This window comes from Aquarana catesbeiana, linkage group LG04 (assembly GCF_042186555.1).
Source record: "Aquarana catesbeiana isolate 2022-GZ linkage group LG04, ASM4218655v1, whole genome shotgun sequence".
Taxonomy (NCBI): domain Eukaryota; kingdom Metazoa; phylum Chordata; class Amphibia; order Anura; family Ranidae; genus Aquarana; species Aquarana catesbeiana.
In genome coordinates, this window is record NC_133327.1 from 639431754 (window position 1) to 639686786 (window position 255033).

The window sequence follows — 255033 nt, forward strand, 5'->3', positions numbered from 1 at the left end:
GGAACTGAAAGAACCTAAACTGTAGAAGCTGTGTCCAAAGCAAATGATTGATCACCAGAGTTGCCAGATGTTTACCCCATTACTAACTTGCCATGCTATTTTTTGCAGCGAGTTTCTGCGTGGAGGAGGCTATCTTGGTAGAGAAGCATGACTTTGTTTCTGCATGTCAGACCTGCTCCTCTGATGACCAGCGGTCTGATGGCTGATGAAGGAATAATCAAGCACCAGGAGAGGTTCTAAAAGCACAGATTTACAGAATGAGTGAAGCAGAAGCAGGGAGATTTCTTGCATTGCAGGTACAGCTTTCTCTCCAGCGGGAGAAAAGTGAGCAGCACAGTAGTGACATCACCAAGTCACTCCAAATCTGGTGAGCCCAGCAGTCAGAGGCAGCAGTGGCTTAGGTGATCTCACACATATATACAACTATGAGGCTTAAGGCATTGCCTTGGAACAAGAAGTGCACTGGTGGTTTTTAGGAAGAATTCCAGACAAAGGGTAGATTTTTTTTTAGGGTATTTCTAACGAACAATTAACATTCAACCTCCGCAACATCTCTAAACTATGTCCCTTTCTAACCAATGAAACCACAAAGCTCCTGATTCACTCCCTGGTTATCTCTCGACTCGACTACTGCAACTCTCTCCTCATTGGCTTACCTTTAAATAGACTATTCCCCCTTCAGTCCATCATGAATGCTGCTGCCAGACTCATCCACCTTACAAACTGCTCAGTGTCTGCTACCCCTCTCTGACAATCCCTGCATTGGCTGCCACTCGTCCAACGAATTAAATTCAAAATACTAACAATAAGTTACAAAGCCATCCACAACTCTGCCCCCAGCTACATCACTAACCTAGTCTCAAAATACCAACCTAATCGCCATCTCTGTTCCTCCCAAGAACTCCTGCTCTCTAGCTCCCTCATCACCTCCTCCCATATCCACCTCCAGGACTTCTCCCGAGCCTTGCCCATCCTCTGGAATTCCCTACCCCAATTTGTCAGACTGTCTCCAAATTTATCCACTTTTAGGCGATCCCTGAAAACTTTCCTCTTCAGAGAAGCCTATCCTGCCTCCATCTAACAACTGCACTATTTTCTCCATTAGCTCATCCCCCACAGCTATTACCCTTTTGTATAACATGACCCTCCCTCCTAGATTGTAAGCTCTAACGAGCAGGGCCCTCTGATTCCTCCTGTATTGAATTGTATTGTACTGTCCTCCCTAATGTTGTAAAGCGCTGCGTAAACTGTTGGTGCTATATAAATCCTGTATAATTATTTCTAGATGTTCCCTGTGCAAGGCAGCAAATCTGCAATCTCTGAGTTCAGGTTCATTTTAATGGACATTAAATATTTTTGCAACATTACTTTCTATAGTAAAAGAAACAGAAAAGTAAAAGCAGTGTAAGGTACATTTTTTTCCCAGAATAAAAAAAAAAAGGTAATCTAATAAGGCTTGTGTAACTTTAGAGCCGCAGGCAAAGTCATTTCCTTTAGCAACACACTGTACTCTTGGACATACTGAACCTGTAAATGTATTGTAATGCACTTTATAATGAGGGCAGAATATGTTCTTGTACCATCATCCAGTATGAAGTAGCTGCACAAAAGGAGCAAGCCGGTTAAGTATACACAAAGAGAGAATTAAAACCTGCCGCTCCGGTGTGCAATCTGTCGCACACATAGGGGTGAACAAGCGGTTCATCCAAAGGTTTCCTGTAAATTGTTTAAAGGGTTTGAGAAAATCAACATAACGTGGAGACCAGAAGCTGATCAGGCATTATTCCTAGTAGAGACCTTTATTATTGTGCAATCATTTTAACATACTTTGGATCCCTTTGCTTTTCACTTAAAATCCTTCAATGCATACATATAATTTATCATTAAAGTTGAACTCCAGGCAAACAGCTAAATAGTTGATATACATTTATAATAACGGTTTCATCTTCTAAAAGACTGGTAGTTCTGTTCAACCAGTATTGTGTTCCAGGCATGCTTGACAAAACATTGCCAGCTTAGTGACCTCACTTTTCTCCAATACAGTTAAAGTGTTACTAAACCCACAACAGTAAAATCAGTCTGTATATGCAGTAAAGCATGCTTGTTATACTCACTGTGGGAAATAAGGGGTTAATCCTTGGCATTGTGTAAAAAGGCTGTTTGATCCTATATTCTCTGATCCTCCCCTTCTTTTACAGTCCCCAATCCATCTGGTAGTACAGACCCTTGGGGCACTCTACACATGCTCAGTTTTGTGTGTTTTTCTAGAGATTTTTTTTTTTGGAAGGGTGCATGTGATCAGCACAGGGCCAATCAGCACTGTCCAGACAGAGGGTAAGGGGGCCTGGATCCTGAAAGGACAGCTCAGTGCAGTATGACAGTATGAAAACTCCTCCTACAAGCTTCATTAGGAACTAGAAGTCACAAGACTGCTATATACTTCTGATGAGAAAAGCTATTTAGCTGTTTATATTTACCAAAATGATTGCATTTCCATGTTGTGTGTACTGTGGGAGACCAGATATAGTGAATGCAGGCTCCTGGCTTTAGTAACACTTTAAGCAATACAGCTTACCCTGGCTGGTAGTTTGAAAACAAAGGAACATCAACACATTCATGGAGTCATCACTCTGTTCTCTACCCCTGTCATATGTTATCCCGACAACAATGTTTTAGAAAATATTTGGTCTTCCCTCTCCCAATCCTTTTGTGAAGGGGATTACAGGAAGCTATTAGATAATATGCAGGTACTTTTATGAGCTGTAGTTCAACACAAAATTATTTTTAAAGAATACATACATTTATTTTTGTAGTTATTTATTTCTGGTATTTATATAGCACCAACAATTTAAGCAGTGCCTTGCATATTGTACATTCACATCAGTCCCTGCCCTCAAGGAGCTTACAATCTAAGGTCCCTATTTCACATTCATACATACACATACTAGGGCCAATTTTAGACAGGAGTCAATTAATCTACCAGCATTACTTTGGAGTATGGGAGGAAACCCACACAAGCGCAGGGAGAACATGCAAGCCTTATGCAGCTAGTATCCAGGTTGGGGGCACGAACAAAAGGACCTTAGTGCTAAAAGACAGGAGTGCTTACCACTAAGACACTACACTGCATTAGGTATGGCCTTTTTTATCTGCCTTGCTACAGCTTTAAAAGAGATGTATAAGAATTTTTTTTTTGTTAAAACATACAGTACTTACCTAGGCGGATGCAGGATTTGTCCAATGCTGCCCCCCGACTGACAAACGAGTGATCAAACACCGCGGATCGCTCAGTTCTCACCGCTCTCTGTTCTCCCCCTCGCTCACTGGAGCACTGGGCTGTGGAGAGGGCAGCTCAGGCTCTCAACAGCTCGCAGAGAGGCTGAGCCGAGTGCCGGTCCAGGCATGTGGGCGGATCCTGACCATATGGTGGCAATCCTTTTCGAGCCTGGCCTGGCTCTGTGACTTCAGCCGACAGCGGGCTTCAGCCTGTTGTCTGCTGATAACGGGTGACAGGAGTGCAGAACGATCTGCACTCCTGTGATCCACAGGGGAAGTACAGCCAGGGGATCTTTGGTTGAACTTTTCCTTTAAAAAGACTTTGTTGTGCTGCCCATTCAAGGCACAATGACAGAGTTTCTTTAAAGCCCACCTTCTGATACACTTATATATCATGGGTGCTCAACCTGTGACCGTCCAGCTGTTGCGGAACTACAAGTTCCATTATGCCCCTGCCTTTGGGAGCCATGCTTGTAACGGTCAGCCTCGCAATGCCTTGTGGGGCTTGTAGTTCCGCAACAGCTGGAGGGCCAAAGGTTGAGCACCCATGACTTATACTCACTTTCAAATAAAACAAAATTACCGCGCTTCACTAATCAAAAAATCAAAAGCTGCAGTCCCAATTTGTGAGGCATACACAAGAGCTTACACATCGTGTGACAGTGTTCAAGCCTAATGCCTGGCTGTTATTCCTGAGCACTGCATCATGGGAAGAAGTCACAAACTTCCCCCATACCTGAAAGCACCAGGTATCTTGTAGCAGCTGCATCTGAGAGAGGAACAGCAAGTATAGGAGAGGGGGCTCTGAAGAGACTCTGTCACTTTGCCTTGATAAGCAAACTGTCAAAATGTCTTATAAGCCTAAAGATCGCTGTGATATTGGGTAGGGCAAGAGAATACCAAGATTATAAAGAATATTTAGTATTATTAACTTGGTCAGCGAATTAACTAAAATCAAAGGATAAATCCAATATAAGTGCAAGCGTCCTTTTCTGTCCCTTCTCATTCCAGCAGACCATAGTCCCGCTCCTTTGACATCCTCACTGTACAGGCTTCCATGTTGAACAGGTAGTCAAAAATCATTAGAGGTCTATCCGGACACCTATACCACTTCCTCTAATAATTTCAATGGAAGTGTCTGCCAACCTGTCAGGCTTGGTCACCAACTTCCCCTTATCCTGCTCACAAGAAAATGAAGGAAGATCCCACACTGATGAATTCATCACTCTGTTCAGTTATCTCTCAATGTTAGAAAGATAACACTGTTCAATGTAGTAGTGAATGACTGGTTAACTGTACTCCTCATTCTGTGCAAACGATTTCAGGAAGTAAATATAAAGACAAATTTGGGTTTAATGGTCGTTGTATTTTATATACACTTTTTCTAAGCGAATGTCAAGTTCGTCAAATGCTAACCTTTCGTGTCTGCTTGGAGTTCAGCTTTAAGACTGTACATTTATACTTCTACAGACATTCAAACCTCACCCACGACATGCAAATCAAAATATCATTCCCATATTCTCCTTTTTGTCTCGGATATCTGGGTGAGAGTTTATTTGGATGCAATATGTTCCATAAGGAAAAGAGACGTGGTTCCGGTTTTCTAGACAAAGTAAATAAACTGGAGGGGGGGGAGTGGACCTGGGCCCCCACTACTGCCCAATAACTGCAGGGCAATCAGTAACAGGCTATTGATAACATTGTATCTTACTACCTTCTTCCCATCAAATGATGTCAGTTCTGTCTGTGCAATATGTAAAATATAAGTAGGCAGTGTTTCAAAGTTTTTATTGGACGTCAGATCATCTTGTAAACTCCTCCCAGTCCACTCCAGTAAAGAAAGGATGGGATTTGATCTCTTCAACACCTGCAACTCCAGCTCCAAGGCGCTCCAATGGATTAAACTGCAAAAGCTAAAAAAATAAATAAAAAAATAAATAAAATTGACAATTTTAATATAACGTATCAAAGATAAAATGTATCATTTTAAAATAGAGATGCTAAACATATCTGTCCCGCGCATATGATCTTTGTTCCCTTTAAGAGGTAAAGTGCCCAGAGAATTCTCAGCATTCAACTTACTTCCGGAAGTGTCGTATGCCTGGTGCAGCATCGAGCATTGTGGTTTTTTGCGTTGGCCACTAAATCAGTGCAGGACACATTACTGACATAGAGGCCAGTGGGAGGATTCTCCGGGTACTGTAACTCCTAAGGAGACTGAAGGTAAGTGATATAAAGCCAGGTTATTGTAACATCTCTTCTTTACAGGGGATCCTTTTTGTCTCATTTTAATTTTGCCATAAGTTCACTTAGACCCCTTTCACACTGGGGCTCTTTTCAGGCGTTTTAGCACTAAAAATACCTGAAAAGCGCCTCTCAAGCCACCCCAGTGTGAAAGCCCCAGTGCTTTCACACTGGAGCGGTGCACTTGCAGGATGTGAAAAAAAGTTCTGCAAGCAGAATCTTTGGGGCGGTGCGAGAGCAGTGTATACACCGCCCACTGAAATGAATGGGCAGCGCTGCCGAAGTACCTGCAAAGCGCTTCGGCAGCGCTGCAACACGGGCGCTCTTAATCCTTTCTTCAGCTGAAGAATGGGTTAAAAGCGCCCGTGCTGGGGCTCCGCTATAACAGCGGTAAAGTGCCGCTAAAACTAGCGGTGCATTACCTCTAACGACTGCACCGCCCTAGTGTGAAAGGGCTCTTGGAGAAGTACAGGCTTTCAAAAACAAACCTTCATACTCACCTAGGTGGATGCAGCATCGACCCGATGCTGCATATGTCTCTCAATGCCTATAAGACGGAGAACTGAGCAATCAAAGATGGCTGACTGTTCAGTTCTTGGTCTTCAGTGACCAGTCACCGGCTCTCTCCTCTGCCCCTCCAGTGCTCTCCGGAGCACTGGGCTGTGCAGGGGGTGAGCATCTGGCTCAGGCATGCTGAACGTCTGAGCCAGCTGCCGATCAGGCATTTGGGGTGATCCCAGAATTTTTGTCGGGATCCCTGCAGAGCCTGGACCGGCCCTGTAATGTCAGTCAACAGCGGACTTTAGCCTACTGTCTGTTGAATCTGGGTGACAGGAGGCACTGCTGTGACTCATAGGAGAAGTACAGCCAAAAAGGCTTTGGACATACTTCTCTTTTAAAACTCTTATTTTCAACAAAACAGAATATATCAGCATTTAATTATCAGTTTCCAAGACATGCTAAAAACTAGAGAGTGTCCTATACTACTATAAATATGATGTTTATTGAAAGGCACCTGTGCCCTCCTAAAACATAGTAAACTGTCAGCAAAACTGCAAACCAGATACCTAAGTGGCCTGTTGAGTTCATGATTCTGCTCTCCCCCCATATCTGCAAAGTCCCAAAACCCAGGGTGCTCCCATATGCAAATATAAGAGAATCCTGGATTTTGGGACTCCGCAGACAAAGCCAAGTTTTAGCCCGTTTCCTCCTCCACTTCAACACTGACCAGTAAAACAGAGTAGGAGAGCAATAACTGACTCCGTAAGGAGTGAACCTCCTGTATTTTATTTATTTAAGATACTTATATAGCGCAGTCAATTTACACAGTGCTTTACATATACATTGTGCATTCACATCAGTCCCTGCCCTCAAGGAGCTTACAATCTAAGGTCCCTAACTCACATACATACATACATACATACATACATACATACATATATTAGGGCCAATTTAGACAGAAGCCAATTAACCTACCAGCATGGCTTTGGAGTTTGGAAGGAACCCAGAGTACCCGGAGGAAACCGACCCAGGCCCAGGGAGAACATGCAAACTCCAGGCAGGTATTGTCATGGCTGGGATTCTAACCGACCCTAGTGCTGCTAGGCAAAAGTGCTAACCACTTAGCCACTTGCATTTTTAAAGTACCCGATAACTACAGTGTCAAAAGAAGACATAGTTCATAAAGAAGCAGCAATATACCTTAGCGATAGCTTGTGTGTTTATACGGAGCTGTGATGCTCCTCCCCATCCACTGCAAGTATCTGACCCTTTGGATGAGTCAAATACCTGAACCTCCCACCTGCTTGTACATTCTGTAGTGACATACAAGTTGGTTGGAAGAACCACAGTGTATATTGGTGGAGCAGGTATTCTACACACCCCAAAAAAAAGGCCCCTGTCCCTTTAAGGCATGTGATATAGCACAGTGTTTTTGCCAGATGTCCCTTTCTATGTTGTACAATAGCTGGTTGATCCTGCCTGTTCCTCTGTTCGCATGTGTACTGACCACGCGCACCATGGCTGCTGATCCCTAATGTGTGTGGTCAGATGACGTTTCTCCATTATCCTGCTTTGTATTCAGTGTCTCTGCATCTCCCCCTCAACCTGCCATTTCTGGAGTCTGTATGTGAACTATGAAGCCGATCTCCTCCCCGCCTTTCCCCTCTCCTCTCCTCCTGCTATGATTGAGTATTCTGCTGCAGCTGCTCCTCCCCTTTGGTAAAGTAACATCTATCATATACAGTGAAACCCCGGATTGCGATTGACACGATTTACAAACGTTTTGTAATACGAGCTAGTTTTTATTTTTAAATGCTGACTCGCTTTGCAGCTGGGGGGGTGCAGCACTGCATTTAGCCAGAGGTGCGGGGGGCGCCAGTGATGCTTGGAGACACTGAGAAACACTTGGAGACACTCCATTCCCGAGTGTCTACGAGCATCTCTGGCGCCCCCCGCACTTCTGGCCACATGCAGTACTGCATAGACCAGCAGTGGCTGTGAAACGGATTATCTGAGTTTCCATTATTTCCTATGGGCAAACTCGCTTTGATATACGAGTGCTTTGGATTCAATGCATGTTTCTGGAACAAATTATGCCCGTAATCCAAAGTACCGTATTTATCGGCGTATAACACGTACTTTTTTCCCCTTAAAATCAGGGGAAAATCGCGGGTGCGTGTTATACGCCGATCCCCCCTGCTGTTTGTGAGCGGAGCGAGCCTGCCGCCGATATACATACATAACCGAGTGTACTCGGCTAGCTCCGCTCACAGTCACGCCCAGTCCCGCCCTATGATGGACATAACACAGGGACTGGGTGTGACTGTGAGCGGAGCTAGCCAAGCCTAGCCGAGGACACTCGGCTATGTATGTCAGCTCTTCTTGGCTCCGCTCACAGTCACGCCCAGTCGCGCCATTGGACCTGTGTTATGTCCATCACAGGGCGGGACTGGGTGGGACTACGAGCGGAGCCGAGACCGGCTCTGTGTATCTCGGCAGCGACGCCATATTTAAACCGCAAATGATCTGCCAAGGTTGCAAATGATCTGCCAAGGCTGCAAATGACACTGACAAGGATGAAAAATGACACTGACAAGGATGCAAATGACAATGACAAGGATGCAAATGACACTAACAAGGATGCAAATGACACTGACAAGGATGCAAATGACACTGACAAGGATGCAAATGACACTGACAAGGATGCAAATGACACTGATAAAACTGCAAAGGATCTGACAAGGCTGCAGATGGACACTGATAAGGCTGCATTGATGGGCATTTAAATGTAAGTTTTTTCCTTAAAATTCCCTCCTAAACTTGGGGTGCGTGTTATACACCGATAAATACGGTATTACTGTACTTTTATCCTCTCTGTTTCAGTGCCGACCTTACGCACATATGCGGCTTCGGCTTAAAGGGGTTATGCCTGCAACCCAGGTGTCAGGGCTGGGCTCAGCCCTTCCTTCTCTGAGCTGGTCGCTCAGCTGTCGGCTAATTGTCAGCTCCTATCTCTCCACAGTGAATCACCTGTTGATGATATCCTGCTCGTCAGTCCTGCCTACTTAAGCCATCCAGCCCAGATGATCTCTGCCTTCGCCTTGGTCACAACTCTAGAGGCGCTCTCCTGTGTTCCTGTTAAAGACTTGCTTGGCTGACATTGCTTCTGGCTCCAGATCCTGCTTGCTGTTCTACTACGCTCATCTCTGGCTCCCTGATGTTTTGGCTTGTCTAACTATTTGTTCCGGTTCCTGAACTCTGGCTATGTTTTGACTACATTTACTCTGTTTACCTTTTTTTTATTATTATTAAACAAGTGAGATTTAACTGTACTTCTGTCTCAGTCTGATTCATGGTTTCTGACACCAGGACCGTTTTTTAGAGCTGCTGTTCAGCTGTTCATCCTCCCCTCCAGCCGCTTTCTGCTACTCTTTCTGGGCCTCCCGTCCCGCTGGGAGACCTGATCCACGATCCACCACTTCCGCCGGCTTTGCTGAGACTGGAACGAACCCAAAAACAGCTTCGATCTAGTTCCCTATGTAAAAACACTGAAGCGACATCACTTCCGGTTTTCTCGGCTGCCAATGGTGTACTAAAAAAATTACAGTATTCAGAATCACCATTTTTGGCGATCTGAATACTTTTAAGTGTAAAGAATTGATTTGGGGTCTTTTAGACCCCTGATCCCTCAATAAAGAGTACCTGTCACCACCTATTACTGTCACAAAGGATGTTTACAATCCTTGTGACAGCAATAAAAGAGATCAGAATTTTTATTTTTTGAAAGGGACAATGTAAAAAAATAAATAAGAAAAAAAATGTACATAATGTTTGGGTGTTCCAAGTAATTTTCTAGCAACAAAAAAAAAGGATTTTATTTGTCAGAAATAGGCTTAGGCATGAAAGGGTTAAATACAGTATTTTTTTTTTATTATAAAGCTAAATATCTTCTTTGCCCAGGGCTGCTGTGTGGTCAAATCTCCTCTCTCTGCTACCTTGCATACGTCAGAGGGGAATCTCAGCCCCTCCCACTGCACTCCTTAGATTGAGAGGGAGAGAAGAGAGAGGACATGTGACCACACAGCAGAGCTGGGCAAAGAAGGTATTTAGCTTTATAATTTAAATAAAAACACACACACACTGTATTTAACATGTTCCTAAAACAGAGAGTTTTCTTAATCTCATTCTTTCAAAGAAGAAATACCTAGTGATCCTGCCAATCCACAAGTCTTTTTTTGCCAGGGTATGGCAACACTATTTTGCCTGCAATGATATTAATTCAGCGTTGTCACCCTGAGCAGCTGCCGTAGACACTTTGAGCTGCATTGCTATGTATGCCAAGGGGGAGGGTTATCTTTTTCACAAAAACCGTAAGAGCAACTGCAAAAAAAAAAAACATTCCTCTCTGGGTGATCTATGTACATTGCAGGGATTTTAACATACTTAGCTGCAGATTCCTATGTTTTGTTATTCTGAAGAAATAACTGTTTTTCTGTGTCCGAAACCCAGAACCCAGTCCCAGGACACCTCCCTACCCAGACAGATTGGCATTGATGGTGACCACTGTCCAATACAAGGTCAGAAAGGCTGTGCCCTGCCGAAATCCCAGAGAGCAAAGCCACCACACCAGGGACCCCTGATTTCTGGCTCAGCCGAATTTGATAGTCCAGAGACCTCGGGCACTTTATGTCAGGATCTCACTTGAAAGAAGCTTGTATGGAACTGCACTAATGGAACCGCCTCAAAGGTAGATACCATCAGGCCCAACACCCACCTGCAGGACCACAGGGAGGACCACCTGCGAGACAACAGTAGCTGAAACGCAGCATGCAACTTCTGGAGTTTGTCTAGAGGAAGAAACTCTCTGGCCAGAGATGAAACCAGAGTCAGGGCCAGATAATCAAATTTTCTGGAAGGACCCGGAGCAGACTTCAGGTAGTATAGAAGCCAACTGAAAACTGAGGTCTGTATAGCAAGCTACGTCGCCCCTCAGGGTAGCCGAGGACTCTGCTCGCAGAAGAAGATCGTCCAAGCAGCCCAGGACTACAATCCCCCACTTACGTAACCACGCCAGAACTGGGGCCAACACCTTTGTGAGTACGCGAGGGGTGGAGGCGAGACCAAAAGTCAACAACGCGAGCTGAAAATGCTCTTTTCCCACAGTAAAATGGAGGAAGTGTTGGTGTTGGGCACATATTGGAGTGCATAAATAAGCATCCATGATGTCGACAGAAGCCCGACAGTCCCCATGATGAAGGGGCGCCACCACCGTGTGGATGGACTCCATTCTGTACCCACTGGAACCGGGACAAGCACACCCTGAAGCAACAGGGCTTGCATAGCCCCAAGGAGAACTGCCAACAGTCGGGTGACAGACACCAATTGTAAGAAAAAAACCCTTTTCCGGGTTCAAGGCCGGAACACTAGGACATAGGTGAGGGCGCGCCTTCATGCTGATGGGGCCTTGTCCATGGGTCTAGGGAGCCTCGCTCTCGGCTCACCAGACCAGGTCCATTGTGTGCCGAGAAGAAGGACCGCATCCGCTACAAGGCCCTTTTCCCCATTTCAGACTGTGGAAGACATTTACACTTCCCTCCTGTGAGACTCGTAACGATGTCATCCAAACAGATAATTGCCTTGAAATGGTAAAACAGAAAAAAAGGTAGTACTAAGTATTACCAAGAGGGCGGACTTTATAGGCTAAGAAACAATGGAGAGAAAGAATAATATAAACAATCGAATTTATTGAGATTTACATTTACGCAAAATAATCAAAAGGGTAAAAAAACGTAGCATTATCATATATACCCACGATAAGATGAACGGCGAGTTTAGAAAATTTGAATAAATCACAGTTTGTTAGCGGAGTCTGTGAGCAGGGGCAGAAGAGAACTTGTATTCCTGGTCTGAAAGAGGCTAAAAAGCCAAAGAACGTCCACCATATATATGGGACACATGTCCTTGATTAGGATTCAGCAGTGCTGTTCGCTATATATAAAGCCAAATAGCATACTGCTGTGTATCCAGGATTTGTGTAATAGAGTGCCCCTGGGAGATAGCGACCTACTGTGCAGTATTTTCTAAACTCACCATCATCTTCATCTTATCGTGGGTATATATGATAATGTATCCCAAACTAAGATAGAGAAACATATTCTCTTATCTGTTTTGTCTCTGAACCTTGGCAGTGTCCTGAAGAAGCCTAACAGCGAAACGCGTAGATGCACAAGGGCTCACTGCACAAAAACACAGATGCATATATGCTACGTTTTTTACCCTTTTGATTATTTTGTGTAAATGTAAATCTCAATAAATTCGATGGTTTATATTATTCTTTCTCTCCATTGTTTCTTAGCCTATAAAGTCCGCCCTCTTGGTAATACTTAGTACTACCTTTTTTCTGTTTCCTCAATACCTATGGACGTGGTTATTTCAGTGCACTTTTCTTCCTTATCTGCCTTGAAATGGTAACCCAGTCAGAGCTTTTTTTAGAAGCGCAGTCCGCAGTCCAACACTTAAGCCCCAATACTTGTTTAAGCACCACTGCAGAAACAGAGAGCTTAGCAACCAAGCGAACTGCGTCCAAGAGGCTTCGTATACAAACTGCAGCCCCCAGACCAACTGGTCCGCCAACTCAGCGAAAGCAGAGGGAATCTGCTCCCCCTCCAGGTATGTCAGCCAGATCCTTAAAGCTGGAGACTCCTCCCAGAACCATGGTCGCCTTGCGCACCCTAGAGACAGGGGGATCCACTACTGGTGGAACAGTCCACTCCTTAAGGAAGGACCCCACAAAGGGGTACCTCACAGCGAAGTGTCTTTGGAACGGCAAAGGGACGCTTTGGACACTCCCAGTCTTTACGAACAAATATCCCAAAATAGGAGGGAGAAGGGAACGCTTTTGCCATGTGAGACAGTTTATGGGTGCCAAGGGGACTGGTGTCTCTGCCGCAGCCACAGCTGCATCCTCCATCTTTAAAATTTCCAGCACAGATGTAAAAAGGGAGACAACCAGCACCTTCTGGTGCTCCACTGCAGTTGTGGAGGAACAACATTACTGACAGGACAGGGGGTGTGGCCACCAACCCCCCAAGGTAGGCCACATCCACGACAGCAGAGCTAGACATAGGATCAGTCAAGACCGATGAGACAGGGGAAGGCGGGGAGGGTGCCATTTACTAGCCTACATGCCCAAACGGCACCTGTGAAAACGCAAAGAACACAGGGGGCCGACTTACGACTTAGGCCCCATAGGGGCGTCACCGAGGTCTCACATGGGGGATGTTAACCGAGGTCCTGCACAGGGGGTGCTGACCCAGGATCCTCACAAGGAGTACTGGCCAAGACCCCGCACTGGGGCGCCTACTGATACCCCACACAGGGGGCACCATTGGACTCCTAACAGGGGCACTGGCTGAGACCCTGCACAGGGGGCACCTACGGATACCCCCGCAAAGGGGGCACCGGCTGAGACCCCGCACAAGGGGCGCCTATGGAAACCCCGCACAGGGGGCACCACTGAAACTCTCACAGGGGGCACTGGCTGAGACCCCGCACAAGGGGCACTGGCTGAGACCCCACACAGGGGGCGCCTACGGATGCCCCGCAAAGGGGGAACTGGCTGAGGCCCCTCACGGGGGGGCATCTACTAAGGCCCCTTACAGGGGGCGCCTACGGAGGGCCCACTTAAACAACCCCCCCAAAAGGGGGTCACCCTCAGAGCCCCTACAGCACCGTTTCCTCTGGAAGAAGGTGGACTTGGAAGGGCGTGGCCGTGTGGACTTGTAGGCTGCAAAAGCCGTGGCCTAAATTTTTGGCCTCCCGCCGCGAGTGCACAGGTCCGCGGGGGGGACCAGACCAGGTGGGAGCCGAGGAAGGAGGGCAGAAGCCCGCAATGGAAAGCGGCGCCCCGCACGTCGCCCGCAAAAGCCGCAACCTAAATTTTCGTCCGCCCGCCGTGAGTGCTCGGTGGGCCGCAAAGCCACACAGGGGGCACCAATCTGCAAATGCCTGGTCACCCACCCAACCATCAGGTGCCAAGGTGTCCCCATAGTGACAACCCTGGAGGGGAGGGTGGTGGACAGAGTGTCCGAAGCGCCTAAACCAGAGGCCTGGGCCTCACCCGGGGAAGGGGGGTGTGGAGGAGAACCCCAGAGGGACCGACCACCCCAGGGAGTACCCGCACCCCACACCACTCCAGGGAAGGAGAGGAGGAGGCCCCTTACTTAATGCTCCAGCGAGTGCGCGGGTAACGCTCCCAGACAGATCCTCCTCGCCACCGAAGTGGGGGGGCTGTCGGCCATGAGGAACACTGCGACACAGGCTGAGACCCGGTTGCATGCGACCTCTTGAGGCGTTTAACTCGCAGGGCCAGCTCCCATCCAGTGGGGCTATGTCGCGGCCAACCTAGCTCAGAGCTGCGGTCTGCACATGCTCGCTGGCCAGACTGGGGAGACCACTGGATCTTAGTGTCCAGCCCGTCGTCCAGTCCAGCAGTTGATTGTAGATCTTACAGGAAAAAAATCCAAGAGAAAAAAAGTAGCTCAAAAAGCAAAAACAAAAAATTGTCAGAACCAGATATCCCAGCAGGGAACTGGGTCCTTACTCCTGACTAGGCAGAAAAAAACTGAAGGCCTATACCAGAGAGGGGGGTGTATATCACTTAGGACTGCCCATAGGCGTATCAAAGTATTTTTTCTGCCTAGTGTCCTACTCCTGTAAGGGGCGATATAACCCTATGGTTCTGAACAAGGAAGCGCTGTGTCTGTCAATGAACGAATGAGAAAAAATCACTTATCCGATTAACCTGAACATTCCGTGCACAATAAATCAAACTAGTGACAAACATATAAATCACCAAATGCTGATGAACTAGTTAAAACCAAAAGAAATAAGGAAGCTTTTTTCCAATCGTGAAAAATGCTCCAACTTGTCAGTTGCATGTGAAAAGCTAAATAAAGACAGTTCTCCAAGTCAACTGCAGTTTTAAACTTCCTTTAAGTCAGTGGTTCTCAACCCCTGTCCTCGTGACCCACTAACAGGCCAGGTTTGCAAGATAACTGAAATACATCACAGGTGATATCATTTGCTGCTCAGTGATTGCAGTATTCTAGTCTGCATCTCCCCAAGGTAATACTTAAATTCTGGCTTGTTAGTGGGTCCTGAGGACCGGAGTTGAGAACCACTGCTTTAAGTGCTCTTCATATACTGTGAAAAACCTACCATCACTGATCCCGCCCCCCCACCCCCATGGACACATACTCACATACTCAAGTTTACAATGAGAAGGGTTACCCTACCCCTCAATGGCAATCAGCACAGGACATGTAGTCCAACTATTAAAAGTTATTTGGGTTTGGGCTTGATACGGTTGACAACTAACACTAACTGCCCTACATTTGATGCATGATGTACTTTCCTGGGCCCCTGTTTAGTCTTTATTTTATTTTTAATTTAGTTTCTGTCTCTCATTCTGCATATGGTTGTGGCCTCTTACACCCCTTGGGGGTTTTGACACCACAGACATTCTTGTGATCCTTGAGACTAAATCGTGTACGATTCTTCATGGCATTGTATTGATTTGAATGTTGACATGTATTTTATGTGTATGTGGACAAATGTCTATCTTCCTTAATTTTTTTTTTAATATAAACCTATGTGGAAAAAATAAAATAAGTGTGACCAAAATAGAACCTAAAAACATGTCTGGGGACAAGGTAAGGACCAGGCTGGGAGATGAGCTCACACTTCGTGGTAAAGCAGCTGCTCATCAATGAAGATGCCAACTAGCTGAAGAACTAGCTGAACATTAGATATCTAGGTGGCATCGGTTACAACTACTTGAACAGTTGTTTCTTTTTTTATCACTGAACACCTCTCTAAAATCAGTAATGGTATTGCAAGCTAGATAACATAGAACTAATACAATGTAGTATGTATATTCTAGGTATCTGTGTATCTAATTCCTGTACTGAAAGGGTCTTTGCATCAAGTACAGTACAGACGCTGGGATTTTCCCCAGTTAAACATTTGTCTTCATCTGCCACTACAAAGCAGAGGAAACTTTGAAGAGTATGAAAGTGAAGTCAAAGGCCCTGTATGTAGGGTGAGGAGTGGCATAAATTTCCCCAAATGCTCCCCATGGATATGTTTGTGACATTTGTAAGTAGAAAAGGAAAGGAAAAACAGACGAGCCTGCTCCATACTACTATAGGCTTTCCTTTTTCCTGCTAAAGACTTCCTGACAACATGGACTGCTGGTTTCCTCCTACAAACAACAGGCTACATTAGAATCTCCCCAGCGGCCACTTGCAGGGGTGTTATGAGCCATGATGAAGATGCTGGGTCATCAGAGGGTGCAGGGGTTAATTCCAGAGAACGCTTTCCCCTTTCTTATTACTTCTGGTTCTGCAGTGCAGGTGGCCCGTGAGGATCCTTAGCAGACATGATGGACCAGGGATGACCTCATAGGCCTCCAGTCTACAAGGATGCCGGGTCAAAGCTCAGGGACCCAGACAAAAGGCTGACAGCATGCAGCTTAGACTAAAGGTTTGACCTTTGTGTCTTTTGCAAATTACTCTATGACTTATATAGTATTTATGATATAAGGATGTAGTCTAGTCAGACCATAGACCAAAACAACTATACAGTTTTTACCAGAGAGTTGCACAATTTTACATACAATGATAGTAGGAAAAAAGAACAAAACAAAATGGGATTTTGTTTTTACAGATGCCTGTTTGTAAAATGAATCTTGACTGTTGTAGACTCAAGATTTGGAGAGTCATTTTACAAATGGGTGCCTCTACTATTAAAATCTTATTTTTTTCACACTACAGCTAATAACTTGCCATCTATCAAGAGGGACTAACACTTGGATTCTCCAGCATCCAGAGCCGTGTGCTCAATCTGTGGCTTTTGGTACATGATGTCCAGCCCTTGGACCATCATTGGGAGTGAAAGCAATGATTTGTAAAGAAGTAATAACAGTGATTTCTACTGATCTCCTAAAACATGTCCCCAGTCTCTCTCTATATTCTGCAGAAGGTTTCCAGTCTCCAACCAAACCTATAACATGTCTATAGTCTCTGTCCATTATTTTATATCTGCAGTATCTGGCAGTCCTCTCTACTTAACATTACGTATGTACCTTGGGTGATGTCAGGATGCCACAGTTTAAACACCCTATACCACGTAAGTTGGCTATCTTTTGTCCCAAGCAACCTACTTGGACCAAGATTTGCATGGAGACCTCCCTCTCAATACAAATCTCTGGTACAGTGGCTAAGAAGCTAACACTTCTGCCAAGCAGCACTAGGGTTGTTGGTTCAAATCCCAACCATGGCACTACCTGCCTGGAGTTTGCATGTTCCTCCTGTGCATTGGTTTCCTCCGCTTACTCCGGTTTCCTCCCACACTCCAAAAACATGCTGGTAGGTTAATTGGCTCTTGTTTAAATTGACTCTAATATGTATGAATACATGTGAAATCCCTGGTGATCCTGCTAGTCTCCTTGCTTTCCTGTTAAAAACTGACCACACTATGCAAGAGAGCACAGCGTGGTCAGTTCTCTGGCTATGCTGGGAACTCAGTGTACTCTCCTCTATTGATCAGACTTGTCCTGACACGCCCCCCACTGCACAGCCATTCACTAGGAAGCTCAGCTGCTTCTCCTCCCCCAGCTCTTATGCAGCTGAGGACAGAAGGAATGTGATCACTTATTAAAAAAAAAAAAAGGAAATTTTTAAAATTTTTTTTTACATCTATACAAAAATGTTTTGCATTTTATTTCTATCTTAAACTGAATGGATTGTTTTTCATGGTGATCGTTTACAATCACTTTAGGGGAAACAAACCATTTTTTTACTTCCCTTCTAGGTCGTAGGCGTGCACTTAATTTTGCACTCCTGTGACCCAGAATTAGCTGACAGTGGGCTAAAGTCAGCTGATGGCTGATGTCACAGAGCTGCTCTGGAAGGATCCCAACAATAAAGTCAGAATCCACCCGGATGCCTGACCGGCAGTTGACTCAGCCTCTCAGTGCACTGCTGAGAACCTGAGCCAGCCGCTCTCATCCCTTCCCCAGCCCAGCACTCCAGTGAGCACTGAAGGGGCAGAGCAGAGAGCAGTGACTGACAATCACCGCTCTCCGCTCAGAGTGGACTGAGAACTGAGTGAACAGCTATTGCTCAGTTCTCGGGCTTAGAACCGGCGCTGTGATGTTGCAGCCATTGAAGGGAGTAGGTATGTTTTCTTTTTTCTTCTTTTCTCCTTTAATATTTACTGTAAAACAGATGGAAATTGTAAACACAGATACAGATTTAATATAGTTTTAACTGTATCTGTAATAAATAGGATTAAAAAAAAGGCTCAAAACAATATAACTTCTCAAATAAAAAGTCTAAAAAAACATTTAAAAACCAGGACTCTGTATTGGCTTAATAAAAACACAACGCTCATTGCTTCTGAAGTTTCGTTTCTGTAAAAGTCAAAAAAGCACCTTACATAATTGCCCTTCTAGTAGAGACTGCTGTGCCACCTCCTGCACAGAAATCTCGAGGGAGCCGATGTCCTTGGATCTCCCTTAGAACAGATCGCTTGGGTCTCAGATGTGATGTGGAAAGAGTAGGATGTATTTTGACAAGTGCAAGGCAGACAAAATGAGACAAGTCTGCCATCAGAGAGAATTTGTAAAACACAGATGTCTGAAATGATCCTATTTCTAATAGGGGAACGAACACAGATCATCAGAAACCTTCCACCACTTCCCCCTCCTTGCACTTCTACGGAGCCAAAAATCTGCTCCAGGCACGGCAGAAGAGAAAAGGCAAAGGGAATTCTTTGCGCTTAATTCCTCTCTTCCCATTGCCAGCCTTGTCAAGATCTTGGAACGGATGAGCCAAGATGAGGAGCGAAGCGCTGACTCCGGTAAAGGCACCTGAAACAGAGGCCGCGTCTTCAGAAGTTCAGTGTCAGGCGAACGCTTGACAACATTTGCCGTTTTAATATTTCATCTGTGAGCTGCGGCGTTCACTGGGGGCGGGAAGAATCTCCAAACCAGCTGTTCATAAAATAAGCAAAGCTGGGGAAAAAAAAAACACAACAAAAACCATCAAATCCATTTGTTTTATTCACCGGCGTGGATGCTTCTCGGCAATTGAATACAAATAGTGGCCTGTATGAAATAATGATCGACTGAATGGGGACCTGTATTTAGAGGAGGACTTGTCTTAGTGTGACAGCTTTGGAAGAGTTCTAAGATTGGTGTCAAAAGTCTATGTTTTATGTTCTAACATTCAAAAACTAAAATATGCAGCAATTGTATTAGCCGACTTAAACATTTACTATCAAAAAAGGGAAAAATTGAATGAGGAGAAAAACAAGTATCTGACTTATAATTTTTTTCAGGCGCCCTATAAAGAAAAATACTTTGCAATTGCTGAGCTTCTTATGCCTGGCTGTCATGTTGATTTTTTAGCTTCAAGTGGAACTTCACTCTCGCAATCAACATGCTGCTAGTATTAGTAAATAGATAGGAAAGTATATCATATTTACTTGTTTACAACTTTTTTTTTTTTACATCTCTTCAGTTACTTCCCGGTTTCTTGCCTTGGCAAATGATGTCATTCATCCAGGAGACTTCAGGAGGTAAGGAGAGGAGGAATGTTTTTTTTCAGCTAAGCACGCTCTCCTGTATACATGCTTGAGCTAAGGGCATATGGATTCCAGGAAGTAAATGCTACATGAATCACCTGCCCTTACACAAGATGGCCACAGCCAGAAATGCCAGGGGGTTGTTTTTTAAAGTGATTTCTCAAGAAAATAAAGCACAGAGACATAGATGGATGGGCGAGTATGCTTTGAATATTAAAAATGAATTAAATTGTGTTTTTGGTTTGTGGGGCTCAGACAGTGGCGACCCGTATTGCAGGGCGCAGGGGCACAGAGCATGGATTCCAATGGGGTTTTTTTTTTTTTTTTTAGACGCAAGTGATTAGAGCCAGAGGCTCTAATAGGCTTCAAAAAAAGGTAGGCTCGGGGCACAGAGCACTGCGTCCTGAGCACACCCACTTGTGTGACAATAGCGAATGAATATTCGCTATCGTCTTCCTGATTCTCCTCCTGGCCAATCAGGAAGCAGGTCCTGAGACCCGTCACCTGATGGGCAAAAGGAGAGGCGATCCTATTGGCTGTCTAGGAGGAGGAGGAGGGAGGAGACGCAGGGGAGGCCGCACCACTGTGAAACTGAGGAAGGAAGGGACGCCGCCCGGAGGAACCCTGCGACCTAGATGGGGTAAGTGCAGGGGCCGATCGACCGACCAGAGGGGGGGTATACCACCAGCCGCCACTGGGCTCAGATGCAGCGAAGATCCGCTTTAAGTATTTATGGACCTGAAACAAGTATGAAGAGCAGGAGTTCCATCATCACTGGCTGCATGCTTGTTCCAGATTGGTGACTCAAAAATGACTGAAATCAGATGGTAAGCATGAAGCAGAAAACATTTTCATACAGAGGTCCGCAAGCATTGGACTATTACTTTACTTTAAAGAGTACCTGCATTTTTTTAACATGTTATGAACTATGTTCCATTTGTCTTTAAATATTCTCACTCTGCAGCCATTTTATTTTTTTAGCTATAAGGCCCCTTTCACACGGGCACCATCAGTTTAGCCACGTTAAAAACGTATCAGTTCTTATCCGTTGCTTCATCCATCTTCATCCGTCATCCGTTCCGTTAATCTCCGTTTTCATCCGTCTTCCGTTCCGTTAATATCCGTTTTCATCCGTTAATGTACACGTTTACATCCGTGTTTTCATCCGTTTTTGTATCCGTTTTCATCCATTTACAGCAGTTTCTTTGCATTTAAGGAAATTACCTAGAAAGCCTTGCTCCACCCATCCTACACTGCCATGCGTGAACAATTTGCCGACTACTTTCTATCTCCATCAGGAGAAGTTTCATGGCAGTACATATATATATATATATATATATATATATATATATATATATATATATAATGCAGTGCAAATTTTAATTAATTCATTAATTTGGGTATTTCATTGTGTTTTGATAGCATAAAAAGACACAAAAGCACATGATATGTTCAAAACAGTTTTAGTTTTATTATTCTGCATAACCCTTTTAAAATAAAGATTTTTTCACTTTGTTTTTTTATTTGTCAAAGTATGAACTTTGAATTATTTCTTCAAAACGGATCTTAACTGATCGGACGTTGACGGACATTGTCAGTTAATGTCAGTTAATATCCGTTTTGACGGATCTGGACGTAGCTTTGTACGTTAAAAAAAACGGATAAAAACGGAAGCGGAGGTTAACTGATGGTAACGGATGGTCATCCGTTTGCCCATAGAAATGCATTGTCGTCCGTCGACGGATGGAAGAAAAACGGATAGACGGTCCGTCCGTGTGAAAGGGGCCTTAGTCTATAAATTCAGCAATAACGTTTTTTTTTTTCTAAATAAAATTATTTACAATAAATATCATGGGGGGGGGGGGGGGGGCATTGTCTTCAGAGATCTATTTCATTTTTATAGTTATTTTTACGGAAAAAAAAAAAAAACCTTTTATTACTAATAATTTGAAAATAGCAATTGTTACTACAGTTTTAGGCCTTGTTCACACCATGTAGACGTACATCTTTCTGCAAGGGTACATAGAAAATAACTGTTTTCTTTGTGTCCTTGCATAGACATTTATGTTGCATATTTCTGCACAGAAGGAGACAAAAAGCACGACACCCGCTTTGTGGTATAAGCAAAGCTCATAGAAAACAAATAATTTCTTTGTGTCCTCAAAGAGACCTGCATTAGTAAAATGGTGTGAACAAGCTCAAAAATATTCCAAGTCAAATCTGCACTTTTTTCCATCAGTTGTTATGCATATATAGTGTGAAAATCTTTTTTATTGTAATTGATCCCATTTATTTTGACACCAAAATAATGCTTGCAGTACAAAAGCATGGAAAATTTATTGGCAAATGAAATGATTTGCCTTTTTTCTTTTTACCGTTTACACTTCAAAAAACTAGATGGGGAGCAAAAAATTGTATGAAAAGGTAAAGAAAAATGGCGCCCCGATGACTGGTAATCGGATGGCTGGTGGGGAAATTATCAAGAAGCAGGAGAGATCCTAAAGCACAAAAAACATTCTAGATGTTCCCTATAACATAGCAAATCTTCTTTTTTTAAGTTTGGATCTACTTTAACCGCTTCAGCCCCGGAAGATTTAACCCCCTTCCTGACCAGAGCTCTTTTTGCGATTCGACACTGCGTCGCTTTAACTGACAATTGCGCGCTCGTGCGACGTTGCAACCAAACAAAAGTCCTTTTTTTCCCCACAAATAGAGCTTTCTTTTGGTGGTATTTGATCACCTCTGCGGTTTTTATTTTTTGCGCTATAAACAGTTTAGCTCCACTTTCAAATTTATATCTTATTAATTTGATCATAGCAGCACCATTCTTTGCATCACTGCGAGTAGAGGGTGCCATAGTGATGCCTCCTCAGGGGTTGGGTCCATGATGGTCTGCACCTCAGGGGTTGGGTCCATGATGGTCTGCACCTCAGGGGGTGGGTCCATGATGGTCTGCACCTCAGGGGGTGGGTCCATGATGGTCTGCACCTCAGGGGGTGGGTCCATGAAGGCCTGCACCTCAGGGGATGGGTCCATGAAGGCCTGCACCTCAGGGGGTGGGTCTATGATGGCCTGCACATCAGGGGGTGGGTCCATGATGGCCTGCACCTCAGGGGGTGGACCTCATTCAAGCTGGAAGACTGAGAATATCTAGTGGCGGAAAGCAATTACTGCAGGGGATAGAGAAGAGGTGAGTGCTGTAGCCCAAGTTGCTTTCTTTTGTTATAAAGGCCTCTTTCACATGGACGATCCGTATGTCCGTTTTTCATCCTTCCGTTTTCGGATGAAAAACGGACATACATTCATCACTATGGAGCGTCGGATGTCAGCGGTGACATGTCCGCTGACATCCGACCCCGCTCCGATCCGAAAAGTGTAACGGAGGAAAAACCTACTTTTCCATCCGTTTTCGGATCGGATCGGGTGACGACGGACACTACGGTCCGTCGTCATCCGATCCCCCCATAGGGGAGAGCGGCGCTCTGACAGGTCCGTTGCTGCACAGTGTGCAGCGATGCACCTGTCATCTTCCTGCTCAGCGGGGATCGGCGGAGCGATCCCCGCTGAGCCAGCGGATGTTCACGGGGCGGATCATCACTGATCCGCCCCGTGAGAAAGAGGCCAAACACCTCCTGGGGCTCCAGTTTAATGTTTATATTTTGCCCAGAGCTGAGCTTTACTACAACAAAAATATACAGAAAAACAAACTTGTATAATGTTAAACGTTACTTTAAGATAAACCATGCAATAATCATTTAAAATATGTGCTTAATAAAAACACAATATACATTCTCTTTAAAGGAGGGTGTTCAGCAGGTTATTACCGCATTACCTGCTGAATGAGGGACCTTGCTTCTTTAGACACACATTCCGGCACATTGAGGGAAGTATGAGTGCTGATTCCCGCTGGGTGACAATCAACCAGTGCCTGAAAAAGCAAGTTAAAACTGTATTCAATATATTGGATGTTACAGACCAGCACACACATTTCTGATATATTCTGTACATGGCTTTCTTATATCTTTCTTATGTGCTCTCTGAATCTGAGTTCCCAGCTCCACCCACCAGGAACAACCACAATATAAGAGGCACAAGAATTAATTATCTGGTGATTCAGTCAACCCTGGTCACCACATCAGTCATGAAAAGCTTCAAGTAATTTTTTAAGTAAATACTATTTAAATTAATGGAAAAGCAAAACTTTTATTTAGTTTTGTCTAGAGTGGTAAGGAGGTTAGATCCTCTGTCAATTGCTTGTATAGCTGTCTTTGCCTCTATTGGGGAGATCCACCTATCTGTCCTTTTGAGCATTTTCAGGTGAAATTTGCTATTTCAGAGTTGTCACTAGAACAACAGATGAGGGTGCATTTTTCAATGGGGACACCTACTTTCTGACATCTAAGAGGGGAATACCCCTCTGCCTTTCACTACCTGTTGCACCACTGGGATAGGAGTGAAGGAAGATCGCCCTAATGGGACACAGCAAAGAATAAAGCGAGGGGTTTTAGCCCTTCTCAACTCTATCCAAAACTAAAAGGTTTGATTTTACTTATGCTTTAAACCAGAACCCCGATGCGGGGTGGGGGGCGGGGTTTAATGCTGGGTTTGTTTTTGTTAACACTATTTTGTTGTTTCAGGTGCTTTAGATATGACACATGTTTGAACAGAACCATTTACACAATGCTATGTAGAGTAATATATGTGTGGCTGGGCTGGGCTGCTGCCTGTCTGGTATGTTACATAACTGCATATCCATTATACCCCATACTCCATGGCTGAGTTAAAGGTAATTTCATGGAACGTTCGGGGGCTTAATACTGCTGTTAAGCGTTCCCTGGTGTTTCCTTCGCTCCCACAATCCGCAGATCTGTATTCTCCAGGAGACACATCTGCCGCAAAACAAAAGGGTATGCCTTAGGAAAGCCTGGGTGGGCCTCAATTATCATTCCACCTTTTCCACCTATGCCCGGGGGGTTAGCATCCTGGTCCACAAGACATTACCGTTTAGGCTAATTGAGGTTAAAACCGATAAAGAAGGGAGATTTGTTGTTATACATGCTAATATATTTGATAAGAATGTGGTACTAGTTGGGCTTTATGTTCCTCCGCCAGCATCTGGCAGGGTCCTTCACGAGATCATGCAAATAGCGGTGCAATTTGATACCGCATTGGTATACCTTATGGGGGACTTTAACATGGTTCCACTTCTGGAACTGGATCGGCTGCAATCCTCGGCTCGGGACACTCCGGACCTCAGGCAGTGGGCAGAAACCTTTGCCCTCACTGACGTCTGGAGGCACTTGTACCCGACATTGAAAGTTTTCACTTGCCATTCAGCCACACACAAAACGCTATCTAGAATTGATCTTGTCTATGCTTCAGGCCCTGCATTACAATATGTACAGGACCTATCTGTGCTTCCCAGGGGAATTTCAGATCACGCACCATTGTGCTTGACACTGACGCTGTCTGTCCCACCAGGGACTCGCCTGTGGCGTTTATCCAGGTTTTGGGCTAATGACGAGAGACTGTTGGAACCCCTAACGGCCTCTATCTGCAATTTCTGGACAGATAATGCTGAATCAGCTGCCCCTTCTGTTGTATGGGACTCATTTAAAGCTTGGATACGTGGGGAGTATGGGCATAGTATCACTCGGCTCGAGCGTGACTCTACTCGCTCCATGGATGAGCTGGAGGCACTGGCGGGCAGGTTGGAGGCTGAATACGTTTCTGCTCCTGGGGAGGACCGGTATAGGGCATGGAAAAAGGCTCTGCGTGACCTATCCACTACTAGGATGGCCCAGACAGACAAAGCCTTGTTATACTCCGCTCAACATGTGTTTGAGCATGGTGGTAAAAATGGGAAGCTTCTTGCGTGGTTGGCTAAGGGAAATATTCCTTCAACCCCCATAGGCTCCATTAGAGATAATACTGACCAGATCCTTACTGCCCCTGCTAATATTAATGACCGTTTTCGAGAATACTTTCAGGAGGTTTACTCCTCTAGAGATGTTGCATCGGATTCATCCATGTCCTCTTTTTTTGACTCCCTGTCTATCCCTGTTTTGTCTGAGGAAGCAAGGGAGGGGCTGGAGGCTGACATCACACTTGAGGAGATACAGGTTGCCATGGGACATCTCAAGGGAGGGAAGGCCCCGGGTGCAGATGGGCTACCATCTGAATTTTATTCCAATTTTCTGAACTACTGGCCCCTAAGTTGACTTCACTGCTTTCTAAATTTGCAAATCTGCCAGCCCTACCTGACTCAATGAATGAGGCGGTTATTGTACTGGTTCCTAAACCAGGAAAAGACCCTCTTGATTGCGCATCGTACAGGCCCATCTCGTTGCTAAATGTTGATGCCAAGATCTTTGCTAAGGTCTTGGCCACCCGACTATCCCATGTAATAGAAGACCTAGTGGGTATAGACCAGACGGGATTTATGCCAGGCAAGGGCACAGATATTAATATTAGGCGCCTATTCCTTAACTTAGCAACATCGCATGACAACACGGGGTCCAGGGTTATTGCCAGTTTAGATGCCGAGAAGGCTTTCGACTCTGTTGAATGGAAATTTTTATGGGAAACTTTGCGTAGATTTGGATTCGGTCCCAACTTTATTCACGGAGTACGATTGCTGTACCGATCCCCCCCGGGCACGGGTTCGCACCAACAATTGGGTCTCAGACTCCTTTGCTCTGTTTCGTGGTACGAGGCAGGGATGCCCGCTCTCCCCCAGCCTGTTCGCCCTGGCGCTGGAGCCTCTGGCAATTGCCATAAGGAGTGCACCGGACGTTCTGGGCCTACGGGTGGGTATGATGGAAGAGCGCCTCTCCCTCTATGCCGACGACGCATTATTGTACCTTAATGATGCTGGGCCCTCTCTTCAGGCTGCCTTGCATATTTTTGACAGTTTTGGTGGACTCTCGGGAGTTAAGATAAACTGGACCAAATCAGTCCTATTTTTTATAGATGATGGAGTTAACCCTGGACCCCTCTCCTCCCCACTACAAAGGGTTAGGGAATTTAAGTATCTTGGAGTTGTGATCACTAGGAATCTCTCTGATTTTATTGTAAGAAACCTGGCCCCTGTTCTGAACACCCTAAGTTTGAAATGTGCTGCCTGGGAGAATCTTCCTCTGAATCTACTGGGTCGCATTAGTCTCCTTAAAATGATGATACTACCCAAATTTAACTAACTGTTTAGGAATTGCCCAGTCTGGGTCCCCGCCTCGTTTTTTAGAGAGATTGACCGTATAGTGGGTTCCTTTATTTGGTCGGGGAGAAACCCTAGGTTGGCACGTACTACATTATGTTTACCTGCAGATTTGGGCGGACTTGCCCTCCCAAATTTTCAGTTATATTTTTGGGCAGCCATGTTGGTGACGGTACACTGGTGGTTCCAGGGTTCTAGATCTAATGTGGCGACCTGTCTCGAGGCAAATATTCTAGGTTCCCTGACGGACCTTCGGAATTTTCCCTATAGAGGACCCAAGGCATATTGTGAGGTCCCTGGGCCTACTAGAGCAACTTGGAGGGTGTGGGAAGCGGCTAGGCGCAGATACTTGAGACCTGGCCAGTTGTCTCCAGCTCATCCCCTATGGGGGAACCCACGACTTAAACACTTCCGTATGTTACCGGACCCACAGGTGTGGGCCAGATATGGTGTAACCTTGTTGGAACACGTAATGCCTGGGGGTCAACTGCTCTCCTTGCATGAGCTTACGGCTAAATTTGGACTGCCCCGTTGGATGGGGTTCCGGTACCTACAGCTGAGGCATGCGGCCAGGGCTCAGTTCCCGCAAACTCCCCTCTTACAGACGGACCCCATCGAAGATCTCCTAGCTCCTGGTGACTTGTCTAAACCCCTATCTTCTCTATATAGTGCGTTGTTGGGAAGAGATTCCCCTAAGATTAATGAATTATGGGAAAGATGGCGGGCTGATATCCCGTTGCTGGATAGGGAGGGATGGGAGGACTGTCTAGAGTATGGCCCGAAATTAGTGATAGCATCCAAGGACAAACTGATTCAAGTTAAATTTATACATAGAGTCTACTATACCCCGCAGAGGCTCCATCGCATATTTCCTGAGAGAGACCCCATGTGTCCTAAATGTAAAGTCCATATAGGCACATATATACATATGTTCTGGGAGTGCCCAGTTGTTGCACTATTTTGGACTAAAATCGTAGGTGAAATCAACTCCAGATTGCAGACCTCTATCCCGCTCTTGCTGGCCATGGCGTTGCTAGGGATACATGATGATGAGCAGAGGCCATATCATCTTAAATTACTGATTTCCTTCCTTCTTTTCTATGCCAAAAAAGAAATACTCATGAAATGTATAGATTCTTCCCCTCCATCCTTCTCAGCCTGGGAGGCACAGATCGAAGCAGTAATCCCCATGTATAAAATGACATATATAAACCGTGGCTGTCCGTGGAAATTTGAAAAAGTTTGGACTCCGTGGATGGCCTCGTAGAGACACATCCAGTTCACTACGTTCATTGCCCCAATAGGGAAGGGTTTTGGAGGGTGGACGGTACTTGTAGAGAATGGTACTATTAACCCTACGTATTGCTTGTGGGTTTTGCATATTATTTTCCATATCCTCACATAGGTACTCTACGTATGTAATGTATTGTACTCTGTTGAATGGTATTCTGTAACTCTGATTGTCTATTACAATAATAAAGCACCACTGTTTTTGTTAAAAAAAAAAAAAAAAAAACAGAACCCCTGGATTTTTACTTGCACAACTAAGGACTCCTGTAGGACAGTCTAAATAAGTACCTAATCCAGTTACCATATCATGCACTAGTCTCCAGAAAAAAAAGGAGCCTTTGACGGAATCTGGTCACGTCCATATATGGTCAGTGACAACATCTGGGAGACCCCACCCCTTGGGGTGGGAACTGAAAGGTGTCCTTTGTGAACGTTGGTTCAGACGTGTCTGCGTTTTTTTTTTGCAGACGTCGTTCATAGTGATTGGTGTGAATCTGCATAGCTGGACGACAGGAACAACGGTGGATTTACCCAAGGTTAGTGGTGTCACAGAGTGGGAATGATTACCCAATAATCCCCTGCAATGGTAAAAAAGGAACTTGCATTGTATCTACCCAGGGAAAGGAAACCCATATTCTCCTGTCCTCCATGGAGTGAACCCCACTGCACACTCTGCTCTTAGGGAACTGGTTAGTGGACCATTGAATCCCTTATCTTCACTATATTCACTGATATATCAGGAAAGTAAAATACTATGGGTTCTTGGTAGAGTGGGTTTATCATTATTCGCTAATTTTCACTCTACAACACTTATATTCAATAGCAGCAGATTTGTTTAAAGGCTTTATAATGCCACCACACATACAGTGGGGACGGAAAGTATTCAGACCCCCTTAAATTTTTCACTCTATGTTACATTGCAGCCATTTGCTACAATCATTTAAGTTCATTTTTTTCCCTCATTAATGTACACACAGCACCCTATATTGACAGAAAAACACAGAATTGATGACATTTTTATAGATTTATTAAAAAAGAAAAACTGAAATATCACATGGTCCTAAGTATTCAGACCCTTTGCTCAGTATTTAGTAGAAGCACCCTTTTGATCTAATGCAGCCATGAGTCTTGTTGGGAAAGATGCAATAAGTTTTTCACACCTGGATTTGGGGATCCTCTGCTATTCCTCCTTGCAGATCCTCTCCAGTTCTGTTAGGGTGGATGGTAAACTTTGGTGGACAGCCATTTTTAGGTCTCTCCAGAGATGCTCAGTTGGGTTTAAGTCAGGGCTCTGGCTGGGCCATTCAAGAACAGTCACAGAGTTGTTGTGAAGCCACTCCTTTGTTATTTTAGCTGTGTGCTTAGGGTCATTGTCTTGTTGGAAGGTAAACCTTTGGCCCAGTCTGAGTCCTGAGCACTCTGGAGAAGGTTTTCGTCCAGGATATCCCTGTAGTTGGCCGCATTCATCTTTCCCTCAATTGCAACCAGTCGTCCTGTCCCTGCAGCTGAAAAACACCCCCACAGCATGATGCTGCCACCACCATGCTTCACTGTTGGGACTGTATTGGACAGGTGATGAGCAGGGCCTGGTTTTCTCCACACATACCGCTTAGAATTAAGGCCAAAAAGTTCTATCTTGGTCTCATTAGACCAGAGAATCTTATTTCTCACCATCTTGGAGTCCTTCAGGTGTTTTTTTAGCAAACTCCATGCGGGCTTTCATGTGTCTAGCAAAGAGGAGAGGATTCCGTCGGGCCACTCTGCCATAAAACCCTGACTGGTGGAGGGCTGCTGTGATGGTTGACTTTGTACAACTTTCTTCCATCTCCCGAATGCATTTTTGAAGCTCAGCCACAGTGATCTTTTGGTTCTTAACCTCTCTCACCAAGGCTCATCTCCCCCAATAGCTCAGTTTGGCCGGACGGCCAGCTCTGGGAAGGGTACTGGTCTTCCCAAACGTCTTCCATTTAAGGATTATTGAGGCCACTGTGCTCTTAGGAACCTTAAGTGCAGCAGAATTTTTTTGTAACCTTGGCCAGATGTGTGCCTTGCCACAATTCTGTCTCTGAGCTCTTCAGGCAGTTCCTTTTGACCTCATGATTCTCATTTGCTCTGACATGCACTGTGAGCTGTAAGGTCTTATATAGACAGGTGTGTGGCTTTCCTAATCAAGTCCAATCAGTATAATCAAACACAGCTGGACTCAAATGAAGGTTTAGAACCTTCTCAAGGATGATCAGAAGAAATGGACAGCACCTGAGTTAAATATATGAGTGTCACAGCAAAGGGTCTGAATACTTAGGACCATGTGATATTTCAGTTTTTCTTTTTTAATAAATCTGCAAAAATGTCAACAATTCTGTGTTTTTCTGTCAATATGGGATGCTGTGTGTACATTAATGAGGAAAAAAAAAAAGAACTTAAATGATTTTAGCTGCAATATAACAAAGAGTGAAAAATGTAAGGGGGTCTGAATACTTTCCGTCTCCACTGTAAATACAGATGCACTTCAGTGAGGATATTTTCCTATATATTGTCCTATATATATGTAGACATTTCAATTCCATTAAAGAAAAGGACAAAAATTCCTACAAAAATAGAAATATGAAGCTGTAAGCATCATAAATCTGATAACCTTAACTTTCAACTTCCGTCCCTATATGTTAGAGGTAACCCAGGAATAGCAAGGAACCTGCTTGTACAGCTGAAATCTGAAAAGTCTAACGTAAGACACTTCCTATGCATTATCCTAACTGCTTTCCAAGCACTATTATTTAACCGTGTGTTGTTGGGCTACTGTCATAATCAGCTGCCATTATACTGAAGATCGGATAAAGGTGACCTAACTTTAAAGAAAGGTCGAATTTCCTTGAGTAGGCAGGAGTTACAGTAGGACTACAAAAGCATCCATAAACATGCTAGAGGTAAATGTAGGTGCCATGGCACTCCAGTTCCAGGTCTTGTGGCACAGCTCTGATGTCAAAGGAGTCTTCAGTTACAGAGTGGAGACTTCAGCCAGTCATAGACGGTTCGAATCTTGGTCGGTTCGGCAGGAGGAATCTGTCAAGATTCAAACCATGTATGGGCAGGCTGAATGTTCCCAAGTTGATCGATTAATCAACTTGGGTCCAACCAGCCTGACGGATTTTGCATGCAATTATTGCTAGCCGCTAGCAATAATGACTCTGCTGGGAAAACTGTCTCTGGAATCAAGCAATATTCTTTCCTGCAAACCGTGGTTACAGGAAAGAAAATCGCTCCGTCTATGGCCAGCCTTAGCTGACCTCAAAGCCAACAATGTAGAGCTAAAAGAAGCAGGGCATCACAGGATGTGCTTGGTACTGGTGATAGCAGTGCAGGGTCTAGGTCTTTTAGCACCCTTGCTAATAAGGGCTAATGCTAGGTACACATGGGCCAAAAATGTCCCAGTTCCTGCTGAATCAGCCGACAATCGGTCAATGTGTACAGCTGTCTCACAGGTCTTGGTCAAAGGGACATATGCTGGAAAACCAGCATCCATCCAGCACTTGCCCCGGCGCTTGAATGAAAAAAAAAAGCAGTGTGTGCCAGGCTTAAGTGTGCCTCCCCCCCCTCCATCGAGCTATGAACATAGGTTGCAGGTCCTAATCTTATTGCGCCCCCTGCGGCTGAAGCACCCAAGACAGCCAACTCTTCTACCTACTACCAGGGTGATGGGTAAGGAACGTTTTAGGGATCTTCATACCCTTACCTGCTTCCCTATTTCCTGCCTTAATCAATTAAACCTTGCTTTGGGGTCCCTTCATTCTTCTACGAGCATTAGCAAAAACATATTAAAATGATCTAAAACTGACCTTTTTTTCCTATTAGAATTTTGGTGAGGGGTTAGCACCTCTGCCAGATTTTTATTGCTATAGTGCATTTTCAATGGGCTGTTAAAGCACCTCAATGGCAGAAAAACCACAACTGCAGCATTTTCAGCAATGAAGCCCACCACAATGATTGGAATAAAGGCTCATGCACAATGGACATTCTGCAAACTCTCCTGGAAGCCTTACCTCCTGGCAGCAGTATTTTTGCAGTAAAAAAACCCGATGCTTGTAAAAGTGTGTAATGCGTTTAGGCGGATTTAAACGTGTCAAACACCTGGCTATGGAAAAGAATGAACACTCTTGCGTTAACGCACGTTTACAAGTGTGAAGTGTTTTTTCTGCCTCTAAACACCTCTAAAAATCTATGTGTGCATGGACACATAGGCCAACATGCAGGGGTGTTTAGAGGCAGGAAAATAAATGCCTGACACTCCTAGGAGCAGCTTACAAAATGTCCTGTGTGCATGAGGCCTAACAGTGAAGGAGTAGGGGATCGGTCCCTCCAGGAGAGGGATCAGTTATGGGTAGGGGGTGAGTTACCTGAAGAGAGGGACCAGCTTTAACTAAATTACAGATTTTAAGAAACATACCTTCCTTGTGAGCAGTTCAAAGAGAAGGGCACCTAGGCTCCACCAGTCACATGCTTCAGTCTCCTCAACTATGCTTCCAACCTCTGGGGACAAAAACAGCATCATTAGTATCAGAAACAAACTTGAGTCACTAGGAGTTCACCTTGCATTAGTTTAGAATATTCAGCTTATACTGTAGTAATCAGACGGCTGCTGTTTGCTGTGGGTTACTGCTCATTGGTTCCTGCCTTATTAATATAGAGGACAACTCCAGACAAACAGCTTGAAACACAGAGGAAACAGTTTGAAAATGTTTTGCCATCACCTACCCCTGTGATTTATCCATCCTTGCTGTGCTATACAGTGTCACACCATAACAAGGGTGACAACATCATTCAGAGCCTGAGAATCTGCCACTGCACTGTGTCCTGTGTATTCTTTTAACTAGTAATAAACTTCATCACAATAGTCACTCCCGCCCTGAAAATTTATATAAGTATTGTCTCTAAGTTGACCAATCTACCTTCCTTTCCTGCTCATTAACTTACTAAAAGTACAGGGGCTGCCATTATTGCATACTTCTGAAATTGCTTAGTGTCCGGCTGTGTCAATATTTTTCGAGTTACACACCAGGAACCAGCACACTGTATATTAGTGTCAGAATTCTTTATACTTGTTCTAGATCAGTGACTCAGGAAGCATTGAAGTTAATACATTATGGTTAGGGTAACATCAACTTACGGTTTAAACCAGCTGAATAGATTTTAGATGATTCAAAACAAAAAAGGTATGCAAAGTCGTACCATTTACTTATTTTATTCTTTATGTCCCCATGAGGATGTCCCTCACATAGACGAAACGCGAGGGTGGGGCTAGTGGCCTATGATGTCATCACACCTGCTGGTGTACCTCAGCGTGGTGTTTTTGAGCTTTTATTACCATGAGATGCTTGTGAGTATATTTGCATGTAAATAAATTGATGTTTTAGCAATATTACCCTATGGCCCTTTGTATTTTCTCCTGAATCTTTTGTGTGGAAAACTTTCCGGACAGCCAACGGAGGACGTGGAGGTTGTTAACATACCCTGGAGTTATTCACATTTGGTGTATCCTGAGAGATTGATCTCTTTTAATCTGGAGATCATGGTCATCCGTTAAGGGAATTCACGTATCTATCTTCAAGGTGGTTTGGGACTTAAACATGTAGAACTTTGGTGTTTTATTTTTACAGGCTCCTACACTGACCCCATAGTTGAGCCCTAAATATTCCTTTGGGAGTGGACTTTTATTTTTGCACATGATTGTTTATACTGGCCCCCCAGTGGATCCCTGAACATTCCTTAGGAATGGACTTTCATTTCTTTTTTTTGTCTCAATCATTTTTATTTCACATATGCCAGTAAATTTATAGTAGTATAAAGCAGTCACCAGATCGTCCCACGCAGGGGCTATGTCTGGCAATATAAAAAAAAAGAAAGAAAGACATAAAATCAATCATTCATATTATATAGTAGTGCAAAAACATAGTATAAAGTATATGGTTTATGCAAACCTATTCTTGTGTTCCTACCCTTCTTCCATACAAAATCATATCTCTATTACTAAATCATTACTCCTTTTCCTTTCGCTTTATTCCAACCCTCCCCTCCTCCCCTCCCTACACCACCCCCCCTCCGTCACAACAAACCATTGGTATTACCTTTGATGTTCCTTACACCACCTATACAGTTACCGCTAACTTCCCTCCTATCCAATGTTCTTAATTATTTAATTATATTGTCGTTGATTTTGGGGACCAACTTCCTGTCCCTCTCTCTTCTCCCCCCCCTGCATACTTACTCTCGCTTTCCTTCCCCTCGGATGTCTCAATCTCCTTCTTCCTCTCTACATCACCCCCTCCCAGTCTCTACATCTGGAGCCTCTCTACTATCAATTGATGTGGGGCCAGATCCACATCCCCCAACCATGAATGCCATATCTTATTGAATTTACTCCGATCACTTCTGCGGCCGTAGGCCAATCGTTCTCTGGGGAGAAACGAATTGACATAGGCAATCCATTGCTTCACTGTAGGTACCGTTGGGGCCATCCAGTACTTTGCAATAAGTTTCCTGGCGAGGTACAACAGTCTAGATAACATGATGTACTTTCCTCCTGGGTACATCTTTACATTTATAGCTCCAAGCAAGTATACAGTCGGGTTTAGGGGGATGGGGACCCGCGCCAACCTTGAAATATGCTGGGAGACCTCGTCCCAGTATCTATGCAGCTTTGGGCACCTCCAGATTAGATGAATAAAGTCTCCTCTATGTACCTTGCACTTGGGGCAAAGTGGGGAATCTCCTCGTCCCCACTTATAGAGCTGTACTGATGTCCTATAGGCCCTATGAAGGATAAATAATTGTGACAGTCTTTGGGTTGCGGAGAGTGACACCACCGGAATAGCTTCAAGCACCATTTCCCATTGTTTTTCATCTATCTCTCCTATATCCTCTACCCATTTGTTTCGACTCTTTAACAGTGTATGATCCTTAACTGACCTCAGCAACTCCTTGTATATTTTTGATATTAACCCTTTCCTTGTGTCTGCCAAAAAGATCTCATTCAAAAGTGAAACTGCTGGTACTGTCTGAGAATGTGTTATTTGTTGTGCCTGTAGCGCGTGGCGCAGTTGGAGGTACTGATAAAAGCCCCTCGAGTTCAAATGAAATTCCCTACATAATTGTTCATATGTCTTCAACACCTCTCCCTCGTATAATTGTGAGAAAAACTGAATCCCCTTTTCTTTCCAGTGTATGAACCCCTGTAGTCCCTGGATCTCGGAGTATCTTCTGTTGTGCCAGATCGGCGTGAATGGGAGCACGCCTGTTATTTTTAGCGTTTTCCGAACCTCACCCCATACCTTTTTAAAGAGCGTATTTATTGGTTCTACCCCCTTCATACCTGGCAAGTCCATTTCCAGATGAGAGGCCGCTTCTAGCGTGGGTTCCGTCATAATCACCAGTTGGTATGTGGGGTCCTCATTTCCCTTTCGGCCCCATCCTGCCATTTGTTGTAACTGTGATGCCAGGAAATATAGCTTAGAGTTGGGTATTGCGAGCCCTCCTCTATCCTTTTCGTATTGCAGTGTTTCCAAACTAATTCTGGGTGCCTTTTTTTTCCATATCAATTCCCTCATTAGTGTATCAATTTGCTTAAACCATTTTTTTGGTATCCATATCGGTGAATTGTGGAAGACATAAAGTTGCTGTGGTGCCCACACCATTTTTATTAGGTTTGCTCGTCCTATAACTGATAGGGGGAGCCTGCACCAGCTGTTACTTTTTTGTTTCTGTCTAGAGAGCAGTGGTTCCAGGTTCAACCGAAGATACTCGGCCGGGTTCGGAGACACCATCACTCCCAGATACTTAAAGCTATCAACTATTGTTATTTGTTCCGCTCCCACAGGGAGTCGGTCCCTCTGCTGGTCTATAGGCATTAGCGTTGATTTTGACCAGTTAATGTCAAAGCCTGAGAAACTGCCGTATTCTCTCACTATCTCCATCACTGCCCGCAGAGATGAAGTCATATCGCCCAAATATATAAGTGCGTCATCTGCGTATAAAGATATTTTTTCTTCTCTCTTATGTCTACGGAACCCCACCACCTCCGTGGAATTCCGGATCTTTATAGCTAAAGGTTCTATCGCCAGAGCGAACAGTAGTGGAGACAGTGGGCAACCCTGTCTCGTCCCCCTATGCAGTTCAAATGGAGGCGAAAGTTCACTATTGATGCGTATTCTGGCTCTGGGTTTAAAGTAAAGAGTCTCTACCCAAGCTACAAACCTACTTCCCAACCCGAATCTTTTCAGTGTTTCCATGAGGTAGGGCCACTCCACACTATCAAACGCTTTTGAGGCGTCCAGCGACAGAATGGCTCTACTCCCCGGGTTGTCCACTGGCATCTGAAGATTCATGTAGAGTCTCCTTATATTATCCGATGTAGAGCGGGTAGGTATAAAACCAGACTGATCACGATGGACCAGTTTACCAATCACTCGAGATAACCTTTTGGCCAGAACACATGCGAACAATTTAACATCCGCATTTAGTAGCGAGATTGGACGATATGAATCCAATAGAAGTTTATCTTTCCCCGGCTTTAAAATTACTGTTATTATTGCCTCACGCATGCTATCCGGAAGATAACCCGTTTCCTCAGCCTCCCTTATGGCCTGCAGTAATGATGGTAAGAGGTCCTCTCTATAATGGGAGTATACCTCTGCAGGAATCCCATCTGGGCCTGGTGATTTATGGTGACCTGTCCCCTCCAGTGCTTCTCTTAATTCCGCTGATGTGATTGGGCAGTTCAACAGTTCCCTGTCCGCCTCCGATAATTGCGGGAGCGGACAGGTCTGCAAAAACTGCGTCAACTTAGACGGATCATATCTTGTTTTGCTGGAGTACAAGTCCCCGTAAAACTGCTGAAAGCTGCTTAAGATGTCTGAGCTAAGGGTCTGCCTCTCCCCGGATTTAGCCCTCACAGCCAGGATAGTACTAGGATCTCTTTGCTCTCTGGCTATAAGGGCTAGAAGGCGGCCAGTGTTTTCCCCCTCTTCAAAGTAACTTTGTTGCTGAAAGTATCTACTCTTCTCTGCTGCTGATAACCAAGCCGAGTTATATATTGCTTGTACCTCCCTCCAGGATTCTTGATTAGATTTTGATGGGTCTCTTATTAAAACCCGTTCCCTTTCTTTCAGTTCTTCCTGTACCTTGTTCTCCCATTCCCTGGAACGTGTTTTAATACCCGCAATTTCTTTAATAAGACATCCCCTCAAGAATGCCTTAAGTGTATCCCATACTACCATAGCGCTTGCGGACCCCCTATTGAATTGCAGGAACTCCCGGAGCGCCTCTCTTGTATTATCTACTTGCGAAAACAAAGATAACCAGTAGGGGTTCACCTTCCATAATGGTCGCCCCAGCTTTCCAGTGGTGCCCAACCGTACTCAGAATGGGGAATGGTCGGATAATAAGCGTGGCTCATACGCTGAATCCTCTACTAGCTGCAGGAGTGCCTCATTCCCTAAGCCCAGGTCAATACGGGAGAGGCTATCATGTGTTGCAGAGTAACATGAATAGCATCTATCCTCTTCGTGCCTCTCTCTCCATACATCCCGGAGTCCTATTTCCGTAAGTAGGGCTGCAAAAGCAGTCCTGCCAGTTGTCTGTCTCGTAATTCTAGGTGTCAGAGACATTCTATCCTGGGAATTATCTAAAATGTTATTGTAGTCACCTAGTGCTAGCACCGGGACATCCGGGTGTGAGGCTATAAATTGTGATAGACATCCAAGAGGAACTGATGAGAATGGTGGGGGTATGTATATTGATGCGATAATACACATTAGTCCGTTAATTTTACATAGCAAAAAAACAAATTTTCCTTCCTTGTCCACCCTCTGTTCTATGCATTCAAAGGAGACATCCGAGGAGACCCCTATACTAACTCCTCTTGAGTGAGAAGTGTACATGGAGTGGAACAGAGTCGGGTATCTCCTTGAGCGCAATAGGTGGACAGAGTCGGGACACAAATGTGTTTCTTGTAGACAGATTATCTGAGGTTTCATTTTATCAAAATATCTAAACATTGCCCTTCTCTTGTCTCTATCCCTCAACCCTCTCACATTCCATGACATTAAGAGTAAACCCTTTCTTTTCCCTTTTTCCTTACCCGTATAGGAGATCATACCATTTCAAATAATTATAAAGCAAAAGACAAGAACATGAGCAAGGAATGAAAGTGCAGTTGTCCCTCAGAGTTTTACCTACCCCTTGGGTCCCCTCAGTGAGTGGTGCATAACCGTCAACCTTCCTCCTAATCCCATTACCATCCGTGATATAACGTGAGAGGTATTTGTGTATGAGTTTATATTTGTGATGTTTTTCATTGTTTAATTGAGTTGTGCCTTTCCCATCCGCCCCTCCCCAACCTCCCCCACCCCCCTCCCCACTCCGCCCCCCCTCCCATCCCCTACCCTCCTGTCTCCCCCACCCCCTCTCCCACCCGCCACCCACCTTCCCTCCCTGCCCAACTGGGCCTACCCTAGGGGCTATGTTCCTGACCTCCCACTTACTCTCATTCCCCAAACTGCACTGGCATACCTTGCCGGTGCCATACATTACAATACCCCCTTACCCCAGGGGTCCCTATCCCACCCCCTCCCCCCCTCCCTGACCAAATTGGTGCTATTCATGTGTTCTAATTTTTTATACTTATAAATAAAACAGTTTATCGTGGCAGCTCAGTGTATTCTAAAAAGTGAATATCCAACTTTTACTAATTTATAGTCCTATTCCTTCAACCTTATTGGTGCTGTTCATGTGTTTTAATTTTTTGTGTTTGTATGAGAAATAATCTGTCGTGTCAACTCAGTGAATTTAGTAAGTGTATTCTAACGTTTACTACTTTATATTCTGTCCCTATATCACTTTCTCATTTCTACTTATTATTTATTATTTACTTATTTCTTTAATGTGTTACTTGTTGTTTCACCCTCCCCTCTTCTCTCCCCCCTCCCTAGTACCTCAAAGGGACAACGTAAAAAAAAAAAAACAAAAAAAACCGGGAGACCCAAGAGAGCAAACAACCCCTATCTATTTAGTCTCTAGTCTCTCTTCTCCTTCATTCCGTGTTGTACTCTCTGTATTCTCCAGCCATTCTTCCACGTTTCGAGGAGAATCAAAGAGAAATGTCCCATTCCTTGTGGTTATTCTCATACGGGCAGGGTACAGTAATGCATAGTCCATCTTTTTTTGCTGTAGAACACGTTTAATCGGCATGTATGCCGCCCTAAGCTTTTGCAGGTCCGGGGAGAAGTCTTGATATAGTGAAATTCGCACCCCCCTGTAAAAGATTTCTCTCATTTCTCTCGCTTTCCGCAGCAAAGATACTTTGTCTCTAAAATTAAACATTTTCATAATTATAGGTCTTGGGTACTCCTTGCCCTGTCGAGGTTTGAAAGGGATTCGATGTGCGCGTTCAATGCCAAAGAAAAGAGAAAAAGATGAAGCCCCGAATGTCTCCTTGATCCATCCCTCCAGAAATTCAATAGGGTCAGGGCCCTCGCTCCGTTCAGGCATGCCTATTACTCTTATGTTGTTTCTTGGGTTTCTGTTTTCTAGTTCGTCTATTTTAGCGGATTGATTTTCTATGCGTTTCTTCATGTCAGTCATATCTTGTTTAAGCGGAGATAGTATGTCTTCCACGGTACTTAATCTCTCCTCTAGGGCTGTTGTTCTTCCCTCCGTTTCTTTCAGTCTACCACCCATCGCTATCAGTTCTTCTCTTATGCTTTTTAACTGAACATCCAGACCAGAAATTGATTCCTTACATGCAGTAATCGCATACAGGAGATCCCTCATTGATGGCTCTTCCGCTCCTCCACCATGGCCTCTCTCCATACCGGCCTCAGTTGTATTTGAAAGCCTTTTAAGTTCTGTGTCATCGCTTGAAGAGTCAAGTTCTCCCGCCCCGTGGCCTTTTGTGGGTGGTACTGCGAGTGGACTTGTTGCGGCCGATATTGGCCCGCTACTTTGGCTTTGACTTTTCCTCCTCGCCAGGGAACTCGTTAGAGTTAATTGTTGGGATTTTACTGGTGATAGGGATGTCCTAGTAAAACGCTCTAACTTTGTTGCAGCCGCTGCTGCAGCTACTGCTGCGACTTTCGCTTGGTTTATCTGATTTCTTGCGGAGCGTGTAACCTGGCCCCCTGCTTGGTGCGGCTGATTTTGTAACTGATGCTGGTTTAACTTCTCCTCTGTTGCACGCTTCCCAGCCATACTATTATGCCATGGGGGAGGGGGAAAAAAAAAAAAAAAAAAAAGGGGGGTGGGAGGAGGAGGGGAAAAAAAAAAGGAGAAAAAAACGCTTTTCCTTTAGCAGTTTTGAGATATGAAGTTGTTACAGTCCCAGACTACTGGTTTTGCAAAAAAAAAAAAAAAAAAAAAAAAAAAAAAAGAGCGGTATCACAAAAAATAGCACTCTGTACACCTCTGCCAGCGCAGCGTCGGCTCAATAACTCTTGGGGCAGTGAACAGATACTTGAGCAACACCGTTGAGCAACGCCGTTTCAACAGCAAATGTTATAGTAAGCAGCTTACATCCGCAGTTCCACTGGCTCTATTAATATTATAATAAAGAAAGGAACCTCATACACTAGCTCATATACCAGCTCCCCGTCCGTCTCCCACTCTGGATTGGGGTTGCTATTTTCCTCTGTTTCAGGTGCTGCTTCAATCGAATAAATAGAATCAATAAATAATAAGGCAACAAAGTTCTATTTCACCTTGCAAACTCAATTAGGTTTCTTCAAGAGCCAGTCAATCAATCAAGGGCCAACTCAAAAGCCAACTCTTTAACCAGGAACCAGGGATAAAAGTCATCAGCCACAAACATAGTGTATGAAAAAAAAATAGGAAAGTTTTCACCTATGTCTGGGATCTGAGGTCTTCAGGGCAAATCTCCAGTTTCACGGCGTTGCGTTGTTAATTCTCTTGGCTTACTTTGCACACTGCCCTGCTGCTGTTGCTGTATTCAGCCAGATTTGATTGCTACTGGCAACTCGGGGGGGACCTCTCATGCCGCCCCTATGGCTCCGTCTTCCTGGCTCTCCACCGCCACACTCACTAACACCGCCGCTGCTGGAGCTGCTGTGGCCGCTACCGAAGCGTCTCCTCATTTGGCCGCTGTCACGCTGGAGGGGTCTCTCACACCCCGCCTCAGCTCCATCCACCACGTCTGCGTCGGCAGCGCGCTATAGTTTAGCCGGAATCCGCTGCTTACACTGCCGCTTACACTGCTGCATACACCGGCAGTCTCCTCAGCCCGTAGCTTAGCTGGTCAGATCGGAGGGAGAGGAGATCTCACACTCCCTCTCACTCCCACATCCGGTCACGCCCCTCCTTCACTTTAATTTGAGGGACTTTCATTTCTATTACAGTATTATTTGATTTATATTGTATATGGTTTAATCTTTTCACTTTATTGGTGATTTTATTCATTGATGTTGATATTGTTTATATCATTTGATTTCATTGTAGTATTATGGTTAGAGGTTTTGATCACTCTTTTTATCACTTTTTTTCTAAAGCAGCCACAGCCTGAATAGAAAAGTCTGCCACCTGTCAATATGCTTCAGAGAAGGATGCCTGTTTTGAAGTAGTGATCTCTCTGCAGAGGTCCACATGCCCTCTACTGAGTCAGGGCCAGATATCTGAAATCGTCAGAAAGTATGAGCTTTGCGGATTGTAGAGCTATAAGTATGAGTACGGATGTGCAGAGAGACTGCTGCTTCTACACAGATAGCAAGGGTCATTCTCTGCAGCTGCTGGTAGGGGACAGGCTTTTCTACACAGGCTGTAGTTGCTTTAGAAAGATATCAAACTAAGTCATTGAACACCTTATTTCTGATACCTAGAATGTATTTAGCTTGTTTAAACAAACTTTGGTTGGCTTAAATTATCCCCTTACCTGAGTGCTTGTGTGTTTTACCTTGTTCAACATGGAAGAGTTGTCAAAGTTGCATGTGAGGTACCATATTTTTTTTTAGGAAGAGGAGACATGAGAGGAGCAGACTTAAAGCCCCAGCCCATCTCAAGAGCAGCATAGCATTTAGACAAGGATTTAAAGCCTGTGCAATCCATCTTACCCCCTTGGGATAGGTCAGTGGGAATGTCCGATACAGACTTATTCTCTTCTTCGCCATTTTAATGTGCTCTGCTTACAAATCTATGGGTATTCCTCATAAAACAGTTAACAGCCTTTAGTGTTTAAGAATTCTTAGTAGCTGGTAGGAATGTCTCTTGCCATTAACTAATGTGTCATTTAGACCAGTGCTTAGGCAGATCGTGTCACTTGTGGGTCACCTTAGCACAGAACAACATGACATTTGTACTGACAGTAAGAGACACATTCTCCTGGTAGGAATTGCCCCTCGCACACACTGCCTCCTATACACCAGATGTCTCTGTAATGATAATGTAACATCTTCCTTTTCTTTAGATTTCAGATGCTCTTTTGACATGGCTTTCATTTTTTAAAGTCACTTTTCATCATGGTCTTAAGCTAGCAAAGGGATGTCATATAAAGAATTATTAGTTGAAAAGCCATCCTGTTCTGCTTGCTGTGTTGTTGCTCTAAGTCAGGGATCTCCAAACTACGGCCCTCCAGCTGTTGCGGAACTACACGTCCCATGAGGCATTGTAAAACTCTGACATTCACAGACATGACTAGGCATGATGGGAATTGTAGTTCCTGAACAACTGGAGGGTCATAGTTTGGAGACCCCTGCTCTAAGTAATCTGAACAATGCAGGTAGTAATACGCATTGTCATATACCACTGTGCAAGTGGCATTACGGAGAAACCACTGGGTAACTTTGGTGGGAAAATACAAACACATCTAGGTAAAAACAACTTGTCAAAAGCCTGATGAATATCTAGGGGACTAATAGACATTAGGAGTATTGATCGTAGAGCCCGACTGGCAAAATTCTACCGGCAGCTGAGGAAATCACATTGGATTGTTGAAAGGTGGCAGACACACTGGTATTCCTAGGTGGAGCAGAAGCGGAAGCTTTTGGGTAGTGTGTGCCTAGGATCCATCCAGTATATGTTTGTGGAATAGTAAAGATACTAGCAAGCAAAAGGGGTACCTACAGTTAAAGGGTAGTAGTTTATTTTTTTTAACCTGATAGATACCCTTTAACACCCAATGATAGATTATTATTATTCCTTATTTGGACAATTTTCTTAAAGCCAATCACTAGGCAAAGTTCCCCTTGTCCAGTGATGTGTACTAGAATGCACCCCTCTCATACTAGAGAACTGCTGAACCCTTCATTAGTACCGTGCTCTGCTGATTTGGAAAGCCCACCCTTACGCCCTCTGTTCAGGACGCCATGTCAAACTTGATCTTAATGAAAGCACCCCCTCATACTCCAATGGTTCTGATACCACCTCACATGCCACACAGTGATTATCATGTGGTGGATTGTTCAAGAATGGAGTACAATAAGCTTGGATAGTTCAAACCCCAATGTATTGTTTTTTTGCCATTTTGTTTTTCTCTTCTTTGTAATATGCATTGTGCAGTATGGAGTCATTAACAATCAATCCTGTGCTGCAGCAGGCCTCTGCGTTCTTCAAAGGACCCCACATCTAGAGAACTAGAAATGTCTCCATCACTCAGTGAGTGATATGGACACCCAAAAAGGGACCCTCCTTCATGGCAGGAAATCATAGAAAAGACTCTGGACCCAAAGTGTCAGGTGACCCTGTATTTGAGTTTTTAACTTACCAATTAGTTAAAGCGGAACTAAACCCCTCAAATCTTTTGTTTTAGCCAAGGAAGCTGCCATCTTGTCCTCCGTTTGATCTTCAACTGCCATGATGTGGCATATGTGATCAGCTATGACATCAGCCAGTTACATTCCTGGCACATGCAGGGAATGTAACTTTTTTGAAACTGTTAAATCGATGGATTTAGTTCCACTTTAAGAGAGGTGGGGGTGAAAATGAGTGCCCAGGATTCAGCTTTAAAGAAAACACATAGAAAGAAATGTACAAAAACTGGAGCAGAAAGAATCTGGTGCATGGTAACCAATCAGCTGCTAGTTTCAGCTTGTTCAGCTAGGCTTTAAATATGAAAGCTAGTAACTGACTGGTTGCCATGAACAGCTGCTTCAGATTCTGTCTGATCCAGTCTTCGTAAATTCCCCTCATAGTCTTTTTAATTATATTATATAATTATAAATTATATAATTATATAAAATTCAGCCTGAAATCGGACCTGAAACGTTGAACAGGGACGCACCAGACCCCTGCTGTGAGCTGCTCTGTGCTGCGTTGTGAACCCAGTCTTGGTCAGCAAATCAACCCTGCCACTTGTGGCTAATCTACAGAACACAAAGGCACAGAGGGAGAGATTGCTGAACTAATATCGCTTGTTTAGTACAGCAATCTCTGGGGTTGAAAAAAAATATTGTGTGTACCAGGCTTAAAGCAGCCCATAGAGGAAACAGCCACAGACACAATGTGGATGGGGGAATCCTCCCCACTGAGCTATTGTATTCCGACTGCTGGGAGACTTCCCCACCGTCAGCCTCTGATCAGTGTTGCAGGCTATGGCACATTTAACACAAGGTGAACCCCATTAAGATCAGCAGGGGATCTGTTTGCTGAGCCCCTGCTGATCGGAGCAAAGCAGGCGGGTGACAAGTTCATGTCTACTTAGTTTATATGGAGTGGACACGCACAGAGCCAGCTCTGCTCTATGGGCGGCCAGGTGTAAATGGACTCCGCTTTCCATCTACACCCAACTACCTCTGATCGTAACCCCTTCAGTTTGTTTTTAGCGAACCGAATCGGGAGTAGGCATGTGTACACAGACACAAGTCCGTTTACACCCACCGATCCACAGGGGTGAATAGACCGTCCAATCAGGTCCTCCTAAAAAACTGGCAGGCGGACCTGATTGGAATGGTCGTGTGAAAGAAGCCTTAAAAGAGAAGTTCACTTTTTCATAAAAAATAATAAATGCACTTTTTTTTCAGGTTTAAAAAAAAAAATTGCATTTATTATTTTTTTGACACCTGGAAAGCATTGCACCAGCAGATAATTCTGTGTTGCCATACAGGGAAACAGATACACTGACAGGAAGTATCAATGAACTACCGCAGCGCCATGGTAGTTCATTGAGAACTACAAGCCGACAGCCGCAAAGGTCATTGGTACTTGTAGTTCATTCACACACAGCTGTGTGAGTGAATGATGCGGCTGTGTGGGCGGAGCCATGGACGGCCACGCTGACTTCAAACAATGACGGCTAGTATGGGGAACTTCTCCCCGTTCTGCTGTCACGGGGAGGGGGGGGGGATTAGGCAGCGGCTGTAGTATTGGGAACATGTTACATGCTTCATCTAAAAAACAAGTGGAACATGTAACATGTTCCCAAAGGTGACCTTATCCTTTAGGCTGGGTTCACACATATGTGAATTGGATGTGGGTTTCCCCACATTGTTCCCCAGATTGTGACTGGCTCTCAATGGAACCGGTTCACACAACCTCAGTGCCCATACAGGGATTGAAATTCTTCTAGTCCTTACTGAACCAGCCTATTTTCAATCCATGTATGCCAGGCTTTAGGAGGTGACTTTAGGCAAGACCTGGACATGCAGACTATAATATATATATATATACATACACACACACACACATATACATATATATATATATATATATATATATATATATATCCGTATTTATCGGCGTATAACACGCACATTCATTTTAAGAGGGAAGTTTCAGGAAAAAAACTTAAATTTTAAATAAGGAATGCCCATCTGCAGCCTCACAAGTGCCATCAATGCAGCCTCATCAGTCCACATCAATGCAGCCTCACCATTGCCATCAATGCAGCAGCCTCACCATTGCCATCAATGCAGCCTGATCGATGCCCATCTGCAGCCTAGATGGGACAGGGAGGGGGGCGGGATGAGCACCGACAGATTACATACAGTGAGAACCTCCTATGATAGACAGAACAGTGGTCCAATGTTGTCCCAGGAGACGGGACTTCCTATTACAGAGGCTGCCAAGTAAACAGGAGATTCTCACTGTATTTAATCTGACGGCGCTCGTCCCGCCCCCCTCCCTGTCCCCTCCGAGGCAGCTAAAATGTAAGTATTGGCGTATAACACGCACACGCTATTTGCACCCAATTTTCATGGTGAAAAAGTGAGTGTTATACGCCAATAAATACAGTGTATATATATATATATATATATATAGATATATACTGTCAAAAGTATCGTGACACCTGCCTTTACACGCACATGAACTTTAATGGCATCCCAGTCTTAGTCCGTAGGGTTCAATATTGAGTTGGCCCACACTTTGCAGCTATAACAGCTTCAACTCTTCTGGGAAGGCTGTCCACAAGGTTTAGGAGTGTGTCTATGGGAATGTTTGACCATTCTTCCAGATGTGCATTTGTGAGGTCAGGCACTGATATTGGATGAGAAGGCCTGGCTCGCAGTCTCCACTCTAATTCATCCCAAAGTTGTTCTATCGGGTTGAGGTCAGGACTTTGTGCAGGCCAGTCAAGTTTCTCCACCCCAAACTCACTCATCCGTGTCTTTATGGACCTTGCTTTGTGCACTGGTCCAAATCATTTGGTGGAGGGGGGATTATGGTGTGGGGTTGTTTTTCCGGGGTTTGGTCTTGGCCCCTTAGTACCAGTGAAGGGAACTCTTAAGGCGTCAGCATAACAAGACATTTTGGATAATTTCATGCTCCCAACTTTGTGGGAACAGTTTTTGGTATGGCCCTTCCTGTTCCAACATGACTGCGCACCAGTGCACAAACAAGGTCTATAAAAACATGGATGAGCCAGTTTGGGGTGGAGGAACTTGACTGGCCTGCACAGAGTTCTAACCTCAACCCAATAGAACACCTTTGGAATGAATTAGAGCAGAGACTGCAAGACAGACCTTCTTGTCCAACATCAGTGCCTGACCTCACAAATGCACTTCTGGAAGAATGGTCAAACATTCCCATAGACACACTCCTAAACCTTGTGGACAGCCTTCCCAGAAGAGTTGAAGCAGTTATAGTTGCAAAGGGTGGGCCAACTCAATACTGAACCCTACGAACTAAGACTGGGATGCCATTAAAGTTCATGTGCATGTAAAGGTAGGCATCACAATACTTTTAGTAATATAGTACATTTTAAATATACATACATACATATACACATACACACACAGTGAATGATATATAATAATACAACAGACACAGAATAACAAAAATATAGGAGATAAACTGTAAAGTTATATAATACATTTCTGTTAATACACTATGCTTGCCTTTCAAGCGATAATGTGGTTGCCAGTGTAATTCCCCTTTACAAGACGTCATGTTTTGTACTTATGGAAAATGTTCACTTATTAATAGAGAGGGGTCAGATCCTGGCCCTCCCCGCTGCCCTGGAACACACATAACTTTCTGAGCACTGCGGGAATTTTTACTTTGCACACTGCAAATACCAAGGCATGGGACCAGCAGATAAAAGATATATTGCAATAATTAGTCAGGAGGAGGGCAGGTGGATGGTGTTTTGGAGCCGAATGAGAGATAAAAGGTCCCAGGGGGTAGACGGGAGCAAAGGACTGTTTGAACAGAAGTGAATCATTTTCATCCTAACCAACTGATAAACTTAACTGCTCAGACCCCCTAAATACATCAAACCCAAACCCTTCATTTATTTACAAAACACTTCGCCTGTCAAGCGGTTTGACTATAACAAAAGCCATGTCACATTACCATGCCACTGTTTGTGCCCCTTTTTTTTTTTTTTGGGTTGTATTTAAACAGTAAAGCAATATTGCTGGCAAAAATACAAAGCTATCCTTTCAAGCGGTGTCACCGATTTTGTGGACAGTGAATGATTCATAAGTGCACCTTTCCCTTAGGAAAAAAAAAACCAAAACTGCAAGTTATCCGAGGCTGGGCAGAGCGATCTCGGTTTGGATATTCATCAAAGTGACTATGAGGCAGGGCTTTAAAGTGTTGGGAAAAAGTGTTCGGTCAAACGAGCGACTTTAGAAATTCAGGTGTAATGCACCAGAGAAAAGCCCAGGGCTTCAAGCCCTTTGTATAGGAAGGGATGGAAAGGATAAACGTCTAGTGATAGCTGCGATGTCTGTAGCTCTTATTAGAAAGTTAAACTTCGTTTATTGACGAGGAATGACAAGAGGGAGAAAAGTTAGGAGCAGAGTGCCACCTGCTGGGCTTCTCTGGGAGACGCCTGGCAGCATTCATGATGGCTTCTTAAAGGGGACTTGTCAAGAGAGCTCTTATTTGTGACAGCCAGTGTCAGACTCCTAGATGGAGCTATGGTAATAAAGAAAATAAAAAAAAAAAGTTACACTTATTGAAAAAAAAAAAAAAACATGATAAAACAAAATAAATACCTTTAAGGCTAGGTTCACACTGCTGCGAATTCTATTGCGAATTTTGGCTGTTGCGATCGCTCAAATTCGCAAGTCATTTAAATTACATAGATTAACATTAGTGCCGTTCACATCAATACGTTGCGAATATAACCTGCGGGAAAAAAAGGTCCTGTGCGAGTTTGATCCATGAACAATGCGAATTCAGCTCCATAGACTGAAAAATTTGCAGTAGAATCGCAAGAACACATATGGAATTCGCAATGCAAATTCGGAACGCAATCGGAACAAAATTGCTAAATTCGCACTGCAGCAGTGTGAACCTAGCCTTAAAGCTCAACAAAAACTAACATACAAGCAGTTACAATGTATGTACGTTTGTAAGGGCCTATTACAGAATACATATTGGACACACACACACACGGTACAACATTTTTTTGCTCAACATTTAGGGCTCATGCACACAGGACGTTTTAAAAATGGCGTTACAGCAGCACTAAAAACACAGGCTTTTAGCTGCGTTTTTATATTAGCGTTATTGCGCATTTTCCCACTTTTTTTTTGGCCTTAGCGTTTTTTCATTAAAAACACTCTTTAAAATTTAAAAATGACTGAAAACTTCACAACGTTGCTAAACGCGGCTTGGCGTTTTTACAGCTAATTTTTACTGGTCCTGGAAGCAAAGGCTGTCATTTTTTTCTACTGCCCCTAAACGCTTATGCCTCCAAACGCCTCTGATAGTTTATGTGTGCATGGACACATAGGCTAACATGGAAGGGCTTTTAGAGGCAGTTATAAAAAAAATATCAAACGCCCCTAACAGTAGCTGTAAAAATGTCCTGTGTGCATGAGCCCTGAGAATCAAAGTGAAGAGCTACAAAGATTTTACAAAAATAAAATTGTCCCCTCTTTACAATTTCAGGGTATATTAGTTTAGCAAATGCTTGTAGTTTTGAATCTTGATGCATCTGATAATTAATAAGCTTGGCAACCTTTATATTTAAAAAAATAATGAGATTATAGTTTGTATGTTTGCATTAAAAAAATAGCTTTTTTTAAAAACTATAAATATATATTTCAAAATTATAATTTTTAATAATTATTTTCGCACCGTGCAACATACAAAACGGGGACTACCATCATTTTTTCTATAGGTCCTCTGCTTTCAGAAAATACATTGTTGTATTGTATCGTATTGTGGTACATTTTCAGGTCTCTGATGTGCAAAATATTGTAATGTGAATAACTGAAAAATTAATCAGGCAGCAAAAATTGGTTAGGCAACTAAAGCAAAAAAAAAAGGTCAGGCAGCATGTTTGACGGTTTTCTTCAAAAGGAATATTGGCTGGCACGCCCCTTTCTCCGTTCACGCATTGTTAAATATGTTTCAGCTGTATTAGTTGTATATTACTGGAGTACACCACATTTATAAAGAGATGTACACAGACTCGGAGCACAAAAACTGGGCATCACTATGACAGATGCAAATGTCCTCCTTTTGGTAGGCCTGTTCACCTTTGTCTACCAAAAATATGGCACTTTTGTTTAAAATTGTATTAAATATCTCATTTGCTGATGTTCAGATTAGCTTTTAAGTTCTTTATAGTGTGGGAAAGGATGCCTGGCATATAGGTTCCTAAATCTGGCAAACAAGGAAATGGTGTTTAAATGTCAGTATGCCAGTTCCTTATACATATGGCCCAGATCCTGACACATTATCTGTAAAACATCCCAGCCACTCAAAGAGGATTTCCAGGAATGCAAAACTTTCTCTGATTGGACAAGGTGGAGAGCGAGGCGTCACCGCTCCAACTCTCCACCCTATTCAGTCACAAAACACTTTGCATTCATAAAAAAAAAAAAAAAAAGGTAAAGCCGCCTCTGAATGGCGCCCATGTCGAGCAACCAACCTTCTGTGTTCAAAATGCAGCATGGCAACCACTCACCACAGGACCCAAAAGTAAGTGGAGATCACTGGAGTAGAAGGATTTATTTCAATAATTTCCAGCTTCCAGGGGCATTGGTCAGGTATGGTATTATATATATATATATATATATATATATATATATATATATATATATACACACATACATACATTGATCCAAGCAGGCCCATTGTAACCATGCATAAAATGTCTATACCTGGAACTCTTCTTTAACCCCCTCCGGCCTGTCGTATAGACAAATGGGGGCACACAGCACAGCGATGGCAGGCGCGCTATGTCCCTGGGACACGGCGCGACCCTGAACTTGGTAAAGAGCCCCAGCTTTTTACCCATGTGATCAGCTGTGTCCAATCAGAGCTGATCACATGTAAACAAGGAGATGCCGTTTATCATCTCTTCTCGTCTCACACTGACAAAATGAGAGGAGAGCTGATCAGCAGCATCTCCTCCCAAGGGAGACCTGTACAGGTAATCAATGTCCTGATTACAGTGCAGCCCCAAGAGTGCCCAGTAGTGATGCCACTCTGTGCCCATCTGTAATACCAACCAGTACCCATCAGTGATGTCAGTCTGTGCCCATTAGTGATGCCAATTTGTGCCCATCAGTGAGACCAATCTGTGCCCATCATTGATGCCAATCAGTGCTGCCTTTCAGTGTCCATCGGGGCCCCCTATCATTGTCCATCAATGCCGCCTATCCATGCCACCTATCATTGCCCATCAGTGCCGCCTACCAAGTGCCCATCAGTGTCACTTATCAGTACTCATCAGTGCTGCATATCAGTGCCGCCTATCAGTGCTGCACATTAGTGCCTCCTCATCAGTACCCTGAATCGCTTATGGGTGTATGTACCTTTTTTTGGGAAGGAGGAAAAGCAGTGGTTCTATGAGTGTGTATGTCTATATTATGGTAATCCTGTACATTACCCTGTAAATGCTGGTTACGAGATGTTGGGCTCTGCGTAGCCTTTTTGCCATTGGTCATGATGTAATGTCAATGGCTGTTTTTCTTTTTTTTATATGACCAAAAAAACTCTTAAACGCCTATTAAAAAAATAAATTACATTCTGTGTGGTCCAGATATTGAACCTGGCTATAGACAGAACTTCTGAAGTGCGAAGAGGCAAACATAGTATAGGATTGGATGGTTAGCCCTGCGACTTATTGTGTCCCAGTGACAAAAAAACTGATAAACTGGTGGTGCCTCATATCAGCTTTAATGCATAAGGTAGTGGTAAGTAACAGTTTAACACTGCTAAAATGGCAGTTTTTTTGTTTTGTTTTTTTTTTGTTTTTTTAGATATTTTTTTAGATAGAAACACTTTTCGTTAGATAGTAAAAACCAATGGCTTGGTTCATATCTGACAGGTCTAAAATTTGAGCATATCCAGTTGGGTAGAAAGGATATTTCCAACTTCCTACAAGCATAAGATTGACATGGATAAACAAGTAATTACCATGGTTTACTTCTAGCAGATCGCTGCTTTGGTTAGAAGAGTTTTTTCCACCTCTCAAAGCAATACATTTGACCAGAGGTAGAGTATTTGGCACCCTGATCACAATAAGATTCCTTGTTACAGTAATCTGGTGCTCTGGGAACACAATTGTACCTCCTATTGGAATAAGAGGACCAGGCATTTCTATCCCACCCAATGTAATTCTCTGTTACTAGAAGTAATGTCCTGGCATTAATAATGTTCTCTTCTCCACTCACTCTACTGTCCTTCAGTTTACTGATCACTACTGTAGCTCAATGAACTCGCAGAACTGGATTTATAGCCAGTTAAACTTTGAACTAACAACCTCCATTTTCATTGTCTGACCTCCACTTTCCTCTTACAGCAGGTGTGGGACGTGTCTAAATATGATTTAGAAACATTGCTCTTTTTAATCAGTATTTGGTAACGGACCCAGTCTGACACCCTCCCTATAATACAATATAATACAAGTCTGTATGAGGACACTTGTGATAAGGGGTGTGGCTGTTACTCAGCTCTGCCAGCAGAGAGCACTGGACTATGAGAGCAGGAGTCAACATTTTTCACTTAGAGAAAAGGGAATTTCAAGGCATTTCCAAGAAAAAAAAAATACAGTAAAACCTCGGATTGCGAGGTTTACGTGGTAACATGGTTTACAAGTGTTTTGCAATACGAGCTGTTTTTTTTTTTTTCTTAAATCATGACTCGGTTTGCGAGCATTGTCTTGCAAGACGAGCGGGATTCAAGCCTTTGGGGGTGTGCAGTACCGCATATGGCCAGAGGTGGGGGGGCGCCGGTGACACTCAGATGCTCGGAAAGTGTCTCCGAGCTTCTCTGAGTGTTTCTGAGTGTCTGCGGCGCCCCCCACCTCTGGCCACATGCGGTACTGCATACACTAGCAGTGACACTGTTACAAATTATGAGTTTCCACTGATTCCTATGGGGAAACTCACTTTGATATACAAGTGCTTTGGATTACAAGCATTCTTCTGGAACGGATTGTGCTTGTAATCCAAGGTACTACTGTAGTTACAAATCACAACATGTGGTGCTATAGAACTATAAAGAGATTACAAGGCATGAGCCTTTCCTGACTTTAAAGGTCAGTTATAATTTTTTTTGACAGTTTTATTTTTGTTTTTTTAATTTTCAATTTTTAATTGTTGGCAACTAGCAGAGTAATCTGTTCTTACAAGTGTCAAAGGGTACTAAGAAAGTGTGTGTACAACCAACCAGCCTACTCTAAATTTACTAAATGTCTTTACAACATATGAGGTTATGTTCAACTGATTTTACTTTGCTTTAAACCTGTGTTCACCTTAAAGGGGAGCTCCACTCAAAAGGGGTTTTGACAGGTACCCGCTCCCACTTCTGGCTAAGTTTGGCTGAGTTCACATGCGCGGTAGGGAATCAGCTGTGAAGCCACAAGGCTTCACTGCCGCTTTCCCTTAGCGGAGCTGGCAGCAGCGGCAGCACCCGATAAAGCGATTGAAAAAACATTTGTAGCTGCTGACTTTTCATTTTTTTCTGAAGGAGGCTGGAGCTCCTTTTTAAGCAACTACATGCATATTGACATCTTTTAGAGATTCCTGCCAAAACCAACACCTAAGCTCTACAATGCCATTATAGGCTTATGTCCCTGAAGTCACTTTTATTAGATTATATTGTTTTATTAGAAGATTAAGCTTTAGGGGTGTCAGAATGATCTACAAAGTATGTGAACAAATGAGCATGTGCCTTAAAAAAGTGGAATTTCACTCTCCTTATCAACACTGACTATTTTTAATAATTATGTTGCTAACATTAGTAAATAGATAGGAAAGGATATCATAGTTTACTTTTTTTTTTTTTTTACACATTTCTTTAGTTACTTCCTGGTGTCTTGCCTAGGCAAATTATATCACACATCCCAGGAGTCTTCAGAAGGAGAGGAGGGGTTTTCTCAACTAAGCACACTCTCCTGCATTCATGCATGAACTAAGGGCAGATGAATTCCAAGAAGTAAATGCTATGAATCATTTGCCCTTACTCCAGGTAGCGACAGCCAGAAATGCTGGAGGGAGTTTCAATGTAATTTCTCAACAAAATAAAGCATGGAGCCTTGGGTGGATGGGGGACTTTGCTTTGAATATCAAAAATGAATTCAATAGTGTTTTTGGCTCTCAGATGCAGTGAAGATCCACTTTAAGTTCTTGCTTTTTGTTTGTACTTAAAGAGGAAGTAAACCCTGGTGGGTTTTACTTCCTCTTTATTTCCCTGCAATGGTAAAGCATATAGGGCTACTATGCATCGCATAATAGCCCATTATGTGTCACTTACCTGAAACCGAAGCCTGTGATGTCTCCGTTGTCCCCACTAGCAGGAAGCGCCCATCTTCGCCCCTCTTCCTTCCAGGGTCGCGAACTCCGGCTCTGTGATTGGCTGGAGTCACGTGACGTCACTCCCGCGCATGTGCGCGGGAGCCGCCAGTCACGGCATGATCCCTATTAGAAACGGCACCATGTGCTCTTTCTAAAGGGTGCATGCGCCATAGTCATCAGCGCTCGGCTTTATAGTAAATATCTCCTAAACCGTGGAGGTTTAGAAGATATTTCAAGCACCTACAGGTAAGCCTTAATATAGGCTTATCTGTAGGTAAAAGTGGTTGTACAGGGTGTACAACCACTTTAAGGTTTAGATACTATGAACCGACACAGAGATAACACTATGGGGGATTTTTATACATGCTATGTGCTTTCCATTGGACAAAGCAATGTTACTCCACACCATGGCCTGAATTTTTACACTGCATTAAAAAAAAAATGTGCCTGCAGTGTTTACATGGAGCCGTCTCTGCATAATGCTCCAGGGATTGATTCTCTGTGATTGGAGGAGAGTCCCAAAGCAAGAAGAGCACAATGCGCATTTTTTCTGTTTGTTTTCTGGAGCAGCAGTATGACCCTTTGATATTGAAATAACCTACTAACCTAATTTCACAAACTGCTGCAAAGACATCCAGAGTTTTTGTTTCAAGGTCTTTGTTGAAGGGAAGGAAGAGCATTAGGTAGAGCTGTTGATTTGCTGACTCCCAAATGTTCGTTCCCCAAACACCTCAAGCAGAGACCACAAGACCAGTATGTAAGCCAAGGAAATATTTCTGATGTCTCAACAATGCTCTGTGCAATTATAACCTATGGGGTCAGTCCAACTAAAATGTGAACTCCAAAAGTGACTTTACTGAAGTACAAGTTGCAATGCCTCTAGTAGCAAGCTGCTTTACAGATTACCATTATTAAAAGTGGGTTAGTGTGCACAGCCTGTGCAAGTCCAAGACCACAGCAATAAGACACTGAGAACATACATTGGAATCTCTCTGCTGCAAACAGACTTTGGAGTATTATATCAAATGCCTAACAGTGTATCCAAAATCTAAAAGAAGTCAGAAATAATCAGCAATTGTTATTTATTTTTGTGTTCTCTTGACGTTCTCGCTAATCAGTGATACCAAGTAAAAGCATTCTATGAATTCTGCATACCAAATTTAGGCACTCATTTTATCCTAAGCTGATTTCTATGTAGTCACCTGTAGAATAAGCACACACAGATACATTGAAGGTGAAATGGGGGGGAAGTGGCATTGGACTTTCTAAGCTTGTGCTGGGTACCTTCACCTCTCTTACAAAGGTAGAAGGCAGTAAGGTGGATGTTCCAGTATCACCAGTAGATACATTCCTGAATCATCAGATTACAAAAAAGAAGGTGGGGTGGACTGGAGCAATTCAGAGATGCCGGGAAGCTATGCTACCTGTATGTACCTCAAGGTATGTACCCAGTGGTATACCAGTGAGTTGCTTACAAGTTGAATATTAAACATTTGGCAGTGGTTATGTGAACATTTGGAAAAAAAAAAACAACCTTTTTTTCAATGTTTATTGGTGTGGTCACTTATCATGGGCTCTTCCTTCTCCAGCAGTGGGCGAGTCCTGAATGCTGCACAGTAGGAATGAGCTCGGACGTGTTCGGGATCCTAGTCCCAACCCATCTGCCCGATCCCGCCAGGAAGCCGACACTGCACACCGCTAATCACAGGCAGTGAGACATTTTCCGGTCCACGGCTGCACAAATTGTAAACTGCCTGTGATTAGCGGTGTGCAGTGTCGGCTTCCTGGCGGGATCGGGCAGGTGGGATCCTGAACACACCCGAGCCCATCTCTACTGCACAGGACAGTGCTACATAGTGAAATAGATTTCATTCTTTGCAGAATTCTTCTGTGAGCCCTGGTTAGACTGATGATGCACTCCCAGTGTGCATGTGCTTTACACCATTGGTTTCAAAGCAAACGGGTTGAATTACACTGGGCATCAACCCACGAGAGGGCTAATGTTGGCCGATGGAGTACTGAGTCTAAGAGTATTGCAGTGAATGCTACAGTTTATTTAAAAATTAAAAAAGCCCGGACTACTTATTTTTTATATTTCGCGTAAAAGTTCAAATAGGCTTCCTTACAACATGATACACACAAGCATTTTACTTTCCTTTTCTCTTTTGTAACAGACCCTTAAAAAGGTAAATCATGTGGTATAAGGAGGGGCCAAAACAGACTAAAGACAATGCAAATGCACCTAATTCATATATTCACCTTTTTGAATTAATCATTTTAACCATATAGCTAATAAAAAAAAAAAATTAACTCATGGACGCAAGAATATGTATCTGGAAAACTTCTACCCATCCTAATAACAGAATGACATGAAGAGATGCACAAAGAACTATTTACGAGTCGAGAAGGCTTCAATTATTAGCCATATCTGCAATGTGACATGACAGGACAGGAATTAGTGTGAATATCAGGCCATGCATTAACTTGCACGTCCAATAAAAAGTATGTTACACGAGCTGCGGGAGGAAATGAAAGCTGCTAATCTACTTTTCAAGTGAAAGGCATGAGGTGATTGAGCTAACCTGGGGCACAGTACATCCTTTCCATCGCTTCGCTGTCACACGAATCTTCAACCTCCATCCACCTGCTAAAATACGTTAGCTGAATGTGTCCTAAAAACAAAATGACGGGAGAAATCAAAACATGTTTCCCTTCCATTTTCCCTACAAGTGAACTGTAATTACGTTCCTTTCTAGCTAAAAACAGTATCATTAAGAATAATGGCATCATTAAGTAGTAGAAGCTATTACAGTGGGTGAATTTGCAGCACTGATAATGAAGCTGCAGACAGGAAATGAAGATACTAATTACAAGATAAAACGCCTACCCAGTTAATTGGAACCAACATTGGAATAAAAAAGAAATGCATTTGCAAAAGTTCCTGACCTCTATCATTCAATAAGATGTTGTTTGGGTTCAAATCGCAACACACAATTCCTTCTCGGTGGAGAGCGTCGAGGGCTATGACTATCTCTGCGGCCCATCTCCGGATGCAAGACTCGGGAATAATAAAATGAGCTGCCTCCGACAGTTTGGCATCGAGCGCCTGAAAAATTTTGTGTATCTCCTGATCTTCCCTTGACTCCCTCCTCCTGTCGGAAATCTTGTCCATGTCCTCAATTTTAATTTGCAGTTGTAAAAGGTTTTCAGTTAACTTGTTAGAAATCCCAGAAGTAGATGAATGAAGATTAGGAGCGCTGGCCTCTAAAAATTGTTCGTTGGGCAAGTCTAAAAGGGACGAAGAAGTGGCAGAAGAGGATGGTTTAACTGATACATGTTCAAACGGATATAGGCTAAGCGGTAATTCAGAACCTCCTGGATCTGTTGCCAACGCAGATCCTGTACTATTGTCAACACTAACTGGGCATAAAGTTATGTCTTGGGACGGTTCTTTAGAAGAAAGTTCCTTTGCAGACAAATTTTCTTGAGGTTTAATAATTTGATCTAGGCTGTTCTTTATCTGCAATACATCGGGAGTTTCTAGTAGCTTGGAGTCCATGACATCTTTCTCTGAACACAACTTGTTGAAACTTTCCTCTGCGTCTACCACTTGCGTCCCTGGAAGGTTGACAAGAAGATCGGGTCTACCTTCATCAATGCTACTAACATCATCTAGCGCAGCATCTTTAAATGATATAACTGGCACCGAGTCATTAGAGCTCCTACTTATAGTGTCATGAGGTCCTGCACTTGGTTTATCAACATCTACACTTTGAATGTCAGAATCCACATCATCATCTTGGAATGGAGAAAGTGGGTTGAATATTTCAGACTTCAGGCTATAACCTTTATCGACAAAATCTCCCCCAAGCATGTCGCTGGTGCTCTCCTTACTATCTATCCTGAAAAATTCCATTGGACTGTTCCTGGATTTGCTCAGTGCATCGGACAACGAGGTCTGCCCAGCAGTCTCCTGCTCAACATCTTGTAATAATTTAAGCTCATCAAAGGTGAGCTGAGAATCAAACTTGTTTAAAAGTGGCTTTTGTAGTATGTCTAAATCTTTGGCACTGTCCCCATCTCCCAGTTTAATTAACGGATCATCACTCAAGGTTTCAGGTTCCATTTTTTCCTGACCGTATTCTTTGCACAAAGTTAAATAGCTCGTTGTACATTCCTCTTCAGAGCTGGAGGCAGAATCGACCCATTTTAGAGGGCTCTCTCTTCCTTCGTCATCTTGAGTACTGCTGTCATCCTGAGAGCTAAGTGTGAGACTGCTGTGCAGCGGCTGTACCGAAAGTCTGTTCCCACTACCACTTTCCCTCGACTCAATGCTATTGCGTGGACACGGAGCAAGATTTTTCATAAGATCTTCGTTGGAATGGGAACTTTTAGCCAGAGGGACATCAAAGCTTCCTTCTGTGCTCCTGCTTAAAAACTTACTTAGGTAGGACCATAATTTGCCACCTGCAATCAAGAACAAAACACAGAAATTAAACATGATTACTCATATGGAAATAGCTGAGTTTCCACATATGCCTTATTGCTTGCACCGTAATGAAAATGATCATTGCACACATCCACTTAGTACCTCATTTACCACCATGGTTGCTTAATTTTCAAAACATGTTAACCTGAGATTACATTTTTACATTTGAGTGGATATGATCGCCAGACGAAAAAACACAAGGGGTCGAAATGTAATAGAATGCATAACATGAGACAAAAAAGGAAACTACATGAAACATTGTGATGCTGCCTGTAGTAAGAAAGCAAAGGTTAGATTTCAGCATTAAGAACCAATGATAAGCATAGCACTAGGCGTGAATAGGGAATTTATAGGAGCTCTAAAAAAATCATAATACATTTTGCTGAAGAGCTGTAAGTCTAGGTTCACACCTATGCGGCTGCACTTGATGTGTTTTTTAGGCACGTTTTTAAACCCACTTTTTTATGCATTTTTGCATGCAGTTTTAATGCATTTTAAGTTTTTATTTTCCCCTTTAAAGCGCACTGTAAACACTGTATATAGTTGGTTTCTAAGGAGGGGGTGGGGGGAGCAGGCTGCCGCATCCTTAACAAACGATGAGTCATCAGCTGTCAGTGGGCTTCCCCGCTAAAAGCTGAATGTGAAAAAAATTAATAAATTGGCGGCAAAAAAAAAAAGAAATTGCAAAAAAAAAAAAACAGCAAGGGATCCCCCCCCCCCCCCCCCAGGTCCATACCAGGCTCTTCAGGGGTCAAGTATGGATTCGGAGGGTACCCCCCACACCAAAATGTGTAAAAAAAAAAAAAAAAAAAATGGTGTCCCCTCAAAATCCATACCAGACCCTTATCCGAGCATGCCGCCCAGTAGGTCAGGAAAGGGAGGGGACGACCATACCAGGTCGCATGCCCTCATTATGTTGATAAGGAAAAGGGCCTCTTCACGACAACGTCGGGGTCTGTGGGTTGGGGGCTTATCGGAATCTGGAAGACCCCATTAACAAGGGGGCCCCCAGATCCCCCCATGTGAATGGGTATTGGCGAGGAAGAAGAAGACGGCGGCGGCGAGGAAGAAGAAACAGGAGAAGACAACACAAGAAGAAGAAGACGCCACCGGGAGATGACGGCACTGGGAGACGATGGCTCCGGGCTTCTTATTCAATAGAGGACTTGTCAAAAACCGGCTCTTGTAGCTTGTTAACATTTCAGTTTTTTTGGTGGTTGGGTATGGGTACGATGATGACTCCTGGTTGTTAAGGATGCGGCCGGCTTCCCGCCCCACTGCTTAGCAACCAGCTATATACAGTGTTAAAATAAAAGATGCAAAATGCAAAACACATAAAAAAAAAAAATCGCATCACAAACACAATACTTGCCTTTTCTGGTGCAGTTCCATTGAAGTCTATTACCCGTAAATTGCGCAAAAAAAAAACGCATAGCTGTGAACATGTACCACAGGGAACCATGTTAAATGGACTTTAGTGCATTTCTGCAAACTGCAAAACGCACTAAAAAACACATAGGTGTGGACCTAGGGTAAAAGGGAGACAAACTCGTAATGAACATACTGCATGATGCAGATGCCACTCTATTTGTTGCATTCTGAGTTACTAACATCTCTTGACAAAAGGTAGCAGTATGCATGCCATGATTGACAGGTGTGGAGAATTGTGCAGTTATTAAAAAAAAGGAATGCATGTATCTAATAATGTTAACCTTTGGGAATCTCCCTAGCATGTCAAAGGCAAAGTACACCTAAAAGTGGTTTCAGTTCAGAGAAGAAGTCCCCATGTGTGTAAACTTGGCTGATCTTTTTGTGTTACCCCACACAACACTTATGGAACTCCAGCTAAATGCATAGCTGATATACATAAATGTGAACTGTTTTATCTGCTAAGGGACTTGACACTCTTTTGCTCTGCATACACTTATGATGCACAGCCAGCCAAGTGACACCAGTGTTTCCCATTTCAGCAGTAATGCTGTATGGGTCAATTGCATGCCACTTGGAAAATGAGTCCTCATCATTATACAACTGGTTCACTGCACAGTTTGCGGGCGGGTGACACAAGAAGCTGCAAGGCTAAAACAGGAAACAGAAGCATCAACTGCTTAGCTACACATTGTGGCAAATCTGTGAGGCGTTTTGAAAATGCCGGCAGAATTGTGCGTTTCTGCCTGCGTTTTCAGAAACATGCTTAAAACGTGGCAAAATGTGCAATGCACTTGCAGTGCCATTATTTCTTAATGGCTCCCCAAATTCGGATAGCAGTCCCATGTTTTGTGGCACATTTTCCACATGAACAATGCAGCAAAACGTGAAACGCAAAACACGCTTGGCCCAGTGCCAAGAAAGGTAATTGAGCTTCACGTGAACGGGCTTCCCTATGCTGTTGGGTGTCAGTCGCATCGCTTAAGTGTGAATGGTGCCGAATAATCACAAATAGGCTGAACAGCATTAAAAAATAATGACAGGTAAAACAGTATGTTATGTACCCATTTGCTTGCATTTCAGCTATAATGTTATTGGCTCTGCAAATAGTAGACCCTCCAGGTACTGTATTATTGGTGTCTTTCCCAACTAATTGCAATTTACTGAAAAAAGCTTATTTCAGCTTATTTTTAGAATATACAATTGTAAAGTGTTACTAAACCCAGGACCCTGCATTCACTATATCTGGTCTCCCTCTCTCTTTAGTAAATATAAACTGTTAAATACCTTTTCTCATCAGCAGCTAGAGCAGTCTTGTGACTTCTATCAGTGTCCTGGTTAAAACCTGTAGGAGGAGTTTTCATTCTACTATGGCTGTCCTTTGAGACTGCAGGACCCCTGACCCTCTATCTAGACAAGACGGTTGCGCCCTCCTGTGTGTTTTTTGCTGTGTGGTCAGAGGACTTCCCGGTCTGAGAAAGGCAGCACCCTTGAATGGCATTTTAGAAAGAAGTTTGGTAGAAGATTTCCCCTAAGTTTAGCGCTTAAAGTGTTTTTGGACTTGTGTTGTTTACTGAACACCTCCTCCCCTCCTTGTCACCATAACATAGACAAGGATGTGTTCTGTAGTCCACAAAAGTGTACTGCTTAAAGCCTAAGTGCAGTGAAAATTAAAAAAAAACAAACTCTACAAAAATCAGCACAAGAGACATAACCTACAGTAAATAGGACGGATCCCTTGTGCTGATGCCTCTTTTTTAGCTTTCCTTTTTCAGGCTTTTTTCCCATTTTGATGACCCTACCAGCAATACAGTTACAGTCCTAGGGTGACCACAATCACTTAATGTACTGTAACTATGCAGTAACAGCATTGTCAATCCAAAGCGAGAAGTAGGTTAGGAAGACAGAACACGTTCCACTCTCCTCGTCACCATAACATAGGCGAGGATGTGTTCTGTAGTTCACAAAAGTGTACAGTTTAAAGCCAACATGCTGAGTTCTGTAAAGAAAAAAAACCCCCCAAAATCAGCACAAGGGACATAACTTACAGTACGTAGGACATGTCCCTTGTGTTGATACCTCTTTAGTTAGGGGAAATCCTTCATCTCTAATCTCAATCATCTTCCCATAACCTACTCGTAGACTCTTTTTAATTCGTAGAAACTGTAGTCCCGGAGCTCTTGATGAGCGCCTGGGACAACTCCCACAGTTCTGTTGACCTTTATTGTAATTCTTTTGGCACAGCAGGGTCAATAGAACTGTGGGGGCACTGACAGAGGAGGATTTCATATAACAGAACAGGTATTAGCACAAAGAACATATCTACTGACTGTAATTTACATCCCCTGTGATGAGTTTTGTGTTTTTCATTTTGACTGCACTTAGGCTTTAAGACAACATTATACAGGGTCTTGTGAGTTCCCTGGGTTTCTAGCAAGATCAACAGGCATGTTATTTAATTTTACCTAGTGAACAGATGTAACAAAATGCTTTCAATGGTATTTTTAACAGACTAAAAGGGAGCAAAGAGAGGTTCATTGTTTGGGTTTTCATACATACTAATCACATTCCCTGCTATTCAGTTGACCACAAGAGGGAGCATTTACAAATCTATATATAACGCAACCGACAAAACATAGAACAAGCAGCAAAACTATGTCAAAAATTCATTTTCGGCTGCATTCTATAAAAATGATCCAAATGGGCACTTCCTGAAAAGACATTACAGTTTTACCTCTAAACAAGCACAGACATATCATGATTAGCAATTCATTAACAAATTTAGTGTGCAAATCCTATGCTCCACTTAGAATACTACAACAAAGTTGTCACTGCCTTGCTAAACTGATTTCTGCACCCATCACCAAATAAACTTTCATTACATTTACAGAGAGCTTTCTTTTTCTCCACGTGTGATAAACATTCTTGAACTGGCTATAATGCTTAAAAGAAAAAAAAAAAAAAAACATAGATTGCAAAAACACATGCCTCCTTTTTACTCATCAATTAATGTTAAAAGTGCGCACTGTCACTGGATAAGATAACGGGGGGAAAAAATCATCAATGAACTGGAACATCTAACAGTATCTTTAAACTGGCGTTATTTGCATGTGGCCATAATCACAGTTTGGCATTAATTACGCACAAAGCAGGGCTACTTCTGCCAAGCTGCAATCAATTCCAAATACAACACCGGCCAATGCCAGGAATCTTATTGGTGCTATATTTGAATAGATGGATTTTGTAATAGATACAGGACAGAAGAAAAAAAAAAAAAAAAAGCTTTAGCATGACATTTTTTTTTTTGTTTTGTTTGGATCGTCATTATAACATGGAAAACTTTTTTATTTTACTGTAATCTTGTTAACAATGGCACTACATCATTGGCACAGGTAAATGATCATTCCTATTTATGGATCCCTAGGAACCCCAATTATAAATATAGATTTAATCAATGCTGTAAGACTATGGTGAGTTTAATTGGGATTTTTGAAACAGTGTCACTGTGTAACAAACAGCAGTAGTCATTTACAAAGTTTAATTCCTATATAAAGCATCTCACAAAAGTGAGTACACCTCTCACATTTTTGTAAATATTTTATTATATCTTTTCATGTGACAACACCGAAGAAATGACACTTTGCTACAATGTAAAGTAGTGAGTGTACAGCTTGCATAACAGTGTAAATTTGCTATCCTCTCAAAATAACTCAACACACAGCCATTAATGTCTAAACCACTGGCAACAAAAGTGAGTACACCCCTAAATGAAAATGTCCAAAGTGGGCCCAATTAGCCATCTTCCGTCCCCGGTGTCATGTGACTCGTTAGTGTTACAAGGTCTCAGGTGTGAAAGGGAAGCAGGTGTGTTAAATTCGGTGTTATCGCTCTCACTCTTTCATACTGGTCACTGGAAGGTCAACATGGCACCTCATGGCAAATAACTCTCTGAGGATCTGAAAAAAAAGAATTGTTGTTCTACATAAAGATGCCCTAGGCTATAAAAAGATTGCCAAGACCCTGAAACTAAGCTGCAGAACGGTGGCCAAGACCACACAGCGGTTTAAGAAAGGTTCCACTCAGAACAGGCCTCGCCACCCTCGACCAAAGAAGTTGAGTGCACGTGCTCAGCGTCATATCCAGAAGTTGCCTTTGGAAAATAGACGTATGAGTGCTGCCAGCATTGTTGCAGAAGTTTAAGGGGTGGGGGGTCAACATGTCAGTGCTCAGACCATACGCCGCACACTGCATCAGATTGGTTTGCATGGCTGTCGTCTCAGAAGGAAGTCTCTTCTACAGATGATGCACAAGAAAGCCCGCAAACAGTTTGCTAAAGACAAGCAGACAAAGGACATGGATTACTGGAACCATGTCCTGTGGTCTGATGAGACCAAGATAAACTTATTCGGTTCAGATGGTGTCAAGCGTGTGAGGCAGCAACCAGGTGAGGAGTACAAAGTGTGTCTTGCCTTCAGTCAAGCATATTGGTGGGAGTGTCATGGTCTGGGGCTGCATGAGTGCTGCCGGCACTGGGGAGCTACAGTTCATTGAGGGAACCATGAATGGCAACATGTACTGTGACATATTGAAGCAGAGCATGATCCCCTCCCTTCGGAGACTGGGCCGCAGGGCAGTATTCCAACATGATAATGACCCCAAACACACCTCTCAGACGACCACTGCCTTGCTAAAGAAGCTGAGGGTAAAGGTGATGGACTGGCCAAGCATGCCTCCAGACCTAAACCCTATTGAACATCTGTGGGGCATCCTCCCTGCATGACCATTGGTCCCATCGAAGCCTATGTCCAATTAGTCGTTCTGCTTCATTGACAGCAAACCTTGTTTTATATGTATTGATTTAGCTCCAAAAATTAGCGCATAATTAAGTGTAAAACTAGTCGAGCACGTCTTTGTACCTTGAAAACCAGAACTGATACTTCCTGAGCTGGCTGCTGCTACCCATTATCAACTACCATAGGATTGTACCTATTCAGGTTATCTTGTATGTTACTGTATTGGGGCAATCGCCATACTCAGGACTTCTCAGGCCGACCAGTTGTATCCATTGAGCCTGCAAGGACTATGGATAGATGACGGACCACTGAGAATTTTTTAGCCACATTCACCAATGTATATGTTTTTTACAATTGTCTGTCCGTAAACTTGTTATAAATAAAACATTTTGTGATATTGCTTTCAAACATGCCTATAAAATCCATTCTTTCCAAACCTCAAACTGTTTGAACAATTTACAGGACGTGTCATATTATATTTTGCTGTGCTCTCCACAGTGCCACTCTGTGGTGACAACACCAATGACTATTGTCTATGTGGAGATATATAAGAGTGCTGGATAAGTCGAAGCATAATTTCCTGTACATCATGGCTTTGATCATGCCCCAAGACAAAAGCAGTCATTTTAGAGTAGCCGTTGCTACTTCTCTTATTCAATGTGTTCTGTTGCAAGGTATTAGAATGCTCCAAAGTGCTGTAATCCTATCTATGACTTTATATCTGCTGTGTGGTGGTTTACTACTCTCCTCGATTCTTGCTGCATGGTATGTTTTTGTCTATGTTCCTTGAAACCTATAAAACTAATAAAATTAGATTGAACTAAAAGTAGTCAGCATTTTTAGTTCAGTCTGTATTGCTGTTAGAGAGATTTCCGTTCACTTCCTGTCCTGGGGAACTGAAGAGAAGGAATCTTTCCAACAAAGCCTCCCACGATAGTAAAACCTGACAGCAGTTCTAAATTTCCACTCTATCCAACACAAAAAGAAAACGTTTTGAATCTATAAAATCCATCAAAGCTGGAATATACTTATTATTAGATATAAGAAAATGTCAAAACTGGCCATATAGTCTCACTGTACAATCACTTTTAGATAAACACACTCTCGCACATTAATATTTATTATCCAATTGTATCTTCAAAAATAAACTGAATCCTTCTTGACCTTCAGTTGTGACCTAATTGCTTAGTGATTCTTGCTTCTAGTAATGAAGCCAACCCAAAGTCTGACCAACCTCTGCTTCTTCCTGCCTGTTAGTTCAGCACCCAGTGTGCCTTGTCAGTGAACATCTGGAGCTTCATACGGAAGACCTGGGGGCAGCCAAGTACCAGAAAATCTGGCTGCCTTATGGAAACATGGCTGCTATAGATAAGGACCAGTAGAGGCACCAGTCGTTCATAAAGAGGCTTGTTAAGACAGATGTTAAAGCTTTAATGTGGACAATCTGCAATATCATATAGAGAAAGCTAGTTATAAGGCGTCAAAAGAAGTGGCAATATGGCTTTCAGAATTTCAGAGATACTAAAGCATACAGTATCTACAATTTTGTTAAAGCTTTTTCTTTTTCGTCAAGGATATAAGGGTGATATTATTCAGGAGATATTGCCCTCATTATAACGTCAGAAGGTGCACGGCAGTGTCCCGCTCTTAATATTTTTGCCAAAAATGTATAAGGTACTGGAAAAAGACTGAGAGCAGGCTACTGTACTGAGACAGACTCATAAAGCACAAAAGTTGAGATGAATAAAGTGATTAGTTTTGCCACAAAATTACTGCTGTTGAAATTTGCTAAGCAGAAACTCTGAAGTTCTCTCATTGAGCTGCTTAGGCTAAATTTGCTTGGAAAAAATATTTTCTATGTATTTAATTTATGTAGCGCTTGTGGGGTTTTTTTCGTGTTTTTGATCTTTTTTTTAGTGTTCTATTGTGTTACTTTTTTATTTGAATTTCTGTTTCTCTCTGTGAAAAATAATGAAGCTAACGAGAGGCCATTTTCTGGCACAAGAACAGGTCCAGTGTCAACAGTAATTCGAAGCAGCTTCTGTAACCCTTAGGAGCCATTTAAAAACCTTTGTACGCTAATGCCCCGTACACAGGATCGGACTTTCCACCAACAAAACTGTGGATTTTTGTTCGAAGGATGTTGGCTCAAACTTGTCTTGCATACACACGGTCACACAAATGTTGGCCAAAAATTACAAACGTGGGAACGTGGTGACGTACAAGACGTACGACGAGCCCAGAAAAAGGTAGTTCAATAGCCAGTACGGCTCCTCCTGCTTGATTCCGAGCATGCGTGAACTTTTGTGCGTCGGACTTGTGTACACACGATCGGAAATTCCGGCAACAAAGTTTTGTTGGCGGAAAATTTGAGAACCTGCTAGCCAACATTTGTTGGCGGAAAGTCCCATAACAAATGTTCGATGGAGCATACACACGGTCGGACTTTCAGCCAACAAGCTCACATCCAACATTTGTTGTCGGAAAATCCGATCGTGTGTACGGGGCATTAGAATTACCTTCATTTTGACTTTAATACTGACTGAATCTCATATTTTGCCAAAAGGGTGACACTTCAGGGAAATCAACCTATTTTCCCTGAAATTTCTGGGAAAAAAATGTATTTTCAACACTGTACCTGTTGTGCAGGACCTTGCTAAAGTAAAACAGTCCATCCTAGTGAAAACCTAATAAGGAGAAAGTATGAAATATGTAGGGGGTAGTACTTATTCCTTCAGCACTGGGGTCCTTGGTTCAAATCTCAGCCAAGACACTGGAGTTTGCATGTTCTCCCTGTGTGTGTGGGGGTTTTCTCTAGGTACTCCGGTTTCCTGCCATTTTTAAAAGTTGTACTGGCAGGTGAACTGTCTGATGACTAAACACTAATACTTAGTATGTGTGCATGCTGATTCCAAGCCTGTGCAACTGGGAAGGGTTGAGGAAAGACCTGTCGATTGTAGAAGAATTTGTCAGGAAATATTTATGGAAGAGCCTCTTGAATGATTCAAACAATGTGCCCAGAGAGCTGTCTCATAGAATCGTCAGATACAACTGAACGGATATATACAGATACTATACAAACAATGTGTACTGTGTCATTTAAACAGTGCAATCATTTCAGATTTACATGCAAAAATATTCATCATTGCTTTGTAAATTAAAGGGACACATTAAAAGGCAAACCTGAATGCACTGAATTTAAACAGATGTGAAGGAATGAATGAAGGGGGGGGTTAAGGACCTACTTGCTTTTTGCTCTAATTTGCAGCTTGCCACTCATCTTGTGAACCTCGGTGGCCTACTACCCTAATCCCTATGGTTTCCATAATTATTATTTTTTAATGGCTCGGAATGTGAGCAGCCTGTGAAAATACAAGGTACTATGTTCCATGGTTTAAACACTGCCCTCCTCCCCAAGCATACTGTAATTTCCACAATCATATGTCAGGAATCTTTCAAACGTTTGATGTTGCATAGGGCTAAAGGCACATAATTCCAGTGCCAATAAGGTAAGTATTCCTTTTTTACGGCTAAATTAATTTTTTTTTTAGTTAAGAGTCAGGAAAACCTAGAAACCCTGCCTGTTTTTTTTTTTTTTCTCTCTAAGGCCTCACCGTGAAGTCTTCCCTTTACATCCTGCATTGGCAACCAGGAAAAGACTGCAACCACCATCAACTTTATATTGCTGGATTCAGTTTCCACTACAGACAAAATCTGCATGGAGTTTGTACGTATTTTTTTTTCTGTTCTGATGGGGTTTTCTTTTCACGATCCAAAAATATACAGATTTTTCTGCTGTCACTCTTGTATGTTTCTTCTCATTGTAAATCAGCTCCAGTAAACTTCAGGCTATAGGTCTAACGTGTTCTTGTGTCATTACTGCTGCTCCAATTCTACCAAGCAGAGTAGTAGAAGTCTAACAGGGGCTGGCTGACTTTTCACCTTGAGAGTTAGTAACCCCCCTGATCACTGGAGGCACCATGTTTTCTGTAGAGTTTGCTCTGCCTAAAGCTGTGATATAAGTGCCATTCAGCTACTGTATATCCTCCTTCCTTCTGTTTTTATCAATCTTGTGCCAAGCCAGCCCGTTCTCACTAATAGTTTCATGAGAAGAATGAAGGAAATTCCCGCTAGACTTCATTAGAATGCCTTCTATTTAACAAGAGGAGTTTGTGCCTAACATTTTAACACTACACATTAATCCAGCAACATTACAGCTAACAATACAGCCACCGGCGACACATATGGACACAAAGCACAAATAGAGTGCTACATACAGTAAAACGGCTTGTGATGTCCCTTTCTTGTGCTGCGATTCCTCCCCACGTGTGCAGAGCAGGTGGCGAATGAAATGTAATTGTCACACCTGGAATACAATGACTCCGTAAGCATGGCTGCTTATGGGTTAACCCTTTCGGTACTGGGCTGCCATAGTTTTGTAGGAATTGGTTGGTGTATTCGGTATGTGGTATCTTTGTATATACTGTACACAAAGTTTATTCGGGGATTTGGTGCTGGATATATTTGCATTTAAATGTAGCCTTCTCAATTTACATTCAATAATAGGATTTGTGGACTATAAAATACTTTTCCTGTAGTCCATAGAAGGACACAGGAAGTTTTTCACCTTCTAGTTATATTGTATACTGCAGGAGGATTGGGCATTAGCATAAAAAAAAATGTAAAAGGGCAGCCCAGGATAACCCCTTCTATAACCAGAATGCCTCAAAGCAGTACCAAGAGCATAATCATAAACAGGGTGAAACCTTCAATGGACTGTAAGAAAGGGATTTTACAGGGAATACAAAACATCCTATTTTCTCTTTCTCCACCGTTGAGACACACAAATTCAATCACCTTTGGGAGGTCCACTAGCATTCCAACTGATGGGTGGACAACACAGCAAACAAACACTAAACAGACCCAAGAAAAAATAAGAGAACTAAGGATTGCCTTCAGCAGACACCAAATGAGGCTGCAACATCCACCTGGTGGAATTTAGAGAACTCTTGAACAGAAGACCAGTTAGCAGCCTTGCAAATTTGTAAAACAGTTGCTTGATGCTGAAAAGACCAAGAAATACTTATAAATCCAGTACAGTGTGCCCTAACAGGAAAGGGAGGAACACAATTCATAACACTATAAGGCTGGACGGGCCACCTGCTGATTGTGGAACAAGAAGCCACATCACCCTTACGGGGTCCATCTTGGATTACAAAAAAGGAATGAGCAATTCTAAAGGAAGCATACAGCCTTTCACAGCTTGAAATAGATCCAGACAGTGGAAGTAAATTTCCTTCTAGTCAACTGGAGTTGGACAGAGGGATGGGACAACGATGACCATGTTGATGTGAAGGGCAGAAACTACCGAAGGCAAAAAGGAAGTCCCGGGCTCCAAAACCACCTTATCCATATGTGAAATAAAAAAACACTATTGATTGCTTTCAAATGGCATTGGAAAGGATTGGTGGAGACCCTTTGGGACATAAATGGGAGGGACAGAAAGGAGTGCTAGCTTTCCCCTCTTTCTACCACCAGACTAGGGAGCAACACTTTGGCTGATGGTGGGTTTTTGATGCCCTTCGTGTATTTTGGTTATTTGGGTGGTTTTATTTTCTTTCCTTTTTCTCCCTTTTTCTCTCGTCTTCTTTTGGTTTTGTGTTTTTTTTTCTTTCTCTTGCAATTGATTCTTTGGAGATAGGTCTCCTTCATTTCAGTTTACCTATCCAGGCACATCTGTTAGCAGCAGAGTTTACAATTTAACTGTTTTTTTCTGTCCATCAATATACTGTTGCTTTTGTTCTACTTTATTTTTGGTTGACACCACACTTTTGGATCCAGATACATAATCTAATTAATTAGGCACATTTTTTTTTTACAGCTATCATTTTGTGTGACTTTATAGATCAGATGTATCTTTACTATAACTACCTTTTGTCTGTCCCCTCCGGGTCTCCGCGGTCCCATTCCTACAGCTCCCGGGTCAGATGTCCTTGGTGGTTGCCTTTTGGAGATAGTGCCAATTGTACTGAATTTTAGCTGATCTGCAAGTATTGGGTCCCTGTGGTGGCCCTTCAGGTTTGAACAATACCGCATATTACTTATTGTGTTACTTTAAACTGATGTTCTACTTTACAGATATTCAAATATACGCTTCTACTCCTGAGGAAGCGGACTGAGATTTGCGAAATGCATCAAGTTTTTAGGATGCATATTTCAACTTTATCATGTATTGACATTAGGAACAATTTTATTTTGTATGAAATGTAAAATTGGGATTATTATGAATCATCTTGACAATATTTTATTGATTTTTCATGTAATGTAATGAGAACTGTATTTATCAATAAATTTGTACACCATGTATTTAGTGGCTGCATGTGTTGCACATCATTCAAAGTCCCAGGACACACTTATGCTTTTTTACTTTTGTAGGATAAGGCCGCCAGTTCAAAAACTCATTTCACATAGGTGCTGTCTACAAGGAATACCACATTGTGGGTGAAAGCAGAGGAAGGAATGTCTCTAATGGATTTAAATGGCAGTTTCTGAAGCGAGGAACCAGGATTCAGATCACAGAGCTACAAACAGGTGAAGCTACATAGGAAATTCCCTGTACAAAAGTCTTAATCAAGGAGAAATCTTGCTCTTGATACTGCTAAGAGCCAAACACTGGTCTAGACCAGGCTGCTGGAAGAAAAGGATTCATCCCACCAAGAAAATCCTAGTGTGCAAAGACTCATGCCAAATGCCCTCCACATCTTTATAGTGTTTAGCATTGTAGGAATCAAAAATTCCCAAGATGCTCCATCTCTGAAATCCTGGGCTTCTACAGCCATGTCGTTAAAGCTATCAACTGTGAAGCAGGATGATAAATTGGTCCTTGAGACAAATGATCTTGACAATCTGGTAAAGCCCGCCAGATCAGCATTCCATATCCTGTTGATCCAGTCTGGAACAATTAGGGTCACTGGAATGCCCTCCACCTAAATAGGAAGCAAAGAAGTAGTTTCAGGGGAGGAAAGGGCATAGATCAGGGTGTGCTGATCCCATTGTGCCACCACAGTGCATCCACTACTTCCACCAGGAGATTCCTGTACCTGGAGACAAACCTTTACAATTTGTTGCTGAAGCCGTAGGTCAGAAAGTCCACATCTGGTGCCCCCTAAATGCAACATAGGTCCTGGAAAACTTACAGCTGTAGGTGATGTTGCATTTGTAGAGGTCTGAACTGAAACCCGGGCAAATAGCACTTTCTCTAAGGAGGCTATCATCGGGTTTCAGGATCCTATAGTAAACCAGAGAGTTGAACGATTCCTCTACTGTAGAATTTTAATATCACATTGGCGAGTCTTAAAATTACCCTTCTGAATGTGAAAGACACACTCTGGCCTGTGTGCAGAAATAGACCCTGATACTCCAAACAATGAGTGGCTTCCAGTACCAAATTCTAAAGGTTCAAGACCCATCTGAATAGCTATACTGTCTGAACACTTAAAACCACTTTGTCTGACAAGGCCTATTCCAACAATTCTCTTAACAGGAGGTTGTTTAGAAATGGGAATGCCACAACAGTGCAGTAGAACTAATACTGTAGCAAGCACCTCGGTGAAGACTTAAGGTGCAGGCGAGAACTGACGGCAGGGCAATGAACCGGTAATGTTGGGGTCCCACAAGGCAGAGCAAATGCTAATGCCCTGAAAACTCAGGGATATGTGGGTACAAGACTTTGATGTTCACAGATGCCAAAAAAGCCTCCCTGGTGAAGGGAGGCAATGACATACCTAGTAGATTCCAGCTGGAATTTCTGAGCTTGAATGAAGGCATTCTGAGCTTTGAAATCCAAGATGAGGCAGATGTCCCTTTTGGTTTGGGAACAGTGAATAAGTTGGAGTAAAATCCTTTGAAACATTCCTGCCACAGGAACTAGCGAAATGACAGCTTGGTCTAAAAGACCTGAGAGGACATGATGGAGATTTTCAGATCTGTGCAATGACACAGGAAGGTTGCAGGTGAGAAGCTGAGGAGGGGGGCATGGAATGACACTCCAATTTGTAGACCTGGGATACCACCCCCTGCACCCAAGCATCTGAGATGCAAGCTGTCGAAGTACCTGCAAAAAATAACAAACATCCATGCACTCTGGAAAGTGGGGGCATACCTTCATGTCGAGGAAGGCTGGTATGAGGATTTGGCAGACTTTGAGGCCCAACCTCTGTGAGTGGATGGGGAATCAAGCTTCACAGGTTCCGATGTGGTGGGAAGATTGGTGCTATTGCTATCAGTAGCATTCTTGATAATGGTATCAATACTATATCCAAAGAGACATCACTCGAAGGCTATGCAGATTAGACACTTCTTGAACAAGGTCCAACACTTCAATCAAAGTGTCCTAAGCATGTGTATTGACAGGAGACCTATGCGAGAGCCGGGAAGCCTCCAGCAGATTGTCACAGCTGAGAGTGAAAGCTATAGCCATTTGTGCCACATGTTCTATAATCAGTGGATCAACCGCAGCAGTGTTAAAATCTCTTAAGGAATTTGACCAGCCACCCATAGTTTGGCACAGTAAAGTAACAGCCAAGATGAGGTGAAAAGCAGGGCCTGTCACAGAGTACAGCATTTTAAAGAGGGCTTCCAACTGCTTTGGTTGGGTCTTTAAAGAGTGCATCCTCCACTGATATAGTAGTCGCTTTTTTAAGACGGGACACCGCTGGATCTACAGAAGAGGTGAACCACTTTTTCCCCAAATAGGTACAAGGCTAAAAAAGACTCAAGACTGAAAAAGAACTAGACACAACAGGTTTCAGAGTGGTGTGCATGGCACTGATAATAAATAGTCTCTTAATTTGGATGTAATGGCAGTGGACTGTAATAGTGGTACCACATGGGCAATCTTATCAGTCAAAGATTGGAGTGACTCAGAATCAGAGTCTCAGTGGCTAACGGCTCAGAAGCTGGCAAGGCAGTGGGTAAATAAGATACATACCTGTGGGAGAAAATGTGGGAGTGTACTTGTAGCCTTTGTGGTCAGAGACAGCAAATAACAGGGGATTTGGCCATAAAATCTTGCATGACTGTATAAAAATCTTAGCCTAAAGAGCAGAGGAACCAGCCACACCTGACAAAGTTAAAGAGGATTTTGATGATGGAATAGGCTCTAAGAGCAGTAGAATTCCAGACTACTGACATCAGGACCAACAGTTGACACACTGTAACCAGCCCCAAAGGCTTTGGGGCTGCTTGGGTTGACTTGGGTACTATCAGTCTGCCCATAGAAGGATCGAACCTCGGCCAGTCCCTGTTGAACCGGTTGGGATTCAAATGATCTATGGCCGGCTTAGGAGGCAAAGCTTTAGGTACACAAGAACCCCAGACAGCTGGTAGCTAGTAGGGGTTGGTCTGCCTGCATTTATCAAAGTCAGGAATTAACTGCAGATTGAAGTTCAATGTGGCTCTCCCTAAGCAGGGGCAAAAGAAGGGAATCGCACGTCAGGAAAGAGAGTGAAGAACAGATTACATCAGTGCTAACCCCTTCTGCAGCAACAACGGTGAGGAAAAAAATTTTTTTAGGTGCCCTGTGATGTAATTGAGGTAGCTCTCTGTAGTTGGCCGATCTGGCTTATGCACAAAGTGAGTCTTCAAAGACAGGGAAAACACTGGCAAAGCCAGCAGGTCTGGACCTGGAAATCACTCTGCAGCTAACTCTTATAGGAAAGGAGTCTGAAAATTGCCCTACGTGAAACCCAGTGTCTGAAGTTCACTTCCAGCCTATCCTAGCAGGGTCCAGACAGGACACTCCAAAGGCCAGGTGAGGACAACCACACCAGACAGCTGGAAGAAAACCTGTAAAAAAGTAAGAAAAAAAGGTGCTAGCAACACAGGACAGCTGAAGAGAAGACATCCATTCTCCTAATAAAAAACTGAGGCATGCTGGTAAAATGAAGGGGGTTATCTTCCTGTGTCGCTCAATGGAGAAGAAAGAAATATGTTTATTAATATTCAATGCAGCCAACTGGCAAGAACAGGGCTAAAAGAAAAAAAAACAAAAACGAAGTTTGGTGTGGTAGTTTCACGGCCAAAAAAATAATAAAATTGTCCCACATATGCCCTGCCCCGAACCGTAAATGACTCGGCTAACCCAAGCACTTGTTCCTCCTCTCACTTGAGTAATTAAAAGTAACCTAAACATTTTTTTTTAATTGTGTTAAAGTCTAAATTTACCTTTCGTAACATGTTACATCATATTTAGGGTGTAACATGTTACTATGCAGTACCCACCTTTGCCCCCCTTACCCCACCCATGACAGGTGGGTAATCTTCTCCCCTGCAGCCACTGTCACATTTGACACTGCAAGTTCTCTCTGCCATTGCGGCAGATGGATAAGAGCAGAGGATCCCAGGACCTGCACATCAGAACGAGACCTGCTATGTGTAGACAAGTGGCAGTCTCAGCCTGAACCCTCACTGGGCCATGCCAACGTGTTTCACTTCGCCCACTGGAACTTACTCATGGGGATGGGCCCATCCCCATGAGTAAGCTCCAGTAGGTGGAGTGAAATGCACATTTTTTTATCTCCAAAAACATGTGCATGTATTTTGCTTTAAAAGGTGAACTTAGTCTTTAATTATTTCTAACATCTCACTAATGCAGATACTTAATTCTTTGGCTAAGCAAAATGTAAAGATTTAAAGTGAAAGTCCACCCCAACACTAAAATCTCTAAATCTACAGGCATCCACGATCTAAGACTGTCTAGCCCTGTAAAGAATAAATTGCTATACATACCTTTTCTGAAGCTGCTCAGGTCCTGTCTCCAATGGCGGAAGCTTTGCAGAGGAGACAGCCGACAACAGATAGGAAGTGACGTCATCCAGAGTTACTATGGAGCTTCCATTGCTGGCTGCCTCTTCTTCACCCGCCTCCACAGCACCACCGCCACTGACAGCTCAGCGTGGGATCGGAGTGGCTTCAAAAAAGGTATGTATAGCGATTTCTTCTTTACAGGGCTGGATAGGTTAGTCTTAGATTGTGGATGCAAGTAGATTTAGAGATTTTATTGTTAGGGTGGACTTCTACTTTTTTTTTTGTTGTTGAAAAGTTTTGTTTATTGCTTTTTAACATAACAAGTAAACAAAAGACCCAATGGGCCACACATGCAAAGAACTATTTACATTTCTTCAGCATTGACTCTCTCCTCCTCCTTCCAGACCCTCACTCAGTGACAGGATCAGAATAATGATAATAAGGCCACCTTTCCCTAATGACAATCAATAATACATTTCAATATGTCAAGTAAGTACATACATGTTGAATCCCACAGCAGGTGCATTCCATTATGTGCCACTCAATCCGCCACCGTAGTTTCACTATTCATCCAACTGCCCCACACTTTATCAAATTTCTGTGGTATGCCCCTACTAATGTAGCCTTGTAGAAAGGTGCAGCTCTATTTACTACCCCCTTCCATGCTGATACAGATAGAGGATTAGGCTTTCTCCATGATAACACTATCGTTTTCCTAGCGTAATAGATTAGGATCGTCAGGTGGACTTCTACTTTAACCTCCCTGGCGGTATGATTATTTCGGATTTTAGGTGCTGAAAGCGGTACAATTATTTTGCATGGAAATTTGGCGTTTTATATTGTAGGTCTGTAATTCTTAACAATAACACACTTAAATCTGTCCAAACAAGAGTCTAGTAGATATCCCGGGTATGATAAAGTTTGAAACACAAAAACATAAATTATAATATAATAAAAATAAATAAATAAATAAAAAAATAAAAATAAATAGTAATAAAATTAATTTCCTCACGATTCACTATCGCTCAATTCTGCAAGTGTTCTAATTTACTATCGGTGTTTTCTAGCTGGTCTAAAGCAACTTTTGACGTAAAGGGACACTTTTTGGTTGCTATGGACAATCTCCAGTTTCCAGGCAGAAAGAACAGTATATGCAATATAAAACTGCATGCAGGGCATGGGCCAAAGCACTGGGGACAAAGGGGATGTGAAATCATTTCATACAGTACTGTAATCTGTAAGATTACAGTACTGTATGTGTTATGATTTTACATTTTTTTTTAATTTGCCGCCAGGCTCCGCCCCCCGTGCGTCGCACCGCTCGCAGGGAACGGAGCCTGGCAAGAAGAGGCTTCGGAGGAGGACAGAGCCCGCAGACACTGCGGGGGACATCGCAGGATCCCGGGGACAAGGTAAGTAAGGAGGCACCAGGATCCTGCGATGTAATCCCGAGTGTGGCTCGGGGTTACCACTAATGATTCTGAATTTTAACCCCGAGCCACACTCGGGAAAACCGCCAGGGAGGCTACACCCAATCACTACAATAGTAAATTCTCACGAAATTTTTTATCATGTTAATGTAACTTCAAAATTTGTTTTCAGGGCACTTTCCTTCAATTAAAACCTGGGGAATATGCCATGAAGGTCTTTGATTAGGCACGTCCTGGTATTGCATGACAGCTGTCTTCCAACTGAGTTCTTGCAATGTCACCCAGTCACATGCCCCCAATAGACACTTTAAATGGCCATGCCAACACAAAATACAAGTGTGAAAAAACTGTGAAAATAGTATACCATGTGGTTGATTTACTAAAACTGGAGAGTGCAAAATCTAGTGCAGCTGTGCATGATAGCCAATCAGCTTCTAACTTCAGCTTGTTCAATTAAGCTTTGACAAAAAAAAAAAAAAAAAACTTGAAGCTGATTGGTTTCTATATAGAGCTGCACTAGATTTTGCACGCTCCAGTTTTAGCAAATCAAACCCATTGCCCTTTAAAGATTACATGGAGTGTACTAATTAAATGGCTAAAGTGGAAAACCAGAGCTTATTAAAATCTGGGAGTCATTCAGGTATACCATGCTTGAAAAAAAAATGGAGATGAGATTTTATTTAAAAGAAAGGTTCACCTTAGAATGAAAACTCCTTGGCCTGCCCTCCCCAGCCTGTAACCTATTCTAAGCGAATCCCTTGTTCAATACTGCCCACCCCTGCACAGTAACTTTGTAGACTTCAATGGGCCAGTATCATTGAAGTAAGGGCCCATTCAAGTCTATGGGAAGTCATTACATGAGCAGCATCAACACGATTACTGCATTGTGGCTGCAAGAAACCCAGGAGGCCTTTGAATAGCAGTAAGTAGGCATCTAGGTGGTGTTTTTTTATTTTTTATTTTTTTATAGCTAATAGGTAAAGGGAAGGGGGTTTGAGGAGTGAGGGCAAAGTGGAAATTAAAGTGTCTTGCAGTACATAGAAAGTGTAATCATTTATGACATGTGTTTAATTTTTTACATGCTTGCTGTTCCATGTTTTTATTGTTTACCCAGCATTCAGTTAGAAAACCCCAAACAACTGCGGCTGTGATAAAGAATAGGCCACTGACTGTAGTGTTCCCAATCTCTTTGAGTTCTGTAAGTTGTGCTCTGCTCCAGGCTTCCTCCACACTAAAACCAGATGCAGACAAAACTCCTCAAACCATCTCTGTCCATTACACCTCCTAAATCAAAAGAAAAGGGAAGCCGCACATCGACCACATGAGTTTGAGGGAGGGACCCAGACGCATGGTGAGGACACTGGAATAGTAACATGTGTATGCAGAGGGAGAGGGAGAGGGAGAGAGAGAGAGAGGGAGAGGGAGAGGGAGAGGGAGAGAGAGAGAGAGATTGAAGAACAGTAAAGAACAGCCACTGCACTTAGCAGGAAGTACAACCTATACATGTGATCATAAATATATTCCCTTTCATCACCTCAGTGATCTTATTATGAATCCTATTATGTCAGTTATTATATTTATTATGCTGGAACACACATTATAATAAGCAAGAAGAGGAGAGCTTGAGAAGACCCCGGATTACTTGGTCAATAGATGTACAGTATTTCCAGGAGTCTTTGATACAGCCACTGACCTTCGGCATGCTGCAGCACTAGATACACAGATTCCTCGGAGATGATGTACTTGCGCAGGCAGACCATGTTGGGCACGCAGCGGGGAATAATGGTCTTTCTGCTCCCAGACTCCTCGCTGCTTTTCCTCAGACCCTGACAGAGAACAGAAAGGTCAGTTGTACCCTGAGCTTCCTTTGGATCCTGCTGTGCTTTCTGTTTATCAACCAAAATAAACTATCTGAGCTACTGTGGGCATTAGAAAAACCGCTCATCTGCTCCTCCATGTCCTTCAATCCCCAGAGGCTCGGCTGATGGCATCTGGCAGGTATCCAGAGAACAGAAGATGGCACAAAGCTACCATTAAAATCAATTACACGGGTCAACGTTTCTATTAGAATCTCACTCTCAAACTAAGTTATCAGAGTGACACTTTGTGTACTCTGCTGGTGACCTCTCTCTGTGTGTTTTTATTTTCTGTGCACACACTGGAAGACAGATCCTAGCTTTAAAAGGCTTGACGAACCAATGATCTGATTCTTTCGTTTAGACATACCAACCTTGCTGTGCTTTGTAACACAAACGTTCAATGGACCTGATAGGAAAGGAAAACCTTATTCATAAACTACAGCAACCAATCAGATGTCAGCTGTCATTTTGTCTGGTGGAGGTTAGGAAATATACAACCTCTACAAAATTTATTTAAAGCAAACCTGTCACCACAGCTGAGATGTTGAAATAGACTCATATCTGATTATTAGTCATTGTTAAGCCGATCATAGATGGTACGGATCTCGGCTGGTTCAGCAGTGATTTGAACCATGTATGGGAAGGCTAGTTGTACCCAAGTTGATCGATCAACTTGAATACAACCAGCCTATTGGATCTTAGATGCGATTATCGCTAGTGGCTGTTACAGACGCTAGCAATAATCACTGTGTTCTCCTGGCAAGAATGGCTTCCCTGCCAGGAGAACACAATGGCTCCGGGGCAGGGATCCCCCCCTCGTTAACACAGTCAGTGTTAATGGGGGGGGGGGGGGGCGATCCCTGCCACGGGCCTGTGGTTGCAGGAAAGAAAATTGGCTGGCTTTACAAGGACAATCACTGCAGGGTGCATCAGGAGCCCCTAAAACCGAGGCAGCCTGTATTGTGCCAATTTTGACACCCTCAATGTATTCCATTACGCATTTTAGGTCCTCAATTACCTACTGAGACCTCAAACTAACTGGAGGAAAGTTCAAAACTAATCTTAGAAAGTAATACTTTACTGAAAGGGTAGTTGATGCTTGGAATAAACTTCCAGCAGAGGTAGTGAGTCAGACAACAGTAAGTGGTTTCAAACATACTTGGGGCAATCATAGATCTATACTTAGATAAAAAAGTTAACAGGCAGATTTAATAGACCACTCAGTCTTTTTTCTGCTGTCACTTTTCTGTTTCTATGTTTTCATTGCATTATCAGAGGAGTGTTTCTCAATATTAATTTTAATGGGGCCTAAGTAGAAACCAGAAGGTGGTCCTCAGCTTTAGGAACACTCTGCAGCAAAAGATTTTCTAGCTACCAAAGCTGACCATACACTATCCGAATATCAGACAGTTTATCCACTGTTTGAGTATTCAGACATCCGCCGTCTGCAGCTGTCAGAATACAATAGCCCAGTAGGGGGTTTCTCCCATGCGCACTGGATGGTGGAATATGTTGCAAGTTCAATTAAAAAAAAAAAAAAAAAAAAAAAAAAAAGCAGTAGTTTATGGCCAACTTTATACTGGTTTGGCAGTGCACAAACTTTAACTTGTCACTTAGGGCCTGTGTGAATGTGCTTTGATATACGCTGACAAATACAGCATGCTTTTAACATTAGCTGGAGACTCTAAGGTTGTTCAGAATTCATCAACAGAAAGAGGAGACAAGGGAGTCCCCAGAAAGCAAAAAAGGGGAATGGTCAACTACGGCTTATGGTACAAAAATGCAAAAAGGCTTTATTAAGGGTAGGGGGGGCACATACTGTTGCGGGCTGTTGGGTCGAGGCAAATTATCGGTGAGAGACCTTCAATGGTTGCTAAACGAGCCCAAAACCTCAATGACATGCTGGTGCAATCTGAGTTTGTACGGCCCTCAAATAGAAGTTGGCTCACTGATATGCCTCGGGTCAACGGCATGTTTCCGTGTGGCCACTGTGGCACATGTAAGTATGTGGACCGCTCAAAAACCTTTAGAAATTCGGATGGTAGTCAACAATTTGAGATTCGGTCTTTCATTAACTGTGCCACAACTAGAATACTCTATGTTCTCGAATGCCCATGTCATAAATTGTATGTAGGCAAAACTAAGAGACAGCTGCGTGTTAGATTCGGGGAACACCTGAAGAGTATCAGGCTAAAGGAAGAAACTTCAGTGGCTCAACACTTTTTGGATTTTCATCAGGGCAAAACCACAGGTCTGAGGGTAAAGGGCTTTTATGCCCTTTCTCTGACAGACCGTAGGGGTGACTTTGACAGGGTACTCCTACGCAAAGAGAAAAAATGGATATTCAGGCTTGGTACTCTTCAACCTAATGGCTTGAACCACGAACTAAGCCTGAGTGTCTTTCTTGAACCATAAACATTAGGTTTGAAGTGTTTTATAAAGGCTCCCCGGCTGATCTCTTGTTTTGGTTGTTTTTGATAGAATTTATTTCTGACCATGAGGGCCATTCCACCTTATGAGGAAATTTATTACAATGTCTATTGCGCTCTTTACTTGATGCCTGGTGATATGTGAGATTGTATTTCTTTCTCCCCCCTTGCAAATAAGTACTTTTTTGTTTGAGCAACTGATTGGCACCTTTTTTCCACTGCATTACCTGATGTGACCACAAGATGGCAGAAAATAGCTATTTGGCATGGTTTGATCTGATTGGACAGTGTTCCCTATTTAAATCAACCCTAATTCAATGCCAAATTGTTCTGAAGAAGTACGCGGAGGCGTACGAAACGTCAACGCAGCCCCTGCAGGGCTTGTCAGCAGGCCTTCAACATGCTTCCTTTTCCAGCAATGTAAAAGGGTTTCCCTGTGATTTGCATACAGCACCATACTTCACAAGCTAATTCCGCATCAGCAATTGAATGCAAAGTTCCTGGTTCCTGGTCTCTTCCTAACCATGTGACCGGTCATGTGATTACACAGTCTGCAGTGTCTACTATTGAGGAGAATGGTGTGCTGTGACTACACACTGAATGTTGCTCTGAACTGACTGTGAGCCGCTCCATGCCAAACAGCAAGACAGCAGAGTCTGAGGACATCCCCAGTACTTGAAAGAGGTGAGAGCCCAATGGGCAGTTTCTCTTTCCCTCCTTACCTGCTTATCAATAGTCTTTGCATCTGTTTGCCATTCACCCTCCTGCATGGATTGACACACTTGAAACTGATGAACTGTGAAAATATCATCCTGGTCTAGATTGGAAAAGAGACTAAGCCCTTTCTTTGGAGTGGTTTGTCCTTTGCTCCTTTTATGCTACATTGAGGAAATAGTGTTTGTGCACTGGACATACCTAGTAACAGGAACGCTGGTCTTTCCATTTCTAAAACAACTGGTGTAAACACACATTTAGTGCACTGAGGCTGGAAGCTGCTTGTGGAGGATTTCCTTCTAACAGAGGTTTTTTTAAAAAACCCCACCTAATTCAGCTATGTAAGGTCCTGTCTATGTGGATATATGTGGGTTTTTTTTTTTTTCTCAGTACTGCTCAATCTGATGCACAGTTAATACTAGACCACATAAGACTTGATATCCCATCAGTAGCTTATTCCATGTAATGTTTGGTGCAATACTTTTTTCTTTGGATTCAAATGGACACTGCATGCGTTTTTGGCCTGCAGGCACGCTCTGCAGTTTTATTCATCAATGTTGCAGCATGGTTTTTAATTTTGGTTTAGTGTAGTGAGACGGACTGTGTTATTTAGATACATTGTTTATCTTACATATATTTGGAATTTTTTGTATATGTAAATACCCCCACCCCCCCCCTACCCTTAATAAAGCCTTTTTGCATTTTTGTACCATAAGCCGTAGTTGACCATTCCCCTTTTTTGCTTTCTGGGGACTCCCTTGTCTCCTCTTTCTGTTGTTGATATAGTGCCATTGCTTTTAGGGCAGGTATCCCGTCACATATTGACGAATCGGCTGGTACTCTATTTGCTGTTTGCTACTTTGGTGAGTGTGGATTCAAGGACCTTTTACCCCCCATTTTTTGTTCAGAATTCATTACCGGTGAATTTGAGCTGCTTTTGACCTCCTTTAAGCTTCTTTTGCATTCCCATAAACTTGTATGGGGGGATGAACTGTTCTGAAGAGAACAGCAGCTTGTCAACACAAGCCCTTATAGTAAAAGGTCTGCTTTAAGAAGTTTATTCTGACAAAATCTTTACATAAATAGAAGCCAGCACCTCCCAATTGAGAATCTCTTACCATCATTCATGGGGCTGCTCCAACTGCAATGTAACGTTGAGCTGGTCATCAAGGTCCTTACAGCACAATGAATGGTTAAAGTGGGCTATGCCTTTACGTTTCCTTTACAGAACACAGAACCTTTGACTTCTTGAAATTAGCTAGCAGGTTGTAGGATAATAAGGCAGGAAGGTAAACAAAAATTTGCAATGATATTCCAGATATATTTGTACTTACTTTTAAAATAAAGGTCTCTTGAGTCCTTGTATCCAAAACTAGCAGGACCTAGACAGAAGAGAAGAGTACATTTATTGCAAGAAAGACTTTGCAAATGACAAAGCTTGCATGTATAATTAAACGTCAATGTCTTCCCCATATCGGTTGTATGAAAAGGTATTTGCCCCCTTCCTGATTTTTTTTTTTTTTTTGCATATTTCTCACACTTAAATGATTCAGGTCATCAAACAAATTTTATTATCATACAAAGATAACCCGAGTAAATCCTAGATGCAGTTTTTAAATTATTATTTAATTTATTAAGGGAAAAAAGCTGTTCAAACCTGCCTGGCCCTATGTGAAAACGTAATTGTCCCCCTCCCATGCTGAATCATGAATGAACTGTGATTGACCACAATTTTTTGGAAAGTTGAGTTAAATTTCACTTGCCACATCCAGGCCTAATTACTGCCAGACCTGTTGAATCAATAAATCACATGAGTAGGAGCTGTCTGACAAAGTGAAGCACGCTAACAGATCACAAAAAGCCACACATCATGCCACAATCTAAAAAAAAAAAATCAAGAACAGGTTAGAAACAAAGTAATGTACATGTATCGGTCTAGGAATGGTTTCAAAGCCATTTCTAAGGCTTTGGAACTCTAGTGATCCATGGGGAGAGTCATTATCCACAAATGGAGATAAATTGGAACAGTGGTAAACCTTCCCAGGAGTGGCCGGCTTACAAAAATTACTTCCAGAGCATGACGACGACTCATCCAGGAGGTCATAAAAGAACCCAAAACAACATATACAAAACTGCAGGCCTCACTTGCCTCAAGCAAGATCAGTGTTCATGATTCAACAATAAGAAAGAGACTGGGCAAAAATGTCATCCATAGGAGAGCTCCAAGGCCAAAGCCATGCTGACCAAAAAGAACACAAAGGTTCATCTCACATTTACCAAAAAACATCTCGATTATCCCCAAGACTTTTGGGCAAATAATCTGTGGACTGATGAGACAAAAATTTTACTGATTGGAAGGTGTGCATCCCGGTACATCTGGCATAAAATGAATACAGCATTTCAAACCAGGAACATCATACCAACAGTCAGACATGGTGGTGGTAGCGTGATGGTCTGGGGCTGCTTTGCAGCTTCAGGACCTGGACTACTTCCCATAATTGATGGAACCATAAATTCTGAGCTCTACCATAAAATCCTAAAGGAGAATGTCCGACCATTAGTTCGTGACCTCAAGCTCAAGTGCACTTGGGTTAGGCAGGAGGACAATGATGCGAAACACATGCAAGTCCACCGCCAAATGGTTCAAACAAAGCAAAATTTAGGTTTTGGAGTGGCCTAGTCAAAGCCCGGACTTAAATCCAATTCAGATGCTGTATCATGACCTTACACGGGCCGTTCATGCTGGAAAACCCTCCAATGTGGCTGAATTAAAATAATTCTGCAAAGAAGAGTGGGCCAAAATTGCTCCACAGCAATGTGAAAGGCTCATTACCAGTTATCGCAAACGCTTGATTGCAGTTGTTGCCACCAAGTGTGGCACAACCAGTTATTAGGTTTAGGGAGCAATTACTTTTTCACATAAAGCCAGGCAGCTTTGGACAGCTTTTTTTGCCTTAATAAATGAAACCATCATTTAAAAACTGAATTTTGTATTTACTCGGGTTATCTCTGTGTAATAATACAATTTTTTGATGATCTGAGTGATTGTCACTGTCCTGCTCGGCGGCGGTGGTCACAGATCTGACGAACGGAGCTCCCCAGCACACTACAGTACAGCCCTATCACCAACACGATCCTGCCTAAGTAGGAAATTGCCATCTTTTGCAACCTTCTGAGCTGCGTATGCCTTTAAGGGACCCTCGCTCTTTTGCTGACATCCAGGGGGCATTTGCTTATATCTACTAATGAAATTCTTTACGAATTAGCATTAGGACAATCCCCCATTGATTCTCTGTTTTTTGGATCCTTCCAGGATAAGTGCTACCCCTCCAGCTCCCCCGGGGTCGCACGTTGGGACCAGTGTGGATAAGGCGGGGCCAGACACACGCCCACTTCCTTTCTGGATTCCTGTGGCATCTTTGCGTATCTACCTCCGAGACCTTGACAGTGAGCCTCCTTTTCTGAATATACTTGGTGTAATTCCTCCCACAAGTTGCCCTTGATGAAGGGACTCTATGGGCAGTCCGGAAACGCGTAGGCCTAGGTGGAAGACTACACGAATATACATTCGATCTCTACATCAGTATATTCCTCATTTTACCACTTTTTTGTATATTCAATGTTATTGCTTTTGCCTTATTCTTATGTGTATTGTATATTTGTACCAATAAAATTGTTTTTATTACTTTGTTGCCTTCAAAGTCCCATCTATTTTTGAGGGGTTATTTCTTTTTCTCCGTTATAAGGGATGGTGGCAACCTATATGACCTAATTGGATGGTACTCCCTTTTCTTTATATCTGAGTGATTTAAGTGTGACATATATGCAAAAAAATAAAACAATCAGAAAGGGGGCAAATACTTTTTCACACAACTGTATGTCCATTAAAGTATGCCATAAGCATTTTGCACTGTAGAGCAAGGACTGGCCAGGGACCACTCTGACACAGTTGGCCAGCTAAAACATGCAATGCAATATATGCAGGGCTAATGCTAGTCTATTTTGTGCCCTAGGCAAGGCCAGCTACTTGCAACCCCCCCACAAAAAATAAAACTTCAACATTTTTGATAAATGGGAGGAGTCCAAGTCTATGATTGGACAGACAGTTCTCCGCCCCTTTTCCTACTATCACACAATCCTAATTATACTACAATGGAGAGCCACTTCCTCCCCTTGATCCTTCACTCATCCCATCGGTCGTGGGATTTCGTGTCCAGTCCTCTCAACTCCTCCCACATCTTCCATTTATTATTATTATACACGATTTATATAGCGCCAACAGTTTGCGCAGCGCTTAACAAAATGAAGGCAGACAGTACAATTTGGTACAAGAGGAATCAGAGGGCCCTGCTCACTAGAGCTTACAATCTAGGATTCAGACATCAAGCATATTAGTCTGGCCTTGCCTATGCCTGGTATGAATCTGCCCAACCAAGTCCAATTTACAAATGGGATCTCTAAAAAAGGGGAAGGGGGAGGCCAATACTGCCTGTTTATTAAAGCAGACCTTGCAGTACAATGCAGGGTATGCTTAAATTACCTGTATCCCCTCCCTATTTACAAATCACCTCTTGTTAGTGGGTGTATCTGTAAAAAAAAGTCAAGAAATAATCCAAACGCTGCACACCAGAACAGGCCAGGTGTAAGATAAATAAAAGCGGCTTCAGCATGTCTCCAACCAGGCCAGAGCCCCCCCGATGCATTTCACCATATCCACAGGGCTTAGTCATGTCTATTTCAAGACTAAGCCCTGTGGGCAGGCTGAAACCTGTCTGGAAGGTGTGGCCTGGTCAGAGCCAGGCTAAGGCCGCTTTTATTTGTCTTACACATGGGCTGTTCTGATGTGCGGCATTTGAATTATTTCTTGTCTATGAGTGCATACTAGGTTGCACCGATACTACTTTTTTAAGACTGAGTACCGATACTTTTTTTCAAGTACTCGACGATGCCGATTACAGATACTTTTTTTATTGTCATGTGACAGTTTTCAAAGCACAATTTTGTAAATAAGTAATTTTTCTCCTTCACTGATGTGCGCTGATAGGCTGCACTGAGGGCCCTGATGAGGCAGCACTGAGGAGAACTGATGGGGTGGCACTGATGAGGAGAAACTAATATGCAGCAGTGATGGGCACTGATATGCAGCACAGATAGGTGGCACAAATGGGCACTGATGAGGCAGCACTAATATGCAGCACTGATGGGCACTGATAGGTGGCACTGATGGGCACTAAAAGTCAGCACTGATTTGGCTGTGCAAACATAACTTGGCTGTGTGTAACAACTAACAAGCCTTACTGTGGATGAGGTGTACTGGGGTGCTGGGTGTACGGGGTGTATCAATATGGCCATCGCGCTGTTCTGACACCTCCATCATGCCCCTGACTCCCTCTGTCTCTTCTCCGCCCACTGACTCCAGGGAGTCAGCGCGTAATAAAAAATTTTTATTTGAAGACATTCCAGTCCATTGCAAAGGAGTCGTCTTGCAAGATTTTGGCTGCTCTGTATTCCCTGGGAATTGCGGAAGGAGTGTGAGGTCATCCTTGCCTAGGCCCCACAGTGGGGGCAATTATATAGCCAAACTTTTTTGTTTACAGGTATGATTTACACCTTATAACAGCAGGTGAATTGTTAAGGTGACAGTGCAAGTATATCTAAAGCCAATACTTTTTTGTTTTTTACAGTTTGGAGAGAGCAAGGAAAGGATTAGAACCTCTGTCAAATTTTTTATTGCTGTGTGTCCCTGCTGGGTAAATTCACATTCGCGGTTTCACCTACTGACCACTGTAACTGAAACAAAGTAATGGAAAATTTAACTTTACAGTTGTCACTAGAACAAAAGGAACTCTATCGTTTTCAAGGAGGTCATTTGTACCAGTGACAACTGTCTATGAGGGAAATTCCCATCACTTTCCTCTCACTTCCTGTTGTCATTAAGACAGGAAGTGAAGGGAAATCACCCTGGTGAGGCAAAGAAAGGGGGGGAAAAAATTAAGGGGTTTTAACCCTTTTCAAATCTATCCAAAGCAAAAAAAAAAAAAAAAAAAAATAGAAAGAATAGAAAGGTTTGGAATATACAAGTATACTAACAGTAAGGTTAACTTTAAAGAACAAGCTTTTGTTGGTGTCTTTACGTATATATTTTTCACTTTTTCTCAAAGCATATCACAGCTTGCATACGGCTACCATTTGGCACGCTTTTACGGTGTCTGGCTACTTTATGGAATTTTCTGGTGTTTACACAGCCCTATTCTATGTAAGAACAGATGATTCAAGCCACAGCTAAGCATTCTAGCAGCAGAAGTGGCTATGTATCTTTAAATCTTGACATTGCGGAGGATGTAATTTGCTGGATTAGCACAGAGGATTTCTTGATACTGATCCCACATTTTGTAATCACATTTATTAGTGTCTCGTCTGCTGTCCAGCGTTGGAGGCCACGGCTGTCCTGCTGTGGATCTTGGGATGGAGCTCCGACTCTGCTGGTTACAAACCAAAGGACAAACGGGCCACTGGGGAATATGCCAGCTGTTATCTTGTGCGGGTATCCAGAAGGGTCATCTTCAGTCTGAAGGAGCATGCAATCTGCAGACTAATTACAAGCGCTCCAACCACGCTGCCCAGTAAGACTGGTGACTTTCACAGACAACAAAATCCTGCTAGGGATGCAAATGCTTCGCGCTGGGAAAACGCTGGGCTGAGCCGCTGAATACTCATTTGTTAACAAAACAGAAGGGCGAGATTTTATTATAAGGGAACAGACGCAAGGCAAAAACTCCACAATGCATAACTTTGCCATATAACCTTCTGCACAGTCTGTTTGAACGATATAGATCGGGAACGGTCAGGATTCTAAAATCAGCCAGGAAGAGCCTGATCAAAACGCAGCCAACATATTAAATGGGAAAAAGGGGCATATGCCCAGGGCCGGCTATGGCAAGAAGGATGATTTCATTAGACTGTCTGAAGCCTGAAGAGTCGGGTCTCCAAATTATCCACTCCAATCTATCACTGTCCTGTTTCCAAAGAGTAGTCATGTGACCAAACTTCTGCAAGCTTGAGACTTATTGTAAATAAATGTTTAAAAAAAGTACAATATTTAAGGCCAAAAAACACGGTTTATAATACCATCACTGTTTATAGATCTAGACAAAAGTTTAGGAAGCCTATCACAAATACAGCATTCTACTTTTCTCTTTTGTAAAAAGGTGGAACGATATACAAAAGGAAGGTTTTCTGATTACGTGGGACTATCCTTGGTATACCAATAGATGTTTATGCATTCTACAGATTCCTGACAGCCATTTATGAGCTAGCCTGGGGAGATTGTACAATGGGTGCCAATGGCACCTACCTCACTATAAACCTGTGTGAAGATATCCTTATGAATTATTTGGAACGTTTAACTTGGTGGGATCCATCATGATTCCAGTACTAAGACCGGGTGGAGTGGCGTGGCAATGACATCAACATCTCCACTACATCCAATCAGAGAATGCTTTGCACTCATTAATAAAATGAAAACTGTTGTCTGAAGAGTGTCCTGGCATGTAAATGACCTTGTATGTTCAATAAGCAGCAGGGCAGCTGCTAGGCATGGTACCCAAAAGCTAAAGGAGATCACTGTAGTAGTGTTGCCTACTACAAGGACTTGCGGCTTCCAGGGGGATTAACAATGGTACATGCATAGTTACACTGCTCCAAGCTGGACCAATGTAACTAAAAATTTCCATACCTAAAAATCACCTTTAAGTTGGAATTTTCTACCATGCTGGAAAAACTTTAAAATTTCTAAGTGCCCATTTGCACCATGGTGCACCACATGTGCTTTAGACATGTGCATTCGTTTTCGTCCGAATGCATTTTCGTTGTCGTTTTAACAAACGATAACGAACGTGCAGAATCCGAAAACCGAAAGATCCGACATAAACAAATGCTTTATTTTCCTTTTCGTTGTGACAACAGTTCGATATAGATAGGTGATTTGACATGGCGCTGACAATAGCGATCTGTGTCCATCGAACCTGTGGTCGAATGTGCCTAACCTTAGCTCTATTAGTCCAAGATTATTCGACATAGAGAGAAAAGATTCGAGATAGAGAGAAAAGATTTGACACTATAGAGAATATAGCAAAAAGGTAGAATGTGCCTAACCTAACTTGTAATGTCCACGATTATTCGACATAGAGAGAAAAGATTCGACATAAAGATTCGACGAAGCAGTCGCCACGAGCGGACATTTATGGTCAAATGCTCCGCCCATAGGCTATAGAAGAATTCTAATGTTGGTTGACTAGTAATATTAATTAATATAATTATTACTAGTGTCATACAACATTAGAATTCTACTATAGCTTGTAGACGGAACATTCGACCGGAAATGTACGATTGCGGCGTCGTACAGTTTAGCTGCTCTGTCAAATCTTCTTAGAACATTCGACAGACACCATAAGCCTTCAATAACAGATTCGACCTTAATTATATCGGATTTTCGGACGAATGCATTTTTTTTAATGAAACAAAATTAATAAAAACGAATTTCGGGACTAACTAAATAAATTTATTTTTCGGACGCAAACAAAATTCTGAAACGAAATATTTCAGTGTGCACATGTCTAATGTGCTTTATGGAACATTGCTTTACGGCATCAAATTCATATTGAATGGGTCTCACTGCAGGAAAAATCAATCCTCTATTTTTTTTCAACAAATATTTATGTTGTAGGGTAACAACAAGTGGTCTTTGTAGTCCACTGATGATCGACTGACTTCTTGTCAGCAGATTTCCATTCCATAAATCTGACTACCATAGTTATAATGGGAATGTGGGAGAATGTAACCACACTGGTTTTTCTATATTGGTTATGTAAATCTTTCTTGGAAAACTCAAAAATCATTGGAAAGAATAAATCATTATGTTATGTGCACTTGAGCATGCTGTAGCAAAGGTGCATTCTGTACATTTATTTTTTTTAAAGTGAATGGCACCACAATGTGCATGGTTTACCAAGACAATGGTGTAAACAGCCTCTACAAGGGAAATCATAGTGCATCTTCACTTTCACATATTTTGAGTTATTATTGCAGTGCTTGTTATCGAAGTGTATTTTTTCACATGTTCACATTGTTCTTTTTTTTTTGTTCTGATTACATTAAAAGGGAGATCAGTTGATCCCCTGGCTTGGATTATTCCCATTAATAATTAACTGCCTAACCCCCTGCCCCCCTTCCAGTGACAGGGGCATCAGGGATGTCTATAGGGTGCCTCACCCTGCTTGCTATAGGCACAAGCACACCAGTTCCTTAGATTCAGTGGGTGACCTGCTAGCTTGTGAAAGTCTGTAGGCAGCTTGAGCCTTGCCAATATGGCTAATAAAAAAAATGGCACCAGAAGTTTATATGAACCAGTCTAAACTGATGTTAAAAAAGGCTGATAAAACAGTATAGCAAGTTGTACTTGTCCTTTTTAGTAAATACAAATAAAAATAAAGCCCATCTCTGAATGACTACGTGACATTTTACCCTGCCATTAACAAAATGTATTCAAAACATCTAAGTGCAAAAAATATTCACTTTACAGTAGCGCTGGGATCAAAAAAATAATCTTTTTACTTAAAAAGCAAAAAAACAAGACAGATAGTCTTATATTACAAATAAAGTCTACCATAAAAGTGTCAAAATATAGTGCTCCAAGTTCTTCCCTTAAAGAAAGTCACTCACCAGAGCGCCATGCCTTCCACTCTCATGGATGGCATAGATGGCTTTTGTAGTTAAATATCCGCTATCAAATCCTTACTCTTCACCAAATTAATCCAATAAACATTTCATTCAAATATGAAAAGAGAAAGAAAAGATGCCTCCAAGGGTATAATAACCAATAAAATTTCCCTATATTTAAAACTAGTGGAAAACCACTCACAAGATAAGATCACAAAAAACGCTTTTCATTTCAATAGCAGGAAATGGCGCCAGGTAAAACTCAGCAATGGTAGTTCTCACCACCTCCAGACAACTCAGACCACGTTCCCACGTCACTTCCGGCTTGGGTCCTGATGTCATTTCAGGTCGCCATGTAGCCACGTAGATGATTTGATTTGATCATTTAATAAGGTGTGGCAGCAGTGATAGGTGATTAATTTTAATCAAACATACACAATATTATCAAAATTATTGGGACACTTGTCTTTACATGATCTTTAATGGCATCCCAGTCTTAGTCCGTAGGGTTTAATATTGAGTTGGCCCACCCTTTGCAGCTATAACAGCTTCAACATTTCTGGGAAGGCTTTCCACAAGGGTTAGGAGTGTGTCTATGGGAATGTTTGACCACTCTTCCAAAAGCGCATTTGTGAGGTCAGGTAATGATGTTGGATGAAAATGCCTGGCTAGCAGTCTCTGCTCTAATTCATACCAAAGGTGTTCTATCGGGTTGATGTCAGGACTCTGTGCAGGCCAGTCAAGCTCCTCCACCCCAAACTCGCTCATCCATGTCTTTATGGACCTTGCTTTGTGCACTGGTCCAAATCATTTGGTGAGGGGGGGATTATGGTGTGGGGTTGTTTTTCAGGGGTTGAGCTTGGCCCCTTAGTTCTAGTGAAAGAAACTCTTAAGGCATCATCATACAAAGACATTTTGGACAATTTCATGCTCCCAACTTTGTGGGAAGAGTTTGGGAATGGCCCCTTCTTGTTCCAACATGACTGCACACCAGTGCACAAAGCAAGGTCCATAAAGACATGGATGAGCGAGTTTTGGGTGGAAGAACTTGACTGGCCTGCACAGAGTCCTGATCTCAACCTGATAAAACACCTTTGGGATAAATTGGCGTGGAGACTGCCAGGCCTTCTCATCCACATCAGTGCCTGACCTTACAGATGTGCTTTTGGAAGAATGGTCAAACATTCACATAGACACACTCCTAAACCCTGTGGACAGCCTTCCCAGAAGAGTTGAAGCTGTTATACCTGTAAAGGGTGGGCCAACTCAATACTGAACCCTACGGACTAAGACTGGGATGCTAATAAAGTTAATGTGCATGTAAGGACAGGCTTCCTAATACTGTTGACAATAAAGTGTATATAGATATATTCTTTATCAACATAGTTATTTTTATCCACATATGTACAAAGATAGACATTTTAAAACCTCACAGCACTGGGAATTTTGTTGTGTTGCAAAAAAGAATTGCCTGTTATATGTTAAAAGGGGTTGTAACGTCAAAAGGTTTTTTATCCTAATGCATTCTTTGCATTAAGATAAAAAGCCTCTCGTGTGCAGCAGCCCCCCTCGGCCCCCCTAATACTTACCTGGGCCCCCCTCTCTGTCCAGCGATGTCCACAAAGGTCTCGGCCATCCGAGACTCTCCCTCCTGATTGGCTGAAACACAGCAGCAGCGCCATTGGCTACTGCTGCTGTCAAAGTCGGCAATCCAATCAGAAGAGAGAGGAGGCGGGCCAGGCCGGGCTCCATGTCTGAATGGGCACAGGGAGCTGTGACTCGGCTTGGGTGCCCCCATAGCAAGCTGCTTGCTGTGGGGGCACTGAACAGGAGGGAGGGACCAGGAGCACTGAAGAGGGACCCAAGAAGAGGAGGATCTGGGCTGCTCTGTGCAAATCCACTGCAACAGAGCAGGTAAGTATGTTTGTTATTTTTATAGAAAAAAAAAACAAGACTTTACAATCACTTTAATTACAGAGCATTCCTAAGCCCCAGAGGGCTATTCTATACCTGTAGGTGGTTGATCCCTGAATTAAAGTAGATCACTAGCCAAAACATTATTCTTGTTTTGGACAAGGGTACAGTAAGAGTAAAGCTGGTCATACTCTAGTAGTTTTCGGAACAAACATTCACAGAAAAAGTTTCATCAGTTAGTATTTTAAAAACGTTTGCTTTTAACATTCGATTTTGGATTGAATGGACTTTCCCTAATGAAAACCGGATTCACAGTTAGAAATTCACATATTTGAGAAATAATTTTCATCCTGTTCCTTCAAATTTTCTTATCACTGCGGTCCAAAAATAAATGTCGTTTTGACTCCACTAATAATCGCAAAATTGAAAATATGTTTTTAAAAACAAAAACTATCAAACAAAATTCAACTAATTTATAAAACAAGGTGTGGGCAGCTGGCACTCAAGGTGACAATAAAAACCTTGTGAAATAAACAGTATATAAACAAATGAAAGTGCAGAGCTCAAAGAATCAAACCTATATAGTGCAAAACAATATAACAAAAAGTCCATAAACAAAGTCCAATAAGTATTGCAGGTTAAAAATTGATAGAATAGATCATGAATGGTTTGGAACAACACTTGACATTTTGAAATAAAAATTTGCACTCAGCTTCGTTAATCACCGGTTGTTAAATTTCACATTTTAGCGTGGTTTCAAAGGTATTTTTAAATATCGCTTTGAGATTAGGACAGTGATTGATTTTTGTACAGGTATATTGTTGATTTTTATTTATTTATTTATTTTTTATTCACAATCATTATATTGCAATATTTTATGTTGATTTGACATCTATGTGAAAGCTATTAGCAGCACTTTCATGCCGAGAGCACCTTGCATTTGATGTTTACTGGTCCAGTAATTGAAACCTGTCTTTTGCTTATTCTTCACCATCGGCTCCTGAGACAATAAGCTTCTTAGTTGCGTCTCTGCTGGCGTACATACTAAACCAATGAAGATGCATCTGACATTTCCACCTTAATCAGGCCCTTCCCCGGGCACAACAATCTCACAGGCACATTTCACACTCCCTGGTTTCCCTGCAGCTGGATAACATCCACATTCAAGTAATAAATACAAGAACATATGTGATTTTTTTTAAATGTGCCCTTTGACTGTCAGTTTTTCCCAAACAGGTGTTGCCTAAATGATTATAAATTGGCCCCTGGATACACCTATTCAACTGAGCCGTACAGGACCGGTGATAATATAATTAGGCCTGAAAACATCAGGCTAGTGAGCGCTTCCCATCTGTTTGGCAATAATGTTTAGTTAACAATAGTCTTTAAGAGAAGCACCTTCAACTTGCAGCACTCCGATACATACAAAACACGAGGAGAGCTGTTAACCTCGTCTCTCCTGGTGAAAATAAACTGTAGAACGGGCCTTTCTGCAGAGAAGCGGTAAGGAATAGGCACTTATAAAAATCGAAACCTCCAATCTTAATTTTTTATTTTAGTGCAGCACCATATCTCAAGGAGAAGTGTGTGAGCTGTTATTCAGGTGTACAGTGGAACCTTGGTTTAAGAGTAACACGGTTAACAAGCGTTTTGAAAGACAAGCAACTTTTTTTTTTTTTTTCAATTCTGACTCTGTTTGCGAGTGTTGTCTCGCAAAAGAAGCAGAATTCAAGCTAATGGGCGGTGCAGTACCGCATTTGGCCAGAGGTGTGGGGGTGCCGGGGACACTCAGAACGGTTCGGAGCCGTTCGGAAATACTCAAAATGACTCAGAAATACTCAGTTCCCGAGCCTTTCTGAGTTCAGCCGAGCTGTCTCCGAGTATTTCCGAGGCTCTCCCCCCCTCCCCCCACCTCTGGCCACATGCGGTATTGCATGTAATAGAAGTCAATGCGGAACTAATTATCTTTGTTTCCACTGACTTCTATGGGGAAACTCGCTTTGTTATGCAAGTGCTTTGGATTACAAGCATAGGTGTGCGCAGCCTATTGCATTAGGGTGTGCACACTTAAGCTCAACCACACATGCACGTGTATGTGTCTACATATATATGAACCCAGCACATTGATCTCCCTGCTGGCAAAGTGAAAGAGAAGAGCATAAACACTTTTCTTATGGCAGAGCCGGTAAGAGGGAGATCTTTACCATGTTCCTGCTGCTACACAGAGCGATAACACTACTGCGCATGGGGTGATTATTGTGTGCCTGGGCACACCCGACACACCCTGTGCGCATGCCTATGATTACAAGCATTCTCCTAGAACGGATTATGCTCGGAATCCAAGGTTCCACTGTATTTGCTTTTCTTTCTCACTGCACACCACTATGAAGCATCTCCTGTGATAGAAGGAGATGGAACCAGTCTCACAAGGGATAGGAGCTGACAATCAGGCAGGGTCGCAGTGGTAGGAGTATTCTTCAGGCTTGTTGGTGTAACTGGGCAGCTTTGTAGCCACCTTAATCACTCCCACATGCGCCAGACTAGCTACAAATGAAAATATCAAACAAGTTCATCACAGTAGCGAGCTTGTTTTAACCCCTTTGATTATCAGGATCTCTTCTGTATTTCACTGGCTTGCTTAAAGGAGAAGTGGGGCCAAAGCTATTTTGGCCCTATTTCTCCTGAGGGTCACAAGAGTGCACTTAGTCCTGAACTCCTGCAACCCGTTTTCAGTCGACAGCAGGCATATATACGGTATCTCACAAAAGTGAGTACACCCCTCACATTTTTGTAAATATTATATCTTTTCATGTGACAACACTGCAGAAATGACACTTTGCTACAATGTAAAGTAGTGAGTGTACAGCTTGTATAACAGTGTAAATTTGCTGTCCCCTCAAAATAACTCAACACACAGCCATTCATTTCTAAACCACTGGCAACAAAAGTGAGTACACCCCTAAGTGAAAATGTCCAAATTGGGCCCAATTAGCCATTTTCCCTCCCCGGTGTCATGTGACTCGTTAGTGTTACAAGGTCTCAGGTGTGAATGGGGAGTAGGTGTGTGAAATTTGGTGTTATCGCTCTCACTCTCTCATACTGGTCACTGGAAGTTCAACATGGCACCTCATGGCAAAGAACTCTCTGAGGATCTGAAAAAAAGAATTGTTGCTTTACATAAAGATGGCCTAGGCTATAAGAAGATTCCCAAGACCCTGAAACTGAGCTGCAGCACGGTGGCCAAGACCATACAGTGGTTTAAACAGGACAGGTTCCACTCAGAACAGCCCTCGCCAAGGTTGACTAAAGAATGTGAGTACATGTCCTCAGCATCATATCCAGAGGTTGTCTTTGGGAAATAGACGTATGAATGCTGCCAGCATTGCTGCAGATGTTGAAGGGGTGGGGGGTCAGCCTTTCAGTGCTTAGACCATACGCGGCACACTGCAGCAAACTGGTCTGCATGGCTGTCATCCCAGAAGGAAGCCTCTTCTAAAGATGATGCACAAGAAAGCCCGCAAACAGTTTGCTGAAGACAAGCAGACTAAGGACATGGACTACTGGAACCATGTCCTGTGGTCTGATGAGACCAAGATAAACTTACTTGGTTCAGATGGTGTGAAGTGTGTGTGGCGGCAACCAGGTGAGGAGTACAAAGACAAGTGTGTCTTGCCTACAGTCAAGCACGGTGATGGGAGTGTCATGGTCTGGGGCTGCATGAGTGCTGCCGGCACTGGGGAGCTACAGTTCATTGAGGGAACCATGAATGCCAACATGTACTGTGACATACTGAAGCAAAGCATGATCCCCTTCCTTTGGAGACTGGGCCGCAGGGCAGTCTTCCAACATGATAACGACCCCAAACACACCTCCAAGACGACCACTGCCTTGCTAAAGAAGCTGAGGGTAAAGGTGATGGACTGGCCAATCATGTATCCAGACCCTATTAAGCATCTGTGGGGCTCCTGTGGAGGAGCGCAAGGTCTCTAACATCCACCAGCTCTGTGATGTCATCATGAAGGATTGGAAGAAGACTCCAATGGCAACCTGTGAAGCTCTGGTGAACTCCATGCCCAAGAGGGTTAAGGCAGTGCTGGAAAATAATGGTGGCCACACAAAATATTGACACTTTGGGCCCAATTTGGACATTTTCACTTAGGGGTGTACTCACTTTTGTTGCCAGCGGTTTAGACATTAATGGCTATGTGTTGAGTTATTTTGAGGGGGCAGCAAATGTACACTGTTATACAAGCTGTACACTCACTACTTTACATTGTAGCAAAGTGTCATTTCTTCAGTGTTGTCACATGAAAAGATATAATAAAATATTTAGAAAAATGTGAGGGGTGTACTCACTTTGTAGCACACAATATTCTTTTATACACCTTCAAGTGATTTTCCCTTCATTCCTGCAGCTTTTTTTCAGATAATCACATACACAATTGTTTTTAGGTTAAAGAGAAGTATAGCCAAAGCTATTTTGGCCCTACTTCTAAGGATCACAGGAGTGCAGTTTGTTCTGCACTCCTGTGATGTGTTTTCAGTGGACAGCGGGCTAAAGCCCACTTTTGGCTGATGTCACAGAGCCAGTCCAGGCTCTGAAAAGATCCCAACCATATAGTCAGGATCTACCCAGAACCCTGGATCGGCACCTGACTCAGTCTCTCACCAATCCGCTGAGATCCTGAGCCAGCCCCTTCACAGCCCAGCGTTCCAGTTGCGCTTCTTGTCATGGTTGTTACAAAAGTCTTATTTTCCCTGTTGGAATCTCATTTTTCTGACATTAAATCGGATCTTAACCTATACCAACCCTCAACTATGTTATGTACAAGGAGGCAGCCATAAATGCTCATTACATACACAGGTTTTGCTGTCAATCAGCTGGAGATCCCTCTCCTGTAACCTTTTTTCTTTTGGTGTCAGGAAAGCTTGTCAGAAGTGATTCATGCTAAAGGCAGAGGAACAAAGCATCAGACAAATGACACTTAGTGCTCTGGATTGAGACAAGTTCACACTACAGAGGGATATGCTTTGTTCAGATGTCGGAGATTTAGAACCACTTTTTAAGTTCTTGTAAACCTTTACCTATGTACTGTATACTAAATGAAGTGACTAACTTCAGGCGATACACAGAGATAAAAAAAAAAATTCTCCTACATAAGTTTTACATGTTTATCTGCAGCCCTCTCTCTTTTACAGCCTTGTAAAGCACACATATCAAAGGCTATTTCTGAGCTCCATAAGACAGGGAACAGGGATCTGATGTCACACACTGCACAGCATAAAGCAGGGAGCGGATTGTAATCTGAGACCTGAGTGGAGGGAAAGGACCACCCCCCCCCACACACACACCCCCACACAGTCTGTCAATCATCTTCTGTATGCTGCTGGGGGTGGGGGGTTTTTTTCTCTGGACTCCGTAGTGTCAGGATGACCTGTCAGAATTGTCCAGGCAGACAACAGAGGGAAAAGAGAGGAAACAGAAATCACACTTGAGCGCTTTCAATAGCGGCAAGTACAATATAGGGGGATATGTTCTGTTCATTTTTCATTTCAGAGGTTAACAACCACATTAGATCGCCTGCATTAAAATATGCATTTAAGAATGTATTGATTACAGGGTTGCATTATTTTTGTATCTTTTATATCTGCCTGGAGTTCAGTTTTAAGTTAGTATTACAGGAAACAGAATCTGCAGAGGTGCTCAGCAATAAGGCCTTGTAAAAAGGAAACTCTCGGCTCGGACCATCTGGAGAAGTTCACATTTAGCATGCATCACTCTTAGCACAAGTCGCTTCTTAATGAACAATTCTGCGGCTGTGTATTAATATGATGATGGCTCCATCCACTACAGATCACTTGGAGCCAAGTGTTCCTCTCCCTTTTTTATGCCGTCCTGACACAAGTCCAATTCCTAATGAAGCTGTCGACATAAAGGACAGAGAGCGCCGATAACCCCTCGGATAGGAACCGTTGCCTGCCAGAAAAAGAGCGCAGCAATATTGCGAGAGAAAGGAAGGGAAAAAAAATTAAATATATAACAGCAGAACGCCGCTTTATTCTGCAATCTAAAAAAGACAAAAATCTCATTTGTTCTCATTTAGCCTCATTGTCCTTTCGGAGAAAGGCTTTTAATAATGCACCTTGTGTTTTCTGATAGAACATACTACGGAAGGACAATTAACCATTAGGGAAATAATTACTTTTGCTACAACACCTAGTGAAAACAATTAATATATTCCTCCTACTCGATGAGGATTTTTTTTCTCCCTCTTCTCTAGCAGTTTAGGCACATACATTTGCATACTGTACAATAAGGGACGTAGCTGCTTGCAGGGAGCTATAGCGCAAGACAAAATGACTGCTTGTTATGAGAGAGTCTCATCTGCTCTGTAGCACCAAGCACACAATGCACTGAATAGTGGCACTCCCGCTACAATGATACCGCAACACAGTACAAGTGCTACCTTTGAGAGCCTTTTCAGACGCTCAATTAGGTGTTATTAAAGGCAGGGCTATTTTATTTATTTATTTATTTTTTCTTTTTTTTTTTCCTTGTCTGTTGGGACTAAAGACATGTCCGATATTAGCATGCAAGATCTGAGATTTGTTTGGTAACTTTTTAACCTTTTTTAAGAGTTTTTCCACAATTTTTCACTCTCTATTTAACTACTTCAATACAGGGCACTTACACACCTTCCTGCCCAGACCAATTTTCAGCTTTCAGCACTGTCGCACTTTGAATGACAATTGCGCGGTCATTCTACACTGTACCCAAGCTAAATTTTTATCATTTTGTTCCCACAAATAGAGCTTTCTTTTGGTGGTATTTGATCACCACTGGGATTTTTATTTTCTGCTAAACAAATTAAAAAAAGGCTGAAAATTTTGAGAAAAAATGTTTTTTTTTGTTTGTTACAAAACTTTGTAAATAAGTTTTCTCCTTCACTGATGGGGCTGCACAGACGGGCAATGATAAGACGGCACTGATGGACACCGATGAGGTGGCACTGATGATGGGCACTAATATGCGGCACTGATGGGGCACTGATAGGCGGTACTGATATGCAGCACTGATGGGTACACATAGGCGGCACTGAAAGGCAGCACGGATAGGCACTGATAGGTGGCATAGATGGCACTAATGTACACTAATGGATGGTACTGATGGGCATCACTGATTGGCAGGCATCCATTGTGGGCACTGATTGGCATCCATTGTAGGCACTGTTATAATTAATCAGCACAGACCCCCCCTGTCAGAGGAGCAGCCGATTGGCTCTTCTCTACTCGCGCCTGACAGACGCGAGTGAGGAAAAGACGATCAACGGCTCTTCCCGTTTACACTGTGATCAGCCGTGATTGGACACGGCTGATCACGTGGTAAAGAGTCAGGCTGACACACCGCAACAACGATCGCCGTGATGCGCTCTCCCAGGGCATGCAGCGGCTTGATATCCTGGCAACGTCATATGACGTCTAGTCAGGATATCACAACCACTTTGCCAATGTCATATTGCTATATGGCAGGCGGCAAGTGGTTAAAGATGACATTCTATATCATACCATGTTTTGTTCTATCCACTTGCCGACCAGTGACGTACCGTTGGTAGACTTAAAGTGGTTATACCACAAACATACCTGCATCTGTAGGCATGATCCTGGTACTTGCAGGTCGGCTCTCTTGTAAGAGTAATCCTAGCGGCTAACTAGCCCCTGAATTGGTGTTACAAGAAGTGGGAGGTGACGTCCTTCATCACACCATCTTCCATCCCCCCGGGAGTCCCCATCGACCAGCCGGCGCTTCCGCCGGTTTATCACAGAGCTGAACAAAGACCAGATTGGCTTTGTTCGGCTCTATGGTATAGTAACCTGGAAGTGACTATAAAAACGAAAGCAAACAGTCATAAATATTGCAAGTATTCACCTTACCCCAGTGCTCATGTATTTAAAGCAATATTACACTAAAAATTATTCTAATAAACAAAAAGCTGCTGCTATAAAGGTTAAAAATAAAATGATATGCTTAAACTTCAAAGGAAATACAAGCATTAGCAGTGCTGCGCACACCATATAAAATGTCTTTTAAAAGTCTCAAACATATGCACCCTGTGAGTCATAAATTAATCACATCAGGACAGATTAAATAAAGTTGCTGATGATCCAGATCTATTCCTTGAGTCCCATCACCACACCTCGCGGAATACAGCTCCCTGTGGATATAAAACCCCCTTCTCCTCCAGTCTCAATGCGTTGCCCTTTATTCTCATACACTCCCTGGGACTGAATAGTTTTTTCCTATGCTGGGATCCCCACTGACGTATTTGTAGATCGCTATCATGTCCTCCTTCAAGCATTGCATCTCCAGCGAGAATAAATTTAATGTTTGCAGCCATTACTCGAAATTGAGGTCCTCCAGTCTTCTTTTAATTTCGTTGCCCTTCTTTGGACTCTCTCCAGCACATCCCCTTTGAGAACTGGTGACCAGAACTGGACAGAATACTCCAGATGTGGCCTAACCAGGGTTTTATAAAATGGCAGAATTATACTTTTATCCCTGGAGTATATCCCTTTTTTTATGCATGCTAATATTCTGCCTGCTTTGATAGCTGCAGATTGACATTGCTTGCTATTACTCAATCTGTCATCTATTAGCACCCATAGATCCTTCTCCATCCTTGATTCTCCCAGAGGTTTTCCACCTAGTGAATAATTAGCATTTGTTTTTTGCCCCCAAGTGCATTACTTTACATTTCTCCACATTAAACCTCATTTGTTATTTGTCTGCCTACCCCTTTATTTTATTCAGGTCATTCTACAAAATTTCTATGTCCTGATGTGAGATTATTGCTCTACTTATTTTTGTGTCATCAGCATCTGCTATTATTAGCACTAATCACTATATTAGTGTCACTGGAGATATTAGTGGCAATTAGTCAGTTCCCATAAAGTGTCAGTTACTGTCAGATTGCCCACCATACTATCACAGTCCCAGTCTGACTTACTAGTATAAAAAAAAAAAAATTCCAGTATAAATCTTAGTTTGTAGACGTTATAACTTTCACGCAAACCAATCAATATACACTTATTGGGATTTTTTTTACCAAAGACATGTAGCAGAATACATTTTATTTTATTTATAACAAAGTAAAAAATATTGGGGTTTTTTTTCCCAAAATGTATGCTCTGTTTTCACTTATAGCGCAAAAAATAAAAAAACCCAGTGGTGATCAAATACCACCAAAAGAAAGCTCTAATTGTGTGAAAAAATGCTAGAAATTTTGTTTACATACAGCGCTGCATGACCATGCAATTACCAGTTAAAGTAGCGCAGTGCCGAATGGCAAAAAATTGCCTGGTCATGAAGGGAGTAAAATCTTTCGGAGCTGAAGTGGATAACTTTACACGGACACCCGTTGCAAGTCGCAGATACAGCACATTTTAAACGTGATGAGAGAAACGTGCACAGAATGCGGGTTTCCGGCACTGCATCCACTGCAGTACGAACCAACACTTAAAGTGCAGTGCCGGACTGGCCTACCGGGATACCGGGAAAATTCCCGGTAGGCTGTCTGCACTTAGTGCCGTGGGGCCGCTTTTGGCTCAGAGCTTGGCTGGCTGTGTCAGTGCGGTGGCCGCTGCACTATGCAATGTGTGTGTGTGCCTCCTCCTCCGATCCGGCACTGCCCACTGAACTGCAGCGTGATATGCCTGTGTGCCTGAGGGGAGGAGCAGGAGAACGCCGTGCTGGTTGATCTCCCCTTCCATTCGTGACTCGTCCCGTGCGGCGCCAGCACCGCCCACTAATCTGCACGGAGAATTCAACGGCCGCCCAGGCAGCAGAAGAATTAAGGTACTTAAAATCAATCTCTCTCTCTCTCTCTCTCTCTCTCTCTCTCTCTCTCTCTCAAAAGCTGTATACAGAAACTATATATTAGTCTTATGAGTGCTGCTTGCTAATTATATATTGTATAAGCACAAAACTTTACTTTTATTTCCCCACCACTGTGCCCATCAAATGCAGCCACTGCCATCAAGTGCAGCTACTGTGCCCATCAAACGCAGCAACTGTACCCATCAATTGCCACCTCTGCGCCCATTAAACGCAGCCACTGTGCCATCAAGCGCAGCCACTGTACCCATAAATTGCCACCACTGTGCCCATCAAACGCAGCCACTGTACCATCAAACGCAGCCACTGTACCCATCAGTTGCCACCTCTGCGCCCATTAAACGCAGCCACTGTGCCATCAAGCGCAGCCACTGTACCCATAAATTGCCGCCACTGTGCCATCAAATGCTGCCACTGTACCCATAAATTGCCACCACTGTGACCATCAAACGCAGCCACTGTACCATCAAACGCAGCCACTGTACCCATCAATTGCCACCTCTGTGCCAATTAAACGCAGCCACTGTACTATCAAATGCAGCCACTGTACCCAAAAATTGCCACCACTGTGCCCACTAAACGCAGCCACTGTGCCATTAAGCACAGCCAATGTGCCACTACCATCAAACGCAGCCACTGTAACCATCAATTTTTGTGGCAGTCACATTTGTCTGCAGTTTGTACCCATAAATTGCCACCACTGTGCCCATTAAACGCTGTCACTGTGCCCATCAAACGCAGCCACTATGCCATCAAACACAGCCACTGTACCCATAAATTGCCGCCACTGTGCCATCAAACACAGCCACTGTACCCATAAATTGCCACCACTGTGCCCATCAAATGCAGCCACTGTGCCATCAAACGCAGCCACTGCCATCAAGCGCAGCCACTGTACTCATAAATTGCCACCACTGTGCCCATTAAACGCTGTCACTGTGCCCATCAAACACAGCCACTGTACCATCAAACGCAGCCACTGTACTCATAAATTGCTGCCACTGTGCCCATCAAACACAGCCACTGTGCCATCAAATGCAGCCACTGCCATCAAGTGCAGCCACTGTACCCATAAATTGCCACCACTGTGCCCATTAAACGCTGCCACTGTGCCCATCAAACGCAGCCACTATGCCATCAAACGCAACCACTGTACCATCAAACGCAGCCACTGTACCCATAAATTGCCACCACTGTGCCCATTAAACGCTGTCACTGTGCCCATCAAACGCAGCCACTATGCCATCAAACGCAGCCACTGTACCATCAAACACAGCCACTGTACCCATCAATTGCCACCTGTGCCCATCAAGCGCAGCCATTGTACCCATCAAACGCAGCCACTATGCCATCAAACGCAGCCACTGTGCCATCAAACGCAGCCACTGTGCCCACCAATTGCCACCTCTGTGCCCATTAAACGCAGCCACTGTATTATCAAACGCAGCCACTGTACCATCAAACACAGCCACTGTACCCATCAATTGCCACCTGTGCCCATCAAGCGCAGCCATTGTACCCATCAAACGCAGCCACTATGCCATCAAACGCAGCCACTGTGCCATCAAACGCAGCCACTGTGCCCACCAATTGCCACCACTGTGCCCACTAAACGCAGCCACTGTGCCATTAAGCACAGCCAGTGTGCCACTACCATCAAGCGCAGCCACTGTAACCATCAATTGCCGCCAGTTTGCCCCATCAATTGCCACTAGTTTGCCCATCAAATGCTGCCAGTGTCCCCCCTCCCCCCACCCGGCACTTACCTGTCTCAGGTCAGCGCGTTCCTCCACGCTCCCTCCGCTAGGCATCCAATCACAGCGCCTGTCGCTTCAGCCAATCGGGTGACAGGTAACCAGACCCAGTGCACCTGATTGGCTGAGAGGCGGTTCAGTGTTAGGGAAGCGATTTCTTTGATTTCCTAACACAGCACTGTGTAAGCAGCGAACGTACAGCAGTGTGCCCGTGTTTACCAATTTGGAAGCCTATTAGAGCCGACGGCTCTAATCAGGCACTTCTAAAAACACCCCGCCGCTGTAATTCAGATGCCGATGCCCAACAAGGGGCTGGACACCTGAATAGGGGGCAGCAGCAGCGACAATAGATAGATTCACGCGTTGCATGAATCTATCTATTGAAGATTGACGGTTGCAATGGACGCACCGCCACTGCCCAGTTGTATTTCCCCTGGGTGGGGAAATCCACCATGTTTTACATTATACGTCCCTATACACTGTGTGCCCTATAAAAAGGAGGTGAGCTTTTATATGTGTCTTATCTATATATAATGCACTCTTCAAATGTGCTTTAAAATGCATGGTTTTCCATTTTATGAACAAGAAAATAATAACGTTATGCTGTTGGGTGGGTATATTAATGCTATGGGGCTGGTATGACATTTTTTCCAGGGCTGGTTTTCATTCCCAGTCCGGCCCTGTTAAAGTGACCCTGTCTCTACTGGGCCAAAAGTAAACTAAAGGCAGCTCTGTGTTAAAGTGACACTAAACTCCGATTTAAAAAAAAATAAATTCTATTCCTGTATGTATCTTTAACCCAAAAAAGTCCCTTCTATTGCTCTTAGCCTCCTCCAAATCTCCAAATTCCTTTACGACTTCCTGTAATGCCACGTACACACGATCAGATATTTGGCCAGCAAAAGACAGATGAGAGCTTTTGGTCGGAAAATGCGACCGTGTGTATGCTCCATCGGACTTTTGCTGGCGGAATTCCCGCCAGCAAAAGATTGAGAGCAGGTTCTCAATTTTTTGGGCGGAAAAAGTTCCTATCCGAAAATGTGATCGTCTGTACAAATTCCGACGCGCAAAATTCCTACGCATGCTCGAAAACAATTCGACGCATGCTCGGAAGCATTGAACTTTATTTTCTCGGCTTGTCGTAGTGTTGTACGTCACCGCGTTCTTGCCGGTCGAAAGTTCAGAGAACTTTTGTGTGACCGTGTGTATGCAAGGCAAGCTTGAGCGGAATTTTGTTGGAAAAACCATCCAAGTTTTTTCAGACGGAAAATCCGCTCGTGTGTACGCGGAATTAGAAGGTGACTACATTAATTTTCCATGGTCCCACTGTATTAAGGAATGTAGCCACATTCTTTTGTTTGCTCCCAAGATAAATTAAGGACTATGAACAATTTACTATGGGACGTATAGTGTGCATTAACCAGTGAGAAGTAAGAATTGATGTAATGAAAAATAAAGTGGTAGTAGATATGTATGGATTATTGGTGGAGAATAAGGATATTGTTTCGTGTCACTTTAAAACTTCGCTGTCCTGCTGATCCATGTCCGCCGCACACATCAGCTGCATTGGTGGGGGGAGAACGTATCCAACTCATCACACAGTTGAATACTTGCTGCAGCTGGGGAGCGTAGATGCAGAGACTATTTAATACATGGGCCACCAAACAGCTACGTATATACAAGCTTCTTTTACAGGTTACCCATTTTATAAACATGACCCTGTTGTGACAGAGCCACTTTAAGAACACACAGAATAATGCATGCGCTTTTATTGTGCAGCAATGTGAATATGGATCCTACGGCAGTATTGCAGCTACATAGATGGGGAGAACATTGTTTTTGTGAAGGTGCTACTGGCCAGAAGCTGATAATCACCAAGTTAGGAGACATTTTCTATGGTCTACACCCAAGGCCCTTCCTTAGAAGTCCCTTTGCATGCCCTAGAGGCGCCAGTAACAGATACTGTACTTTTCTATAAACAATCAACTTTAACTGCCCTCCTGTACTGAAATAGCTTACTCTGATTTTACTGCACACTGTGAGCTTCCATAGTATGCATTAAAACACATATGTCAAAAACAAGGGCCGCAGGCTGAATCCGGCCCACCAGGCCTTGTCATGTGGCCCTCGCACACCGTTTTGCACCCGGAATGTGGAACTCCATTCCACCACCTCTGGCTCTCATCCTCTGTTCGAAACTGTCACTTGTAAACACAGTTCTGTGTTTAAAAGGAACAGCTTTGCTCTCAGTGGCTTCCGAACCTAACAGATCCCTGCATGCGCTCTGGATGGGCACAGTTTTCCAGAATCTGAGAGAGAGAAAGGTCTCCCTGCAAGGCGAGGCAGAGCCTCCTAACACAGGGAGCTACTACAGCTGGCAGTGGCGGAACTATCAGGGTCGCAGCAGTCACACTTGTGACGAAGCCCTGGCATTCCGCCACTGTTGGGGGTCCAGCGGGGTTGCTAGTCCCACGGCTCTGAGCGTATCTCTCATACAGCTCAGAGCCGACAGTTCTCCCTGCTCCCACCCTCACATGGGATGACACAGCCGATCTGCTCCTTCTCCCCCCCTCCCCTCTCCCATGTGTGCTTTGCGGGAAGACAAGTGTGATGCTAACGAGCTCACACCTCCCAGGGTACACATTTGGGAGAGCAGTGGGGAGAGAAGGAGCAAATCGGCTGTGTCTTCCTGTGCGAGAGAGGAGGGAGGGAGGGGGGAGCAGGGAGAACTTGCCGGTTGTGTGCTGTATAAGAGATATGCTTTCTGCTCAGAGCCATGCTGAGGAGGCGGGCAGCATTGATGACTACTGATCAGCTGCACTGATAAGCAGTGTTAAAAGGAGGCATTGATGGGAACTAATAGGCTGCTCTGATACTCAGCACTGATAGGTGGCATTGATCAGCAGTGATCTGTGGCACGGATAGGCGGTGTGGCACTGATGGGCATTGATGAGCACTGATAGGTGGTACTGATGGGCACTGATAGGCAGCACTGATAAGCAGAAATGATAGGTGGTATTGATGAGCAATGGTCTGTGGCACGGATAGGCGGCACGGCACTGATTAGCATTGATGAGCACTGATAGGCAGCTTTAATGAGCACTGATGCGTGGCACTGATGGGAACTTATAGGTGGCATTGATGAGCAATGATAGGTGTCACTGATAGGCGGCACTGATGGGCATTAATGAGCACTGATAGGCAGCACTCATAGGCTGCACTGATAGGTAGCATTGATGGGCACCGATAGGTGGCACTGAGCACTAATATGTGGCACCAATAGGCAGCATTGATCAGCACTGATAGGTGGCACTGATGGGCACCTGATAGGCGGCATTGATAAGCTCGGATAGGTGGCACTGGTGGACACGGATAGGCAGCATTGATAGGCACTGATAAGCGGCACTGGTAGGCAGCATTGATGGCACATTCCAGGGGGCACACGGGAGGCAGAGTTCTGGGAGGATATCCATGGACACTCTCCCAAAAGCCCGGGGGTCGGATGGAAGGGGTGAGGGGACGGGGGGGGGGGATCATGGTTTCTTGCACCGGGGCCCTGAAGGTTCAAGTTACGCCTCTGAGAGCTGGGCCAGGTAGGAGAGAGAAATGCAAGGAAGCTTTGAGGGGGTGGGGTGTACCTCTAAACCCTGCCCTCTGTACATAGGGCTCCCTTAGAACTGCACTCCGCACTCCTGAACTTTGCACTCTGCACATAACACACTCCTGAACTCTGCACTCTATGCATAGGGAATCCCTGGAAGTGCACTCTGTACATAATACACTCCTGAATTCTGTATGTAGCGCAGTCCTGAACTATGTACTCTGTACGTAGCATAAGCCTAAACTCTGCACTTTGAATCCTGCACTCTATACGTAGCGCACCCCAGATACAAACGGCCCTTGGAGGGCAACCATACTCCTCATGTGGCCTGCAAATTAATTGAGTTTGACACCCCTGCATTAGAAGGTGCAACAAGTCAGATAAAACCCACCTCATTTCCTGGCTGGAGGACATCCAACAACATCTAGCCTTTTCTCCCCAGCCTGAATGTCCCTGACCGATCCCTTTCATTCAGAGTATTTTAGTTCTTTCAGGGAAGGCACAATATAAAGGTGAAGAAGGGTTAGGCCATGCAATAGTTTTTTGTTGTTGTCTGCGTCCCTAATAGACATATCCATTCACTTCCTGGCAGACATTGCTGTCACCAGGAAAAGAAATGGATAGAAATCCACCCAACACAAGCAGTAACTGTTCTAACAGTTATCTACCACATACAAATAAAAAGTTTGGGATAGAGGTACACTTTTTATTTAATTTTTTTATTCTGAGGACAAGCACTTCAATGTGTGATATCACCTGTGTCCCATCCCCTCTACAGGCAAGAGGGCAAAAGAAAAGGACATTCCACAATTGCTTTGTAGCATTTACCAATGGGGATCTTTATTATATGCCGAGTATCGCTATACCTGTTAGGACATTGGCTGTGAAAGCAGCATAGATCTGACATCAGAGGTTAATGCAGGTGCATATCTAAACCCAAGAACAAGACTTTAATATACTGCAGATTACCAGTCCTTAGATTAGGCAGCTGTATTACGCTACAGTCACACTGGCGAATAGTAGCCGCAGTTCCTACTGTGGCTGTCAGCAGCTCTTAGTGGGTAGACCTGGCCGCTGGCCCCGTTCACCATAATGATATATTGTCAGTGGCCACAGCTATCTGCCACTCTTTGCACAGCCAGGGATTACCTGGACGCACACAACGTCCATCCAGCAGTGATTAATGCAGGTAATTGCTGGCTGTGCAGAGAGTGGAGAATAGCTGCAGCCACCAGGGACCTGTCATTATAATGAACAGGGACAGACGCCACACCTACCTGTTGAGAGCCGCAGTAGGAACTGCCGCTACAATTCACACCGCCCTTAATCACCGGTGTGAATGAAGCCTACAGTTCTTTGAAAAAGTATTCATACCCCCTGACATTTTCCACATTTTGACATGTTACAACCAAAAACGTAAATGTATTTTATTGGGATTTTATGTAATAGACCAACACAAAGTGGCACACAATTGTGAAGTGGAAGGAAAATGATAAATGGTATTCAAAATTTTTTACAAATAAATATGTGAAAAGTGTGGCATGCATTTGTATTCAGCCCCCCTGAGTCAATACTTTGTAGAACCGCCTTTCGCTGCAATTACAGCTGAAAGTCTTTTTGGGGATGTCTCTACCAGCTTTGCACATCTAGAGAGTGACATTTTTGCCCATTCTTCTTTGCAAAATAGCTCAAGCTCTGTCAGATTGGATGGAGAGCGTCTGGCCACAGATTCTCAACTGTATTTAGGTCTGGACTGGGCCATTCTAACACATGGATATGCTTTGTTCTAAACCATTCTGTTGTAGCTCCAGCTGTAAGTTTAGGGTTGTTGTCCTGCTAGAAGGTGAACCTCCGCCCCGGTCTCAAGTCTTTTGCAGACTTGAACAGGTTTTCTTCCTAAGATTGCCCTGTATTTGGCTGCATCCATCTTCCCATCTGACTAGCTTCCCTGTCCCTGCTGAAGAAAAGCATCCCCACAATATGATGCTGCCACCACCATGTTTCATGGTGGGGATGGTGTGTTCAGGGTGATGTGCAGTGTTAGTTTTCCGCCATACACAGCGTTTTGCTTTTAGGCCAAACGGTTCAATTTTGGTCTCATCTGACCAGAACACCTTCTTCCACGTTTGCTGTGTCCCCCACATGGCTTCTCGCGAACTGCAAACGGGACTTCTTATGGCTTTCTTTCAACAATGGCTTTCTTCTTGCCACTCTTCCATAAAGGCCAGATTTGTGGAGTGCACAACTAATAGTTGTCCTGTGGACAGAATCTCCCACCTGAGCTGTGGATCTCTGCAGCTCCTCCAGAAATACCATGGGCCTCTTGGCTGCTTCTCTGATTAATGCTCTCCTTGCCCGGCCTGTCAGTTTAGGTGGACGGCCATGTCTTGGTAGGTTTGCTGAGATTAAATTACACACAGGTGGACTCTATTTACTAATTAGGTGACGTCTGAAGGCAATTAGTTTTGCTAGATTTTAGTTAGGGGTATCAGATTAAAGGGGGCTGAATACAAATGCACACCACACTTTCCAGATAGTTATTTGTAAAAAAATGTTGAAAACCATTTATCAATTTCCTTCCACTTCACAATTATGTGCCACTTTGTGTTGGTCTATCACATAAAATCCCAATAAAATACATTTATGTTTTTGGTTGTAACATGACAAAATGTGGAAAATTTCAAGGGGTATAAATACTTTTTCAAGGCACTGTAAGTTGTCATTTCTCAGGCTTTTTTTCTTATCCTCACCTGATGATCTTGCGAATAATTCTCGGTGGCTATGCTCACTCACTCCATTGTATCTATAGATGAAATCATGGTTGTCATTTACTGTCTGAACTACAAACCCTTCTCTTCCTCTTTTCATCTTCATGACACAGAGAGGAATGGGGGAATTTGTAGTTTACAGATGACAAACACTGTAATTTAAAGTCTGGCAAGACCAGTAAGTATTTTCTGTACTGGTTCTTGGTCTGAAAATTGAAAACGAATGCAGCCACCACATCTGAGAACTGGTAAGCCTCAATGTATTATTTTTTACTTATTTCTTTTAGATAGCCTGTACTCAATACCAGCAAAACAAGAACGAACACCGGTATGTGTGCCACATTTGTAGCATCCAATGGCGCCTACAAAATCACCAATTGCCAGTCTACGAGGTCTACGCACTTCTGTATTGCAAAACAACCTAGTCTCTTCAGGCAATCTGGTCACAGATCACAATATTCAATTTCAAGAATTTGTAATACAGTGCAACCTGACGAGCCTGCTGGCATGAAAAAAAAAAATTATAATACATTTCTGGATATTTTCATTGCATACAAATGGCAAAATACGTTTGCTATGCTAATTTTTTAATTAAAGATATTTCTTTTGTCAAATCCTTTCATATGCACTGCTGATCTATCATCAAACGTTAACTTTCCAACTTAACACCAGTGTAGCCGGTGGCAGCCTGAAGGTTTACCATCTGTTACCGACCAAAGTCACTGTGGCCACCTTCAGAACATATGCATCAAAGCCCTGAGACATGAGATGGAAGGAATTCTGCGAAAGTCAGCAGAAGGGAAGGCGCGGACCCGGAGGCAGGCAACAGGCGAGCCCACAGAAAAAGGAGACATGGCGAGCCATTTGTCACCTTAGTGAACAACCAACCAAGGTCATCAGGGACATGACTGGTGGCAGTACAGATGACAAAGTCAGGCTAGTACCACTACCTTAAGGTGGTTTTGATAATGTTTCGCTAGAAAAAAATTGCATTAGGGATTAATAGTTATGTAAATGGTCAACTAATAATAATAATAATTAAATATATCCAATCTAACACATACACGAGACAAGGGTTTCTTTCCCAAATCTGAAAACTTGTTTTAGCAAAAAAACTTACCCATATATGTATTTGGATCTAAACATCTTAACAACATACATTTAGGTCCATCTACACCCTGTTCCAAATTATTATGCAAATTCTATTTCAGCATCACAAAGATTAAATATTTTGTATTTCAGTTTAACTCATGGAGGGCATTGTGTCTCAGGGCTCTTTTGATCAATGAAAACAATCTCGGACACCTGTGATAATTAGATTGCCAGGTGAGCCCAATTAAAGGAAAAACTACTAAAGGAGGGTGTTCCACATTAGTAAGCAGAGCACCATTTTCAACCAATATGGGGAAGAAAAAGGATCTATCTGCTGCCGAAAAGAGTGAAATAGCTCAATGCCTTGGACGAGGTATGATAACATTAGATATTTCACGAAAACTTAAGCGTGATCATCGCACTATTAAGTGATTTGTAGAATTCCTATTGTAGAAATTCACTCTGCTGAGCTCCCAGTCTTTCACTAGACTAACAGATCCACTCGCCACTGGATCTCCTGAAATCTTCTTACTATCTTCCTCAAGCGTCACCCCCGTGTCCTTGCTGGGTCCCTAGCTTGGCACTCACAGATACTCCTCAAGCATCACCCTGCTGGCCTGCTTGGTCCCTGGCTTGGCACACAATAATGCTCTGCAAGCGTCACCTCCACTGGCTAGGTCCCTGGCTTGGGAAGAATTTTTCCCAATTCTTCATCGTCCCCGCTTGGTGATAATACTGCTCCGGTACTTGCTTCAGCTACTCACAATGGTCTCCGGTAGTAATGTGGATGGTCCCTTAGTGGCGACAGCTTCCCCTCTACCTCCGACCACAGCTGGTTCTCCGGCCAGCATAACTGTTGCTTTTGGCTGGACTGCAACCCTATGCTGCTCTCTTGCTTCTGGATAGGCCTATAGACAGCCTAGCAGCCAGATGTCCCTGGGATAGGCCCAAGGCTTATGGCCTAGCAACTCTGGGCATTACAACACACATCCACCCAGATAGCCGTCCAGGTGGCACAGAACCCTGATAACCTGACTCCACCCAAATAAATAGGCTCTCTCAGCAGGCCAAGGGACTCAATAAAATCCCTGCCCATTGGCTTAGACACCCCATTCATTCCTAATCTGTCCTTGCAATGCCTTTGTCTTATCTAATGTCACCAGATACCCGGCCATCTAGTGACGGAAGAGAGAAGCACAGCAAATCCAGAATTAAGGTGAAATCAATTGACCTCCTATCAATTGGCCAAGGCAACTATCACTGGGCAGATAAATTTGATAGCAACCCTGCCTAAACATCAAGGTGCTACAGGTGTAATAAAGGAGGTGTGTTACTGGCAAAATCACCAGGAGAAAACATGGGAGAAAAAAATAAAAAAATAAACCTTTAGTTTAGGGTTTAATAATGCTTAAAAAAAAAAAAAAAAATTGGGAGTAGTTTCTGACAATTACCTTGCTGTTTCCAATATGGCGCTTTGCTTTCTTCAAGCCTACTGATGAACTTCTATAAAGTCAAATTAATACGTTTCCCTGTTAATTACATTTTTAAGGGATTAATTTCACTCATATGTCATTTTTCATGGTGACTATACCGTGCCATTCGTCCAAAAGGTCTCCATTTATTTTTTTTCGCCTATATGTATATTATGTTTTTTGACATTGGATATTTACTTTTTATCATCTGGTGGGATATCAAGATATGTCAGATCCGGGGTGACTGTGTTGGATCTGTATGTAAATGAGGCTTGGTTACTTCCTGCCTCCCAAATCGAGGTCTTACCTTCACCTAATTCTGCAGTTATGTTGGATTGGGAATGAGACTTGTCTCTCTTTTTCTTTGGTTCCAACAGAGGCTTGGTTTATATCCACCACTGCGGCTATGTCATTTTACAAAGTAGGTTTGGCCATCTTATTGCCAATACGAGTGGTCGTTTCTTAAGACCAACCCATTTTATTACAAACAGGGTTGAGTCACTCATTTTAACCAATAGCGGCTATAATGGGGCAATTAGTGCACTTGATCACCTGTGCTCTTTCCGCTATAGACCTGTTAAATAGCGTGTGTCTTGACATGAACTCCACACCCCCGATGACGTCAGTTATGACGAAACTAGTAGGGTGGAGTTTATGCTCAGTTACACTACATTTGAATGTGATCCGCAGATTGTTTTAGCCAGGAATATTTTATTCATGGTTTTGCTGGACTTTCAATAAACCATCATGGTTTTATACTATGTGGCGATCTTTTCCTCTTTTTTGCACCTTATCTGTGAGCGAGAGAGAAATGGAGTAACCAGTGGAGCCGATATCAACATCATCCTGTCTACATCCAGGGAACGGATCTTTCGTGTTGTACGAACCCATGCTATACTAGGCTCCTATAATGTGGAGTCTAGCTATCCGGTAAGGGCACAGCCTTTATCTTATCACGAGGGAAGGTGCACTTTGGCGTCTAGTCGTTTAGCATCCTTGAGATACGACTGCTAAGAATATTTTACACATCACTTGTTTTGGACTTTTTATGGACTGATCACTGATATTTATTCATGTATATTTGGTTATCACATTATTATTAGCGCGGCAATCTTTATTATTATTTTTTACTGGAGAATTGAAGCATTTAGACTGCTATTTTAAGGTTGAAATCTAAGCAGTATAAAATGCAGCAATGTTGTCCTTTGGTGGAAAAACCATGCTCCTAATACCCTGGCTGGATAAGAGTCCATAAATAATTCTGTACTACTATTTTATAAAGCTGCTTATAGCAGTAGGGGATTTCCCGCCAAATTCAATAAAATCTGGTCCTTGTGGTTCGAATCCTCTGACTCTTGCCCTAACTGCTCTCCTGTAGATGGCCATGCAGTTCCACTAGACTTATACGAACCCTTAAAGTGAATGTAAACCCTCACATATATCCAGTGAAGTGAACAGCCTCAAATGATACACAGAGATGAAACAAATCTCCCTACATAAGTTTTACATGTATATCTGCTGTCTTCAGCTTGCTATATTCTTTAGAAAGTTCACACCTTTTTGGGTTTTTTTTTTCCTGTTCAGCACTAGGAGTGTACTCTTGGCATACACTGTGTGACAGCTGATTGGAGGAAAGGCACCCCCCCCCCCACTCCACATAGGCAGAGGAAGAAATGAATGTGCAGAGCTGTACTCTGACACAAGTTTCAGGCTGGTTTTAACTCCCTTGGAGAACTTGTCTGAAGTTATCATGCTGATAACAGAAGAACGGAGCAGCAGAAAGACACGGGACTTAGTGCTTTTAAGAGAGATAAGAAAATACTACAGATATATGTGCTTAGGTCACATTTTATGAATCAGGTTTACATCCACTTTAAGGTGGTCATTCCATATAACTCTCACATTTCCTCTTTACTCCTCTTTTGTTACATCCGCCTATGCTATTAAGCAAGATAATTAATTTCATGGTTTTCTTTATATTGAAGGTGTGTATAGCTTAGAAATGTGGAGTGGAGCACTTACTTTGTTTTTCTGTTAGGCACACTTATGCTGATATTTTATTAGCTTTTTGTTTTGTTTTTTTAATTCAATTTTGTATTGCTTATATAAAACTTTGTCTAAAATCAATAAAATGAACTTATAAAAAAATTAAAAATACAGTAATCTGCTTAAAGTGGTTGTAAACTCTTACATATACCCAGTAAAGGGACCAGTTTCAGGCAAAAAAAAAAAAAAATTAAACAAATCCTCCTACATAGGTTGTACCTTTTTATCTGCAGCTCTCTATTCGCTACAGCCTTCCAAAACATACTTTTTTTTCCAATAGATTTTTATTAAAAAGTTTACAGTTTTACAAAACAGAGCAAAGATATAGTGCCTTGAAAAAATATTTCATACCCCTTGAAATGTTCCACATTTTGTCATGTTACAACCAAAAACGTAAATGTATTTTATTGGGATTTTATGTGATAGACCAGTGATGGCGACCCTTGGCACCCCAGATGTTTTGGAACTACATTTCCCATGATGCTCAACTACACTGCAGAGTGCATAAGCATCATAGGAAATGTGGTTCCAAAACATCTGGGGTGCCAAGATTCGCCATCACTGTGATAGATCAACACAAAGTGGCACATATTTGTCAAGTGGACGGAAAATGATTAATGGTTTTCAACATTTTTTACATATAAATATGTGAAAAGTGTGGTGTGCATTTGTATTGTATTTGTATTGCAATTACAGCTGCAAGTCTTTTTGGGGATGTCTCTACCAGCTACCATCTAGAGAGTGACATTTTTGCCAATTCTTCTTTGCAAAATAGCTCAAGCTCTGTCAGATTGTCTGGAGAGCGTCTGTGAACAGCAATTTCCAAGTCTTGCCACATATTCTCAATTGAATTTAGGTCTGGATGATGACTGGGCCGTTCTAACACATGAACATGCTTTGAATATGCTTAAACCATTCCATTGTAGCTCTGGCTCTATGTTTACAGTCGTTGTCCCGCTGGAAAGTGAACCTCTGCCCCAGTTTCAAGTGTTCTGCAGACTCTCAACTGTGTTCTTCTAAGATTGCCCTGTATTTGGCTCCATTCATCTTTCCATCAACTCTGACCAGCCTCCCTGTCCCTGCTGAAGAAAAGCATCTCCACAACATGATGCTGCTACAACCATGTTTCACGTTGGGGATGCAGTGTTCAGAATAGCTAACGCGTTTCACTCCCTATTGTGGCGCTTATTCATAGCTCTGAATAAGCGCCACAATAGGGCGTGAAACGCAATAGCTATTTTTCCTGTTTTTCCCTGTACATGAAGTGACTGCATTTGGATTTTACTTTTTCATATCAATAAAGATGCCTTCTATGGTGTGCGGCTGTCCAGGATCCTCTTTTTTCCTCAAGCTTGTGCAGAGCAGCATCTGTTCTATTAGGGTGGGTGTTTTGTTACAGATTTGGGGCGATTGGAGCGGCAATCTTTTGCTTTATCTTTGGCAATAGGGGGAGGAATAGTGCACCATCGTTGGTGTCAGTGGGAGAAAAAGTGGTCCATTGTTGGTGTCAGTGGGAGGAATTGTGCACCATGGCTGGTGTCAATGGGAGAAATAGTGTCCGTTTGTTGATGTTAGTAACAGGAATTATGCCACATTGTTGGTTTCAGTGGGAGGGAAAGTGCCCCAAGGGCCAGATAAAGGCAAGCAAAGGGCCACATCCAGCCCCCGGGCCGCAGTTTGGAGATCGCTAGTCTATCACATAAAATCCCAATAAAATACATTTACTTTTCTGGTTGTAACATGACCAAATGTGGAAAATTTCAAGGGGTATGAATACTTTTTCAAGGCACTGTATTTATATGTGTATCTCATATATACCTTTGCACTTCCAGAGATGTAGCGAAAGAAGAAAACAGCAAGAAAAAAATGTGTACATATTACACATAAAATGTCATATAAATGTGACAGTAGCCCAATTACTATAAACATTCAGCTTGCAGGTGTACCAGATAAGCTATTGAGACCACTTTGCTTGGGTTGTTTGGAGTAGTCCCTTGTTTGGAGTAGTCCCTTGTTTGTTCAAATATACGTTCATATATACCATGAGAGTGGTTTAGGACAATCCCCTCAGATCTTGTGGGGGAGGCAGTGGCCCACCAGCTGCGAGTAATGGCCAGTCTCACAGCTAACAGGATAAGTATAATGATGCACTTAAGAGCAGGGGGACCAATCTCTATACCTATGTTTAATAGGGCAAGTTCTGGTGAAGGATCAATTCAGATATTTGTGATTTCATGAATCATTTGAAAAATGTCTGTTCAGGAAGTAAACAATTTGCTACAGGACCAAAGGATGTGGAATAGATTGCCAGTGGACACACACCCTCTCCAACATAGGGGGGAAATGGAGGAGATCATTTTGTGCAGAAGCTGTGGGGTCCTGTACCAGTGGAGGGTGATTTTGTAGGAGAGTTTCTAGAGATCAGGGGACTTGGTGACAGGGACACTAACCATTGTGAATCTGTAAAAGAGGCACCTATGTCACCTTCCCATCGTAAGTGAGAATTTAGCTTAAAGCTGTTGTAAAGCCTTAAGGCTTTTCACCTTAATGCATTCTATGCCATTGGCTCCCGCTGCTGTCAATCAAAAGCTGTAACACTTTAATAAAAGTTTATCTTGTAGTAATGTGTAAAAAAGGATATTAAAACATACATTTTACACAGCATCTCTCAGCTCTGAAAATCAGGGGGGTGGGGATCAGTGAAGAGAGCTCTGAGCCCTGATTGGAGGGAGGGGACATAACCCCCTCCTCACAGTACACTGAGAAGATGCACAGCTGTAGCCGTCAATCACAGGCTGTTTGCTGGAGCTCTCCTCCCCATCACCAAATAGGTCTTGGAGTTGGGAAAAACTGAAAATAATGTAATTATTTAAACAAAATTATTATTAAAGGCCTGTGTTGGCAGGTTTTGGGCTTGTCGATAACATCAGTTTGACATGTTTCTGAGATCATTCAGAATGCATTGACAAGTGTATTTGACCTGCAATACTAAGGCCACTTTCACACTGAGGCGCTTTACAGGCTTTTTAGTGCCTGCAAAGTGCCTGTAAAGTGCCTCTCCTGTCACTCCAGTGTGAACCCTTGAGTGCTTTCACACTGGAGCTGTGCGCTTGCAGGACGTTAGAAAAAGTCCCTGCAAGCAGCATCTTTAAGGCGGTTTAGGAGCGGTGTATACACTGCTCCTAAAACGCCCTGCCCATTGAAATGAATGGGCAGAGCTGCCGAAGCGACTGCAAAGCGCTTTGGCAGCAGCGCTATTAACCCCTTCTTTGGCCGCTAGTGGGGGTTAAAAGCGCAGTTTTACCACCAACGCCCTCACCGCCCCAGTGCGAAAGTGGCCTAAATCAAACAAGTTCACATTCCCAAAGACTTGTATATGTATGCATAGCTCCCATCTGTCCCTGATTTTGAGGGACTGTCCCTGATTTGGAACAAACTCCCTCTGTCCTCCTCACTTGTCCCTCATTTTGGTCTGATCCATATAGTTGTATATAAAATGCACTTTTTATCTTTCAAAAAGTGTTTCACAGTGCTAAACCTTTCATCCAATTTCTAAATTGCTGCATTTGTACATTTCAAAAGGCAGTATAAAGAAATAGCAGTGGTAAAATAGAAGCACTCGGGTGGGTTTGACTAATCTTTTTTGTTCTAGAATTCTTCTTTAAGGGGGCGTGGCAGGGGGTGTGTCCTAAGCCTACAAACTTTTGCTAATAGGTGCACCTTGTTTCAGTCTCAAAAAAATGGGAGGTGTGATGTATGCAACACCTGTCTGAAGTGAACAAAAGCCCATGGGCATGGGCCCTAAATGCGAATTTACATAGAACTAGATTTTGTGGTTAATCAACAGCTTGAACATGTTGACAGGAGGAGAAAACAGAGTGGTTAACACATTACCTGCTGCCCCGTAATTGTCCAATCACAGGCTGGGGCAGGGAGGCGACAAAGCTATATTGCTTAATTGCAGTGTAGTTAAGTAACGTAACAGACTGTCTGGACGTCATTATAAATCAAATATGTATGTTAAATATGTATTTAATGGTTTGCCTGGAGTCCAGCTTTTATCGTCTATTACATGCAATCATTTTGTTTACCAGCATGTAAACATTACCAGTTCCTTTCAACCCATCGCTGACCTCCAATTAGCGAAAAATCAAACCTTTCACTGCATAAGAGGACTTTCTTTGTAACCGACACCACATTGTAGAACAAGAGAAACATACTCTGCCCCCTATCTCAGATAGGTTTTTTGCACAAGCTTACATGAATTACTTACATAAAGCCTGCCTTTTTTTCCCCTTCCGTTGCTTTTGTTATTTTAAAAGTGCAGATGCATTTGAGTCATTTTCCCCTTTTGTTTCATATCCTTAAGATCCCGGGCTTCAAAGACACTATGTCAGCATGCGGTCGATTTATGACTGAACTCTCCAAGAGATGTTGAAGAATTACCTTGTCAATCACCCCAAGGACTCTGAAGGCCTTCAGTTCCTCGGCAGGGCTCCTCAGGTTCCAAGAGGGCCTTGAACTCTCAGCTCCTGGAGGCTAATGGAACATATCAAAGATAAGACATCAATCAGTGTGGTACTTGAAGGAAGGCCGCCTGCTGAAGCAAATGCCAGGCCGAAGGAAACTAAATTTATCATAAATCACAGAGCAGAGATGAAAGATGACGTTTTATGTGGCTCTCTCTAATTATGAAGTTGCGAGTAAATAAATTAAGAGAATGGAGGGTGGAATAGAGAAAAACAATATCATAAAGAAAGTTGCATCTGAAATAATGCGAAAAAAAAAAAATCAAAAAGGCTGATGTTAGTTAAAGTGGCTCTCTGTGAAAATGTATGGTGGGATAAAGCGGGAAGGAAGAGCCAGGGAGATTCAAGTGTAAGCTCCTACGAGTCATTTGTGCTTGCACACTTATTTAGGGCTGAACTGCAGCCAAATAAAAAATTGAGAAAAAAATGATATAAATACTGTATATAGAACACATAATATAATAATATAAACATTGAAACACAAAACTCTGCCTCCCTGCACAGCCAGGAGGGTGATAACTTTCTTCCATCTCATAGTGATGTCATTCTGCTGTTCGCAATAGGACAATACAGCAGGGGCAGCACAATGAGGTCACCTCTGGAATTAATCTAATGCCATATCATTAAAGTGGGGCCAAAAACTTGATTGCTGCATTAGCTGGGTATCAATAAAGTGATGTGTGTACCATGGGAGGCTGCTGCTGCTGCTTTTTTAAAAAATATTTCAACCCCAATTCCAAAAAAAGTTGGGACACTATACAAAATCTACATAAAAACAGAATGCAATGATTTGCAAATTTCATAAACCCATATTTTAGTTACAGTAGAGAATCAAAAACATAAAATGTTTAACACCTTCCATTTTGCTAAACGCCGGGCAGGGGATTTCCCGTTCTGAGTGAACATCATATGACATTCTTCAGAACGGGGAGGGCAGGGTGGCGATCCGTGGTGAGGTGTGTCCCTAAGACACACCACAGCACCAATCCTGATAAACAGCCTACTTAAATGTTTTTTACCATGTGATCAGCTGTGCCAATTACAGCTGATCACAGTGTGAATAGGAAATCCTGGATATCAGCATTCCTCTCCTTACCCTGACAGCACGTGAGGAAAGGAGAGCCGATAAGTGACTTTCCCCACTGGGGAGATCTGCCCCATCACTAATGCCTGTCAGAGCCCATCAGTGTTACCAATCAATGCCCATCAGAGGTGCCTTTCAGTGCCCATCAGTGCCCGTTAGTGCCTCCTCATCAGTGCTGCCTATCAGTGCCCATCAATGCTGCATATTAGTGAAGCCTCATCAGTGCAGCCTATCAGTACTCATCAGTGCAGCCTCAACAGCGCACATCAGTGAAGCAGAAAAGTTATTTATTTACAAAATTTTATAACAGAAACTAAGAAAATTTTTTGTTTTTGTTCGCTTGTTTAGCAAAAAAATGAAAAACCCAGTGGTGACTAATACCACCAAAAGAAAGCTCTATCTGTTTAAAAAAAAAAAAAAAATAAGGCTTCATGTACACTGCTGCTGGTAAACGGACGTTTAGGAGCAGGTGGGCAGTTTGTTCAGCTGCCCCTGAACTCTTCTCTTGTTATCTTATCAGTACATGTACACAAGGTCCTTTATAGTCGTTTCTAGGCAGTTGAGTTTACAAGCATTTTTTGTAAAGCAAAAAAAAATGTATTCAGGATGCTTCTAAACGCAAACGCAGTATGTAAACGCTGCAAAACTGATGCTTTTAAACATCGGTTACTATCTGTCAAGTTGACTCGTTCAGGAGAGGTTTTAAAATGTCCCATGTACATTAAGCCTTACTCTCTAAGATGCTCTTTTTATATCCAATCATGTTACTCAACTGATGCCAATTAACCCAATTAGTTTCAAAATGTTCCAGCTCTTCCTTGTTAGTGCCACTTTTTTTACCAGCTTTTTATTGCCTTGTCCCAACTTTTCTGACATATATTGCCATCAATTTCAAAATGACCTTATTTTTTTCTTAAAATGGTTCATTTTCTTGGTTTAAACATTTGATATGTTTTCTATTGTGAATAAAGTATGGGTTTATGAGATTTGCAAATCATTGCTGTTTTTATGAAGATTTTGCATCCCAACTTTTTTGGAATTGGGGTTGTACTTACATGTAGCCTCTGAAGGTAATGTTAAGTTTTGGAGGTGGAACAAACGGTCAGGGCTGGAGCACAGTGATCATAGGGGGTCACTTGCTGTGCAGTTCCTCCCCTCAGAAAACCTCTGGTATTCTTTTCAAAGAATACAAGGTATTCTGTGATTGAACAAGAGAGATATACAAGATGTTTTCAGAATGGAGGAGCTGCATAGTTCAGCAACCTGCTGAGATCACTGTGTTTCAGCCCTGACTGTCAGATTCAAGGCAGGAACTTCACCATCAGAAGCTGCCTGTAAGTAACATGTCAGGACCTGGAACTGAATATGCAACCTCTGCTGTGTCTAGTGATGTCTCTTCTTGCTAAGCCACCTGGAATGCTGGACAGCTCCCAGGACAATTCCTTGAATGATCCTGCCTTTCTTGTTTCTCTTGAACTTTGAACCCTTTGTTCCTCCCACAAACTTCTTATTTTAGCAATGGCTTTGCACTTCCTGTTGCCAGAGTGGTATATTTTTTCAGCCAATATTTCACTCCTGTTTCTCCTTCTGCAGTCTGTATCTCTGCTACCTCTTGTTACTGACCTTTGGCTTGCTCCTTCACAATGCTTCTGCTTGATCCCAACCTGCGACCACTTGTTAGCAACCTTTGGCTTGTTTACTGACTAGGCTTCTGCTTGATCCATACCTGCTGTATCTGCTACTGGACCCTGGCTTACTCACCTCCTGGTGGGATGATCTTGAGGACCACGACCTGGTACTAGCATGCAGCAAGACCCATCTCCACCATCAGGAATTCCAGTGAACACCAGTTAGTGCTTAGACTCTGCACCTTGGGTGAGCCTGTGTCATTGCGAGGGTGATCTGCTTGTATATTGATCCTGCTGGTTAGTGGAAGCCTCTCAACTGCTATAGCTACTGGTCTCCGAGTCTGACTCCAGACAGTGACATAAAATTTTCAAAGAAGAAGCAGCAGCCACCAGTTGGGTACACATAATTAGATGTACGTTACTGGTTCCTAGTCAATGCCTCCAAATATATTAACCACACTTTAGCTTTAAATGACCACTATAGTGAAAAATACTGTATTTTGGTAAATACAGTAAACAGGGGTTAATACATACAATTTTAGCATTCCATACCTGAATTCTTTTTTTTTTTTTTTTTAGTTCACATGACTTTATCCAAATTTTTCTCCAAAATTACATGCAGACCAACAGGGGCTGGGTCCAACCATACAATGCCTGGGAGCTTACAATGGTCAGCTTTTAAATATATCATCATTTAAACTTCTTTTCCCCAAATTTTTTTTTGCCAAAACTGCTTTAACGTTAATTTTTATAACTTTTTGGTCACCAAGTTCCACTTTAACAAACCCAGGGGGCATGTACTTGCAGGCCTACTACTGAAAATGGCTCATACCCAGAAGACCTTTCTCCTTTGGAGAAGGTATATTGACACAATTTCTGGTAGGCCTTTCTTCAAGCCTTCCTAGTTGTGCCTTGCTCTGCAGTGATGAGAGAACTGTTAACAGTTTTCAACTCCTGTCTGTGCCGACTTTGATTAGGGCATATTTCATATATAAGTGAGAAAATGCACAGGTGCAGCAGTAAAGAAAAATAAAACCAGAAAAAAAAAAATGAATTCACAACCGTGCCTAAGAGAAGATGTAAAATCAAACCCCACAAAAGCAGAGCACAATGTTAAAAACACCCAACAGGTTTAGAAGTCAAACATAAAATTAAAGCTCTCAGCGCATGTAATGACTGACTAAACCGCATAATGTACATGATCAGAGCTGTAGTTTATGGTGTCACAACTGGGTCAACAATCATTCTCCATTAACAGAGAACTTCAGCCGACACAAACACATCAGCTCTGGGGAAAATACATAAAACAGGAGCACAGTCCAACAGGTGAGTTACCTGAGGATAAGCACTTCGGAGACCAGCGAAGGTCATATTTGCACCTGCAGTCTGGGACTGAACTCCCTTCTCTATGGGTGCTGGCAGATTATAATGCACCCGCCATCAGGCAGAAAGGGAAGAGAGACAAATGTGAAATGTTTTCCTCTATTAGAAAGAAGGCATCCTCAGCATCCACATAGATGTGTGTGCATCCTGTTCCTACCTGCTGACCATTCGCTATGCTAAGATGGATTTATGTCTAAAGGAGACTCCCTTTAATAAAATTCCATATGCATGTACTCTGCAAGATTCCACAGAATTCAAAGATTTAAAGGGTATGCTGGGCATAGACTTCAAAGTGTGCTGAACTGTGCAGGCAAATGTGGACCGCACTCTAGGCGAGCTTTAGTCAGAATACTGCAGCACTCACTACTAAACTTTCCATGCCTTGGCAAGTCCACTTTAAAGAGACCTTATCACGGAACTAACAGGTAAACAAATAGCATTATAGAAGAAATGTATAACACCTGCCATTACTAACTCAGCTGATTCCAATCTTCAATCTCTTGCAGAGCTACAGCTGCCTCTAATTGCCCATACACACGATCCGAATATCGGACGACAGATCGTACGACCGTTTTCGCTTAATAGTCGCAAGCAGAAATTGAATAGATAAATAAAATCACGAAAATTCTCGTACGACAGAAAAAAAAAAAAATCGGAAGTGAGGTCATGTGTTGTAATGTATTTGTATTGTATTTTCGGACGACAACTATACTGACTAAACGAAAGTCGTACGATCTGGAATCGTACCGAGGAAAATTTTCGTGCATGTGCGATCAAATAATGTCATGTGAACTGTCGTGATCGGATGTCGAAAGTAGTGTACACACGATCCGAAAATCGTACGATTCTTCCTCGGACGACCGTTTTCGTCCGATATTCGGATGGTGTGTACGGGCCATAAGTCTAGGTTCACATTTTTTGCAGCTACGCTTTTTCAGACACGTTTTGCGTTTTAAAACCCTCGTTTTTAATGCGTTTTTATATGCAGTTTTCATGCATTTTGCTTTTTACAAGTTTTTTTCTTCTTTAAAGACACACTGTAAATTACTGGTTGCTAAGGAGTGGGCCAGGAAGCCAACCGCCGTGTCCTTAACAACCGATGAGTCATCAGCTGTCAGGGGGGTTCCCCCCTGACAGCTGAATGTAAAAAAAAAAATTTCCGGCAAAAAAACACGGAAAAAAACAGCGTGGGGTTCCCCCTCACATATCGTCACAAAGGGGGGGGGTGGGTCTCCGGGTGACATCATCAGATGGCCACAACCCATGGCTATATAGGAAATAGCAGACAGCGGGAGACAACACAACGGAGGTTGACAGCGTTCGAAGAAGAAGGCTTTTTTTCGTTTTTAGCGCGTAAGCGGCGGTGAGGAAGAAGACAGCGCCAGGGGAAGAGCTAGCGGAGAAAGAAGACACGTTTGAGCTACGACAGGGGACATTTTAATAAAGGTCAAAAACCATCTCTTGTTGTTTTTAACACTTCACTGCTTTTTTGGGGTGGATGGGTAGCGGTACATACTTATGCACATGAGGGGGGGGGGATGATCCAGGGTCCCCTTTTCTTAAAGGGGACTTCCAGATTTCGATAAGCTCCCTGCCCGCAGACCCCCACAACCACCGGTTAGGGTTGTGGGGAAGAGGCCTGAGTCCCCATCAACATGGGTGCTTTGCCAAAGCACTCACATCCCCATGCTGAGGGCATGCGGAATGATATGGTTCAAGAGAGGGTGGGCGCTCACACATCCCCTCAATTCCTGACCTGCCTGGCTGCATGCTCGGATAAGGGTCTGGTATGGATTTTGGGGGGGGGAAACCCTACGCAGTTTTTTTTTTTACTGGTAATTTTTTTTTACTTTTTACATTCAGCTGTCAGTGGGGAATCCCGCTGACAGCTGATGACTCATCGGTTGTTAAGGATGCGGCGGCCGGCTTCCCGTCCTTAGCAAGTAGCTATATACAGTGTTTAAACGGGAAAAAAAAAAAACGCAAAACACATCAATCGCATCACAAACACAACACTTGCGTTTCTGGTGCCATTCCATTCAAGTCTATTACATGCAAAACGCAGGAAAAAAGGAAAAATGGTCCCCGACCCTTTCCAAAAACGCACCGGCTGCAAAACGAATAGATGTGAACGTGTACCATAGTAAACCATGTTAAATGGACTGTAGTGCATTTCTGGAAACTGCAAAACGCACTAAAAAATGCATAGGTGTGAACCTAGGGTAAATCCGAATATCAGATACCTGTGATGTCTTGCTGCCTACTGTGGCCCACTATCCAACCTGTTACACCACTGGCAGTATCAGGAGAACCACAGCACTGATACTGAAGATTCTAGCTGTGGCTCTACCTCTGCAAGACAGCAAAGATTAGGATCAATGGTGCCTACAATGATAAGTATTATATATTTGTTTTAAAATTCTGTACTTGCTTACTTTTTTTTTCTATTTTTAAATAATGATCTTGCCTCTAAGACTCTTGCAAGAACTATACGCTGCTCATCGCACTCCTCCAAACATTTCTCTTCATTTGGAGATTTTGGGAAAACGGCTTCCTCAAAAGCAGAATCCTAAAATGTCTCTATATCACCCAAACCGTCCTCTCTGCTCCTCCCAAGACCTCCTGCTCTCTGGCTCCCTCCATCCCCTCCTCCCTCCATCCCCTCCTCCCATGGTTCTGTCCAGAGCATCTTCAGTTCTCTAAAATTCCCTACCCCAATCTTTCCAGATATACCCAACTCTGTCCACTCTGATCCCTGAACACGTATATCTTCATGAAATCCTACCCCACCATTACAAATTAGCTTTTATTTTTCTTTCTTTCTTTCTTTTCATCAAATCACCCCTTCTTATACCCTCCTAACCCCCTTGTATCGAATTGTATTGTAACTGTACTGTCTCCCTTCATGTTGTAAAGGGCTGTAAATACTGTCAGCACTATAAAAATCCAGTATAATAATTATAAACCGCAAAACAAGATTAATTTACGAATGAATTTATATTTCTATAGTGCTTTTCTCTCTGGGGACGCAAAGCACTTTTTCTGCTTGCTGGGGCAAATGGTGAGGCAGCCATCTTGGAAACACTTAATAGAATAGTATACTAGGGCCAAATTTTGGACAGCAGCCAATGAACCTACCAGCATGTCTTTGTGGGAATAAACCTGAGTCCCCAGAGGAAACCCACACGAGCACAGGGAGGAATCGTAAACTCCATGCAGATAATGGCCTGAGCAGGACTCAAGCCAAGGACTTCAGTGCCACAAGGCAGACGTGCTAACCACTAGGTCACAGTATTGCCCCCTGTACGTTACCCACCCTCTGCTGTATCATGGGAGTTGATGGCTCTAAATAAATCAATGCGTGTAATCATAAAAATGAAGGGAAGCATTTCCAGTATCCCCTTAGATGAGAGTTTTCCCTTGGTTATCCTATAGGTGTCTGGCAGACATAAGCAGATGCAAAATGCACACATGCAAAATGGCTGGCAAGGATGCCTATGTCAGAATAAATTGGAAAACATTTCTTGAGTGTCTCTGGTACAAGAAGCAATGTAATGATTCATTTTTATCACAAAAAAAGTGCACTTTTTATTTGACGTAAACCTCTAACTAACCTGAGCAACTCAAACTGAGCATATGATGAAAAATGTATGAGCAGAGGAAACCTGCAGTGAAAACAGCATGTCGAGATGATCAGTAGATCTAAGGATACAGGCAGCTGAAATTATAATAAAAATATGTCTTTGCCACCACCTGGCAACCAAGTCTCTCTTTTAGACCTATAAAGTATACGTAAAGCCATATCTTTTTTTTTTTTTTTTTAGTTATGGATAGAATGTAAATGGGTTAGAATCCTTGTCAGGTTTTTATTGTTGTGTATTACTTGGGTGATTCACCCTATTTGTCTCCAGTACAGAAAGTGATGGGAAATCCAAAATGTTTGCATTATCACAGCACAGGAGATCGGAGAAGATTCTCCAATGGGGAAACTTGCTCTACTGACAACTGCTTTTCAGAATGCTACTAAGTGGCTGCTGTCAGGTGTTCAGGAAGTGATCCTGCCCCATCCTAAATGTCTGCTTTTTTTTTTTTTGCGGGACGACAATTTCTATTGGTGCTAGTGCGCCACAACCACGAGCCAAGTGTCCAAATTGAGCGAGTTTGGAAGGCGGTGCTGTCAACGTAACATGCCACATTAAAAATGCCACAATGCAAAGCATCTCAGCATGTGAACAGCCCCCTTTAGCTGTAGGATTTAGGTGGGTGGTCAGGGATAGGTAAAACCACAGCTCAACTGCCTGTTTTTGATGCTGCCCCTGTGCTTCCCTCCTCCCTTCTTCTTTTTTTTTAAGAAATACCCTCAAATGCTTTTATTTTACTTTAAAAATAGTCTACAAGTGCAACTTCTGGAAGTCACAACCAGTTGATCCAGTGATGCAGGAGACTGGTCACCTTTTAATGTAATAACCACTCCGCTGCAGCCTTCTGAGGACCCTGTCACCCTACAACCAATAGAAAGAGAAATTCAAAGAAGGGCCTTTGTGCAAGAAAGAAGGGGAGAGGAGAGTCTAATTGAAAGAGGCGTGCCCAGAGTTTAGCTTATAAAAAAAAAAAAAAATATTTTGGCTTTAAAAACATGCTAATGTGGGCAGCTTTATTGACCAATAGGGAAACTCAAGGTATGCCTATATCTCTGGATCTACTGATCATTTTGAAATGGGTTTTCACTATAGGCCAGGGATCTCCAAACTACAGCCCCCCAGCTGTTGTGGAACTACACATCCCATGAGGCATTGTAAAACTGATATTCACAGACATGACTAAGCATGATGGGAATTGTAGTTCCTTAACAACTGGAGGGCCATAGTTTGGAGACCCCTGCTATAGGCGACCCTCTGCTTATACATTTATTTATCACATGCTCAGTTTCAGCAGACAGGGCTTCTTCAAATGGAATGCCTTCTCATTCAGAAATTTGATTAAGTAAGGGGACTTTAACTCACTGCGCTTAGTTTTTCTTCAACAGTGGGTTTAAGACACAAGCTGGAAATAGTTTCAGCACGCATCAGATATTCTGCGGTCTTCTTCTTTACTGCCTCCCGTCGCGTGGGGCTGGCCTCGCCTGAAGAGAGAAGACATATTATGGCTTACAGTCCAAATAGCACACCAAAGTTTTATACTGGCATTGAACATTACCTTTTATCTAAATATGTAAATTGAATCGGTTAGGCAAACTATAATGGTTTTAGACCAACTTTTTTTTTTTTTTTTTAAAGCTTATAAAGTTTGTAAATTTTTAAAATAAAGAAACATACAATGCGGGGAGCGTCTGTAAGGCCAGGTTTCATAGAGAAAGGAGAGCACAGAAAACACTAATTGCCTTCAGACTTTCTCTCCGATGTAAATTTTAAAGTGATTGTAAAGTTTTGTTTAAAAAAAATTTAAATAAATAACAAACATGTTATACTTACCTGCTCTATGCAGTGGTTTTGCACAGAGCAGGCCCGATCCTCCTTGTCTCGTGTCCCTCTTCGCTGCTCCTGGCCCCTCCCTCCTTTTGAGTGCCCCCACAGCAAGCAGCTTGCTAAGAGGGCACCCGAGCCGAGCTGCAGGTCTGTGTGTCCATTCAGGCACGGAGCTTCCGTTCGGCCCCCGCCCCCTCTCTACCCTGATTGGCTAACTGACTTTGCTTGACAACCACGGGAGGCAATGGCGCTGCTGTGTCTCAGCCAATCAGGGGGGAGAGTCCTGGATGGCCGAGGGACTTGTGGACGGCATGGGATAGGGAGGGAGCGCAGGTAAGTATTAGGGAGTGCTGGGGGGGGGGGGGGGGGCTGCTACACACAGAAGGCTTTTTATTTTAATGCATAGAATGCATCAAGATAAAAAAAACCTTCTGCCTTTACAACTCCTTTAAGCAGAGCTGTCTTAACAACTTGAGCTCCAGAAGGTTTTACCCCCTTTGTGACCAGGGCATTTTTTGCGATTTAGCACTGCGCAAATGTAAGTCCGGGTTCACACATGTGCGGTATGAATTGAAGCTCAGGTTTCACTGCGAAGATAAAAATCAGTTGTTCAGAGGTTCCTCTGCAGTTTAGCTGCGGATCAGTGAGCAGGGAGAGGGGGGGAAAGGGGGAAGGTGTAGTGAGGAGAAGGAGAGAATTCATGTTTAGAACGGAATGCATCTGCGAATCAGATGCGTTCCCATAGAAGATAATGGGCTTGTTATTCGCACCGCAATGCCCAAAAAACGCACACTTTTTTGTGCAATGCGCAGTGCGAATGCAACAATGCATTCAAATGAATGTATTTTAAAATGTCCTGTGAATTGGATGCGGTGTAAGCCACATCTAATTCGGATAGGTGTGAACGGGGGCTAAAGGATAAGTTCACTTTTACAAAAAAAATAATAAATGCACATTTTTTTTGCAGGTAAAAAAAAATATGCATTTATTTATTTTTTTTTGTTAGGGACCTGTAAAGCACTGTACTTACAATCAGCAAGTTGTGGGTGTAAAGCCACGGTCCAGCAAACCGTCTGTGTATCTGTCTGCCCATACTTCCAATGCAGGCAGTTACACTCTTACAGGAAGCTCAGTAAACTAGCAAGAGCGATCAACATCGCTCTGGTAGTTCATGGAGGACTACAAGCCAACTTGTAGTTTTCCCATTCACAGAGCACTGTGAATGAATGACACAGGGGGACACAGGGGCTCAAGGGGGACAGGGTACAGGGGCCAATGCATTTGTAACAAGTTACATGTTACACTGAATATGGGTGTAACATGTTACAAAAGGTGAACTTTAACTGGTAATTGCACGGTCATGCAACGCTGTACCCGAACAAAATGTGTGTCCTTTTTTTCACACAAATAGAGCTTTCTTTAGGTGGTATTTGATCATCACTGGGCTTTATATTTTTTCGATATAAACAAAAAAAGACCTATCTTTTTTTTAAAAAACACACTATTTTTTACTTTCTGCTACAAAACATATCCAATAAAAAAAAAAAATTATAATTTTATGCTACATGTCTTTGATAAAAGAAAAAATCCCAATAAGTGTATATAGTGCAAAAGTTATATAGCTATGGTATATATACACTGGACTTTTTGTTTATTTTTTTAATATTACTAATGGTGGTGATCAGCGACTTAAAATAGGACTGCAATTGTGCGGCAGGCAATCTGACACTAAAGCTTCATACACACAATGAGTTTATCAGACGAATGATCGTTCGTTTATTTTTGCTAGTCTCCATATCAAAAAAGAAGAGGTTACTAATGTATGAAAATTCTCATACGACAGAATAAAAATTCAGAAGTGATGTCATGTACTGTACTGAAAACTGTACTGATTAAAAACAAAAATCGTACGATCTGGTATCATACGAGAAAAATTTTCGTGTTTGTCCCTTGAGATCATTTAAGACGAAGGGTTAGGAAGCGATATTTTCCATCTGATTTTCTGATCGTGTGTATGGGCCTAAAAGGGTTGTAAACCTTCATGGGGAAGTTGTAACTACAGGTAAGTGTAGAATAAGGCTTACTTATAGGTAGTGTAAATATCTTCTAAACCTGCGCCGTTCAGGAGATATTTACTGTTTACTGTGTTGATGATGTCATCAGCGCACGCGCGCTCAAGGAACGGGCATCTGTGCCGTTTAAGGCGAATGTGCCGTGACCGGTGGCTCCCACATGCATGCGCAGGAGTGATGTCACGCGACTCTGGCCAGTCACAGACCTGGAGTCCGTGACCCCGGAAGGATGACGGGCGAAAATGGATACGGCCTTCAGTGGGGACGATGCGGGCTTCATTTGCCGGTAAGTGTCACATAATGTGCTAGTATGAGATGCATACTAGCACATTATGCCTTTACTTCGCAGGGAAGAAGAAAGGAAGAAAAACAAGAGTTTACTTCCTCTTTAACTGATGCTGGGCGGGAACTGACTGACTGCCACTGACCTTAATACAGGGATCAGTGATAATACTATACACTGTCACTGTACTAATGACACTGGCTGGGAAGGGGTTACCATCTAGGGCGATCAAGGGGTTAAATGTGTGCTTTGCAGGGATGAGAAACAGAGAGATTTTTCTCTTTCTACACAGAGATCTGTGATTGTACACAGCAGATCCCGGCCATGAATCATTGGCTGGGACTTGCTGACATGCTCCTGCTGTGTACAATTCACAGCCGGTGCCGGCGTGGGGGGGGGGACATTACATTGCAAGCGGGCGTTCTGCAAGCGGTAATAGGAGGCAGGGAGGTGTCACTGTTCTGACTTATTCACACTGCAGCTTGGGGTACTGAGTTCTTTAAATCAGAATTTCACTCTATCGCCATTGGCTAATTGTAATCCTTTTGGTGCTAGAATTTGTAAATAGATAGGAATATACATCATATTTACTTGTTTTAAACTTTTTTTGCATTTCTTTATTTACTTTTAGGTTTCCAGGCCTAGGCAAATGATGTCATACATCCCAGGAGTCTTCAGGAAGGGAGGAGGGGTTTTCTTAGCCAAGCACACCCTCCTAATTGCAGGCCTAAAATGGAATGAAATAGTGTTTTAGGTTTATGGTGCTCGGATGTAGAGAAGTTCTGCAGGCTTTTTTTTTTTTTTTTTTTTTTTTTTTTTACAGAGTAGCTAAGGGAAGCCCGGAAAACGTGTGAAATTGAGCAGAGATCTCCATCTGCTGGCTGGATATGAAAATATATGAGGGGCTTTTAAGCCAAACTTTTGATTTTACAGGTATAAAAAGGGATGCTAGCGTGGTGGTACTACAAGCAGTAGTAAGTGGCAAGTGTGTCCTATTACTGATAGGCGGCGCACATGTCGCGGGCTAGTCCAGAGACAGTTAATCGAGATGGCAGACAGCATTGTTTAGTGCGTGCATGGAACAATGTGTGGTGATGAAGTTTCTTGTGAACGAAGGCGTAAAATGCGTGGATATCTACAGAAGACTTCAGCACAGTGCGGTGATGAGATGCTCAGCCGCATTAAGACATTTGAATGATGTAAACTTTTCAACGATAGCCGAACATCTGTCAGTGATGATCCCGGCCGTGCTGGTTCCCAGTCCACAGCAGTGTTTCATCCTTGATAATCAACGCAAAACCTGTTGTGAAATTGCACAAGAGACGAATCTTTCCGTGGGAATGGTGAACACAATCATTTGCATTCTTTACCCACTTCCCGTCCGCCATATAGCAATATGACGTCGGCAAAGTGGTTCTGTTATCCTGACCGGACATCATATGACATGATCAAGCCGCCGGGGGGCATGCAGCGAGGCGATCGGTGGTGTCTGGCGTGTCAGCCTGACACGCCGCATCTCTGATCTGGGTAAAAAGCCTCTGACGGAGGCTCTTTACCACGTGATCAGCTGTGTCCAATCACAGCTGATCATGGTGTAAACAGGAAAAGCAGGAAAAAAGGGGATCCCCTATATGGTGGACTTTTAAGGCACGCCAATTTTACAAAAGATTTTTAGTTGAGTATTGTGATGGTTTCATAAAATATTATTTAGAAAATATATAGGAAAGTATGTGTACAAGAATAAAAACATGGAATGTTTTAACACGTCTGCAATTTTACACCGTCAATACAGAAGTATACAATACAGTTTATGATTTCTTGCACCCGACGCATTTCAGAGCACTAAGCGGTCTCGCCCCGACATCCGGCCATTCACTGGAGGGGATGCTAGTGGATGGCCGGATGTCGGGGCGAGCGGTCGCAACGAACTCCTACCTAAGAGCCGTGACTACACATTTTTTCATCTGCTCTATGTAGAAACCACTCTACCATCAACAGGGTTTCCCACTTTTCCCGACCCCAGTGTGTCTCCGGGCCTCCCCTGCCCCCTCTGTTTGGGTATCCCTCCCTTCACGGAGGAGGGGGCATTTGGGTCAGCGGCGGGCCTTTCCCAGGTCTGCACACAGTTACACCTTTGGGGGTCTCTTGAACGGAAAATTGAGAGGCATATATACTCTCACATGCTTTTAAAGATGCAATTTTTAGAATGCTAACCACGTTGTTATAACACCTAAATATGGTTTCTGAGGAAGGAGACCACTTAGTGCTCTGAAACGCATCGGGTGCAAGAAATCATAAACTGTATTGTATACTTCTGTTTTGTCGGTGTAAAATTGCAGACATGTTTAAACATTCCATGTTTTTATTCCTATACACATACTTTTCTATATATTTTCTAAATACATTTTTTTATAACTATAATCCTTTGTAAAATGGGCGTGCCTTAAAAGTCCACCATATAGGGGATCCCTTTTTTCCTTCTTCTTAAAATACTGGATGTGGCACCACTCACTGCTCAACATCACTGGCCTAACAAAAATTCTCTTTAAACAGGAAAAGCCGTGTATCGACTTTTCCTCACTCGTGTCTGACAGATGCAAGTAGAGGAGAGCTGATCGGCTGCTCTCCTGACAGGGGGGGTCTGCACTGACTGATTATCAGAGCACCCCCCCCCCCAGGATGCCCACCCAGGACCACCAGGAATGGCCACAACTGATGACCACCAAGTATGCCACCCGTGGCCACCAGGGAGGCAAATGTGTGCCCACATATGATGCCAATCAAGGCCCATCAGAAATGCCTGTCAGTGCCTCCATAACAGTGATGCCCATCAATGCCATCTACCAGTGTCCAGTGCCACCCATCAGTGTCCATGCGTGCCACCTATCGGTGCCCATCCGTGCCACCTATGAGTGCCCATCCGTGCCGCCTATGAGTGCCCATCTGTGCCACCTAATCAGTGCCACCTCATCAGTGTCCATCAGTGCCCATCAGTGAAGGAGAAAACGGACTTATTTACAAAATTTTATAACAAAAACGATGAAAAACTTTTTTTTTTTCAAAATTTTTGGTATTTTTTTATTTAAGCAAAAAATAAAAACCCCAGAGGTGATCAGATACCACCAAAAGAAAGCTCTATTTGTGGGAACAAAATTATAAAAATGTTGTTTGGGTACATTGTAGCATGACCGCGCAATTGTCATTTAAACAGCGACAGCACTGAAAGCTGAAAATTGGCTTGGGCAGGAAGGGGGGAAAGTGCCTGGTATTGAAGTGGTTAAAAAAGTTAGTGCATGCTGGGTACCAAGACTGGACTCCTAAAAAAGTTCTTCGAAGGTCAGAATTTCAGCACTGATGACGAAGTGAAGCTGGCTGTCCTAGGATGGTTCAGGCATACGGACTAATCTTTTTAGCCCCAAGCTTTTCAGGCATTAAACGCTAGGATACGTGTATTAACGTAGCAGGAGAGTATATTAAAAAATAAATGCAGTTTCCACTCCTTGAAATTTGTTCTTTTATTATATAAACTCAAAAGTCCCGGTTTGACCTGAACGTCCCTCGTTGACATGGAATATTTCAAATCTAGCCAAATTTACCGCTTATCTTTTGAAATACTTGACTCCATAAACAAGAAGTGTTTATTTTTTTTTCACATAAATGGCTAAAACTATACTGGATTTATGTTGTTTGTTCATTATATGCACAGAGCATAAGTGTTGTTCTTTTTTTAACTTGTCATTTACAGAACTTTTGTCTGCCCATCATAATCCTACTTGATTTGATTGTAGCCGTATTAGTGCAATTGTGACAGAGAAAATTGAGTACTGTATCGGGAAAGCTTGTCCTGAAAAATTGTATGTTAGTGCAAATAAAAAAGTATCACGGACAGTACTCAATTTTCTCCATCTTAATCCTAAAAGACAAAGGGGGTTATTTACGAAAGGCATATCAACTTTGTATTACAAATGCAAACTACAAGTGCAAACTACAAGTGCAAAGTGCACTTGAAATTGCACTGAAAGTGCACTTGGAAAAGCAGTCACTGTAAATCTGAGGGGAAGATCTGAAATGAGGGGAAGCTCTGCTGATTTTATCATCCAATCAAGTGCAAGCTAAAATGCTGTTTTTTTATTTTCCTTGCATGTCCCCCTCGGATCTACAGCGACTGCACTTCCAAGTGCACTTTCAGTGCAATTTCAAGTGCACTTTTAGTGCAAAGTGGATTTTCCTTTCGTAAATAACCCCCAAAATGTTATCAGAAAAAAAGAAGAAACAGAGTGCAACAACAACCAATGACAGATATAAGTTACTGCTTAAAGTATTCATCAAAAGGCCAACATATTGTGGGGGATCTGCATTCTTAAGGTACCCTGTTTCCCCGAAAATAAGACCTAGCGTGATTGTCGTTGATGGCTGCAATATAAGCCCTACCCCCCAAATAAGCCCTACCCTGTTTCCCCGAAAATAAGCCCTACCCTGAAAATAAGACCTACAAGGAATTTAACTAGGGCTTATTTGGGGGGTAGGGCTTATATTGCAGCCATCACCGACCATCACGCTAGGTCTTATTTTCGGGGAAACAGGGTATCTACCTTCCCACATTTAGATATATTTTGTCTATAATTTTTATCTCTGATGAAGGCAGTCTCCGTAGATCCCAAAACACAGTGGCCTGGGATACTTTAAACTTCTATCTAGACTTTATTAGACATATTGGTGTTCTCTTTCTGATACAGGGATCAGAGAGCTTAACATTGATGGGACTGCACTAATAATCCATGCACCGATTATCAGCGCAGACTCCCCCTGTCAGGAGAGCCGCATATCATCTCTACTCACCCGTTGTCAGCATGAATAAAGGAAGGCCGATAACCGGCACTTCCTATTTGCACTGTGATTGGAAACAGCTGATCACATAGTAAAGAGCCTACATCTTAGGCTCTTTACCGTGATCAGAGATCCGAGTAACACAACACACTACCGTTCGCCACGATGGGCCCCCGGAGGCACACATGAGCGGCATGTTGTGAAAAACGTCATATGGTGGCCATTCACAACAATGAATACCCCGCCCACCCAGGGGATCCAGAACTCTGAAACCTCCATTCCTCATACATCTTAGGCAGGCAGAGGGCAAAGGACACTTCATTAGTATTGTCCAAGGTCTCCCAGCAGCTGATTTTTTTCCCCCCATTACTAAATTACAAGGCCTTGTTCTGCACTGTCTGTAGGCAGCCACTATGGCAGAGGCAGGGCTTTGCCTCCTCATGTCAGTGAGGAAAACAGTAGTAACATCACCAAACCTCACTCAATCTCCTGAGACTAGCTGTCAGAGGCAGCAGTGCCCTAAATGTCACAGTGCAGATATCGGCTATGAGGCTGTACCGGCATGTAGGAGTGTGTAGGCACCCTTGCATACTAGGAAGTACACTGCTATTTTTCAGGTGAAATTCAAGACAAAAAGGTACAAATTCAGGGTACGGATTGGACACAATAAAAGGATAAGTCCACCCTAACACTAAAATCCTTACATCTACAGACTTCCAATGATCCAACACCAACCTATCTAGCCTTGTAAAGAAGAAATCAGCATACATAACTTTTTTTGAAGCCGATACGGTCTGGTCTTCAGCAGCAAATGCTCTGCAGAGGGCACAGCCAACAACGGCTGTGAAATGAATGGGAAGTGACATCACCTATAGAGTTGCGGTGCTATGGGGATTCCGTTGTCGGACGTGTCCTCTGCAACCGCCTCCACAGCAAAGCCGCAACTGATAACTCAGCGTGGGATCAGGTCGGATAGGCTTCAAAAAAGGTATGTATACTGATTTCTTGTTTACAAGGCTAGATAGGTTAGTGTTAGATTGCGGATGTCTGTAGAGCAGGAGTCTCAAACTGGTGGCCCTCCAGCTGTTGCAAAACTACAAGTCCCATCATACCTCTGCCTGTGGGAGTCATGCTTGTAACTCTCAGCCTTGCAATGCTTCATGGGACTTGTAGTTTTGTAATAACTGGAGGGCCGCCAGTTTGAGACCTGTGCTGTAGATATAGGGATTTTAGTGTTACGGTGGACTTCTACTTGAACACTTCTAGGTGTTCCCTATAACATAATAAATCTTCACTTGTTGAGTTCAGGTTCACTTTAATTTGCTTATGACCAAAGTAACGCTAGTGTGCGTTTCTATGCTTGGTAAGGACACTGGAATGTAAAGCTGGCTACAGATGTATAGAATTTCATACAAAAATTCTCAGAACATTCGAATGTTGTTAGAAAGGTTTTGTTTGCTTTTAACCTTTGATTTTGGATTCGTTAGAGAAAAAATTTCCATCCTGCTCCTTTGAATTTTTTTATCATTGTGGTCGAAAACAAACATCAAAATTGACCCAGTAAACAAACTTTCTTAGAACATTCTTTTCCTAAAGCCTTGACCTTATTCTTTTGTTTCCGAGCACGCGTAGTCTTGCTCTTTCAATTTTTTGGGGACAAATACTGTACTGATTAAACAAAAATTGTACGATCTGGTGTCGCATGAGAAATTTCCGTGCTTGTGCCTTTGGATTTTTTTGGATGAGCGGTTGTGATCGATTCTAGAAAGCGGTATTTTTCGTCCGATTTTCTGATCGTGTGTACTAGGAATTTTTGTTCGAAATTTTACACATCTACTAGCCAAAAAAATGTTTGAACGCATTTTCAAATACCGAGCAAACGGTTGTAAGAGCAAACAATACCACCATCATGCAGTGATCAATGTTCGAACAAGGAATCCTTCAATGGACACAAATGAATCGATTTCTCGTTAAAGTCTCGTTAACGATTTGTCCCGTATGCGCAGTACAAACAGTTTCATTTTTAACAAATAGGAAACACATTAACCTTTCAATTTATCATTCCTTCAGCACATATTTTCCAACTTGATACTTCAATTTTTTTTTGGCTCTCAAAAATCAAAAACGATTTTCAACTGGACAAGAAAACAAACGAACGGTCCAAATTACATATTTTTACTGGTATATACAGATGTAAAAATGTCCATTATTCTGTGAAGTGCTGTATCAGATGGATACAGTTGTGCTCATAAGTTTACATACCCTGGCAGAATTTATGATTTCTTGGCCATTTTTCAGAGAATATGAATGATAACACAACAAACATTTCTTTCCCTCATGGTTAGTGTTTGGCTGAAGCCATTTATTATCAATCAACTGTGTTTACTCTTTTTAAATCATAACCACAGCATAAACTACCCAAATGACCCTGATCAAAAGTTTACATACCCTGGTGATTTTGGCCTGATAACATGGACACAAGTTGACACAAAGGGGTTTGAATGGCTATTAAATGTAACCATCCTCACCTGTGATCTGTTTGCTTGTAATTAGTGTGTGTGTATAAAAGGTCAATGAGTTTCTGGACTCCTGACAAACCCTTGCATCTTCCATCCAGTGCTGCACTAACGTTTCTGGATTCTGACTCATGGGGAAAGCAAAAGAATTGTCAAAGGATCTGCAGGAAAAGGTAGTTGGACTGTATAAAACAGGAAAGTAATATAAAAATATATCCAAGGAAATGAGAATGCCAATCAGCAGTGTTCAAACTCTAATCAAGAAGTAAAAATGAGGGGTTCTTTTAAAACCAAACCACAGTCAGGTAGACCAACTAAAATTTCAGCCACAACTGCCAGGAAAATTGTTCGGGATGCCAATAAAAACCCACAAATAACTTCAGGTGAAATACAGGACTCTCAGAAAACACGTGGTGTGGCTGTTTCAAGATGCACAATAAGGAGGCACTTGAAGAAAGATGGGCTGCATGGTTGAGTCCCCAGAAGAAAGCCATTACTACGCAAATGCCACAAAGTATCTTGCTTACAATATGCCAAACAGCACAGAGACAAGCCTCAAACCTTTTGGCACAAAGTCATTTGGAGTGATGAGGCCAAAATTGAGCTTTTGGCCAAAACCATAAACGCTTCATTTGGAAAGGAGTCAACAAGGGCATTGCCATCAATTTGGTTAAAATTGATGGCAATGATGCATTCATTAGCCAGCAAGCTGCGCATGCGACGTACTTGGACATTACAACATGACAATGATCCAAAACACAAGGCCAACTCGACCTGTTATTGGCTACAGCAGAATAAAGTGAAGGTTCTGGAGTGGCCATCTCAGTCTCCTGACCTCAATATCATTGAGCCACTCTGGGGAGATTTCAAACGTGCAGTTCAGACAGCCCAAGAATTTACAGGAACTGGAGGCTTTTTGCCAAGAGGAATGGGCAGCTTTACCACCTGAGAAGATAAAGAGCCTCATCCACAAATACCACAAAAGACTTCAAGCTTTAATTGATGTTAAAGGGGGCAATACACGGTATTAAGAACTGGGGTATGTAAACATTTTATCAGGGTCATTTGAGTAGTTTCTGTTGTGATTATGATTTAAAAAAAGTAAACACAGTTGATTGATAATAAATGGCTTCAGCCAAACACTAACCATGAGTTAAAGAAAAGTTTTTGTTTTATCATTCATATGCTCTGAAAAATTGTCAAGAAATCATAAAATTCTGCCAGGGTATGTAAACTTATGAGCACAACTGTATATTAATAGTGAAAATAAATATAGCACAATAAAATTACCAAAGTACTTGCCAGGGTATGAAATAAGTCAAGAATGAGTTGCATCACATGCGTCAGCCAACAGAACAGCCAGATATGAAATGCTCAACCTGATCAAGTGACTGCCCACCATTCTTATGAGCAACACAAATGACTTAAGGAGATTTTGCATTTACTGAGAACAGAGACATTAGACAGGTGGGAAAAGAGAAGAAACAGTTTGTCTGTTGAGCCGAGCCGCAAACTGTGGTAATTACAATGATCTGTAAAATGTCCAAATGACATAAGTGTTTTATAATTGAGGAACGACTAAGCAATTAAAAGAACAACAGATTCTAGGAAACGTCCTTTGCCCCCCATAAACATTGCTTCTTTGTAACGAGAGTAACAGAATAATCCTACTCTATACATTCTTCATTCAATATACTCTTAAAGTGACCCGTCACTAAACTATACTTTTTCAGAAATGCGGCACAAAAGAGTTTTATGGCCAACAAAGTCTTCTGAAAGTCGTTTTTGGACCCCCAAAGGTGTTGGCTACTCTTTAGACTGTCCATCTGACTCTTTTTGGAATGAAGTTGTGTCTAGACCTCTTACTAGTGGTGTGGCATTTCAATTTTCATTTTTGCTACATTACCTAAGCATTGTGGTCAACCCTGCCTTGCGCTTCCCTGCCGGACTACAACCCCCGAGGACCCCCTTGTTAAAGAGATTGTAAAATCTTGTTTTTTTGTTTTTCTTTAAAAATAACAAACATGTTATACTTACCTGCTCTGTGCAGTGGTTTTGCACAGAGCTGCCCAGATCCTCCTCTTCTGGGGTTCTTTGCCAGCGCTCCTGGCACCTCCCTCCTGTCGAGTGCGTCCACAGCAGGCACCTTGCTACGGGGGCACCCAGGCCAAGCCACAGCTCTGTGTGTCCATTCAGACACGGAGCCCCAGTTCGGCCCCATCCCGGACAGCCGAGGCACTTGTGTACACTGTTGGAGGAAGATCGGGCTCAGGTAAGTATTAGGGGGGCTGTTGCACACAGAAGGGTTTTTTTTATCTTAATGCATTAGGATAAAAAAACTTCTGTCTTTAGAATCACTTTAAGTTGTCCACTGTTTGTTCCTATCTAGTGCTATCACAAGGTATACGGAGAGTTGAACAGCAGGATATTCATTTTCTCACATACAGGTAATCTAGTTCATTCAATTAGCAGCGGATGGGGGAAACAGCAGCCAGGTTGTGGGGGATGGGAGGGAGTCCAGAGAATGTAAACAAGATGGAGTTATGAAGATGAGGAGAGGAAAAGATGTATTGTAGTCCAGCAGGGGAGAACTGGGCAGGGCTGTTAACACTGGCTGGGATTTCAGTGTTGCAGAGGCAATGTGTTGTCAGTTTAAACAACTTTCCGCCAACCCACAATACATTTACTGTGGATGGGCGGCATGGGCAGGATGGACCGCGTACATGTACATCATCCAGCCGGTTCAAGGTTAGCGGTGCGCTGTGCGCCGCTCCTGTGACCACTGTGTCATCATAGCGATCACATGATAACAATGTAAACAAACTTCCCTGAATGGATTTCCATTCATGAACAGCATGCTTACGGTTGTGATCTGTGATTGGTCCACAGCGATCACAAGGTACCTTGCTACCTGTACCATGTGATTAGCTGTAGCCAATCACAGATCACGACCATAAGCAAGCTGTTCGAGAATGTTAACCCATTCATGACTGTGATGGTGATCATCACTGTTGGAGCAATAACAGTATAATAAAATAAAATACCCCGATCATCCCCCAGAGTAGTACAGTGTCTATGGTGGCACTAAACTACTCTGATGAAAGTAAGAAAAAAAATAGTAAATCAAGAAAAAAGAAATAGTAAAACAAGAAAAAAAATAAACTTTAAAAAAATGTAATTAAAATTATTTTAAAAAATGTTTTTTTTGTACATACTGTCACCAGCCAGTACCTTCTCACCACCACACCAGTCATATGATGACGCTGTACTACACTGGTGTCAGTGGGCTCCATTCACGAAGCGGTATTTAACACTTTAAGAAATGCGGCAAAATACCGCATAGCGTTCTTCAAAAAAAAAAAAAAATGCTACTAAAATACCACATGCACTATTTTATGAAGTGATGCAGTATTTTAGTAGTGAAAGCACCCCCCATCCATGTTGAAGGCATGTGGCCTGGGATGGCTCAGGAGCACCCCACCATTTTGTGATCTGTCTGGCTGCATGCTTGGTTAAGGGTCTGGTATGGATTTTGGGGGGGGGGTGGGTCCACGCCATTTTTTTAAAAACATTTTTTGGTGTGGAGGTCTCCCTCAAAATTGGGGGGTGGCCCCACGCTGTTTTTTTTATATGATATTTTAATACCGGCATGATATGATAGTCTATCTTTCTGGTAAGTTCTATTAAGTACTGTAAAAGGTCTAGGTAGCCAATTTTTTATTTTATTTTTTCCTCAACAGTCCTACAATAAAGAGGCCAAGTTCTAACATAGCAAAGAAGGTGCAGACTTGCAGTAATGTGACAAATAAAGGAGCAGTGGAGATCACTGATGGCATCCAAATGCAAGATGAGACATGAAAGTTACAGAAATCTCATCATAGGATAGTTTACACAATTAACATTTTAATTTGTTTATGCGTTTCATTTTAAATATTTCTCTTTCTTGCTAACCTGGCAGCGGGTTTGGCTTTAAAATATTTATACAAAGCAGGATAACCAGTATCCATGAAAGAAAAAAAAAAGGATTAAGGTTCTGAAAGGAGTCGCGAAGAATAAAACACATAACGTGTGAAGACTTTATCTATACCTACCTTTCCAGGTCTACTCAAGGGACACAAACGCGGCTTCCAAGAGACGCACATGGGCTGTGCAATTCTCGGTTCCCAAGATCCTGGATATAGCGTGGCAGCAGGCAAGCATCATAGGGCAGATGGATAATGGCAGCTTTTGGGAACTATCTGATAACCAGATGCTGACCAAGCAGTGCATGAATCCATCCATCACTTACCAGTTCACGGCCAGGACACAGAGTTCCAACTAACATTGGAAGGGTCTGTCTGTAGTCACAGGCCGGCAGTGCACGGGGAGATGGACAGCAGGGAATGTTTGCTGCTAAATAGAAGCAGAAGAATATATTGCTCTCTGCAAGGACTAGCAGGAGTGTTCATATGGCCACACTGAAATGAAGGTGATAGTTAAATTATTTATGATCTTAAAGCAACATCTGTGGCTTAAAAAAATGCTGTCAAGTTTAAAGTACGCCATAATCCTGCTGCTACGACCAAATCTCGGGCCAATTTCAAGGGCAAAGCACTGACACTTCTCGGTAGTACTGCACATTTCTATTGTGGCTGTGTCCATACAGTACCTTCTCCTAGGCCTGAAAGTGATATTAAAGTCTTGGTTTTTCTTTTGTTTAAAAATAACAAACATTCTGGAGGTAAAGGCAACTTCACCACTTTAAGGTCCATGGCCGCTCTATAAAAAGGGAACTTTCCTCTCTTACTTCCTTTGAACGCCTTTTTATAGCAGAAATGCCGGTACCACATATGGTCTCCGAACTATATCAACTGCTGGGTTGTGCCACTTCCGATGCTAAGCCCACATATAGCCGGGTTTGGGAAAGGGACTTGGGGCTTGAGTTTACTACGGCTCAGCTGACTCACCTGTACCAGCTTACTCATTTTAGCTCTATTGATTCCAAAACACAGGAAACAAACTAAGATTTTTTCACACTGGTACCGGGTGCCCGCTAATCTGGCAGGAATTTTCTCTTCTACTCCTGAGTGATGCTGGAGAGGCTATGGCCACCGAGGTACACTATTACATCTGTGGTGGGAATGCCCTGTGATAATGCCTTTTTGAGCTGATATTAAGTACCAGATAAAAGATATCCTGTGCCTGGACTTCCCTCTCTTCCTGATTCATTTCCTCTTGCATATCCCTCCTATACCGATTATTCAGTATAAGAAAAGAGCATAGCCTCATTTATTAGAACACAGCAAGGCGTTTTTTATCCCTATCTTTTGGAAGCGAGCACAAGTTCCTAGGCGGGAGGAGTGGATCCGCAAGGTGAATGAAATCAGGTAAGCTGAGGACTGGATAGCGACTTGCAAAGGTACCTGTGACTGCTTCACCAGCATTTGGTCAACTTGGCTAGACCACATCTATGATCCAGGGCAGGCGTCTTCCAGTTTAGATCTGACATTCCTGGAATTGGCAGAACCATCCCTTCGACAACATATTCAGTCTCGGCAGCAGTAATATAAGGCTCACTTTTTGTGGTGGATGCAACACTTTCCATTCCCATACAATTTTTCTACAATAGGATGTTGGGCTTGATGTGAGTGAGGGTACCAATTGCAAGAATTAAAGGGGTTGTAAACCCTTGAAGCTTTTCACCTTAATGCATTATAGGCATTAAGGTTAAAAACTATCTGTAGTGCAGCAGCCCCCCAGAGCCCCCCTTTTACTTACCTGAACTCGATCTTTCCAGTGATGAGAATGAGCACAGCAGCTCCAGCTGCTGTCTCGGGTCCTCAATGGATAGATTGATAGCAACATGAGCCATTGGCTGGGGCCAAGTCCTGCTGTCTGTGTCAATGGATATAGCAGCAGGTCTCGGGACCGTGCCTGCACAATTGCTCCCATGGACAGAGGCTCTCCGTGGGGGCACTCGAGACGAGGAGGATCCAGGAGCGCCACTGGGGGACCCCAGAAGAGGAGGATCGAGGCCCGCTCTGTGCAAAACCCTTGCACAGTGGAGGTAAGTATGACATGTTTGTTATTTAAAAAAAAACAAACCTTTACAACCCCTTTAAGGCATGTTCCGGTTTCTTCTTTTTCTTTGAATAATGACTATATTTTCTTGATTCTGGAATTTGGTATACGTGCTATTTAACAATGTAATAGCCTGACATGCAGCCCTAGTGTCCTGCCACTTCTCATGAGGTTGGCGCTGCTTTTCCTCTGCGGTGCGTACAACATGCCTCTAGGTGGCCCTGGGGTGGGTGGTGTGCTGGGGGGTAAGTTGGAGGCAATTTGTGCCCCCTGCTCCCAGCATTTAGGCCGGCCAGGCCACTCCGTAGTTCATCTAGCATTCTCATTGGTATTTGCTGGCCTGGAGCTAGCCACTAGGCTTTCTTGTCAAGACCTTTTTTTATTGTTGTTACGTATACAAGTTAGTAGCAGTACCATGGGGGCTTCCCCCAATTCCCAATGGGGAGAGCCCTAGTGTTATACTGCTATACAGCCGTTGTTCCTTCTTTTATTGCTGATATTTACACAATTTGTACATGTCCTGCTAGGCTCATGTCTTGTTCTACTGGAAATCCTCGCTATGACATGTTATTTTGTCTTAAATAAAGATAATACAAAAAACAAACATGTTATACTTACCTGCTCTGTGCAGTGGTTTTGCACAGAGCAGCCCAGATCCTCCTCTTCTCGGATCCCTCCCTCCTTCTGAGTGCCCCCACAGCAAGCAGCTTGCTACGGGGGCACCTGAGCCAAGCCACTGCTTTGTGTGTCTATTCAGACACGGAGCCGCGCCTCGGCCCCACCCCCTCTTTCTCCTCATTGGCTCACTGACTGATTGACAGCTGTGGAAGCCAATGGTGCCCGCTGCTGTGTCTCAGTCAATCAGGAGGGAGAGGCCCAGACAGCCGAGGCTCTTGTGCAACATCACTGAATCGAGATGGGGCTCAGGTAAGTATTAGAGGGGGGCTGCTGCACACAGAAGATTTTTTATTTTCATGCATAGAATGCATGAAAATAGAAAAAACCTTCTGCCTTTAGAACCACTTGAGTAGAGTCATACTCCTATCATGTCTAGTGTAGCAGTATGGCCCCATTCAAATTTAAAGGCAGCAACTCTCTTTGGGGGTACCCGTGTGGGCGAGCTCCCGAGTCCAGCATTTGCGTCCATAGACACAGAAAGCTAGACTCGGCCCTGCGACCGCATCATTGGATTTGATTGACAGCAGTGGGAGCCAATGGCTGCGCTGCTATCAATCTATCCAATCAAGTGCCGAGACCCCAGCCAGAGTGTGTGTGCACATCTCTGGCATGGGAACGAAAGGGGTCAGGTGAGTAAAACAGGGGGCTGGGGGGCTGATCAGTGATAGAAGTTTTTTCACCTTAATGCATAGGATTAATTAAGGTGAAAAAACACGAAGCTTTACAACCCCTTTAAGTGATATCATCCTTTAGGTCTTGTTTTTGCTTTAACTTCTCTGCACAATGTATAAAGTGGTTATAATTTGTGCTTTGTCTGTGGGATCTCTTCTCCTGGTCCAACAATCCTGCAAGCTGTGGACGCCAGCAGGATGACGTCACAGGTATAGAGAATTGTAGGCCATCCACAGATCAACTGAAGCTTTGCGGTGATGCGACACACAGAAAAACAAAAGCATTGAAAAAGCGTTATCGCGGCCTGCAGAAAAATTACCTGGCTCATTGATACCTACACAAACTTTATACTCTTGGATGTTTTTACAGACTCACCGGTTACAGTCTAGCTGTCTACTATCTTCTTGGCAACTTTAAAAAGTTCTCGTATGCCATGTTTTGCACTTTACATTTTTTTTCAATAAGAATCTATTGAAAGTGAAAAAGCGATTTATTGGAAAATGTAGGAGAGGAGCAGAGCAGAGGGGAATCATCATTTAAATTGCAACCAAATAAATATAACTAGAACATTAAAAGAAAAAAAAAAAAGAGACATGCTATGACTCCTCTGCAATAAAATAAACCTCCCTGCCTGTTTGTGATGTTCTACTGAATGTACAATGAACTGCGCATGCACAGTTTAGCATACATTGCCACCCACCACAGTGCCTGTGTGCCAAGATGAACGACGCCTGTGCACATACATAGGAGTAAACATAAAAAATAACATCTAAAGCAGCTAACACACTGGCAGGTGCCATAGTTGCCACCCAGGCTGGACTAAGAATATGTTTACCCAGTGCATTTTAGCAAGATAAGCTGGTAAGTCCTGTAGTTGGTGAAATTGCTCTTAGCCTGCTAAAGAAAAAAGAAAACCAATACAGCCACCACATCTAAACACTTGTAAGCTGTAATAGATTACAATTGTGTTCTTTGATTTATTAATGCTTTTAACTAAAAGGAACCCAAAGGGGTTGATTTACTAAAACTGGAGAGTGCAAAATATGGTACAGCTGTGCATGGCAACCAATCAGCTTCTAACTACAAAAAAGACAGGATAGTAGGTGCAAAGGCAGATTCCCTCTGAGGATAAAGCAACTACAATGATAATAATAGGAAATACAAAAAGGTCCGTCACGAAGGCAAGCGGATCTGCTGGAGCAGACTCTAAAGTACATATGGAAGAAGTAAAATGGAAGACGCTCTTCGAAGTGCAGTAGGACCAGTAAATTTAATAAACCCAAAATAGGGCCACTCACATTAAAATGGTTAAAAGCAGGTTCATTATGAAGGTTAAGGTAAAGGGTGCCAAGCTGGAGGATTGCCAGAAAGAGAACACCGGGCATCATGCACCAGCAACAAGGAAGAGGCTGGACAAAGCACAATGCCTGACAAAGGAAAATGTGTAGAATTGTAGTCTGGTCTTCGGTAACGTCACTCCGCTAATGCCACGCTCCACGGATGACTGAGGAGACACAGGCCAGCCTCTTCCTCTTTTCTGATGCACGATCAGCTGGATACCCGGCGTTCTCTTTCTGGCAAACATCCAGCTTTGCCTCCCCTCACCTTCATAATGAGCCTGCTTTTAAAGTTGTTGTAAACCCTTACAGACCACTTTGCCTATAATAAGACTTACTTACCTGTAGCTACCCAGAGTATCTCCTAAACCTGCATGGTTTAGGAGATACACTGGGCAAACTGAAGCAATGGCACGTATGTGCCATTGCTTCAGTGAGTGTGTCGTTACCGCGCGCATTGCGTCATTGCGGCTCTGGCCAATCACAGCCCCGGAGCCGCGATACCCAGAAGTAACCACCGGGAGTAATGTCGGCCGTCGGAGCAGTGTACGGGCACCGCAGCGAGGGCTTCGATCTCAGGTGAGTATTACATAATGAGCTAGTATGCTGTGCATACTAGCTCATTATGCCTTTGTCTTGCAGGTGTTAGTTTTTTGTTTTTTTGTTTTCAAAGTGGGTTTACAACCACTTTAAGCATGTTAAAGTGTTGTTCCCATTATAAAAAAAAAAAAAATTAAAAGTCAGCAGCTACAAATACTGCAGCTGCTGACTTTTAATAAATCGGACACTTACCTGTCCCAGGGTCCAGCGATGCGAGGGATCGAAGCCCCGCTCGTCTCCCCCTCCGTTTGGCGGCGCCGGCATTGTAACTGTGGGTGCCTGGCTGTGGCTTCACAGCCGGGCACCCACTGCGCATACGCGAGCGGTGCCGCAATTGGCCGCGTAATCATCTGGGACCTGTCACGTGTCCCAGATGATTGACAAGAGGGAGGGGGCAGAGCTGAGCCCTTCCTGCGCTGAGGGGAATTGATGTCAAGAGCCCAGGCACTGAAGGAGGCAGACTACGAAGGACCCCTTAGCAACAGCCATTTAGAGGTGAGTAAAAAAAAATATTTTATTCCAAATTTTTTTTTTACATTTTTTCTTAGGCACATTCATGAATTTTCTTTTTTTTTTGGGTGGAACACCACTTTAATGTGAGTGGCCCTATTTTGAATTTATTACATTTACTGGTGCTACTGCACTTAGAGTTGCTTATTCCCTTGTTCTTATTTTCTACTCAGCTTCTAACTTCAGCTTGTTAAGTTAAGGTTTGACAAAAAAAAAAAAAAAAAAACCTGGAAGTCGATTGGTTTCTATGCAGAGCTGTACCAGATTTTGCACTTTCCAGTTTTAGTAAATCAACGCCAAAGCTTTGAAATGAAAAGCTTTCAGGTCTTAGTAGCAAGGACTTCAAGCATCACAGGTATGGCCCATTTACCATTTTGAGAACCACTATCCTACACAAGAAAGATCTCTTTCCCTCATAAGTGGCACATTTAGGTTTATAGGTATTCAATATTACAGGAAATCTGATACTGTTCTTTAAATTGTACTGTTCAAAATACTTTTTTTGAGCTACCTATTTCTACCATGTGATTTTTTTTATTTTTAAACAAAAAAAAATCATGAAAGAGAAAAGAGGAGATAAAAGACATTCTTGTGCCCAAGCCTTTAAGGATGCATTATGTGTGAGAAGCTTTTGCTTTTTAGATCACCATCTGGAAAGCCTTTGCTTATTTACAACAAAACGATGCTTAAAAATGCTCTCTGCAATCGGAATCTATGTTTATGTTGAAATGTTTGTACGCCACTTATAAAAATGCAGCTCCGTTCGCGAGAAAAAAAAAAAACCCTTAATATAAACTCTTCGAGATTCCCTGCTTTTACGGGGGAGATCAGCAGCTGCGTCTAATCCAGATTCGCATGAATGAAAATATTTAAGCAAAAAAGCCTCCCTCTCCGTTTATTTTCCATTTGACTTTCCTGTAATTATTTTGTAAACTGTTCGCATAACAATACATAAAAACATCTGCAAAAACAGGTAATTAACATGTCAAGCCTAACTAATGCATTTTTATGGTGTCCATGCCTCGTCAACTGTAATTATAACTCTTTTTAAGCAAATGATGGCGTGGCGGCCGTGCTGTGCAAGTGCTTATTTTGGACGCCTTGTTGCTGGTGGGCAAAACAGAACATAAAACTCAAAAAGCTACTTAATTACCTGTAAAGCCAAACTTAACACACATTTCCAGGCAGACGAGAAATTACTCCTTAGCTTCGAAAAACACCAATAACATGCCTCGGTGCTCATCTCCGGGGAACGATGTACAGCCAGAGAACACTAATTAATTGTGCAGCCCTTCACACAATGCAGCCTATAGAAATGTTTGGGTAGTCTCGAGTATGCAAATAACAGTCTTTAATGCTCAAAATAAACAGTCCTTTTCAATAAGGCGAAATGGGCTGCATAGTTATACATGAAAAGGAAGAGCACCGTACCGTATGGCTTTGTCCGCAGAAACCGTGCAAGACAATGATGACATAGTGGTTGGCACTTATGTCCTGTGCTACCGAGGGTTCCATATTCATGTTCCACCTCACCATGTCCTACCAGGGCTCTATCTGCATGAAACATTTATGTTCTCCAGGTGTCTATGTTTTTTTTATTTCCTAGAGTCTCCAGTTTTATCCAAAAACAAAATAAAAGTAGGTTAAAGAGCTTCGTCCCAGTATGGTCCAAAATGCCTGAGAGCGCTTGTGTTACAGTGGTTGTCATAGTAGAACCCTTATGCCCAACCTTTGGCCCTTTGGACCTCAGGCCCAAGCAACAGGAGTGAGAACACTGTAAAGGTGCTTCACTGGCACTGGGCTTGAATGGGAGCAAATTCTCCTACCAGCAATCGGCCAGGAAACTGTGGGGAAGGGAGAGGAGAGGAAGAAGAGAGCCGGCCGGATCACACAGAGAGGGGAACTCCTTCTGTGACACAGCTTGGATGTGAAATGCTGGCCGCTGTGAAACAAAGTCCCACCTTCTGGACTGGCTCCTATGATAGACAGCACACTGGTCCGTTGCCAGGAAATTGAAGTAGTGTGATGTCTATCGTAAGAGCCGGTCCAGGAGGCGGGACTTTGACGACAGCAGCCGGCGTTTCACATCCAAACTGTGTCACAGAAGAAGTTACCCTCTCTGTGTAATCCGGCTGGCTTTCCTCTTCCTTTCCTCTCCCTTCCCCAGTTTCCTGGCCATTAGCTGGGAGGAGAATTGGCTCCCATGAGGCTGCACTGATGGGCACTGATGAGGCTGCACTGATGGGGCTGCACTGATGAGGCTGCATTGATGGACAAAGATGAGGCTGCACTGATGGGCAATGGTAGGCTGCATTGATGGGCAATGATAAAGTTGTTAATATTTATTTTTGTAACTTAATTCTGCATAAAACATTTAACAGTGTAATTTCATAAGATAATTTACGAGGGCGTGTTTAGGAGCGGAATTAGGGGCGGGGCTGGGTAGGGGTTGGGTGGGGCAACTGGTGGCGAGTAACTCTAAAGGCCTGGTTAGTAGCTGAAGACTTGAAATTTGGAGCCCTGGATATTGCATGCTACAGTATTTAGGTCACCTTCAGTCACCTTCCTACCCATTCTCAGGGCATTCCGGTCCTGTCACATGATCAGCTTATCTCTCTCAGCTAGTAGGAGTTTCAGGGGAGAGGAGAGAGCACCGCTAATGGGTGGCTCATAGTAAGACTATAGATGATGTCACTGCACAGGCATTCCAGCGCTTGTTGGATCACTTTCTCCTCTCCCTCGTAGCCGACGCAGGAGGATTACGTAACTGGACCAGACCAGCCTGAGAGCAGGTAAGTTAATGCATCTTTCTTTTACAGGGTAGTTAGTATAGATGTTAGAAGGGGGGGCAGTTTTAATCTTAGTTAGTAGTACCCTGGAATTCTATTTCAGATTCTGGTCAGGAACGTCTTCCGCAGCTTCACAGAATAGAACTCCAAAACTGGATCACCTGGGACACAGCTGGCCAGATTCAAGTAAGCTTAGATCAAAGGCTACAAATAATAATACTATATGTACCCCTGGAGTGTAATTTATATTTTATATCATTTTAGATATTTAGTAGAGAACATACAGCATATGCTACAATGTTGCACTTTATCACAGTCTAAAATAATCATGATATAACCTCAAAATTTCCCTTTGTTGGCTAACAAAAGTAATCACCTTGTACACCTTCTAAGAGGAGGTCCACCCCTTTTCTGTAAAAGCCGAATGCCGACTCATAATCCTGCTCCTCCTCCTTCTTCATGGCCAACGTTATCAGCTCACCGGCTCTCGTCAGGTAATCTGATCTGCCCAGCTTCTGCTTTAGTTTGGTGGTAAACAAACTGCGGCTATCTTTTTCCACTTCAGCTTTAACCCCTTCATAACTGGAGGCAGAGAAGCTTTGTGCTAGGGATCCCGAGGACGGTGGCACGCTAAATGGTTTACTGGGTGAAATCTGATTGGAGGCCATTCCATCATCTGTACCAGAGAGAGAGTCTATATCCACGGTCAGCGAGATCAGGTCACTATCACTTGAAAGGCCTGGAGATGAGAATGGTAAAAAAAAAAATTGCCAGTTCATAAATTCACTAGGAATTAATGTGTTTACCTAGTCAAAAAAAACTCACTTATTTAGTACATCTCTGCAATACATCATGTACATTTGTCTCATTACTAGGCAATTTTTCAGTGACGTATTAGGTTGACTAACAAATGCTCATGCAACATTGTACCCAAATTTCTTTTTTTTTTGAGACAGAAGAGCTTTCTTTGTTTTGTCGGTATTTAACAGCTACCATATTTTTTTTAGGTTTTTGCTAAAAAAAAAAATTAAAAAAAAAATATAAGATCAACATTTTCAGGTTGCTTACACTTACCTTTTTACCTTTGGGAAAAAAAAAAAAAAAAAAACAATCTTGCAATTATTGTCAGTGGCACTTAATACAAAAAGTTTTATTGAAAACGCTATGCTTTCTTTAGAAAAGACAGGGTAAAACGGAGGGGTGGTGGTGTCTGTCTATGTGGGAAGTGATGTTAAAGAGAATGTGACAGAGGACTTAGTTGATGGGGAGCATGATGAGTCTGAAGCATTATGGGTGAAACTGTACATGGGTGTGTGTACTACAAAGGTAATCGTTCGAGTTTGATATAGAGTGTCCAGTGTTAATGAGGAGGTGGAGACTCAGATCCTTGCACAGATGGAAAGGGCTGCAAGGACTGGGACAGTGATAATAATGGGGGATTTTACCAAACCCGGAAGTTGACTGGAGAAAAGGCACTGCTGGAACAGTTAAAGGGCAAAAATGTATAAACCTATTACAAGATAATTTTATGGTCCAGTTTATTGAGGCCTCGACTAGGAATGACGCTGTGCTGAACCTGGTAATCTCAAACCATGCAGAGCTTATTACCAATATCCATATAAAAGAACATCTGGGTAGCAGGGACCATAACATGGTTTCATTTAATGTTAGCTGTAAGCAACAAACGCATACAGGAAAGATAAAAACACTTTAAGAGAGCAAATTTTCCAAGGATGAGGGCTGCTAAGACTTAGACTGGGAGGAAATATTGGCATTGATGAACACAGAACAGAAAAGGGAGTTCTTCAAAAAGATTATATGTGAACTCACAGCAAAGTATATTCCCATGGACAATATGTTTAAAAGGCTAAAAATAAAACCTATGTGGCTCAAAGTTAAAAAAGCTATAAATAATAAGAAAAGAGCTTTTTAAAAAATACAAAAATGAAGGAACACTATACTCCTTTAAATGTTACAAAGAATATAACAGAAAATGTAAAAAGGAAACCAAGGATGCAAAAATTCAAAACGAAAAACACATTGCAAAAGATAGTAGGACAAACCCCCCAAAAATTCTTCAAATATATTAATAGTAAAAAGGTTAGGTCTGAGCATGTAGGCTCTTTACAAAAAGAATCTGGAGTGGGTGACTAGGAACAAGGAGAAGGCAAATGTATTAAATACTTTCTTCAGCTCTGTGTATACAAAGGAGCATAGGGGTGCTCAAGTCCATAATGGGGATGGTATTGACACAACCCCAAATAATCCAAAATGGCTCCAAAGTGATATGGTCCAGAAATATTTAGACAGAATAAAGGTGGATAAAGCACCTGGACCAGAGGGCATCCACCCACGGACCCTAAAATAATTGAGCTCTGTCATTTCAAAGCCATTGTTTCAAATTTTTAGGGACTCGTTCATCACTGGAATGATACCACTGGATTGGCGTAGGGCCAATGTGGTGCCCATATTTTAAAAGGAATCAACGTCTTTACCAAGTAACTATAGACCTGTTAGTTTAACATCTATAGCTGGGAAGATATTGGAGAGTTTTATAAAAGTCCACATAGATGAGTTCTTGCTGGAAAAAAATATTTTAGGCAACAGACAGAAGTTGTCAAACAAACCTGATTTATTTTTATGAAAAGGGAAGTAAAACCTTGGACAGAGGGGTGGCTGTGGACGTAGCATACTTGGATTTTACAAAAGGTTTTGACACAATTCTCCACACACGGCTAATGTGTAGGGCAAAGTCTACAGGCTTGGAAAGATCCTTTTGTAAATAGATAGAAAACTGGCTTAAAAACGAATTCAGAGAGTAGTGGTTAATGATTCTTACTCTGAATGGTCTAAGGTCATCAGTGGTGTACCCCAAGGTTCAGTGTTGGGACCCTTACTTTTTAATATCTTTATAAAGGATATAGGGTCTGGGATTGAAAGTACCATTTCAGTGTTTGCAGAGGACACCAAGCTATGCAGTGGAATAACATCCTTACAGGAGCCGACCTCAATGCACTGTTTAATTGAGCAATTAAGTGTCAGATGAGGTTTATTGTTGATAAATGTAAAGTTATGCACTTGGGGGCTAAGAATATGCATACATCATACATACTAGGGGGAGTATATAAGCTTAATAATAGCATGCAATGCAATGCTGCGGTTTAAAAGAGCACAAAGTCCTTTCTAGTATTAAGAGCGGTATGGACTCCAGAGAGAGAGATATCATTTTGCCCCTGTACAAATCATTAGTAAGACCTCATCTGAAATATACAGTTCAGTTTTGGGCACCAGTTCTTAAAAAGGATATCGGGGAACTGGAGAAAGTGCAGCGAAGGGCAACAAACTGATAAGAGGCACTGAGGAGCTCAGCTATGAGGAAAGATTAGAGGAACTGAATTTGTTCTCTCTTGAGAAGAGGAGATTAAGGGGGAATATGATCAACACGTACAAATACATAAGGGGTCCATATAGTGAACTTAGTGTTGAGTTATTCACTTTAAGGTCATCACAGAGGACAAGGCAGCACTGTTTACGTCTAGTGGAAAAGAGATTACATCTCCAAATACTGAAGGGTTTCTTCACAGTAAGAGCTGTGAAAATGTGGAATAGACTCCCTCAAGGGGTGGTTCTAGCAAACCCAATAGATTGCTTTAAAAAGGCCTGGATTCCTTCCTTAATGTACATACTATATAACTGGGTACAAACATTTATAGGTAAAGTAGATTCAGGGAAAATCCGATTGCCTCTCGTGGGATGAGGAAGGAATTTTTCCCCTGCTGTATCAAATTGCTTTGCTGGGGCTTTTCACCTTCCTCTGGATCAACTATGGGTATAGGATTGTGTGTATAAGATGTATGATTTTTCTTTTATTTGGTTGAACTAGATGAACTTGTGTCTCTTTTAAACCTATATGACTATGAAAATAATCTTTATATAAGGAACTTTCATTTATCAACCAAACGGTACAGAGTCGTAATACGTAATAAATGTGTGACATGAGGAAGTCGATGTACAATGCAAAACAGAGGTCTCAAAAGTTACAAGGTTATAATCATGGCAGCCTCATAAAAATGGTACATAGGTAATAGATATCGAAACACCAAATATGTAATATCATCCCAGTTAACTTGACGTTAGGAGGCATAGACAAAGCAAAAGAAAATGCTGGGGAACGAGGAAAGGGAAGGGGACACAAGGGGAAAGGGCATCAGGATTCTTGTCAGTGGTACTTTAAACTCTCCATCTTTAAAAGGGAAAAAAAAACACCCTCAATCATCGGTCAGTGACACTTTAACATGTCGCCCCCCCCCCCACCACCACCACTTTAAAAAAACAAAAAACAATCATACAATCACTGGTCAGTGGCACTTTAAACTTCCACCCCTCCGCCCCCCCTCCCAACCTCCAATCTGCTGCAACCCTCCTTTAAATGGTTCTTCAATGGAAAAAATGGCCTCTCTCCCCAAAACAACCCCCCCCCTTTTTTCTATGGGCTGAATGTTTGTAAACACTACTTGTGTTGACACTTGATGGCAGTGATCACAAAGTACAGAGCCACTATGAATGGCTCTGAATATTTTGCCTTTGATTTGAGCCATCTAATAACAGCTCAATCACAGGCATTTATTGGGTGCAATGGCTGCCTATGTGTTATAAACAGCACTCTTCCCTGTTTTTCGACAAATACAGCAGTAGTAAGGTGTTATAATGCTGAGAGTAAAGAAGAATCACTGTTATAACCAGAAGTCCAGTGAGCTCCTAACCTTCTTTTCAACACTGTGCCTCTGCTGAACCTACAGTGTCACTGCTCTTGCTGAACTACAGAACAGCCCCCACCATCACCACCTTCAAAACATGAGGGGGTGTGGAGGCTGTAGTCTATGAAAGGAGAACTGGCAACAATACTTGGGATTTCAGTGGCAGTGTTGTGTTGGCATGTTATACTTACTAGCTCTGTGCAATAGCATTGCACAGAGCGGCCCCAAACCTCCTCTTCTGGGGTCCTCCACTGACGCGGTCCACTCCTCCTCTTCTCTGTCTGCCCCCATAGCAAACCATTTGCTATGAGGGCAGATGAGCGGGCTTTCACCTGAGCCATGTTGTGTGTGTCCATAGGCACACATAGAGCAGCTCGGCCCTGCCCCTACTCCTTCCTCACAGAATTTGATTGACAGCAGCAGTTTCTGTGAGTAGAAGGAGACAAAATAGAAGAGATGCAGCCATGCACGGCGCTGGAATGATTGAGGACTCGGGTAAGTATTAAGGGAGATGGAGGCGCACATGAAGTTGTAAAATGTTTTTTACCTCATTCCAGTGTGAAGACATACAGTGGATATAAAAAGTCTACGCACCCCTGTTAAAATGTCAGGTTTCTGTGATGTAAAAAAATTAGACAAAGATAAATTATTTCAGAATTTTTTCCCATCTTTAATGTGACCTATAAACTGTACAACTCAGTTGAACAACAAACTGAAATCTTTTAGGTGGGGAAGTAAAACTAAAAAACTAAAATAATGTGGTTGTATAAGTGTGCACACCTTTAAACGAATACTTTGTTGAAGCGCCTTTTTATTTTATTACAGCACTCAGTCTTTTTGGGTATGAGTCTATTAGCATGGCACATCTTGACTTGGCAATATTTGCCCACTCTTCTTTGCAAAAACACTCCAAATCTGTCAGATTGCGAGGGCATCTCCTGTGCACAGCCCTCTTCATATCACCCCACAGGTTTTCAAGCAGATTCAGGCTTGGTTCTGGCTGGGCCATTCCAAAACTTTAACCACTTCGCATCCAGGCCATTTCTGACACTTCGCTCCTACATGTCAAAAATCATCATTTCTTTGCTATAAAATTACATAGAACCCCCAAACATTATATATGTTTTTTTTTAGCAGAGACCCTAGAGAATACAGTGGCGGTCATTGCAACTTTTTATCTTGCACGGTATTTGCGCAGCAATTTTTCAAACGCGTTTTTTTTTTATTAAAAAACAGTTTCATGCTTTAAAAAAAAACAAAACAGCAAAGTTAGCCAAATTTTTTTGCATTGTGTGAAAGATGAAGTTACGCCGAGTAAATAGATACCTAACATGTCATGCTTCAAAATTGCACACACTCGTGGAATGGCGCCAAACTTTGGTACTTAAAAATCCCCATAGGCGACGCTTTAAAATTTTTTACTGGTTACATGTTTTGAGTTACAGAGGAGGTCTAGGGCCAAAATTATTGCTCTCGCTCTAACGTTCGCGGCGATACCTCACATTGTGGTTTGAACACCGTTTTCATATGTGGGTGGGACTTACGTATGCGTTCGCTTCTGCGTGCGAGCTCACGGGGACAGGGGCGCTTTAAACATTTTTTTTTTTTTTTCTATTGTTAATTTTACTTAAAATTTTTTATTTTATAACTTTTAAAAAAAAATTTTTTTTTGATCACTTTTATTCCTATTACAAGGAATGTAAACATCCCTTGTAATAGGAATATGACAGGTCCTCTTTACAGTGAGATATGGGGTCAATAAGACACCACATCTCACCTCTAGGCTGGGAAGCCTAAAATAAAAAAAAAAAAAAAAAACGATCACCGCTTCATAGCCGAAGCGGAACCATTTTTTTTAATGCAGAGGCCGGGCGTGACGTCATAACATCACGCCTGGCCTCTGAACGATCATAGAGACTCCGGCGACCATCTGGTCCGCCGGAAATCTCTATGATGTATATCCGGCGCCGGCGGATCCGCTATCCGACTCACCGATCGCTGAGGTGAGTCGGAAGAAGCACCGGAGGGCAGCGGGAGGGTGGGACGTCCCCTCTCGCCGCCCGTAAGAACGATCAAGCGGTGGAACAGCCGCTATGATCATTCTTATGGTGTACGGAATCGCCGGCTGAAAATGCCGGTATCTGAATGATGTCTGTAGCCTCAGGCATCATTCAGATATAACCTCTGGATGACGGCCTCCGGATGTCATCTTCTGGTGAAGCCATTCCTTTGTTGATTTGGATGTATGTTTTGAGTCGTTGTCATGCTCAAAGATGAAGTTCCTCTTCATGTTCAGCTTTCTAGCAGAGGCCTGAAGGTTTTGTGCCAATATTGACTGGTATTTTGATCTGTTCACAATTCCCTCTACCTTGACTAAGGCCCCTTAAGAAGCTTAAGAAAAACAGCCCCAAAGCATGATGCTGCCCCCAGCATGCTTCATGGTGGGTATGGTGTTCTTTTGGTGATGTGCCAAACACACCTTTTGGAATTATGGCCAAAAAGTTCAACTTTCGTTTCATCAGACCATAACCCATTTTCCCACATGCTTTTGGGAGACTTCAGATGTGTTTTTTGCAAAATTTAGACGGGCTTTGGTGTTTTTCTTCATAAGAAAAGACTTCCGTCTTGCCACTCAAGGGAGATTGTTGTCACATGTACCACACAGTCAGTACTTGCCAGATATTCCTGCAGCTCCTTTAATGTTACTGTAGGCCTCTTGGCAGCCTCCCTGGCCAGTTTTCATCTTGTCTTTTCATCTATTTTGGAGGGACGTCCAGTTCTTGGTAATGTCACTGTTGTGCCATATTTTCTCCACTTGATGATTGTGTTCACTGTGTTCCATGTTAATCTAATGCCTTGGAAATTATTTTGCACCCTTCTCATGACTGATACCTTTTAACAACGAGATGCCTCTGATGCTTTGGAAGCTCTCTGCAGACCATGGCTTTTGTTGTAGGATGTGACTAAGAAAATGTCAGGAAAGACCTACTAGAACAGCTGAACTTTATTTGGGGTTAATCAGGGGCCTTTTAAATGATGGGATGTGTGTACGGACTCCTATCTAACATGAGTTTGAATGTGATTGCTTAATTCTGAACACAGCTACATCCCCAGTTATAAGAGGGTGTGTACACTTATGCAACCACATTATTTTAGTTTTACTCCCCTCCCCCCCTAAAAGTTTTCCATTTGTTTTTCAACAGAGTTGTACAGTCTATAGGTCACATTAAAGGTGGAAAAAGTTCTGAAATGATTTAGCTTTGTCTAATTTTTTTTTACATCGCAGAAACCTGACATTTTAAAAGGGGTGTGTAGACTTTTTATATCCACTGTACATAGAATTTAAAGGGATGCATTTTACTTGAACTTTTCTTGCACTAAAGGTGCCAATAATGTCCGACAATAAATTAATATTCATTTAAATTCATGATATTAATTAAAAAGTCGAATATAATTCAATTGTATATGAAAATATATATTTTTTAAAAACTATCATTTTCGGTTTTGGTTTTCGGCCAAGTTCATCCTACATTTTCGGTGCCAAAATTTCCATTCTGTGCACCTCTAAAATAAACTGGCTCAATGTCCCTTATTTCCTGTTGATAAGACCGGGTCCTTCTGTGCATGCACATTCCATAGCCACGGTCTTGTGACATCCCTGCTGTAATCCCCTCCTTATAAACAGCAAAGTATTTACGCCACCGCTAACTTTAGTGGGAGGATCTGAGATCTCAGACTCCCAGTCTTTCCCACCGACTAACACAGCTAAATTAAAATGACAGGCCAGGAGACTCCTGCTCTGGCTCTGCCCATCATAATATAACAGCATGATTGACAGCCTAAGAGACTCCTGGTTTGTCTCCGCTCATTCACACCTGTCAAAATGAACTGGGAAGCTATGTAAGTAAGCACCTAGTCTCACAGTGAGTGCCCCTCTTCACAAATCCACCCACATTCATTAATAAATAAAATTATCACTGCATCATAGGAATTCCAGTACCGATCACTCGTTTGAATGAACACTCGTGTTCATTCAGAATTGAAGCATAGTAAACACAGATAGCGAATCAATAGGAAGCCACTCAGCACAGATCGCTTCCCATGTATTTACTACCCATTGCAGCTGTGGCTGCAGAGAAAGGGACTGGAGAATCTCTGTCCTCAGTCCCTGTCTCAAAAGTGAGGCATCAGAGGTCTGTTTAGACCCCTGATATTTCACCAAAGCCCCTCAACAGGGCTCCAAAACAGTAAAAAAAATAATAATATTGTAAAACATACTAAAAATAATATTGAAAAAAATTATTTAAAAAAAATAACATAATAAAAATTTAAAACTACTGACACCGTCCACTGCTCAAATGACGCAAATAAAGATGTCACAGCTATTACTAGGGTACTTTTCTCAAAAACTAGAATGTTTTACCAAAAAATACAACATATTAGTAATGTAACTAGGGATAGGAAGTCATGGCCCAAATGAAACCATTGTTTGATAACTTTTTTTTTTTAATAATAAGGATAACTTATAAACTATATATTTCCAGCACAGTAAAAGATACATTGTAAAACATTTGCTTAATTGTGCGTTGGCTCACCTCCACATTCAGACTGGCTGGTGACTGTCAGGTCATCTAGTCCACAAGAGTCTTTCCTCACTATGGAAAAAAGAAACAGATCCTCAAAAAATGATGATGCCAGATATTTATTGTGCATCATTTTATTTTGGTGCAGGTTCTTTAGCAACAATAATATGTCCTATTGTACATACATTCAAAGAAAAATTCCAGTCATTCCAGGTATATTTTTACATCCATATACTATACCTGGCTGATGCCCCTGGAAGACACCGCTAAGCCAGTGATCTCCATTTGTTTCGGGTCCCATGCTGAGTGACCTGCCTGATGCATTGTTAACACAGAAAGTCAGCTGTCCAGCATGAGTGCCATTTGGAGAATGTTTTATCGTTCTCTGAATGAATGCAAAGCGTTCTCCGATTGGACAAGGTGGAGCGGCTAAATGATGTCATCCCTTGGACTCAATGCCTCTCTATGCAATGCAAGGAGATCATGGGTGGTGGGAGGGGCTAGCAGAGTGCCATACATAGCTGAAAACATCCAGGCACCCTGTCTCGGTAATCCACCCAAGTGCCCTCATCCCTAAAGCAAGCAATGGGCTGGCTTTTTGGAGGAGTTACGCATATATCATGGATGACGTCAGTCTGGAGAGTGGGTGTACCTAGGCAGACTATAACTGAATGCAGACCACTCTAGGTAACACTGAAATGTGATGTTAAGCCTCTGTAATTGAAAGAACTGAAATCTAATAAATGAAAGGGGTGGGCCAGGGACAGTCAGGCTGGGGAAAAAATATATTTTCTAAGCTCAGTAATGTAGTGAAACACTCACAAAACTTATCAACTGGTCCATAAAATAAGCGAGCATGGCGCTCCTCTAAAGAGAAAGGACTCTAGCCTTGATTCCCCAAGGTGCAAGTCTCCGGACAGGGACTGGGGTACTCACTGGTTCACCAGGCAAACCCCTTTCTTTGGGAGGCCTGCCGAAGCAAGGCCAACCCAAGTACTAGGTGAGGCTCCCCAAAGGGGCTCCATGGGTGGGGGGGCACCTGACCAAATGGCCATGTGCCCTCCCCCAAAGACTTGAGGGTGAGAAAGTGCGTACCGTGCTGTGCAAAAAGTGCAATGACAAACAAAAAGTGCTTCGAGTGCCAAAGTGCAAGACTACGGCGGGTCTTTCAAACAGAATTAAAAAAAAATTCTTCTAGTCCTAGCCAAAAGGCCCAGACCTGAAGGCACGTAAGAAAAAAAAGTGTGCTTGTTAGAATGATTCTTACACACCATCATAATCGTTTTTCCCTGTGCCTAAGTGTATACGTTCATACCAGCATATTACGATCTCTGTTTTAAGAAGGTTAACCACTTCCATACCAGGCACTTTTCCCCTTCTTGCCCAGGACAATTCTTAGCTTTCATCGCTGTCGCACTTTGAATGACAATTGCGCGGTCATACAACACTGTACCCAAACTAAATTTTTATCACTTTCTTCCAACAAATAGAGCTTTATTTTGGTGGTATTCGATAACCTCTGCAGTTTTTAATTTTTGCGCTATAAAAGGAAAAAAGACAGACAATTAAAAAAAAAAAATAAACTAATGGGCACTGATAGGCAGCACTGATAAGGAGCTACTGACAGGCATTACCGAGTGGCACTTTGATGGGGCACTGACAGGCATTACTGATGGGGCACTGATTGGCACTGACAGGCGTTTATTATGGGGACAGGCTGGAAGCTGATGGGCACCTTTTGATGGGGGCTGTGCTGATAATCAATGTGCTGATTATCAGCACAGACCCCTCTCTGACAGGAAGAGCCGCCGATTGGCTCTCCCTGTCAGCGTGAACCAACGAAAGCTGTTTACCGGCACTTCCTGGTTCACGCAATGATCAGCTCTGATTGGTCACAGCTGATCACGTGGTAAGAAGCCTCTGTCAGAGGCTTCATAACACGATCGGAGTTGAGGTGTGTCAGACTGACACACAGCACCTCCTGATCACGTTATATGACGTCCGGTCAGGATATCACAACCACTTTGCAGCCATCATTCTGCTATAAGGCGGGCGGCAAGTGGTTAAAGTAGAACTAAAAGGAAAAACTTTTTTTTAGTTTTGTATAGAGTGGAGTGGGATTAGAACACTTGTCAGTATTCATTGGTCTGTCCCCCAATAAATTGGGGGAATCTGATTCACCCTCTGTATTTGTCCTGTTTACCAATATTATTGAAAGTTAATGTAAAAGAAAATCCCAAATTTTGGGTTGATCCTAGAAAAGTATTAGAGGGGAAATCTTCCAATGGAGACACTAGTTCTGGTGACCTATAGAGATCCTTTGCAAGGATTTCCTCTCACTTCCTGTTTGGCTATGGGACAGTAAGTGAAGGGAAATCTCCGCAATGGGACACAGATGGCAGGAAAAAAAAAATCTGACAGGGGTTATAACCAATAAAATAAAAATAAATCAATGTTTTTTGTTTTTTTTTAAATAAAAAAAAATTAAAAATTCAGAATTTAAAATCTAAAGATAGGTTTTCTATTTAAGATTTTCAGCATGAAATGGAGCTTAGTTATGTAGCATGAGGCTGTATATTCTGCAATATTTACATTTTTGGTAAACTCATTCAATGAATCCAAGCCCTGCAAACTGAGATAACATGTACTCCATTGATCACTGACACAGTAACCATGAGATAAAACAAAGTTCAGGAATATTCCTTTATCCCATTGTTTTGCAAATCTATGTACACTACAAACTGTTCGATTGAATCAGTTCTGATATCGCTGTTTTACTAACCTGACAGCTTATTATTTTAAGCAAGAAACCCTCATTTTCTTTGCAAGTATTAAAGATTCTAACTACCAGCAAGAATGAGTCCTTACAATTAAAGAGCACCTGTCATTACAGATCCATCATGGCAGCACCTGTTAGCGGCATCCACTCACCTACTGCCGCCACGTCCCTCACCCTGTTGTGTCACTGCCGCATCACCAGCCCTCCCATTAAAGTGAATGGGACTGTCGGTGAGTCAAGTGAGTCAACAGCGGGTCAGAGGAGGAGCCACTGCGAGACAGATGACAGTTCTTTAAAAATTATGATTTAGATCGAGTTGATTCAAATCAAGCCTTCTTACTAGTGATTTAAATCATGATTTAAATCGCGATTTAAAATCTACGTGATTTAAATCAAATCCACCCTGGTTATAACCCTCCTTTATTCTATCCAAAATGGAAAAAAAAGTTTTGCCTATAGTTCTACTTTAAAGGCTGCTAGACCTTCTAATGTAATTTGGTCAGACCTGTCCTTTTTCTCTATGTGTGTAAGCTTATTCCCTCTCCAACTATCTTTGGAGGTGGTGGGGTTCTGTCTGATGGTATATGGTTGTTGAATTTCCTACAGTACAGTACACTACTTATTTGAGATTATGGTTTTTACCAAACTGGTATGTTTAGCACGGTTGGATTATTGAGTATGTTTAGGGATGATTTGTACCTACTCTCCTTTTCCGGTTTATTCACCATCTAAATGTATTGCAATGCATTGTTCATGTATTTTCCATACTCTCTTTTTGAAAACTTAATAAAAAAGGATTGTGCCCCTGATGACGTCATATATGATGAAACGCGTAGGGCGGAAACACACACACACACACACACACACTACCACACGAATGCGAGAATGACGGTTGACCATTTTACCTCCTAGAGGAAAGTGAACTTCTGGTGTTGTACATGCTTATGATATTCCAACTCATGTGAGTGTTATTCTTTAAATAAACCAGATCATTGAGGGCAGTGTTGGCGGCTTTACCTGCCCAGTTCCCTATGGTGCCATTATATCTGTAGACAGGGGATAGTCAACAGTCTGAAATATTGGCCCTGATACTGTAAATGAAGTGCAAGTGGCTTAGTAAGGGGGTCACACGATTTCTGGTAAGCACAGTATGAGGTTTGGCAGGTGACACCTACTCTATCTGCTTTTAGCTACCATCACAGCATGTGGGACCTTTTATCCTAATATACCATCTTGAAATACTCTCAGCTTTGGGACTAAATCTATATAAAGTTTTTTTGGAATCACAATTCATGATTTATATGTTCACTACAAGGTGGTCTATATTAATATTTTAGCACTGCACTATTTGTGGAAATCGCTAATCAATTCAAAAATAAGATTGATACAATCCGTGATGAAATCTCCACTCTACAGGTATCTCCCCCAGCTAAGACCCCATGTCAACAGGTACAACTGACACTCCCCCTATTCAAATCTGCTACTACAGACGAAGTTGCTAAACTCCTTTCTATCGCCCACCTAACCACCTGTACCCTGGACCCTATTCCCTCTCAAATGCTACGGTCACCCTCTAACCCCATCCTACACTCTCTAACCCACATCTTCAATCTCTCCCTCACCTCTGGCATCTTCCCCGATGCTCTAAAACATGCACTGGTCACCCCAATACTCAAAAAGCCGTCCTTGGACCCTACCAATCTTAACAACCTACGCCCTATCTCCTTGCTCCCCTTTTCCTCTAAACTCCTTGAACGCCTGGTTTACAACCGAGTGACCACCTCATTAAAAACAACCTTCTTGATCCCCTTCAATCTGGATTTCGCCCTCAACACTGCACAGAAACTGCTCTTTTAAAACTCACAAATGACCTACTAACTGCAAAAACCAACAAACACTATTCTGTACTCCTACTCCTGGATCTTTCAGCTGCCTTTGACACGGTTGACCCCCCCTCCTCCTCAAAAAACTTTACTCCCTCGGTCTCCGTGACTGTGCTCTTCAGTGGCTCTCATCCTACCTATCCCAACGCACCTTCAGTGTCACTTACAATTCTACTTCCTCCACTCCTCTTCCCTTCTCTGTCGGGGTCCCCCAAGGTTCTGTTCTTGGACCTCTTTTATTTTCAATCTACACCTCTTCCCTGGGTCAGCTGATAGCCTCTCACGGCTTTCAATATCATTTCTATGCTGATGACACACAAATCTATCTCTCCACCCCTCAACTCACCCCATCAGTCTCTTCACGCATCACTAACTTACTAACCGACATATCTGTATGGATGTCACACCACTTCCTCATACTCAACTTGTCCAAAACCGAGCTTATAATATTTCCTCCCCCACGTGCCTCTTCCCATGACTTCTCTGTCAAGAGCAATAGCAAAACCATCCACCCGTCCCCACATGTCAGGGTACTAGGTGTTATCCTGGATTCTGAACTCTCCTTTCAGCCCCACATCCAATCACTTTCCAAAGCTTGCTGCCTCAACCTCCGCAACATCTCTAAACTATGTCCCTTTCTAACCAGTGAAACCATAAAGCTCCTGATTCACTCCCTGGTTATCTCTCGCCTTGACTACTGCAACTCACTCCTCATTGGCTTACCTTTAAATAAACTATCCCCCCTTCAGTCCATCATGAATGCGGCTGCCAGACTCATCCACCTTACAAACTGCTCAGTGTCTGCTACCCCTCTCTGCCAATCCCTCCATTGGCTGCCACTCGCCCAACGAATTAAATTCAAAATACTAACAATAAGTTACAAAGCCATCCACAACTCTGCCCCCAGCTACATCACTAACCTAGTCTCAAAATACCAACCTAATCGCCATCTCTGTTCCTCCCAAGAACTCCTGCTCTCTAGCTCCCTCATCACCTCCTCCCATATCCGCCTCCAGGACTTCTCCCGAGCCTCGCCCATCCTCTGGAATTCCCTACCCCAATCTGTCAGACTGTCTCCAAATGTATCCACTTTTAGGCGATCCCTGAAAGCTTTCCTCTTCAGAGAAGCCTATCCTGCCTCCATCTAACAACTGCACTATTTTCTCCATTAGCTCATCCCCCACAGCTATTACCCTTTTGTATAACTTGACCCTCCCTCCTAGATTGTAAGCTCTAACGAGCAGGGCGCTCTGATTCCTCCTGTATTGAATTGTATTGTACTTGTACTGTCTGCCCTAATGTTGTAAAGTGCTGCGTAAACTGTCGGCGCTATATAAATCCTGTATAATAATAATAATAATAATTTGTATTTTGTTTCTTTTATGTCAGGTGTCAAGACATTGTGTTCAGTAGCTTTCTTCTTATGATTTTCACTATTAGTGCAGATTTATCTTGTTTTATACTAAAAAAGGAAAAAGAAAAATGAGTGCAATGGTGTGACCTTGGTGCCGAAATACTCATAGTGAGCTCCCCCACTGTGAGAATTACGGCACCCCCTGACTAGCACTCGCACTGTGGGCTTCTCTGAACCCTGCCCTGGCAAGACCAGTGCAGCACCATCTTTACCAGGAAGGCCTTAGATGATGCTGGAAATCCTCTAGCCAGGAAATGAAGTATCGGACTTTCTGCAGCTTCTAATGTACACCGCGAGAAGCTTACAGTGTGCAGTGAAATTGCAGCAACTCTAGTACAGGAGAGCAAAACGTATCCTATTACAGCCATGAATACTGCATTATCACTGTGATAGCAGCAGCTATAAAACGATCATTCCAAAAATGTCATGCTTCTCTTTACAATTCGCCAAATTATAGTACAAAAAAAACCTGCGCATAAGTCAAATGATCCATCCTAAACACCCATTCACAGAAAAACAATGCAGACCTACTTTTCAGGAACAACAGTTACACAGGGATCCAGTTTATATATTAATGTCGCCTGCAGTTTAAAATGGATGGGAAATATTTTAAAAGGTGCTAAGCAGCTGCAATGTCAATGGGATACATCTTACTCCAGGACAATAAAAGTGCACAGAGGGCTAAAGATCTGATGTAAGGTGTCACAACTTCGCATTCTGCCTGGAACGGCTTGTCAAGCAATGTGGACGGTAAGTGGCGAGAAATGAATATGCATCAGATGTAACCTCTGTCGGATTGTCTCGCAGGCATCTTACATGATTATAGAAAAGCCTTTCGTGCGGGAAGTGCGGCACAGCTCTTCTTCAGATGTGCTCATGAATACGCACGTCTGGCGTCCGCTCCTGGCAGCGCGAGCTCCCTGTTCTGCGTCCAACGCACAGGCAGGAGAAACTAACAATTATGGCTGTGTTATAGGTGAGTAAGCAAAGGCACAGGGAGGAATAGAGACAAATCCAGACTGGAAAATAGGACATCTTAACTGCTGCACAACCGCCCCCTGTACAGAGAATACAACCCAGGCAATGGATTACAGAAATTCTGTAAATTTGACTTAATCATTTAAAGTGCAATTATAGTGTAAAAGAATATTGCCAGCAGGAAGGCTTTTATTGAAAAAAAGACTCTGGATCTCTTTTCTGCAGTAAATGCTTCTTACCTGCCTGCTTGCATTAGTATGCTCACTGGCAATGAGGGCAAAAGAGACGAAGGAGGACAGATCCAGCATCCACCCGAGGGGAGTATGTACAGGGGTTGGACAAAATTATGGAAACGCCAGGTGAAAGAACAAAATTGTCACCTAACATGGTGTTGGACTGTCTTTGGCATCCAAGACAGCAGAATTCTCCTGGGAATTGACAAATATACAGTGGGGACGGAAAGTATTCAGACCCCCTTAAATTTTTCACTCTTTGTTATATTGCAGCCATTTGCTAAAATCATTTAAGTTCATTTTTTCCTCATTAATGTACACACAGCACCCCATATTGACAGAAAAACACAGAATTGTTGACATTTTTGCAGATTTATTAAAAAAGAAAAACTGAAATATCACATGGTCCTAAGTATTCAGACCCTTTGCTCAGTATTTAGTAGAAGCACCCTTTTGATCTAATACAGCCATGAGTCTTTTTGGGAAAGATGCAACAAGTTTTTCACACCTGGATTTGGGGATCCTCTGCCATTCCTCCTTGAAGATCCTCTCCAGTTCTGTCAGGTTGGATGGTAAACGTTGGTGGACAGCCATTTTTAGGTCTCTCCAGAGATGCTCAATTGGGTTTAAGTCAGGGCTCTGGCTGGGCCATTCAAGAACAGTCACTGAGTTTTTGTGAAGCCACTCCTTCGTTATTTTAGCTGTGTGCTCATTGTCTTGGGGTCATTGTCTTGTTGGAAGGTAAACCTTCGGCCCAGTCTGAGGTCCTGAGCACTCTGGAGAAGGTTTTCGTCCAGGATATCCCTGCACATTCATCTTTACCTCGATTGCAACCAGTCGTCCTGTCCCTGAAGCTGAAAAACACCCCTGCAGCATGATGCTGCCACCACCTTGCTTCACTGTTGGGACTGTATTGGACAGGCGATGAGCAGTGCCTGGTTTTCTCCACACATACCACTTAGAATTAAGGCCAAAAAGTTCTATCTTGGTCTCATCAGACCAAAGAATCTTATTTCTCACTATCTTGATGTCCTTCAGGTGTTTTTTAGCAAACTCTATGCAGGCTTTCATGTGTCTTGCACTGAGGAGAAGCTTCCGTCGAGCCACTCTGCCATAAAGCCCCAACTGGTGGAGGGCTGCAGTGATGGTTGACTTTCTACAACTTTCTCCCAACTGCATCTCTGGAGCTCAGCCACAGTGATCTTTGGGTTCTTCTTTACCTCTTTCACCAAGGCTCTTTTCCCCCGATAGCTCAGTTTGGCTGGACGGCCAGCTCTAGGAAGGTCCTGGTCGTCCCAAACGTCTTCCATTTAAGGATTATGGAGGCCACTGTGCTCTTAGGAACCTTAAGTGCAGTAGAATTTTTTTGTAACCTTGGCCAGATCTGTGCCTTGCCACAATTCTGTCTCTGAGCTCTTCAGTCAGTTCCTTTGACCTCATGATTCTCATTTGCTCTGACATGCACAGTGAGCTGTAAGGTCTTATATAGACAGGTGTGTGGCTTTCCTAATCAAGTCCAATCAGTATAATCAAACACAGCTGGACTCAAATGAAGGTGTAGAACCATCTCAAGGATGATCAGAAGAAATGGACAGCACCTGAGTTAAATATATGAGTGTCACAGCAAAGGGTCTGAATACTTAGAACCATGTGATATTTCGGTTTTTCTTTTTTAATAAATCTTCAAAAATGTCAACAATTCTGTGTTTTTCTCTCAATATGGGGTGCTGTGTGTACATTAATGAGGAAAAATGAATTTAAATGATTTTAGCAAATGGCTGCAATATAACAAAGAGTGAAAAATTTAAGGGGGTCTGAATACTTTCTGTCCCCACTGTAAGTCTTGGATGGTGGATTGTGGAATCTGACACCACTCTTCATGCATAAATCCGGATCACAAACCTGTCCTTTTGTCTCTTGCAGTCAGTTGACCATGTCGACCGTGCTTATGCTTATCAAATGACATTTTCCCAGAAACTATATATGCCGTCATAACCTTTGATCCTGTACCTTGAGACGCCGTAAATAATTTGGGAACTTCAGTCGCAGAGGCACCAGCTAAGTGGGCATCAACAATTTGCCCTCTTTGAAACTCAGTAAGCTCTGACATGACTCTGTATTAGACCCCTTTCACACTGAGCAGCCCCGGGCGTCAGCGGTAAAGCAGCGCTATTTTTAGTGCCGCTTTACCGGTGCTATTCTGTCGCTAGCGGGGCGGTTTTAATCCCCCCTCTAGCGGCTAAAACGGGGTTAAATCCGCCCGCAAAATGGCGCGTTGCCGGCGTTATCACATCGCTGCCCCATTGTTTTCAATGGGCAGGAGCGGTGTATTCACTGCTCCTCCACCGCTACAAAGAAGCTGCTGGCAGGACTTTTTGTCATGCCCTGCCAGCGCAGCGCCCCAGTGTGAAAGCACTCTGGCTTTCACACTGGGTTTGCAGCTGAGGCTTTTTTCAGGCGCTTTACAGGTGCTATTTTTAGCACTGTAGCACCTGAAAAACGCCTCAGCATGAAAGGGGTCTTACTAACAGCACATGCAGTGAATGAGGAAAGTGAGGCTTCCCATCTGTTAGCCAGACGTTTCATCACACAGCGGAGGTAAAAGAATGTTACACCACTTCTGCTTTCTTCATTCTGCACTCCTGTTAACCGTTTGAGCTGAAGCTCGCTGTCTGCTGACATCACAGAGCCGGTCCAGGCTCAGGCAAGATCGCCCACATGCCTGGACTGGCACCCAGCTCAGCCTCTCAGTAAGCCGCTAAGAGCCTGAGCCTGCCGCTCTCGCCCTCTACCCAGCGCTTCAGTGAGGGGGGGGCAGAGCAGAGAGCTGGTGACTGACAATCACCAGCTCTCTGCTTGGGGAGCTCTGAGGACCGACCGAGCGATTGGCGGTGTGAGATCACTCAGTTCTCTGTGTTAGCGGTGCAGGGGGGGCCATGCTACAGCAACCTAGGGAAGTATGATTATTAAATTTAAAATAAAAACAAACATACTCCTCTTTTAACTGCCTCAAAATTAGCATGTTCCATCCTCTTTCTTTCCAGGGCATTTTTCAGTGCCGTGATGGTTTGACTGACAGTTACTCTTTACTCATTTTTTGGGACACATAGCACTTTCTTTGGTGGTATTTAATAATCACTGGATTTTATATAAGTACAAGAACAGGACAAACACCACAAAACGACCCCTTTTTAGAAAGTACACCCCAAAATGATCTACTTTTTGGTAAATGAAGGAACAGGCTGATACAGAGGAAAAGGAAAAAAGACTTGAAAAGGACTTTTGAAATTACACTTACATGTTAAAAATCCTTACGAGATTTTAGTATTAGGTTGAATTAGGGCATGGCCTGTAGCTGTATGGCGTAAGGTGTGCAGAGTGAGAGCTCTTACCACCATATCTCCGCCGAAGAGGGTGACCGGTACCATCGCTAAGCTGGATAAGTACCGCTACGAAGAGCAGGACCCGGCGGAGGAAGATGGCATCGCTCCACTCCCGAAGGAAGAAGAGACTGCCACTTGGGACAACGCCAGAGTGCTCAAGGTCATCTCCTTATTCTAGACTACCCTCACCTCTAAGATTGAGGCAGTGAAGGTTGATATATCCCTCATACGGCAAGATATACACAATATGCCGGAGAGGGTAACCGAGACCGAGCAGCGAGTCAGCCACGTGGAGGACGGCCTGCCGTTACTGCAAGTAAATACTGACAGGCTACAGCACTAGTTAAACTCCATTCTCCACAAGCAGGATGACATGGAGAACAGACTCCGGTGCTGCAATTTCCTCTTTGGTGGACTGTCTGAACGGGCTGAAGGCTCAGACCCCTCAACCTTCTTGGAAAACATGCTGACCAGAACCTTCGGTAGAGAGGCCTTCTCCTCCACGTTTGTGGTAGAGTGGCCCACCACCTGGCTGCGATTCCCCCACCGAGCGGCACCCCACCATGTGCATTCATCGCTAAATTCTTGAATTACCGTGACAGAGACACCATCCTGAGGCTTACTCGTGGAAGAGGCAACATCCCCTTTGGTAATGTGCATGTCGCTATGTTCCCGGATTTCTCTGTCGAGGTACAGAAGAAGAGGGCGCAGTTCATCTAGGCCAAGCGGCAGCTCCGGATCCACCATCTGACGTATGCAATGCTTTTCCCAGCAAGACTAGGAGCGACAGCAAAGCACAATTTTTTTTGAAGATTCAGTAATTAGGTTGAATTCAACGATCAACAGAAATGATAGCTACTTTTAAGAGCTTGTTCATACTATGTGCAGTTACCTGCGTTTTTCTCTTTATGAATAAATTCAGGCAACTGCAATGACACAGTTACATAGTTAGTCTGCTTAAAAAAAAAAAAAAAAAAAAAAAAAGTCCATCTAGTTCCACCAATAAAAGGGGAATTTTTTTTAAAACAATAGTTTTCTGTGTGTAATATTCACACCAAAATGCAATGTTTCACTGCATTCCAGAACTGTGTGATATTATGCAACATGTTTGGATAATATCGCACTGCTCTAGATAGCCATGCATGTCAGTGCACTTATGTTTGTCCCATTGAGAATATCATCTATTTGGCCACTGGCTCCTGCTACTATCAATCTGTCCAATGAGGAGAGAGAGAGACAGTGGCTGATCTTGTGCACAATCGCTGGGTCGGATGGGCTCAGGTAAAAAAATCCTTGAGGCTTTACAACCACTTTAATTTGCACGGGGTGGGCTATACTAAACAGAAGCACTCAAGAATTTTATGTGCAGAGATTATTAGAAGATTTTGGTGTATATATATATATATTTTTTTTTTTTTACTTATTTATTAAGGATAACACATAATTGGTGGAATTATATTTGTCATAGATTGATTTACTGGTTCAGAGGAACCTAATTTATAATTTGAGCACTTTAGTTTATTAGTTTAATTATAAGCAGCGCTACACTGCATTATCTATATTATTTCATGTCACTGCACTGCTGTGCAATGACATGAATGAGGTGTCACTTTTTACACTTCATATAAAGTTCAGTTAGAAAAAAAAGAAAAAAGGGGGGGGGGGCTGTGCAATGCAATAAAAACGCACATCACACCGCCCCCTGCTGCACAGCTCTGTAGCTTAAAATGCTGATGCCCGCACACTAAATCGCTTCAGTTTATTGTGCTAGCAGCAGAACTTCAGGCGGTGGGCTAATGTGAATGAGTCCCGAGTATCGCATTCTTAATTGTCATTGCAAAGTTTACTTTAAAATTATATGTCTGGAATTTTAGCTTGTTTGCTCGCTCGCTTTTTTGTATTTTCAAGAAGGATTTTCCAGAACAAATTTCCTGTATCTCCTAAACTAAAAGGATCTGTAAATGGTTAATTCACTCTGATAAAAAGGAGGAGAAGTGCGTCTGTGTGCATTTTTTTCTGCAACTTCCATGTGTACAACAAACACCAAATAGCAACCCTGCCATCCTTCATAAAAATGCCATTTATTTGCCCTGCAAAATTAGCAGCTGATTAATTCAGATTCTGTAGATTATTGTGGGTCACCATTGACAGCTGTATTATGTGCAATCATTGTTGCTGAGTGCCACAACACTTAATTGGTACTGTCACTTAAGGAAAAAAAAAACATAAAATGAAACCGGGGAAAAACAGGTATTCATTTTTCAAGTGTTTTGAAGGCCGGTTTGAATACTGTTAACATTTCAAATTTGCATCTCTCAATCACAGATGTTTCCCAGATTCTGACACTAGACTAAATTTCAAATATTTACGCATTAAGCTTGTCATGCATGTAGCCTTAGCAGAGCCTGGAGGAGGGTGCAAGGTAAAGCAACACTGCCCCCAAGAGGTAAAGCTTAAAATATCTGACCACAGCAAATATCTTCTACCTCTAAAATATGTCAAAAGATATGCTGGATAATGAAAGCGATACAAAAAAGCTGGCTGAAAAACATGATTACATTTTAAGATATGTTCTTACTTTTTAAGATTTACAATATATTTACTATACAGGTTACCCTGGGAATAATCTTAATTAACATTAAAGCTCTCATATCAGTGTACTGCCTATGGAGCAGAGCAATTTTTACATTTGGATAAATAAAAAACAAGAAGATTTCAAAAACAGCCATGGCTCGAGCCAGCTGACTGTTGGCGTGATGATGTCAAGGGCTAGTGCTCCACCAACAGAGGCTGTGACAGCCTCCGTTCCCAGTCGATGCCTTGTATGGGGAAACGCGTCGGGTGGAGCACTAACCCTTGACGTCATCACGCCAACAGTCAGCTGGCTCGAGCCGTGGCTGTTTTTGAAATCTTCTTACCGTGTTCTTGGATGAAAGCGTTGCCACATTTTTTTTTTTAAATAAATTCACTTTGGACATACTACACCATGAAGTCCTTTCTTTTATCCTCTATTTAATGAGACCATCCAGGACTATTTGAAAATATAGGATGACTCTCATCTGGAAGCCTTCTCTCTAAAATTGGATATCCCGCTGCAACAGAAGGAGTATTTTCCCCTAAAAAGAACCACAGGAGGATCGTATTCCTGCCGGCAGATCCTACGAATCTGGTAAGCAGCATTGATATTATTTCCTGACTTCCGAATATTGGAAGATATAAGGTGTCTCATATCGTGGTCATTACACTTATATGGACTATTTTTTTGAGCATATGCAATAGTTTCTGTGATCACTCTTTATATTGATCAGTTCACTAATTGTATTATATGTATTTTCTTGTGTATTGGCATTTTATATGAATGGCCTTGTTTTGAGATATTACACTTGCAACACTTTTTTGGTACTACTTTTTCAATTTTTCACTTATTCACTTTTCTTAACTGAATAGTAGTGGATGTGCGCTTGTTTTTTATCCATACGTTTGTAGCTTCAGTATTTAGGCTATTTGCGAGCTGCAGCATCCCGTTCTTGTATAGGTTAGTGCAGATATTTACTCCATTATTATTATCATTTTTTTTTGCTATGGGTCTTCTTCGAATTTGTACTCATGATAACTAAGTAATACATAATTGTTTTTTTGTTTTTTTTTTTATTCAGGCGATAGTCTGGCAAAAAATATTTTATTTTTAATGCAATCCATAGACAAAAAGTTCAAAATAAACCACAAAATTTGATTCTTTAATTTATTCTGTTTAAATATATGCTACAATTATGGGTATGATACCAAACACTGCAAATTACAGATTATTATGCTTTCTTTTTTAATGCAACACAAAAAAAAAAAAAATAACAAAAACTTTATATATAAATGAATAAGAAAAATAGAAACTAAATCAACGGGGAAATAGTAATAGTTAAAGAGGAGAACTGCAGTCTGCTCAAATAATTTGTAATAAAAACATCTTTGCCATTCTGAAGCTTCCCTCCAACTACTTTGCATATTGTTTTATATATATACTGTGATTCTGTACTTGCCAAATATGCTGCAGAAATCTCCCTCCACTGAGTCTGGCTGCAACCATTTTAACTGTGGGCAGCTGAAGCTGCTGCCTGTTCACTTCCTGGATTTACACAGAAGCACACCTCTAGCTCTAAAGCCTTCTTTGGCCCTCCTATGACTCATCCCCCCTTCCTTTCTGGCAAACTCTCACAAGAGTGAGTGAGAGAGAGCTGTGCATGATGTCATAAGCCTAGGCTTTTTACCAGACAAGAAACAGGAAGTGGGCTGTATAAGGTATTGGTACTGGCAGAAAAAAAATGTTTTACTATCCAAAGTTAAAATAACAACAAGGGCAGAAGATTTAATAGATGGAAAGTTGAAAAAAATGACTGAAGTTCCACTTTAAGTGGAGAAGGGAAAGAAGAAGTTCATTAGGGCCAATTAGGGAATACAGCCCACAGAAGTCTGCATTTCAGGGACCTGCCACTAGGCCATAAAAAGGAGTTTTACTCTTGCATCTGAATTCACAATTGTAGCTTTTTTCTACAATGGATTTTAACTTCAATGGGAGAGCCAAGAAACTAGTTCTTAGAGGAAGGCCTGCCCTAGATAAAAAAAACCACATATTTATGTAGGGCAGCAACTCCCCCAATAAACAATCCATATCAGAGCTGCAAATTTCAGAACCGGGTTCACAATTCACACAGCCTCAAAAATTCCCCCTTCGAGTACCTTGCAGTACGCCATTTTTTACATTGGAAGCTTCCCATGCCACACTCCTGCTCAGTGAATTTTCAAAGAGTTTTAAAGTGGTTGTAAACCCTTTTTAAAAATTCAAAAAAAAACCCCAAAAAACTGCAAGACAAAGGCATAATGAGCTAGTTTGTATAGCATACTAGCTCATTATGAATTACTTACCTTAGATCGAACCCCCAACAGCGGTCCTCGTTTACCTCTCCGGCGGCTGACATCTCCCCGGGGGGGTTGCTTCCGGGTATTGCGGCTCTGGCGCTGTGATTGGCCGGAGCCACGATGACGTCACTCCTGCGCATGCGCGCGTGGGAGCCACCGGTACCGTCACAGTACAACTGAAGCAATGGCACGTACATGCTGTTGCTTCAGGTTGCTTCAGTTTGCTTAAGTGCGCATGTGCCGATGACGTCGGCACATGCAAATACAGGGATATCTCCTAAACCGTGCAGGTTTAGGAGATATCCAGTGTAGCTACAGGTAAGCCTTATTATAGGCTTGCCTGTAGTATAAAGTGGTGGTAAAGGGTTTACAACCACTTTAACTCAATGCGCTAAGGTGCTGCATGTGCCCTCTGCCTCCTGCTGCAGTTCAAATATCTCTCCCTCCCATGGCTAAAATGTGTCTGTCAGGGCTGGGCTTGGCCCTTCCTTCTCTGAGCTGGCCGCTCAACTGTCGGATAATTTCCAGCTCCTCTCTCTCCACATGTACTCACCTGTTGATGATATCCTGCTCGTCAGTCCTGCCTACTTAAGCCGTCCAGCCCAGAGGATTTCTGCCTTCGCCTTAGTCAACATCACAGAGACGTCTGCTGCATTCCTGTTAAAAGACTTGCTTGGCTGACATCCCTTCTGGCTCCAGATCCTGCTTGCTGTTCTACTACGCTCATCCCACAAAGCCACAGGTTGTACACCATTACAACCTTCTAGCATATGATAAGGTGGGCGTTGGGCGCCTGCACAGCATCCTTGTTTGCCTCTCCTCTGCCCCATTACATCAGCACTGGGGTCACATTAGCTGAGTGAGGGCGAGAAGCTGGGGGATAAGAGACACATTGGAATACTAGTCACTACATGTATGGATGATGCTGCGTTCTGTAAAATTATTTGTTTCGTTTTTACATTTTAAATGGGGTGCCTTGTGCAGAATTTTAAAGGATGCCTTGACTGAAAAAGGGGTGAGAAACATTGGTTTAAAGTACTTAAAGCAGACCTTCACCCAAAAGTGGGAAGTTCCACTCTTTCCTTCCCCCTCTGCCAAGTTTGGAATAAATGTATTTGGTGGGGGGAGTGGGTTACCTGGTTTTGACCCGTATCTGCTCTCACTTCCGGTCGGATGGCTGCGCCGGATCCAACAAAAGTTCTCTACCTGCCCGCAACCTTCTGAGACATGTCACAGGTACCAGAAGGCTGTAGAACAATTCACAAAGTGCAGTGCGGCTCACGCATATGAAATGTGAAGTCGTAAGGTGTCACAGCTGGATGCCACAGTTAACATGCAGGGACCAGGGACCCGAAGACCAGTGAAGAATCGGCCCAGTTAAAGACATCCTTGGACAGGTGAGTGTCTGTTTATTAAAAATCAGCAGCTACAGTTTTTGTAGCTGCTGACTTTTTACTTTTGCAGAATTGACTAAAGCTCCTCTTTAAGTGTACTGCCTAAGCCAGGAAGAAGGAGATACACCCCAAAAGCTTGTTCTGAAAATATAATTGTTCTGTATAGGGGAATCCAAGATGAGGATATAAAAAATAATTTCAACAATTATTCCAGAAGTAACCACAAATGTGTGTATATATTTATCTATTTATTTATTTACACACACGTGAACTTTAATGGCATCCCAGTCTTAGTCCATAGGGTTCAATATTGAGTTGGCCCAGCCTTTGCAGCTATAACAGCTTCAACAATTTCATGCTCCCAACTTTGTGGGAACAGTTTGGGGATGTTTTTTTTCTGTTCCAACATGACTGCACACCAGTGCACAAAACAAGGTCTGTAAAGACATGGATGAGCGAGTTTGGGGTGGAAGAACTTGACTGGCCTGGTCAGTCTGACCTCAACCTGATAGAACACCTTTGTAATGAATTAGAACGGAGACTACGAGCCAGGCCTCCTCATCCACATCAGTGCCTGACCTCACAAATGCGCTTCTGGAAGAATGGTCAAACCTTCCCATAGACACACTCCTAAACCTTGTAGACAGCCTTCCCAGAAGAGTTGAAGCTGTTATAGCTGCAAAGGGTGGGCCAACTCAATATTGAACCCTACGACTGGAATGCTATAAAAGTTCATGTGCGTGTAAAGGCAGCAGTCCCAATACTTTTTACAATATAGTGTGTGTTTGAAATGATTGTCACCTTTTATAATTGATTGGAGATGTTCTTTGCATTTATTTACAGTTCCATATCAGTATTACTATTGGCTGTGTTTGCCAGATATAGTCCCCACGTAATGTAATTTCTAATCAAGAGACTTTTTCTTGAGCTTGCTATCCAATAAATGCTAACATTTTTTACACATAACATCTTCTTATTTCTTTTCCTTCAAAGTTTGAATGTCCATTCAGGTTTATTGAGCCTAAATTGTAGAAACTTTAGCATTTGATTGTACTCAGTTTTTCAGTATTATTTTACAATAGTAGAAAGATGCAGAAAAGGCTAAGCATGGAATAGATCATGTGACATACTAACTGCTACTGTTCTAATTGAGCAGAAAACAGTGTTATAGAAGAGTCCTTTTATTCCTTCATTACTTTTTTTTATTATTGTTACAGGTCTCTGCAGGCTGTTCAAAAAGGCATTTTCAAAAGACAATTCTCTCTCTGTATCAATTGCTCCCAACAGCCTCTAGAGGGAGCAAAAAGAAAGAAGACAGACTGTTTATTTATCCCAGTACAAATTTCATCTTTTTTCTTCCCTTGTGCTCCCTCTAGTGGCGGTTTACAGGAACTGTGTCACATAAAAGTAGACAACTTCAGAGCTCTGTTATTTGACACTAGAATGGCCCATTCACACAGGTGATTATCATCTCTGCCAACGGATGGAAACATTTTTCTCCATGCACAGGCTTTATGCGGACAGCAGCAATACAACCATATTACTATTCTGTACAAATTGATGGCCGGCGCTGCTGCTATAACCACTCATGTAAGACAGCTTGCGTCCTGGGATAGCATTTCTTGCTGCAGCTAACCGTCCAGTTTGTACGTGGTCATAAAAGAGTCCTGCAGCGTTTAGCCACATCTGAAAGCTGGGATGGGATGAGAAATGAGTGCAGATTCAATGTATAGGTGCAACAGGGTGCCATGCAAAATGAAAGGCACTGCAACGCAGTGGGGAATGAGCCCTTAGACTTCAGGTGATCTCTGAGCTCTGGCACTGAAATACTACTGGTTCTCTTAAAAATGAAAGTAGAAGTATAGGAAAAACTTTTTTTTCCCATTTTGGACAGAGCAAGGGAGGGTTATAACCCCTGTCAGATGGGGTTTTTTTTTGCCATCTGTGTCCCATTGCAGAGATTTCCCTTCACTTCCTGTTCCATTGCCAAACAGGAAGTGAGAGGAAATCCCTGCAAATTAAGGGATTCCCTTGGGGGACCCCCAGGTCACCCAAACTAGTGTCCCCATTGAAATATTTCCCCTCTATTACTTGTCTATGAACAACCCAAAATATGGGGTTTTCTTTTACTTTCACTGATAATGGTAAACAAGACACAGAGAGGGTGAATCTCCTTAACGGGGCACAGACAGCAATAAAAACTGACAGGGGTTCTCTCTCTCCTCAATCCAAAATGTAAAAAAATGTTTTACCTTTAGTTATACTTTAAATGTATTCAGGCTGTTATGCCCAATGCTGACCATATACTGTATATAACAATGGTGGAAGCGCATATTATCAAAAAAGAATCGTATCTTTCGGAAACGAATTGCACTAAAAGGTTGTTTCAAGCAGAAAATGAAGGCCTCATGCACACTGGACATTTTTGCAGCAGCTGCTGCTACCGGTATGTACATCTGCCATTTTTTTCCCCCGCCTCTACATTCCCTTGCATGTCAGCCTGTGTGTCCATGCACATACAGACTTTTAGCAGCATTGAAGCTGCATTCACACTACAGCATCTAGAATCGCGTGCAGATTTGCCACGAATCTGCCGGCGATTTGACATCGTCGAGGTGTAAATGACAAAACGCCAGACTCGCATTCGAGATGCCATTTATTTGAATGGCACCTCAAATCGCGGTGCGGGTTGCCGCAATTTGTCGCGCGATAAATCATGCGGCAACCCGCACCGCGATTTGAGGGGTCATTCAAATGAATGGCATCTCGAAATTACAAGCAGAAAAAAAAAAAAAAAACACACTGCCAGTGCGTCCAGGAGCAGGAGAGTTTGGGCAGAAAAAACGCTTGACGCTTGTTAACGCATCTAAACGCGGGCTTGAGCGTTAATTCATTTCAATGAGCATTTCAATGAGCAGAATTATTCTGGCCAATGAAACAAATTAACGCCCAAGAGCTTGACACCTGTAAAAGAGCCTAAATGCTTGAAAAAGCATTAGGCTAGGTTCACATATATGTGGGTCCTGTTTTGGCGCAGAGTCCGGTGGGGTTTCCATTAAGCAGTTCAGGTGCGTAATTGAAATAAAAACGCACCTGAACTGGACTGAAAACTGTAAAGGACTCTTTTAACATTCGCACCGCAGCTGGCCTCACATACAGTATATGTGAACCGTCTCCATTGAAAGCCGGTCTGGTTCACATGTAATACGAATCAGATGCGGTTCAAAAACACATTCTATTAGCATATATGTGAACCGAGCCTTAGACACTTTTACAAGTGTCAGGCTTTTTTTTATTTTTTCTGGAAAAACGCTGCTGGCTTCTAGGAAAGTTAAAGAAAACGTCTTGTATGCATGAGGCTTAAATCAGATAAGTCTTCTACTTTGCTGTGACGAACAATAATATTAGGTGAAAGATCAATGGGAACAAATGCACATTGATTCATTATTTTCACAAGCAAGGGAACTAAAAATGGCAGTTTTCAAAGTTATGTGTATAGCCGTGTGCAGAGGATTAATGGGGAATATTGTTACCAGCATGGCCAATAGAAGCCCCAGAGGGCTCTATGAATACCATTGTGAACTGTGAAGTATGTCATCCGTAGTCAGAAGGCCTCCTCTGCATGCGTCTTCTAGGTCAGTGAATTACAGTATTGACACTAGCACTTTAGGATCGAGAGATCAGCAAAGGAAGCCTCCATGAGCAAGCAATTTCAGTATAGGACAGGAGCCTCTACAACTGTACAAGACTGAGAGCTCGTTCACATAAGCGTCTAAAATGCCACGTTTAGATGCGTACAGCGCACAGTTTTGTACGTATCTAAACACAGCGCTATAGTCATCAGTGAGTCCATATCTACACCTGCACAAAAATGTGCATTGCGTTTAACTGCATACCCAAAAAGAAGGTTACAGCAGCATCCAAGGCCGCACAAATCTGTAGATTAAATGCATGTATATGGTTTACATGCACGTAAACGCACGCATGCATGCATAACGTATTCGAAGAACTGTATTCATCTAAATGCTGTATGAATCTAAACGCCAGTAGTTTAGGCACAGATTTTATGCAGAATTTTCTGCTAGCTCTGCCACCAAGAGCTTGCATTCCATGCAGAAAATATGCCTATGGTTGTGTAAATTAAGTCTGAATCACATTTCTGGCAGCGTTGATCTTGTAAAATAGACAGTAAAGTGGTGATTAGATACTGCAATGATATTCATATGCATAAAAGCCAAAAGCTATCCACATCTTTAAAGAGTAACTCCACTTTTGTTGAGAAAAAAAAAACATTCCCTTTTGTTGCAGATTCCTACCTTTTGTTTTTCTGTAGAAATAGCTGTTTGTTTGTATATGTGTTCATGAGCAAATTTTTATGGGAGTGGTTTTACAATTATCAATCAGTTGTTGCAGCTGCAGGGCTCTAATGAGGAAAGTGGCTGGGTCTGCATCCCTTTAGGCCCCATTCACACTTGTGCGACTTGTCCTGCGACTTGGGAATCCAAGGTTGTATGACAAGTCGTACCGTTCATATCTGTGCGACGTTAAGTCGTAGCGACCTCAAAGTAGTCCCTGCACTACTTTGGCCCGACTTTGATGTGACTTGAGGTCCATAGACCTCAAGATTACACAGGCATTGCTTCAAGTCGCATCAAATTCGCGTGACTTTCAGGTCGCACAAGTGTGAATGTGGCCTAAGACGTGATTTCCCTTTGGGAGTATCTCACCAAAAATTAAATTTTTGTTGCAGGGGATGCCAAAGAAAATCTGACATGTATCTTGGTTCAGACTTCTGGGAAAATCAGTGAGCCAATCACACAAGCAGGAAATTACATTTCTGGGGGGGTGTGCTGTACACCATCTGTATACAGAACACCTCCAGATAGCCATACTGCATTTTACAGAAAATGACAGAGCTGCAGATTGAAAGGAAAGTTAATTTTCAAGAACATCCAATTACAATGTGACTTCTTGAGTCGCAATTATATATGCTATAATATTTTAATCTGCTATTTTTTTTTCCAACAAAAGTGGAGTTACCCTTTAAAGCAGCAAAACATTCTCACCTTCAGAGCTACAGTCAGACAGGCTGTCAGGGAAGTCTGTAAAAGGCTCAGCTGGGCCAATCAGATCAGACCCATCATGTACTTCTCCACCCTGCAAGGAAACACAAAATTAAACATTACAAAAAGGTATCTTGATGCATGTCCTACATAGTTCTGATCTCAGACAGGAAAAGCTATACAGTACATGGTGGTGTTATGGTTAGCAAGTATACAAGATCTGATAACTGCACTGCTAGGGTTTAGGTGGAGGGGCTTTACTTACAAATGCTGCATTTTGCATCTGAACGTAGCACTACTCAAATGCAAGCTTCTGAGTGTAGGGCTTACGTCTGATCTGTAATTAATGGCAACACAACCTCATTTTTATAGGACCCGTGGCGTCCAAACAAAAAAGCATAGAGAAACAGTTCACATAACAGGTCAGCCACACTGCAAAATAAAATCAATTAAAAGTGAACAAAAAAAAGCAAAAGCGACTGAAATGCAGAAAGACAAAAGTTGCCTACCAGAGCCCTCATTTTGTTAAAGTGTATTTCCAGGCAAATAGTACTGTCTGAATATTCAACATGCATTCCTCTAGCTGTATATTTATATAATGCTCAAAGTTTGCATTATTTCCCATCCATTTTACCTGTTGATCCTGCCAGTTGTTTCAATGCCACCTCATTTCTTGTGGAGGTCTGACAACTCTGCTGCCGAAAATGACAGCAGGATTGTCATCCTCTCTGCACAGCACTTGCAGCTCCTCCCCTTTCCTGTAATGTCAATGCGCCGCAAGTATAGAAAAGGAGAAGCATGGAGGTTGAACAGGCACTTAAACACAAGAGAAGATCATAAACAATTGTATATTTACTGTCCGATTTTACAAACATCATAGACAGGGGTGTAGTGCAGTAGCCGATTTAAAATGGTTTAGCAATATTATCTATTTTAAGGAAACTCCATCAACTAGTGGAAGTTTTTCCATTTTATGATCTATACCTGGATGACAGCTTTGGCTAAGCAAAGGACAGGAGTCCCACAGGGCTTCTAACTTACCAGCTGGTCCGTGGTCACTGTACCTCTGCCGCCCTCTCCGCATGATTTTAATTCTCAAACTGCAACTGTCTAATAGCTGTGTCCTCCAAATTAGGAGCATGTGCTCAGATAATTTAACTAATCCACTGCCTGTTCATCTCCAATGCTGCGATGTCCCAGCTGTGGGCCAGACAGCACAAAGATCATCTGAATGCTATGGGCACCTATATGCTGAGCACACACAAAGCAATTTGCAGGAAATTGAGAAAAATTTGAATACAAAAACACATTGATCAAAGCAATCTGCTGCTAACTCTTTCTTGAAGCTGTGAAATGAACAAAACTGTTAATAGCAGATTCCCTTGATCTCATCTTTATTTTTTACTAAACAGAAAATCTGGATGAAATTATTTCTGAAGACCTTGTTGCCAAATCCAGAGGCATAACTAAGGTTGAACTGGATGGACTTGTGTCTTTTTTCAACCTGACTAACTATGTAACCTTCAAGTGCCATTAAAAGGTTTAATAAAAAAAATAAAAATTACAAACGTCATACTTACCTGCTCTGTGCAGTGGTTTTGCAGAGAGCAGCCCTGATCCTCCTTTTTTTGGGTCCCCCACTGGCACTCCTGGCTCCTCCTCTTGAGCAAGTGCCCCCAATAGAAAGCTGCTTGCTCTGGGGGCACTGGTGTGTGCTCGCTCCTAAGCCCCTCTATGCATCCATAAGACACAATATTGCTCGGTCCCGCCCACTGTGCCGCTCCTTATTGGCTCACTGGCTACAAAAAAATGGCCGCTGCCACAAGGTGTTTTTCTTCGTGTGTTCAGTGGAGAGGGGAGGGGCAGACAGACAATCGGCTTCTCTCTTCAGTGTACAAGTCAATTATTCTCTTGTACACTGAAACAGATTGGTTGCACAAATCGGAGCCCCCTCCCCTCTCCACTGAACACACGGCTTGTTGTGGGAGTTTGCTCAGCTCTACCATCTGTGTGATATGCGGGGATGTCGGTGTACAGCCCGGGCCAGCGACACATGATCATCAGCTTTAATCTCCACCATAGATATCTATGGGGACAGCGGGCATTGTCTTGTGTACATGGAGGATGCAATGTATGGGGGAGGTAACTATGTACAGGGGAGGGAGGCAATATGTACGGGGGGCAACTATGGCTCTGCTGGGGGCACCCGATGTAAGGAGGGACTCCGCTGGGGGCACCCGATGTAAGGAGGGACTCCGCTGGGGGCACCCGATGCAAGGAGGGACTCCGCTGGGGGCACCCGATGCAAGGAGGGACTCCGCTGGGGGCACCCGATGCAAGGAGGGACTCCGCTGGGGGCACCCGATGCAAGGAGGGACTCCGCTGGGGGCACCCGATGCAAGGAGGGACTCCGCTGGGGGCACCCGATGCAAGGAGGGACTCCGCTGGGGGCACCCGATGCAAGGAGGGACTCCGCTGGGGGCACACGATGTAAGGAGGGACTCCGCTGGGGGCACACGATGTAAGGAGGGACTCCGCTGGGGGCACACGATGTAAGGAGGGACTCCGCTGGGGGCACACGATGTAAGGAGGGACTCCGCTGGGGGCACACAATGTAAGGAGGGACTCCGCTGGGGGCACCCGATGTAAGGAGGGACTCCGCTGGGGGCACCCGATGTAAGGAGGGACTCCGCTGGGGGCACCCGATGTAAGGAGGGACTCCGCTGGGGGCACCTGATGGCATCTGGTGGCAGGCGACACGATCAGGGCTCTCACTGATTATGAATTATGGTGAGTTGAACCATTTCATTTTATATTACAATGTAATAATAGAAATAATGCACTTCAATCATCCTGACACCATAAAAACCATGGTGCCGTAATGATTGAAGCGCTAACACCAGGTGTTTGGGGTATTTTTATCTGCTGATTGTTAAACTTTCTGGAATACACATATTTCTATTGTGGTGTAGGATCTGGGCCTGCTGTCCCTCCATCCCTCTTTCTTTCCTTCCTTATCTCTCTTTCCCTCCCTCCCCACCTCTCTCTCTTTCTCTCTCTCTCTTTCATTTCAGACTCTAACCACACACCCTTTGAGCCACGCCCCTCTAAGACACACCTAATATTTCACTTAAACCACATCTACTTTTCGCCGCGACGCACTTCACGTGCTGCATTTATTCTTTTTCCGATATGCCATGCCAACAAATGAATGCACATTTTGCAGGCGGATTTAGCCCTTTTTCAGCTAGCGAGGGTTAAAACCGCCCCACTAGCGTCCGAATAGTGCCACTAAAACGGCGGTAAAGCAGCGCTACAAATAGCGCCGCTTTACTGCCGACGCCTGGGGTGGCTCAGTGTGAAAGGGGTCTTAACTAAAAGCCTGAAGCATATGACTAGTCCTTTGAAAATTTTCAGATAGCTGAAAAGGAGAGGAGTCCTTCTGAAGATGGGTACTAGATACTCTGTTACCTGAATGCCTAGATTTCTTAATATGGCAAAAAGGGTGCAAGTACTTTTGCGAACACTGTGGGTGCAGAGAATAAAATGAAAATGCGAGAAATTGGAAGTTATTGTCTCCTACTGCAAACTTGAGGAAGCGCCGATGAGGCAGGTAAACGGTATTTCCCTTGTCTCAGAGAGGCAAAAACCAACCTTGTCTCTGTCGCATTTTGAGGGGTGTCCCCTCTTCTTCAGAGCTCAGAGCGTCAGTATTTTGGACTGTTCATCCAACCTCTGGCATGTACTTGCAGACCAGGCGGGTTGGAGCATTTTGTGGACTTTGATTTGCTTGAAACACATTTTTTTTTGGGAGTATAAATTTGTATACCTTTTAATAATAAATTGTCGCAAAGGTAATGCGCTAGGCTGGTGCGCCCTCCTCTGTTCTTTATTATTTTTTATAGAGTACAGAATCTGGAGTAGCTGTGCATAGTAACCAATCAGCTCCCATCTTCAGCTTGTTCCAGTAGGCTTTAAAAATTAAAGATATAAGCTGATTGGTTGCCATGTACAGCTGCTCCAGATTCTGACTGCACCATTGAATTCCCTTCATTGGATTGATTTTTTCTTTTTTAAATCTCAAACTACATCAAACTGTTTTAGATCTTTCTAGAAAATGTGTATATAGGGAAAATAAAGATGAATAAAAAAGGATACAATTAACAATTTCCCAGATGTTATAGTCACTGATATTTACCTTAAAAAACTCCTCCAACTGCGAGCTGTTGTAGAGAGCTGGGATATTGGCAGAAAATTGGAGCAAATCTTCAGCACACTGGCGTCTCTCCTCGATCACACACTCATCAAATCTCCCTGGAATACAAGAGAGTCTCATTAGAAGGTAGAGAGGATGGAGATAGTGTGACATAAAGCTTGCATCATACCTCCAACTGTCTACAGAGACATGAACCCTGGCTGCAACAACCCATCTATGTACTGAGACACAATACAGACACCTGTCCTAATCATTTACCCCATCTCAAGCGAGATTCAACATCTGTCCACTGTTGTAAATGCCTGAAAATCTATGCAAATTGCTGAAGCAGAGCACAATACCCGGCTTGTCACTGTAGTTCATGCACAGTGCAGCTTACAGCACCTTCAGGCTGCATTCACACCTGAGTGTTTTCAGCACCCAACAAGCAAAATCCCATTCATTTCAATGACACCGGTTTACGTCTTGTCACCTGAAACAAAAACGCCTGAAAAATGCCCTAAGCTCAAAAAAGAACATGAGCTTCTTTGGGGCAGATTGCAGGCTGTTTTCTGCCTTTTAGGCTGCATTCACACCTGAGCGTTTCAAAGTTGCGTGTTTTTACCGTGATTTTGTTCAGGTCACCAATGTTAAAAGGTAGAAAAACGCCTGTAATCTGCCCCAAAGAAGAATCTCATGTTCTTTTTTGAGCTTAGGGCGTTTTTCAGGCGTTTTGCTTCAGGTGACAAAACACTCAGATGTGAACAGGTACCATTGAAATGAATGGGATTTTGCTTGCTTGGTGTTTTTCAGGCGTTTTTTCTGTCATTTTACAAGCTGAAAATGCTCAGGTGTGAATGCAGCCTCACATTGGTGACCTAAACAACATTGCAGTAAAATCGCGTGACTTTGAAACGCTCAGGTGTGAATGCAACCTCCTCAAGTGAGAAGCAGTACACAGAAGAAGTTTAACATTTCATATATTAACCACTTCAGCCCTGGAAGGATTTGCCCCCTTAATGACCAAGCCATTTTTTTGCGATGGACAATACCCCTTGAAATTTTCCACATTTTGTCATGTTACAACCAAAAGCATAAATGTATTTTATTGGTATTTTATGTGATAGACCAACACAAAGTTACACATAATTGTGAAGTGGAAAGAAAATGTTAAATGGTTTTCAAATTTTTTACAAATAAATATCTGAAAAGTGTGGCCTGTAAGTGTATTCAGCCACCCTGAGTCAATACTTTGTAGAATCACCTTTCACTGCAATTACAGCTGCAAGTCTTTTTGGGGATGTCTCTACCAGCTTTGCACATGCAGAGAGTGATATTTTTGCCTATTCTTTTTAAAATAGCTCAAGCTCTCTCAGATTGGATGGGGAGCGTCTGTGAACAGCAATTTTCCAGTCTTGCCACAGATTCTCAATTGGATTTAGGTCTGGACTTTGACTGGGCCATTCTAACAAATGAATATGCTTTGATCTAAACCAGGGGTAGGCAACCTTTGAGAGGTGGAGATCTACCTGAACAGCATGAAGAGAGCAAAGATCACCGATGTTCGGCACCCCTTTTTTTGGGGGGGGGGGCACCTAGTTTTGACAGGTATCCAGCTCCCACTTCCGCTCGGGCCGCCTAGGCGACTCAAGTGAAAGTTATCCTCTCCCCCTCCCTCCCTGTAAAGGGCTGTGAAGCAGCAAGCTGTCACAGCCGGGTGCCCACACTTGTGATGCCGGCCCCGGGGAGAAGAGATGGAGAGATCCGAGGTTTCGGGCGGCCACATCGATGGATCCTGGGACAGGCGAGTACGTGTTTATTAAGAGTCAGCAGCTACACTTTTTGTAGCTGTTGACTTTTAATAAACAGAAAAACGAGTGGAACTTTAATTAGCAAGGCCTAACTAAATATTGTTTTCCTTACTAACTATAAAAGATATAATAAAACAAATGCCACAGTAAAAATATAAACTTAGCCTACCTTAAAAGTGGATGTGTCAGTAGGGCAGGTGACAGTGGCAGTAGGGCAGTGGCTGGTGTCAGTAGGGTAGGTGACAGTGGTAGTAGGGCAGTGGCTGGAGGCAAGAGGGCAGGTGACAGTGGTAGTAGAGCAGTGGATGGTGCCCCTTTCACATCACCCCCCCCCCCCCCCCAGCAATATGCTCTGCCTCTTTACATCACCTATTATTCACCCCCCCAACACACAGCAGTGTCAATGTCAGTTTAGCAGTGGAATAATTCTCCTACCTATACAGGTGTACACAGAACAGAAGAAGAACACATCACAGCTCTAGACAGAGGGCAGCAGCCGGAGACAACCTTCCATACTAACAAGCTAGTGATTGCTTGCTAGGATCGCCCAGCAACCAATCACCTGCTGGTTAACTTACAAAGTTAACTTGGCCAGCTCTGACCCACTGTTCTGAGCTGGGCTGGCTCACGATTTCTGCTGTGCTCACTGTGTGGAGGGATACGTGCAGTGGAGGAGGCTGAAGGGAAGACTGGTGCAGAGGTGCGGGGGGGCGGCAAAGCAGAGACGCGTTGACGATCTACCCGTCACCCACGCGTGATCAACGGATTGCTTACCCACAATATAAACCATTCCATTGTAGCTCTGGTTGTATATTTAGGGTCGTTGTCCTGCTGGAAGGTGAACCTCCACCCCAGTCTCAAGTCTTTTGCAGACTAACAGGTTTTGCCCTGCATTTGGCTCCATCCATCTTCCCATCAACTCTGACCAGCTTCCCTGCCCCTGCTGAAGAAAAGCATTCCCACAACATGATGCTGCCACCGTCATGTTTCAAGGGTATGTTCAGGGTGATGAGCAGTGTTAATTTTCCACCACACATAGCATTTTGCTTTTAGGCCAAAAAAGTAAAATTTTGGTCTTATCTGACCAGAGCACCTTCTTCCACGTTTGCCATGTCCTCTACATGGCTTCTTGCAAACTGCAAAAGGGACGTCTTATGGCTTTCTTTCAACAATGGCTTTCTTCTTACCGCTCTTCCATAAAGGCCAGATTTGTGGAGTGCACGACCAATAGTTGTCCTGTGGACAGATTTTCCCACCCGAGCTGTGGATTCTCTGCAGCTCCTCCAGAGTTACCATGGGCCTCTTGGCTGCTTCTCTGATTAATGCTCTCCTTGCCTGGTCTGTCAGTTTAGGTGGATGGCCATGTATTGGTAGGTTTGCAGTTGTGCCATACTCTTTCCATTTTCAGATGACGGCAAGTCGAGTAATGCCAAAGAGCTCAATTTTGGGCTCATCTGACCAAAGCACTTTCTTCCAATCCTTCTCTGAATCATTTAGACGTTCATTGGCATGACTGTACATGTGCCTTCTTAAAGAGGGGGACTTGCCGTGTTTGGAGGAAGAAAAATGCCAACTACGACCCGAAGAACACCATCCCTACAGTCATGCATGGAGGTGTAAACATTATGCTTTGGAGCGGTTTCTCTGCTAAATGTACAGACCGACTTTGCCGCATTGAGGGGCCAATGGATGGGGCCATGTATTGTAAAATCTTCTTCCCTCAGCCAGAACACTGAAGATGGGTCATGGATGGGTCTTTCGGCATGACAATGACCCAAAACATACCGCCAAGGCAACAAAAGGAGTGGCTCAAGAAGCACATTAAGATCATGGAGTGGCCTAGCCTTAATCCCATAGAAAATGTATGGCAGAAGCTGAAACTTCGAGTTGCCAAGCGACAAACAAAAAAACTTAAGGATTTAGAGAAGATCTGTAAAAAAAAAAACAAAAAAAAAAAAAGAGAGTGGATCCCTCCAGAGATGTGTGCAAATCTGGTCACTAACTACAAGAAACGTCTCACCTCTGATGGTCAACAAGGGTTTCTCCACCAAGTACCAAGTCAGGTTTTGCTTGAGGATGAAATGCTTAACTCACTGAACTGCAACTCAATTTATAACATTTGTATCATGTGTTTTTTTCTGGATTTTTGGTTGATATTCTGTCTCTATCATTTAAAATACGCCTATGATAAAAATAATAGACCCTTAATTTCTTTGTAATCGGGCAAACTTACAAAATCTGCTGGGGATCAAATAATTAAAATAATTATTTTCCCCACTATGTGTGTGTATATCTCAAGTCCAAAGTCAGCATAGCCCTTTACCAGGAAATCCTAGATCACTTCATGCTTCCCTCTGCTGACCAGCTTTATGGAGATGCTGACTTAATTTTCCAGCAGGACTTGGCACCTGCTCACACTGCCAAAAGTACCAATACCTGGTTTAATGATCATGGTATCACTGTGTTTGATTGGCCAGCAAACTGGCCTGACCTCAACCCCATGGAGAATCTGTGCGGTATTGTCAAGAGGAAGATGAGAGACACCAGACCCAACAATGCAGATAATCTGAAAGGCACTATCAAAGCAACCTGGGCTTCCATAACACCTCAGCAGTGCCACAGGCTGATCACCTCCATGCCACAACGCAATGATACAGCAATTTATACAAAAGGAGCCAAGAGCAAGTATTGAGTGCATCCGATACTGTACATGGACATACTTTTCTGTATACCAACATTTCTGTATTAAAGATCCCTTTCTTATTGGTCTTATGTAATATTCAAATTTTCTGAGATACAGAATTTTAGGTTTTCACTAGCTGTAAGCAATAATCATCAAAATTAAAAGAAAGAAATGCTTGAAATATATCACTCTGTGTGTAACACATCTATATAAAATTCACTTTTTGAACTGAATTACTAAAATAAATTAACTTTTTGATGATATTCTAATTTTATGAAATGCACCTGTACCCTAGTTTGTAGGCGCTATAACTTTTACGCAAACCAATCAATATACGCTTACTGGGATTTTTACCAAAAATATGTAGCAGAATACATATTGGCTTAAATTTATGAAAAATCTAAATTTTTTTTATTGGACATGTTTTATAGCAGAAAAAAAAAAAAAATTGTATTTTTTTTTTAAATTTCAATTTTTTTTCGTTTATGGCACAAAAAATAAAAAAACCAAGGAGGTGATCAAATACCACCAACAGAAAGGCTCTGTTTGTGGGAACAAATTATATAAATGTAATTTGGGTACAACGTTGCATGACTGCGCAATTGTCAGTTAAAGCAACGTAGTGCCGTATTGCAAAAAATATGGCCTGGTCATGAAAGGGAAGTAAATCTTACAGAGGTCAAGTGGTTAAGGTATTTAACTGGTTCCCACCCGCTATACTGTAGAATGACCGTAATATGACGTCCTCCTCATTTTGCCACACATACGCAACTGCGGGGGCATGCAGCGCGGCGTTCGGTGGTGTGCCTCAGACACAGTCCATCACCGATCTCTGTAAAGAGCCCATGATGCAGGCTCTTTACCATGTGATCAGCTGTTTTCAATCACAGCTGACCACATGTAAACAAATGCTGGATATCGGCATTTCCTTTCCTCAGCGCTGTCAGTGTCTGAGGAAAGGAAAGCGATAACCGGCTTTCCTGTAGCAACAGGGCCATTTACACGGATAATCAGGGCACTGATCATTAGTGCCTTGATTATCAGTGCAGCCCCATCAGTGTGGCATATCAGCGTAGCATTTCAGTGCCTTTCATCAATGCCCATCAGTGCTGCCTCATCAGTGATGAAGAAAAATTACTTATTTGCTAAATTTTACAACAGAAACAAAGAAAACTTGAGCTCTTCTTTAAGTTCAAACTGCACTTGTTTTAACGGTTTTAAAATAAAAGTTGAATTTCAACAGCATATTTTGGTACAATTTTGGCACCTTTAAAGTTCCATTCCTAGAAGAAACAGTTTTGAAAGAATTGCATGGTTTTGTGTTTTTTTAGCTGTAAACCACAGATTGATGCATACCGCATCAATACAACTGATGTTTACACAAATGTTTATATATATATATATATATATATATATATATATATATATATATGGCAATTATACAGTATATGCACATGGGGACAGTCAAAATTTCCACATGACATACATACATACACAATGGTTTTGCTTTACCGATCCTCAGTCCTAGAGTCCACTAGATCAATTAAAACAATGCACTGCCGGTGGGTCTTCTCTCAACAAATGTTGAGCGGTCCATAGACTGTTCGGGTTTTGGCCCGTTCTTAATGAGCTGCAAAAATTCGCTTAGTGGTTTACCCTATAAGCCACCTTCTGCCCAAAAATCACTTGACTTAAAAAAAAAATTGAAGGAGATGGCGAGAAATTGTCAGCCAAGCAGCCTCTGCATCGAATCAACTGCAGATCCGGTTTGGATATTTGGACCGACTGTCAGAATGCAGTAGGCACAGTGGTGAATTCATCCATCTGCGCTGCTAGTGGGGATAAAGGAAATGTAACATGGAAAAAATATATATTGTAAGGCCAGCTTTAAAGTGGACATGTGCTTTGTCCATAAATGTCAAAGGACCAGGTTCACTTAACTACTGCCCTCTTTAGCTGCACCTACTGACCGCTGTGATGGGTTCCTGATGGTTGGTGGAGACCAGTAGCAGTTGATGACACCGTGATCTCACATCTAGGAGTGTGCATACCTGTGCACTCCTAGAGAACAAGCACACTACAATAATCCTCAAAATATGTGCTTACTGAAAATGCACGTTAAAAAAAAAAAAAAAAAAACACGATTTCCAGCACATTACGTTTTTCTCATTCTTACTTTATATCTGTAGATACGGATTGCCTCTGTGGCTATTATACTCTGGGCTGTAAACAGGGGAAGTGTGTAGTGGAGTGACACAAGAGATAAGAGGGGGATTCTTATACAAAATAAATAACCCTGGGAATCCACACTGTGAGCATGGATAAGCAAACAGAGCAGCACGGTGCATGTTATTACATAAGTGTTCAGGCCTGATTTATAGATGTGACAAGCAGATATTATCACCCACTGTGGCTGGCAATAGAGAGAGCAGGTTGTGGAGATAGAAAGGATCTGTTATCACTGCTCCACAAACCGAGCCCTGTGTTTGTTTCCTGGCTGGAAGAGCAATGGGAGAGAAGGGAAAACAAGAGGACGCTTTCCCAAGGGGCTCCTTACCGTGATGTGATCACAGCCATTCTCTATTGACACTCTGGCCTCTTGTTTTCAAAGAGTGTGGGAACAGAATATATTAAGCAAACACACCGGAGGATTACTAGACAAACAGTGCGTGAAGGACTCTGTCCCCTCAAGCTGTAGGCTTCCTCCCACGTGTATGTCTCCGGGAAATCAAACACATTGAGAGCTACTGTATGTGGGAAATCCCAGGAGGAGAGAGTTGGGATTCCCGGCCAAGCTGTCCACCAGAAATATTCTAATAGCACATCGCAAGAGGAAACAGACAAAATGCAGGAAAGATCTGGCTGCGGCGTAAAGTGGAGCCGGCATGTTAAGTGCATGAATGCCACATAAAGTGTAAGTGGAAAACCCCGCCTTTTCCTCACCAAGTGCACAATACCAAAGGAAGATGCTAAGCATAAGCCTCCAGACTGCCCTGTCTCTGTGGCCACAGGTAATGGCTGATGGAGCTCATGAGAAGCCCTCCCTCGTAAAAAAAAAAACAAAGAAGTCTGCCGCATTCCAATGACACCAGCCTTGACGAAACGTAATTGTTCCATGACAAAATGTCTGCCTAGGCTATGCCTCACTGACGCATTTCACCCAGGAAAGGTATGATTAAGTCCTTCTGGATGAAATGCATCAGAGTGAGGCAAGCTCTTGGTAAACTTCTTTTGATCTTGTCCTGGAACAACACAAAATGTTCAAGGCTGCTGTCAGAGTGCAGCCAGCTGCTTTGTTTATTCCCCAGTGAGTGCAGACTGCTATGTTAAATACTTAACCTTCATCCCTGCTTTAGAGATATTCACTGTGCCTCCCCGCTTGGTGCCGCACAGCCTATCCAGATAAAAACTCAGAAAATCTGATATTGAAGCGCTACACCAAGCTCTGATTATCTAGATGTAGAATTATTCCAAGGCAAGATAATAAAGTTTAACACAAAGCCAACGTGTTTCAGGGGCCAGGGAATACCCCCTTGATCAAGGCTTGAAATTACAGCTATTGGATACTGGACTGAGTAAGAATTATATGTTTTTTTTAACCAAGCTGTTAAGGAGCAGTCTATCAGGTGTTGGTTCAGGCTTCCAGCAACGCCACCACTGGCTCTTCTCCTTAAAGTGGAGCTCCACCCAAAAGGGGAAGTTCTGCTTGTCTGCCCCCCCCCCCCCCTCCTATACTGCTACATTTGGCACCTTTTGGGGGGGGGGGTAGTGGTTACCTGGTTTTGACAGGTACCCGCTCCCAATTCTGGCAGAGTTTGCTGCATGGAACTCAACCGGAAGTTCAGCCATCTCCTCCTTCCCCTGCAGCTGGCCCAATCAGAGAGGGCATGTGTAGTAAGGAACCAGCTGTGAGGCCGCAAGACTTCACTGCCAGTTTCCCTTAGTGGAGATGGTGGCAGCAGCATCCGATAGCCGATTGAAAAATCGGCTCAGGTGGAGACACTGCTGAATTCCTAGACAGCTAAGTGTCCTAATATTAAGGCCTCATGCCCACAGACGTTTTACAGCCGCTTTTTTGATTGCTTTTTGCAGCTTAAAAACGCCTCTCCATGTAAGCCTAGGGCCTCATGCCCAACATGGCGTTTTTAAGCTGTAAATGGCATAGCCATTTTTAAGCTGCAAAAAAAAAACCAGGACCAGTGCGTTCTGAGGCTCCAGCGCTAGAGCTGTAAAAACGTCAGACGCTGGCAAAAGGTGTTAAACGCGATTTAACGAGGCTTAACGCTGTGTTAAGCCTCGTCCGTCATTTCCATCTCTATTCAAAATCAATGGTTCCCTATGGGAGCCCATTTATTTGAATAGAGGTCGCACCAGAACAAGAGGATCCGACTTGCGGTGCGACTTGTATGCTGAGAATCTTGAGGGGGGAAAATTTTTTTTTTTTTAAATTGCGTGAGGTTCCCCCCCAAGATCCATACCAGACCCTTATCCGAGCACGCAGCCCAGCAGGTCAGGAAAGGCTCGGGCCCCCCCCCCCCCCTCCTGGACCATACACGAGCCACATGCCGTCAACATGGGGGTTTGGTGCTTTGGGGCAGGGGGGGCCCTGCGCCCCCCCTGCCCCAAAGCACCTTGTCCCCATGTTGATGAGGACAAGGGCCTCTTCTCGACAACCCTGGCTGTTGGTTGTTGGGGTCTGCGGACAGGGGGCTTATCGGAATCTGGGAGCCCCCCTTAAGGGGGCCCCCAGATCCCGGCCCCCCACCCTATGTGAATGAGTATGGGGTACTCTTCTGACTTCTCCACTCTCTCCGGCCTCTTCTCCACGCTCTCCAGCCTCTTCTCCCGCTGTCTGGTGTCTTCTGCTGGGCTCCTCTGCTATCTTCTGCTCTTTTGCTAGCGGTTGCCCAATCTTTTCCGTTGTCTTCTTCCCTCTTCTCTTCTTCCGATGTTGACTTGACGCGCTCTCCCGCTGTAATGCCATGTGCGCGGTGCGCAACAACTTATATAGGCATGGGGGGGGTCTCAGGTGATGTCATCCAGTGACCCCACCCCTTATGATGTCACAGTCCTATCATACCCCGGGACTGTGACGTCATAAGGGGCGGGGTCACCGGGTGACATTACCCGGTGAACCCGCCCCATGCCTATAAGTCGTGGAGCACCGCGCACACGACATTACAGCAGGAGAGAACGTCGAGTCAACATCGGAAGAAGAGAAGAGGGAAGTAGACAACGGAAAAGACCGGGCAACCGCTAGAAAAAGAGCGTGCAAAAGAGCAGAAGACACCGGACAGCAGGAGAAGAGGCCGTAGAGCGCAGGGAAGAGGCCGGAGAGAGCTGAGAAGTCGGAAGAGACCCCAGGAGCTGCCTAATAAATTACTTTAAAAACCTGTGTAGTGTGTTTTTTTATTGACACTTTTTTCCCCAGGTGAATGGGTAGGGGTATGATGTACCCCATACTCATTCACATATGGTGGGGGGGCCGGGATCTGGGGGCCCCCTTATTAAAGGGGGCTCCCAGATTCCCATAAGCCCCCTGCCCGCAGACCCCGACAACCAACGGCCAGGGTTGTCGGGAAGAGGCCCTTGTCCTCATCAACATGGGGACAAGGTGCTTTGGGGTGGGGGGGGCAGGGCCCCCCTGCCCCAAAGCACCAACCCCCCATGTTGAGGGCATGTGGCTTGGTATGGTCCAGGAGGGGGGGGGGGGGGCGCTCGCTCCCCATTTCCTGACCTGCCGGGCTGCGTGCTCGGATAAGGGTCTGTTATGAGTCTTGGGGGGACCCCCACACCATTTTTTTTTGGTGTGGGGGTTCCCCTTAAGATTCAAACCAGACCGAAGGGTCTGGTATCATCTTAGGGAGGAACTTCACGCAAATTTTTTTTTTAATTTTCACGCTCCCCCTCAAGATTCTCAGCACACAAGGCGCACCGCAAGTCGGATCCTCTTGATCCAAATTCTGGTGTGACCTCTATTCAAATCAATGGGCTCCCATAGGGAACCACTGATTTTGAATAGAGACAGAGAAAAGCTGCTGAAAGCCAGCGTGGAGTAACGTGCATTGAATTCAATGCAAAACGCGGATAAAGTTGCGTTTTTAACGCCGCTTTTTTCCTGGTGTCTGTACTGGCTTTACAGCCAGTTTTTTAAAACGTCCGTGGGCATGTAGCCTAAAAATCAGCAGCTACAGTATTTTTCTCAACTTAAAAGGTAATGTAAACAGAAGGCCAGTTGGTAACCTTGCAAAACATAAACTGAGGCCTTATGCAGAAAAGTCCAAGAGGAGCTCACAGACCTAGTGAAGCCATAACAGGAAAGGTAGTACCCAATCCCTGAGACCATAAGCCTGAACAATGGTATGCCTGAGACACCTAGAGATGGTAAAAGCTTGAGTGCCCTTTCCTGGTTCATGCAGGATGACAAAAAGAGAACTGGACTTACAGAAAGAATCAGCGGCTGGAAGATTGACCTGCACAGCTCAAGCCACCTTCAACCAATAGAGGGAAATTTTCTTCTGGTGGATCTTCAGGATCCAACAGAACACAGAAAGAAATCACTTCCCTGGCACCAACACCAGATCTCAGAGACACCAAGACAGGGACATCCTGGTCCTTGCATTTCCCGATTCGGTGTGTCATGAAAAAGAAATGTCTTGTCCCATAATGACAAAGTTACGTTGCAGATGCTTGAAGTAGAATTAATCAAAGGAAACCAACTCAAAGAAGGCCATCATCCATCTGAAGCCTCATACAAAAGGATTAAACAACTTCTGGACTAAAGAAACCAGACATGAGACCTGAGCGTTTCTCCTGGGAAAGGAATACACTGGTCTCAGAAGTGTCCAGGATCAGCCCCAGATTTTCTAAGTGATGACTTAGAGTCACTGACGATTTCTGAAGGTTTAGGATACATCTGCAATGTCTGTGCAGTCAAAGATATATTGTCCTCCGCAGCCCACGTCGACTGTTCCTAGATCACAAGGTCATCCACAATGGGAATATCCTTAATAAATATTATACATATATATTTGTTTACAAAAGTTTATTTGGAAGACAAAAAATGAAACAATTACAAATATGCCATGAGATTTGTACAGAAAAGAGTAGTGTTACAAGTAGTAAATGGATTTAGGATGTAGTATCGCATTATATATATATAGTACATTGGTGTGGTATGTAAGGGGAAAGTTTAAGAGGTAAAGATACCGTATGAGAAGCACAATGATAAGGCATAGTACATGGTTTTTAAAGAGCATTTTCATGTGTGGACCAAAATAACCATTTGTCATTAAAGATATGCATGCTATCTGATAGAGTATGATGGAACCTTTCTGAGAGTCTGAGAAATTCCATTCTGGATTCAACCTGGGGCCAAGGTAGATTATGTGTTTTCCAATTAAAGGCTATCATCCATTGGATGGAGCTGATTAGAGAGTGGATTAATCTGTTACATGGAAGGGGAATATCCGGAACCAAGGCGTATAGGAGGCAGATTTGTGGTGAGAGGGAGATTTTCTTCTTAAGGGGTTTTTCTAATGTTCTGATTATTGCGTTCCATATTGGTTCCAGGTATTTGCAGCTCCAGAATACGTGGATGTAGTTGCCTTCTTCAGGGCAGCCCCTGAAACAGTCAGGGGATGTCGTGGGATAGAAAGAATGAATTTTGGCTGGTGTCATATACCATCTAATAAAGAGTTTTAGTGGGGATTCTCTGAATGCAGCAGCACAGTTGCTTTTACAAAGGTTTTTAATCATTTTAGACCATGATTCAATGGGGAATGAACAACCCAATTCTGCTTCCCACCGAATCATAGGGCTAGATTTTTCAGGTTGGTATAGGTTGTTGAGGTAGTTATATAATTGAGAGATCAATCCCCTATCTCTAGGGGTAGAAATGCAGATATGTTCGAATAATGTATATGGTGGGTTGATGTGTAGAGAGTAGTTAGTATAGAAGAATTCCCAGATACGGTTATATTGGAGGAGTTCTGTAGAGGGGAGTTTGAATCTAGATTGTAAAGAAGCAAAGGAGGAGAGATTCATATTGAATGTGAGTGACTTTAATGTGGTGAGATTTTTTTCAATCCACACATTAAAGAAAGAGTTATCTAAGAGCGCCTGGGGAGTCTAAGATCGCCTAAGAATGAGGCTAAAGGGGGGGTTTCTGATATAAGTTTAAAGTTGTCTTTAATTCTGCTCCATAATTGAACAAAGTGGGAAATTATAGTATTGCATTTATTTAGGGAATGATTTGATTTTAGATTGGACCATAGGATACCTTAGAGGTTTAGAGGGAGAATAGAAGAGGCCTCAAAGATTAGCCAGAAAATTTTTGTGTCAGGAGAGAACCATTGAGCCAGCTGTGCCAGTCTGGCTGCTAAAAAATAGAGCCAGAGGTTGGGGAGTCCCAGACCACCACTGTGTTGAGTTCTATGCATTAGAGAGTAACTGCATCTAGGTTTTGTATTATTCCATATGAATTTATTAATTTCGCGCTGAAGAGATTGTAGTTTTGTTTTGGGTACGTTAATAGGAAGAGTCCTAAAATAATAAAGTAATTTGGGGAGGATGGTCATCTTAAAACGGACAAATCCTTCCGAGGAAGGAAATGTGATAAGACGATCAGGTTTTTATTAATGAGCTTATGTGGGAAAAAAGGGGAGGGTAATTGGTTTTTGTATAGCAAGTTATGGGAGGCTGTAATGAAAATACCAAGATATTTGAATGAGTGTTGGGACAATAGGAAGTTAAAGTTTTTTTCCAGAAGGGATAGTAAGCTAGAGGGGCAATTGATTGGTAGGAGAGAACATTTGTTAGTATTGATGTAAAGACCAGATAATTTATGGAATGAGTGGAGTTCCGAGAGGAGATTAGGGATTGAAACCAGTGGGTTTGTTAGGAATAATAGGGCATCGTCCGCATATAAACATATAGAGTTTAAAGTGATGCGATTCCTTTTGGTATCCTTTGATGTTATAGTCATTTCTAATAGCAATTGCAAGGGGTTCTATGGCTAAGACAAAGAGGAGGGGGGAAAGTGGACAGCCTTGTCTAGTGCCTCTACTCAAGGGGAAGAAATCAGAGTTACTTCCAGGGATTTTAATTCTGGTTTGGGGGGAGGTGGTATAGTGCATTAAAGCCATGTATGAATTTTTCTGAGATGCCAAATTTAGGTAATAATTGATTTAGATAGGACCAGTTAACACTGTCAATGGCCTTGTGGATGTCAAGGCTGAGTAAATAAAGAGGACGAGAGTGGAGGTTGGCGTCTTGGACAATGTTAGTGACTAATCTGATGTTGTCGGCTATTTGTCTGCCTGGGATAAAACCCGTTTGGTCAGTGTGGATCAGGGAGGTGATAACTGTGGCCAGTCTGTTTGCCAACATTCTGCCAAACAATTTGAGGTCATTATTAAGGACCGAGATGGGACGGAAGTTTTGGGGTAAAGTGTGGTCTTTTTGAGGTTTAGGAATTAGATAAATTAGCCAGCAGCATGTTCTCTGGGAAATGACCACCAGGTAAGATGTGGTTGAACATCTTGGTGAGGCTAGGGGACAATAGGGAGGCAAATTTTTTATAATAAGTAGTAGTAAAGCCGTCTGGGCCTGGTGCTGTCGAGGTTTTGAGAGATTTTATGTCCAAAATCTCAGACTCAGTACAAGGTTCATTTAGAGAAGAAGTCTGCTGCTGGCTAAGTTTAGGAAGTTGTAGAGAATTTAACCAGCCTAGGTCTGTGGGTTTTGGGTGAGTTTGAGGGCCAGAGAGGAGGTTTTGATAGAAAGAGGTTAAAATTTGGAGGACATTTTGAGGGTGTGTCACTAAGTTTCCTTTTTGATCACGTAGTTTGTAAACGTGAGGGGGTTTAGTGTCTAGGTTCAATTTTCTGGCAAACATTGCTGAGGAGGAGTTGCCATGCAACAGAAATTTAGCCTTAGAGAATCTTAATGATTTTTCAGTGTCCTCAGACAGTAATGTGTTAAGAGCTTTGCGTTTGCTTTGAATGAGTTCAGTTAATTCTGGGGACAAAGCATTATTTAGTTTATTATATAACTCATGAAGTTCTTTGGTGAGGCATTTAATTTCAGTAAGTTTAGCCTCATTTTTTGCTGCAGCTATGCTAATCAAATGACCTTTAAGAACCGCTTTGTGAGCCGCCCAAACAGAGGTAGGGAGGGCCTCCTCAGTGGAGTTTGTATTGAAGTATTCCTCTATATGTGTGTTGATAAGTTGAACTGTAGAGGGACTTGAAAGAAGCGAGTCGTTAAGGTGCCAATTTATAGGGGGTGGGAGCCATACCAATATGGGAGGTTTCAAAGGCAACTATGTTATGATCTGACCATGGACAGGGAAGGATATTAGCTATGGAAGAGTTCGCTAAAAGGATAGGGGTGCAAAAAATATAGTCCAGTCTGGCATAGCAATCATGAGGGTGGGAATAGTGAGTGTATGCTCTAATTCCTATATTATGTGCTCTCCAGGAGTCAATTAGTTGTATTTTGCTAAGTGAGCGGTTAATAGATTTGCTGAACGCTTTAGAAGAGGGGACTAACCTACTTCTATCTAGAGCTGGATGGGCAGATAAATTGAAATTGCCTCCAATTATCATGTGAGGGGAGATGTAGTGATCTAGTGTGTTAAAGAATTTATTGAAAAATGTTGGTTGAGCGTCATTGGGGGCGTATAATGAAGCTATTGTAACAGATTTTCTGTTAATACTGCCCTTTATTATAATGAATCTGCTTTCATCATCTTTATATATGGTATGTGGTTCAAAAATTATATTATTTTTAATAAAGATTGCAACACCTCGTGATTTGTTGGAGAAAGTGGTATAGTGGATTTCGTTGAATGATTTGTCAAAGTATTGTGGGTGGTTAGTGGCGTAAAAGTGAGTTTCTTGCATCAGTATAATATCAGCTCCTGATCTTTTATATTGTTTAAAAGCTTTTTTCCATTTGTTAGGGGAGTTGAAGCCTTGGACATTGTGAGAAAAATTTTTAAGTCTCATTTTTAGGGGGAGAGAAAGTACTAGTTGAGAGGGGGGAAATCAGCAGGGACCACAAATAGGGGTCAGTAAAAAAAATACAAGTCAAAATAATAATAATTTGTATAAACACTGGCAGGGTGATAGGAGCATAATAAAGCATTAATTATATTTATGTTAAATAGATGTTTCATGTACTTCAAAAGATGTAACCTAGTGAAGATAACTATTCTGAAACAATCTAAAATGAGCAAAGGTATGAGTCTTCCAGAACATTTAAAATTCGCATAAGTTGCCATAAGGGCTAAAATAACTGTAACTAAGAAAAAAAAACATGAGGGGGTTGGAGGACTGTGGGTCACCCAACCAAGTAAAGTACACAATAGGACAAACTCGTCCAGGATCCGCCGGCGGAGAGCGCTGCAGCACCACAAAGGGGGGTGAAACAGAGAACTCCACAGACAGAATGGGGGTCAAACCAGCTACGGCAGATGGGCCAGGCAAATATGATAATAATTAATATTAGTGAAAAGAAAAATGTGCATGGTTGTAAAAAATTACCGACAATCCATGTCAGACTACCAAAGGATAGATAACAACAGTGTTCAACAGGAACCACCATAATACAATGGAGGCTGACATGGTAGTATTTGGAGTAAAAGGGGAAACTAGAGCCAATAGTTTGGTGTATGTCAGGTATTGAAAGTCTCACAGTTCTCAGGAGTGTTGTCTACGGGTGCTTGGTTCAGTTATTTGTGGGATATCCATTGTCATCAGCGATGGGAAGGTGGATAACTATAAGTCCGGAGAACCAAGGGGTTAGGACCTGTAAGGGGAGAAAATTAAGGGTTATACCTAAAAAAAAAAAAAAAGGGTTGTTAGTGTAAGGTAAGAATAAGATTAGGACTCTGTTTCACGTTTCGATTCCAAGGATGCCTGCATTTTTGGCGTCTTAGTGTATTATAGTGGGAAGTTTCTTGAGTTGTAGTATATAAGATGGTGGTGGGATGAATTAACAGAACTATGTCCATCCAAATGTAAGAAGGGCAACATCTTACTTGCCCATCAGAGGCAGGGTGAAATGGTTAAGTGGCACGGTCTTGAGGTCAGAGTTGTTGCCATCTTCTCTGTTCCCTAGGGTTAAGTCTGGTAGAGGGTGTAGACCATATGGGTGATGATCTGGGGGTTACAGGGAGACGTTGTGAGGGTTGTGGTTCCAGCAGGCCTAGCTTGATTAATGGATCTTTTCCTTCAATGACATTATAAACAGTGTATGTTGTGCCATTGTGCATTATAGATAGCTTGAAAGGGAAGCCCCAGCGATATTTAATTCTGGCAGATTGAAGGATGTTGGTAACCTCTTTCATCCTGCGTCTGTGATCCAAAGTCGCAGGGGAGATGTCAGGGTAAATCTGCAGCCTTATACCATCCAATTCAATGTTTGGCGAGTTTCTGGCGGCTCTCATAATATCTTCCTTAGTGACAAAGTCTTTCATGCACAACATCACATCTCTAGGAGGTTTGTCCGGTGTGGGTTTAGGGAGCAGTGCCTTGTGCATTCTATCACAGGCAAAAGCAGAGATTGGTTTGTCTGGGACCAGGTTATGAAAAAGCTTTGTGATGACATGGTTTAAATCTGTGATAGATTCTGGGATGCCACGAATTCTAATGTTGTTTCGTCTGTTTCTGTTGTCTAAATCTTCGATATGAGCTTGCATGAAAGAGAAGCTTTCAGCCAGTGTCTCATAATCTTTCCTGAGATCATTGTGTGCAATGGCTAGTTCATCATGTTTAGCCTCAAGCAAGTCTGTGCGTCCTCCTATGTTAGCAATCTCCTGTGAGAGTGCATTTGTAGATTTGTGAATTTCTTTTTCTAGTTTATCCACAAATCTGTCATATATAGCAGACAGGCTAGCGTCCAGGTCAGCTTTAGAAAGGGGCTGATTATACTCACAGCTTTTAGTTGCAGACTGTGTGGGAGCGCTGGAGGCCGCATGGTGGCCGGCGCCATTTTGGGTCATCCTCTTTGCTGTACCTGATTTCTCCAGGCTCATTAGGAAGTTTGTCAGGTTGTGTGTGGAGCGCCGAGATCGTTTATTTTTGTATGCTGGCATGCACCGGGGTGTCCCGCGGGGGTGATTGTGTGAATCGGGCGGATTTTGAGTGGAATTAGCCCCGGGGAACCTGCCTGGCCTTCCTTGTCAGACGGAGCTCAGTTCAGCAGCGTTCGTTCAGCATCGCGCCGCGCATGCGCCCCATATATATATATATATATATATATATATACACACATACATACATATACACACACACACACACATACATATACACACACACAGCGGGTATACAAAAGAATCACCCCCTTTAAAATAATCACATTTGGTTGCTTTGCAGCCTGAAATTAAGATAGACACAGTTTTTGTTTTATCCAGCTGTATTTACTCTGTAGATAAGGATTGCAACTTATAACATCCAAGTGAAAGATATAACACCAACATGTCAGAAAAAAAATCAAATAAATTTAAAAACAGTATCACCAAGTTGTAAAAAGGATCACCCCCTCTTAAAAATGACTTGTAAACTCAATCAGGTGTAGCTAATCACCTTCTCAATGGCAAGCAAAACCATTTGACTTTCAACTGTGAACAGCTGTGGTCATTGTGATTAGCTCAGCATGAAAAGAGCTTTCCTGGAGCATTTCAGTTCCTATTGATGCAACAGAAGAAAACAATCAAGTATGGGTGGCAAGGCACTGTCAAAAGATCTCTGGGATAAAGTTGTGGACAGGCACAAGTCAGGAGATGGATACAAAAACATTTCAAAGGCTTTATCCAGAAGCACAGTGAAGTCTTTTATTGAGAATCGGAAGATATTTGGTATAACACAGACCCTCCTTGGATCAGGACGTCGCTCCAAACCGGATAAAAGACCCAAGAGGAAACTGGTCAGAGAGGCTACCAAGAGGTCAACAGCAACGCTGAAGCAGTTGCAGGAATTTATGACAAAGTATGGTCATTTTGTGCATGTGACAACAATATCACAAATTCTCCACAAATGTGGCTTGTATGGGAGGGCTGCAAGAAAAAAGCCACATGCAGCGACGACTGGGCTTTGCCAAAACGCACCTTGAAGATCCTGAGAACACATGGAAAAAGGTATTATGGTCAGATGAGACTAAAATTGGATTACTTTGCCTCAATACCAAATGATATGTCTGGTGGAAATCCAATACAGCTCACCACCAGTGGTAATATCCTGTTATGGGGGTATTATGGGGCAAAATATGGTCAAATTCTTGAGGAAAATCTGCTGCCCTCTGCCAGAAAATTCTCAATGGGAAGAAGGTCTACCTTCCAGCATCACAATAACCCAAAACACACAGCAAAAATGACCATACAGTGGTTGAAGGAGAAATAGGTGAATGTCCGTGCATTGCAATATGTGGCAACATGTGAAGCTCCGGTGAACTCCATGCCCATGAAGGTTAAGGCAGTGCTGGAAAATAATGGTGGTCACAGAAAATATTGACACTTTATTCCCAATTTGGACATTTTCACTTAGGGATGTACTCACTTTTGTTGTCAGTGGTTTAGACATTAGACAGAAAAATCTGTAAGGTGAACTTACACAGGTCCCCCTCCTCACACCCCCCAGTTCCGCTGACATGGAGTGCTTTGATCTCCCGTTCTGAGCCCTGCTTTAGCCGCGTCACGGGTGCGGGGCTTAGAAATTCCCTTTTACTCTTCTTACCCGCTGTCAGGATGGGCTGTGCCAATGTGATGGCGCTGACCAATTAGAATGCTCCTAAATGTACCTCCTGATGGGGGAACGTTTTGGAGATTAAGCTGCTGGGATTTCTAAGCCCCGGACCCATGACGTGGCTATAGCAAGGCTCAGAATAGGAGATTGCCACGCTCCAGGTCAGTGGGACTGGGGAGGGTGAGAAGGGGGTCCTGTTTAAGTTCAACTTACAGATTTTTCTGTAAAAGGTGAAGTTACCCTTTAATGGCTGTGTTTTGAGTTATTTTGAGGGGACAGCAAATTTACACTGTTATACAACCTGTACACTCACTACTTTGCTACAATGTAAAGTGTAATTTCTTCAGCGGTGTCACATGAAAAGATATAATAAAATATTTTTCAAAACCGTGAGGGGTGTACTCACTTTTGTGAGATAGATAGAGAGATAGAGAGATAGATAGATAGAGAGACAGATAGAGAGACAGATAGACAGAGAGACAGATAGACAGATAGACAGAGAGACAGATAGACAGAGAGACAGATAGACAGAGAGACAGATAGACAGAGAGACAGACAGACAGACAGACAGACAGACAGACAGACAGACAGACAGACAGACAGACAGACAGACAGACAGACAGATAGATAGATAGATAGATAGATAGATAGATAGATAGATAGATAGATAGATAGATAGATAGATCTAAAGATAAAATAGTAGTACCAATGACCCCTTCATAAAAGCACACCTTCTCCCTTCAGTTTTTTTTTTTTGGGGGGGGGGGGTTAGTATATATCTTATAGTTCAGAAAAGTTCATCGTTGTGAGCATTCACAGGGTTAACTTTTTCAGAGGAAGGTCTATATAAGTCTCTGTCACTGTGGTGTGTGGCTTGGCCCTTCAAGAAAGTCAGTGAGATGAAATGCTGCGTCGGCGCAGCAGCACGGTGACCGAAAGTGACGTCACACGTTATCCCAGAAGTGACACCACAGCTCAGACATGCTCAGGTGTGTATATGCAATTTGATATGCTCTTTATTTTATTGTGCTTGTGAATAGTTTACTTGTGGATTAATACATTTTAAAAGGTTTTACGGTAATACACTATTAGAGTTTTCTTTCTGCCCAATATTTGAGGATATTGATGAAGGACCACCAGAGGAAACAGTGCTGCTAAAGCAATTTTTGACAAACATTAGTTGTGAGGCATAATTATTTGCTGAGTGAGACTCACAGCAGGAGTGGTGGAGTATGTTTGGTGGGGGATTGGAGTGTGGGAATTACACCATTTGATTTCCACACCATTGAAGCACGGCTACATTTATATGAACTTTATATGAAATTGATCATTTTGTGACTATCATGAGGACTTTTAGTAATGTTTTAGTGCCTCCAGGAATCTGTGGACACTTTAAGATTTCTTGTTTGACACATTTTTAGTGACCAACTAGTAGCAAGTGAAGCTTCACAACCTGGGGGTCAGGTAGCTAAAGGTGACCAAAGCCACATCAGGTGAGCATCAGGAACAGATCAAATACTGAAGTTCAAGATGGCTCTTTGAAGGAGAAGCAGTAGCAGGGAAATGCTTCCACTAAACAATATGGTGGGAAAGAGAGCACAGAGTGCATATACGCAATGCTCCACCCAGCAGAATGACATTAGCATTCTGTCCCATAGCAATAACCTCTTTCACAGCAAAGCCAGCAAGAAATGGCGAAGCATGGTGCTCAGTGACCTTTAAAATTGTGGGAACTCCCACTGCCTGGTTCAAATAGCCTACTCACAAAGTGACTCTTCAAAGACAGGACAAGTGCAGAGGCAATGCCAACAGCTCTGGACCTGGACATGGCTCTGTAGGTTTCATTACCACAACTCAGTCTCAGATAAAATCTGGTGTCCGAAGGTCACTTCTAGGCTCACCCTACAATGTCCAGCAGGGTCTGGAGGCAGTATGGTCAAAAGGTCAGGCTGAGGATAACCATACTGTAAAGCTGTGGGAAAACACCAGCACCCGTGTAGAGAGGAATGTTGTTTAAAGAGAAACAAAGTTGCTAGAAAAATTCCCATGCATCTATTCTCCTAGGACACTGGCATAAACTGGGGCATGCCGAGAGGGGTTATACCTTGAGCAGGCCTACAGTTTATTTTTCAGTATACAATCCTCCTGTAGGCAGCAGTTTACCCAAAGGTTTAAGACATGGGTGCTCAACCTGTGGCCTAACTACAAATCCCATGAGGCATTGCAAGGCTGACAGTAACAAGCATGACTCCCAAAGGCAAAGGCATGATGGGACTTGTAATTCCGCAACAACTGGAGGGCCACAGGTTGAGCACCCATGGTTTAAGACTTTCTGTGTCTCTCAACAGACAACAAAGGAAATAAATTAAGCTTTTGAACAAATGGTCATACGAATATTCATACAAAAATTCTTAGTACAGTTGATGACTTGATGAAAGTTGTTCGAAAGAACTTAAAAAAAATGTTTGCTTTTAACATTCGATTTTGGAATAAATACAATTTCCCATTCACGGTTCGAAATTTGTTCATTCAAGAACAATTTCTATCCTGTTCCTTTAAATTTCCCATTACTACAACAGAAAGAAAAAAAAAAAAACTTACATTTGAGCCCTCTAATGATTAGAAAATGGAACAAACGAAAATTCTGCTAAGTATTAGCTTGGACTTTATTTCCACTTTCTTTAACAAACAGAAAATGAATCTGTAGAATTAACCTCTTTCCCAAGCCTCTCCCATCCTATGAAACCCCCTACCCCAATCCGACTATCCCCTGTTTGCTGTTTGTTTTTAGACAATCCCTGAAAACCCTTCTCTTCAGAGAAGCCTATTCTACCCCCACCTAACAACTGTACTTTATTTTCTCCATCAGTTCATCCCCCACAGCTATTACCTTTTGTATCACTTGACCCTCCCTCCTAGATTGTAAGCTCTAACAAGTAGGACCCTCTGATTCCTCATGTATTAAATTGTATTGTAAATGTACAGTCTGCCCTCATGTTGTAAAGCGCTGCGCAACCTGTTGGCACTATATAAATCCTGTATAATAATAATAAATCAGTAATCCAATCCTGAAAAAAGCAAACTACTGCTCACTTTGAATACCCAATCATGTGCAGATGCTTTTCACATGATTGGATAATTGAAGTGGATATCCACACGACATTTTGAATGAAGATTCTTAACTCCAAGGCCTTTTTTCGTTTTAGTAATTTAAGCATGTATTACTCCTAAATAACCACTAGAGGTCTCATTGTAACCCATATGTGATTTCATCAACTCATAGTAAGCCAATATAAGATTTTAAATGGATTTTTTAAGGTGCTCACTAATATGCATGTAATTAAGGAGAAACTGGATAATTTTACTTCTGAGCCTGTACATTGTTTTTAACAGTTATTGTTACCATTTTAGATTTACTTAATAATTCTTAAACATGGACCTGAACTCAAAAAAATGAAGATTTGCTATATTAGGCCTCCTTCACCGGCTTGGGTGGTGCGGCCGCAGGATTTCTGTGGCAAGAATCTGTGGATTCTTTCTGCTGGAACGACCAGGTTAAGCGATCAGCAGTGGTAGTCAGTGTAGTCACAGACAGAGCACTTAGCTTTGGTTTGGGACAGATGTCCAAGCCTGGACGCAGCTGACTCTTGCTGCAAATATATCCGGCAGCTGCACCAACCCAGCCGTGTGAAGGAGGCCTTAGAATGAACATCTAGAAATGTATAATGTGCCTAAGCATTACCCTAAAAGATTTACAGTGCTTTTTGTGCCATGCGAGTGTACCTATAGCTGCATATTTACGGTGTGTCTTTGCCGCCTTGTAGTGTTAGCCTTATGAATTTTGGAAAGAAATGTGATGATGATGTAATTCACAGCAATAAGCCCAACTTATGGGCTTAAAAGAACGTATATATTTTCATTTATTATGGTTAAAACAAATAAATGTATATATTTATATTTTTTTTCTTTATTTTTTTTAGTATATATATTTTTTTAAACAATTAAAATAAAGAAATGGTGCATATAATTATGTAGCCTTCTGTCTTAACAGCAGGTAGAGCTACAGGCTATAATTCACACGTTTAATTCTTGCTCCATACCAACCTGCTGAAAAGAAGCTTGTTTCAGTAGCTAAAATCTTTCACACACACGCTGAAAGAAAAGTGACTCATTCCTTTGCAAACAACTTCCTCTAAAGTTTCCGTAAGATACACGTCTCCCGACAGGCAGATTCTGCTGTGCTGTCTCTTTACATAACCCAGAGAGCTCTGGGAATACTTTGTTATATATTACATGCTTTTTTTTTTATATATACTGTATATTATTGTAAAATGTAGGTATACAAATATTGCATACTTATAGCAAACAATCAAACAAAATCAAATGTTTTAAAAAACACAAACACCATACCAAAACTTGTTGAAAATATGGGACTTAAGTATTCTGGGAGGTTGCTGTCCTCCCACTTCCCATTGGCTACTTTGCTTCACAATTCTTCCTTCAGTCCAGGCCTGTAGTTCCGAATTCCGCCACATCCAAGACCTCTTAACCCCAAAAAGGGTTTTTGACCTATAATGCTCTGCGCACTTCCCATAAGATCCCTTCCCCTGGGAATTGTACTGCTATCTTTAAATACGCAACTTTGTTTAATCACACCAGAAACATACATATTCACTGCTTTCTTACTTCCTTTGGAGTGCGTCTGTCACACGTATCACTTGACAGAAGGCATTCTATCCCTAATCTTTAGATCTCTGTTGTTCAGCGATATGTCTGCCCCCCCAACCCCGCCTTACACTACCGAGTGGAAAGCGGACCTGGAGACACCACTGGATGCCCATCAATGGTCCCGAATATGAGATACTGTTGCACACGGGCCGATCGACTTCTTGGAGGCCAACTATAAACCTATGCTGAGATGCTACATGGTACCGTTTTAGATACCATTATCCCTAAATAGCCGTACGAGGAATTGCCAAACCTGAAAGCCGAACGATGCACTGCCAACCAATTTAAACTGATCCCCTTTATTCTCACAGCTGCAAGCAAACTTTGGCTAGAAACTGGAAATCTAACTATAGCACAGGTCAAAACTAAGATGATGTGGTATTTGAATAACGAAAAACTGTCACAGACCTCCAAGACACAGTCAAAGAAATTCAGAAAAATTTGGAACACCTGGATCTCCAATTATAGACAGACACTTTAATACGGTTTCCTCAAAAGCAGGGCTGTCAAATCTTCAGCCCAAGAGGGTTATACATATGGCCCAAACACAAAATTGTAAACTAGTGGCTAGGAACGTTCACTCCTGGGAGGTATGCCTTGTTTGGCATAGCATCCGAGTCGGTGACCAGCATGGACAAGCAGGGCCCAGGAACGTCTGGCAGCACATGCAGGGACTCCCACTAGCTAGAATCTGCCAACTAAGTCATGCATGGCCGGATCCAGGATATCTCCTCACTTCCTTTCCTGGTGAAAGAATTCTCCCTACCACAGATACAACAACAATAAAAGCTTGTTTATTTCAGAGAGAGGAAAGGTTAGAATCTCTATTTACTTTACGTGTTTGTCTCTGTGTATGGTAAGTCTTTTTAAAAGAAGACCAGTGCATTACTGCTAATGCACCCTCAGTACTGGTGTTGGTGCCAAATAGCCTATACAAACTGGAACAATGCATGGGCAGATTGTCAAGTGTTATTCAGCTAGTTTCTGTGAACCTGCAACCTGACCTGCGGTTTTGCCTTCTTGTGTGTGACCCCCCTTGCCTTGTGACCTTCGCTTACCCATTGTGACCTTGGCTTGCCTGCTTGACTCAGCTTCCTTCCTTCTGTTTTGTACTTCTGCTGCCGGGCTGTTACCAACCTCAGCTCAAATCCTCAACTCCACTCGTGTTTCCTGAATTGGTACCTTCACTATCCAACTATTACCAAGCTGGGCCCGAACCCTCAATTCTGATTCTGTCTGCTGAGTTGGTACCCTCTGCTCAGTTGTTACTGACTTCTGCTTGTACCCTTACCTAGTCCCTGTTAAGTGCACCAGTATTCCCATGTCTGGTTCCTCTCCAGTGGTCTATAATTTTCCTGGTCCTCAAGAGATCCGGTACTGCCTGTAACAAAGGCACTTGTGCCTCTCCAAGTCCTTGCATTCTCTGTTGCCACTTCCAGGAGTGTAGCACAGGAGGTGCAAGAAAGACCCCCTCAGCAACTCGGTCGCCACTAGGTACATAATAGCGTTTCCCTACTAGAGGTTTCCATTATCAACTTCCTATCCTGGAAACAATTTGGTCACCAGGAAAGAAAGTGAATTACACAGATAGTAATAACTGATAGAGATTTAAATCACTTTCCACTGTTATGCTGTAGTTTAGAGGGAACCCTACTTCCCATATAAAAAAATATATATATAAAAACAATAAAAAATACATAAATACATTTGAAGAAAAATATTTTTAAAATAGTCACCTAAAGCCAGCCATAGATGGAGCAATTTTCTTTCCTGCAACAACAGGTTGCAGGATCAGTGTTGATGGGGAAATCCCTCCTGCAGAGCCACTGTTCTCTCCCGGTGGGGGAAGCCATTCCAGCCAGGAGAACACAGTGATTACAGCTATCGGCTATCGATTGATCAACTTCAATACATTCGACCTGCCCATACATCGTTCGACTCTTGTCCCGTCCCTGCTGAACATGCCGAGATTCGAACCATCTATGGCCGGCTTTACACCCCAGATTCAGGCCCCTTCCTGTAGGTGATGTCACTGGGCCTTATCGTAGGATGCTGATAATGATCAGGACCTCAAATCTCATCAGAAAATGGTCCACCCCTTTGCAATAGCACAGTCTCACAGGATTTGGGATCCTCAGATTTTCATGATAAGACCCCAAAGATGTGACCCCCAAAGATGTGACCCTCGTCTAGACAAACAAGTAGAAACATGGGGTGTAAGGGAATTATATTTACATTGTTGTATTATAAATATGATCACTGAAGGTTTTCAATTAGGGGAGGCTGCAACAGAAAAGACTTGCGTTTTTAAGTCTACTTTAACACCAGTGTATGATAATAGTCAATAATAATTCTAGGTGTGTCTGCATCTAATATATAACATCACCTCCTGTCTCTTCTCAGTTTACAATGACTCCAGACGTAACAAGTCCCAGCAGAATGAGGCTTACCAAACAATTTGGCTTTCGCAAAGGGTGGGAAGAGCTCCGTTTGCCTGAAGAGGTTTTTGTGTATCTGCCAGAGATCTCTGTGCAGCTTTTTGAAGTCGCTGTATCTTTTCCACGAAACTATCTGATGGAAAGAGAGAAGGGTGTTACATGAGTGGTATACCGCCCTTGACCTGGTTTACCGACAATGACAGTTGCTCCATCTCCTTCATGGAAAGGAATTCAAAGATTTTAATTCTGCTTTAAAGTGGAACTTTACCCATAACAACAAAAAAATAATGTTCTTTAGCAAGGAACATACATTCCACATTAATAATTATGCTACCAAATTTAGTGTGTGCTGTAAATGGCCTTTAACATTGCACCTGTTTCTTCTTGCTGGAGGTTGCCACTTTGCTGAACCCAGAGCCCCTGAACAGCAGTAAATCAAAAAGGGGAACTATACCCATCAATTTAACGGTTTGAAAAAAACTGTTGCATTCCTGGAATGCTGGGATTGCTAAATGTCACATTTGCTTGTGTCCTCAACCAAACTGTCAAATGGCGTGTGTCATAACTAAACACATGTGCAGCATCATGGCAGTTGCAGATCAAACAGAAGCAGCTTCCTTGGCTGTAAAGGATAGGAGCTTTAAGGTTGTCAGCAGATCGGCCTGTAAAAACTCAGCAGTGCATAAAAATGCCTAAAAATGGAGAGCAACTGAGCATATGCAGAGAAGGGAGAGACAGTGTATTACTGGATTTGATACAGTATATGCACTTATTTTTAATGTTTTACATAGCTATACCTGCAAAAGGGGCCAGCCTGAAGTCATCTAGCAGGACTTAAAGTGGAGTTCCACTGGTTTTTGAGTTTATTAAAAGTCAGCAGCTACAAAAAGTATAGCTGCTGACTTTTAATAAACAGACACACACCTGTCCCACGGTCCAGCAATGCGGCCACCCGAAGCCTCTGTTCTCTCCCCCTTCTCTTCGCAGCGCCGACATTGTGAGTGTGGGCGCCCAGCTGTGACAGTTTGCGGCTTCACAGCCGGGCGCGAGCCACGCTGCACTCCGTCAATGGCCAGGCAATGTTCTTGGACCTGTGACGTGTCCCAGAACATTGCCGGGAGGGAGGGGCCGCCTAGAAGTCGCCTAGGCGGCCAGAAGTCGGAAGGAGGAAGTGGGACAGGAAGTCCCACTCCAAACCAGGTAACCCCCCCCAAAAAAAAGATGACATGCCAATTGTGGCATGTCAGGAGGCGAAGAAGTACTTAAAGCGGAAGTTCCACTTTTGGGTGGAACTCCGCTTTAAAGTAGAAGTCCACCCTAAAACTAAAATCTCTGCATCTATAGACACCCATGATCTAACACTAAGCTATCTAGCCCTGTAAAGAAGAAATCAGCATACATACCTTTTCCGTGTGTGGGCGGGTGCAGAGGACACAGCCGACAACGGAAGCCCCATAGTAACTCTACAGGTGACATCATTCCATATTCATTTCACAGCCGTTGTTGGCTGTGTCCTCTGCAGAGCTTCTGCCGCTGGAGATCGGGTCAGATTGGCTTCAAAAAAGGTATGTATACTGATTTCTTCTTTACAGGGCTAGATAGGTTAGTGTTAGATCATGGGTGTCTATAGATGCAGGGATTTTAGTTTTAGGGTGGACTTCATTACTACTTTCATTTCCTGACTAAAGTTCCAGTTTAAGGTAAAGCATGTATATTAGGGCAAAGTTTTAAAAAAATGCAGTATGTCTCTGCAATACCAAAATATTTCACCATGCTTTATCCCTTTAACTGACAGAAGTACAGAAAATCCCTGTTGATCTGCCAGAATGCCAGTGTGCTCCTAATGTCCTGTGTTGACTGAGAACACTGCCTGTGCTGTGGCTCCCCTCCATGTGTATACATTGATTTCTCTCCCAGCAAAACAATATTGCTGCCTTGACCCCCCAGGAGCTGTCCACACACTGTGTAATAAAGAGGCTCTTGGGAGATGCGTCTCCATCATTAGGTACTGAGCAGCAGCCCCTAAAAGCTTTTATAGGCCTGATGATGAGGTCACAGGGAGTTTATAGAAAAAATTTCTTGCTAGAGAAAAATCGGTAAAATGAAAAAAATGAAAGGGGTGTTAAACCAAAAACATACAATATTGCAGCTTACCAATCATTAGATGTGATGGCTGCATTGGTTTTCTTTTTTTAGGTTTTCACCTGGTGATCTGGCCATTAACACACCTCCTGTAATAGACTGCCCCACTCTGGATGAAGGAGCACAGGCGCACCTTTGAACAGCAGCATTGTTAATCTGGGGGGGAGGGGAGTGTTAAATGAACTAGCAGATGTAGATACACTAACAAATTGAAGCTAAAATCCAGCTAATACTTTATAAGCAGTTACAGAAACAGTTACTTTTTTCCTTTTGGGATAAAGCTTTTACATAAATAAATAAAAGCTGATCATTCTAAGCACCCCTGTCAGTGGTAAATAGTTTGCCTCAACCCTCCAACTTCTACATTTGCAGGAGAGCTTGTTCTTTTTGAAAAAAAAAAAAAAAACACAATAGACTTACTGGCTATCTGACCAGGTGAAAATAAAAGAAAGCAAGCCTAAAAAAGAAAATCAATACAGCCATCAAATATAAAAATTGGTAAGCCACAATATAATAAATGTTTTCTTTTGGGTTTAATACAGCGTTAATGCTGGGACATGAGTTAGAGGAGGAGACAGGGGTTTGCAGGTAAATTTGGGTTATTTTTACAAATCCTTTAACAAACATGAACCATTTCAGTGCATTGCACTTTTTTTTTTTACCAAATGAGTGCGGAGACCTGGTTCACACCGCTGCGATTTGTCATTCGACTTGAAAGTTCAAAGTTGCATGATAAGTCGCACCCATGAATGGTAATGGAACCGTTCTAATCGTTGCGACTCCAACTTACAAAAAGGCTTCTGCACTACTTTTGGGGCAACTTCAACACGACTTGCATTGACTTCCGTTGAAGAAGTCGTATGCAAGCCACAATGAGGTCGTGCAGGGATGTCGGCTTTAAAGTCACGGCAGTGTGAACAAGGGCTAAGTGAGAAATCCTACACAAATACATGCCCTGTACAACTGTATAACAAATGACAGCCCCAGTATAAAGCTTAGCATTTCAACCGGTCATGATAGAAATGCATAGGCTGCCTCTCCTGGTCTCTCTCTGAACAGGTTACCTATTCGGTAGTCGGTTATCATATTGATCCTCTGCCTTAAAGTGGTTGTAAAGCCTTTAGGGTTTTTCACCTTAATGCATTCTATGCATTAAGGTGAAAAACATGCTGTGCTGTAGCTTGCCCCAACCCCCCCCCCCCCCTTTTTCTTACCGGAGCCTGATCCGATTCAGCGATGTGCACGAGTGCAGCGGCTCCAGCTGCTGCCTCTCCTCATTGGACAGATTAATAGCAGCGGGAGCCGGCTGCTGTCAATCAACTCCAGTGACATGGGAGCGAGCCCGCACAGGTGCCCCCAGGGAAAGCGGCTATCCGTAGGGGCACCCGATGAAGAGGAAGGGTCTAGAGTGCCGGCGGGGCACCCCAGAGGAGGAGGATCATGGCTGTACTGTGCAAAACTATTGCACAGAGCAGGTAAGTATAGGCATGTTTGTTTTTGTTTGTCTTTTTTTTTTTAAATAAGGAGGTTTAACAACCCAAAACAAAATCTAACCTAAAATCAGGAACAGCCAATCAGATCTGCACATGCACAGGCGATTGCGTTGCCGACACATATAAATAGAATTGTTGTTGTTTTCATGGAGAACCTTGCTGAGTGTGAATGAGAAATGGAAGCAGGAAGGAGACAGCGCCAAGGGATTGAAGAATCCATTGGGACAGACTGTTGACAAGATCAGTAATATAGATGGTAAATAAGACTAAGAAACCTAAATAATAATTAACTATACTGTAGTTTCTAATGCAGGGATATGAAGATCTTTCCCTTTATATTGTGTATAAAGTTCTTGTCAAATGTCCCCAAATCCAAAAGAGTAGCCATTCCCAAACCACCAAGATCCTTCATCTGCAACACTCTCCCATAGTAGCCATATATACAGTCCTACCCTCATAATCTCTAGTGTCGGCATTAATGGTACATTACATAATGATTACTTTAGGCTCCTCTACTCAAACCAATGCACCACTTGCACTGCCACCCCTGCTCTGTGTGGAACGTGACAGAAAAGCGGGTCCTGCCTACAGGCAATGCACACATTGAGGCACCTTAACAGACGACAAGGAGGTCCAAATGTAATGATTTTTTAATGTTTAACTGTATTTTAAGAACTATAGGCCAAACTTTTTTTTTTTTTTTTTGCTTGGATGGAGTAAGAGAGGGTTATAACCCCTGTAAGTTTTTATTTGCCCTCTTTGTCCCATTGGGGAGATTTTCCTTCACTTCCTGTCCTTACAGCCAAAACAGGATGTGAGAGCAAAGCCCTGCAAACTAAGCGAAGCTCTTGGGGACGCCCAGAGTGTCCCCATTGGAAGATTTCCCCTCTATTACTTTTCTGGGGACAACCCAAAATTTGGGATTTTCTTTTACGTTCACTTTCAGTGATAATGGTAAAAGGGACAAATAGAGAGAGGGTGAATCTCCCTAATGGGGACACAGACAGCAATAAAAACGGACAGGGGTTCTCATGCATCTCCACTCATTTAAAAAAAAAAGAAGTTTTGCCTTGAAGCCGGCCATAGATGGAGCGATTTTCTTTCCTGCAACCAAAGAAAATTGCTCTGTTCCCCCACCAACACTGACTGTGTTGATGGTGGAATCCCCCCTGAGCAGCTATTGTGTTCTCCTAGCAATAATCACATGTAAAATCTGACAGGGCTGGTTGTACCCAAGTTGATCATGATGCCCATACAGGGTTTGAATCTCAGCCGGTCCTTGCTAAACTAGCTAAGATTCGAACCGTCTAAGGCTGGCTATAGTTATACTTTAAAAATAACTCCAGCCAAAATGTTTTTTGTGGATAGAGTGGGGAATGTTTAGAATAGAATCTCCGTTGGATTTTTACTTCCGTCCATGTTCCCATTAGAGAGAGATCTAACCTATTTGTCTCCGAGACCATTGTCACTGGAAGAGAAACTGAAGGGCAATACAATTATTTACAGTTGTCACAAGAACAGGTATAGATAAGATATCTTTTAATGGGGACACTTGCTCCAGTGACAACTGTCTCCCCACTTTTTAGGGAAATATTCAGCATTTCCTCTAGCGTCTCTGGAGACAATAAATCCAGAAAATTCTCCCAGACAGCAACAAAAAATTGAGAAAGGCTCCTCCTTTCCCTAAGGCTCGGTTCACACTGGGACGACTTGGGATCCGACTTGTCGCCCCTCAAGTCGCCCCAAGTCGCCCCAGAAAGAGATTCACATGAGAGTGAATGGGAGCGTCTTAAATGACACTACTGAAGTCGCTCCGACTTCAGAGCGTACTCCCTGTACTACTTGGATCCGACTTGGTAGGCGACCTGTACCATAGAAATCAATGGAAGTCGCCTCCAAGTCGGATCTCTCTGTAAAGTCAAGCGACTTTGCAGGGAAAACCCCTCCCTCCCCCCCTCCCTCCCAGAGAGCTGATTGGCCACAGGCGAAGTCGCCTGTCATGCAGGCGACTTCAAGTCGCCTTGTAATTTGCTAAAGTCGCGTCGAAGTCGCGTCGAAGTCGCGTCGAAGTCGCGTCGAAGTCGCCGTGCAAAGTCGCGCTGAAGTCGTGTTGCCCCAGTGTGAACCGAGCCTAAGGCTGCATTCACACCTGAGCCTTTTCAGCTCATAAAACACTCGTAAAACACCTGAAAAACGCCCAACAAGCAAAATCCCATTCATTTCAAATGGCACCTGTTCAAATCTGCGCTTTTGTCACCTGAAGCAAAACGCCTGAAAAAATGCCCTGAGCTCAAAAAAGAACGTGAGCTTCTTTGGGGCAGATTACAGGCGTTTTTCTGCCTTTTACATTGGTGACCTGAATAAAATCGCAGCAAAAACATGGCAAAAATCGCTGTAACAACACACGACTTTGAAACGCTCAGGTGTGAATGCAGCCTAAAAAGAAACATAATGTCAGTTTAATTAAGCTTAAAGCAGTAGTAAGCCATTGCTTTTTTTTGCAACCTGCAAGGCAATGTCATAATGTGCTAGTATGCATCGCATGCATTATGTGAAACTTACCTTAGAAAGAAGCCCTCCAGTAGGGCACCATCACCGCTGAAGGCGCTTCCATCTTCACCCGGGCTTCCTTCCGGGTTCGCAGACTCTGGCTGTGTCAGTGGTCGGAGCCACGATGACGTCAAACCTACGCCACCGTTTATGGCCCGGATGGCCATTCCTTCAGAACGCCTGCACCAGTGACATCACCCGCTGCCTCTACAGTAAATATCTCCTAAACGGTACACATTTAGGAGATATTTACAGTTCCTATAAGTCTTATTATAGGCTTATCTATAGGTAAACATTATGCATGGGAGTTTACTCCTACTTTAACTCCAGCTTTATGTCCCTTTTGAGTGGACCAAGGTGGCCCAAACAAACTATTACCCCCACTAACAGATGCTCCTGCTAGCAGCATTGTATAAACTGTATGTAGCATTATCTGCATACTACAGTACAAAGTGCTGTGTTCCGGTCTATTTTGATCCAGGAGTGAGACAGGAAGTTTCTGTCCTGCTGCCCCAGAACACAGTGCTATATACTTTATATAGCTGATGCAACATACAGTTTATACAGCACTCTGAGCGCTGCTGAGGGTGCATCTGTATAGAAGTTTGCTTGGACCAGATTGGTCCAAATTATCTATTTTACAGTTCAGCTTTCATTGGGAGTGACATAAAACACTCATTTGACATAAGCTTTAGGGTAAACCTGGGACAAGCTTCCAGGAGATTTTCTATTGCCATCTAATCTGAAAATCCTATTTTTTCTTCAGCTGGAAGTCTTCTTCAAGCCCTTCAAGAGTCATCAAAGCTGGATGATATTTGGTTGGACAAACAAAATAATTCTGCTCTCTGTATTTCTAAACCACTAAGCTGAAGACAAACACAAGAAATTATATCACTGGAGCAGCTCCAAACAATGAAATTACCTCTTGGACATCTTCTGGGTTCTTTCTGGACACAATCTGAAAAAAAAAAAAATAATAATAATAATTTGCCAAGGTTCTTTATACAAATAAGTATAAGTTCCAGTCTAAGGCTTTATTTTTAGAAGCTTTATCCCTCAGCATGTAGAAAGAGTAACAAATACTGGGGTTCTCCAGTGGGCAAATGTCGGCCAACTCCTCTGTCAAAAGCCTGGTCCTTCCTTCTCCTGTTGATGGGCCATGAATGGCCAAGTTCCCTTCAGTGCTTCATGTGTAACCATAATCATAGGCATTTACAGTGCGTGTTATCAATTTAGAGAGGATCAGCCAATCGGAAGACTTGTCTTTCCCTTTAACAACGATCACGAATGCCTAGGATTCCAGCCATGTGACCAGCACAATAGAAAGCCTTTTAGGAAAGGTAAAGAAGTATCTCAGCCCTTCAGTTTTAAAGTGGTAGTAAAGTCCATATATTGTTTCATACCTACAGATAAGGCTATAATAAAGCTTACCTATAGGTGGAGTAAATATCTCCTAAACCTGCACCGTTTAGGAAACAGCAGCCGGTCACATGCACACTGATCTGTCAATGGACGCCATGCAGTCCGTTGAGAGAGTGAGAGTGATGTCATCCCGGCTTGGCCATTTAAACAGCTGGAGCACGCAAACATGAAAAGGAATACCTGGTGAAGATGGAAGCCCTGTCAGTGGTGACACTGGAGGGGATCATGTTAAGATGTCTTTCATAATGTGCTAGTATGCCATGCATGCTAGCACATTACGCTCTTAACTTACAAAGAGAAGAATTTTAATTTGTTTTTTAGCTTTACTACCGCTTTAACCAATCCAGTAGGACTTGCTTGCTAGCTTTATGAACAAGTAAATACACTATATTACCAAAAGCATTGTGACCCATGCCTTTACACACACCTGAACTTTTTTCAATCAAATAGTTTTTCCTAATTTTTCATAATACAACAGTTCAAGAACACACAAAACATTTTCCACAAATAACCCCATCTAAATACACCTCCCAAAAAAACAACCAAAAACCATTTCCATATTTACACTCACCAGTCTATGCTTCAATCTTTACTCAAGACCCTTCATGTCATTATTACTCCTTAATTGGAGTATATATATATTTATCCCCCTCTTATGTCATTATTGGTTTTCCTCAGTATCATTAGTTTACTCAACTGATTGTTCAAACAAGTTGGAAATTAGCCACCAATGCCAAATTTTATTTCATTCTTTTAGGCAGGGCTTTTTTTCTCAGAGAATTGGTGCTGGAACTCCCACCTTCTGAGTCACTTCTTGTCTCTGCCCCCCCCACCCACCTCCGAGCAATATCTCTTGGTTCCACCCTTTACCCACCTCCGAGCACCGTCTCATTCAGAGAATACAAAGCCAAGTATGATTATGTCATGCTATGGAAATTGGTAATAACAAGAAAAGCAGTACAATAGATCCCCTGCAGCCAGCAGCAATATACCCCCCCCCCCAGCAACCATAGGCCCCCCCAGCAACATAGGACCCCTGCAACAAAATATTATCCCGGAAGCAAGACCAGATCTCCCAGTGGCCAGCACCAATAGACTCTCCAGCAGCCAGAAACAATAGACCCCTCCATTAACAGTAGATCCCTTCCAGCAGCAGTTGACCCCCCAGCAACATAATCTCCCCCAGCAACAATAGATCCCTCACCAGCAACAATAGACCACCACCAAAATCAAATCCCCTGAAGCAACAATAGATCCCCCCAGCAGCCAGCATCAGTAGACCCTCCAGGACACCCCAGCACCCCTTGCCATTAGATACATTCAGTGCTGGAGGTGCCGGAACTGCATTCCCGCTGAAAAAAGCCCTGCTTTTAGGGCTCCTCCTAAGTTTATATGTCAATTCCTCTCGTCTTAGATTAAGGTTAATTGCCCTAATCCATTGATCGGGTATTTTGATATCCATTTTTGTATTATAAAGTTTACGAGCCATATAGATAGTTCTCAACCACATCACATGCATTTCAGCTGGGAGGATGTCTTCCGATATAATCCCAAGCAATGCTATTTTTGGATCAAAATGGACATGCGTGGAACCCAGGGAGACTTAAAGTATTAAATACACCCTTCCCAGTAGCGATGCAGTTTGGGACATCGCCACAGCATATGTATAAGTGTACCTGTATCAGTAGTGCATCTTGGACAATTTGGTGTGACTGCTTTACCCCAAGAGTATAGCTTTAAAGGGGTATACTGGGCTCTGTGAATGAGAAATAGCTGAGTTAGGCACTGTGAAGAGGATTAGGATACTTCAAATAGATTCTTCAAAGCTTGTTCCCACTCCTCGTTACTAAGTGTCTCTAGATCCCTGCACCACCGCCCAAAGCTTGTGGATTAGTTCTAGCTGTCGTTTATAAAGAAGAATATATACTCCTATAATTACCAAACATGAACATCCAAACATGGAGTTCTGTAGGGTTCAATATTGAGTTGGCCCACCCTTTGTAGCTATAACAGCTTCAACTCTTCTGGGAAGGCTGTCCACAAGGTTTAGGAGTGTGTCTATGGGAATGTTTGACCATTCTTCCAGAAGCGCATTTGTGAGGTCAAGCACTGATGTGGACGAGAAGGTCTGGCTCGCAGTCTTCGCTCTAATTTATGCCAAAGGTCTTCTATCAGGTTGAGGTCAGGACTCTGTGCAGGCCAGTTAAGTTCCTTCACCACAAACTCACTCATCCATGTCTTTATGGACCTTGCTTTGTGCACTGGTCCCAATCATTGGGTGGAGGGGGGATTATGGTGTGGGGTTGTTTTTCAGGGGTTGGGCTTGGCCCCTTAGTTCCAGTGAAGGGAACTCTTAAAGCGTCAGCATAACAAGACATTTTGGAGAATTTTATGCTGCCAAGGGTTTTGCACAGAGTGCCCCCCGATCCTCCTCTTCTGGGGTCCTCCAGCAGCGTTCCTGGCTCCTCCCCACATCGAGTGCCCCCTTGGAGACCCGCATTCCAAAGGGGGCACCTGTGTAGGCGCGCTCCCGAGTTCTGTGCTGCGTCCATTGACACGGACTGCAAGACTCTGCCCCGCTTCCGACTCCCATGTCACTGGATTTGATTGACGGCAGCAGGAGCCAATGGCTGCTGCTGCTATGAATCTATCCAATGGGGACCCGAGACAGCGGCTGGAGCTGATGGGCTTGTTTTCGTCGCTGGAAAGAGCGGGTTCAGGTAAGTACAAGGGGGGCTCTGGGGGGCTGATGCACTACAGAAGATTTTTCATCTTAATGCATAGAATGCATTAAGGTGAAAAACCTTGAGGGTTCACAACTCCTTTAAAGTGCTCGTCACCACCGATCGCCGCGGGGGTGTGTCAGTCTGACACACCGCTACACCGATCTTGGTAAAGAGCCTCCGGCAGAGGCTCTTTACCACCTGATCAGCCGTGTCCAATCACGACTGATCACGATGTAAACAGGAAGAGCCGGTGATCGGCTTTTCCTCACTCGCGTCTGACAGACGCGAGTAGAAGAGAGCCGATCAGCAGCTCTCCTGACAGGGGGGGGTCTGCGCTGATTGTTTATCAGTGCAGCCCCCCTTGGATGCCCACACTAGACCACCAGGGAAGCCGCTAGGACCACCAAGGAAGCTCATAACATGTGGATGGCCAGGTACATTCCCCATGGCCATCCACATGTGAAATTGACTGGCACCTCTATGGCACAATAAAAATTAGTGATGCCCATCAGTGCCACCCATCAGTGTCCATCAGTGCCACCTACGAGTGCCCATCAGTGCCGCCTATGAGTGCCGCCTATCAGTGCCACCTCATCGGTGCCCATCAGTGCCGCCTTATCAGTGCCCCTCTGTGCAGCCATATCAGTGCCCATCATTGAAGAAGAAAACGTATTAATTTACAAAAAAATTTAACAGAAACAAAGAAAAACTTTTTTTTTTTTTTCAAAATTTTCGGTCTTTTTTATTTGTTGCGCAAAAAATAAAAATCGCAGATGTGATCAATTACCACCAAAAGAAAGCTCTATTTGTGGGAACAAAAAGATAAAAAAATTTGTTTGGGTATAGTGTAGCATGACTGCACAATTGTCATTCAAAGTGTGACAGCGCTGAAAGCTGAAAATTGGCTTGGGCAGGAAGGTGTAGAAGTGCCTGGTATTGAAGTGGTTAAATCATGAACACCAGCACAGTGCTTGTGCTGTGTAATTTGGCCCCTGTATTACCTGTAATACTTGGCTGATCCTGCCAGTTTCTGCCCTCCACAGTTTATCATGGCTGCCGAGCCCTGACACCGTGGACAGTTTACATGCCTCTGTCATCCACAGCTCTCCTGCCCTCCTCTGTCCTGCTCTCCCCCCCTCCCTCCCTGCCTGTCAGCTCTGTGTCAGGGCCCACCCACCCCCTTCTGCTGCTATAATAACTTGATAATTATTACACAATCCACTGTCTTTCAGAATACTAAGTGCCCTGTGTATGTCCCCTATTAAAAAAATGCTGTTCAATCAATACCTTATTTTGTAGCGCCGCTCACGGTTTCGGCCATCTCTCTCCTTCCCGCTCTAGCTGTCAGATCAGGAGAGAGGAGAGCCGGTCAATCACATGAGTGCTGCTATAAAAATAAGGTATTGATTAAACAGCATTTTTTTAAATAAGGCACATACACAGGGCACTTAGTATTCTGAAAGAAAGTGGATTGTGTGATTACTACTAAGTGGGTTTACGACCAGTTAAAGAGTGGGCGTGAACCAATCATGCTCTCTAGCATTGCACAGTGCTCTCTAGAGGCCGGCGTTGTAGTTTGGCAGGGTTGTGGCAATCACTGGAGGAGCTCAGCAAAGTCTGACAATTTGGCCTACCTTATTTCCACCCCGTCTGCTAATACAACATCTCTGTGCTGGAAAAGCCTCCTCCACAATTCATCTGCAATGGCTGCTCACGTGTATTCAGCTGAAGTCAAGTGAGGTCATCTGAATGCAGTAAGCCTGCAGCCTCCCCAGGGAGGACACAGAGAGGTCTTCTGCCTCCACAGCAGACAAAACACAGCCAAGCCAAACAGCTTGATGCAATAAGAGACTCTGTCTTCTGTCAAACATCTGAAACAAAAGCATCTCGGCCGCCTCCATTAGATGGCAAATAGAATAGAAAATGGTGATGCTCCAAAGATCTTTCTCCTTCTTTACAATTTTTTTAATATATAAAAATAAAATCGATGCAGTACATCTGTTGTATACATGTACATACAGTATGCACTGATCGCCTCTTCAAAATGAACATTACAGCAGCTTGAGTTCAATGTAGAAAAAATTAAAAAAATGCATTTGGATGGCAAAAATATGAATGCACTCTATACACTGGGGGGAGAACCTCTGGGGGAATCTAGGATGGAAAAGGACCTGGGGGTCCTAGTAGATGACAGGCTCAGCAATGGGATGCAATGCCAAGCTGCTGCTAACAAAGCAAACAGAATATTGGCATGCATTGAAAAGGGGATCAACTCCAGAGATAAAACGATAATTCTCCCACTCTACAAGACTCCGGCCGCACCTAGAGTATGCTGTCCAGTTCTGGGCACCAGTCCTCAGGAAGGATGTACTGGAAATGGAGCGAGTACAAAGAAGGGCAACAAAGCTAATAAAGGGTCTGGAGGATCTTAGTTATGAGGAAAGGTTGCGAGCACTGAACTTATTCTCTCTGGAGAAGAGACGCTTGAGAGGGGAATGATTTCAATTTACAAATACCGTACTGGTGACAATAGGGATAAAACTTTTTTGCGGAAGGGAGTTTAACAAGACTCGTGGCCACTCATTAAAATTAGAAAAGAGAGGTTTAACCTTAAACTACGTAGAGGGTTTTTTACTGTAAGAGCGGCAAGGATGTGGAATTCCCTTCCACAGGCGGTGGTCTCAGCGGGGGGGCATCAATAGTTTCAAGAAACTATCAGATAAGCACCTGAACGACCGCAACATACAGGGATATACAATGTAATACTGACATATAATCACACACATAGGTTGGACTTGATGGACTTGTGTCTTTTTTCAACCTCACCTACTATGTAACTATGTAAAGCAGCCTCTCAACCTTTTCAACGCAGAGGAAACCTTGAAATAACTTTCTGGTCTCAGAGAACCCCTGCTAAAAATTTACTATAAAGTGGGGCAAAAAAGTATTTAGTCAGCCACCAATTGTGTAAGTTCTCCCACTTAAAAAGATGAGACAGGCCTGTAATTGTCATCATAGGTATACCTCAACTATGAGAGACAAAATGTGGAAACAAATCCAGACAATCACATTGTCTGATTTTTGAAAGAATTTATTTGAAAATTATGGTGGAAAATATGTATTTGGTCAATATCAAAAGTTCATCTCAATACTTTGTTATATATCTTTTGTTGGCAATGACAGAGGTCCAACGTTTTTTTGTAAGTCTTCACAAGGTTGTCACACACTGTTGCTGGTATGTTGGCCCATTCCTCCATGCAGATCTCCTCTAGAGCAGTGATGTTTTGGGGCTGTCGCTGGGCAACACGGACTTTCAACTCCCTCCAAAGGTTTTCTATGGGGTTGAGATCTGGAGACTGGCTAGGCCACTCCAGGACCTTGAAATGCTTCTTACGAAGCCACTCCTTCGTTGCCCAGGTGGTGTGTTTGGGATCATTGTCATGCTAAAAGACCCAGCCATGTTTCATCTTCAATGCCCTTGCTGATGGGAGGAGGTTTGCACTCAAAACCTCACGATACATGGCTCCATTCATTCTTTCATGTACACGGATCAGTTGTCCTGTTCCCTTTGCAGAGAAACAACCCCAAAGCATGATGTTGCCACCCCCATGCTTCACAGTAGCTATGGTGTTCTTTGGTTGCAACTCAGCATTCTCTCTCCTCCAAACATGACGAGTTGTGTCTCTACCAAACAGTTCTACTTTGGTTTCATCTGACCATATAACATTCTCCCAACCCTCTTCTGGATCATCCAAATGCTCTCTAGCAAACCTCAGAAGGGCCCCGGACATGTACTGGCTTAAGCAGGGGGACACGTCTGGCACTGCAGGATCTGAGTCCCTGGCGGCATAGTGTGTTACCGATGGTGGCCTTTGTTACGTTGGTCCCAGCTCTCTGCAGGTCATTCACTAGGTCCCCCCGTGTGGTTCTGGGATTTTTGCTCACCATCCTTGTGATCATTTTGACCCCACGGGGTGAGATCTTGCGTGGAGCCCCAGATCGAAGGAGATTATCAGTGGTCTTGTATATGTCTTCCATTTTCTAATTATTGCTCCCACAGTTGATTTCTTTACACCAAGCTGCTTGCCTATTGCAGATTCAGTCTTCCCAACCTGGTGCAGGTCTACAATTTTGTTTCTGGTGTCCTTCGACAGCTCTTTGGTCTTCACCATAGTGGAGTTTGGAGTGTGACTGTTTGAGGTTGTGGACAGGTGTCTTTTATACTGATAACAAGTTCAAACAGGTGCCATTAATACAGATAATGAGTGGAGGACAGAGGAGCCTCTTAAAGAAGAAGATACAGGTCTGTGAGAGCCAGAAATCTTGCTTGTTTGTAGGTGACCAAATACTTATATTCCACCATAATTTGCAAATAAACTCTTTCAAAAATCAGACAGACAATGTGATTGTCTGGATTTGTTTCCACATTTAGTCTCTCATAGTTGAGGTATACCTATGATGACAATTACAGGCCTCTCATCTTTTTAAGTGGGGGAACTTGCACAATTGGTGGCTGACTAAATACTTTTTTGCCCCACTGTATCTACAACTCATGACACATTAGTGTGAGGGTCAGTGGGAAGATTCACCCCTTACAGATAGCTAAAAGGATTAATGGTGTCAGTGGGAACTTATCTGAGAGGCAGAAATTGCTCAAGGAACCCCTAGAAACCTCTGAAGGAACCCTAGATGAGAAACCCTGCGCTAAAGTGTAACTACTCCGATGATGAAAAACTGCCAACCATCCTCTTCTTCAGGAGTGTTGATCTGCAGGTCCCTTCCTCTGACTCCTACATTGTCAGCAATTTCTCATCTTCAGAACGGTACTCAGAATATGGACTGCAGGAAGGTTTATTACATTTTGTAGGAAGACCTTTAAACACTTGCCGACCTGCCATAGTACATTTACTGCAGCAGGTTGGCTCCTACAGGCACAATCACATACCTGTACATCACAGCTTTCTTCGGGGGCCGCCCGCGAAAGAGCAAGCAGACCTGGAAGACTGTGCTGTCGTTCTCTGCAGCACATGCCGATCAGTAGGTCCCAGCCAATGATTTATGGCCCGACACCCGCTGATCAGGTCAGCAAATGACAGAACAGAGCCCTGTGTTGGTAAACACATACAGCATACTTCATACAGCAGTGATGTGCGGTTTGTTTTCTTCCCGCAAAGCAGGGAATAAAAACCGGCACGTTGCTTAGTAAAACATCCACACAGTACATGCACTAAACATTGTTAGTCACACATTTAACCCCTTCCCAGCCAGTGTCATTAGCACAGTGTATATTTTTATCACTGTATTAGTGTCACTGGTGAGATCAGTGGCAGTTAGTTCCCCCTAGCCTCAGTTAGTGTCAGAGTGTCTGCCACACTATCAAAATCCCACTATAAGTGGCTGATCAACACCATTCGTAGTATAAATAAATAAAAATCCCAGTATATATTATACAGTTGTGCTCATAAGTTTACATACAAACCCCAAAAAATTCTTCAAATATATTAATAGTAAAAAGGTCAGGTCTGAGCATGTAGGCCCTTTACAAAATAATCTAGAGTGGGTGACTGGGGACAAGGAGAAGGCTAATTTATTAAATACTTTCTTCAGCTCTGTGTATACAAAAGAGCATGGGGAAGTTCATGTCCATAATGGGGGTGGTATTGACACAGCCCCCAATGATCCACAATGGCTCAAAAGGGATATGGTCCAGAAATATTTAGACAGAATAAAGGTGGATAAAGCACCTGGACCTGATGGCATCCACCCACGGATCCTAAAAGAATTGAGCTCTGTAATTTCAAAGCCATTGTATCTAATTTTTAGGGACTCATTAATGACGGGAATAGTACCGCTGGATTGGCGCAGGGCGAACGTGGTGCCTATATTTAAAAAGGGATCAAAGTCTTTACCAAGTAACTATAGACCTGTTAGTTTAACTTCTATAGTCGGGAAGATACTGGAGCGTTTAATAAAAGACCACATAGACGAGTTCTTGCTGGAAAAAAACATTTTAAGCAACAGACAGCATGGGTTCATGAAAGACAGAAGTTGTCAGACAAACCTGATTTCTTTTTATGAAGAGGTAAGTAAAACCTTGGACAGAGGGGTGGCTGTGGACGTGGTTTATTTGGATTTTGCAAAAGCGTTTGATACAGTTCCGCACACACGGCTCATGTGTAAGTTAAAGTCTACAGGCTTGGAAATATCAGTTTGTAAATGGATAGAAAACTGGCTAAAAGACAGAATTCAAAGAGTAGTGGTTAATGATTCTTACTCTGAATGGTCTAAGGTTATCAGTGGTGTACCCCAAGGTTCAGTGCTGGGACCCTTACTCTTTAATATCTTTATAAATGATATAGGGTCTGGGATCAAAAGTAACATTTCTGTCTTTGCAGATGACACCAAGCTATGCAGTGGAATAACGTCCTTACAGGATGTCTCCAATTTACAAGCCGACCTCAATGCACTGTCTAATTGGGCGACTATGTGGCAGATGAGGTTTAATGTTGAGAAATGTAAAGTTATGCACTTGGGGGCTAAGAATATGCATGCATCATACATGCTAGGGGGAGTACAACTGGGGGAATCTGTAGTGGAGAAGGATCTGGGGGTTTTGGTAGATCATAAGCTCAATAATAGCATGCAATGCCAAGCTGCGGTTTCCAAAGCGAGCAAAGTCCTTTCTTGTATTAAGAGAGGTATGGACTCTAGAGAGAGAGATATCATTTTGCCCCTGTTCAAATCATTAGTAAGACCTCATCTGGAATATGCAGTTCAGTTTTGGACACCAGTTCTCAAAAAGGATATCGGGGAACTGGAGAAAGTGCAGAGAAGGGCAACCAAACTGATAAGAGGCATGGGGGAGCTCAGCTATGAGGAAAGATTAGAGGAACTGAATTTGTTCACTCTTGAGAAGAGGAGAATAAGGGGGGATATGATCAACATGTTTAAATATATAAGGGGTCCATATAGTGAACTTGGTGTTGAGTTATTCACTTTACGGTCAACACAGAGGACAAGGGGGCACTCTTTACGACTGGAGGAAAAGAGATTTCATCTCCAAATACGGAAAGGTTTCTTCACAGTAAGAGCTGTGAAAATGTGGAATAGACTCCCTCCAGAGGTGGTTCTGGCCAGCTCAGTAGATTGCTTTAAGAAAGGCCTGGATACTTTCCTAAATGTACATAATATAACTGGGTACTGACATTTATAGGTAAAGTTGATCCAGGGAAAATCCGATTGCCTCTCTGGGATCAGGAAGGAATTTTTTCCCCTGCTGTAGCAAATTGGAGCATGCTCTGCTGGGGTTTTTTGCCTTCCTCTGGATCAACTGTGGGTATAGTATTGGGTATATTGGATTGTACGTTTTTGTTTTTGTTTTTTTATGGTTGGACTGGATGGACTTGTGTCTTTTTTCAACCTGACTAACTGTAACTATGTAACATACCCTGGCAGAATTTATGATTTCTTGGCTATTTTCAGAGAATATGAATGATAACAAAAATACTTTTCTTTCACTCATGGTCAGTGTTTGGCTGAAGCCATTTATTGTCAATCAACTGTGTTTACTCTTTTTAAATCATAATCACAACAGAAACTACCCAAATGACCCTGATAAAATGTTTACATATCCTGGTGATTTTGGCCTGATAACATGCACACAAGTTGACACAAAGTGGTTTGATTGGCTATTAAAAGGTAACCATCCTACCCTGTGATCTGTTTGCTTGTAATTAGTGTGTGTGTATAAAAGGTCAATGAGTTTCTGGACCACTGACAGACCCTTGCATCTTTCATCCAGTGCTGAACTGACGTTTCTGGATTCTGAGTCATGGGGAAAGCAAAAAGAATTGTCAAAGAATCTGCGGGAAAAGGTAGTTGAACTGTATAAAACAGGAAAGAGATATAAAAAGATATCCAAGGAATTGAGAATGCCAATCAGCAGTGATCAAACTCTAATAAAGAAGTGGAAAATGAGGGGTTCTGTTGAAACCAAACCCCGGTCAGGTAGACCAACTAAAATTTCAGCCACAACTGCCAGGGAAATTGTTTGGGATGCAAAGAAAAACCCGCAAATAACTTCAGGTGAAATACGGGACTCGTTGAAAACATGTGGGGTGGCTGTTTCAAGATGCACAATAAGGAGGCACTTGAAGAAAGATGGGTTGCCAGAAGAAAGCCATTACTACACAAATGCCACAAAGTATCCCGCTTACAATAGGCCAAACAGCACAGAGACAAGCCTCAAACCTTCTGGCACATAGTCATTTGGAGTGATGAGACCAAAATTTAGCTTTTTGGCCACAACTATAAATGCTACAATTGGAGAGGAGTCAACAAGACCTATGATAAAATGTACACCATTGCTACTGTGAAACACGGAACTAGAGGTTTTTTGCCATGAGGAATGGGCAGCTTTACCATCTGAGAAGATAAAGAGCCTCATCCACAAATACCACAAAAGACTTCAAGCTGTCATTGATGTTAACCACTTCAGCCCTGGTAGATTTAGCTGCTCTATGACCAGAGCATTTTTTGCAATACGACACTGCATCGCTTTAACTGACATTTGCGCGGTCGTGCGACTCTGTACCCAAACAAAGTTGACATTCTTTTTTTTCCACAAATAGAGCTTTCTTTTGGTGGTATTTGATCATCTCCACGTTTTGGTTTTTTTTTTGCGCTATAAACAAAAAAAAAAAAAAAAAAAGAGACAATTTTGAAAAAAAAAAAACTCAATATTTTGTACTTTTTGGTATAATAAATATCCCCAATCATGACTGCAACATTATGGTGGACACATCGGACACTTTTGACACATTTTTGGGACAATTGACAATTATACAGCAATCAGTGCTATAAAAATGTACTGATTACTGTATAAATGTCACTGGCAGGGAAGGGGTTAACACTAGGGGTGATCTGTGTTTCCTGACTGTGTGTTCTAACTGTAGGGGGAGGGGACTGACTATAGGAGATGACAGATTGTGGTTCCTAGCTATTAGGAACTCACGATCTGCATATCCTCTCCTCATAGAACAAGGATTTGTGTGTACATCCCTGCTCTGCCTCTCATGCCCGCAACCGCTGGTCATGAGCATCGGCACCCCGATAAACACTGCTTATCACTCAGTTCTCAGTCTTCAGGGAGCAGAGAGTGGTTACTGGCTCTCTGCTCTGTCCCTCCAGCACTCCCTCGAGTGCCGGGCCATGGAGGGGGTGGGAGTGTCTAGCTCAGGATCTCAGTGGAGTGCTGAGAGGCTGAGCCAGCTGTCAGTCTGGAATCTGAGTGGAACCCCGACATTAAAGTGGAGTTCCACCCACTTTTACAACTCTTCAGCATCCCTCACTAAACTGTGCACTGTAAACGAATTGGATATTTTTTTATTTTTCTTCCCAGCACCTACTGTATATCTGCTGTATTAATTTTTTCACTTCCTCCTCCCTGGCCGTGGCCCATCACATCATTTCCTGTTTGCAATGCCTTCTGGGAAGGGGCGGCAACTTCCTCTGACATTGCCGTTGCTATGGAAACCTGACTTGAAACCTATTACACTGCTTGTGCTGCACTGAGAATGTGCGAGATCTGCAAGGATGAGATCCAGGAAGAAATACGGTCTGGCTTCAGATGCCCACACTTAAGATGGCCACGGCCTGCTGTAAGTTTATAAAATAACAAACTACTGCTATAAACTAACAAAACAGACCTTAGTTTACAGACTAACTTTACTAGAATACATTAAGCTTGTGTATTATAGGGGTATTTTTATTTAAAAAGTATAATTTCGGCCGGAACACCACTTTAAAGTAAAGATCTCTTCAGAGAAAAGTGACAACTAAAGCCCGCTGTCTGCTGGAAACAGGTCACAGGAGTGCAGAACTAAGTTACAATATTATATTGTGCCAGGGTCCCATTATACAGAACACAAATTAATGAACCAACGGGAACTCTGGACTGACATCACAAGGGAATTGACAGATCAGAACGTCTTAACAGAAGTTTTGTTTGTGTATACTGATATATGAAGGGATGAAAGGGATAACTAAGCGATCTACAGTAGTAGAATGACTGAGAAACGAAGCCTAGCCAGGAAAGCCTAAAGAGGAACCGAACTCTGGAAGAAGAACTGAATTCTGCCATCTGGGCATTTGATCTAAAGGACTAGTCACCAGTATTGCCTGTAGCTGACCTTTTCCCCATAAGGATTAATTCACACTAGCCAACTCCAAAAGTTGCACGATTTCAAGTGGAACTTTGGAGTCCAACCTTGAGACGACTGACAAAGTGAGATCAAAGTAGTACAGAAGACTTTTCTGAAGTCGCAGTGACTTCAGTAGTGTCAATTGGATCGGCTCTCATAGAGATACATAGCATTACACTGCCATTTTTTTCACTGTCCTGCGACTTTGGGCCCCTTACAAATGGCATCTGTGTCTTTGTGTGGAGGCAGCCATCTTGAAAGAGGCTCCAGCGTCACTTCTGAGCTCTTCTCCCCTCTCTGCTGATGTCTTCTAGCCCTCTACAGGTTCTTCTCCCTCTTTCCGTTGTCTTCTCCCTCTGTTCCTCTTCTGATTTTGACTCGACGCGATGTCACTCGAGATGACGTCACCCGGTGACCCCGCCCCATGCCAATATAAGTAGTGGCACACAGCGCACCCAGCATTCGAGCGGGAGAGAGCGTTGAGTCAACATCGGAAGAAGAACAGAGGGAGAAGACAGCGGAGAAGACCCGGCAAAAGAGCGAGAAGACAGCGGAGAAGACCCGGCAGAGACAGACGACAGCGGAAAGAGGGAGAAGAAGCGGAGAGGGCTAGAAGACATCAGCGGAGAAGACCCGGAGAGGGAAGAAGAGATCAGAAGCGACGCTGGAGCTGAATAAATATCTTTAAAAACCTGTGTACTGTTTTATTTTTGACACTTTTTTTTTTAAGTGAATGGGTAGGGTGGGGGGCCGGGATCTGGGGGCCCCTTGTTAAAGAGGGCTTCCAGATTCCGATAAGCCCCCCCCACAGACCCCGACAACCTCCCCCCCACAGACCCCGACACAAACAGGGTTGTCGGGAAGAGGCCCTTGTCCTCATCAACATGGGAACAAGTTGTTTTGGGGTGAGGGGCGCAGGGGAAAGCACCCTCCCCCCATGTTGAGGGCATGTGGCCTGGTACAGTTCGGGGGGGGGAGGCACTCGCTCATCCCCACCCTCTTACCTAACCTGCCGGTCTGTGAGCTCGGATAAGGGTCTTGTATGGATTTTGGGGGGCCCCGCACGCAGTTTTTTTAATCCATACCAGACCGAAGGGCCTGGTATGCTCTTGAAGGGGGAACCCATGTTGTTTGTTTGTTTTTTTTTTAATTTGGCGTGGAGTTCCCCTTCAAGATCATCAGAGCACAAGTCGCGTGCCGAAGTTGGATCAGTTAAGGCGGCGATCTGACTTTAGTGATATTCAATGGGCTGAAGTAGGATCGAAATAGGATCAAAGTCAGACCAAAGTAGTGCAGGGACTACTTTGGAGTCAGCACGACTTGAAGTCGTACTAATATGAATGGTTGTCATTGTAAATCATGGGGAACAACTTGCGGCATGCGATTTGTCCCAAATCGTAGGATGAGTCGTACAAGTGTGAAAGGGGCCTTAGGCTGGGTTCACACTATTGCAAATTGGATGTGGGTTCCCCTGCATCCAATTTGCATAGCAGGAGATTGTGACCAGCTCTGTATGGAGCCGGTTCACACATCTCCGGAGCGGCTCCGATGCGAATTGCATAGGACTCCTGTACGTCTTTTGGTCCATTTCAGGTCCGAATTCAGCCAAAAATTTGGGCTGAAAATCGGACCTGAATCGGTGAATGGAGACGCACCGGACCCCTGCTGTGAGCCGCTTCATTCCTCAGTGTGAACCCAGCCTTAAGCTCACATCCACTTAAACTTTATCCACAGCCAAGCATGCAGCCACCAAGATAAGCTCTCTCTGTTTCTTATGGAGAAGGTAACTGCAAGGGTGCATTCAGTCTCATTCCCATAATTCAGCTTTAACTGGGTGGAAAAATAATCAGCTGAATGGTGACTGCATCCTATCAGGTGCATTCGCTGTTCAGCAGCACTATTGTATTTAAGCAGCCATGGGTGCCGTGGCAGGTGAATACAATAGCCTGTAGGGGAAATGATTCCCTTTCTCTCGCTCAGCCTTCAGGCTGAACGAGAGAAAATTGACTATGTATGTCTAGTTTCAATGATAACATGAGAGCAGACACCAGAGATTGCTAGGGGTTCCGTGAGCAATTTCTGCCTCTCGGATAAGGTCCCACTGACACCATTGAAAATTTTAGCTACATGTAAGGGGGTAATTCTTCCCAACGACTACAAGAGTAAGGAGCATTCTTCCCATTGACCATCACACTAATGTATCAGGAGTTGTATAAGTAGTAATTTTTAGCAGGGGTTCCCTAATGTCCCGTACACACGATCCGAAAATCGTACGAAAAATGCCGCATTCGAATCGATCGTACGATAATCGGATCGTTAGTACAGAGCTTTCGAGAGCCGATCAGGACAGTTCATCCGATATTATTCTATCGGACATGCACGGAAATTTTTTTCGTACGATGCCAGATCGTACGATTTTCGTCTCATCAGTACACCTATCGTTCGAAAATGCAATGCAAATGCATTACAACACATGACATCACTTCCGAATTTTTATGCTGTCGTACAGGAATTTTCGTGACTTTAGTAAACTCATCAGATTCGACGTGAGATCAGTATGCAAAAAAAAACGGCCGATCATTCGTCCGATAATCGGATCGTGTGTATGGGGCATAAGACCAGAAAATAATTTCAAGGGTTCCTCTGTATTCAAAAGGTTGAGAAAGGCTCCTCACACACTACACACTTATAAACACAGTCTTGAGTTATTTTCCAATCTCTGCAGAAATGCAAGTGGTGGGCAGAACTTGGGAACCATTCAGTCCAATCTATAGGAAGGAAATTGGAAAGATACCTTCCCATCTAAAAACAAGCAAAAAAAATAAAAAATTACAGGCCCTTCACAGGCAAAGTCTGACACTTCCAGGTAAGGATGAGCTCAGGCGCGTTCGCACAGCCCACGTGCAGAGCCCGCCAGGAAGCTCCAACCAGAGACCAATTCTTCAACCATACAGAGGCCAATTCTATACAGAAACCAATTTTCCAACCATACAGGGGCCATTCTCCAACCAGAGACCAATTCTCCAACCATACAGAGACTGATTCTCCAACCATACAGGGATCAGAGACCAATTCTTCAAACATACAGAGACCAATTCTATGCAGAAACCAATTTTTCAACCATACAGAGGCCAATTCTCCAACCATACAGAGGCCAATTCTCCAACCATACAGAGGCCAATTCTCCAACCATACAGAGACCAATTCTCCAACCATACAGAGGCCAATTCTCCAACCATACAGAGGCCAATTCTCCAACCATACAGAGGCCAATTCTCCAACCATACAGAGGCCAATTCTCCAACCATACAGAGGCCAATTCTCCAACCATACAGAGGCCAATTCCCCAACCATACAGAGGCCAATTCTCCAACCATACAAAGACCAATTCTCCAACCATACAGAGGCCAATTCTCCAACTATACAGAGGCCAATTCTCCAACCATACAGAGGCCAATTCTCCAACCATACAGAGACCAATTCTCCAACCATACAGAGACCAATTCTCCAACCATACAGAGGCCAATTCTCCAACCATACAGAGGCCAATTCTCCAACCATACAGAGACCAATTCTCCAACCATACAGAGGCCAATTCTCCAACCATACAGAGGCCAATTCTCCAACCATACAGAGGCCAATTCTCCAACCATACAGAGGCCAATTCTCCAACCATACAGAGACCAATTCTCCAACCATACAGAGGCCAATTCTCCAACCATACAGAGACCAATTCTCCAACCATACAGAGGCCAATTCTCCAACCATACAGAGACCAATTCTCCAACCATACAGGGACCAGAGACCAATTCTTCGACCATACAGAGGCCAATTCTCCAATCATACAGAGGCCAATTCTCAAACCATACAGGGACCAGAGACCAATTCTTCGACCATACAGAGGCCAATTCTCCAATCATACAGAGACCAATTCTCCAACCATACAGAGGCCAATTCTCCAACCATACAGAGACCAATTCTCCAACCATACAGGGACCAGAGACCAATTCTTCCACCATACAGAGGCCAAGTCTATACAGAAACCAATTCTCCAACCAGAGACCAATTCTTCAACCATACAGAGACCATTCTCCAACCAGAGACCAATTCTTCAACCATACAGTGGCCATTCTTAGACCATACAGAGACCAATTTTCCAACTATAAAGACAGTATGGTGATGACTTACCCTGGCGGTGACCTTGTATATGGTGAAGCCTTTGCGGTGGCGGTGGGGGTCGGTGACGGTGTAGAAGCGGGCCAGGTCCCCCTTGTCTCTTGGGGAGATCATACTGTCCTGTTATCCCCAGACAGAGAACTGCACAGCCTCAGAAGCAGCCATCTATCCTGCACAGCCAGTCACACACAGCAGCCTGGGGACAATGACCAGGGCAGGGGTCACTCCATCATCTCCATGGCAACCAGCCCTGCACTGGTCCACCTGCCTACATCCATCCTACACCGGAGTCATGTGACCTTCATCACCCCCCACCGGAACACAACACACGGGGGGGGGGACACCTCAATCACCCTGTACTGAGCCTGACACCTCCACACCACACCTCAATCACAACTTCCGCCTCACACCGACTGTCACTGCACACAGCCGCTCACTTCCGCCAGCTGTGTGCCGAACGCCGTGATTGGTTGGGAGCTCCGGCTGAGGATTGGTCGTAGAATACTATAGATATTGCAGGAAAGGTGTACTGACTGCTGCTGCCCAGCAGGTGGCGCTAAAGGGTTAGATTTGCTCTGCCACTAACTTCATATGGCTGATAGTATATAGACAAGGAGGAGGACAGGAAAGGGAGGGAAGAGATGAATGATTGGAGAGATGGAGGGATGAATGATTGGAGAGATGGAGGGATGAATGATTGGAGAGATGGAGGGATGAATGATTGGAGAGATGGAGGGATGAATGATTGGAGAGATGGAGGGATGAATGATTGGAGAGATGGAGGGATGAATGATTGGAGAGATGGAGGGATGAATGATGGGAGAGATGGAGGGATGAATGATGGGAGAGATGGAGGGATGAATGATGGGAGAGATGGAGGGATGAATGATTGGAGGAATGAATGATGGGAAGAATGAATGATTGGAGGGATGAATGATGGAAGGGATGGAGGGATGAATGATGGAAGGGATGGAGGGATGAATGATGGGAGAGATGGAGGGATGAATGATGGGAGGGATGAATGATGGAAGGGATGGAGGGATGAATGATGGGAGAGATGGAGGGATGAATGATGGGAGGGATGAATGATGGGAGGGAATGAGGGATGATCGATGGGAGAGATGGAGGGATGAATGATGGGAGAGATGGAGGGATATATGATGGGAGGGATGGAGGGATGAATGATGGGAGAGATGGAGGGATGAATGATGGGAGGGATGGAGGGATGAATGATGGGAGGGATGAATGATGGGAGGGATGGAGTGATGAATGATTGAAGAGATGGAGGGATGAATGATTGGAGGGATGAATGATAGGAGGGATGAATGATGGGAGGGATGGAGAGATATATGATGGGAGGGATGGAGGGATGAATGATGGGAGAGATGGAGGGATGAATGATGGGAGGGATGAATGATGGGAGGGATGGAGTGATGAATGATTGAAGAGATGGAGGGATGAATGATTGGAGGGATGAATGATGGGAGAGATGGAGGGATGAATGATTGAAGAGATGGAGGGATGAATGATTGGAGGGATGAATGATGGGAGGGATGGAGGGATATATGATGGGAGGGATGGAGGGATGAATGATGGGAGAGATGGAGGGATGAATGATGGGAGGGAGGGAGGGATGAATGATGGGAGGGATGAATGATGGGAGGGATGGAGTGATGAATGATTGGAGGGATGAATGATGGGAGGGATGGAGGGATGAATGATGGGAGAGATGGAGGGATGAATGATGGAAGGGATGAATGATGGAGGGGTGAATGATGGGAGAGATGGAGGGGTGAATGATGGGAGGGGTGAATGATTGGAGGGATGAATGATGGAAGGGATGGAGGGAAGGGATGAAAGATGGGAGAGATGGAGGGATGAATGATGGGAGGGATGAATGATGGGAGGAATGAATGATTGGAGGGATGAATGATGGAAGGGATGGAGGGATGAATGATGGGAGGGATGAATGATTGGAGGGATGAATGATGGAAGGGATGGAGGGATGAATGATGGGAGGGATGAATGATGGAGGGACGAATGATGGAAGGGATGAATGATGGGAGGGATGGAGGGATGAATGATGGGAGGGATGGAGGGATGAATGATGGGAGGAATGAATGATTGGAGGGATGAATGATGGAAGGGATGGAGGGATGAATGATGGAAGGGATGGAGGGATGAATGATGGGAGAGATGAATGATGGGAGGGATGTCATGATAGATGGGTAGAAAGGATGAGGGTTGGATGGATGGGAGGACCGATGGGAAGGATAATTTGGGATGGACCGATGGAGGGATGAATGATGGGATGAATGATTGGAGGGATGAATGATGGAGGGATGAATGATGGGAAGAATGAATGATTGGAGGGATGAATGATGGAAGGGATGGAGGGAAGGGATGAAAGATGGGAGAGATGGAGGGATGAATGATGGGAGGGATGAATGATGGAAGGGATGGAGGGATGAATGATGGGAGGGATGGAGGGATGAATGATGGGAGGGATGAATGATGGGAGGGAATGAGGGATGATCGATGGGAGAGATGGAGGGATGAATGATGGGAGGGATGAATGATGGAAGGGATGAATGATGGAAGGGATGAATGATGGGAGAGATGGAGGGATGAATGATTGGAGAGATGGAGGGATGAATGATTGGAGGGATGAATGATGGGAGGGAGGAATGATGGGAGGGATGGAGGGATGAATGATGGGAGAGATGGAGGGATGAATGATGGGAGGGATGGAGGGATGAATGATGGGAGGGATGGAGGAATGAATGATTGGAGGAATGAATGATTGGAGGGATGAATGATGGGAGGGATGAATGATGGGAGGGATGGAGGGATGAATGATGGGAGAGATGGAGGGATGAATGATGGAAGGGATGGAGGGATGAATGATGGGAGGGATGAATGATGGAGGGGTGAATGATGGGAGAGATGGAGGGATGAATGATGGGAGGGATGAATGATTGGAGGGATGAATGATGGGAGAGATGGAGGGATGAATGATGGGAGGGATGAATGATGGAAGGGATGGAGGGATGAATGATGGGAGGGATGAATGATGGGAGGGATGGAGGGATGAATGATGGGAGGAATGAATGATTGGAGGGATGAATGATGGAAGGGATGAATGATGGGAGGGATGGAGGGATGAATGATGGAAGGGATGGAGGGATGAATGATGGGAGGAATGAATGATTGGAGGGATGAATGATGGAAGGGATGGAGGGATGAATGATGGGAGGGATGAATGATTGGAGGGATGAATGATGGGAGGGATGGAGGGATGAATGATTGGAGGGATGAATGATGGGAGGGATGGAGGGATGAATGATGGGAGGGATGGAGGGATGAATGATGGGAGAGATGGAGGGATGAATGATGGGAGGAATGAATGATTGGAGGGATTAATGATGGGAGGGATGGAGGGATATATGATGGGAGGGATGGAAGGATGAATGATGGGAGAGATGGAGGGATGAATGATGGGAGGGATGGAGGGATGAATGATGGGAGGGATGGAGGGATGAATGATTGGAGGAATGAATGATTGGAGGGATGAATGATGGGAGGGATGAATGATGGGAGGGATGGAGGGATGAATGATGGGAGAGATGGAGGGATGAATGATGGGAGGAATGAATGATTGGAGGGATTAATGATGGGAGGGATGGAGGGATATATGATGGGAGGGATGGAAGGATGAATGATGGGAGAGATGGAGGGATGAATGATGGGAGGGATGGAGGGATGAATGATGGGAGGGATGGAGGGATGAATGATGGGAGGGATGGAGGAATGAATGATTGGAGGAATGAATGATTGGAGGGATGAATGATGGGAGGGATGAATGATGGGAGGGATGGAGGGATGAATGATGGGAGAGATGGAGGGATGAATGATGGAAGGGATGGAGGGATGAATGATGGGAGGGATGAATGATGGGAGGGATGGAGGGATGAATGATGGGAGGGATGAATGATGGAAGGGATGGAGGGATGAATGATGGGAGGGATGAATGATGGGATGAATGATGGGAGGAATGAATGATTGGAGGGATGAATGATGGAAGGGATGGAGGGATGAATGATGGGAGGGATGAATGATGGGAGGGATGAATGATGGGAGGGATGAATGATGGGAGGGATGGAGGGATGAATGATGGGAGGAATGAATGATTGGAGGGATGAATGATGGAAGGGATGGAGGGATGAATGATGGGAGGGATGTCATGATAGATGGGTAGAAAGGATGAGGGTTGGATGGATGGGAGGACCGATGGGAAGGATAATTTGGGTGGATGGAAGATATAGATGGATAGAAGAATGGTTAGAAAGGATACTATGCTATGGATGGAAAAAATGCTATGGATGATGGAAGGAAGGATAGGAGGGATGCACTGGATAATGGGGGGATGTATGGGAGAGATGCCATGGATGGATTGATGGATGATGGAAGGATGGATGGGAGGGATGCTATGGAAGGATATATCAAGGGATATTATGGAATGCTATGGATGATGGAAAGCAGTGGCGGCCCAGCCCCCTAATCTACATGCAGGGTGCCGGACGCATGGATTTCAATGGGTTTTTTTGTTTTTTGTTTAAGCACATGATTAGAGCCTGAGGGGCGCAGAGTACTACACCCTGAGCCCACCCAGTTGTGTGACATTAGCAAATTAATATTCGCTAATGTCTTCCTGCTTCTCCTCCCGGCCAATCAGGAAACTGGTCAGGGAGTCTTAGGCCAGGGAGTCTTAGGACTCCCAGCCAATTGGGTCTCAGGACCCACTTCCTGTTTGGCCGGGAGGAGAAGCAATGCCTGTTCGGCCTTGAGAAGATGCAACGCCCCCACGGCAAGCTGAAGCGAGGAGCAGAGCATCGGCCTCCTAAGGTAAGGCCACTGATTGCCACCTTCTGGTCCACCTTCCGGGGGGGATGCCAATAGTGCGAGTGAGGGTGGCAGGCTTGTTTGCCCCCCCCCCATTAAAAAAAAAATATTGAGCACCAGCCGCCACTGATGGATAGATGGGAGGGATGTCATGGAAGGATGGACAGGGAGGATGTTATGGATGTAGGAATGTTAAGGAGGATTGCTATGGATGATGGAAGGATGGATGGAAGGAATTCAATGGATGATGGATTGATGGGTGGGAAGGATTCTATAGGTGATGAAAGAAAAGATGTAAAAGGTGTTTGGAGGGATGAAAGAGATGGATATATGGGAGGGATGCTATGGATGATGGAAGGATTGATGGGGGAGATGTTATGGATGGATGGGTGAATGTTAAGGAGGATTGCTATGGATGATGGAAGGATGGATGAAAGAAATGTAATGGATAATGGATAGATGGATGGAAAGGATACTGTAGGTGATGGAAGAATAGATTCTTTGGAGGGATGAAATAGATGGATATTCTGACAGACTCAGTCAGGACAGGGGACTGCATGCTAGCCTCTTGCCTACTGACTATAGGCCCTGGCTTTTAAGGGAACACTACTCTTTGGGAGGTGTGTGCATGGGGGATCCTTGGAATGGTCTTGCTTTGGATTCAAGTTCACGTCTCCCCAAAACACGCAGACTCTGGGAACCGGGAGACCCAGATACACATTTGGGGTCTCTAGGCCCAAAACAGCAATGGCTACTTCAGACTGAGACTCAGAACAGATGTTAATATAACCAGCTTAAAACAACCTGGTGCTGGGGGGGGGGTATATAATTTGGTATCTGCCTCCTCCATACGTTCTTTTCCTACTTTGTGTGATACATTTGTACTTCCTCAATCTGAACTGTTATGATATTTGCAAATCAAAATTCTTTTCCAACCTTATCTCAATTCCAACTCCCAACTATACCAGATGTCCCATTTTGAACGAATATGTATTTCTGACCCTCATGCTAGAGGACTGGTTTTGTTTCTCTATAAGCAAATTTTAGCTAGTACTAACACTGGTCCCCCCTCATATGTCTCCAAATGGGAACTAGACCTTAATTGTGCATTTAATGCTACTGAATTGTCTCTAGCATATGGTCTGCCACTAGGTCTGCTTCTTCTAATGTTGTTGCTGTGGAAACTAACTTTAAGGTGCTAACCCATTTGGTATTTGGTCCCCGCTAGAATATTAAATTATGCTTCTGATTACCCTGGAGCTTGTTTTCGCGGCTGTTCAGAGTCTGGCACTCAGCTTCATATTTTGGCTCGATGTGAACAGACCTGATCTTCCCACCTCCCACGATACACTACAACAGTTTGCCTTTCTCATGGGACATTCCCCCCCCCCCCCTTTTTTTTTTTAAGGTATTTCACCATCTTAAATCCCAAAAGATAGACATTGTCTATTTGCAGGAGACCAGGTTCGCACAGTCCTCTGCTCCACAATTTCTCTCTACGCACTTTCCAATTTTTTACACCTCCTTGGCTGCTAAATAACATAGGGGGATCTTGATAGCATTCCGACGTAACCTGCCCTTTACATGCAACCTAGAAATTGCTGACCCTATGGGCATATATTTACTCCTACAAGGCACCCTCTGTGATTATGAGGTTACTATTGTCTCATATTATGCCCCCAATAGATTCCAGCACAGATTTTTCTCACACCTATGTAAGGTCGTCTCCCAACACCGAAAGGGCATCCTCCTCCTCATGGGCAACTCTAATATCACCCTTAATTCCACTTTGGATAGGCAGTACACACAGGGAGCTTCCCCCCCTCCCTGACCCGATGCAAGAGGCTCATAATAATTCTCTCTTACAATCCTTTGGTCTAGTCGATGTCTGGAGAGAACTTCATTCTACTGCCCATGATTACACTTTTTATTCCAACCCACATGACAGCTTCTGCAGGATAGACCACATATTCATGTTGATACAACTGCTTCCTCTTGCTCATAGGGTCTCTATTCCCTCCTCTACCTGGTTGGATTATGGCCCTCTGGTGCTGTTGGTATCCCTTTCGGATCTGATCAAGCCTTCCTCCTACTGGAGGATCAATGAATCTCTCCTGACAACTGAAGCCACTTGTCAGCAGATCCTTTCCCACATCCAGAATTATTTCTCAGACAATGTGGGCTCTGTCTCCTCAGCAGTGTCCTCGTGGGAAGCCCATAAGGTAACCGTTCAAGGCCACATCAGCCAGTTGGCCTCCTTGAAGAAAGGTGAGAGGGAAAATCTAACTAACCTTCCTTTTGGCTGAGGCTGATGCTCGCTGGAAGGCACACTCCTCCGCAGCGTTTAAAAAAGTCTGACACTCTGGCTACAGAATTGGACCTCCTGGCTACTTCCTAGGCCAAGAAGGCCCTTCAGTGAACCAGACCTAAATTCCATACATGTGCTAATAAGCCTGGACCTATGTTGGTCAGGAAGCTTAATCCAGTTGGCAAACTGTATCGGCCTGTTCGGCTGCAAACGTGTAATTTTGCACAGATAGTGTCAGATTTTGCTGAGTTAATTTCTACCCTGTATGCCAAACCTGGTCCATTCCCCTTAGATTTAGCTGAGACTTTCTTTCATGACCTAAACCTCCCCGCTCTATCCGTTGCTGCCTGTGAGACCCTTAATGCCTGCATCTCTGAAATGTAGGTGCTCCAGGAGATAAAGTCTTTGAAGCATTCCAGGCCCTGATGGATTTTTTAATCTGTACCATAAGAAATTTGCATTCCTCTTGGCACCCTATCTGACTAATTACTTCAACGCACTGAAATAGGGATACCTTCTCTCCCCAGATGCCCTCAGAGCTCATATAGCAATGCTCCCCTAAAATGACAGACGCCTCTGAGCCACAGGCTTTTTGGCCTAGCTCTCTCTTCAGTGAGGACCTAAAAATCCTGGGGAAAATCTTGAGCATTCACATCAATAAGTACCTAAGCCATTTGATCCATAGGGACCAAGTGGGTTTTGACCCAGGCTAATTGCCAACTACCACTCCCTATTCACTACCAATTATTACCCATTTCTCTGCTCTTTGTCCTTTCTGATGCAGTCCTGGTAATGACCTTACCTATCCTAAATAGACCATATTAACTCTATAGAAATTAAAATCCTGCCTAAAATTCTGTACAACTTCTGCACTATGCTTGTACAGGTTTCTTCACACTATTTATGTTTAGTACAGAATAGGGTCCTGCATTTCATCTGGGCTAATAAGCATCCTAGAGTCTCTAGAGCTACCCTTTTTACGCATAGACTCCATGGAGGGTTGGGTGTTCCGAATGTCACCAAATATTTAGCGGCTCAGATTTCTCATCTGTCCCAGCTCCATACCTCAATGGACATATCTATGGCATCTTCTGGAGCTCCCTAATTGTGTGTAGACATGTGCACACTGAAATATTTTGTTTCGGAATTTCGTTTTCGTCCGAAAAATACATTTATTTAGTTACTCCCGAAATTCGTTTTTATTTATTTCCTTTTTCGTTAAAAATTGCATTCGTCCGAAAATCCAAATTAAGGTCGAATCTGTAATTGAAGGCTTATGGTGTCTGTCGAATGTTCAAAGAAGATTCGACGGAGCAGCTAAACTGTACAACGCCGTATAGTTTACCTGCTCCGTCGAATCTTCTTAGAACTTTCAACAGACACCATAAGCCAAAGTACGTGTGTACGTCGTTCTAGCTATTTTATTGCTCCTCCTCTTTGGTTACAATCAGCCAATAACATTCATCATCATCATTATTTTTATTTATCTTTTCTCCCCTACATCGAATCTTTTCTCTCCTACGTCGAATCTTTTCTCTCCTACGTCGAATCTTTTCTCTCCTACGTCGAATCTTTTCTCTCCTACGTCGAATCTTTTCTCCCCTACGTCGAATCTTTTCTCTCTATGTCGAATCTTTTCTCTCTATGTAGAATAATCTTGGACTAATAGAGTTAAGGTTAGGCACATTCGACCACAGGTTTGATGGACACAGATTGTTATTGTCATCATCATGTCAAATCTCCTATCTATATCGAACTGTTGTAGCAACGAAAATGAAAATAAAGCATTTGTTTATGTCGGATCTTTCGTTTTTCGGATCCTGCACTTTCGTTATCGTTTGTTAAAACGATAACAAAAATACCTAAAATTTGGACGAAAATGCATTCGGACGAAAACTAATGCACATGTCTAATTGTGTGCTCCTACCTCTCCAGGCCCTCCTTTGGCTTCCTCAAACTATGCCCGCCTACTCTTAGCCCTTTAATGCAGCATAGCTTGAAAATATTGGATTCTGTCAGATACTCAGGCAATCTCATGTCTCCCTTCTCGTCTCTCCTGCCTATCCTTTACCCGCTTCCGGACCGCCCACCGCATATATACCACGGCAGGGCGGCCCGGCTGCTCAAGATCACGTACGTGATTTTGTGCAGCGTTGTAGGGGCACGCGCGTGCCGCCAGAGGGCCACTCCCGCTGTGATTGGACACAGCAGGAGCCAATCAGCGGGTCCGTGGGCCACGATGGATGCCACGACCCGCTGATCATTCTTTGGAGAGACGGAGCAGCGGTGCCTATGTAAACAAGGCAAACCGCTGATCTGTCACGGAGCAAAAGAGATATCTTGTATTTCAGCTAAGCTAAAACACGATCTCTATTTTCCTCCAGTGTATCCACTCCCCCCCCCCCCCACAGTTAGAATGCACCTCCCCAGGTACACACTTAACCCTTTGATCGCTCCTGGTGTTAACCCCTTCTCTGCCAGTGTCATTTATACTGTGACAGTGCACTTTTTTTAGCACTGATCATGGTATTGGTGTCCCTGGTCCCCAAAAAGTGCCACTTGGGGTCCAATTTGTCCGCTGCAATGTCGCAGTCCCGCTAAAAATTGCTGATCGCTGCCATTACTAGTAAGAATAAAAAATGCCATAAAGATGTAGCACCCTGGTATTAGTATTAGGGTTGCTAACAAATTTAGTTATGCTAGGTGGTCATTAACCTGGATAATTGGTAGTTGTATCCACTGATTTTTTGCCCTAAAGCCTGAACCTGGTGCATTTCTCTCTTCTGTCAATAGGTGGCACTGCTGCCTTTGGCATTAGAATGACAAGACCACAGTGAGTTCAGGTTGTGAATATCATTTCTCACCCAATCATATTTGTGGCTAAGCATGCTGGGAGAGTCTATTTAAGGGGAATGATTCAGGTGATCAGTGTTCTTTTAGCCCCAGGCTGAGGTCTGGGGGCTGTATGTGAAGCAGCAGCTGAAGCTTGGTCCTAGCCACAAGTGTAGAGGCTTAACCCAAGGGAAGCCTGATCATTGCAGAGGTTCAGCCGGAAAGTGAACTGAGTGTTGCCAGAGGTGGAGAAGCAGTTGCCACTCCTGTTACCAGAGGCAAGTGAGAACCAGAGAGCAGAGATAAAGTGGACACCATCGCCAGCAAGGGACAACTACTCCTGTTATCAGAGGCCAGGTTTGTGAAATCTGAAGAAGTGCCAGAGCAGCCTTTTTCACTAGCCGGGGACGGTGAACAAGTTGGGAAAGCTTCCGTGTTCAAGTCAGGGTGAGCATGGGTGAAGCTTGGAGTGTACAGCGGGTTAGCTGTGGAAGAGCTCAGGGGGTCCAGCGGGCGGCTGGGATCTGAAGGTCTGGTGAGAAGACTGGGAGCTCAGTGAGAAAAGCTACAGCGGGAGGCTGTGAAAAGGAAACAAAGTCCTACACAACAGGGATACCAAGTCTGGTATGTGTACAGATCTGTGTTGAAGTCAACCTATAAGTTCAGTTGCCATAGGAGACAGCAGTTCTACAAATACAGTGCTGCAACCAGCTTATAGGCCCTCAACCTGTATAGCTGTCTGCCTATATTGTCTCAGAGTCTGCCAATTGCTATTGCATCTGCCTAAGGGTGTTCAGGCCCTAACCCTCTCTCCCCCAGTTCTTGTTAAGAGACAATAAATCTCTTTTTTTTGCATTCAAAAAGTGACTGGCGCCCAATCATTCTATCTTGCATTATACCCACTATGCCTAGTAACCCACTCTACAAAGAAGGATGTCAGCTCTCCCTGGGTCGGGATCATTGCTACAAAAATATCCCATAGTTTGTAAAATCGATAACTTTCGCGCAAACCAATCAATATACGCTTATTGGGATTTTTTACCAAAAATATGTAGTAGAATACATATTGGCCTAAATGGATTGAGACATTTGATTTTATACATTTTTTTATTGGATATGTTTTATAGCAGAAAGTAAAAAAATATTGTTTTTTATTCAAAATTGTTGGTCTCTTTTTGTTTATAGCGCAAAAAATAAAAACCACAGATGTGATCAAATACCACCAAAAGAAAGCTCTATTTGTGGGGAAAAAAAGGACGTTGATTTTATTTGGTAACGCACGACCGCGCAATTGTCAAAGCAACGCAGTGCCGTATCGCAAAAAATGGCCTGGTCAGGAAGTGGGTAAAAACCTTCCGGAGCTGAAGTGGTTTATGGTCAAATTATTCACATTTAGCTAAATAAAGTGTTCTCACGGTTCTTGGGACTGTGGTTTTGGGGTACAGAAGGGAGTGGTCTGACATAAATAGGTCCTTCTTTGGCCTGTACCCATAGATCTCAACCTAAACAGAGACTTTTTGATCCTGTGTAAGTGTTCATCATATTTTGCAATCAGTTATTGTCTCTTTGTTTGACTGTTTTGCCATAATAAATCTGCAAGTGACAAGTTTATGTGTCTGAATTCTAATGCTCTCAATATCGCGGTAAACAAGATTCAACTGTTTCATTTTACTGTGTGTGTCTCTGAGTGTCTTTGGTTACAACTAGGGATGCGCCGATACCAGGCATTTGAGTGAGTATCGGTACTCACCCAAATGCAAACGATACTTTGCGGTGCGATTTGCGTCCATACAAAATGAATGGGCGCAAATTGCACTGCAAGTATTCACAAGTCCCAGGCAAAAGGAGATGAAGAAACCTTGTGATAAATTTCAGATTTCTGTGCGACACCACCTCCACCAGCTGATAAAAATTGGGCGCTTACCAGATCTGATGGACCTATGAACTAACAGAAGGTCAAAACGAGCTTGTATCCACAGCGGGATAAAGGTAACCAGCACTCCAATGGACCAGATCAGCCGTAAATGGTATAAAAGAAAGGAACACAATCTAAGTGCTCTCTGTCAGTAAAGAGTAATTTATTAAAAACCGTATAGCCAGGCTCCATACAGCAGTAATAGGTTACTTAAAAGATCAAACAATGACAACCAGCGTGGATGTCTGGTATTAGCAGTATTAACAGCATGTAAGGTACCATGACAGCGGGCGACGTCCGCAAGGTAGCTTCTCCCCTGTACGCGTTACATCCTACGGGACTTTGTCAGCAAGGGCTGGGCTACCACGTCACCTGTGAATTTAAATAAGCGGCTCGTCTCCATGGAGATCGGAGACAACAAGTTCCTGCTCTGAACCACGATCAGACATACCAATGGGGACACTGAGCTAACCCAATACACATACAAGAAAAAGGAGAAGGAGGGCGCACACAATCCTTCAAACTTTTCCTAAGAAGTCCAACTTCTATTTAACAGCACCAAATATATATAAAATAGGACGTTAAATAAACGCGACCATCGTTTTACAAATACAAATATACACATAAAAAAATAACATATTAAAAAAATATACAAAATTAACTGTAAAAATATAACAAAAACTTATCAGATACACATAAAATCACTATTTATCAGTTTATATCTGATTCGATGTTTAACCATTCCGGAACTGAAACTTTTGTTTCATATATCCAGAAGGATTCTCTCCAAATAAGATGTTGTATGAAATTACCTCCCCTCCAGTGTTTAACCACTTTCTCTATTCCCCAAAATTTTAAACACTTGGGGTCCCTATTGTGAATAAGCCTAAAGTGTTTTGAAACACTATGCGTTCATAAACCCTTTTTGATGTTGTTTACATGCTCAGAAATGCAAACACCTAAAGGTCTGGAGGTCCTACCAACATACTGGAGTTGACGTGGTAGCCCCACCCTTGCTGAAGAAGTCCCATAGGACGTAACGCGTACGGGGAGGCGCTACCTTGTGGACGTCACCAGCTGTCATCATACCTTACATGCTGTTAATACTGCTAATACCGGACATCCACGCTGGGTGTCATTGTTTGATCTTTTAAGTAACCTGTTACTGCTGTATGGAGCCTGGCTATACAGCGTTTAATAAATTACTCTTTTTTGACGGAGAGCACTTAGATTGTGTTCCTTTCTTTTATACCATTTACGGCTGATCTGGTCCATTGGAGTGCTGGTTACCTTTATCCCACTGTGGATACAAGCTCGTTTGACCTTCTGTTAGTTCAGAGGTCCATCGGATCTGGTAAGCGCCCAATTTTTATTAGCTGGAGGAGGTGGTGTCACACAGAAATCTGAAATTCATCGAGGTTTCTTCATCTCCTTTTGCCTGGGACTTGCAGTTCCTTTGTGAACACTGTGTTTACGGACTTTTTATTATTGCGCTGCACTTATTTCTATTTTGTATATTCTATGAGGTGATGTGATTAACCTAAAGTGTTCAGCTTGCAACATTTCTGATACAACTTTGTTGCGCTGATTGTTCCATATTGCACACACTGCAAGAAATCGCATGCAATATGAATAGGAATGTGGTGCGATTCCTGTCCGAATCGCATGCAATTTTCGTATGTGTGTGTGTTGGGCAGTTTAGAACTCACAAAATTCAGCAGAGGGAGCGCTGGTCAAGTAAGTAGGTAGAGACAGATGGTACTCGTCGATAAAAAAAACAGTATCGGTGCAACCCTAGTTACAACAAGAACGTCAGAATTCAGGGTGTCAGAGGACTTGCAAGATCTGGGCAACCAGTGGGGTACAAGTTCTCTAAGCGGCCCTCAAGAGTTGAATTTGGGTGGGTAAGGGCATGGTACAGGGGGGTCACCTGCCTGTGGTTGACAGGTAGATCAAGTGATCAACAGGTTGCCAACCCCCGCTCTAAAGTGGAATGTTTATAGTTCCATTAAAATCAAAGGGATTTTGCTGAGCTGTGTTAGAGACACACACATACCTCCCAACATTTTAAAATAGAGGGACACCTACTAACAAATGTATGTAGGCATAGGACACGCCCCCTGCCACACCCCCTTAAAGGAGAATTAACAAAAAAAAAAAAGATTAAATAAATCCACAAGGACTTTTTTTTTTACCACTAAAAGTCCTTTATATTGGCTTTTAAAATGTACAAATGCAGCAATTTAGAAATTGGATGAAAGGTTTAGCACTGGGAAACACATTTTGAAAGATAAAAAGTACATTTTATACACAACTATATAGATCAGACCAAAATTAGGGACAAATGAGGGGGAAAGAGGGACAGAGGGACATTGCTCCAAATCAGGGACAGTTGGGAGCTATGCACACACCAGATGCAGAAAAACAAAACCTGTTGACATGAGCCCTATGTGCTAAAGGCAGCAGCGTACAGTAAAACCTTGGTTTGAGAGCATTTTGCAAGACAAGCAAAGTTGTTAAATATATTTTAACTTGATATACAAGCGATGTCTTGATATAAGAGTAGCGTCACATCACAACTGAGTATAAAAGAGAAGAGAGGTGCCTCTAAGTGTAGCAATATGGTTACATTTAATGAAGGTACAACATTTAGCAACTCACATGGTTAATGATTAAAACAGGAACATCTAAGTATGCAGGCATCCGGGGTAAAGCTGTCCACATAGACCGCCCTCCTTACCGCCATCAACATTGTCCCTTCCACGCTGCGCTCCACGAGCGTTCAGATCACTCTACTGCAGGGTAGTCTTCCCGGTCACGATTGCAGACTGACAGCGGTGAGAGCCGGCGGTGCGGAGGACGGTCTATATGGACAGATTTACTCCGGATGTCTACATACTTAGATGTGCCTCTTAATCATCAACCATGTGAGTTGCTAAATGTTGTACCTTCATTAAATGTAACTATATTGCTACACTTTGAGGCGCCTCTCTTCTCTTTTATACTCTGGAGCTCCTGATGGATTTTGCTTCTAATCCCCTTGTAGAGGCTTCCATTTGTGGATGGACATTTTATGGTTACACAACCTATCACATTGCTATAATCTTTTTATATGGACTATAAACTGAAAGACCTATGAATAAATGGCTGGGGAACAAATCGTTTGAGTTTCCATTATTTGTTATGGGGAAATGCGCTTTGATATACAAGTGCTTTGGATTACAAGCATGTTTCTGGAACTAATTATGTTCGCAATCCAAGGTTTTACTGTATTCTGTTTTATATCCAGAGGTAGCATTTAATTGTAAACTCCCCTAAACAAGAGAAAAGGGAGATTGCTGAATGTTGCCTGGGTTGCAAAGAATCTCATGACTCATTT

General features: G+C 43.1%; 1 protein-coding gene across 1 annotated transcript; it reads right to left on the minus strand.

The window, feature by feature from the left end:
* Positions 1 to 1780: 1780 nt before the first annotated feature.
* Positions 1781 to 240163, minus strand: RPS6KC1 (ribosomal protein S6 kinase C1). The gene is made up of 16 exons (XM_073628393.1): positions 239710 to 240163; positions 222094 to 222129; positions 214999 to 215119; positions 188583 to 188698; positions 184388 to 184478; positions 162359 to 162418; positions 153383 to 153745; positions 130201 to 130319; positions 121020 to 121112; positions 83652 to 83699; positions 79009 to 79141; positions 57316 to 58836; positions 56952 to 57041; positions 32619 to 32701; positions 23504 to 23599; positions 1781 to 5189 (listed from the first exon to the last, which is right to left on the minus strand). Exons 1-16 carry the CDS (start codon positions 239809 to 239811, stop codon positions 5079 to 5081), a joined length of 3183 nt encoding a protein of 1060 aa, XP_073484494.1. The 5' UTR covers positions 239812 to 240163; the 3' UTR covers positions 1781 to 5078.
* Between the last annotated feature and the right edge of the window lie 14870 nt (positions 240164 to 255033).

Bases quoted from the DNA above. Each gene is read 5' to 3' on its own strand.
- RPS6KC1 (XM_073628393.1), bottom strand. From the start codon at position 239,811: ATGATCTCCCCAAGAGACAAGGGGGACCTGGCCCGCTTCTACACCGTC. The intron at 58,837-79,008 runs GTCAGTGGCTGT...TCTTGATTGCAG, and splicing joins AGTGCTGCAGCATGCCGAAG to GTGGCAAATTATGGTCCTAC. The intron at 5,190-23,503 runs GTAATGCGGTAA...TTATTTTTTTAG, and splicing joins CAAGGTCCCTCATTCAGCAG to CTTTTGCAGTTTAATCCATT.